Source organism: Sus scrofa, chromosome 15 (assembly GCF_054392235.1).
Source record: "Sus scrofa isolate SSC_HxYL_T2T_F1_AM1 chromosome 15, Sscrofa_HxYL_maternal_Yorkshire_Landrace_v2.0, whole genome shotgun sequence".
In the NCBI taxonomy this organism is placed as follows: Eukaryota; Metazoa; Chordata; class Mammalia; order Artiodactyla; family Suidae; genus Sus; species Sus scrofa.
This window is the reverse complement of record NC_139397.1, coordinates 70,407,749-70,676,165: the sequence shown is the minus strand read 5'-3', so window position 1 is coordinate 70,676,165 and position 268,417 is coordinate 70,407,749. Positions and strand designations below refer to the sequence as shown.

Below are 268,417 nucleotides of genomic sequence, written 5' to 3'. Positions count from 1 at the left end.
CATTCCATTCAAATGTAAATCAAAAGAAAGTTGGAGTTGCAGTACTCATATCAGACAAAATAGACCTTAAAATAAAGAATATTATGAGACAAAGAAGGACATTACATAATGATCAAAGGATCAATCCAAGATGAAGCTATAACAATTGTAAATATACATGCACCCAACATAGGATCACCTCACTATATAAGGCAACTACTAACAACCATAAAAGAGAAATTGACAAAAACAATAATAGCAGGGTACATTAACACCCCACTTATAGCAAGGGACAGAATATCCAGACAGAGGATCAACAGGGAAACACAGGCCTTAAATGTTGCATTAGACCAGATGGACTGAATAGATGTCTATAGAATGAATATTCCATCCAAAAGCAGCAGAATATACATTCTTCTCAAATGCACACTTCTTGAGTGTGACGTCTAGGGTAGATCACATACTGGGCCACAAATCAAGCCTCAGTAAATTTAAGAAGATTGAAATCATATCAAGCATCTTTTCTAAACACAACACTATACGACTGGAAATAAACAACAAGAAAAATACTGCAAAAAAACATGAACACGCGGAGATTTTTTTTTTTTTGGTCTTTTTAGCTATTTTTTGGGCCGCTCCTGTGGCATATGGAGGTTCCCAGGCTAGGGGTCTAATCGGAGTTGTAGCCACCGGCCTACGCCAGAGCCACAGCAACGCGGGATCCGAGCCGCGTCTGCAACCTACACCACAGCTCACGGCAACGCCGGATATTTAACCCACTGGGCAAGGGCAGGGACCGAACCTGCAACCTCATGGTTCCTAGTCGGATTCGTTAACCATGACAGGAACTCCCATGAACACGTGGAGATTAAACAAAGTGCTACTAAACAACCATGGATCAGTGAAGAAATCAAAAGGAAATTAAAAAATACCTAGAAGGAAATGACAATAAAGACACAACAATGCAAAACCTACGGGATGCAGAAAAATCAGTTCCAAGAGGGAAGTTTGAAACAACACAAGCCTACGTCAGGAAACAAAAAACCTCAAATAAACAACCTAGCTTTACACCTAAAGCAACTAGAGAAAGAAAAACAGGCAAAACCCAAAGTTAGCAGAAGGAAAGAAATCATAAAGATCAGAGAAGAAATAAATGAAATAGAAATGAAGAAAACCATAGGAAAAAATCAATGAAACTAAAAGTTTTTTCTTTGAAAGGATAAACAAAATTGATAAATCATCAGCCAGACTCATCAAGAAAAAAAGAGAGAGGACTCAAGTCAATAAAATTAGAAACGAAAAAGGAGAAGTTACAACGGACATCACAGAAATACAAAGCATCATAAGAGACTGCTACAAGCAAGTATAAGCCAATAAAATGGACAACTAGAAGAAATGGACAGTCTTAGAAAGGTACAATATTCCAAGACTAAACCGAGATAAAATAGAAAAAAAAAATGAATGGACCAATCACAAGTACTGAAATTTAAACTGTGATTTTAAAACTTCCAACAAACAAAAGTCCAGGACCAGATGGCTTCACAGGTGAATTCTATCAAACATTTAGAGAAGAGCTAACACCTATCCTCCTGAAACTATTCCAAAATGTCACAGAGGAAGGAACACTCCCAAGTCATTTTATGAGGCCTCCATCACCTTGATACAAAAGTCAGACAAAGATGGAATTCCCATCATGGCACAGCAGAAACGAACCTGACTAGTATCCCTGAGGTCATGGGTTCGATCCCTGGCCTTGCTCAGTGGGTTAAGGACCCAGCATTGCCTTGAATTGTGGTTTAGGTCACAAACATGGCTAAGATCTGGCGTTGCTGTGGCTGTGGCTGTGGCTGGCAGCTACAGTTTCAATTAGACCCCTAGGCTAGGAACCTCTATATGCCACAGGTGTGGCCCTAAAAAGCAAAAAAAAAAAAAAAAAAAAAGAAAGAAAGAAAAAGAAAATTACAGGCCAGGCCGATATCACTGACGAACATAGATGCAAAAATCCTCAAAAAATACTAACAGACCAAATCCAGCAATACATTAAAGGATAATACAACATGATCAAGTGGGATTTATCCCAGGGGTGCAAGTATTTTTCAATATCTGCAAATCAATTAGTGAAATACAATACATTAACCAACTGAAGAATAGAAACCATATAATCCTCTCAATAGATGCAGAAAAAGATTTTGACAAAATCCAACATCCATTTCTGATAAAAACCCTTTATAAAGTGGGCCTAGAGGGAATCTACCTCAACATAATAAAGGCTATATGTGACAAACCCATAGTTAACATCATTCTCAATGGGGAAAAGCTGAAAGAATTCCCACTAAGATCGCAAAGGAGACAAGGATGTCCACACTCGCCTCTACTATTCAACATAGTTTTGGAAGCCCTAGCCACAGCAATCAGAGAAGAAAAAGAAATAAAAGTAATCCAAATTGGAAAGAAAGAAGTAAAATTATCACTGTTTGCAGATAACATGATACTATACCTAGAAAATCCTAAGGATGCTACCAGAAAAGTGTTAGAGCTAACCAATGAATTTGGTAAAGTTGCAGGATGCAAAATTAATACACAGAAATCAATAGCATTTCCGTATAATAACAATGAAAGTATAGAAAGAGAAATTAGGGAAACAATCCCATTTGCCATTGCATCAAAAAGAATAAAATACCTAGCAATAAACCTACCTACAGAGACAAAAGAGCTGTACTCTGAAAACTATTTGATGCTGATGAAAGAAATCAAAGATGACACAAACAGATGGAAAGGTATACCATGTTCTTGGATCAGAAGAATCAATATTGTCAAAATGACTACACTACCCAAGGCAATCCACAGATTCAACTCAATCCCAATCAAATTACCAATGGCATTTTTCACAAACTAGAACAAAATATCCAAGTTTATTTGGAAGCACGAACGACCCAGGGCAGCCAAAGACACCCTGAGAAAGAGCAATAGAGCTGGAGGAATCAGGCGCTCTGACTTCAGATTATACTACAAAGCTACAGTCATCAAAACCATATGGTACTATCACAAAGACAGAAATACAAATCAGTGGAGCAGGATAGAAAGCCCAGAATTAAACACACTCACCTACAGTCAACTAATCTGTGGCCATGCACCTATGGTCAACTAATCTATGACAAAGGAGGCAAGAAAATACAATGGAAAAAAAGGTAGTCCCTTCAATAAGTGGTGCTAGGAAAACTAGACAGCTACATGGAAAAGAATGAAATTAGACACTCCCTCACACCATGCACAAAAATAAACTAAAAATGGCTGGAAGACTTAAATGTAAGACAAGACACCATCAAACTCCTGGAAGAGAACATAGGCAAAACATTCTCTGACATAAACTTTACAAATGTTTTCTCAGGTCAATCTCCCAAAGCAACAGAAATAAAAGCAAAATAAACCAATGGGACCTAATCAAACTGACAAGGTTACCACAGCAAAGGAAACCAAAAAGAGAACAAAGACAACTTATATAGTGGGAGAAAATAATTTCAAATGATGCAAATAACAAGGGCTTAATCTCTAAAATATACAAGCAACTTATACAACTCAACAGCAAAAAAGCCAACCCACCCAATGGAAAAATGGGCAAAAGACCTGAATAGACCGTTCTCTGAGGAAGATATACAGAGGGCCAACAAGCACATGAAAAAATGCTCAACATCCCTGATTATTAGAGAAATGCAAATCAAAACTACCATGAGATACCACCTCACACCAGTCAGAATAGCCATCATTAACAAGTCCACGAACAACAAATGCCAGAGAAGGTGTGGAGTAAAGGGAACCCTTCTGCACTGTTGGTGGGAATGTAAATTGGTACAATCACTATGGAAAACAGTACGCTGGTACCTTAGAAAACTAACATAGAACCACCATATGACCCAGCAATCCCACTCTTGAGCATATATCCAGACAAAACATTCCTTTAAAAAGACACTTGCACCTGTATGTTCTTTGCAGCACTATTTACAATAAATATCCAAGACATAGAAACAATATAAATGCCAATTGACAGATGATTGCCCACCCAAATGGACTGGAAACCTTAAAAAAGATACCCTACTCCAGAAGAAAAAGAGGAGGCCACATCAAGAGGTAGGAGGGGTGATTTCAAGATATAAACAACCCCATACCTCCCAGGTGGGAAGCTCCACAGACTGAAAACTAAGTGGTTCACAGAGACTCACCTACAGGAGTGAGAGCTCTGAGCCCCACATCAAACCCTCACCTGCAGGGATCTAGCACTGGGAGAAAGAGCCCCTGGAGCATCTGGCATTGAAGGCCAGTGGGGCTTGTGCACAGGAGCTCCACAGGACTGGGGGAAACGGAGACCCCATTCTTAAAAGGCACACATGGACTTTCATGTGCACTGGGTCCCAGGGCAAAGCAAAGTCTCCACAAGAATCTGAGTCACACCTGATTGCAGTTCTTGGAGGACATCCTGGGAAAACAGGGGTGAATGTGGCTTGTTGTGAGGGAAGGACATTGAAAACAAAGCTCTCAAGAATATTCAGCAGCTGCCTTTCTCTGGAGGTGGCCATTTAGGGAAAATCTGGCCCCACCATATCAGTCAGTGCTGAGAAGCCCCAAGGTAAACAACAATCCATGTGGGATCAAAACCCCAACCCTCAGTAAACAGGCTACCTAAAGACCCCTCAGGCATACAGCTGCCTCTAATCCCATCCAGAGACTAAGCCCCACCCACCAGAAGGATTAGAATCAGCTCCACCTACCAGTGGGCAGGCATCAGCCCCTCCCATCAGGAAGCCTACAGCAAGCCCCCATACTGACTTCAGCCACAAGGGGGGCAGACACCAGAAGTAAGACAGGCTACAACTCTATTATCTGTAAAAAGGTCACCACACCAAAAACCTATAAAAATGAAAAGACAGAGAACTATAACTGAAATGAGGAAGAAAAGAAAAACCCCAGAAAATCAGCTAAGTGATTAGGAGGTTCTCAGCCTCCAGGAAAAAGACTTTAGATTGCTGATGCTGAAGATGATGCAAGACATTGGAAATAAACTGGAGGCAAAGATGGATAACTTACGGGAAACAATGACCAAAGAGATACAAGATATAAAACTTCAACAAGAAGAGATGCAAAATACAATAACTGAAATGAAAAATTCACTAGAAGCAGCTAACAGCAGAATACAGGAGGCAGAAGAACAAATAAGTGAGGTGGAGGACAGATTAGTGGAAATTATGGATGCAGAACAGAAAAGAGAAAAAAGAGTGAAGAGAGTCTCCGAGAACCCTAGGACAACATGAAACGCACCAACATCCGTATTATATGGGTGCCAGAAGGAGAAGAGAGAGAGAGGGGGACAGAAAAAATATTCCAAGAGATCAGAGCCAAAAACTTCCCTAACATGGGACAGCAACCCCTCACTCAAATCCAGGAAGCACAACGAGTACCGTATAAAATAAACCCAAGGAGGAATACACCGAGACACATATTAATCAAACTGACCAAAATTAAAGACAAAGAGAAAATCTTGAAAGCAGCTGGGGAAAAGAAACAAGTAACATACAAGGGAACCCCGATAAGGTTATCAGCAGATTTTTCAGCAGAAACTCTGCAGGCCACAAGGGAGTGGCATGACACACTTAACGTGATGAAAGCAAAAAAACCTCCAACCAAGATTCCTCTACCCAGCAAGGCTCTCATTCAGATTTGAAGGAGAAAGCAAAACCTTCACAGATGAGCAAAAGCTGAGAGAATTCAGCAACACTAAACCAGCCTTACAACAAATACTAAAGGAACTTCTCTAGGCAGGAAAGAAAAGACAGCAACAGGAAACAGAAATGCCACAAATGACAAGGCTCACCAGTAAAGGTATACATACAGTAAAGATACAAAATCACCCATGCACAATTATACCACCAAAATCAGAAATCATGAGAAGAGGTGGGTACAAATGCAGGACACTGGAGATGAACTTCCAATTAAGAGAACAACAACTTAAATCAATCTCATATACATACAGACTCTTATAGCAAAACTTCAGAATAACTGCAAACCAAAAATCTACAATGGATACACAAACAAGGAATCTCTGGAGAAGAAATATATCTCATAGTAAATAAGTGCATAATCCACCATGAAAGGGGTCATTTGACACCATTCTTGGAATGCTGAAGTCTTCCTACATCTGATTCTGATTTCCTCCCCATCAAAGAATTTATGATAATTATAACTAATGCAACTGTACAATTAAATAATACAGTTCTACAATTGTATTATTAATAACCATTTCTCTCCATGGTACAATGTAAGGTCTATAAAGTCTTGTTTAGCACATCACCTAGAATGGTGTAATGCCCAGACTGAAGAATCAATAAGATGTAACAAATTGTGAGGACACATTTATATAGTTACACTGTTTTTTAACCAATTTATGCATTTTATATTTTACTTATTTTCAGAGGGTGTATTATTTTTGTTATTCTTACCAGTTAAGTTATTCTTTTTATTATGCTATATAAAATATTTAATGGTATATAAGGCTTTCTTCTTTATAAATTTTAGTTGCATAATATACACAATTGTAAGATAATGCTAATATTTAAAGAGAAATTGAAATGTAATAGATAATACTAAATAGTAAAGATGAAAGCCATACAAAATGGGATAAAGTATAGAATAAATTTCCTATTTGTCTCAGCATATTTTCCATTCCACTTCTCTAGAGGGAGTCACTTAATCTGTTTCTTAAGATCCATGATATAATAATCTATGTGAATGTAACTGTGTTTAAATATATGTATTTTATTCTGTAAAAAAAAATAAAAATAAAATTTCAAAAAAAAAAAAAAGACGCTTGCACCTGTATGTTCTTTGCAGCACTATTCACAATATCCAAGATGTGGAAGCAACATAAATGCCCATTGACAGATGATTGGATTATTAAGATATGGTATATATACACAATGGAATACTTCTCAGCCATCAAAAAGAACAAAATAATGTCATTTGCAGCAACATGGATGGAACTAGAGACATACTGAGTGAGGTTAAGTCAGAAAGGGAAAGACAAATACCATATGATATCACTTATATCTGGAATCTAATATAAGGCACAAACGAATCTTTCCACAGTAAAGAAAATCATGGACTTGGAGAATAGACTTGTGGTTGCCCAGGGGGAGGGGAAGGGAGCAAGATAGATTTGGGACTTGGGGTTAATAAAGGCAGACTATTGCCTTTGGAATGGATAAGCAATGAGATCCTGCTGTGAAGCACTGGGAACTATATATAGTCACTTATGATGGAGCATGATAATGTGGGAAAAAGAATGTATATATATGTGTGTGTGTGACTGGGTCACTTTGCTGTACAGTAGAAAATTGACAGAACACTGTAAACCAGCTATAATGAAAAAAATAAAAATCATTATATTAAAAAAATTTAAAAATACCTAAATACAAGACTGGATACTATAAAATTATTAAAGGAAAACATAAGCTTAACACTCTCTGACATAAACCACAGCAATATCTTCTCAGATCCACGTCCTGGAGTAATGACAAAAAAACAAAAATAAACAAGTGGTACCTAATTAAATTTAAGGGTTTCTTCACAACAAAGGAAACCCTAAACAAAATGAAAAGACAACACACAGAATGGGAGAAAATATTCGCAAATGAAGCAACTGACAAGGGATTCATCTCCAAAATTTATAAACACTTCCAGCAGCTCAATACCAAAAAAAACAAATAATCCCATCCAAAAATGGGCAGAAGATTTAAACAGATAATTCTCCAACAACATACTGATGGCCAAAAAATACATGAAAAGATGTTCAACATTACTCATTATTAGAGAAATACAAATCAAAACCACTATGAGGAACTACCTTACACTGGCCAGAATGGCCATCATCAAAAAGTCTACAAACAATAAAAATGTTGGAGAGGGTATGGAGAAAAGGGAACCCTCTTACAGTGCTGGTGGGAATGTAAATTGGTGCAACAAATATGGAAAACTGTATGGAGATTCCTCAAAAACTAAAAATAGAATTACCATTTGATTCAGCAATCCCACTCCTGGGCAGCTATCAAGAGAAAACTGTGACCTGACAAGATACATGTACTCATTGCAGCACTATATACAATAGCCAAGACATGGGAGCAACCCTAAGGTCCATAGACAGAGGAGTGAATAAATAAGATGTGGTACATATACACAATGGAATATTACTCAGCATTTGCAGCAACATGGATAGACCTAAAAATTATCATGCTAGGTGAAGTTAGTCAGACAGTGAGATACCAACATCATATGCTATCACTTATATGTGGAATCTTAAAAAATATGGATATAATGAACTTCTTTGCAGAACAGATACTGACTCAGAGACATTGGAAAACTTACGGTTAGCAAAGGAGACATGTTGAAGGGGAGGGAGGGACTGGGGGTTCAGGATGGAAATGCTGTAAAATTGGGCTGTGATGATCATTGTACAACTATAAAAATATAATAAAATTCATTGAGTAAATAAATAAATAGGGTAACAGACCAGATCACCTCATAAATGTTCTGTGTGTGCTAGATTATTGCATTGGGCTCAACTAGCTTACAATAGAGTAAAAACATGTTCTGCATAATGGAAAAGATTGATTTAGTATGAAAAGTCACTCTTTTCACTACAGTGGTGATGCAGTCATAGCTAACAAGGCTGCTACCTGCATGTCAGCAATCTTACAAATGTCACAAGCTAGAGACATCTGGTTTTCTACTTGCAAAGTTTTTACCTAAAAGTAACCCTTGCCTTTTTTCCACCTAGGACTCTCACATATATCAAAATTTATGGGCCAGTTCAGCTGTCAAATGCTCTGTGTGTGCTAAATCCTTGCAGTTTGCAAGGATTGCAATACACTCAAAACTTGTTCCTCATGCTAGAAAAGACTGGTTTGATATTAAAAGGCACTCTCATCACTAAAGTGGAAATGAAGGACCTAGCTAGCTATGCTGCTAACCAAATGTCCATAATCTTACAAATGTCACAAACGAGGGGATTCCAGGTTCCTACTTGCAAAGTGTATGCCAGTGACTGAAGGCACACCAGTCCCACAGGTGTTTTCTGCAGGAAAGTCACACTTGATTTTAACACTTATGTCTCTCAATCATAACCCGTGCCTTTTTTCCACTCATATGCTTTGGGTGCAGCCCTAAAAAGAGAAAAGACAAAAAATAAATAATTAAATAAATATAGTTAATGAATGGATCAGCTGCCAAATCCTCTGTGTGCGCCTGATTCTTTCACTTCACTCAACTTGCTTGTAGTGTCAGAACATGTTTTCTATTCACCTATGGAAAAGGTGAATTTGGTATGGAAAGGGGTTCTATTCAACAGTGGAAATGCAGGGCATACATAGCTAGCTAGGCTGTTACCCTCATGTCAACAATATAACAATTGTCACAAACAAGAGGTTTCTATCCTCCTAATTGTAAAATGTATGCCAGTCACTGAAAGATCTGGCCCAATAGTGGTTTCCACAGGAAAGCAACCCTTGACTGTTTTCAACTAGGCCTCTCAAGTTATAAACAGTGTTACAGACCGGATCAGCTGCCAAAAGCTCTGTATGCACTTAGTTCTTGCAGTGGGCTCAACTAGCTTGCAGCAAACTCAAAATTTGTTCTCCATGCTGCAAAAGGCTGATTTAGTATGGAAAGTTGCACTCTTTGCTACAGTCAAAATGCAGGTCATAGCTATTCAGGCAGCTACCCACATGTCAGCAAATTTACAAATGTCACAAAGAAGCTTCATCTTCCTGCTTGCAAAATGTATGCCTAGTGACTGAGCATGTATCAGGAATGCAACCTCTGCCTTTTTTCCACCTAGGCTTCTCACTTATAACTAGGGTTAGAGACAGAAACAACTGCCAAATGCTTGATGTGCGCTAGATTCTTAAAGTGGGCTCAGCTTAGTTGCAACACACTCAAAACATGTTCTCCATGCTGGAAAATGGGATTTAGTATGAAAAGCGGCTCTCTTCACTGCAGTGGAAATGCAGGGCATAGCTACCTAGGCTGTTACCCACATGTCAGCAATCTTACAAATGTCACAAACAAGAGGTTTCATCTTCTAATTTGCAAAGTGTATGCTGGTGACTGAGAGAACACCAGGCCCCAAAGTAATTTCCTCAAAAAAGCAATCCTTGCCTTTTTTAATGTAGTCCTCTCACATAAAACTCTTACAGACTATTACAGACTGGCTAAGCTGTCAAATGCTTTGTGTGCACTAGGTTCTTTCTGAAGGCTCGTATAACTTACAACACACTCAAACTGTGTTTTGTAGCAGGAAAAGGCTGATTTGATATGAAAAGTGGCTCTATTCACTACAGTGGGAATGCAGGCTTTAGCTAGCTAGGCTGCCATCCGCATATCAGCAATCTTTCAAATGTCACAAACAAGAGGTTTCTTGCTTCCTACTTGCAAATTTTATGCCATTGATTGTGAGAACAACAGGCACAAATGTGGGTTCCTCTGGAAAGCAATCCTTGCCTTTTCCAACCAGTCTTCTCATATATAAATAGGCTTACCGACCAGCTCCGCTTCCAAATGCTCTGTGTACCCTAGACATTTCAGTGGGCTCAACTAGCATGCAACAAAGTCAAAACGTGTTCTCCATGCTGGAAAAAGCTGATGCTGAATGAAACGGCGCCCCCTTTGATATAGTGCAAATGCAGGGCAATCTACCTAGGCTGCTACCACAAGGCCAGGAATATTCCAAATGACAAAAACAACAGTCTTCTAGATTCTTACTTGCAAAGTGTATGCCAGTCACTGAGAGCACACCAGACACGAAGGTGTTTTCTACTGGAAAGCACCTTACCTTTTTCCCATCTAGAATTCTTACATGTAGGTAGGGTTACTGACCTGCTGAACTGCCAAGTGCTCTGTATGTGCTAGGTTTTCCAGCAGGCTCATCTAGCTTGCAACAAACTCGAAACATGTTCTCCATCTGGAAAAGGATGATTTTGTATGGAAAGGGGCTGTCTTCACTACAGAATGCAGGACATAGTTACCTGGTCAGCTACCTGCATGCCAGCAATCTTACAAATGTCAAAACGCAAGAGACTTTTAGCTTCCAACTGGCAATGTTTATGCCAGTGACTTAGAGCACACAAGGCCCAAATGTGGTTTTCTCCAGAAAGCAAATCTTGCCTTTTTTCTACCTAGGCCTCTCACATATTAGTGGGGTTACTGACATGCTTAACTCCAAATGCTCTGTGTGTACTAGGTTCTTTAAGTGGGCTCAACTTGCTTGAAACACACTCAAACCATGTTCTCCATGCTGGGAAATGCAGATTTGGCATGAAAAGGCACTTTCTGCACTATTTTGAATATGCAGGGTCTAGGTACCTAGGCTGTTACACTAATGTCAGCAATATTAAAAATGTCAAAAACAAGAGGCTTCTAGCTCCTTACTTGCAGAATGTAGGCCAGTCACTGAAAGCACAGCAGGGCAAATGGTGGTTTCTACTGGAAAGCAAACCTTGCGTTTTCCACCATCGTCTCTCATGTATAACTAACATTACTGACCAGCTCAGCTGCCAAATGCTCTATGTGTGCTAGGTTCTTTCAGTCAGCTCAACTAGCTTGAAAAAAAAATCAAAACATGTTCTCCATGCTAGAAAATGATAATTTGTTATTAAAAGTTGCTCTCTTCTCTACAGTGGAAATGCTAAGTTGGGCTAACTAGGGTGATACCCTCATGTCAGCAATAATACAAAAATTACAAAAAAGAGGCATCTAGCTTCCTACTTGCAAACTGTATTCCAGGAACTGAAAGAACACCAGGACCAAAGGGGTTCCCACAGCCTAGTAACCCTTGCCTTTTTGCCATATGGGACCTCTCAATATAACTGGTGTTATTGACTTGCTCAAGTGCTCTGTGTGTGCTAGGTTTCTTCAGTGGGCTCCACCTGCTTGCAATACACTCAAAACCTGTTCTCCATGCTATAAAAGACAGACTCATTATGAAATGTCACTCTCTGCACTACAATAGCAATGCAGGGCATGGTTATCTTGCCATGCAATCTTACAAAAGTCACAAATTAGAGGCTTCTAGCTTCCTACTTGCATTGTGCATGTGAGTTACTTAAAGCACACCAGGCACAATGGTGGTTTCCACAGCAACTTTTACCATTTTTTAAACTAGGCTTCTCAGGTGTAACTAGGCTTACTGATCGACTCAGGTTCCAAATGCTCTGTGTGTGCTAGATCCTTGTAGTGAGCTCACCTCGCTTGCAACACACTCAAAAGATCTTTTCTATGCTGGAAGAGGCTGATTTTGTATGAAAAGGTGCTCTCAAGGGAGGGTCTAAGATGGCAGATTAGCAGGAGGTTAATTCTACTTCTACATATACATTGAAAATACAAATACATGTATAAATATTCACAGAGAAAATTTGCAAAAAACTGACAAAAATCCTCGAGATTATGATACCAAGAAAATCATTACAAAATCAGAGAGAAGAAAGAAGAAGACCAGAGGAAAATCAGGCAAAAGAAAATGTAAAGGGACCTACTTTCCCTGATGGGAACTGGACAGGGGAATAGCTCCCGCACCCTGGGAATTTCCCCCACAGCAATGACAAATGGTGTGAAACAGTGAAAAAGGAGACAGTCCTCCAGTAACGGTCAGTTCTATGGGTAATGTGCAACTGTAAGTGGGTGCCAGCAGGTGTTGAGAACTAAAACTTTGGCCTTAGAGATCAGACCCAAAAAGGAAGCTGTGAACACCTATGTGGGGGAAAAAACGGGTTGGCCATGTGGGAACAGCCTGAATGGACTAGAGTATAGGGAAATCACAATGAAGAGCATCTAGATTGAGGCAACTCAGTCTGGCTTAGAGACTAGAGACCATGGAAAGAAGGGGTGAGTATAAAGAAGTATAGAGAACGACTACAGCTTTGTTCCCCGTGCCTGCTTTCTCAAGCTGCAGGACACTGTCTGCTTCAACTCTGGGAACCACTTGGTGGCAGCAGCTGCCTAGCAATGGCTGGGAAGCCGCCCCACCCTTGAGGCTACAGACTTCTTGGAGCAGGTAGAGTAACTGCCTGTTGGAATAACATAATTTCCCAGTTCCTGCCAGTGGCCCCAGTGCAAGTAGAGACCAATTTGTGCCAGAAGAGCTGCCAGGAGTGGTTCCCATCCCCTGAGAGATCAGGAAAAACACAGATGCCTTGGATCTGCTAAGTGGCACCTGATTAGCACAAGAAGAGCAGCCAGCATCAGTGCCCATTCCCACGAGAGGACCACCAGTACCTACTCCATGCTGATCAGGAGAAACATAGGCACTTTGGCCCTACCCAGAGAATCTGCAGAGGCTTGCACCAGCAGTGACTGATCAGTGTCAGAAGAGCTGCTGGTGGCAGCACCCATTCTCTGTGAGAGGGCCGCTGGTGCCCACTTCCTGATGGAGCTGTAGGCTGCCTGACTGGAGAAAAGCACAAGATACAGAGCTCCTGCCAGTGGCCCTGTGAAAGCCCTTGTCAATGGCACTCATTCCACACCAGTGGAGCCAGGGGAGGCCCATTAAACAACATTCCAATCTGCAGTGGATAATGAGAACTACCAGCAGCAAGGCAGGGGGAGGGACTGCCAGAAACACACATCCTGCAGCCACAGAGAAAGCCTTTGAGCAATAATTGAGGAGAAGCCCCCTATCCCTGGGGCTTTAGAGAGAGATCCCTAGAGTGGCCACGAAAAAGGAATGCCAGCAGAACAGTGATAGCTGCTCCTATACCTATAGAGAGCAGTCCCTAGAGCCTTCCTGGCAAAGGGAGAGGCACCAGGAGAAACTGTTGACATCGCAAGCTATGAAAAATAGCCCTCAAAGCTACCTTCTAGCAGGATAGCCTGTAAGAGACACTGCTACCCCTGCGAGCTACAAAAGCAATCCTGTGAACTGTGAGTCAATGCCATCTGTGCCTCACAGACCCTAACTCTATCAGCCACCCAGCTACAGGAGAAGAATTGTGATGCCACTGCTCCCAACACATGCTCTGGGTACACCTGAACCACTACCACCCCTGAGAACTCCAGGATTAAGTACCTGCTTTGACATCTACATACAAACTGTTAAGGGAACAATAAATAGAAATCCAGACACTATGAGATGACAAAGAAGCAGCTTTCAGACAAAGGAACAAGATAAACACCACTGAGTGATGAGGAGATAGGCAACTTACTTACATGAAAAAGAATTCAGAGAGATGATAGTAAAGATGATCCAAGATCTTGGACAAAGAATGGAGACACAGATGGAGAACTTAAAAGAAATGTCTAACAAAGAGCTAGAGGATTTAAAGAGCAAGACGAATAGCACAATAGCTGAAATTAAAATAATCTAGAAGGAACCAGAGGCAGAAGAACAAATAAGTGAGGTGGAAGACAGTGGTGGAAATCATTGATACAGAAAACAATAAAGAAAAAAGAATGAAAAAACCTCGGGAAAGTCAAAGAGACCACTGGGACAACATTAAACATACCAACATTCACATCATAGGGGTTCCAGAAGGAGAAAAGAGAGAAAGGGCCAGAGAAAATATTTGAAGAGATTACAACCAGAAATTTCCTGAATATGGAAAAGGAATCACTCATTCACGTGAAGGAAGCACAGAGAACTCCATGCAAAATAAACCCAAGAAAAAACACAGCAAGATACATACTAATCAAAACTTAAGTTCAAAGAAAAAATATTAAGTTCAAAGAAAAAATATTAAAAACCCAGGGAAAAGCAACAAATCACATATTAGGGCACCCCCATAAGGATAACAGCTGATCTTTCAGCAGAAACTCTACAAGCCAGAAGGGAGTGGCAAAATATATTTGAGGTGATAAAGAGGAGGAACCTAGAACCAAGAATACTCTACCCAGCAAAGCTCTCATTTAGATTTGATGGAGATATCAAAAGTTTTACAGAAAAGCAAAAGCTAAGAGAATTCAGTACCTCCAAACTATCTCTGCATCAATTACTAAAGGAACTTCTCTAAGCAGAAAAGGAAAGGCCACAATTAGAAACAAGAACATTGCAAATGAAAAAGCTGGGAGTTCCTGGTGTGGCACAGTGGAGATGTATCTGACTAGGAACTTTGGGGTTGCGGGTTTGATCCCTGGCCTTACTCAATGGGTTAGGGATCCGGTGTTGCTGGGAGCTGTGGTATAGGTCGCAGATGCAGCTCTGATCTGGTGTTGCTGTTGCTCTGGCGTAGGCTGGTGGCTACAGCTCCGATTGGATCCCTGGCCTGGGAATCTCCATATGCTGTGGGAGTGGCCCTAAAAAAAGACAAAAAAACCACCACCACCAACAAAAAACAAATGAAAAAGCTCATTTGTAAAGGCAAAGGTAATATGAAAGTAGGAAATCGTTTACAAATATGATATCTAAACTAGCAAGCATAAGAAGAGGAGAGGGCAAACGCAGAACATTGAAAATGCATTTGAAATTAAGAGACCAGGAGTTCCCGTCGTAGCACGGTGGTTAATGAATCCGACTAGGAACCATGAGGTTGCGGGTTCGGTCCCTGCCCTTGCTCAGTGGGTTAACGATCCGGCATTGCCGTGAGCTGTGGTGTAGGTTGCAGACGCGGCTCGGATCCTGTGTTGCTGTGGCTCTGGCGTAGGCTGGTGGCTACAGCTCCGATTCGACCCCTAGCCTGGGAACCTCCACATGCCGCGGGAGCGGCCCAAGAAATAGCAAAAAGACAAAAAAAAAAAAAAAAAAAAAAAAAAAAAAAAAAAGAGACCAGCAAGCAGAAAAATTCTGCACACAAATAGATGGATATATCAAAATATAATGGGAACCAAAGTTGAATTATAATGGTCACACACATAAAAAATAAAGACCAGGCCAAATATAACACTTAAGATGGTGAGCAAACCACAAGAGAATATAGCATAAAAGAGGAAGGGAAGAAAAAGACCCCAAATAGCAATCCCCCCAAAAGAGTAAATGACAGTAAGTACATACTTATCCATAATTACACTGAATGTAAACAGATTAAATGCTCCAACTAAAAGACACAGCCTGCCTAAATGGATTCAAAAACAAGACCCATATATATATGCTGTCTACGGGAGACTCACTTTGGATCTAAGGACACATACAGATTTAAGGTGAGAGGATGGAAGAAAACATTGCATGAGAATGGAAATTATAGAAAAGCAGGACTAGCAATACTCTTATCAGACAAACTAGATTTTAAAATAAAGAAGGTCACAAGAGACAATGAAGGACATTACATAATGATTAAAGAATAAATCCAGGAAGAAGAAATAACAATTGTAAATATACATGCACCCAACATAGGAGCAGCACAATATATAAGGCAACTACTATCAGCCATAAAAGGTGAAATTGACAGTAATACAATAACAATAGGGGACTTTGATTTTGACAACCCACTTACAGCAATGGACAGATCATCCAGACAGAAAATCAACAAGGAAACACAGGCCTTAAATGATACACTAGACTAAGTAGACTTAACTGATATCTGTAGAACTTTTCACCCCACAGCAGCAGAATGTTCTTTCTTCTCAAGTGCACACAGAACATTCTTCAGGATAGACCACATCTTGGGCCATAGGTCAAACATTGGTAAATTAAAAAAAAAACTGAAATTATTTCAAGTATTTTCTCTGATCACAATACCATGAGACTAGAAATCAACCACAAGAAAAAAAAAAAGCAAAAAACACAAACTCTTTGCAGCTAAACAATATGCTTCTAAACAACCAATGGATCATTGAGAAAATCAAAGAGGCAATTAAAAGATACACAGAGACAAATGACAATGGAGATACAATAATTCAAAACCTATGGGACACAGCAAAAGCAGTTCTGAGAGGGAAGTTTATAGCAATACAATCTTATCTCAGGGAAGAAGAAAAAACTCAAACAATCTAATGTTACACTTTAAACATCTAGAGAAGGGAGACCAGACAAAGCCCAAAATTAGTAGAAGGAAAGCATACCTAAGTTATGATAAGGATTAGAGCAGAAATTAATAATATAAAGACAAAGAAAACAACTGAGGTCAATGAAACCAAAAGTTGCTTCTTTGGAAGGATCAACAAAATCGGTAAACTTTTAGCCAGACTCATCAAGAAAAAAAGGGAGAGGACTCAAATCAATAAATTGAGAAATGAAAAAGTAGTTACAACTGACACTGAAGATACATAGAGAGACTACAATGAGCAACTGTATGCCAATAAAATGGACAACCTAGAAGAAATGGACAGAGGTACAACTCACCAAGACTGAACCAGGAAGAACTGAAAATATGAATAGACAAATCACAAGTGCTGAAATTGAAAATATGATTAGAAAATTCCAAAAAACAAAAGTACAGGACCTGATGCCTTCACAGCTGAGTCCTACTAAACATTAAGAGAAGAGTTAATACCTCTTCTGAAACTTTTCAGAAAATTGCAGAGGAAGGAACACTCCCCAGCTCATTCTGTGAAGCCATGATTACCCTGATACCAAAACCAGACAAAGATACCACAAAAAAAGAAAATTACATCCGACTAGGAACCATGAGGTTGCAGGTTCGGTCCCTGCCCTTGCTCAGTGGGTTAACGATCTGGCGTTGCCGTGAGCTGTGGTGTAGGTTGCAGACGTGGCTCGGATTCCGCGTTGCTCTGGCTGTGGTGCAGGCTGGCGGCTACAGCTCCGATTCGACCCCTAGCCTGGGAACCTCCATATGCTGCGGGAGTGGCCCAAAGAAATAGCAAAAAAAAAAATAAAATAAGATTACAGACTAATAGCACTGATGAACATAGATGCATAAAACCTCAACAAACTATTAGAAAACCACATAAGAATATACATTAAAGAGATCATACACTATGATCAAGGAGGATTTATCCCAGGGATGCAAGAATTCTTCAATATCCACAAATCTATCATGGGATACTCCACATGAACAAACTGAAAAATAAGAAACCATACGATCATCTCAATAGAGGCAGAGGAAGATTTTTGACAAATTCAACACCATTTCTGATAAAAACAACTCTCCAGAGAGTGGGGGTAGAGGGCTGTACCTCAATATAATAAAAGCCATTTATTACAAATCCATAGATAACATCATTCTCAGTGGTGAAAAACTGAAAAGCATTGCTACTAAGATCAGGAAAAAGACAAGGATGTTCTCTTTTACCAGTGTTCTTCAACATAGTTTTGTAAGTCCTAACTACGGCAATCAGAGGAGAAAAAGAAATAAAAGGAGCCCTAATTGGAAAGAAGAAATTAAACTATAGCCATTTGCAGATAACATGAAACTACACCCAGAAAATCCTAAAGATGCTACTGGAAAACTCATCAATGAATTTGGTAAAGTTTCAGGATACAAAATTAATAAACAGAAATCTACTGCATTTCTATACACTATCAATGAAAGAACAGAGAGAGAAAATTAGGGAAAACATCCCATTTACAATTCCATCAAAAAAAATAAAACACCTAGGAATAAACCTACCTAAAGAGACAAAAGACTTGTTCTCTGAAAACTGTAAGAGCTGATGAAAGAAACCAAAGAAGACAAATAGATGGAAAAATATACCATGCTCTTGGATTGGAAGAATCAATATAGTCAAAAATGACAATACTACCTAAGTTAACCCACAGATTCAGTGCAATCCCTATCAAATTACCAATGAAATTTCTTACAGAACTAGAACAAAATATTTTAAAATTTGTATGGATAAGATCCTGTCATTGCTTATCAGAAACGAATCTGACTAGCATCTGTGAGGATGCTAGTTTGATCCCTGGCCTCGCTCAGTGGGTTAAGGATCAGGAGTTGCCATGAGGTGTGGTGTAGGTTGTATACATGGCTCAGATCTGGCATTGCTGTAGCTGTGGCATAAGCTGGCACTACAGCTCCAATTCGACCCCTGGCCTGAGAACTTCCATGTGCCGTGGGTGCAGCCCTGAAAAAAGACAAAAAATATTTTTTAAAATGTTAATTCTTATGGAAATACAAAAGACCTCAAATAGCCTAAAAAATATTGAAAAGAAAAAGTGGAACTGGAGGAATCAGGCTCCCTAACTTCAGACTCTATTAAAAAGCTACACTAATCAAAACGGTATGGTACTGGCACAAAAACAGACATATAGATCAATGGAACAGAATAGAAAGCTCAGAAATAAACCCTAAGCACCTATGGTCAACTAATCAATGATAAAGGAGGCAAGAATATACAGTGGAGGAAAGATTATCTCTTCGATAATGGGTGCTAGGAAAACTGGACAACTGCATGTAAGAGAATGAAATTAGAATGTTTTTTATCACCATACACAAAAATAAAATCAAAATGGATTAAAGACCTAAATGTAAGGCTAGACACTATAAAACTCCTAGAGGAAAACATAGGTAGAAAGCTCTTTGATATAAATCAGAGCAACATCTTATTTGATCTACCTCCTAGAATAACAACAATAAAAGCAAAAATAAACAAATGGGACTCAAACTCAAAAATTCTGCAAAGCAAAGGAAACCATTAAAAAATGAAAAGACACCATACAGAAAGGGAGAAAATTTTTGCAAATGATTCAAATGAAAAGGTTTAATCTCCAAAATATGCAAATAACTCATATAACTCAACAACAACAAAAACAAACAACCCAACTGAAAAATGGGCAGAAGACCTAAATAGACATTTCTCCACAGAAGACATACAGATGGCCAGCAGGCACATGAAAAAATGCTCAACATCACTAATTATTAGAGAAATGCAAATAAAAATAGAAATGAGGTACCACCTCAAACCTCTTAGCATGGCTATCATTAACAAGTCAACAAACAACAAATGCTGGAGAGGATGTGGAGAAAAGGGAACCCTCCTTCACTGTTGGTGGGACTGTAATTGGTAAAGCCATTATGGAAAACACTATGGAAATATCTCAGAAAACTAAATACAGAACTATCATATGACCTGGAAATTTCACTTTTGGGCATATATCTGGACAAAACTTACATTGAAAAAGATGCATGCTCCCACATGTTCATCACAACACTATTTATAATAGCCAAAACATGGAAACAACCTAAAGGCTAATTGGCAGATTAATGAATTAATTATATGCTGTACATGTATATATAATGGAATACTACTCAGCCATAAAAAGGACAAAATAACACCATTTTCAGCAAGATGGTTGGAAATAGAGGATCTCATATTGAGTGAAGTAAGTCAGAAAGAGAAAGACAAACACCATATGATATCACTTATATGTGAAGTCTAAATCATGGCACAAATGATCTCTCTATGAAACAGTAACAGATCATGGACATGGAGGATAAATTTGTGTTACGGGGGAGGGGGAGGGAGAAGAAGTGAGATGGTAGTACAGAGAACTACATCCAATAACTTGTGATGGATCAGAATGGAGGATAATATGAGAAAAAGAATGTGTATATATGTATAACTGGGTCATGCTGCTGTACAGCAGAACTGGGTCACGTTGCTGTACAGCTGAAAATGGCAGAATAAAAGTAAATCAAGCATAATAAGTATTTTTAAAAATATAATAAATAAAAGTTAAAAATGTGTTGTATACTTAGGGTATATATACCTTAAACTTGGGTATACTTCCTACATTCTTAATTTATCTATATTTGATAAAATGAGGGTAGTTTTAGATAGAAAAGTTATATTTCAATAAATAATAAATTCTGGGGTTTTTTTTTATTGAGGACAGTATTTACTATCTAAAACTCACTACCCAAATAGCTCTTTGTTGTTATGCTACATTTTTATAAAGTTTAATTAAATTGTTAAAAAATATTCTAAGATTGTTTCTTTTTTTTTTTTTCTCCCACTGTACAGCAAGGGGGTCAGGTTATCCTTACATGTATACATTACAATTACATTTTTTCCCCCACCCTTTGTTCTGTTGCAACATGAGTATCTAGACATAGTTCTCAATGCTATTCAGCAGGATCTCCTTGTAAATCTATTCTAAGTTGTGTCTGATAAGCCCAAGCTCCCGATCCCTCCCACTCCCTCCCCCTCCCATCAGGCAGCCACAAGTCTCTTCTCCAAGTCCATGATTTTCTTTTCTGAGGAGATGTTCATTTGTGCTGGATATTAGATTCCAGTTATAAGTGATATCATATGGTATTTGTCTTTGTCTTTCTGGCTCATTTCACTCAGGATGAGATTCTCTAGTTCCATCCATGTTGTTACAAATGGCATTATGTCATTCTTTTTTATGGCTGAGTAGTATTCCATTGTGTATATATACCACATCTTCCGAATCCAATCATCTGTCGATGGACATTTAGGTTGTTTCCATGTCCTGGCTATTGTGAATAATGCTGCAATGAAAATGCGGGTGCATGTGTCTCTGGAAAAATGGGCAAAAGACCTGAATAGACATTTCTCCAAAGAAGACATACAGATGACCGGCAAACACATGAAAAAATGCTCAACATCGCTGATTATAAGAGAAATGCAAATCAAAACTACCATGAGATATCACCTCACACCAGTCAGAATGGCCATCATTAATAAATCCACAAATAACAAGTGCTGGAGGGGCTGTGGAGAAAAGGGAACCCTCCTGCACTGTTGGTGGGAATGTAAAATGGTACAGCCACTATGGAGAACAGTTTGGAGATACCTTAGAAATCTATACATAGAACTTCCATATGACCCCGCAATCCCACTCTTGGGCATCTATCCGGACAAAACTCTACTTATAAGATTGTTTCTGAAGCTGATCACTATAATCTATCTTTAGATAAAGTTTAGATGCCTCATGATAACCAGGAAATTATATATACTAAAAAATCATCATTTAAAGGACTGTCTCCAACCTAGCTAAAAGACTTCCTATCAGGTATTCTTAAGTACTTTATCCACAGAGAAACAGAAGGAAATAACTCTCAAATTTGTATTTCCCAAGGGTCTCTGCATTGGACTGGTTTAGATAAAGTACTGCTGATCCCAAACAACATCTATACCCAATTTAAAAATATTTATAACAATGGGAGGCAGGAATCTGGACCTATAAGACTTATTATATAATAATCTAATGAAATGGTTTATCAAATGTTTGTCCCCTATCAACATTAAAAATTGTTTTAATTTTAACCATGCTGTGGCCCTCAGTTTTAAAATAATTATCCAATGGAGTTTTCACAGAGTATAACTACTCACGAGGTACAAAACTTCTTAAAGCGCATGTACAATATTTGCATGACAATTGGGTGTAATTAAATATATAGCCTATAAAGTGCTTCTCTGTCAACATACCTCTCTGTACTTGCTTGCCACATCTGATCAGTACTCCCCCACTGTGGAGAACTGGGAAAATATAAAAACCTATCACCAAGGGATATGAATGGACCTGGAGCAGGCAGCTAAACCACTCTGGCAACAATGGAAAATATATTGATTAACAATGCTTTCCAGAGTTCCCGTGGCGCAGTGGTTAACGAATCCGACTAGGAACCATGAGGTTGCAGGTTCGATCCCAGCCCTTGCTCAGTGGGTTAACCATCCGGCGTTGCCATGAGCTGTGGTGTAGGTTGCAGACTCGGCTCGGATCCTGCGTTGCTGTGGCTCTGGCGTAGGCTGGCAGCTACAGCTCCGATTAGACCCCTAGCCTGGGAACCTCCATATGCCACCAGAGCGGCCCAAGAAATGGCAAAAAGACAAAAACAAAACAAAACAAAACAAAAAAACAAACAATGCTTTCCATAAAAAAAATTTACAATCGAAAGGGGAAAATGATGGAAGAAAATTTCACATGTGGAGGTATGGGAAATTGTCTTGGCTTATACTTTACTTAATTTGAACTTTTACCAACCAAAACAGCCTGTTTATGGCCTATTAAACACACACTGTACATCTGCTTTAGCCATTTAAAAAATGCATTTGAAAAATCAGAACTGTGTTTCAGACATCCAAAAATGCAGCTAGGTGGCCATTATGGGCATGAGTTCAAACATGTTCTTATATCACTGAAAACTTTTTTCCTAAACTTTATCAGACTTAAGGACACCATCAGCCATTTTCAAAACAATATCTGTTAGTATCTTCCAACTACAACATTATGATCTCAAGGTCTTGTAAATATGAAACTTTTCTCCTACTTTAAAAATAGTAATAATGAATAATAGTGACAACAAATAAGACAGCTCAACTATAAAGAGATATACTCAAAAATCACAATAAATTTTAAATGCAGTGACTTTAATATATGCCATTGAAGCTGGAATTACCACAGCTGCTGCCCCAAGACTTACCTTCCAATGCATCCTTGTAGAAGGATTTAAAGTGGACTCATTCCAGCTACAGGACTTGAAAGAGCCCTGTTTTATTTTTCACCAATACTTTCTCAGGTCAAGGGTGGGTAACTTGCATGCCTGCTGTCTTTCTTGGATGTGGAAGCCATTCTCCAGTCTCCCTCTCCAAAATCAAACCCTGATTCCTTATCACCCGTGGTCACCACTATAGGCACAACTACCATCAAAAATTGATTGGGCAGGTACTTGAATGAGTCATCACTATGATAGAGGGTATGTGATCAGCCCGAGTTATCTCGAGTTACAAAAGCCACTAGCCCCGCCCCCATCCAGGGTCAGAGGGAGACTTAATGGGTAATTTTTGATCTGATAAGTGTATGCATTCCTTCATGAAAGTGGTCAGGGATCATCAGCATGTATTAGCTCTAGAACTGCAATAGTTACCCAAGTAAAAGAGGTGCAAGGGACCTAAGGAACCACAACTCATTTAATGAGCTATTCAGTTTCAGGGTCATGCATACTTAGACATGCATGGTTTCATCTTTGAGACGAGTAAACACTACTGGCAGAATCAACCAGATAGATGGGTGCACTCCAAGGAGAAAGACCATGTGAGCCAGCTCAAAACTCTGCCAGGAATGTGGGCCACAGGGCACTGGGAATGCAGCTTTGGATGGTGGCTCTACCCCCAAGGTGAAGGAGAAGGGACACAAACACTGGAGTCTGATCACCCATCCTGCCTAGGACAAGGATGACTGACCACCCACAAGCAAAAAAGGGTGCAGTGTGCTTCAGTGGCATCCCCAGGTAGAGCCTCATTGGTGGCAGGGGAATGGGACTAGGGCACCAGGCAGTCGCATCAAGTCTAGCCAGAATATCCTTGCACTTGTGTAGACAGGGATCAGTGTGGCCATGGGGGTCAATCACAAATGTGGGTGGAGAACCAATTTACACTCATGCTTTGGTGAGGTCACTAGAGTGGGGTAAGTCAGTCCCTCACCTATACACAATGCTGCCAGCAGCCAGAGGTGGCAGTGGACACAGAAGGGGCTCTAGGTTGGCCTAGGAAGTGAGATGCACCAGGATACAGCACTGGGATTTGCAGGTAGGATGAACAGATAGAAGGACCGATGAAGAGAAGTGATGAGGCAAGGCTGCTGTCACAAATAGGCACTGAAAAAGCATTGGGGAAGAGGGGCTGAATGCTACTGCAAAGGACCTAGGCCTGTCAAAGTAGTGGGCCAGCTATCAGGTCATGACACTGGGTCTCACTGCTAGAGGCCCTAGCGCAGGGGCAGTCCTGTTGCATCAAGGGCACTAAATAGTCTCCTTGGTCCCCAGGGCACCCTCACAGGACTGGCAACCACTACCACTAACACCACAGAGCTACAGCCAGTCCATGAGAACTCTTCCATACACACACACCAAAGATCCATGGCACCACACCCAGATGCTGCTCCTGAACCTGACGTTGGGTCCAAGAGCGCTTCATATGGGTATGCCTCCAGCCATGGCAGTCAAGGAGGATGCAAACACAGCACAAGGCCATTTCAGTCTCGGAGGTGGTGTAAGCAGTCATATGTTTGGGCAGGAGAGAGACAGCAGCAATGGGAAGGGGAAGCATGCATGCAGGCTGGGAAATCATGCATACATGAGCACCCTCAGCCCTGCACTGGGCATTGGCTTGGTGGGTCCCTCCTCTGATTTGGAGGTGGGAGGCACAGACCTTCGGTAGACAAAGAACAGTGCTCAGCCCCACCACAGGGCTAGTGCATCCCTCACGGGAAGGTGAGGGCTCTGCACAGAGGCTGTGGCAGTGGCACCAGTGTAGCTGCTACAAACTTTGGAATGCTGGTGGCTAGGGGGTTCAGTACCCTCAAGGCTCCCTCTCGGATCCCTAGAGAAAGTTTTCTCACCAAAGGCACCTCATCCCCCACCCATTGTCTTCTCCCTGTCAAGCCTGCAGAGACACTTAAAGAGATATCAGGGCTGGGATGGGCTTGGGGCATTTGTGGTATGGGTAAGAAAAGGGCCAAACTGAGCATTTATGGTGAGGGCTGAGAAAACTCTGTGCTGCTTCAGGACCATCAGTTTGCAACAAGAGGGTGTTTGCCTGAAGTCTGACTGAACCCCCTCTCTGCATTTCTTAGCCCACTACTATTGCTCACATGCCTGTTGCAGTCCCATCAAAGGGAGAACTCATGGATTTTATGCTGCCATGCTTGGCTGACCAAGTCAGTCCCCCAATCACAGTAAGGATGACCATAGTGATATACTTGCCACACAAGTGGGACAGGTGTGCCTCTTTTACCAACTCAACCCCCAAGAAACCTGCTCATCAGACATCACCATGATGAAGACTCAAGAGACTCACTGGGAATGGGAAACAATAACACTTGGTCTCTAGAATCTGAGATGGACAACGTGGAGCACTTCAGGGGCACCAGAGAGGAATAGGTGACATATGATCACATGTTAAGTGTTTTGGGGGGGCAGGTATATTCTTGCCTCCTTTGTCAAATATTAATTAACCATAAGTGTGTGCATTCTGTTCTATTGATCCATATGTTGGTTTTTGAGCCCATATCACATTGTTTTGATTGCTATAACTTTGTAGTATTGTCTGAAGTCCAGGAGGATTATTCCTCCTACTTTTTTCTTTTTCTTCAGGATTGCTCTGGCAATTCTGGGTCTTTTAAGTTTCCATATAAATTTTAGGATTTTTGCTACAATTCTGTGAAAAAGATCATGGGTAATTTGATAGGGATTGCATTAAAACTGAAGCTTGCTTTGGGTACTATGTACATTTTAACAATGTTAACTCTTCCAGTCCAAGAGCATGGGATATCTTTCCATTTCTTTGAATCATCTTTAATGTCCTTTAATAATGTTTTATAGTAAAACAATTATACAAAATTTAAAATTTTTAAATTAAAAAAACTTTTAGAATTCTCAGTATACAAATCTTCACTTCTTGGTCAGGTTTATTCTTAGGTATTTTAATTTCTCATGTGATTTAAAAGGTTTTTTTTTTAACACTTGCTATCTGATATGTCATTGTTAATGTACAGAAATGCAACTGAGTTCTGCATGTTAATCTTGTATTCTTCTACCTTGATGAATATGTTTATAAGTCCCAGTAGTTTTTGTATAAAGTCTTCAGGGTTTTATATATATATACTAACATGCCATATTAATAAAATGACAATTTTATCTCTACTCTTCCAGTTTGGATGTTTTACTTATTTTTCTTGTCTGATTAATATGGCTGGGCTTCCAATACTATGTTGAATAGAAATGATTAGAATGGGTATCTTTGTCTTGTTCTAGACTACAGTGGGAAGGCTTTCAGGTTTTCACTATTGAATATCATATTGACTAAAGGCTTGTCATTAATAGCTTTTAATATGTTGAAATATATTACCTCTATACCCAATTTGGTAAGTTTTTTATCATGAATGGATATTGAGATTTTTCAAATGCTTTTTCTGCATCTGTTGAAATGATCATGTGATTTTTGTCATTTCTTTTGTTGATGTGGTGTGTCACATTGATTGATTTACATATGTTGAACCATCCTTATGAACTTGGGATGGATGTCATTTGTTCATGGCATGTGATCTTTTTTATGTGTTATTGAGTTCAGTTTGCTAATATTTTGTTGAGTTTTTTGCATCTATATATAAATATATCAAAGATATTGGTCTGTAACTTTCTTTTTTGGTGGTACCTTTGGTTTTGATATCAGGGTGACAGTGGCTTCATAGAATGTCTCTGGGAGTGTCACCTCCTCTTCATTCTTTTGGAAGTTTCAGAAAGATCTTTTACTGATCTTTCTGTGTTTGGTAGAATTTGACTGTGAAGCCACCTGGTTCTAGATTTTTGCTTGTTGGTTGTTTTTATATTATTATTACAGATTCTATTTCATTTCCAGTCATTAGTATGCTCAAATTATTTACTTATTGATTCAGTTTTGGTGGGCTGTATGTTTCTAGAAACTTGTCCATTTCTTCTATATTGTCAAATTGGTTGGCACATTCATAGTATTCTTCTTTTTTTTTTTTGTATTTCTGCAGTATCAGTTGATATTTTTTATTGTACATTTGTTACTTTGTTTATTTGTGTTCTCTATCTTTTCTTCCTTATGTGCCTGGATAGAGCTTGCTCAATTTGGTTTATCCTTTCAAAGTACCAGCTATTGGTTTTAGTGATATTTTTTCTATTGTTTTTTAAAAATTTATTTCCTCTCTGATTTTTCAATGGAGGAAAAATCATTCAGCAGCAAGATCCTTCCTTCTACTGAATTTAGGTTTTGTTTTTGTTTTTCTACTTATTTTAGGTGTTAGGTTAGGTCATTTTTTTGGAGATTTTTCTTGCTTTTTGAGGAAGGCCTGTATCCCTATGAAATTCCCTCTAAGAACTGCTTCAGCTGCATTCTGTAGATTTTGTATGATTGTGTTTTCATTGTCATTTCTCTCAAGAGATTTTTTTTTTTTTTTGCTTTTTCAGGGCTAGATCTCTGGCATATGGAGGTTCTCAGGCTAGGGGTCAAATTGGAGCTGCAGCTGCCAGCTTACACCACAGCTACAGCAATGCAGGATCCAGTCCATGTCTGTGACCTTCACCACAGTTCACAGCAATGCCAGATCCTTAATCCACTGGGTAAAGCCAGGGATTGAACCTTCATCTTCGTGGATACTGGTTGGGTTAATTACCACTGAGCCACAACAGGAACTCTTCTCAAGGGATTTAAAAAAATTTTTTTTTATTTTCTTGTTGACCCATTGTTTTTTTTGGTAGCATGTTGTTTAGCGTCCATGTAATTTTTTTCTCATTTCTTATTCTGTGGTTGATTTCTAGTTTCATACCATTATGGTCAGAAAAGATGCTTGAAATAATTTCTATACTCTTAAATTTGCTTACATTTGTTTTGTGCCCTAGTATATGGTCAATCCTAGAGAATGTTCCATATGCATTTTGAAAAGAATGTGTATTTGGGGTTTTGGGGGTGTAATGTCCTGAAAATATCAATTAAGTCTAAACTGTCTATTGTTATCATTTAGGACCTCTGCTACCTTATTGATTTTCTTTCTAGAATATCTGTACATTGATGTGAACAGTGTGTTAAAATACCTTACTGTTATTGTATTCCCATCAATTTCTCCCTTTATGTCACTTAGTCTTTGTTTAATGTATCAGGTTTTCCTATAGTAGGTGCATATATGTTGATGAGTGTAAAATCCTCTTATATTCATCTCCATATCATTATATAGTGTCCTTTTGTACCTTTATTTATGAACTTTGTTTTATAGTCTGTTTTGCCAGAGTATTATGACCCCTCACTTTCTTGTTATTTCCATTTGCATATCTTTTTCCATTCCCTGACTTTCAGTCTATGTGCATCCTTTGCCCTAAAATAGGCCTCTTGTAGGGAGAATATTGTAGGATCTTGTTTTCTTTTTTCCTTTTTTTTTTGTCTTTTTGTTGTTGTTGTTGTTGTTGTTGTTGTTGTTGCTATTTCTTAGGCCGCTCCCACGGCATATGGAGGTTCCCAGGCTAGGGGTCGAATCGGAGCTGTAGCCACTGGCCTAACGCCAGAGCCACAGCAACATGGGACCCAAACCATGTCTGCAACCTATACCACAGCTCATGGCAACGCTGGATCGTTAACCCACTGAGCAAGGGCAGGGACCGAACCCGCAACCTCATGGTTCCTAGTCGGATTCGTTAACCACTGCGCCACGACGGGAACTCTGGATCTTGTTTTCTTAGTCCAATCTGCCACTCTTTGGATTGGGGCATTTAGTCCATTGATGTTTAGGATAATTATTGGCAGATTTATTGTCATCATAATCCCCATTTTCCAATTGATTTTCTTTTACTTCATTATTCCTTTCTTTTTCTTTTTGTTTTCCTATTTGTGTTTTGATAATGTCCTTTTATTTTATGTTTCTGTTCTCTTCTTTTGTTTTTTGTGAATCTGTTGCATGTTTTTGATTTGTGGTTACCTTGTTTTTCAAGTATGGTTACCTGTTCCTATATCTACTTGTCTTAGACTGAGAGTCATATAGACACCAACACATTTTTAAAAATAATAATCTACATTTTCTTACTCTCCTTTACCACATTTATGATTTTGATATATTTTTTTACATCTTTATGTTTATCCTTTCACTGTTCATTGTGATTGACATGAATTTCACAAATTCTTTTTAATTTTTTAATATTTAATCTGTATATGGGCTTAAGTGATTTACTGTCCAATTTTGATTTCCTCTCATCTATAGCTTCTTGTTTCTTTTCTTTTTAGAAATTAGATTTGATATTTCTTTTAGAATAGGGTCAGTATTGCTGTGTTCTTTTAGTTTTTGCTTGTCTGAGATATTCTTTATCTCTCCTTCTATTCTAAATGATAATCCTGCTAGGTAGAGTATTATAGGTTACAGATTTTCCCTTTTCAAGACTTTGAATACATTTTGCTACTCCTTTCTGGTCTGCAACATTTCTGTAGGGAAATCTCTTGATAGCCTTCTGGAGATTCTCTTGTAATTAATTATTTGTTTTTCTCTTGCTGCCTTTAGAATCCTCTCTTTATCATTAACTTTTGCCCTTTTAATTATAATATGTCTTGGTGTAAGTCTGCTTGAGTTCATCTTTTTTTTAGGGCCTTCTTTTCTTCCTGTACCTGGATGTATGTTTCCTTTTTTAAGTTTAGGAATTTTTCAGCCATAATTTCTTCAAATACATTTTCAATCCTCTTTTCTCTTTCTGGAATCCCTATTATGCATAGATTACCACATTTTATATTATAGGTATTTTACATTGCCTTCTTGGGGGTGGTGGTTTCTCTCTGCTATTATGATTAATTTCCTATATTCTGTCTTTTCCAGATAACTTATTTTATCTTCTGCACTAATCATTCTGTTATTCATTGCTTTTAGCTCAGCTTTCATCTAAGCAAATGAATTTTCTAATTTTTCATGGCTCTGCCTTATATTTTCTTGTTCTCTTTTACAGTAATCAGCATTTCTCTTCATAGCCTTCAGTATTTTCATTATACTCTTTCTGAAATTAGTATCTAGTAGACTAAAAAGATCTGATCCATTGTTTTTTCTTTCAGAGGAAATCTCTTGATCTTTTAACTGGGAGTGATTCCTCTGCTTTTTCATTTTACTTATGTTTACCTTGCTCTGTGAGTTTAGAAGGAACAATCATCTACTGTGGTCTTGGAATGCTCTTTCTATGTGGAAACTTCCCTATGTAGCCTGTGTGGGGTTACTATTTGGGGCATGAAGGCTGTTTTTAGTATTAATGACTTTTGCCTAATTCCTCAGTGTGGGCTTGTCATAATCCCCTTGGTAGAGGGTGAACAGATGTAGCAGATCAAGTGTGCTCCTGAAGCCTAAGATAGCAATGGATTGCAAGTGCTCCTGTAACTCTCAGTTCTGGTATGGCTGGCTCCCAATCCTGGACTCATGGCAGTGGCTCACATGAGATCCTAGAGCCCACAATGGTTAAGATGGTGGTTGACACCTACTTCTGGATTTTTCAGTGGTGGCTGTAGCTTGCACATTCTCCCAGAGCTCATGTAATTGGTACCCTCTCACTAGGAGTGCACATGCCAGAAAAGATGTTCCTATGGTGGTCCTGCCCCTCCCCTCACATGTCCTTCAACGATATCACCTCAGCTCTATAGTGGGCTCAGGCTTTTTTCCTTGGTCTTTCTTAAACCATGGGTAGCAACCACACCACACTTCAGCCACTTCAGGCTGTGAACATGCAGTCATTCCCAGTTCTCTCCCTGAGTCTGACCTCTGAAGCCAAATTTCAGCACCAAGCCATGGCCCACACATGTGGACATGCATCTCAAGCTAGGGAGCTCAGGGAAGCAGCACCCTCTGTGCAGATCTCTTTACATTTTGCCTCCCACAATGCTTTTTTTTTTTTTTTGGTCTTTTTAGGGCCACACCCATGGCATATGGAAGCTCTCAGGCTAGGGGTCAAATTGGAGCTGTAGCCACCAGCCTATGCCACAGCCACATCAACAATGCCCAAATCTGAGCCATATCTGCAAACTATACCACAGCTCACAGCAATGCCAGATCCTAAACCCACTGAGAGTGGCCAGGGATTGAACCTATGACCTCATGGTTACTAGTCATGTTCATTACTGCTCAGCCATAACAGGAACCCTGTCTCCCTAAAACCATTTTATTCCCTCTCCTGCAAGGCTCCAAATCTTTCCCTCAAATCTGGCTGACCTCCCTGCCAGTGAGGAAACTTTCCAGGGTGCAGGAATATTTCTTCTTTCCCTGCTTCCTCCCAGGTGGGCAGGTCCAGTCACATTTCCTTTATTTTTTAAATATTTTTTTTCTTTTGACCCACCCAATTATGTAGCAATTTTATTGCTTTTTCAGGTGTCTGGGGCCTTCTCTCAGTGTCCAATACATCTTCTCTGATAATTATTTTCGTGTAGATATATTTTTGATGTATTTGTGGAATGAGGTGAGCTTCACATCCTAGTGCTCTGCCATCTTAATCACTCCTCCTCACTGTATATTTGACTTGCATTTCACTATTAATTAGCAATGTTGAGCATTTTTTTTTCATGTACCCTTTGGACATCTGTTTGTCTATCTCCTTTAAAGAAATGTGTATTAAGTGTTCAGATCATTTTTAAATTAAAAAAAAATTTTGCTATAGTGGATTTACAATGTTGTGCCAAATTCTGCTGTATAGTAAGGTAACTCAGTCATACATATATACCTTTTTATATTATTTTCCATCATGACATGTAACAGTAATTTTTTAAAAAATTTTTGGAATATAGTTGACTCACAAAGTTGTGCTAATCCCAGGTGTACAGCAAAGTAAAACAGTTTATATATATATACACACACACATACTTTATACATATATATGTACTATATACATATATCTTTTTCTTTTTAGATTCTTTTCCCAAACAAGCTACCACACAGTACTGAGTAAATTTACCTGAGCTATAAGTAGGTCCCCATTATCCATATATTTAATATACAATAGTGTGTATATATATCAATCCCAACCCAATAATATATCTCTCCCCCTACCACCCATGTTCCCCCTTTGATGAACATAATTTTGATTTCAAAGTCTTTGAGTCTATCTCTGCTTTGTGTTGCTCCTATTAGATTGCATTGTTCCTGTTAGATTCCACATATTAATGCTCCATATATTTATCTTTCTCTATCTGACTCTCTTCACTTAGTATGATAATTTCTAGCTCCATCCATGTTGCTTCAAATGGCATTATTTCATGTTTTTCATGACTGAGTAATATTCCACAGCTCATTTTTTTCAGTGGGTTTGGCTTTTGTGAGATTGAGCTATATGAGCTGTTTTTATATTTTGGAAATTAATCCCTTATCAGTTGCATTGTATGCATATATTTTCTCCTATTCTGCAGTTTGTCCTTTTGTCTTATTTATAGTTTATTTATAGTTTCCATTGTTGTGCAAAAGCTTTTAAGTTTAATTAGGTCTCATTTGTTTATTTTTGTGTTTATTTCCATTACCCAAGGGGAAGATTCCCCCCACCAAATGTTGTTACATGTCAAAGAACATTCTTCCTATATTTTCCTCGAAGAGCTTAAAAATATCCAGTCTTACATTTATTTATTTATTTATTTTTTGTCTTTTTGGTATTTCTTGGGCCGCTCCCACGGCATATGGAGATTCCCAGGCTAGGGGTCTACTCAGAGCCGTAGCCACCAGCCTACACCAGGGCCACAGCAACGCAGGATCCGAGAGCCACGTCTGCAACCTGCACCACAGCTCACGGCAATGCCGGATCGTCAACCCACTGAGCAAGGGCAGGGACTGAGGCCTCTCCCTCTTAACCACTGCGCCACAACGGGAACTCCGAGTCTTACATTTATATCTTTAATCCATGTTGAATTTAATTTCTGTAGATGGTGTTAGAGAATATTCTAATTTTATTTTTATATGTAGCTGTCCAGTTCTCCCAGCACTAGTTATTAAAAGGAATGTATTTTCTGCATAGTTTATTCTTACTTTTTCTGTCATATATTAATTGGCCAAAAGCATGTGGGTTTATTTCTGTACTCTTTATCCTGTTCCATTGAGCTATATTTTTGTGTTTGTGCCAGTATCATACTGATTTCATGCCTGTAGCTTTGTAGTACAGTATGAAGTCAGGCACCATGATTCCTCTAGCTCTGTTATACTTTTTTCAATGCTGTTTTGGCTATTCAGGTTCTTTTCTGTTTTCATACAAATTTTATTTTTATTTATTTATTTATTTATTTTGTCTTTTTGCCTTTTCTAGGGCTGCCCGCGCGGCATATGGAGGTTCCCAGGCTAGGCTCTAATCGGAACTGTAGCCACCAGCCTATGCCAGAGCCACAGCAACACAGGATCCGAGCCGCGTATGCAACCTTCACCACAGCTCACAGCAATGCCGGGTCCTTAACCCACTGAGCAAGGCCAGGGATCCAACCTGCAACCTCATGGTTCCTAGTTGGATTTGTTATCCACTGCACCACAACGGGAACTCCCATACAAATTTTAAAATCATCTGTTCTAGTTATGCTAAAAATGCCCTTAGTATTTTGATAGGGACTCATTGAATTTGTAGATTGTCTTAGGTAGGATGATCATTTTAGTATTGATTCTTTTTATTAAAGAACATGGTATATCTTTGTTTTTGTTATCTTCAATTTATTTCATCAGTGTCATAGTTTTCTGAGTACAGGTTTTTGTCTCCTTAGGCATATTTATTCCTAAGATTTTGTGATGGTAAATGCATTTTTTTTGTTTGTTTGCTTTTTAGGGCTGCACCCATGGACAGCATATGGAGGTTCCCAGACTAGGGGTCAAATTGAAGCTGTGGTTGCCAGCCTATGCCAAACCACAGCAATGCCAGACCCAAGCTGCATGTGTGACCTGTAGAACACCTCACGGCAATGCCAGATCCTTAACCCACTGAGTGAGGCCAGGGATCGAACCCACATCCTCATGAATACTAGTCAGATTTGTTTCTGCTGAGCCACAATGGGAATTCTCAGGAATTATTTTCTTAATTTATCTTTCTGATATTGTGTTGTGAGTGTATAGAAATGCAACATATTTATGTATATTAATTTTGTATCCTGCAACCTTACCAAATTTATTGATGAGATTTCATAGTTTTCTGGTGGCATCTTTAAGATTTTCTATATATAATATCACATCATCTGCAAACAATGACAGCTTTAACTTCTTCCTTTCCAGTTTGGATTCCTTTTATTTATTTTTTTTCACTGATTTATATGGCTAGAACTTCCAAAACTGTTGAATAAAAGTGACAAAAATGAGCATTCTTCTCTTGATCCTAATTTTGGAATGTATTCAGCATTTTATCATTGAGTATGATGTGAGAAGTGGGCTTTTCATGTGTAGCCTTTATCATGCTGAGGCATGGTCCCTCTATGCCCAATTTCTGGACAGTTATTAGCGTAAATAAATGTTGACCTTTATAAAAAAACTTTTTTGGTCATCTATTGAGATGATAATAGAGTTTTATTCATCAATTTGTTATTGTGGTGTATCACATTTATTAATTTGTGGATATTGCAAAATCATTGCATCTGTAGGGTAAGTCACACTTGATCATGGCGCATATTTTTAATGTATTGTTGGTTTCAGTTTGCTAGTATTTTGTGGAGGATTTTTGCATCTATTGGCATCAGTAATATTGGCTTGCAATTTACCTTTTTTATGACATCTTTGTCTGGTTATGGTATCAGGGTAATGGTGGCTTCATAGAATGAGTTCATGAGTGTTGCTTCCTCTACAATTTTTGAATGGTTTTAGGAGGATAGGATTTAACTCTTCTCTAAATATTTGACAGAATTCACCTTTGAATCTATAAGGTCCTAGAATTTTGTTTGTTGGGAGTTTTAAAATTATTGATTCAATTTCAGTACTCATAATTGGCCAGTTATTATTTTCTGTTTCTTTCTGATTCAGTCTTGGGAGATTGTACCTTTCTAAGAATTTTCCATTTCTTCTAGGCTGTCCATTTTATTGGTGTATAGTTGCTCATATTAGTCTCATAATATTTTGAATTTATTTGTTGTTGGTTGCAACTTCTTTTCCATTTCTGATTTTATTGATTTGGTTCCTCTCTATTTTTTCCTTGATGAGTCTGGCTAATCTTTATCAATTTCGTTTATCTTTTCAAAGAATCAGCTTTGAAAAGCAAAGAATCAGCTTCATTGATTTTTTCTATTCAGTCTATATTTTATTTATCTCTGCCCTGATATTTACGATTTCTTTCCTTCTACTAACTTTGTTGTTTTCTCATATTTCTTCTTTATCTAATTGCTTTAGGTGTAAAGCTAGGTTGTTTGAGATTTTTCTTATTTACGTAGCTAAGCTTGTATCATTATAAACTTCCCTTTTATAACTGCTTTTGCTGCATCCCTTAGATTTTGGATTACTGTATTTCATTTTCATTTTTCCCTAGGTATTTTTCTTTATTTCCACTTTGATTTCTTCAGTGATCTATTGATTGTGTAGTTGCATATTGTTGACACTCATTTTGTGTTTCTTGCAATTATTTTTTCCCTTATAGTTGATGTCTAATCTCACAGTCTTGTGGCTGGAAAATATGCTTGATATAATTTCAATTTCTTTAAAATTACTGAGGCTTGTTTTATGGCCTAACATGGTTTATCCTGGAGAATATTCCATTTGCAATTGAAAAGAATATGTATTTTGTTGTTTTGGAATGGAATGCTCTCCGTATAACAATTAAGTCCATTTGGTCTAATGTGTCATTTAAGGCCTGCATTTTCCTGCTAACTTTCTGTGTGGATGATCTGTCCATTGATATAAGAGGAATGTTCAAAACCCTTGCCATTACTGCTGATTTCTCAGTTTATTTCTTCCAATATTTGCCTTGTATATTGAAGTGCTCCTATGTTGGGTACATATATATTTACAGTTGTTCTGTCTTCTTGGATTGATCTCTTGATCATTTCATAGTGTCATTCTTTGTCTCTTTGAACAGTATTTATTGTAAAGTCTATTTTTTTTCTGATGTATGTATTGCTACTCTGGCTTCCCTTTGAATTCCATTACCCTGAAATGACTTTCTCTATCCCCTCCCTTTCAATCTGTATGTGTATCTAGATCTGAAGTGAGTATCTTGTAGTCAGTATATATATGGGTCTTGTCTTTGTATCCATTCAGTCACTCTGTCTTTTGCATGGAGTATTTAGTCCATTTACATTTAAGGTAATTATTGATATGTATGTTCTTATTGGCATTTTGTTAGTTGTTTTGGATTTGTTTTTGTAGGTCTTTTTTCCTCTTCTTTTGTTTTTTCTCTTGTGATTTGATGACTGTATTTAGTGTTATGGTTGGATTCCTTTATCTTTTTGTGTGTCTATCTACTATAGATTTTTTGTTTGCAGTTATCATGAGGTTTTGATTTCTCCATCAAATCTGAATCAGAGCCTTGCTGGGTAGAGTATTCCTGGCTGTAGGTTTTTCACTTCATCACTTTAAATAAATCATGCTGCTCCCTTCTGGACTGCAGTTTCTGCTGAAAAAATCACCTGAGAGCCTTGTATATATATATATTTTTTTTTTTGCTTTTCCCTTGCCACTTTTAATATTCTTTCCTTTTCTTCAATTTTTAGTCATTTTGATTACAATAGTTCGATGTGTTCACCTTTTGGATAATCCTGTACAGGACCCTCTGTGCTTCCTGGACTCGGATGACTATTTACTTTCTCAGGTTAGGGAAATTCTCAGCTATTATGTCTTCGAAAATTCTCTCAGACCCTTTATCTCTCTCTTCTCCTTCTGGGACCCCTATAATGCAAGTATTAGTGTTTGATTTTGTCCAAGAGGTTTTTTAAACTGTCCTAATTTCTTTCCATTCTTTTTTCCCTTTTGTTCTCTTCAATGACTTACACTACTCTATCTTCCAGCTCACTAATCCATTCCTCTGTATAATTTAGTTTACTGTTGATTCCCTCTAGTATATTTTTAATTTCAATTATTATATTTTTGATCTTTCTTTGATTGTTCTTTATATTTTCTTTTTTTTTTGGCTTTTTTTTTTTGTTGTTGTTGTTGTTGCTATTTCTTGGGCTGCTCCCACGGCATATGGAGGTTCCCAGGCTAGGGGTTGAATTGGAGCTGTAGCCACCGGCCTACGCCAGAGCCACAGCAACGCAGAATCTGAGCTGCATCTGCAACCTACACCACAGCTCACGGCAACGCCGGATCCTTAACCCACTGAGCAAGGGCAGGGACCGAACCCGCAACCTCATGGTTCCTAGTCGGATTCGTTAACCACTGCGCCACGACGGGAACTCCTGATTGTTCTTTATATTTTCTAACTGTGCTAAAAATTTCTAACTTCTTGCTCTGTAAATTCACTCTCCTCCCAAGTTCTTTGATCATCTTTATAATCATTACTTTGAAATCTTTCTTTGGTAGGTTGTCTCTCTCTACATAATTCTTCTGAGGTTTTATTTGGTTCCTTAGTCTGAAACGTATTCCTTTGCTGCATCATTTTGTCTTAGTTGCCACTTATATTTTTAAGTATGTGGTGAAGTGGTCTTCTGCGAAAAACATCCTATACATCCCATCAATGCACTCCCTTCTTGTCACTCAAGCTGTATACTCTAGGGGTTTTTCCATGAAGGCTGCCTGGGTCCTAATTTTAGGTAGTTCATCAGACATGAATGGGTCCTGCCTCATCCAGGATGGAGTCACCTTTCCCTCCCCTGCTCCCAACACTGACCAGAACACATCCAGAGATCTTCCCTTGGGTCATTATGTGTAAGTACTTGTACACAAGAAGAAAAATTATATAACCTAAAGCTCTCAATCATCTTGTCAATCAAATGATGCAGGACGCAGGGAGGGACTTTCCACTACTCTGAAAAAACTAGCCCTCCCATCACTGTTGGGCTGCTTCTGGTTTCCAGCCAGCCAGCCCACTTTCTTCTTTTCAGGAGCATATTTTATTTTACTTTGCTTAATAAAATTTCTGTGCTTAAAACTGCTCTATGTCTCTCACATGAATTCTTTCCTTTGGGGGACAAAAAAAAAAAAAAAAAAAAGAGGAATTGTAACACTACTGTTTTGGCAGGCTGACTATGTGGGTTTTCTGGTAGGTTTGGTTGGCCCCATAGGCTGGTTGGTTGCCAGGACTTATATTCTGTGGATGCTGTTGGTCAGGACTTGGCTGGTTCCCTGTCTCTAGTGCTGGTTTACTGGTGGGTGGAATCAAGGTCCCAATGACTCTGGTGCTGTTGCAACTCACTGGCAGGTGAAACTAGATCCTTGGATTAGTTCTAGACTATCAGCAAGCAGAGCTAATGCCTGAAGTCTGGCTGCAGGGCCCAAGGATCCCTGAACTCATTTCAAATTGTTTCCGGGGAAGTTCCTAACAGTTGTGTATGGGTTTTCTGGTGTTCCAAAGGTTGTGTTGTCCTGCTAGTGGGGCTGCCCTAGGGCCTGACTGGTCCTAGGGTAGGATCTGGCCATCTTGGCTCATTAGCACCAAGGCCTGATCACATCCAAAAGCCTACAGGTACCAGTACTGGGAAGCCTCAGGCCAAATAGCTAACTGGAGAGGGACACAGCCCCACTCATCAGCAGTCAGAATGCCTAAAGACTTCCCGAGCCCTCAGCTACCTCTGAACATGCCCTTAGACATAGTACTGCCCACCAGAGGCCAACAAAAAAGCTCCATCCACCAGTGGGCCAGCACTGACCCTTCCCATCAGGAAGTCTACACTAGCCTCTAATCTAGCCTCATCCATCACGGAGCAGACATGAGAAGCAGAAAAATTTGTGGACTGAGTCTGCCAACAGCAAGCCCGATCTTACCCTAGCACCAGCTGGGCCCTAGTGCTGCCCAGTAGAAGGACAATGCAACCTTTGGAACACCAGAAAATCCATATACAACTGTGGCAGTAACCAGCAGCACTGTTCACACATTTGAATGTTCCTAAACATGTCTGCCACCAGTGTCTAAATCTCCAGGGTGAGTTGCATCCTCAGGGAAATGCAAATCAAAACCGCAATGAGATCTCACCTCACACCCATCAGAATGGCTGTTGTCAAAAAATAAGAGATAACAAGCATTAGTGAGGCTGCGGAGAAAAGGGAAAGTCAGGCACTGCTGGTGGGAATGTAAATTTGTGCAGTCGATGTGGAAAACAGTATGTAGGCTTCTCAAAAAATTAAAAATAGAATTACCATGTAATCCAGCATTTCACTGCTTGGAATACATCCTAAGGAAAGGAAATCACTATGTTGAAGAGAAATCTGCACCCCCATGCTCACCACAGCACTATGTACAATAACCAAGATATGGAGGGAGTTGCTGCTGTGGCACAGCAGATTAAGGATCCAGCGTTGTCTCTACAGCAGCAGGAATTCGATGCCCAGCCTGGTGCAGTGGGTTAAGAATTCAGCATTGCCACAGCTGTGGTTGCAGCTGTGGCTCTGTTTCAATCCCTGGCTGGGGAACGTCCATAAGCTGTGGGTGTTGTCCTGCCCCACTAGCAGGACAACACAACCTTTGGAACACCAGAAAACCCGCCCCCAAAAGGTATGGAAACCACCTAGATGTCTATCCACAAGTGGATAAATAAAGAAAATATGGTATATATAATGGAATCTTATTAGCTACTTAAAAAAGAAGGCAATTTTCCATTTGTGACAACATAGATGGATCTTGAAGGCATTACACTAAGTGAAATAAATCAGGCAGAGAAAGACAAATACTTACAATGTCACCTATATGTGGAATCTTAAAATAAACCAAACTCATAGAAACAGGGGCAGGATGTTGGCAGGGGTTAAATGAGTGAAGATGGTCAAAAGGTATAAACTTCCACCTAAAAGATACTCAAGTACCTGTGATATAATGTAAAGTATGGTGATTGTAGACAAGAAGACCGTGTTATGTATTAGAAGTTGTGAAGAGAGTAGATCTTAAAAGTTCTCATCACAAGAAAAATAACTTTTAACTATGTGTGGTAATGGATGTTAACTATACTTACTGTCCCCATTTCGCAATGTGTACTTATGTCAAATCATTATGCTTTATGCTTAAAACTAACAGTGGTACTGTCATTATTTAGTAAGCAGGGGTAAAACTGTGGACTACCTATTGCTAAAGCTGCATTTGCACAACAGCAGAGGGCAGTAGTTGTGACAGAGACCGTAGGTCCCTCAAAGCCTAAAATGGGAAAACCAAACTGACTCTGCCCTATAAGACAGTGGTCATAGCAGCAAGAGTGAACCTGGATGCACACTAAGCCCAGCCAACTCCCAGGCTACCTGTCGTCCCATTTAATTCCCTCCCCAACCTAAGAGGGAGAGGCCTCAGTGTTGCCATTTTAACATGTAAGAAAACTGAGGCCCATTTTGCTTTCAATGACTAACCAATGGTTGAGCCAGATTTGAACCCCAGTGTTTTTTTGTTTGTTTGTTTGTTTTGTTTTTGGTTTTTTTTTTTCTCTTTAGGGCTGTACCCGGGGCATATGGAGGTTCCCAGGCTAGGGGTCCAATCGGAGCTACAGCTGCTGGCCTACACAACAGCCACAGCAATAAGATCCAAGCCATGTCTGTGACCTACACCACAGCTCACTGCAATGCCAGATCCTTAACCCACTGAGCGAGGCCAAGGATCGAACCTGCAACCTTATGGTTCCTAGTCGGATTTGTTTCTGCTGCGCTGCAGCAAGAACTCCAGCATCCCAGTGTTCTGATTTAAAAGCCACATCTCAATCTTGATTTCTAGAAGCCAGGGATTTAGGCACTGGGAACTCTCCCACTTTCACACTCACAGTGTTGCTCCAGGGCCCATCGTTAACACATTACATTTAAAATCCACTTATTTTGCACCTCCCCCGCCAACCCTTTGTTGCTGCTCTCCTGTTGCTGCCTGACACTTCAGGTACCTAAGGTTTTACAGGTAAATCATCACCACTTGCCAGCACCCTGCTGCCTTGCCAGGTAGGGCCAAGCATCTCCTAGGCTCCCTATTCTAAATCCTTGGCTCACAGACCTGTTGAACTACATTTAAAAAGCCCTGCTTGCCTCTGCAGAGGCATCGACAAGGAGAAAGGGAGGAGGAGTTTGGGGTCGCCTCTTATACTATAGGTGACACAAGAAAGGGGCCATATTTATGCCCACAGTGAATCAATTTGAAGATAAAAACTTGGTCCCAGAGAGAAACGAAAGCTGATTCACTGAGGGCTACAAGGCTGCTGAGAAAGGGGCTTGACTATTGGATTGCAAAAGTGTAATTTGATTTAAAATGATCAGCCAGCCCTCTGCATGATAACAGTTTGCCCTTTAAGGCTGGAATTGGCCCTCTGCTCCCTGGGCACTCCTCAGTTCCCGGATGTGATTATCTGGGCCTGGGGCACCTTAACTAGGGGCACTGTCCTCTTAGTCATAGGCACACCTGCCTGTGTGTGCACCCACGGACTGTGGACCCCATGGATTAGGGCACTCTTCATGCCAGTCCCAAGAGGCTTGAAGAAGGAATGACACATCTGTAGGGTCACACCTGTGCCCTCTGCAGGGCACTGCATAGAGAAGAGCCCAAGAGGAAGGCTGGAGTGAGCAGGAATTCTGAGCCCCTCATGTTTAGCAAGCTTCCTGGCTGGTGAGTAGGGAGGCTGCCCACTCTGAAACCATAAAGCAGATGATGGATTTGGATCCATCACCCTCCAACCCACCAGCAAGCCCCTCACCCACATCCAGCCTCTGTGTTCTTCTCTATAAACTGGAACCCAGTCACCAACACCCTCACCCTCAGAAGTGGGGGCACCCTGTGTAAATTACAACACAAAATGCTGGATTGTTTGGGGTGCCTTGGGGGGGTGGCAGCTGAGAGAAGAGAGGAGAGGTGTGGGTGTGGCAGATGTGAGAGCACAGCTGTCTAAGAACTGGCTGAGCATCTGTATTCTAACATACAGAAACAGGTAATTGCCACGAGCAAATTAAAGCAAATTAAACATTAATTAAGGCTATGTTTACTCTCGCTTGTCACTCACAATCATCTGTTTGAACAGAAGCCTCTGGAGTTTATTAACAATATTACCACACATCACAGAATGGTTCTGCTCAGCTCCTAAGCACAGGGGCCTCCACACATCATGATTTCCCATCTGCTCCTACACACTCTTCCTGCTCAGTGCCCCTCAGTCACTGCCCATGGCCCAGAACCTGCCCTCCTCCAGGCCTAAAACATCATTTGAGGCTCTGCCCACATTCCCACCTGGGCTGTGTTCCTGTAGCAATGAACCACTTGATCCTGACCACCCATGTCATCCCTCTACCTTTGCTTGTGCTGTGTCTCTGCATCAATGAATTACATGACCCTGAGCACCCAGGTCATCCTCCCACCTCCCCATCTTTGCCTGTGCTATGTCCTTGAAGCAATGAACCACAGTGATCCCAATCACCCAGGTCTTCCCCCTACCTCCACACCTTTACCTGTGCAGTGTCTCTGCATCAATGAACCACAGTGATCCTGGGCAACCAGGTTGTCCCCTGAATCTCTGCACCTTGCATGTGCTGCTCCTTCTGCTCTCCTGCTCCCTTGTCTTTAAACCCTCAGCTCCTTTGTCAGTTCTCCTTTATGGAAGGATGTTGCTGTTGCTCACCAGAAGCTTTTTCCCAGCTCATACTGCTTGCATCCTATAGATGCTCAGTGTGGAGGAATCAGGGTTGATCCAAGCCAGCCATGGCAACCACTTCTCCCACTAGCGATGGGTCAGGACAAAGACTCGTGACTCAGTTCTGATCAGATTAGTATCAGTGAGATACTAGAGGAAGCTTACAGAGTCTTCTACGAGAGATTTTCTTTCCTGAAATCAGACAGGCAGGGAAGAATCCTTGCTTCTGGCTTGAGTGCTAATTGTGCAGAGATGATGGACGAAGTGGAAGCAGCCACATTGTACCCATGAGGGAGTGACACCAACATTATAGTGAGGGTAGAGTAGAGAGGTGAGGGGCCTCTGAGTCATTGATGACATTGTTGGGCCACCATTCAGATCGCCAATCTCTCATACTGTCTTTAAATAATAAATGTTAGATACCTATGTATTTTAAGCCACTCTCAGTAGGGTTTTGTGCCATTTCAGCCAAACACAAAACTAACTGATAGAGCCTTCAAATCTCAGTTAAAAATTCTCTGTCCTTAATCAGTTCCCAGGCAGATTTGTGTCTATTCCTCTATCCCCCCACCTTTCACCCATGAAAGCAGCTCATGTGCTATGGTGCTGTGTCTGCCTATCTGGCTTGTCCATATTTGGTTTGTGAACACCTCTGTGTCAGGCCTCTGACTTCTCCTCTCTGTGCACCCTGAGCCTACACACAGTAGGCCTTCAGAACCTCAGGAAACTCACCCCACCTCCACCATGACCAGAAGCCTCCAACTATCAGAATGCTTGCAGATTCATTTTGGCTCGAGAACTGCTTCCAGACCTCTGGGGGGCTGTTACAGCGTCAACGGCATGAAGAATGAGGGCCCTTGTAAACTAGGTGTCCCATCTGTCAGATCTCACCTCACAAGTGCCTTCCTGTGCTTGAGCTGTCACTTCACTGTCAGCTCAGTCTTTCCTGTGGCAGCTGCAGGAGGTCACAATATGGAGAAAGGGGTACAGGAGCTGCATTTCAAGAGAGAAGACAGTGATGGGTGCATCCTGTTGCAAATGAGTGAGGGCCTCTGCATATTCTGGAAGACATCTCTGGTGTGCAAGTGGGATGGAGGTTTTCCCAAGCCCCAAAGGAAGGAGGGGTCCTCAGAAATGGTGGGGGCAAAGGCTCTTGGCCTCCCCTTTAGCAGCTCCAGATGGAGGCCCACGAACATGAAACTGTACAAGCCCCTAAGTACTTGTGTTTTGAAGTAAAAGCCTTTTCCTTTAGCCTCCTGGGCCTCCCTGTAGTCTCAAAAGGCTGACTCAAGAGTTAATGATTTGGAAATATTGTTACAGCTAAAAATTAGTTAAAACAGTCTCCATGTGTTATGCCCTGCCTTGGCCCACTAATTTATTACTAACATTTACTTTGGTTAGAGTTATAGCGCACCTCGTGTCTGGCTTTTCCCAGATGATCTCTTCCTTAATTGTTTTCTAATTTTCTAATTGATTAAATTCTAATTAGAATTATATTGCACTTAGTGTTTTATAATTGGAACACTCCCTAACACCCCATCTCTTATGCAATCTTCTTTCAATAGCAAAGGTCAAGGAACGATAATGCCAAAGACAATCAGAAACTGTCACCGGACCAACTGATGCGAGATTTGATGACTCTGAAATGATCTGTGGATGAAGAATAATGTAGACACCTTAATCAATAACTCTGTCTCTAAGCTAAACCTATAAAACCCCTTGCTATTTCCTCTCAAGACAGGACACAGTTTTGAGGCATTAGCCTGCTGTGTCCTCCTTTGCATGGCAAAGCAATAAAGCTGTTCTTTCTGCTTCATCCCCAAACTCTGTCTCTGAGGCTTAATTGGTGCCAGTGTACAGAGGCCCCCTTTCTGCTGCAAACAGAGGACTGCCCATGTGATCACATGAGCATGACTCTGTAATTGCAACACAAAGCAAGAGAAAGTGCTGCAGACCCTGAGGGAGCCAGGAAGATGAGGCGGGGCTGGTGAAGGAAAGTCCCCCTCCTTCCTTCAGTGTGAATTGCTTTGTGAGTCTCAAAGCATGGCAGTTACCAAGTCTCAGGCACTCACAGTAGCTATTGTGCAGCTGGGTGCCTTAGCCCTATCACATGGTGAAGCCACGCCACGAGGTTTCCCAGAGGTCAAACAGCAGGATCTGGGGTTTCTGACTGTCTGTTTGGTGCCACACTTCCCCAGTATAGCCCAGTTACCTCCCTTCTCTGAGCCTCAGTCTTGTCCCCTAGAATGGGGACATTCGTGGCTGCTTTAATAGGATTAATCCTGAGAGGATTCTTTCGGGTACTTGACTGGCCCAGCTTGTACATGGCCCTCAGCAGATATGCCGGGAATCCACTTGGATGTCCAGATGAAATTGAAGTCTTGCAGGGTTATTTGGAAGTTCTTCCTCGAAGCTATCCTCAACCCATACTGTTACAGTTCCAGGGTCTCCATTTAGCCAGCCAGAAGGAACACTAAGATTTTCTTTTTTAAACCAATGATGGAAAACCCAAAGTGGCTTGAACAAGCAAGCCAACAAAACAGGAGAGAATGACTTACGTAATTAAGAATTCCACAGGCAGCTTTCAGGCAGGCCTGCACCTTGTGTTCAGTCAGCAGAAATCCTTTCTCCTGACCTCTGGGCTCTGCTTACTGGTTTCACCTTCAGATTGCTCTGTCTTTACAGTGGCATTTCTGCAGCACCAAGCGGCAAGTTTGATCCCCAGCCTGGCACTGTGGGTTAAAGGATCCTGCACTGCTGCAGCGTCACAAATGAGGCTCAGATCTGATTCCTGGCCTGTAAACTCCATATGCTGTGGGGCAGCCAAAAAAGACAAAAGGGAAAAAAAGTGGAAACATATATTCAGTGATTTTACCTTGCTCCTAAGATAAATATAAAAATCTTAAGCCTGGTGTGGAGCCAGATTATGATTTGTCATGTTCAGGGCCCAGTGCCCTTTCCTATGGCTCCTCTCTCATTGGAGGATTGCACAGCCCTGCCTTTTATTTCTTTGAGTCATGACAAAGGGACTGATGATGAAAGAAGGAAATGTGAGGGCACACTTCAGGATTTTTTTTTTTTTTTTTAGGGCCACACCGCGGCATATGAAAGTTCCCAGGGCTAGGGGTCAAATCGGAGCTGCAGCTTCCAACCACAGCCATAGCAATGTGGGATCCAAGCTGCATCTGTGACTTACACCATGGCTCATTGCAATGCCATGATCCCTTACCCACTGAGAGAGACCATGGATGGAACCCACTGGGATGATTTTCACAGGAAATGAATATAAAAGAGTTGGAGGAAGGCAAGGAAGGCTGCTTAGGAGAGAGGGTATCACAGTCTCTTTTGGAGGAAGAGTTGGAGTTGTGTAGGTGCGGAGCTTGCTGGGAGGGGTGGTGGAGGGATTGTAGAGCAAGAGGCACTGTGCACAAAGCTTCTTAGGCTTGAAAGAGGATGAGCCCAGGAGCAGCCAGGATCAGAGTGAGCATCTGGCCTCTATTTCTGTGAACACAAGCATTCTTTTTATGTGACTTTGTAAGTAGAAAGCAGCTTGTGGTGTTTGCTAATGGAAACAGATGGACAGTGAAGATAATAGCAGGTTCCAGGCATTCCACACAATGGGTGTCATGCATATTCTGGTCTGGGATCAGGTGGGCTCCATGTGGGCACTTGTTTTTTTCCAAATGAAACAGCAGAAGACAATTTTGTTTCAGCTCTGTTCACTGGGCCATCAGGATACCTTAAGGTCCTGCCCTTGTTTTCTAAGAATCTACCACAGTTTTTTTTTTTTTTTCCAGTAAATCAAGATTTCTGCGCACACAGCCCCAGGGGTCATTGAATATTTGCCAAGATGAATAAAATGGAAGTGAGGAGACTCATCAAAAGCACCACACACTGGGAATAATGTCTCTCCAGAGGAGCTTGTTATTAGCGGAATCTGCAGGAGGCAAGAGGAGCTGCTCCATGACTAGGGATTGAGGTCACTCAGTGTCCCCTGCTCCAGAGAGAGAGGTGTGTCCACACAGGACTGGGGCTTCAGGGCTACAATGTGACAGAAGAGCCTCTCAACCTTCCAAAATGTGGGGAAGTGGACAGTGACATTTTCTGGCACCTGACTTTTGTCTTTGTTACCATGGAGGGTCAAGTGCTGTCCCTCGCTGCCCTCTTCCCTGGTGTGAGGCTAAGGAAGCAGGTGGAAAGGGCATGGAAAAGCCCACTGATCTGAGGAAGTGTGGTTGCTCCAGATGGTATTATTATTTCCATGCAAGTTATGAGGTGGACCCTGAGGGGTTCCTGAACTGGGGGAAAGACACCCACAGAACTGGACTCAGTATTACTGTTCATTCAACAACAATTTACCGAGTACCTACTCTGTGCCAGTTTCTAAGAGTAGAGCAGTGATGGTGACATGCACCAGCCCCTTCCCTCAGGGGCTGTAGACACCACAGGGGTAAAGCAGCTTGTGGAATACTGAGAACCAAGGTGGGGGAGGCAGACCCTCCTGGGGTTCACAATCCCCTGCCTCTACCTTCTCTGAAGCCACAGTTCCTGGCCTCTCTAGTCCCTGCCAACCAGACCTTTCTCCCAGCTTGTTCTCACTTAGGAACATTTCATCTACAGCAAGGAGGGGCGATTTCTGGGAAAGAGCCATGAATCCATCTCCCTAGGGAAATTCTTTGTGGTCACATGATCTAGCAGATATGTACCTGCTCTTCTAAGTGTCCTGAAAATGGAAACTTCATGTGTCAGCAGTATTGTCCTATGTCTTCTTTCCCTGTTCATCTCTCTGTTCTGACGGGAAAATCCCTTCAGCAACAACTAATCAACATCATCAGCATAGATTAGGGAAGGCACATTTGCAGTCTCAGAGTTCCATGAACTGTTCCTGCCTGTCACTACCCCCAGGACTGACATCCTTGTTACTGCTGAAAAATTGTGTTTTTATTTTCTTTTATCTAAGTCTTCTCTCATTATTATTATGTATGTGTATAATGTGTGTATATACATGAAGTATATATGTGTATGTGTATATATATTTAATATTCAAGACACTAATTTTGGCACTACAAGTTCCAGATTCATTCATAGTTATCTTTTGACCGAAGTCTACCTTTGTAATTTTGTTTATTACTCCATTAACTATAGGACTTGACTAAAGCTTTAGTAATAATATATTATTGAAGGGAAAAGTCCCATTTATATTCAATGTCATGTTTCATGGTTTTGTCAAGACACACTCACAATGCTTAATTGTTCAGCAACAACGTTTCCGTATGCATAGACATTAGTACAAATCTAGTGCAGTTGGCTTAACTTGTTTATTATTACTTATTTCCAAGCTGTGCATTCAGCTTTTCCAGGAACACCATAGAATCCTACGCCTTTATCTCACAACTTTTAAGTCTTATGTCATTGGCCAATGTACACTTTTGTTGCTCTGTGGTGTGCTAAAAGATTGACCCTTTTAGTGTATCTTCTCAGGGTAAGTTTTCTGATAGGAACTCCAGGCAATGTCCTTGTCACATTGATGTAAATATTGTCACCTCCAGGGTGAGATCTTAAGTGTTGGCTGAGGAAGGAGTGATCATGCAGACTCTCCTCCATTTATGATACTGACCATGTTATGAGCAGTGAGAATACTCACGTATCCTACAGCTGTTTCTGTGTGAGTAATAGAATTCCATCATGTGGCTGACTGAACTGCTTCTCCGTATGCATTATTTGGTGCAATCTAAGAGTCTTCTACCACAAATTAAGAAAGTTTTTCCGGAGCTCCTGTTGTAGTGCAGCGGAAAAAAATCCAACTGAGAACCATGAGGTTGTGGGTTCCATCCCTGGCCTCACTCAGTGGGTTCAGGATCTTGTGTTGCCGTGAGCTGTGGTATAGGTCGCAGACACGGCTCAGATCCTGCGTTGCTATGCCTGTGGCATACGCAGGTAGCTACAGCTCTGATTCAACCCCTAGCCTGGAAAACTCCATATGCCGTGGGTGTGGCCCTTAAAAGCAAAAAAAAGAAGAAGAATGTTTTTCCTTTTTATATCTTTTAGGGATTATTCCCACTGCTAGTCTTCTTGTGCATGCTGGGCTGAAATGAGACTGTTTTTGCTGAAGGGATGAAGTATTCATGACTCATTTTTGCATTGGTGGCAAACCTAAAGTTTCTCTACCACATGAGTCCTTTTGTATGAAAATGTTACTCTCTGGCTACTGCTTTTCTTACATTTGTTACATTTACATGGCTTCTCTGGAGTGGATTGGATTCTAGCATTTCTCTTCCTTCAGGTCAGATATATCCTGTTATATTCCCAGTTGTTTAGGGTCTCCAAAAATAGATTCTTTTGAGGGCAAACTTCATTAAGAAAAATGAAATGTTGTGGGCTTATTTGAAAATAGTCACTTTCTTTCTCCTTGCTGAAAATGGAGCACATTTCCTCCAAATTTCAAGGTGAGTATCTAGTAGGAATCCTGGAAGTAAGAGGCACAAAGTAATTCCCCTCCTAACACCGGGCCCCCTGGAGGTTTTGACTATCAGACTTGCACTCAAAGCCTCCATAAATTTATCAATTGTAGTTCAGGCCTCCTCCCTGGTGACCATGGAGGTTTCTGCTCATGCATTTCTGCTGTGGCAAAAGAGATTCTTTTTTTCTTTTGTCTTTTTTGCTATTTCTTGGGCCGCTGCCACGGCATATGGAGGTTCCCAGGCTAGGGGTCGAATTGGAGCTGTAGCCACCAGCCTACGCCAGAGCCACAGCAACACAGAATCTGAGCTGCGTCTGCAACCTACCCCACAGCTCATGGCAACACCGGATCGTTAACCCACTGAGCAAGGGCAGGGACCGAAACCACAACCTCATGGTGCCTAGTCGGGTTCGTTAACCACTGCGCCACGACGGGAACTCCCAAAAGAGATTCTTTACATTCATGCATCTATCTGTCCAATCTGGGGGCTGTTAATTGGCCCTGTGGCTCAATTCTCTGAGGGACCTAACAAGAGTTACTGATTCTCAGTCTGTTTAATTTTTTACTTGTTGTTAAGTAGACTGACAGCTTTCTGTGAGAACCTGAAATATTTCTTTTGTGTCCCCTGTTCATTCTCACTGATTCTTCATGTTTGCACATTACAGGGATGGACTGGACTGAAGGAAAGGGGAGCAGGAAGGCTACATCTCCTCTGTGAACGAGGTGCAGATGCTGATATTGGTCATCCTGAGGGTTAAATAACTAATCAGTGTCACCAGAGGTATTGTCATTCTCCACCACCGTTTGTGCCACCTGTGTTGGAAATTGAGAGACATGTAACTGGTGTCAGGTGCACACTCAACCTTATGCTTCCTAGTTATATTTATTTCTGCTGCGCCATGACGGGAACTCCCAAGTGTCATATCTTAATAAATCTATTTCTTGCCTGTCACTTTGTCTCTAACTGAATTCCTTCTGCTCAGAGATATAAAGAAGCTGAACTTCATGAAGTCCAGACACCAGGTGAGTGATTCTAGTTTAAAACTGCGGGCTCCAGAGTTCCTGTCATGGTGCAGTGGTTCACGAATCTGACTAGGAACCATGAGGTTGAGGGTTCGATTCCTGGACTTGCTCAGTGGGTTAAGGATCCGGCATTGCCCTGAGCTGTGGTATAGGTTGCAGACGTGGCTCGGATCCCGTGTTGCTGTGGCTTTGGCCCAGGCCGGCAGCTACAGCTCCGATTCGACCCCTAGCCTGGGAACCTCCATATGCCAGGGGAGAGACCCTAGAAAAGGCAAAAAAAAAACAAAACAAAAACCATGTGGGCTCAGAGCTCCCATTGTGGCTCAGTGGTTCATGAATCCGACTAGGAACCATGGGGTTGCAGGTTCGACCCCTGGCCTCGCTCAGTGGATTAAGAATCCGGTGTTGCCATGAGCTGTGGTGTAGGTCACAGATGTGGCTTGGATCTGGCATTGTTGTGGCTCTGGCATAGGACGGGGGCTACAGCTCCGGTTAGACCCCTAGCCTGGGAACCTCCATATGTGGCAGGCGCAGCCCCAGAAAAGACAAAACCAACAACAACAACAACAAAAAAAAACCCAAAAAAACCTGTGGGCTCAAGTCTCAATCTGGGTTTAGGCTGGATTCAAGTCCCGGCACACGGGTTCAAGTCCCAATCTGTGTTCTAGCTAGGTTCGGGCCATTGGTGCTGTCAGTTTCAACACCGCTAAGTGGTTAGTAAGTGGCTTCTAACCAAAAGGATACAAACCGATGAGATGTCACAGCTGTGTACTAATGACAAAAAGTTGCCACATCTATTACACTCTCTTGTGTTCTCTATTTTTCTCTCTCCCTCTGTTTCTCTATCTGCCTTGCTATCTCCTCTCTCTCTCTCTCTCTTTCTCTCTTTGTATTTTTCTCTATCTCTATCTGATATATCCTTGGAGATGGAGACACAAACACAGATGCTAGAAACTCTCCTTTTGAGAGGCCCACATGAGAGAGAACTGAAGTTACCATGACAACAGATAGACAGAAACTCAAGCTATGAGCCCAAAATAAAGGCAGGTGAGTGAACCTGGAAGAAAATCTTCCCACTTTTCAGCCTCAGGTGAGCCCTTAGCCCCATCTGCATGGATACTTGGAGGCAGAAGCACCCACGGAAGCCATTTCTGGTCCACAGACTGTGAGATATTTAATAGACAAGTTTTATAGGTGCTGTTTTGGAGTGATGTTGTCAGAGAGAAGCAGACAGCTAACAGTGTCCCCCTGGTGCTGGGATCTTGGCTACCACCCACCTCTTACCAGTCTCCATCCAGACACAGTGGTCATCCTTCCGACCCCCCCAGAAACTCACTTCTGCCTGTGTGCCTCCCGGGCACACTTCTCCCAGGCTTGTGAGGGGCTGGTTCCCTCTTTCCATCCTGGTCCCTCCTACCCCTGACTCCCAAGCCCTCACCCGTAACACCATATTTTATTTTTAGTGCAGCACATGCTCTATGCATTCACGTCTGGTTTGCATACTTTTGTCTTTCCTTGCTCCAGACCGAGAGGTCTCTTCAAAGACAGGAGTCACTTGGTATTTTCAGCACAGCCCTTGGGCCATGGAGTCACTTGGCACAGGCTGAGTGCTCAGCACAGGTGCTGAGTAAATAAATGGGAAGACTTGGAGCCCCCCTTCCTACTGCTTTCTAGGTCAGTCAGTACAGAGAATCACTCATAATAGGAGGTGCATGCTGTTTCTGAGGCAGGGACATGGCCAGAATGACCTCTGCAGTCTTCTTTCTTGCTGTAGTTGCTCCAGCAAAGCCCAGTGGGCACCACTGACCCAGGAGGCTGCTGCCTGTTGGTAGGCAGTGCTAGAAGGAATAATTCAAGCTGAAGCAGTTCCTAGCAAGTTTAGGGGGTGTAGAAGTGATATTTGCTCTGTACAAGCTCAGGCCAGAAAAACACATCCCATGATGTGACATACATTTCTTTTTTACAACTGAGTGGAATAAACTGAAGGAGCATACCTGTAGTTAAAGCACACGTTGATGATGGAAAATCCACAAATTGAAGGTTGCTGGGTCCTTCAATCTCTGATTGGGGGGAAATCAGGTTCACTTGCCTTTATTTGAAAGCTTTTTTTTGAGCTGTTATTTGAATTAAACATAAGTTTATAAAATGTTAAAACAACTGATAATTTCATGTATATCTCAGCAACTAACTTTAAAGTCAGTAACAAAAGTATGTTGAAGAAAGTTTTTCAAGAAAAACTATATCCCGCAATCTGAAAACAGCAAATTCCACTTGAAATTTTGAAAAGATGAATTTAAAATAAACTTCATTAGTTTATTTAAAAGTCATAGATTATGTTCTCTGTAAAAAAACTTTGGACATTGGAAATATATAATAAATATATCATCATTTTTTTCAGATGTTTTTACAGCTGGTATGAACTCAGATTACTTTCTTGTGCGTAAAAATATGGTTGAATATGGAAGGTATTGAGAAGAATTTTTTTCCTATTTCCTTATTTCCAATCCTTAGTTGAGGATTTTTTGGATCAGGGAATTACTGTTTGATTCCCTTTCTGACAAGTAGCTCCAAGGTATGCCAGCTGTATTCCACTGCTGCAGATATGTAGTTGTTTCTTGGCATTAACTCTGGATTCCTATTTCAAATGGGGAAAAGCACATATATTTTCCATTTTCATCTTTGACTGCAGTTATTTGTGATTGTGATCTAGTCTGTATAGTAATTTATCTCATTTTTATTTTTTTTTTTTTTATGGCCACACCTGCGTCATATGGAAGTTCCCAGAGTTAGGGGTTGAATTGGAGATGCAGCTGCTGGCATATGCCACAGCTACAGCAATCCCCGATCCAAGCTGCATCTGTGACCTATGCTGCAGCTTGTGGTAATGCTGGATCCTTAACCCGCTGAGCAAGGCCAGAGGTTGAACCCTTATCCTTATGGATACTAGTCAGGTTCTTAACCCACTGAGCCACAACAGTTAAAGAGAATTTTATTCCAAGTAGAGCAGCTGTCCTCTGTGGTTGAAAATTCAGTGGAGAATCCAAAGGTGCAAGTTGGTGGCTCTTTTCTAGTGACTGGAAATGGATGCTGTCATTGTGATCTAGGAGAGACAGGATTTTTTTAGATGACGTAAAAGTCAGATGACAGTCTTGTCCTACAGGCATGGCTACAAGGAGTGAGGCACATCCCAGGCAAGAGAGCAGGCATGGCCAGATTAAAGCATAGCCAGTGCCACCAGTTGAGATGCTGAAACACAGATTTTGAGTGACTCAGCATCCCGGCTGGCTGAGGGGGTCGCATGTTGTCCACGAGTTCTGAGCATCCTGCACTGACTTAAAGGGCCTGAAGGGGGCGCGCTAAGCAGCACTCGCAGGCGATGAAGCGCATGCGTATCCGCGTATGGTCTTGGTGGGTGGTCTTCTGCGAGGTGGGAGAAAAGGGTTCCCTGGCAGTGTTGGGACACAGCGTGATGGCTCCACGTCCGGAGGAAGCTGCTCCCCGCCTGCCCCAACCTGAGATGCGGGGTGCACCGCCGCTCCTTCCTGCCTGACCTGCATGGTTCCTTCTCTGCCTTCTCAGGTAACGTATAAGGAGGTCATTTTACTGCAGGATCCAGGGCTCAGGGGCTGGTGGTTGAGACTTTCCCGCTGGGGCGTCTGGGACAGACCCAAGTGGCTGGTGGGGAAGCCCCTGCATGCTGGCAGTCGGGGCGGAATGGAGGGACTTCCGCCCTGCCAGGCCCTCGGGGGCGGGGTGACGTGGGGGTGTTCAGGGGAGGAGGGGGTGGTGCCCAGGAGACTTAGTCCGAGGGCAAAAAGGGAGGTTTGCAGCTGAACACACTTCATTACTGTTCTTTTTCCTCTGCCCTCTGGAAGGTTGTAAAAACGGATACTTTCTTTAGTGGCCCTTAGTGGCCTCTTCAACCACACGAATTAGCCACTTCTTCACTTGTTCAAAAGACCCTTACAAAACAGGTTATACGCAGGTGATACAGATATAATGTGAAAGTAGTTCAAAAGTATTGAGAAAGTAAAAATGAAGTGTATTAAAACGTTATAAAATTGGTATCTTAAGTATGTCAAAATCAGAATTTATCTTTCGCTTTCTTGACTTTAAAGGAATAGAATTATAATGTATTTAAAATATTCCTCGCTTATCTTATTTTCAAGGCAAACTATTGACATGATTGACATTTTCTCAATACAGTGACAATCATATATAAATATAAGCTTATTGAAACATCTTTTGCAGCATTCCAATGTGATTATTATTGTGAAAAACAGACCACTACCAAATTTTTTAAGAATGTAATTTTTTAAAAAAGACTTGTAAATCACTTTTAGAATTTCTAAACACGGTGGTAATTTTTAAAATACCAAGTATTACATTCTGCTTAAGACCATTTAAGTTGAAATATATTAATACATAAAACTGCAGAATACTTAAAAGGCAAGGTAATGACTGCATTTTGTGAATTAGACATAGTCACAAAAAATCAGTTTTCTCCTAATAAATGCAAAATATGAAGACATTTAGCTTAGTTTTGTAAATATCCATTCAAAAGATGAAATTAGGATATCTATAGTCTCTTTATTTTTAATTTTAAGCCTCTTTCCCATAAGGATTGATATTTTTATTTGTAGAATCTTCATTTCCCATTCATTTATTATTTCTTTTGGTTTCCTTTCTGCAACAGTAAGTGTATTCCTGTGTCTTGTTTAATCATTTTATTCTCCTTAGTTCAGAGTTACTTTCTGACGTTGGTTGTAAACAAGAAAAGAGGCCTTATAATAGGCATGCATCCTTTCATATAGTCAAGATTTTGGGGGATCTTTTTTTTTACAATTTCCACCTGTTTCACAGTATTATCCATGAGAACTGCATAAAAATTTATAATCTATTTACACCAGAATGCTTCTGATTTCACCACAGTGCATTTTCTGGTGTGATTTTATATTCAATATTAATATCCAATATTTGGTTTTATTTATATGTTGTATGCTAATATATATTTCATATATGTGCACACATATGAATATTGACTACCTGCCATTAATTTGCATGGGATAGTAGCTGATTGCATTTGATCTTTCTGACAATTGGCAATTCTTATGTGCGTTTAAAGTACTTCTTAGAACAGATATTAAAATATCACAGCCTCTCACTATACAGCCTTTTAAAAGTTATCATTTTAAATTATAGGAAGAGAGGAGTTCCCGTTGTGGCGCAGTGGTTAACGAATCCGACTAGGAACCATGAGGTTGCGGGTTCGGTCCCTGCCCTTGCTCAGTGGGTTAACAATCCGGCGTTGCCGTGAGCTGTGGTGTAGGTTGCAGATGTGGCTCGGATCCCGCGTTGCTGTGGCTCTGGTGTAGGCCGGTGGCTACAGCTCCGATTCAACCCCTAGCCTGGGAACCTCCATATGCCGCGGGAGCGGCCCAAAGAAATAGCAAAAAGACAAAAAAATAAATAAATAAATAAATAAATAAAAAAGGAAGAGGAATTTTGTCCATTAAGATTATGAAGTGATTAAGTCACAAATTTGGCACATATTCAGCAGAGGAATAATGGCTTCTATTTCTTTGTACATATACCACGGTTCATACATATATAGCTCCTGTATAATATCTGTGAGCATGAGCATATTTGTCAACATTATCTTTTTCCGATATATGAATTACCTGAGTATACCATATCTTTTCTTTTTTTTTTTCATTTATTTTAGTACCATCAAGAAAGCTTTCTTTTTTATATGGCATTGTTTTTAACATGAAGATACTTTATCATCTGACACATTTGTACATGATGGGCTACTGTTGTTTAAAGCAAGGAAAAGCATTTTCCTATTTTCATCTGTACTTCAGATCTAACCTGATTTTTTAGAAGCATTATATATTTATTTGTAATTGTGTTAAACACATAAGAACAGGTCACTTTTTATCTTCACCCACCTTCTTAGCTAAAAGGACATGGACGTTGTAATAACTAGTAAGTCTGACAAAATTGGGAAGCATTCCAGGTTTTGAGTTTCAAGTAATTTTATGTGATCTACGAGTTAATTATTTACAGCACAAAGTATGGCAGCATCTAAAAATCACTTGCAAGGTAGTCTACCATTCGGGGTTCTCTGATTTTGTCACTTTCAGCTATCCCATAGAAACTGATGAGTGAATTTTTTAAAAAACGCTATTGATTTAAAAATGTCAGGTTGGCACACTGAATCTTTGTGGTCATAACTCTGTTCTCATGATTCTGATGTGAAGTTTGAGTTGGCAAATAATTGTTTTGTTCCATCAGTGTGAAATTTAAGCATGGAGACAGAATTTTAAAAAAGAATTTTTGGGAGTTCCTGTTGTGGTGCAGTGGGTACAAATTTGAGTAGTATCCATGAGGATGCAGGTTTTATCCCTGGCCTTGCTCAGTGGGTAGGGGATCTGATGTTGCTGTGAGTTGTGGTGTAGGTCACAGACGTGGCTTGGATCCCATGTTGCTGTGGCTGTGGCATAGCATTCGACCCCTAGCCTGGGAACTTCCATATACTACAAGTGTGGCCCTAAAAAGCAAAAATAAATAAATGCACAGATAATAAATTAAATAAAAAAAATTTTTGGAATAAATGAACCAGTCACAATGAACTATTAGTCATTTTATTTTTATTTTATAAACAGTCTGTTCAAATATGTTCAGCCATGAAGTGAAATAGACTCACTCAAGTCTGAATCCTGACAGACATCTCTGGAGAAAGGCTTCTTAGAGAGTGACCCAGGACACAGCCATACTAGTCAAGTAACAACAACCCACCAAAAAACTCCCAAATGATATATGAGAAATAATTATGCACATGTGCATTAGTAATTTAACATAAAATATGTTAAATAGGTGTTATTGGAAATTATGTATTTTATTGAGTTTTTCTTTTTGTCATCAATTTGGTTTTTTTTTCCTTTTTTTAGGGCTGCAGCTGTAGTTTATGGAAGTTCCCAGACAAGGGGTCGAATGGGCTACAGCTGCTGACCTATGTCACAACCAGAGCAATGCTGCATCTATGACCTACACTACAGCTCATGGCAACACCAGCTCCTTAACCCACTGAGTGAGGCCAGGAGTCAAACCCTCATCCTCATGGATCCTAGTTGGGTTCGTTACTGCTGAGCCACAATGGGAACTCCAAAGTATAGTTAATTTACATGTTGTGATAATTTCTTCTCTACAACAAAATGATTCAGTTAATAGGTACACTTATCCATTCCCTTTCAGATTCTTTTCCCACATATATTATCATAGAATCTTGGGTAGAGTTCTCTGTGCTATACAGCAGGTCCCTGTTGATCAGTCATTCCATGTATTACAGTGTGCATATGCCAGTGCCAAACCCCTAATCCATCCCTCCCCCACCTGTCTGTTCACTTTGGAAACCCTAAGTATGTTTTCAAAGTCTGCAAATCTGTTTCTGTTCTGCAAATAAGTTCATTTGTATTCTTTTTTTTTTGGGGGGGGATTCCATATATAAATGATAATCCTGTTTGTCTTTTACTATCTAACTTCACTTAGCATGGTAATTTCTGGGTTCTGCCATGTTGCTGCAAATGGAATTATTTCGTACATTAGTTTCCTGAGGAACCTCCATGCTGTTTTCCATAGTGGTTGCACCAACTTACATTCCCACCAACAGTATAAGAGGCTTCCCTTTTCTCCTCAACATCTCCATATTTATTGTTTGTAGACTTTTTGATTATGGCCATTTTGGCTGGTATAAGATGGTACCTCATAGTAGTTTTGATTTGCATGTCTATAATAATTAGTGATGTTGACATTTTCCATGTATTTTTTAGACATTTGTATGTCTTCTTTAGAAAAATGTCTATTTAGATTTTTTACCCATTTTTAATTTTTTTTAATTTGAGCTTATGCATTTTGTTTATGTACTTTGGAGATTAATCCCTTGTCAGTCACTTTATTTGTAAAGATTTCTCCCATTCTATGGATTTTCTTTTAGTTTTGTAAATTGTTTCCTTTGCTGTGCAAAAACTTAAGTTTAATTAGGTCCCATTTATTTATTTTTGTTTTTATTTTCATTACTATAGGAGGTAGATATGAGAAGAAACTTCTCTGGTTTATGTCAGAGTGTTTGGTCTATTTTTCTTCTAAGAGTTTTAGAGTATCTGGTCTTATATTTAGGTCTTTAATCTGTTTTGAGTTTATTTTTATATGGTGTTAGAGAGTGTCATAATTTCATTTTTTACACGTAGTTGTCCAGTTTTCCCAGCACAACTTATTGAAGAGACTGTCTTTGCTCCATTGTATACTCTTACCTCTTTTGTCATAGATTAGCTGACCATAGGTGTGTGGGTTTATTTCTGGGCTTTTTATCCTATTCCATTGATTTGTATTTCTGGGTTTTGTGTTGGTTTAATACTGTTTAGATGACTGTGGTTTTAAAGTATAGTCTGAAGTTAGGAAAACTGATTTTTCCAGCCCCATTTTTCTTTCTCAGTATTGCTTTGGCTATTCATAGTCTTTTGTATTTCCACATAATTAAAAAATTTTTTTCTAGTTCTGTGAAAAATGCCATTGGTAATTTGATAGGGATTGCATTGAATCTGTAGATTGTCTTGAAGAGTATAGTCATTTGACAATACTGATTCTTCCAGTCCATGAGCATGTTATATCTCTCCTTATGTTTCTGTCATATTTCTTTCATCAGTGTCTTATAGTTTTCAGGATACAGGTCTTTTGTCTCTTTAGGTAGGCTTATTTCTAGCTATTTTATTCTTTTTGATGTGATGATAAATGAGATGGTTTCCCTAATTTCTCTTTCTCATCTTTCATTGTTACTATATAGAAATGCAGTTGATTTCTGCGTGTTAATTTTGTACCTGCAACTTTACCAAATTCATCAATCAGCTCTAACAGTTTTCTTGTGGGATCTTTAGGATATTCTAGGTATAGTATTATGACGATGCAAAGAGTGATAGTTTTAGTTCTTCCCTTCCAATCTGGATTCCTTTTGTTTCTTTTTCTTCTAGGACTTCCAAACCTATATTGAATTAAAGTGGCAAGAGAGTGGCTGTCTACTCACTTGGGGTTTTGATTGTTCTTTCTCTGGTTACTTAGCACGTAAGGTTAGGTTGTTTCCTAAGGTAAGCTGGTATTGCTATAAACTTCCCTCTTAGAACTGCTTTTGCTGCATCCCATAGGATTTGGATTGTTGTATCTTTACTGTAATTTGTTTCTAGGTATTCCTTGATTTCCTCAGTGATCCATTGGTTGTTTAGTAGCATAGTATCTGTTCTGCAAAGAAGTTCATTGTGTCCTTTTTTTTTTTTTTAGATTCCATGTGTAAATGATAGCATTTGATGTTGGTGTCTCACTATCTGACTGACTTCACTTATCATGATAATTTCTCGGTCCATCCATGTTGCTGCAAATGCTGTTATCTCTTTCCTTTTAATGGATGAGTAATATTCCATTGTGTATGTGTACCACATCTTCTTTATCCACTCCTCTGTCAATGGGCATTTAGGTTGTTTACATTCCTACCAGCAGTGTAATAGGGTTCCCTTTTCTCCACACCCTCTCCAGCACTTATTGTTTGTACACTTTTTGATGATGGCCATTCTGGCCAATAGTACCTCATAGTGGTTTGGATTTGCATTTCTCTAATAATGAGTAATGTTGAACATCTTTTCAATGTGTTTTTTGGCCATGTGTATGTCTTCTTTGGAGAATTGTCTGTTTAGATCTTCTGCCCATTTTTGGATGGGGTTGTTTGTTTTTTTTGGTATTGAGCTATGGATGATGTTTATAAATTTTGGAGATGAATCCCTTGTCAGTTGCTTCATTTGCAAATATTTACTCTCATTGTGTGGGTTGTCTTTTCATTTCGTTTAGGGTTTCCTTTGCTGTGCAAAGACTTTCAAGTTTAATTAAGTCCCATTTGTTTATTTTTGTTTTTATTGTCATTACTCTAGGAGGTGGATCTGAGAAGATGTTGCTGTTATTTATTTCGGAGAGTGTTTGGCCTCTGTTTTCCTCTAAGAGTTTTATAGTATCTGGTCTTATATTTAGTTCTTTAATCCATTTTGAATTGATATTTCTGTATGGTGTTAGTGAGTGTTCTAATTTCATTCCTTTACATGTGGCTGCCCAGTTTTCCCAGCACCACTTATTGAAGGGGCTGCCTTTTCTCCATTGTATATTCTTGCCTCTATTGTCATGGATTAGTTTACTGTAAGTGTGTGGGTTTAATTCTGGGCCTTCTATCCTGTTCCACTGATCTCTATTTCTGTCTTTGTGCCAGTATCATATGATTTTGATGAGTGTAGCTTTGTGGTATAGTCTGAATTCCGGGAGCCTGATTCCTCCAGCTCCATTTTTCTTTTTCAGGATGTCTTTGGCTCTTCTGGGTCTTTTGTGCTTCCAAACAATCTTTAAGATATTTTGTTTGAGTTCTGTGAAAAATATTCTTGGTAATTTGATAGGGATTGCATTGAATCTATTGATTGTCTTGGGTATTATGCCATTTTGATAATATTGACTCTTCCAATCCAAGAGCATGGTATGTCTTTCCATCTGTTTGTGTTTGCTTTCTTATAGTTTCTTATAGTCTTATAGTTTTCAGAGTACAGGTCTTTTGTCTCTTTAGGTAGGTTTATTCCTAGGTATTTTATTCTTTTTGATGAGATGGTAAATGGGATTATTTCCCTAATTTCTCTTTCTGATCTTTCATTGTTAGTATATAGAAATGGAGTTGATTTTTGTGTGTTAATTTTGTATCTTGTGACTTTGCCAAATTCATGGGTGAGCTCTAACAGTTTTCTGGTAGTCTTTAGGATTCTCTAATGTCTCTAATGTCATCTGCAAATAGTGATAGTTTTACTTTTTCCTTTCCAATTTGGATTCCTTTTATTTCTTTTGCTTCTCTGATTGCCGTGGCTAGGACTTCCAAAACTATGTTGAATAGTAGTGGCAAGAGCAGACAACCTTGTCTTGTTCCTGATCTCAGCGGGAATTCTTTCAGCTTTTCACCATTGAGAATGATGTTCGCTCTGGGTTTGTCATATATGGCCTTTATTATGTTGAGGTAGGTTCCCACTATGCCCACTTTCTGAAGGGTTTTTATCAGAAATGGGTGTTGGATTTTGTCAAAGGCTTTTTCTGCATCTATTGAGAGGATCATATGGTTTTTTTTGTTTTTGTTTTTTTTTTTTTTTGGTCTTTTTGTCTTTTGTTGTTGTTGCTATTTCTTGGGCCACTCCCGCGGCATATGGAGGTTCCCGGGCTAGGGGTTGAATCGGAGCTGTAGCCACCGGCCTACGCCAGAGCCACAGCAACGCGGGATCCGAGCCGCGTCTGCAACCTACACCACAGCTCACGGCAACGCCGGATCGTTAACCCACTGAGCAAGGGCAGGGACCGAACCCGCAACCTCATGGTTCCTAGTCGGATTCGTTAACCACTGCACCACGACGGGAACTCCTGGTTTTTATTCTTCAGTTTGTTAATGTGGTGTATCACACTGATGGATTTGCAGATATTGAAGAACCCTTGCATCCCTGGATAAATCCCACTTGATCATGATGTACAATCCTTTTCATGTATTTTTGGATGTGGTTTGCTAGTATTTTGTTGAGGATTTTTGCATCAATGTTCATCAGTGAAATTGGCCTGTAATTTTCTTTTTTAGTGATATCTTTGTCTGGTTTTGGTATCAGGGTGATAGTAGCTTCATAGAATGAGTTTGGGAGTGTTCTTTCCTCTGTAATTTTTTGGAATAGTTTCAGAAGGAGAGGTGTTATCTCTTCTCTAAATGCTTGATAGAATTTGCCTGTGAAGCCATCTGGTCTTGGACTTTTTTTCGTTGGAAGTTTTAAAATCAAAGTTTCAATTTCAGTTCTTGTGATTGGTCCATTCATCTTTTCTATTTCATTTTGATTTAGTCCTGGAAGATTTTGCTTTCCTAAGAATTTCTCCATTTCTTCTAGGTTTTCTGTTTTATTGGCATATAGTTGCATGTACTAGTCTCTTATAGTCCTCTCTATTTCTGTGATGTCTGTCTATTGTAACTTCTCCTTTTTCATTCTAATTTCATTGATTTGAGTCCTCTTTCTTTTTTTCTTGATACGTCTGGCTAAGGGTTTATCAATTTTGTATTTTTTCAAAGAACCAGCTTTTAGTTTCATTGATCTTTTCTATGGTTTTCTTCATTTCTACTTCATTGATTTCTGCTCTGATCTTTATGATTTCTTTCCTTCTGCTATCTTTAGGTCTTCTCTGTTCATTTTTCTCTCATTGCTTTAGATATAGACTTAGGTTGTGTATTTGAGCTTTTTCTTGTTTCCTGAGGTAGGCTTGTATTGCTATAAACTTTCCTCTTAGAACAGCTTTTGCTGCATCCCACAGGTTTTGGAGTGTCGTATCTTTGTTGTCATTTGCTTCTAGGTATTTTTTTTAATTTCCTTTTTGATTTCTTCAGTAATCCATTGGTTGTTTAGTAGCATGTTGTTTAGTCTCCATGTGTTTGTGTTTTTTGCAGTTTTGTTGTTGTTGTTGTTGATTTCCAGTCATATAGCATTGTGGTCAGAAAAGATGCTTGATATGATTTCAATTTTCTTAAAGTTACCGAGGTTGGATTTGTAGCCTAGGATGTGATCAATCTTAGGGAATGGTCCATGTGCACTTGAGAAGAATGTGTACTCTGTTGCTTTTGGATGGAATGTTCTATAAATATCTATTAAGTCCATCTGGTCTAATGTTTCATTCAGGGTCTGTGTCTCCTTATTGATTTTCTGTCTGGATGATCTGTCCCATTGCTCTAAGTAGGGTGTTAAAAGTCCCCCACTATTACTGTGTTATTGTCAATTTCTGCTTTTAAGGTTGTTAGTAGTCGCCTTATATGTTGTGGTGATCCTATGTTGGGTGCCTATATATTTACAACTGTTATATCTTCTTAGATTGGTCTTTTGACCATTATGTAATGTCTTTCTTTGTACCTTAAAATATTCTTCATTTTAAGGTCTATTTTGTCTGTTATGAGTATTGCTACTCCAGCTTTCTTTTGATCCCCGTTTGCACGGAATATTTTCTTCCATCCTCTCACTTTCAATTTCTATGTGTCCCTAGAAGTGAAGTGGGTCTCTTGAAGACAGCATATATATGGTTCTTGGTTTTGTATCCATTCAGCCAGTCTTCATCTTTTGGTTGAGGCATTTAGTCCATTAACATTTAAGATAATTATTGATATGTATGTTCTTACTGCCATTTTATTAACTGTTTCAGATTTGGTTTTGTTGCTCTTTTTTCTTCCTTTCTCTTGTTCTCTCCTCTTGTGGTTTGATGACTATCTTTAGTGTGGTATTTGAGCTTTTTCTTATTTGTTTGTGCATCAGTTGTAGATTTTTGGTTTGCAGTTACTCTGAAGTTTTGATATGAGTCTATATATATATGAGATTGTTTTAAGTTGTTGGTCTTTTAATTGCAAGTGCATCTCCATTGTCCTGCCTTTCTACCGTCCTCTTCTCATGCTTCCTGATTTTGGTAGCATAATTTGTGCGTGGATGATTTCCTATCTCTACTGTGTATGTCTTTACCGGTGAGCCTTGTTGTTTGTGGTATTTTTGTTTCTGGTTGTGGCCTTTTCTTTCCTGCCTAGAGAAGCTCCTTTAGTATTTGTTGTAAAGCTGGTTTAGTGTTGCTGAATTCTCTCAGCTTTTGCTTATCTGCAAGGCTTTTGATTTCTTCTTCAAATCTGAATGAGAGGGAGTTCCCGTTGTGGCGCAGTGGTTAACGAATCCGACTAGGAACCATGAGGTTGCGGGTTCGGTCCCTGCCCTTGCTCAGTGGGTTAACGATCCGGCGTTGCCGTGAGCTGTGGTGTAGGTTGCAGACGTGGCTCGGATCCTCCGTTGCTGTGGCTCTGGCGTAGGCTGGCGGCTACAGCTCCGATTCGACCCCTAGCCTGGGAACCTCCACATGCCGCGGGAGTGGCCCAAAGAAATAGCAAAGAGACAAAAAACAAACAAACAAACAAACAAACAAACAAAAAATCTGAATGAGAGCCTTGTTGGGTAGAGTAATCTTGGTTGGAGGTTTTTTCCTTTCATTATGTTAAGTATATTGTGACACTCTCTTCTGGCCTGCAGAGTTTCTGCTGAAAATCTGCTGATAAACTTATTGGGGTTCCCTTGTATGTTACTTGTTTCTCTTCTCTAGGTGCTTTCAGTATTTTCTCTTTGTCTTTAATTTTGGTCACTTTGATTAATATGTGTTTTGGGGTGTTCTTCCTTGGGTTTATTTTATATGGAACTCATTGCACTTCCTGGATTTGAGGGAGAGGTTCCTTTCCCATGTTAGGAAAGTTTTGGCTATTATCTCTTCAAATATTTTTTCTGTCTCCTTCTCTCTCTCTTCTCCTTCTGGCACCTCTATAATATGGATGTTGGTGTGTTTAATGTTGTCCCAGAGTTCTCTGAGACTGTCTTCCTTTCTTTTCAATCTTTTTTCTCTTTTCTGTTCCACACCAGTGATTTCCACTAGTCTCTCCTCCACCTCGCTTATTCATTCTTCTGCCTCCTATATTCTGCTGTTGGTTGCTTCTAACGAATTTTTTATTTCAGTTATTGTATTTTTGCATCTCTGCTTAAGTTTTACATCTTGTATTTCTTTGCTCAGTGTTTGCTGTAAATTATCAATCTTTGTCTCCAGTTTATTTCCAATGTCTTGTATCATCTTCAGCATCATCAGTCTAAAGTCTTTTCCCTGGACGTTATTAATCTCCAGATCACTTAGTTCTTTTTCTGGAGTTTTTTCCTTTCTCCTTTATCTGAGTTAGAGTTCTCTGCCTTTTCATTTTTATAGGTTTTTGGCATCCTTTTTGCAGATAAGAATTGTATTTTGCTTCCTTTTTGAATGCTATTATGAATACAGAGGTTAGGGCCTCAAACCTGATTGGATTTCATCATCTCCATGCCTGAGTATTAGTGGCTTTAATGACTCCCATGTCCCATGCGGGGTGGGCAGAAATGCTAATCCAGGTAGTCACTCAGGGATCTGAGTCAATGGAGACTTCATCATCCTGTAGCTATTCCATCCAAAACACATGCCCTTAGGTGTCTTGTTCTTCCTCAGGATTCCTTGCTGTCTGTCTGTGACCAAGAGATCCAGGGCTCTGCATTCACTGCCATCAAACATGAAAATCCTTAAATTGCTGGCCTCAGTGTTTCCCATGTCAACTGGCATATGCTCAGGTTGGAGACCTTGAGGGCGGAATGCTCTGCTGGACTCCCACTTTGGACTTGGCAGGTGTCTGGCACTGTGGGCCCAGGCAGAAGGCACCGGTGTACCTCAAAGCTGGGTTCCACTTGGCGAGCATGGGTAACTCCCCTTGCCTCTCAGCCCTGCGCCACGCTCCTGGCTGTCACTGCACCAAGTGACCCATCATTGTAGTTTTGATTTGCATTTCTCTAATGACTGGAGATGTTGAGCATTTTTTCATGTGGAGAAATGGCTATTTAGATCTGCCCATTTTTCAACTGGATTGTTTGTATTTTTGTTGTTGAGTTGTATGAGTTGTTTGTGTATTTTGGAGATTAAGCCCTTGTTGATTGCGTTATTTGCAACTATTTTCTCCCATTCTGTAGATTGTCCTTTCATTGGGAGGGGGTGTTTGTTTGTTTTATGGCTTCCTTTGCTATGCAAAAGCTAGTAATTTTGATTATGTCGCATTGGTTTATTTTTGTTTTTATTTCTATTGCCTTTGGAGACTGACCTAAAAAAAATATGGGTGTGGTTTATATCAGAGAATGTTTTGCCTATGTTTTCTTCTAGGAGTTTTATGGTGTCTTGTCTTATGTTTAAGTCTTTAACCATTTTGCATTTATACTTGTGCATGATGTGAAGGTGTGTTCTACTTTCACTGTTTTACATGCAGCCGTCCAGTTTTCTCAGCACCACTTGCTGAAAAGACTTTTTCCCATTTTATGCTCTTGCCTCCTTTGTTGAAGATTAATGATCATAGATGTCTGGGTTTATTTTTGGGCTCTCTATATATGAATATTTCTGTCTAGACACCCAGGACTGGTCATTAAAATCAGTGCACTTCAGCCTGAACAGGACTAACTGTACCTACTGACTTGTACTCTATGACTTTGCTTTTTTCTACATCAATGTTCTTTGTTTTTTTTTTTTTTTTTTGTCTTTTTGCTATTTCTTTGGGCCACTCCCGCGGCATATGGAGGTTCCCAGGCTAGGGGTTGAATCGGAGCTGTAGCCACCGGCCTACACCAGAGCCACAGCAACGCGGGATCCAAGCCGCGTCTGCAACCTACACCACAGCTCACGGCAACGCCGGATCGTTAACCCACTGAGCAAGGGCAGGGATCGAACCCGCAACCTCATGGTTCCTAGTCGGATTCGTTAACCACTGCGCCACGACGGGAACTCCTACATCAGTGTTCTTTGTATAGTGAGCTCCATCACACCCCCATCAGAAAGAAAGAATATTTAGTGACATGAGATCATCCTAGAAATTACATATGTTCGTTGATAAGTAAATAAATAAATATGATGTTAAATAACTTCGTTAGAAAGTTTGACTAGTTAAGATGGGAAAATAGACAGCATTTTTGAGCAGTAAATACAGGACATGCTTTATTTCCTAATATCAGAGAAGTTTTTTTTTTTTTTTTTTTTTTTTTAATGGCCACATGTGCAACATATGGAAGTTCCCAGACCAGGGGTCGAATCAGAGCTGCAGCTGCCAGCCTGTGCCGCAGTCACTGCTACACCAGATCTGAGCCACATCCGTGATCCACACCACAGCTTGCAGCAATGCCAAATCCTTAACCCCTGAGTGAGGCCAGAGATCAAACCTGTGTCCTCACAGAGACAATGTTGGGTCCTTAACCTGCTGAGCCACAGCAGGAACTCCAGAAGATTTTTTTAATTGAAGTATAATTGATTTACAATATGTCACATTTATAGAAAAGTGATTCAGTTATTCTTTTTCAGATTATTTTCCATTATAGGTTATTATAAGATATTGAATATAGTTCCCTGTGCTATAAGTAGGATCTTGTTTATCTGTTTTATATACGGTGGGGTGTGTCTGTTAATCCCAAACACCTAATTTATCTCCCCTTTCCCTCTGGTAATGGTAAGTTTGTTTTCTGTGGTCTGTGAGTCTATTGCTGTTTTGTATGTAAATTCCTTTGTGTCATTTTTAGACTCCACAAATAAGTGATATCATATGATATTTGTCTTTATCTGACTTACTTTACTTAGTATGATAATCTCTAGGTACACCTATGTTGCTGCAAATGGCATTATTTCATTCTTTTTTATGACTGAGTAACATTCCAGTGTGTGTGTGTGTACTACATATTCTTTATCCATTCATCTTCTGATGGACAGTTAGGTTGCTTCCATGTCTTGGCTATTGGTAATAGTGCTACAGTGAGCATTGAGGTAGATATGTATTTCTGACTTCTGGTTTTCTCCATATGTATGCCGAGGAGTGGGATTGCACATCATATGGTAGTTATGTTTTTGTTTTTGTAGGAACTTCCATGCTGTTCTCCATAGTGGCTGTACCAATTCACATTCCCACCAATAGTGTAGGAGGATTCCCTTTTCTCTACACCCTCTCTAGCATCTGTTATTATGTAGATTTATTAATGATATCCATTCCGACAGACGTAAAGTGGTACCTCGTAGTTTTGATTTGCGTTTCTCTAATAATCAGCATTGTTGAACATCTTTTCATATACCTATTGGCCATCTGTATGTCTTCTTTGGAGAAATGCCTATTTAGGTCTCCTGCCCCTCCCTCTTTTTTTTGGCTGCACCTGCAACATGTGAAAGTTTCTGGGCCAGGGATCAAACCCAAGGGACGGCAGTAACCCAAGCCACTTTAGTGATAATGCCAGATCCATAACCCACTGCACCACAGGAGAACTCTCAGGTTGTTTCTTTGATATTGAGCTGTATAAGCTTTTGTATATTTTAGAAATTAATCCCTTATTGGTTGCATCATTTGCAGTTATCTTTATCCCATTCTATAGGTTGTCTTTTTTTCGTTGTTCATAGTTTCATTTGCTGTGCAAAACTTTTATGTTTAATTAGGTTCCATTTGTTTATTTTTCCTTTTGTTTCCATTACTCTAGAAGACAGATCCAAAAAATACTGCCACCACTTATGTCAAAGAATGTTCTTCCCATGTTTTCCTAGGAGTTTTACAGAATCCTGTCTTACATTTAGGTCTTTAGCCCACTTTAAGTTTATTTTTTGTATATGGTGTTCGAGAGTGTTCTAATTTCATTCTTTTATGTGAAGCTGTCCAGTTATCTCAGCACCACTTATTGAAGAAACTGTCTTTTCTCCATTGTATATTCTTGCCTCCTTTGTCATAAATTAATTAGCCATAAGTGTGTGGGTTCATTGCTGGGCTTCTATCCTGTTCCATGGCTCTGTGTCTCTGTTTTTGTGCCAGTTCCATATTTTTTGACTACTGCAGCTTTGTTGTGTAGTAAAAACTCAAGGAGAATGAGTCGTCTAGTTTTTTTTTTTTCTCAGGATTGTTTTGGCTAGTTGGGGTCTTTTGTGTTTCCATACAAATTAAAAAAATTTTTTCCAGTTCTGTAAAAAATGCCATTGGGAATTAGGCAGGAATTGCATTATGTGTAGATTGCCTTGGGTAGTATGATCATTTTAAAAATATTGATTCCTCCATTCCAAAAACACAGTATACCTTTCCATCTGTTTGTATCACCTTCAGTTTCTGTCATCAGCTTCTTACAGTTTTTGGAGTACAGATCTTTTGCTTCCTTAGGTGAATTTATTCATACATATTTTATATGATGGTAAGTGGAGTTGTTTCCTTAATTTTTTTCCTGATACTTCATTGTTAGTGTATAGAAATGCAACAGATTTATATAAATTTATGTAAATTATATAAGTTTTATAACTGTTATAATGAACTTGGTAACTTTACCAAGTTCATTATAACAGTTTTCAGAGAAGGTTTTTCAAATAGAAAACTTTTAGGCTTGAAAAATTTCATTTGGTTCTTAAAAACAGAAATTCTACAAGTCAAATTTTCTTGAACCATGAAATGGCAATGGAAACTATTGATCAATATGCAACCAACAAGTAATATTTAGCAACATACACATTTTACTTACAGCCATTTAAAAGAACTGTTGGATTAAAATTAAAAATCAGACTGTGTCAATGAAGTGCCAAGGAGGAATTATGACAGCTAGAGTAAAGAGAACTTTTACCAATACTAACTTAATGGTTTGGAAAACATCTGCCCTAGCCATGGGAAGTTATTATTCACTAAAGTGGAAGATTATAAATTCATAAATACATTCAAAACATAAAAACACCTTTAAATACTAAGAAAATAATGACACTATAAACATTTTTATAATATGGCGTATTGGAGTTGGTGTCCAAGAGACTCAGTTGTCTCATGAGACACTCTTGTCTGCTAGAAAGTGTCTAGGTGAAGTATTTACTCGTGAACAATATGGATGACTATGTTTTGAGAGAAAGTATCTATTCCAATAGCTATTTCAATGCAGACAAGCTGAAAGTCTCAAAATGTATAAAAATCCTGAAAGTGGCCAATAGAGCTAAAATTAAAATATTTGCATTTTACAGTTCCCTGGTGGCCTAGTTGTTAAGGATCCAGTGTGGTCCCTGCTGTGGCTCAGGTTTGATCCCTGGCCCAGGAACTTAAACATTTGCCAAGGGAGTGGCCAAAAAACAATATATACATAAAATAAAAGAAAATGTCCAAATTTCCTAGAAATAGGAATGAGGCAGGAGGAAGATTCAGAAGAGTAATAGAAGTGAAAGTCTGTGCTCTGTGCTCTCTCCCTGGTGGCAGCAAAGTGTCTTGTCCCAGGTCCACTGGAGTAAACAGGTATGTACAGTGGTTTGAGACATGCAAAGTGTGGGAGCTCCCAAATGTAAGAACCAAACTGTAAGCTATGAAGCACAGAAGGAACTATGCTACCAAGATAAAGGGTCACAAGATATTAGAGGTCACAGGAACTTTAGATATTGAAGTTGCATTTTAAATGTTTGAGTCAATATAGGGGAAAGTAGGAAATAAAAATAATGTGCAAAGACAAGGAATTATAAGGTTGACAAGCATATTTGGAAAAGAGTCAGACAAAAATCAAACAATTGAAAACAAACTTGAAATATAGTGTACGGGGTAAATATTAAATTAGGCTGAATTGATAAGAGGCATAATGTACAAGGAAATTGAGCAGAATAAATCCAAACAAAATGTTAAAAAAATTAGCAAAATGACAGAAAATACAAAATTAGAGACCAGAATGAAAAAGAACAAACATTTAGTTCATTTGCTAATATGCATAAAAATAATAGAGCACCATCATCAAAAACTGATTTAGTATTACTACACTTAAAAATTAGACACAGGAGTTCCTGTCATGGCTCAGTGGTAATGAACCTGACTAGGATCCATGAGGATGCAGGTTCAATCCTCGCTCAGTGGCTTGGGGATCTGGCATTGCTGTGAGCTGTGGTGTAGGCTGGCAGCTGCAGCTTTGATTTGACCCCTAGCCTGAGAACGTCCATGTGCCCCCCCCGCCAAAAAAAAAAAAAAAGAAAAGCATAAAATGAACAATCTGGTATTTTTTAAATGTCAAGGGGGATTGTACTATTTACAAATTGTAATGTCGTAAAATACCAAGAATGGCTATAGAGAATTCTATACTAAAGGAGGCTAAAGAGATACAACTCAGTGTAACCCTTAACCCCAGACTGCCCTGAAGAGGGGTCAGAACCCTATAGAAGACATGCTTAAATCAACTGAAAAATCATAAGCATTAACATAACAATCCATTAGATTAAAATGCTATACCCATTTCATTTATGAAGTTGTTTACTATGGGTATGTAAGAGAACAGCACTCTCTTTAGGAACTGCACGCTAAAGTGTTTAGAGATAAAGCTATAGGTAAGTTATATTTGTAACTTACCCTCAGATGGTTCACAATAATTGTGAGTGTCTCTGGTGTGTACACAGAGAGAAAGCAAATGGTAGAGTGAATTGGAGTAAAATGTAGTAATAGGTAAATCTGAGTAAACAGCATTAAGGATGTTCTTTATACTATTCTTTATTTTTCTAGTTGTTAAGTTGTTTATTCAAAAAGTTTAAAAAAGAACCCATAACTACAAATCCTAATTTTATTAACAAAATATAGGGATTAGGAATGGGAGATTGCATAAAAGAGAAAGTAGAAGAACTCCAAGTATCTTAATTTGGTGGAAGGGGAGAAGGATTGATGATGATAAATCTTTAGGGAGTCAGTGTGGCTATATGATTGAAGTATATTTTTTCTTTTTTATTGAAATATAGTTGATTTGCAATGTTGTGTTAATTTCTGTACAGCAAAGTGATTCATTTATACATTTTTTTCTCTATTTTATATTCTTTCCCATTATGGTTTGTCACAGAATATCGAATAAAGTTCTCTGTGCTGTACAGTAGGACCTTGTTGTTTTTCCTTTCTCTAGAAAATGGTTTGTGTATATTAACCCCAAACTTCCACTCCATCCCCTCCCATCCCCTTGGCAACCACAGGTCTGTTTTCTTTGTATGTGAGTCTGTTTCTGTTTCATAAAAGTTCATTTGTGTCATATTTTAGATTCCACAAATAAGTGATAATATATGATATTTGTCTTTTTCTGTCCGACTTAGTATGATAATCTCGAGGTCCATCTCTGTTTCTGCAAATGGTATTATTTTGTTCTTTTTATGGCTGAGTAGTATTCTGTTGTACCACATCTTCATCTGTTGATGGACATTTAGGCTGTTTCCATATCTTGGCTATTGTGAATAGTTGCTGCAGTGAACATAGGGGTGCATGCATGTTTTTGAATTATAGTTTTGTCCAGATATATGCCCAGGAGTGGGATTGCTGGGTCATATGGCAGCTCTATTTTTAGCTTTTGGAGAAACCTCCATATTATTTTTCACAATGGCTGCACCAACTTATATTCCTACCAACAGTGTAGAAATGTTCCCTTTCTCTATACCCTTTCCAGTATTTATTTGTGGACTTTTTAATGATGGTCATTCTTACCAGTGTGAGGTGATACCTTATTGTAGTTTTGATTTGCATTTCTCTGATAATTACCAGTGTTGCTCATCTTTTCACATGCCTGTTGGCCATCTATCTGTATGTCTTCTTTGAAGAAATGTCCGTTTAGTTCTGCCTGTTTTTTTGTTGGACTATTTTTTCTTGTTGTTGAGTTGTATAAGCTATTTGTATATCTTGGAAATTAAGCCCTTGTTGGTCACATCATTTGCAAATATTTTCTGCCACTTCATAGGTTGTCTTTTCATTTTGTTTATGGTTTCCTCTGCTGTGCAAAAGCTAGTAATTTTGATTAGGTCCCATTTGCTTATTTTTGCTTTTATTTCTATTGCCTTGGGAGATAGACCTAAAAAAAACCTTGGTATGATTTTTGTTAGAATGTTTGCCTGTGTTCTCCTCTAGGAGTTTTGTGGTGTTATGTCTTATGTAATAAGACTTTAAGCCATTTTGAGTTTATTTTTGTGTATGGTGTGAGAATGTGTTCTAACTTCATTGATTTACATGAAGCTATCCAACTTCCCAACACCACTTGCTGAAGAGACTTTTTCCCATTGTATAGTCTTGCGTCCTTTGTATAAGATTAATCAACCATCAGTATGTGGGTTTATTTCTGGGATTTCTGTTCTGTTCCATTGATCCATGTCTGTTTTTGTGCCATGCTATTTTGATCATTGTAGCTTCGTAGTATTGTCTGAAGTCTGGGAGGATAATACCTCCTGCTTTGTTCTTTTTCCTCAGAGTTGCTTTGGCAATTCTGAGTCTTTTATGGTTTCATATAAATTCTAGGATTATTTATTCTAGTTCTGTGAAAAATATCATGGGTAATTTGATAAGGATAGATAACTTTAGGGAGTATGATCATTTTAACTGTATTAATTCTCCCAATCCAAAAGCCTGAATATCTTTCTTTGAAGTGTCTTCAGTTTCTTTTTTAATGTGTTATAGTTCTCAGCATGTAAATATTTCACCTCTTTGGGCAGGTTTATTCCTAAGTATTTTAATTTGGTATAATTTTAAAAGGTATTGTGTTTTTACATTCCCTTTCTTATATTTCATTGTTAGTGTAAAGAAATGGAACCAGTTTCTTTATGTTAATCTTGTTTCCTGCTACCCTGTTGAGTTCATTTATGGGTTATAGTAGTTTTTGTTTGGAGTCTTTAGGGTTTTCTAGAAATAGTATCATGTCTTCTGCATATAATGACAGTTTTACCTCTTCCCTTCCAATTTGGATACCTTTTATTTCTTTTTCTTGTCTGATTGCTGTGGCTAGAATTTTCCAATAAAATATTGACTAGAACTGGTGAGAGTGAGCACCTTTGTCTTGTTCCATATTTTAGCAGGAAGGCTTTCAGCTTTTCACTGTTGAATCTTATATTGGCTGTGGGTTTGTCATTAACAGTTTGTGTCAAGGTAATTTTTAATTTCCTCTTTGATTTCATCATTGACTCGCTAGTTTTTTGGTATGATTTCAGTATGTGGATAGAGACTTCTAACTCTAACTATGAATTAAGATATGAGATATATAGTAAACTGTGAATTGCTTGAGAAGAGAGAGAGTAAGAAGATGAATTTTAAAAATAACATCCTAATTAATCTGGAAGAAATTTATAAAAAGAAAAAGCATGATAATAATAAATATAATAAATAGTAGATATAAAGTAAGAAGGAACATAGGAAATCAAACCTATCAGAAGAAATGTGAATAGTTTGAATGCTAGCATCAAATGATAAGGACTCTGAGACTGGGTCAAGAAATAATAAGCCCTTTATACTCTCTACAAGAAACATGTTTTTTAAATTTCACAGAAATTTTAAAAACCATGCAATGAGTAAAAATAAATCAGGAATATGCAAACCAATAATTTCAGATGAAACAAAATGCAAAAGCAGTAACATTGATATCAGCTGTAGGAGGGCCAAATGGGTTTACAAATAATGAGGAATCATGTTATGCCTCCGTGTCTCCTGTCTACCCCAGGAGGGTCTGCCTTCTTACCTTAGCACAAGCAAATCAATTGTTCCAGCATAAAAAACATGAGTGATGGCTGTCAAGGCCATAATTTGGAAGCTATCTCTCATTAAATGTCAAACCTAGCCTAATAAGGCCCTATTGCTGAAAAGGACATTCTGATTATTATTTTTTTAAACTAAATGTGAATATGTGATTCTTTGAAGATTGTACTAGTAATCTTAGATAATCTTTCATGGTGAAGAACATATAGGATGGCTTCAAATTGCTGGATATTTGAGGAGATGGTTGTTAAATCCGATAAAATGGCTGCTTAAAGCTCCCAGGTCTTTTTATTGAAGTCACTGTAAGTAAATAGAGGCTCCACTGTGAGACAATTCTACAGAAGCCTTTGTGGGCTGCCTTTTTCCCATGCCTGAGTTTTTGTTGCCACCTGCAGTCTAAGTCTACTCACAACACTTTGCCCAGAAAAAAACGCTATTTTTCACACTTGCCAAAAGGTCCCTTAAATACTGTATATGTTGCATATGGTACGATGAATACAAATATGAAGGCTCCACGAATAAGGTGAGTATGCCCTCCAGGAATTTCAGGCACACATGTCAGGGAAAGCAGTGAGACGACTAATTAACAGGAAGAACACCTTCCTTTGCCAGGCTCTGACATGAGTGTGGAGTGAGGAATCCCAGGATCACACAGTCCTCCCAGCTTGGAAATTCATCATGGGCAAGCCTTCTTCAAAACACAAAAGATTTGATGTAATCGCTGCAGAGATGCCCAGCTTTAAAAATAATCTATATTGTCAGATATCCATAAGTTTTAGTTGGAGAGAATAATTGAATTATTTTACCACTTGGAGCCTCAGTTTCAGGAAAGTAAATGAAGTAAAACCCATCAATGACCACCATTTCAAGCTTTCATTTCAATGGCTGGGAGGTGCTAGGCTCGTTGTACTTGCCAATTCTTGACACTGTGTCGCTGAAAGATTTCTGCATAAATTTATGTTTCCTGTGACCTGAGATTTTTCAGTTTCATCAGTTATAAATAATTGCTGTTGACAGCTTATACTGATCAGTGTTTGAGCTGTCAGAAAAATGTTCATTTTACTGATTTTTTTCTGCCTTGTTTATTATAACTAAAATTTAAGTAGCTTAGAAGGTAAATAATAATTGAGATATAACTCTGCTCCCTGGTACATGGTCACAGAATCAGAAGCTTTCTCTCTGATGCTTAACATGTACTGGAAGTCACAGTATTATAAATAAAGGGCATTGATGCAGACAAACTTAGATTAGCATCTAAATAAGTTACTAAGAAACCCTAAGAACAGCCACATGTTTCTTTAGCAATGATCATCGGTATCTCTGCAGTGGGTGGACAGACTCTAGACTCAAAAATGGAAGGGGTAGCTGAAAGGTCTATGTATAGAACCACGAAAACTCATCCCACCCAGCCCCTTCCTCTGCTCAGTTCCATACATCAGCCAGACTTGCTCCACTGAAGCCCACCAGACACTCAGCTTATAATTCAAAAATATGCCTCACTCATAAATGGTCAGGTACAACTTGCTAGATATTTGAGATGGTCTAAAAAAAAGTAAAGAGTGACCGGACTCAACAAGTAGAAACCAAAAATTCAGAAGAAATGGAGACAATGCAGGGAGCAGAAGAAAAATCTCATAGAAGCAATGAATATTCTCAGAAAAATAAGCAAATATGCATACATGAACAAGAAGAGTATGTCTATCAAAAGAAGAGAAAATAAGCTTTGGAAATTAAAAATCTGAAAGCCAATTTAAAAAAAATCGTGAAAATGTTAAAAATAAAGTTTAAAAAATTTCCCAAAGAGTTTTTTAAAAAGAAAATAGGAGGTGGAATGTAAGTAAATTAGAAGATCATTGCAGTAGGTACAACAGCAAAAGCATCAGAATTCCAAAAGAAGAGGAAGAAAAGAGTACAAAAAAAAAAAAAAAAAAAAGAAGAAAATAGTCCAAAGAAATTATCAAAGATGGAAGAAAACTTCCCTGCACTAAAGACAGTCCAGATTCTGAACCCCCTGAATGCCTATGACAATAAAGACTCACATGACATATCCTGCTAAACTTCAGAACAGGAAGTGAAAAGAAAAATCTAAACATTTCCAGATTAACCAGGACACAGATAATAAAAAGGAATCCAAATTTTATCAGACCTCTGAGCTTTAACACTAGTAGCAAATAAACAATGGAATAAGGCCTTTAAAATTCTGAATGAAGGTGATTTTTTTCTTTTTTAAAAAAGTATTTCTTTAATTTTTTATTATACTTGATTTACAATGTTCTGTCAATTTCTGCTGTACAGCAGAGTGACATTTATACATATACATATATATATATACAGGCACACACACACACACATTCTTTTTCTCATAACTTCCATTATGTTAATCACAAGTGATTGGATAGTTCCCTGTGCTGTACAGCAGGACCTCCATTGCTGTATCCTTTCCAAATGCAGTAGTTTGCCTGTACTAACCCCAAACTCCCAGTCCATCCCACTCCCTCCCCCTCCCCCTTGGCAACCACCAGTCTGTTCTCTGCTTATGAGTTTCTTTCTGTTCTGGAGATAGGTTCATTTGTGCCATATATTAAATTCCCCATATAAGTGATATCATAGGGTGTCTTTCTCTTTCTGATTTACATCACTTAGTATGAGAGTCTCTAGTTCCATCCATGTTGCTGCAAATGGCATTATTTTGTTCTTTTTATGGCTGAGTAGCATTTCATTGTGTATATGTACCACATCTTAGTACATTTGTCTGTTGATGGACATTTAGGTTGTTTCCATGTCTTGGCTATTGTGAATAGTGCTGCAATGAGCATAGGGGTGCATGTATCTTTTTGAATGAAAGTTTTGTCTGGATGTATGCCCAGGAGTGGGATTGCTGGATCACATGGTAGTTCTATATTTAGTTTTCTGAGGTACCTCCATACTGTTTTTTATAGAGGTTGTACCAATTTACATTCCCACCAGCAGTGTAAGAGTGTTCCCTTTTCTCCACACCCTCTCCAGCCTTTGTTATTTTTCGACTTATTAATGATGGCCAGTCTGACTGGTGTGAGGTAATACCTCATTGTAGTTTTGATTTGCATTTCCCTAATAATCAGTGATGTTGAGCATTTTTTCATTTGCTTGTTGGCCATCTTTCTTATCTTCTTTGGAGAAATGTCTATTCAGGTCTTCTGCCCATTTTTCTTTCTTTCTTTTTTTTTTCCTGTTGAGTTGTACGAGTTGTTTGTATATTTTGGAGATTAAGCCCTTGTTGGTAGCAGAGTTTATGACTATTTTCTCCCATTCCCTAGTTTTTTTTTTTTTTTTTTATGGTTTCCTTTGCTGTGCAAAAGCTTGTAAGTTAGATTAGGTCCCATTGGTTTATTTATTTATTTTTCTATTGCCTTGAGAGAATGACCTAAGAAAACATTTGCACAGTTAACATCAGAGAATGTTTTGGCTATATTCTCTTCCAGGAGTTTTATGGTGTCTTGTCTTATGTTTAAGTCTTTAAGCCATTTTGAGTTTATTTTTGTTCATGGCATGAGGGTGTGTTCTAGTTTCATAGATTTATATGCAGCCTTCCAGTTTTGCCAGCACCATTTGCTGAAGAGGCTTTTCCCTATTTTATACTCTTGCCTCCTTTGTTGAAGATTAATTGACTGTAGGTGTCTGGGTTTATTTCTGGGTTCTGTATTCTGTTCCATTGGTCTGTATGTCTGTTTTTGTACCAGTACCACATTGTCTTGATTACTGTAGCTTTATAATATTGTCTGAAGTATAGGAGCATTATGCCTCTTACTAGTTTTTCCCCCCCTCAGGATTGCTTTCGCAATTCTGAGTCTTTTATGGTTCCATATGAATTTTGGGGTGTTCTAGTTCTGAGAAAAATGTTGTGAATAATTTGATAGGGATTGCATTAAATCTGTAGATTGCTTTGGGAAGTACGATCATTTTTAATAATATTAATTCTTCCAGTCCAGGTGCCTGGGATATCTTTCCATTTCTTTGAATCCTCTTTAATTTTCTTGATGTTTTATAGCTCTCAGCATGTAAGTCTTTCTCCTCCTTGGTCAGGTTTATTCCTAGGTGTTTATAATTTTTGAGGGGTGAGATTTTAAAAGGTATTTTTTATATTCCTTTTCTAATATTTCATTGTTAGTATGCAGAAATGGAACCAATTTGTAAATGTTAATCTTTATCCTGCTACTTTGCTGAATTCCTTGATTAGTTGAAGTACTTTATGTGTGGAGTCCCTTGTGTTTTCTATATATAGTGTTATGTCATCTACGCATGGTGACAATTTTACCTCTTCCAATTTGGATACCTTTTATTTCTTTTTTCTTTTCTTTGTCTGATTGGTGTGGCTAGAACTCCCAATACAGTATTGAATAAAAGCAGTGAGAGTGGACATCCTTGTCCTGTTCCAGATTTTAGCAGGAAAGCTTTCAGCTTTTCTCTGTTGAGTATTACATTGGCTGTGGGTTTGTCATAAATAGCTTTTATTATGTTAAGGTGTGTTCCCTCCATACCCACTTTTTCAGAGTTTTTATAATGAATGATGTTGGATTTTGTTAAATGCTTTTTCTGCATCTATTGAGATGATCGTGTGGTTTTTGACTTTTGTTAATGTGGTGTATGACATTAATTGATTTGTGTATGTTGAACCATCCTTGTGAACTTGGGATGAATCCCACTTGGTCATGGTGTATAATCTTTTTTTATGTATTGTTGGATACAGTTGGCTAAAATTGTGTTGAGAATTTTTGTGTGTATTCATCAGAGATATTGGCCTATAGTTTTTTTGTTTTTGTTTTTATGCATTTTGGCAGTATCTTTGTCTGGTTTTGGTATTAGGGTAATGGTGGCTTCATAGAATGTCTTGAGGGTTATTCCTTCTTTTTCAACCTTTTGCACAAGTTTAAAAAGGATGGATATAAGTTCTTCTTTGTATATTTGGTAGAATTCATGTGTGAAGCCGTCTGGTCCTGGATTTTTGTTTGTATGGAGTGTTTCTATTACATATGCAATTTCATTTCTAGTGATAGGTTTGTTCAAATGATCTACTTCTTGTTGATAAGGTTTTAGTATTCTGTTACCTTTTTTTGTGTTTCTGCAGTATCCATTGAGATTTCTCCTTTTTCATTTTTTATTTTGTTTATTTGGGTTCTTTCTCTCTTCTTGGTAGTCTGGCCAGAGCTTTGTCCATTTTGTTGACCCTTTCAAAGAACCAGCTCTTGGTTTTATTGACTTTTTTCTATTGTATTTTGAATCTCTGTTTAATTAATTAGTTTATTTAATTTTTAAATGATTTTTATTTTTCTCATTATAGTTGGATGACAGTGTTCTGTCAATTTTCTACTGTTCATAAAAGTGACACAGTCACACGTACATATATACATTCTTTTTCTCACATTATCCTCCATCATGCTCCATCGCAAGTGACTAGATATAGTTCTGAGTGCTGTACTTTAGGATCTCATTGCTTATCCATTCTAAATGCAATAGTCTGCATCTATTAACCCCAGATTCCCAGTCCATCCCACTCCCTCCCCCTCCCCATTGGTAACCACAAGTCTGTTCTCCAAGTCCATGAGTTTCTTTGCTGTGGAAAGGTTCATTTGTGCTGTATATTAGATTCCAGATATAAGTGATATCATATGGTATTTGTCTTTCTGACTTACTTCACTCACTATGAGAGTCTCTAGTTCCATCTATGTTACTGCAAATGGCATTATTTTGTTCTTTTCTATGGCTGAGTAATTTCCATTGTGTATGTGTACCACATCTTCTCAATCCATTCATCTGTCAGTGGGCATTTATGTTGTTTCCATGTCTTGGCTATTGTGAATAGTGCTTCAGTGAACATAGGGGTGCATGTATCTTTTTGAATGAAAGTTTTGTCCAGATATATGCCCAAGAGTGGGATTGCTGGGTCGTATAGTAGTTCTATGTTTAGTTTTCTGAGGTACATCCATACTGTTTTCCATAGTGGTTGTACCAACTTACATTCCCACCAGCAGTGTAGGAGGGTTCCTTTTTCTTCACACCCTCTCCAGTATTTGTTATTTTTGGACTTACTAATGATGGCTATTCTGACTGGTGTGATGTGGTACCTCATAGTAGTTTTGATTAACATTTCTCTAATAATCAGTGATGTTGAGCATTTTTTTCATTTGCTTGTTGGCCATCTTTCTTATCTTCTTTGGAGAAATGTTTATTAAGGTCTTTTGCCCATTTTTCGATTGGATTGTTGGGTTTTTTTGTTGTTCAGTTGTATGTTGTTTTTTTATTTTAGAGATTAAACCCTTGTTGGTTGCATCATTTGAAACTATTTTCTCCCATTCTGTGGGTTATATGTTATTTTTTTTATGGTTTCCTTTGCTGTGCAGAAGCTTGTCAGTTTGATTAGCTCCTATTGTTTTATTTTCACATATTTTTCTGTTGCCTTGGGAGACTGACCTAAGAAAACATTTGTATGGTTAATGTCAGAGAATGTTTTCCCTATGTTCTCTTCTAGGAGTTTGATGGTGTCTTTTCTTACATTTAAGTCTTTAAACCATTTTGAGTTTATTTTTGTGCATGGTGTTGAGGGTGTGTTCTAGTTTCATTGATTTACATGCAGCTGTCCAGTTTTCCTAGCACCACTTGCTCAAAAGCCTGCTTTTTCACCATGTTATATTCTTGCTTCTTTTGTTGAAAATTTTAATTGACCATAGGTGTCTGGGTTTATTTCTGGGTTCTCTATTCTGTTCCATTGGTCTGTATGTCTGTTTTGGTACCACTACCACGCTGTTTTGATTACTGTGGCTTTGTAATATTGCCTGAAGTCTGGGAGAGTTATGCCTCCTGCTTGGTTTTTGTTCCTCAGGATTGCTTTGGCAATTCTGGGTCTTTTGTGGTTCCATATAAATTTTTGGATTATTTGTTTTAGTTCTGTGAAAAATGTCCTGGGAAATTTAATACGGATTGCATTGAATCTGTAGATTGCTTTGGGTAGTATGGCCATTTTTACAATATTAATTTTTCCCACCCAAGCACTTGGAATATCTTTCCATTTCTTTGCATCTTCTTTAATTTCCTTGATTAATGTTTTATAGTTCTCAGCATATAATTCTTTCACCTCCTTGGTCAGGTTTATTTCCAGGTATTTGATTTTTTGAGGTGCAATTTTAAAAGGTATTGTATTTTCATATTCCTTTTCTAATATTTCATTGTTAGTATACAGAAATGTGACTGGTTTCTGAATATTAATCTTATATCTGCTACTTTGCTGAATTTGTTGATCAGTTCAGGTAGTTTTTGGGTTGAGTCCTTAGGGTTTTCTATATATAGTATCATGTCATGTGCATAGAGTGACAGTTTTACCTCTTCTCTTCCAATTTGGATACCTTTATTTCTTTTGTTTGTCTGATAGCTGTGGCTAGGACTTCTAATCCTATGTTGAATAACAGTGGTGAGAGTGGGCATCCTTGTCTTGTTCCAGATTTTAGTGGGAAGGCTTTCAGCTTTTCTGTGTTGAGTATTATATTTGCTGTGGGTTTGTGGTAAATGGCTTTTATTATGTTAAGGTATGTTCCCTCTATACCCACTTTGGTAAGAGTTTTGATCATGAATGGATGTTGGACTTTGTCAAATGCTTTCTCTGCATCTATTGAGATGATCATGTGGTTTTTAACTTTTCTTTTGTTAATGCGGTGTATGACGATTGATTTGCGTATGTTGAACGATCCTAGTGAACCTGGGGTGACTTGGTAATGGTGTATGATCTTTTTGATATGTTGTTGGATTCGGTTGGTTGAAGATTTGTTGAGAATTTTTGCATCTATATTCATCAAAGATATTGGCCGATAGTTTTCTTTTTTGGTGGTATCTGTCTGATTTTGGAATTAGGGTGATAATGGCTTCATGGAATGTCTGGTAGTGTTCCTTCTTCTGCAACCTTTTGAAAAAGTTTAAGAAGAATGGGAATAAGTTCCTCTTTGTATGTTTGGTAGAATTCACCTGTGTAGCCATCTGGTCTTGGACTTTTACTTGTAGAGAGTTTTCATGACATATTCAATTTAATTTCTAGTGATTGGTCTGTTCAGTTGATCTGTTTCTTCTTGATTCAGTTTTGGCAGGCTGTAAATCTCTGAAAAGCAGTCCATTTCTTCTAGGTTGTCAAATTTGTTGGCATACAATTTTTCATAGTATTCTCTCATGGTTTTTCGTATTTCTGTAATGTCAGTTGTGACTTCTTTTTCATTTCTTATTTTGTTTATTTGAGTTTTTTCTCTCTTCTTGGTGAGTCTAGCCAGATGTTAGTTATTTTTGTTTACCTTTTCAAAGAACCAGCTCTTGCTTTGATTGATTTTTTCTATTGGTTTTTTTAAATCTCTATTTTATTGATTTCCTCTTTGATCTTGATGATTTCCTTCCTTCTGCTGACTTAAGGTTTTGTTTGTTCTTCTTTTTTGAACTCATTGAGGTGTTGGGTTAAGTTGTTGATTTGAGATTTTTCTTCTTTTTCAAGGAAGGCATGTATTGGTATGAATTTCCCTCTGAGCAATGTTTTTGTGGCATCCCATAGATTTGGAGTGGTTGTGTCTTCATTATCATTTGTCTTGAGGTATTTTTTAATTTCCTTCTTAATTTTCTCATTGTCCCATGGGTTTTTTAGTAGCATGTTGTTTAGTCTCCATGTAGTAAGTTTTTTCTCATTTCTTTTCCTCTGGTTGATTTCTAGTTTCATGCCACCGTGGTCAGAGAAGATACTTGAAATACTTTCTATACTCTTAAATTTGTTGAGGTTAGCTTTGTGCCTCAGTATGTGATCAATTGTTGAGAATGTTCCATGTTCCATGTTCCATCAATTGTTGAGAAGAATGTATATTCTGATGTAATGTCCTGAAAGTGTCGATTAAGTCTAACTTTTCTATTGTGTCCTTTAGGATCTCTGTTGCCTTATTGATTTTCTGTGTAGAGGATCTGTCCACTGATGTGAGTGGGGTGTTAAAGTTTCTACTATTATTGTATTGCCATCAACCTCTCCTTTTATGTCTGTTAGTATTTGTTGGAGGTATCTGGGTGTTCCTATATTAGGGGCATATATATTGATGATTGTAATATCCTCTTCTTGAAAGTATCCTTTAACCATTAAATAGTGTCCTTCTTTGTCTTTCTTTATGGCCTTCATTTTAAAGTCTATTTTGTCTGATATGAGTATTGCAACTCCTGCTTTTCTGTCTTTTCCACGGGCATGAAATATCTTTTCCCATCACCTCACTTTCAATCTGTATGTGTCCTTTGCCCTGAGGTGAGTCTCTCGTAGACAGCATATTGTAGGCTTTTGGTTTTTTATCCAGTCTGCCACTCTCTGTCTTTTGATTGGAGCATTCAGTCCATTGACATTTAAGGTGATTGTTGATAGATATGTATTTATTGCCATTTTAAACCTTGTTTTCCAGTTAATTCTGTTTTTCTGTTCTTTTCTTTTTTTGGTTGGATGGTTTCCATTTATTTTCTGCTTGAGTACTTTTCAGTTTTTGTGAATGTAATATTCAGTTTTGGTTTGTGGTTGTCCTGTTTTTTAAGTACGTCAACTCCTTCCTATATCTGCTTGCTTTTGCCTGGTAGTCATATAGGCTCAAACACATCATTAATATAAAAAAAAGAATCTATATTTTCTTACTTTCCTTCCCCACATTGTATGATTTTGATGTCTTTTTTTTTTTTTTTTTTTTTTTTTTTTTTAGTATCTTCATGTTTAGATCTGTATGCTGGCTTATTTAAGTGACTGCTTTCCAATTGTGGTTTACTCCATCCTAATTCTTCTTCTTTTTCTTTTCTCTTTCTTTTTTTTTTTTTTAATTTAGAGAGGCCCTTTCAGTATTTCTTTTAGAATGGGTTTAGTATTGCTGTACTCTTTTTAGCTTTTGTTCATTGGAGAAATTTTTTATTTCTCTTTCTATTTCAAATGATATTCTTGCTGGATAGAGTATTCTAGGTTGCAAATTTTTTCCTTTCAGCACTTTAAATATATCTTGCCACTCCCTTCTGGCCTTCAGGGTTTCTGTATAGAAATCAACTGATGGCCTTATGGAGGTTCCCTTATAATTAATGCTTTGCTTTTCTCTTGCTCCCTTTAGAATCCTCTTTAACTTTTGCCATTTTTATTATAGTATGTCTTGGTGTGTGCCTGTTTGGGTTCAACTTGTTTGGGGCCCTCTGTGCTTCCTCCATCTTGATGTCAGTATCCTTTATATTTGGAAAAATTTCAGCCATAACTTCTTCAAATATATTTTCAATCCCCTTTTCTTTTTCTTCTCCTTCTGGAATTCCTATTAGGTGTAGATTGGCCAGCTTTATATTATCCCATAGATCTCATATTGCTTTCATGTTTTTTCATTTGGTTTTCTAACTGCTGTCCTGATTGGGTGATTTCCATTATTCTCTCTTCCAGGTCACTGATTCGTTCCTCTGCATCATTCATTCAGTTCTTTAGTGCCTTTAGCTCAGTTTGTGTCTCTGCAAATTTTATAATTTTTCTTGGTTCCTCCTTATATTTTATAGTTCCTTTCTAAAGTAATTTACATTACTGTTTATATCCACTCTTAATTCCTTCATATTCACCCTTAATTCTTTCAGTATTTTCACTGTCTCCTCTTTGAACTCAGTGTCTGTTAAGCTGCAGAAGTCAGTTTCGTTGTTTGCTCCTTCAGGTGATTTCTTCTGTTCCTTTAACTGGGAGTGGTTCTTGAGCTTCTTCTTGCTTATATTTTTCTTTTTCTGTGAGTTTAGGTAAGCCAAACTGTAGTCTTGGAGGCCTATTTCTATGCAAGAGTGCCCCTTTGTATTTTGTAGGGGGTTACTATTTATTTTTGTCATGGGAGTTTGGATATTTGCTGTCTCTTTCTTTAGAGTGAGCAGGCTATTATCCCCAGGGTGCTGAGTGTGTTTCTAGGGAGAAGGAAGCCGTGGGTATGGCTAGTAGTCAGTGCGTGGTTGCTGGGGTCTTGACAGTAGCAAGGATCTGCAGGAAGGTGGCACAGGCTACTCCTAGTTGCTGGGCCCTGGAAAGTGTTAACAAGCCTTGGGTAGATTTAGGTGGTTCCCAGAGCATTTGGCAGTGGCAGTGGCAGGGTGTGTGAGTTCCCAGGGGAGTGAGAGCAACAACGGGTATTGTTCGGTCACAGTGCCCTCCTCTGTGGTGCCCTCTGAGGTGAATGGGCCCTCAAGTGGCACCTGTTCATGGACCCCTAGTGGTGGCATGCCATGTACACCCCTAAAGTCAGAGGTAACTGTGGTGGTTTGCCCCCACCACCTGTAGACCATGCAAGAAGCACCCCCATCCTGCTTAGCCCATGTAGGAGGTGCTGTAAGGCTGCTCCTAGAGGTCCTGGGAGGTGACAGTGATCAAGCATGTGGGCACTGCCCAGAGCATTTGGCAGTGGCAGCAGCAGGGTGGGTGTGTTCCCAGGGCACTGCAAACAACAGCGGGCAGTACTTGGTTGCAGTGCCCTCTTTTTTGCTGACCTCTCACGTGACTGGGGCCACAGGTGGAGGCTGTTCACAGACCCCTACTGGTGGCAGGCAAGACCTCCCTCTGATTTCTGAGATGACTGCTATGGTTTGTCCCCGCCACCTGTAGATCACGCAAGAAGCACACATTGCACTTGGCCCCCTGCAGCCCCTAGCCCACACAAGAGGTGCCTGGCCACCCGTAGCCTGCACAAGAAGTGCCCAGTCTCTGAGCAAGTGGCCTCTCACCACCTGTAGCCTGTGCCAGTTTTGCCCCACTCTCTGAGAACCCATGGTATGTGTACAGGGAAAGAGATTTCTGTGGTGGTCTGCCCTTCCTCCTCTTGCCCTCCTCAGCAATTGCACCTTGCTTCTCCTGCAGGCACAGACCTCCTCCTCTGTTCCCTTGGCTGTGGTGTTCCACTTCTCAGACTGTGGCACACAGCTCCTTAGCCCCTCAGGCTGTCTCTACACTACCAACCCTAGTCCTCTCCCTGGAACTAACCTCCATAGCCTGAGTCTCAGTGCCCAGCCACCACCCTAGGTCTCAGGCTCTGGTGTCTGTCAGTGGTGCACATGATTTGTGTGGCTCTCTTTCTGTTTTGCCCTCCTCAGTGCAGCTGCTGTACTTTTCTACAGGGCTTTGAGGTTTCCTCTCTGTCTTTGCTTATCTCCTGGTCACTTAGGTCAGTTAGGTGGCCTCTCAGGATGGGGATTCCTTTCCTCTTTCACAGTTACCTTGCAGGAGTGCTAGTCCCATCCTTTTTTTTTTCCTCTTCTCTCCCCCCTTTTGTTCTCTCCAGTTATGTGTAGCGTTTCTTGCCCTTTTTTGGAGGTTTAAGGTCTTCTGCCAGCGTTCAATAGATGTTCTATGGGAATCGTTCTATATGTCGATTTTTTAAAATCACTTTCTCTTGTGGGAAAAAGTGAACACCATGTCTTACTCCTCCACCATCTTGATCCTGCTCCTTGAAAGTAACTTTTTTCAACCCATAAGTTAAGACCCAACCAAACTATCCATCAAGAATGAAACTATACTCAGACGGGATTAAGATGGCAGAATAGGACTGGCGTTCAACTTCTCTCATCAAAACAACAAAATTACAACCAAATGCTGAGCAACCTTCAACCAAATGAACTGGAAACTTTCAAAAAGATATCCTACTCCAAAAGACAAAGAGGAGGCCACATCAAGAGGTAGGAGAGGCAATTACACAATATAAGCATCCCCATACCTCCTGGGTGGGGAGCCCACAGACTGGAAAGTAACTGTATCACAGAGACTCACCTATAGGAGTGAGAGTTCTGAGCCCCACATCAAATCCCCATGCCTGGGGATCTGGCATTGGGAGAAAGAGCCTCCAGAGAATCTGGCATTGAGGGCCAGTGGGCTTGTGTGCAGGAGTGCCACAGGACTGGGGGAAATGGAGAGCCTAATCTTGCAAGTCGCACAGAGACTTTCATGTGCACTGGGTCCCAGGGCAAAGCAAAGTCTCCATAGGAATCTGGATTGGACCTGACTGCAGTTCTTGGAGGATCTCCTAGGAAAACAGGGGGTGACTGTGGCTCCTTGCGAAGGAAGGACATTGGAGGCAAAGCTCTTGGGAATATTCATCAATGTGCGTTTCTCTGGAGGTGGCCATTTTAGGAAAATCTGGTCCCACCCATCAGCACTGAGAAGCCCCAGGCCAGTCAATAATCCAGGTGGAATCATAGCCCCACCAACAGTGAACAGGCTGCTTAAAGACACCCCCCACCAACACACAGCCACCTCTAATCTCACCCAGAGACAAATCCCCACCCTCCAGAGGGATAGGAATCATCCCCACCTACCAGTGGGCAGACACCAGTCCTTCCCATCAGGAAGCCTACAGCAAGCCCCCTGTAACAACTTCAGCCACAAGGGGAGCAGACACTAGAAGTGAAAGAGGCTACAACTCTATTGTCTGCAAAAAGGACACCACACCAAAAAAAACTATAAAAATGAAACTCTGCAGGCCAAAAGGGAGAGGCACGATATACTTAATGTGATGAAAGGGAAAAACCGCCAACCAAGATTACTTTTCCCAGCAAGGCTCTAATTTTTTTTTTGTCTTTTTTCCATTTCTTGGGCTGCTTCCACAGCATATAGAGGTTCCCAGGCTAGGGGTCAAATCAGAGCTGTAGCTGCCAGCCTATGCCAGAGCCACAGCAACACGGGAACTGAACCACATCTGCAACCTAGAGCTCATGGCAATGCTGGATCCTTAACCCACTGAGCAAGGCCAGGGATCGAACCCGCAACCTCATGGTTCCTAGTTGGATTCATCAACCACTGAGCAACGATGGGAACTCCCAAGGCTCTCATTCAGATTTGAAGAAGAAATCAAAAGCCTTGCAGATAAGCAAAAGCTAAGAGAATTCAGCAACACTAAACACTAAATTTGTGCGTAGATGATTTCCTATCTCTACTGTGTATGTCTTTACCAGTGAGCCTTGTCGTTTGTGGTATTTGCTTCTACGTATTTTTAAATTTCCTTTTTGATTTCTTCAGTGATCCATTGGTTGTTTAGTAGCATGTTGTTTAGTTTCCATGTGTTTGTGTTTTTTGCAGTTTTGTTGTTGTTGTTGTTGATTTCCAGTCATATAGCATGGTGGTCAGAAAAGATGCTTGATATGATTTCAATTTTCTTAAAGTTTCCGAGCTTGGATTTGTAGCCCAGGATGTGATCAATCTTAGGGAATGGTCCATGTGCACTTGAGAAGAATGTGTACTCTGTTGCTTTTGGATGGAATGTTCTATAAACATCTATTAAGTCCATCTGGTCTAATGTTTCATTCAGGGCCTGTATTTCCTTATTGATTTTCTGTCTGGTTGCTCTGTCCATTGCTGTAAGTAGGGTGTTAAAAGTCCCCCACTATGATTGTGTTATCGTCGATTTTCCCTTTTAAGGTTGTTAGCAGTTACCTTATATATTGTGGTGAACCTGTGTTGGGTGTGTAGATACTTAAAATTGTTATATCTTCTTCTTGGATTGATCCTTTGATCAATATGTAATGTCTTTCTTTGTACCTTAAAATATTCTTCATTTTAAGGTCTATTTTGTCTGTTATGAGTATTGCCACTCCAGCTTTCTTTTGATCCCCGTTTGCGTGAAATATTTTCTTCCATCCTCTCACTTTCAATTTCTATGTGTCCCTAGAAGTGAAGTGGGTCTCTTGAAGACAGCATATATATGGTTCTTGGTTTTGTATCCATTCAGCCAGTCTACATCTTTTGGTTGAGGCATTTAGTCCATTAACATTTAAGATAATTATTGATATGTATGTTCTTACTGCCATTTTATTAATTGCTTTTGATTTTTTTTGTTGCTCTTTTTTCTTTCCTTCTTCTCTTGTTCTCTCCTCTTGTGGTTTGATGACTATCTTTAGTGTTGTATTTGAGTTGATTTTTCTTATTTGTTTGTGCATCAGTTGTAGATTTTTGGTTTGCAGTTACCCTGAAGTTTTGATATAAGAGTCTATATATATATGAGATTGTTTTAAGTTGTTGTTCTCTTAATTGGAAGTTCATCTCCAGTGTCCTGCATTTGTACCCACCTCTTCTCATGATTTCTGATTTTGGTGGTATAATCGTGCATGGATGATTTCATATCTTTACTGTATATATACCATTACTGGTGAGCCTTGTCATTTGTGGTATTTCTGTTTCCTGTTGCTGTCTTTTCTTTTCTGCCTAGAGAAGTTCCTTTAGTATTTGTTGTAAGGTGGTTTAGTGTTGCTGAATTCTCTCAGCTTTTGCTTATCTGTGAAGGTTTTAATTTTTCCTTCAAATCTGAATGAGAGCCTTGCTGGGTAAAATAATCTTGGTTGAAGGTTTTTTCCTTTCATCACATTAAGTATATCATGCCACTCCCTTCTGGCCTGCAGTTTCTGCTGAAAAATCTGTTGATAACCTTATCGGGGTTCCCTTGTATGTTACTTGTTTCTTTTCCCCAGCTGCTTTCAAGATTTTCTCTTTGTCTTTAATTTTGGTCAGTTTGATTAATATGTGTCTCAGTGTATTCCTCCTTGGGTTTATTTTATATGGTACTCATTGTGCTTCCTGGATTTGAGTGAGGGGTTGCTGTCCCATGTTAGGGAAGTTTTTGGCTCTGATCTCTTGGAATATTTTTTCTGTCCCCTTCTCTCTCTCTTCTTCTGGCACCCCTATAATAACAGATGTTGGTGCGTTTAACGTTGTCCCGGAGTTCTTGGAGACTCTCTTCATTTCTTTTCAATCGTTTTTCTCTTTTCTGTTCTGCATCCATAATTTCCACTAATCTGTCCTCCACCTCACTTACTTGTTCTTCTGCCTCCTGTTCTGCTGTTAGCTGCTTCTAGTGAATTTTTTATTTCAGTGATTGTATTTTGCATCTCTTCTTGTTGAAGTTTTATATCTTGTATCTCTTTGGTCATTGTTTCCCGTAAGTTATCCATCTTTACCTCCAGTTTATTTCCAATGTCTTGCATCATCTTCAGCATCAGCAATCTAAAGTCTTTTTCCTGGAGGCTGAGAACCTCCTAATCACTTAGCTGATTTTCTGGGATTTTTCTTTTCTCCCTCATCTGAGTTCTAGTTCTCTGTCTTTTCATTTTTAAAGGTTTTTTGGTGTGGTGACCTTTTTACAGATAATAGAGTTGTAGCCTGTCTTACTTCTGGTGTCTGCCCCCCTTGTGGCTGAAGTCAGTATAGGGGCTTGCTGAAGTCAGTATAGGGGCTTGCTGTAGGCTTCCTGATGCCTGCCCATTGGTAGGTGGAGCTGATTCTCATCCCTCTGGTGGGTGGGGCTTAGTCTCTGGATAGGACTAGAGGCAGCTGTGTGCCTAAGAGGTCTTTAGGTAGCCTGTTTACTGGGGGGTGGGGTTTTGATCCCACCTGGATCGTTGTTTGCCCTGGGGCTTCTCAGCACTGACTGATGGGGTGGGGCCAGATTTTCCCAAAATGGCCACCTCCAGAGAAAGGCACTCTGCTGAATATTCCCAAGAGCTTTGTTTTCAATGTCCTTCCCTCACAACAAGCCACATTCACCCCTGTTTTCCCAGAATTTCCTCCAAGAACTGCAATCAGGTTTGACTCAGATTCCTGTGGAGACTTTGCTTTGCCCTGGGACCCAGTGCATGTGAAAGTCTGTGTGCACCTTTTAAGAATGGGGTCTCTGTTTCCCCCAGTCCTGTGGAGCTCCTGTGCACAAGCCCCACTGGCCTTCAATTCCAGGTGCTCCAGGGACTCTTTCTCCCCATGCCAGATCGCCACACTTGAGAGTTTGATGTGGGGCTCAGAGCTCTCACTCCTGTAGGTGCATCTCTGTGAACCAGTAGTTTTCAGTCTGTGGGGCTTCCCCTCCAGGAGGTATGGGGTTGTTTATATCGTGAAATCGCCCCTCCTACCTCTTGATGTGGCCTCCTCTTTTTCTTCTGGAGTAGGGTATCTTTTTTAAGGTTTCTGGGCCATTTGGGTGAAGAATGCTCAGCCTTTAGTTGTGAATTTTGTTGTTTTTAGGAGAGAAGTTGAGCTCCAGTCCTCCTATTCCACCATCTTTATCCCATCTCTGCATGGTCTCCAGTGTGCATGTATCTTTGAATTGTAGTTTTATCCAGATATATGCCTAGGAGTGTGATTGCTGGATCATATGGCAGTTCTATTTTTAGCTTTTTGAGAACATCTATACTGTTTTCCATAGTGGCTACACCAACTTACATTCCTACCAACAGTGTAAGAAGGTTCCCTTTTTTCCCCACCCTCTTCAGTATTTCTTACTGTGGACTTTTTAGGGATTGGTAGTGTGAAGTGGTACCTCATAGTATTTTTCATTTGCATTTCTCTAGTAATTAGTGATGTTGAACATCTTTTCATGTACCTGTTGGCCATCTGTATATCTTCTTTGGAGAAGTGTTTATTTGGGTTTTTTTGGCCATTTTTAGATTGGGTGGTTTGTTTTTTGCTGTTGTTGTTGAGCTGTGTGAGCTGTTTGTATATTGTGGAAATTAAGCCTTTGTTGGTCTCATTGTTTGCAAATATTTTCTCCTGTTCCATAGATTTTCTTTTCATTTTGTTTATGCTTTCTCTTGTTCTATTTGTAAGTTCTTTTAGGCCCCATTTGTTGCTTTTTTTGTTTTATTTCTGTGGCCTTGGGAGACTGACCTAAGAAAACTTTGGTACAATTTATGTCAGATAATGTTTTGCCTATGTTCTCATCTAGTAATTTTATGGCATCATGAGTTATAATATATAAGACTTTAAGCCATTTTGAGTTTATTTTTGTCTATGGTGTGAGGATGTGTTCTAACTTCATTGATTTACATGTGGCTGTTCAACTTTTCCAGTACCATTTGCTGAAGAGATTGTCTTTTCTTCAGTGTATGTTCTTGTCTCTTTTGTCAAAGATTAATTTACCATAGGTATGTGGGTTTATTTCTGGGCTCTTTATTCTGTTCCATTGATCCATATGTCTGGGTTTTTTTTTTTTAAGTTTTAATGAAGTATAGTTAATTTACAAGGTTGTGATAATTTGTGATGTACAACAAAGTGACCCAGTCATTCATACACACACACACACATACATATATACATACACACACACACGTATCCATTCTCTCTCAGATTCTTTTTCCACATAGATTGATTATCACAGAATACTGGGTAGAGTTCTCTGTGCTATACCGCAGGACCCTGTTGGCCAGTCATTCCGTATAACTCAGTGTACATATGTCTGTTTTTCCATGTGTCTTTTTTGCCATTGCCATATTATTTTGATTATTGCAGCTTTGTAGTATTGTCTGAAGTCTGGGAGAGTTATGTCTCCTGCTTCGTTTTTATTTTTTTCCTTCAGGATTGCTTTGGAAATTCTGGGTCTTTTATGGTCCATATAAATTTTAGGATTATTTGTTCTAGTTCTGTGAAAAAATGTCATGAATAATTTGATAGGGATCACATTAAATCTGTAGATAGCTTTGGGTGGTATGGTCATTTTAACAATATCAATTCTCCCAATCCAAGAACGTGGGCTATCTTTCCATTTCTTTGAATTGTCTTCAGTTTCCTTTTTTAATGTTTTATAGTTCTCAGTACATAAGTTTTTCACCTGCTTGGTCCAGCTTATTCCTAAGTTTTGGTTTTTGTGTGGGGTGGGATGGGTTTGATGTGATTTTAAAGGTATTGTGTTTTTACATTCCCTTTCGATATTTCATTGTTAGTGTAAATAAATGGAAACAGTTTCTATATGTTAATCTTTTATCCTGCTACCCTGATGAATTCATTTATTGGTTCTAGTAGTTGTTGTGTGAAATCTTTAGGATTTTTATAAATAATATCATGTCTTCTGCATAAAATTATAGTTTTACCTCTTTCCCTCCAATTTGGATACCTTTTCTTTCTTTCTTTTTTTTTTTTTTTTTTTTTTTTGTCTGATTGCTGTGGCTAGAACTTCCAATACTATGTTGAATAGAACTTGTGATAATGGGCATCCATCTCTTGTTCTAGATTTTAGTGGGCAGACTTTTGGCTTTTCACCATTGAGTCTTATATTGGGTGTAGATTTTTTATAAATAGCTTTTATTATGTTGAGGTATGTTCCCTCTATACCCACTTTGGTAAGAGCTTTTATCATGAATGGATGTTGAATTTTATCAAATACTTTTTCTGGCATCTATTGGGGTGATTATGTAGTTTTTGTCTTTTCTTTCACTGATGTGGTGTACCACATCGATTTGCATATGTTGAACCATCCTTATGAACTTGAGATGAATCCCACTCAGTCGTGGTGTATGATCCTTTTTATATGTTGTTGGATTCAGTTGGCTATGATTTTGTGGAGAATTTTTTCATCTATATTTATCAAAGATACTGGCCTGTAATTTTCTTTGTTGTTGGTATCTTTGCCTGGTTTTGGTATCAGAATGATGATGGCTTCTTAGAATGTCTTTGAGAGTATTCCCTCCTCATCAGTCTTTTGAAAGAGTTTGAGAAGGATCATTATAAATTTTTCTTTATATGTGTAGTAGAAGTTGCCTGTGAAGCCTAGTCCTAGACTTTTGTTTATAGGGAGTTTTTTTTTTTTTATTATTATATTTCACTTCTAGTGATCAGTCTGTTCAAGTTATCCATTTCTTTTTGATTGAGTATTGCTGGGCTGTATGTTTCTAGAAACCTGTCCATTTCTTCTAGGTTGGTGATTTTGTTGTCGTATAGTTGTTAAAGTTCTCTCCTTTTTTTTTTTTTTTTAAATTTCTGCAGTCTCAATTGTTATTTCTCCTTTTGCATTTCTTATTTTGTTTGTGTGGGTTCTCTCTCTTTTCTTCTTGGTGATCCTGGCCAGAGGTTTGTCAATTTGGTTTACCCTTTCAATGACCCACCTCTTGGTTTTATTTATTTTATATATATATTTTTAATTTCTGTTTCCTCTTTGAGCTTTATTATTATTTTTTTTTAGGTAGGCCTATATTGCTATGAATGTCCCTCTAAGAACTCCTTTTTTTTTACCCCATAGACTTTGTATTGTTTTGTTTTCATTGTCATTTGTCTCAAGGCATTTTTTAATTTCCTCTTTAATTTTGTTGTTGACCCATTTCCTTTTTATTTTATATTATTTTATTTTAGGGCTGCACCCGTGACATATGGAGGTTCCCAGGCTAGGGGTCTAATTGGAGCTGAAACTGTTGGCCTATGACACAGGCACAGCAACATGGGATCCGAGCCGCGTCTGTGACCTACACCACAGCTCTCAGCAACGCCAGATCCTTAACCCACTGAGCAAGGCCGGGGATTGAACCCACATCCTCATGGATGCTGGTCAGGTTCACTAACCACTGAGCCACTACGGGAACTCCCCATTTTCTTTTTAGTAGCATGTTGTTTAGTCTCTATATAATCTTTTTTTTTTTTTTCTCATTTCTCATTTCTCATTTTACCATTGTGGTCAGTAAAGATGGTTGAAATAATTTCTATACTCTTAAATTTGTTGAAGTTTGTTTTGTACCCTAGTATGTGGTTAATCCTAGAGAATCTTCCATGTGCACTTGAAAAGAAGGTGTGTTCTGTGGGTTTTGATGTAATATCCTGAATCTATCAAGTCTGTTTTGTGTTATCATTTAAGGTATCTGTTGCCTTATTGATTTTCTGTCTAGAAGATCTGTCCTTGATGAGAGTGGGATATTAAAGTCTCCTATTATTTTTGTATTTCAATTTCTCCCTTAATGGCTGTCTGTATTTTGTATTTTGGGTGCTCCTATATTAGGTGCATACATGTTGACAAGAGTAATATCTTTTGCTTGTATTGATCCTTTTATCATTATATAGCATGCTTTTTTTAAATCTTACTTTATGGCTTTTGTTTTAAAGTCTCTTTTGTACAATATGGGTATTTTGATCCCTGCTTTTGTCATTTTCATTTGCATGAGATATCTTTTTCCATTCCCTCACTTTTTTTTGGGGGGGGGGGCTGCATATGGAATTTCCTAGGCTAAGGATTGAATTGGAGCTGCAGCTGCTGGCCTATGCCACAGCCCCAGCAACACCATATCTGAGCTGCATCTGTGACCTATGCTTCACCTCACAGCATCACCAGATCTTTAACTCACTGAACAAGGCCAGGGATTGAACCCACGTCCTCATGGATTCTAGTTGGGCTCATTACCACTGAGCCACAACAGAAATGCCTATTCCCTCACTTTCAACATGTGTGTATCCTTTGCCCTAAAGTGGGTCTCTTACAGGAAGTATATTGTAGGCTCTTGTTTTTTATCCAGTCTGTCACTCTGTCTTTTGTTTGTTTTTGTTTTGGCTGCTCCCATGGCATGTGAAAATTCCTGGGCCAGGGATTGAACTTGCACCACAGTAACAACCCAAGCCACCGAAGTGACAGTGCTAAATCCTATTAACCCACTGCACCACAAGGGAACTCCAAAAAACTGTTTTTTTCCCACTCTGTGTCTTTTGATTGGAACATTTAGTCCATTTACATTTGAGGTAATTATTGGTAAGTATTGCCATTTTAAACCTTTACTTCCATTTGATTCTGTGTTTCTTCTTTGTTCCTTTCTTTTTCTTTTTTTTAATAATTTGATGATTTTATTTTATGCTTGTATTCTCTTCTTTGTGGTTTTTGTGAATCTGTTTTATGTTTTTTACTTATGGTTACCTTGTTTTTCAAATATGTTAACCCTTTCCTATATTGTTTTAATTTAGACTGATAGACACATAGACTCAAACACATTCTTAAAAATCTACATTTTCTTTCCCACATTTTATGATTTTGATGTCATTTTTTACATCTTCATGTTTACCCTTTTGCTGTTCATTGTGGTTATTATCACTTTCACACAGACATTTTTTTTTCTTTTTAATCTGTATACTGGCTTTTTTAACTCATTTACTTTCTGACTGTGATTTTCACTTTCCTGTAACTTCTTGCTTCTTTTCTAGAGAAGACCTTTCAGTATTTCTTATAGGATAGGTTTAGTATTGCGATATTCTTTTTGTTTGTGTGAGAAATTCTTTATTGCTTCTTCTATTCTAAATAATAATATTGCTAGGTGGAGTATTTTAGGTTACAGATTATTTTCCCTTTTAGGACTGTGAATATATTTTGCCACTCTCTTCTTGCCTGCAGCATTTCTCTAGAGAAATCAGCTGGTAGACCTGTGGGGGACTCCCTTGTAACTAACTCTTTGTTTTTCTCTGCTACCTTTAGAATCCTCTCTTTAATTTTTGCCATTTTAATTATAATATGTCTTAGTCTGTTTGGGTTCATCTTGTTTGGGACCCTTTGTGCTTCCTGTATCTGGATATCTGTTTTCTTTAGGTTTGGGAAATTTTCAGGCATAATTTTTTCAAATATATTTTTAGTACCCCTTTCTCTTTTCTTACCTTCTGGAATCCCTATTATTCATAGATTGCAGCTGTAATACACTGTAGACCCTTTAGGCTATCTCCGCACAGCCAACCCCAGTCCTCTCCCCAGGTCTGACCTCCAGAGCTCAAGCTTCAGTCTGCAGCCCCTGCCTGCAGCTGCAGATATGCATCTCAGTCAATGGAGTGCAGGGTAGCAGCACAGATCATCTGTACAAGTTTGTCTTTATTCTGCAAACTGTTTGCTGAACTTTCCTCTGTGGCTCAAAAGCTCCCCCTCTGTTCTGGCTGATGACCCGATCAATGAGAGAGCTCCCCAGGATGTGGGAACCTTTCCTCTTGCACAGATCCCTGCCAGGGGCACAGGTCCCATCCTGATTCTCTGAGGTCTTCTGTCAGTGTACAGTGGGTGTTATGTGAGAATTGTTCCACATGTAGATGTATTTTTGATGTATTTGTGAGAGGAGGTGAGTCCACTTCCTTCTGCTGTGCCACTCTCTGGCACTCTCTGGCCACTCTTGGTCACTCTCTGGCAGTGCTTTTTTTTAAAAGCTCAAAAGTCTGTTTTCAACTCCGCTTCATATTTGTTGGTCACAAAAATATACGTACTTAAATAGAATTTTTAATTTTTTGTTTTTTATGCTCATAGACCTCTAAATGTTAAAAATTTCTCTTTTGGGAGTTCCTGTCGTGGTGCAGTGGAAATGAATCCGACCAGGAACCATGAGGTTGCAGGTTTGATCCCTGGCCTCACCCAGTGGGTTACGGATCAGCATTGCCATGAACTGTGTGGTGTAGGTCACAGATATGGCTTGGATCCTGCGTGGCTGTGGCTGTGGTGTAGGCTGGCAGGTATAGCTCTGGTTAGATCCCTAGCCTGGGAACCTCCATATGCCATGGTGCAGCCCTAAAAAGACAAAAAAAAAAAATTTCTCTTTTGGATTGATTATCTTTATAGCTGGTAGTATGTAATTTTAATCAAAATAGCATAAATATATTTCAAACTATGATAAATATTAAACATAAGAAGTGAAATTGCACCAGAAGTATATCATTTAAATAAATGAATGTGGATTTTATTGCTGAGTTCATGTATCCAGAGATTAAAGTTAGTTCTAATTAGACCAGGTTCAGCATTGGGTTTCTTTTCTTTTTTTATGGAAGATTTAAGCCATGAGAAATGTCACTCCCATAATAAGTAAGTGAAATGAAAGCTATGTTGTTACTACAATGTTACTCCAAGTCTTTATATTCCTTTGGAATGATATGCTAAGAGATGCAGTGTGATCTATCATAAAAGGTATTTCCAATTGTCTATCAACTGACAAATCAATCAGATCCTCTTTCAGTTTGCTCCTGACTTGGCAAAAACATTTGTTACCAGGGCATTGGAGTCCATTATATAAAACTTATTCTTTGCTGGTCCTCCAGGAGGTTTTTACACCCCAGGGCAATGAATAGACTTGAGGACAGGGTGGGAAAGGCTGGTTGGGAAGAGGAGCCCCCTGGTGGCCCTGCACCACCACTGCAGAAGGGTTTTAGAAAGAGTACAAAGGGAAGTTACTTACATATAAACAAATGCCCTGAAAACCTTTTGGCAAGAAACCTTGTAAAGTGCTTCTGTAATCTCAAGACTGTACATCCCCTAGCTTATAAACTCCAGGACCACAGGTTCTTGCTAAATCTACAGCCTGCTGAGAAAAGTGCTATTTAGGCAAGATGCCAAAGGGACTTGGAAACAATCCACCCCTAGGCTGATTTTTCTCTAAATGGGTTTCCTGGACCACTCGTATCAAATACGATCTGGTTTTATCATACTATGCTTAATATGAAGATGATTAGACTCTGCCCCAGACCAATGAAACTAAAATAATTAGGAAGAGGGACCTAGGAAGCTATTTAACAAGGAAACTTTGTATTTCTTAAGCATAGTAAAATTTGAGAAATATTCATGCCAATCTAGTTTTTATATTTTTGGATCTAACTGAAGCATCAGAAGGATATATACTTAGCTACATCTTTTGCCTACAGGTGCCTTTACTGAGGTTTCATCTTACATCCTAGGATTTTATAAACATCACAGACAGATATATGCATGGCACTATTGTATCTGTCTATTACAATATCATAGTTCATGTTGATGTCTGTATCACTCAGTCTCCCATATTATGAGCCTATTAAGGATTTTAATTTAGAAAGCAGTGCCTAGAAATATAGCGTTTACCTTGCTGGTCTAGTATGAGACCCAGTTACACATCACAATAAGAATTATTGCTAGTCTTATTTTTCCTTTGTGCCCTAAATGCCATAAGCTTATAAGTTCATTTAAAATTTATCTATTTATTTTGTTTTTTAGGTCCGCACCCACAGCATATGAAAGTTCCCAGGGTAGGGGTCAAATTGGAGCTACAGCTGCCAGCCTATGCCACAGCCATAGCAACACGAGATCCAAGCCGCATCTGTGATCTACACCACAACTCATGGAAATTCTGGATCCCTGACCTGAGCAAGGCCAGGGATCAAACCCACATCCTCATGGATGCTAGCCAGATTTGTTTCCGCTTCACCACAATGGGAACTCCCTAATTTAAAGTTTAATCACATATAATTAAAAGCAGTCTCTTTGGTGAGTGGTGCTGGCAGAACTGGAGAGCTGAATGTAAATCAGTGAAACTAGAACACACCCTCACACCATTAACAAAAATAAACTCAAAATGGCCTAAAGACTTAAACATAAGATAAAACATTATAAAACTCCTAGAAGAGAACATAGGCAAAACATTCTCTGACATGAACTGTACAAATGTTTTCTTAACTTCAGTCTCCCAAAGCTATAGAAATAAAAACAAAAATAAACCAATGGGATTTAATCAAACTGAAAAGCTTTTGCACAGCAAAGGAAACCATATTAAAAAAGAAAAAGAAAACCTAAGAAATTGGAGAAAATAGTTTCAGATGGTGCAACTGACAAGGGGTTAATCTCTAAAATATATAAACAACTCAACAGCAAAAAAACAAATAACCCAATTGTAAAATGGGCAGAAGATCTGCATAGACATTTCTCCAAAGAAGACATGGATGGCCAACAGACACATGAAAAAATGCTCAACATCACTAATTATTAAAGAAATCCAAGTCAAAACTGCAATGAGGTACCACTTCACACCAGTCAGAATGGCCATCATTGGTAAGTCTACAAATAAGAAATGCTGGAGAGGATGTGGAGAAAAGGGGACCTTCCTACACTGTTGGTGGAAATGTAAATTGATACAATTACTATGGAAAACAGTATAGAGGTACCTCTGAAAACTAAATATAGAACTACCATATGATCCAGCAATCCCACTTCTGGGCATACATCCAGACAAAACTTTCATTCAAAAAGATACATGTACTCCTATGTTCATTACAGCACTATTCACAATAGCCAAGAAATGGAAACAACCTAAATGTCCATTAACAGATGAATGGATTAAGAAGATGTGGTACATATACACAATGGAATACTACTCAGCCATAAAAAGAACAAAATAATGCCATTTGCAGCAACGTGGATGGAACTAGGATTCTCATATTAAGTGAAATAAGTCAGAAAGACAAATACCATATGATATCACTTGTATCTGGAATCTAATATAAGGTTCATTTATGCCAATCTACAGAAAAGAAACAAACTCATGGACATGGAGATCAGACTTGAGGCTGCCACGGGGGAAGGGGAGGGAGTGGGATGGTCTGGGAATTTGGGGTTAGTAGATGCAAACTATTGCATATTGCATTTGGAATGGATACAGCAGTGGAGGTCCTGCTGTGTAGCACAGGGAACTTTATCTAATCACTTGTGATGGAACACGATGGAGAATGTGAGAAAAAGAATGTGTGTGTGTGTGTGTGTGTATGTATGTTACTGGGTCACTTTAAAGCAGAAATTGACAGAACATTGTAAATCAACTGTAATAAAGGACAGTCTCGTCTTTATTGATTCTGAAATTTCACTTATTAAAAATGTCATTGTCTTTGCTTTTGTAATAAGCTATTCAAATTTAAATCTTTGACAAGTCATTTTGTAAGTAACTTAGGCCAGAAAGTTCAGTCATTTCCTTTTTATATTTGACAACAGTTATTCTTGTTTATTAGAGTAATATAGGTTAATTATACAAAATTTTATAAAGCTTGGTAAAGTATAAAGAATTGGTTTATAATCTTATGATTCAAATAGCCACAGTTAATATTTTCTTGCATTTCTTCTTTTTCTATACATATAGAATTTCTTTACAAAATTGGAGTCATACTATACACTGTGAATCCAGATTTTTTTTTTACTTAACATGATTATGTTTATTAAAAGCATTTAACCATGTTATTAAACATTTTTGGTCAACATGAGTTTTAAAATTTATCCCATTTCTAGCTATATTCATTTATCCCATTTCTTGATGTATTCATTTCTAGATATATAATTGTGAATATACTTTCCTCTGGTTCTTTCCAGTTATTTTCTGCCATACCAATATTGTGATAAGCATCTTTTACACATATTTTATGCTCTCCTGTGGTTATCTTGGGATAAACTTGTAGAGGTAAAATTACTAGATAGGGTAGTAATTAAAGGGTAGGGACCTTTAATTCTTGTGTGGTGTTTTATCAAGACACTTTCTAGGAGTGTTTAAAAAACTATCCAGCTCCCCAAACTCCACAGCAGTAAAACCTATCAGCTCTCTTTCTACAGATCCCCCTTTTTTTTTTCCATTCCTGCTGCCCAGTTTCAAGTTGTCTTTCACCTTGGCTTTGGGGAGAACCTCACTGCCCCCAGGTCTTGTCCCCTTCCTCTCCCCTTCCCCCTCTTTTGTTCCTGGTCCTCTATATTCTCTTTTTTCTTTTTAATTGGGAATTTTCTTTTTAGTATTTTTTGCTTTCCCTTTGCTTATATCGCTTTTTCCTCTTCTTTCATCAGTAAATAGTTGTTCATTTCACAGGGCAGGACTTTACAGAAGTGGTTAGTGTAGTGAGCAACACTCTTTATCTCTTGCTAAAAATGCCCACACATTTACCATTTGTAGATGAGGAGCTTGAGTTATCCCATGTTCCTAAGGAGGAAATAAGCCCACATTTGGGACATGTGCCCAACAAAGCTTAGATAACTACTTTAGTCATGGATCTAACTTTCTCTTTTACTTAAAAACATCAAAGGTCTTATATTTTATAACCAACTACATGAAGTCTGCATTTCCTGCCTGTCTGGTAATCAAGACCATCAAGAGCTGTCCACAGCCTGGTTTCCAGCATCATCGGTCATGATTTCTGCCTCCTGAACATACAATCCTCTGTTCAGCACCCTATAGTTCAGCTGAAAATCCTCCAATTTAACTTTGGGATTTTTTTAGGATGTGGATATTCTGATTAACATTTATAAGCCAGGACTGGAGAACCTCCCAGCTACTCTGAAGTTTGGGAGGAGTAATCTCCATGGAATACAAAAATCCTGCTAATATGTTAGTCAAGTGGCCTTTGGCCCAAGGCTAGGGAATTTATCCTAAAGGCCTTAGAATGGGAGATTGTAAATTAAAGAGTTAAAGTTACTCACTGGAAACCTAATTAGCAGCTGAAAAGGACAGTGGGTAAAGAAAGTTCTCTATCTGAGAAGGACTTTGAAGCACAAGTACAGGACAGCTGAAGGAAATATAGCAGTTGCTAATAGCAACCATCAGGTGACACAGTACAACACAAAATGCAGCAAGACAGGACAAAGATGTACAAGAAAACTGCAGGGAATAGTGCAATTGCTAACTCCAACTACAGGGTAGCACAAAAAAAAATGCAAAACTCAGCAGGACAGGGCAAAATAAGTACAAGACAGCTTCAAGGAATATAGCAGTTGCCAACAGCAACCACAGGTGGCACAGTAGAATGCAAAACCCTCAGCTAGACAGGGCAAGCAAGTACAAGACTGTTAGATGGAATATAGCAGTTGCTAAGAGCAACCACCAGATGGCACAGCAGAATGCAAAGTGTCAGCCACACAGGGCAAGCAAGTACAATACTGTTGAACGAAATATAGGAATTGCTAACAGGAACCATCAGGTGGTGCAATAGAATGCAAAACATCAGTATAGACAAAGATGTACAAGACAGCTGCAGGGAAGATAGTAATTTCCCTACCAGGTGGCATAGCAAAATGCAAAACTGTATAGAACAAGAGCAAAAAAGTGCAAAACAGGAGTTCCCGTCGTAGCTCAGTGGTTAACGAATCCGACTAGGAACCATGAGGTTGCGGGTTCAATCCCTGCCCTTGCTCAGTGGGTTAAGGATCCAGCATTGCCGTGAGCTGTGGTGTAGGCTGCAGATGCGGCTGGGATCCCATGTAGGCTGGTGGCCACAACTCCAGTTCAACCCTTAGCCTGGGAACCTCCGTATGCCGTGGGAGCAGCCCAAGAAATGGCAAAAAGACCAAAAAAAAAAAAAAAAAAAAAGTGGAAGACAGCTGTGGAGAATATAGCAGTTGCTAACTACAAACAGCAGGTGGTGCAGTAGAACACGAAACTCTCAGCCAGAGAGAACAAGCAGAAGAGCGGTAGGGAATAAAGCATTTCTTAACTGCAACCACCAGGTGGCACAGCAAAATTCAGCAGAGTAATTGCTAACAGCATCCACCAAGTGGTACAGTTAATGCAAAACTCTCAGACAGGGTAAGCAATTATAATACAGCTTCAGGGACTATAGCAATTGCTAACTGTAACCACCAGGTAGCACAGCAGAATATGGAACTCATGCAAGCATGTGAAAAACAGCTGAAGGGAATAACTGCTGACTGCAACCACCACATGGCACAGCAGAACACAAAACTCAGCAGAAAAGGGCAAAGAAATACAAGGCAGCTGAAAGGAATAGAGTAATTGCTGACAGCAACCACCAGGTGGTGCAGTAGAATGTGAAATTCAGCAAGACAGGGCAAGCAATATGAGACAGCTGAAGGGAATATAGCAATTCCTTACTGTAACCAGCAGGGGCACAGGAGAATACAAATCTCAGGGCTAGCATGCACAAGAGAGCAGAAGGGGATAGAGTAATTGCTAACTGCAACCACAAGGTGGCACAGCGATCTCAGCAGGGCAGGTAGAAAAGTACAAGATTACTGCAGAGAATATAGCAATTGCAGTAACTACAAGGTGGCGGGTAGAATACAAAACTCAAGGCATTCATGTACAAAATAAAGGGAATATAGCAGTTGCTAACTGCAAGCGCCAGGTGGCACAGTAAAGCACAGAACTCAATAGGACAAGACAAAGAAGTGCAAAAGAGCCGAAAAGAATAGAAATTGCTAATGGCAACCACCAGCTGTCAGTAGAATGTAGAACTCTCAGCCAGACAGGGCAAGTTAAGTACAAGGCTGTGGGAAATATAGCAGTTGCTAACTGTAACCACCAGGTGGTGCAGCAGAATACAAAACTCAGGGAAGCATGTACAAGATGGCTGAAGGGGATAGAGTAATTACTAGGTGCAACCTCCAGGTGGCACAGTAGAATGCAAAATTCAGGACAGGGCAAAGAAATATAGGACAGCTGAAAGGAATACAGTAAATGTTAACAGCAACTACCAGGTGGCAAAACAGAATACAAATCTCAAGGCAAGCATGTAAAAGACATCTGAAGGGAATATAGTAATTGCTAACTGCAACTACAGGGTGGTGCAGCAGAACTCAAAACTCAGAAGGACAGGGCAATAAATAGTATACAAGACAGCTAAAGTGATTATAAATCACTTGCTAACTGTAACCACCAGGTGGCGCAGCAGAACACAGGGCAGAGTACAAGACGAGAATAGGGTAATTGCTAACAGCATCCACCAGGTGGTGCAGTTGAACGCAAAACTCAGCAGGACAGGACAAAGACGTACAGGAGAGCTGAAAGGAATAGAGTAAGTGCTAACAGCATCCACCAGGTGGCGCAGTTGAATGCAAAAACAGCTGGATAGGGCGAAGACTTGCAAGACAGATGAAGAGAATAGAGTAATTCCTAACAATAACCACCAGGTGGCGCAGTAGACCGCAAAGCGCAGCAGGACAGTGTGATGTATGTATGCTTAAAAAAGGGGTAGTTGCTTACAGTATCCACCAGGTGGCGCAGCATACCGCAAAACTCTCAACAGGAGGGGGCTAAAGGAGTACAAGACAGCTGAAGGGAATACAGCAATTGCTGACTGCAACCACGATGCAGCTCAGCAGAATGCAAAACTCTCGCAGAACGTGATAAACCCACCCCCTTTTGCTACTTTCCTCAAAGAGGAATTTGGTACCCCAGAAATTTGACCTCTGAGGATTGGTCAGAGTTAGCTACCATTAAGATTATTGCCCAATACCTTAATTTTACCCTCTCCCAATTTGCCTCTGATAATAATCAGACATATGGTAAAATGCAATTGCTAAAATTTTGTACCCTTTAGTCAGGTCAGAGGATTGGAACTGTGCTTTGCCTTTGATTACTTATTTACTTCAGGCAATTGACTCTTGCTGTCTATCTGTAAAAAGAATATAATAGTACCTTCTTTGCAAGATTATTGTAAGTATTAAATCAGTACAAATGTCACCTTAGGTAGCTCTATGTGTTGGCTGTTTGATGACTGAAATGTGATGGAATTATGAATACTCATGAGAGAAGGAATGTTGATGCAAACAGCAGAGACACTTTTGAATTCTAAGATCCTGAAGCCATTTTCCTCTCTTGTTAGATTTTTACATTTAACTTCACATCATGATTTAAAGTTATTTTCTGGAAAGAAACTAATCACAATGCCAGATGTCAAGACAGAATAATACATGTTTACTGTCATACATTTCTTTCTTAATATTTGGAAATTAAAATTTCCAAGGTTTAGTTCTAAAGGCTTTTACCTTGATTTCTGAAATATTTTGTAAACAGAAAATCAGTTAGGTTTTCTCAAAGAGCATGATGTTTTACACAAAAGTATATCTTGGGTTGTCTGAGTCCAACCAAGAGGCTGCTCAAAAAGCAGGTTAGAAGAAAATCCATGTCTAATTCCTCTAATGAGTGGGTTAAGCATTTGTCTCCATATTTAAATGGTTGCAGACTTTGAGAATAAATTCAGAGAATCATCCCTCATAGGGACAGAAACGAATGAAAAGAGTCTAGAATTGAACATGTCTCTCTTTCTAAAATCACAAATTGAAGACCTAGCTTTGTGGGATGAAGAGGTTGATCTATTAAGGCTGAATTTTCAGTGATATAAACTTTAGGGTGCCTTTCAGCATTAAGTTGTGAAAGCCCTTTCTGGACGTTTTGCAGAATGTTGGCGTACAGCCTGCCTGCTGAGATCCCAGTGTGTGACCTGTTCCTGCCTGCAGCCAGAGGCAAACTCAGTGACCCACTGAGGCCACAGTCAACTGGCACAGACTGGAAAATTGTTAAATAAATTGGTCAGAAACTGTCAAACCTATTGCATAATCCAAACCTTAAAACCCGGACTGCAAAGTTTTCTTCTCATGCCAGTCATTCACACCTTTTGGATTCATTTTTTGATCAGTTCATCAGAAGAGTATTTATTGGTTCTCTATGAGATATGCCCAGCACTGTGATAAGTGCTACTTTAAAATTTATTTTTAAAACTATAACTAATGGGGAAAGAACTTGGGTGGTTCTCCAAGACACCCAGAGATTAAGATGACGTGTACTATAAATCCGTAACAAGTAATAATTTGCTTTAAAAAAAATCAGAGACACGTTAACCACGTAGACAATCTCCACCTTCATCTTTCTGGAACTCTTCAGCTCCCAGAAAGTGACAGGGTGTTTCTACACCAAAGAGTATGCACATTGCCATTTTTAGTTTCTTCCGTCATACGGTATACTCATGGCCTCAGGGGAAAGACATGTGACACTTCAAGTCACTTGAGAGTACAGCTGTCTTACTATCACCATCCCATTGAGGCCAGTTTTGGCCCAGCCACAGCTGCTGGTGGAGCCCACGTGGGTGTAACTGTGTGGGGAGAGTCGTGATACAGACAAGCCAACTGACACTGCAGAGGGGCCCTCAGGGCAGATCACAGCCACAGCCCTTGGTGGCCCATTTTAAAGTTGTAAATGTATGTATATGATGAGAATAAATACATATCGGTGGTTGATTATGTGTGAAACATAAAAGCATAAAAAGGTTGATTTTATTATTATTTCCCCCCCTCAGCTTTATTGAAATGTAACTGACATACATTGTGTGTGTTTAAGGGGTATAGCATGATTACTTGATACACGTATATACTGCAAAACGTTTACCACAATCAGGTTAGTTGGCACATCCTTTGCCTCCCATAATTACCTTTTTGTTGTTGTCGACATGATGATGAAAACCTTTAAGGTCTACTTTCTTAACAACTTTCAAGTGTACTAAACGGTATTGTTATCTGTAGTCACCATACTGAACATTAGATCCTGGGAGCTGATTCATCTCATAACAAGAAGTTTATGCCCTTTGACCAACCTCTCCCATTTCCCCCACCTCCTAGCTCTTGGCAGTCAGTATTCTACCCTCTGTTTTTGTTTTTTAAGATTCCACATGTAAATGAGAAAATACAGCATTTCTCTTTCTTGGTCTTATGTCACTTTGTATAATGCCTTCAAGGTTCATGCATGTCAAACCATGTTCATCACAAGTAGCAGTATTGGAGTTCCGGTCGTGGCACAGTGGTTAACGGATCCAACTAGGAATCATGAGGTTGTGGATTCGGTCCCTGGCCTTGCTCAGTGGGTTAAGGATCTAGCATTGCCGTGAGCTGTGGTGTGGGTTGTAGATGTGGCTCAGATCCTGCGTTGCTGTGGCTCTGGCGTAGGCTGGCCTCTACAGCTCCAATTCGACCCCTAGCCTGGGAACCTCCATGTGGGAGCTGCCCTAGAAAAGGAAAAAAAAGACAAAAAAAAAACAACAAAAAAAACAAGTGGCAGTATTTCCTTCTTTAAGGCTGAATAATATTCTATTGCATATATACATGTGCATGGTATATAACATTCCATTGCATATATACATATATATTTTTTTATCCATCTGTCCATAGGTGGACACTAAGGTTGCTTCCATATCTTGGCTATTGTAAACAATGCTGCAGTGAACATAAGAGTGCATGTATCTTTACTGCTTAGTGTCTCTTTCCTTTGGATAAATGCACAGAAGTGGAATTGCTGGATCATATGGTAGTTATATTTTTAATTTTGGGGGGAACCTTCATGTTGTTTTGCATAGCAGCTTTACCAGTTTACATTCCCAGCAATAGTTCACAATGGCAGTATTTTCTCCACGTCCTTGCTAACACTTGTTATTTCTTGTCTTTGTGATGATAGACATTCCTACAGGTGTGAGATGGTACCTCACTGTGATTTTGATTTGCGTTTTCCTAGTAATTAACGATGTTGAACACATTTCATGTACCTGTTGACTGTCTGTATATCTTTTTCGGAAAAATGCCTATTCAGATCCTCTGCGCGGTTTTTAATCAGATTGGTTTTTTGCTATCGAGTTATATGAGTTCTTTGTATATTTTGGAAATCAATCCCTTATCAGATATATGACTTGTAAATACTTTCTCCTGTTCAGGAGGCAGCTTCTTTATTTCATTGTTTTCCATTCACTTGGTTTCCTTTGTTATGTAGAAGCATTTTAAATTGTTATAGCTCCGCTTGTTTATTTTTGCTTTTATTGTCTTTGCAAGACTAATTTTAAACGTAATGCCCCACTGTCTAGATATAAATGCTATTAATGCTTTTGCTACACTTCCTTTAGACATGTTTCTGTGTGTGGGTTTGTGGGATGGGAGAGAGAGACAAGAGGCAGGGAGAGAGAAGTTGAGAAAGAGAGAAGACAATTTTTCTTTTTTTCTCACTATCTCTACCATTTATTTTGAAATAGTTGCAGGTTTACAGAAAAGTTATTAAAAATAGAATAAAGAATTCCAGTATGCCTGTCACCCAGATTTCCCAACTATTAACACATTTGCATTCTCTCTCATATGTATATTATTTTTTTCTGCACCATCTGATGGTGTGTTGCAAACTGATGCCCCCTAAAGAATGTCTGCATGTATTCCCTAAAAACTGTCTTATAGATATCCATGCTAGACCTAACAGAATCAGAAGACTAATGATGAAACTGTTGTAATATTTAATATGCAGAATTTATTTCAATTCATCAATTGTTTACTTATTGCTCTTTTAGCAATAGAAAAATTCTGGTCGAGGATGTAATCCTGCATCACTTATGGTTGGTGTCCTTTTATTTAGTTATTTTTTTGGCTTATTTTTTTGAAACTGTAGACGTTCCCAGGCCAAGGATCGTCCACTGCCTCTGCAGTGACAATGCCAAATCCTTAACCCCCTGCACCACAGGGGAACTTCTCTTTGGTGTCCTTTGATCTGGGTGGTTCTTCAGCCCTTCTTGTCTGGCTTTTGACATCTTGGGATAGTCCAGGCCAGCTACCCTTTAAAAGAGTTTGGGGTTTGTTGATACTTCTTCATGATGAGATTCATGCTACATGTCTTGGGCAGGAATGCATGGAAGCGGGGTGGAATTCTCCTCTGGGCATCTTATCAAATGTGTTATGGTTTGGGTGCATGCTAACCTTGATGATTCTTGCAAAAGTGAATTCTGTGGCTTTGTTTTTCTTGTTTTCATTGTGTCTATAGGGAGAAAGCTGTGGTGTGATGAACAGGGGGACAAAGAGATCTCCAGTGAGGGAGGAGGTGGTCACCTAAGGGACATGTGTTTTTTGGTAATGATATTATAATTTCAAGGTAAAGCTTATTGTGGGTAATTTGGAAAGAAGAGAGAGAAAAAAAATCACCCACCTCCTCAAATCTGAAGTAATTGGTTAGCATTTTGTCTGACACTTTTTGCCTGTGTATTTTTTTTCTCACAAGTGTTGGAAAAACGTTACATATAAAACTTGTGACCTATTTTCCCCTTAGAATTGTAGCAAAATTTTTTAGTATTATTATAAAACATTCTTAAGCATCATTTTTTTTTTTTTTTGTCTTTTTAGGGCTGCACCCACGGCATACGGAGGTTCCCAGGCTAGGAGTTGAATTGGAGCTGTAGCAGGTGGCCTACACCACAGCCACAGCAACACCAGATCCAAGCCACGTGTGTGACCAGCACCACAGCTCATGGCAATGCTGGATCCTTAACCCACTGAGCAAGGCCAGGGATCAAACCCATGTCCTCTTGGATGGATACTAGTAGTCAGATTCGTTTCTGCTAAGTGACAATGGGAACTCCTTAAGTATCATTTTAATGACATTTCCCATCATACTGAATCATTTCCCCCACTGTTCCTTTAAATTTTTGCTAGAAACATTCTTACACACAGATCTTTGACTATATCTCTATGATGTTGGGATAGATTCTTAATAATTGGATAGAATTTGGACACATTGATTTTAAGAACATTTTATTGAAGTATACTTGACTTACAATGTTGCATTAATTTCTGCCGTATAGCAAAGTGTTAGTTACACATATATATTATTTCCCATTATGATTTATCACAGGATATTGGATATGGTTCCCTGTGCTACACAGTAGAACCTCGTTGTTCATCCATTTTATATATACTAGTTTGCTTCTGCTAATTCTAAATTCCCAATCCTTCCGTCCTTCACCCACCTACCCCTTCGCAACCACAAATCTATTCTCTATGTCTGCGAGTCTATTTCTCTTTCATAGATAAATTTATTTGTCTTATTTTATATTCTAGATATAAGTGACATCATATAGTATTTGTCCTCTTTCTAACCTACTTTGCTTACTATAATAATCTCTAAGTCCATCCATGTTGCTGCACATGGCATTATTCCATTCTTTTTTATGGCTGAATATATATATATATATATATATATATTTCACTGTATATATACTCTAAGTCTTCCTTATCCATTTATCTGTCAATAGACATTTAGGTTGTTTCCATGTTTTGGCTATTGTGACTCGTGCTGCTATGAACATATGCGTCTGTCTTTTTGAATTGAGTTTTGTCTGGGTATATGCCCAGGAGTGGGATTGCTGGATCATATGGTAGTTCAATGTTTAGTTTTTTGAGGAACCTCCATACTGTTCTCCATAGTGGCTGCCAATTTACATTCCCACCAACAATGTAGGAGGGTTCCCTTTTCTCCACACCCTCTTTAGCATGTATCATTTGCAATCTTTTAATGATGGCCATTCTGACCAGCGTGAGGTGGTACCTCATTGTAGTTTTGATTTGCATTTCTCTAATAGTGATGATGAGCATCTTTTCAAGTGCCTGTTGACCTCACATTGATGGCTTTTGATAGCTATTCCTAATTGCTCTCCAGAGTGGTACAGCTTCTACTACCATGACCTCAGCATGTGAGTGCAAAGAGGCAAACTTGAAAAGCACATTCTGGGGGAATTTTCACAGAGCCGATGACACAAAATGTCAAAAATTAGGTGTTTACTGATATGATCCTTCTTAGCAACTTCTTTAACATCTGTATATTAAAGACTTGTACATACAAGTCTGTTTTGGATTCTGTATGGGGAGTTTGGCCTCAGAAATGCCTCACATAGTCTAGTCTGTCCAGGTTTTAAAACTTTGGGTTCCAAGAACAGCATTCTAGAGGGGCCCCAGGGTGTGAACATTTCCAGTGAAGCCAGATTTACTGTTTTCCTCTGTGTTGAATGGCCACCTCATTTTTATATGGGATCACCCTTGCACAGAAAATGGATCACTCATCCAGCCTCTCCCCTTAAGAACTTGAACATTTGGTTCTTTTCACTTGAGTTTCCAAATAACACCATGATAAAATCCAGGAAGGCCAGTGATGTCATGAATTGGTTCGTTAACTGCCTCTTAGTCACTGTAGCTAAGGAGACAGTAGTTCTAGAGGCTGTGCCCCAATTGTGTGTATGAGCACAAGGCACATTGTCACAGCCCCAGCCAAACCCCATTAGCTTAGGCTGCTGCATGATAGATGCAGGATTAGTTCCACAGAGAACCAGGTCAGAGCATGTGTGTGGATCAGTGCAGTTAGAACCGTGACCTTAACATGTGGATGGGTTGGCTCCAGTAATTTTCGAGTCATGGGACAACAGTGGAATGAATTGGCATAGATCCAACTCAAGCTGGGGAAGGAACCTTCACCAACAGTTGAGTGTACAGATGAGCCATTTAAGGCTAAAGAAGCCCGGTGACACGCTCCAGATCCCGTGGCTAGTTAGGGGAACTCTAGGTTTGTTTTTGTTTGTTTGTTTGTTTTTTAGGGCTGCATGTGCATCATATGCAAGTTCCCAGGTTAGGGGGTTGAATTGGAGCTGCAGCTGCAAGCCTATGCCGCAGCTACAGCAATGCCAGATTTGAGCCACGTCTGTGACCGACAACACAGCTCACAGCAATGCCAGGTCTTTAACCCACTGAGAGAGGCCAGGGATCGAACCTACATCCTCATGGATACTAGTTGGGTTCGTTACCACTGAGCCACCACGGGAACTCTCAGCTCTCTAGGTTTTTAACCAGGCCTCCTGATTGCAAGCTCAGGGCTCTGATATTGTGTTAGCTATATCCATTGGCCCATGCCCATGGATTTGGCCAGGTTAGTGGGCTTTGGCAGAGAGAAGCCTGGACACATGAGAAGGCATCCCTTATTATTTATGCTGCTGCCACCTGCACATAGTTAGTGGAATTTCCTGGTGCAGCCCAGATGCTGACAGAAATCCACTTGCCTTCATATGCATCTCTCAGGAGGAAATAAAATTCACTTAAGAACTCACTTCCCTACCCCCTTATTTATTGCAAGCCCCCTCCCCATGCATGAAGGAATAGCTCCAAATCAAGAGTCTTTTCTGATGAGATGTGTATCAGTCTGCAGTGAAACATTTAAGCAGGGAATGGTAATTTCCTGACCCAGCACCATTAAACCTCAGCAATGCCATCCCATTAGCTCGTTTGCATGTAATTGTATAAACACAGTTTTGCCAGTTCAGAGCCTTTGAAAGTATTTCATTATGCCTTTTCCTAGCTGGGCAGTACTGACCACATGCCAGGGCTGAAAAGCAACTAGCTTGTCTTTGAGCTCAGGATAATTTGGACTTGGAGGAAGGCAGCTGCACCTAAGTCTCTATAGACACGTCGCTATGTTAATTTTATGCTAGGAGATAGGGTGACAGTGGGGGACTCTGACCACGTACTTGGATGTGGAAGCTGAGAATAAGGAAAGGGTGTGTGTCCTCCTCACTTTCTCTCTCCCCAGCTCCTCATAGGTTGCATGTAGTTTGGTTTAACCAATATGCATTGGAGGGATCCCATGGGGAAGGTTCAGCCATAGGAATCAGGCCCAGTTCCTGCTCTCCAGGAGTTCAAGTTCTTGAAGGTAAGAGAGGTATGAAAATAACTTGAACTTGGACACAGGATGGCAGGAGTGCCATGATGGTCACAGAAGTACTAAGAGAGGGGAATTAATTTTGCCTGAGAGATCCTGGGAGGCTGCAAGGAGGGGGCGGCATTTTGCAGGTGAAGGGATTTCTATGGAGAGGAACCTTTTTCAGTGTGAGTCAAAGGCGAGTTGCTGGGGGTGTGGGAGCTCAGGGCAGGGGGCTGGAGGAGGGTGATCCAGTGTGAATAAATCAGCTCCATGCAGAGGCCTGGGCTGCCTTAGCTAGTGCTGAATCTCCAGTGCCCCACACAACAGCTGGCATGTGAGTGCCCATGAATGAGTAAAGGAGTTCCAAGGAAGGGGTTCCTGCTGCCACCAGGTACTATGGGTACAAATGCAGGGATCCATTCTAGTTATCTCCAGGGATGGGTGGGGCTCACGGAAGTGTGTCACTTTAAGAATATATTTTGGTCTGGAACAAGAATTTATTTGATTTGGAACCAGGGTCCCTGATTGTCTCCAGACCCAGTCACAGGGGGTGTGGCCCTGGCATGCTTTTCTGCGGTGTTCAGCCAGCTTCCTCTGCTCCAGCCAGGTCTGTGCTCCATCTTAACTTTGGTTTGGAAGTGGCCGTGACCACCCGCCTGACCCCGCTCTCCAGATCACAGTGGCACGCAGTCTTTCCCATTTCCAGCAGGAATCTGGTTGGCCTGGACAGTTTTGGCACACAGACGCTCATAGCTACTTCAACTAGTGATGTTGGACTGGCAGAGGGGCACCAGGCAACGTGGGCCCAGGTGTTTCCCTTAGAATTGTGTGTGGTTGCACTGATTGTCTCCAGAAGCTCTGTAGAGGGAATAGGGTGACCTTAGATTTATGCCAGTTGACAAGAAATTGGAACTGTATCCAGTAGGCAAAACATCCTGGAAGGCTTTTATCAGGGCATAGGCTGCTGGCTCTATATCCTTTCACGTCCCCAGACTCTACTCTGCCACTGGCTGGCTGCCTTAAAACTCCGTGCCCCCAAATATTTTCTTTTATTCTAGTTCGTGTCTTTATTTGAAAGACTCACCACTCCATTCTCAGTTTGGCTCCATCACACTCTGCCTTTGTTCTCATGGAAGCCCACGCCCTCCACTTTCGTAACAGAGCTTGCCTTCCTTTGTGTGGGTGGGCCTCGTGTAATCAGTTGAGGGCCAGAGTAGAACAAAAGACTGACTGGCCCTAGAATAGGAAAGAATTCTCCAGCCGGATGGCCTTCAAACTGCGACACTGGCTCTATGGATTTCGGACTTGCCAGCCTCCATAATCACATGAGCCACTTTCTTATAATAAACCACATTCCAGTACAATGCTACTGGTTCTCTTCTCTAAAGGACCCTAATACACTCCTCCAAAAGAAACCCTGTACCCGCTAGCAGTCATTTCCTATCCCTCCTCCCTCCAGCCCTAAGCAACCTCTACATATTTGCCTATTCTGGATATTTCATATAAATGGAGCTATATAGAGGCTCCTTGCTGTGGTTCAGTGGGTTAAGAACCTGACTGCAGTGGCTCACGTTGCCTTAGAGGTATGGGTTCAATCCCTGGCCCAGTGCAATAGGTTAAATGATCCAGCATAGGTCACAACTGGGGTTTGGATTTAATCCCTGGCCTAGGAACTTCCATAGACTGCCAGTGCAGCTATAAAGAAACAAACAAACAAAGAAGAAATGGAACCATAAGATATGGGCTCTTTTGTGACTGGCATCTTTTACATACCATTAAGATTCCTCCAAATGATTGCTTGCAGCAGTCCTTGGTTTCTTTTTATTGCCAGATGATTTTCCATTGTATGGATATACCAAATTATAGTTATTCATTCCTCAGTAGATGTACATTTGGGTTGTTTCCACTTTTTGGCTGTTATGAATTGTGCTCCCATAAACATTTGTTGACAAGCTTTTGGATGGACGTGTGCGTTTATTATGAATGGTCCACTCCTCCACTCCAAGTTAACTCATAGGTCACTCTATGTTTAGCATTCTGAAGAACTGCCAAACTTGTTGCCAAAGTGTCTTTACCATTTCACCAGCAATGTGTGAGTTCCAGTTTCTCCACATCATTGTCAACCCTTGTCATCTTTTATTTATTATCATGGCCATCGTGATGGGTGTGAAGTGGTACCTGAGATTTTGGGTTGTATTTCTCCCATAGTCAGTGATATTGAGGATCTTTTCATCTACTTATTGACTACTTGCACACGTTCTTTGGAGAAGTATCTATTCGAATCCTCTCCATTTTTAAATTGGGTTTATCTTTTACTATTGAGTTTTAAGAGTTCTTTATGTATTCTGGATAGAAGTCCATTAACAGACGTATTATTTGCAAATATTTTCTCCTATTCTGGGTTGTCTTTTCACTTTATTGATGATATTGTTTGCAGCATAAGACTGCTCTTCTATTTTTTGGAAGGATTTGGGAAGGGTTTTTAGTATTAGTTATTTTAAGATTTGGTATAATGTTTGGTGAGGCCATCGGGTCCTTGTCTTTGTGGGAATTTTTGAAATTACCGAGTCAATCCCTTTTCTTGATGTAGATCTAGTCAGATTTCCTATTCCTTCTTGAGTTATCTTTGGTAATTTGTGTCTATAGGAATTTGCCCATTTTGTTTTAAGTTGTAGGCAAAGAATTGTTCATGGTGTTCCCTTTCAACCCTTTTTATTTCTGTGAGGTCAGTAATGATGTTCCCTCTTTTATTAAGGTTTTAGTAATTTGAGTCTTTTCTCAAATTTGAACTTTCCTTGATCAGTCTTGCTAAAGGTTTGTCAATTTTGTTAAACTTTCCAAAGGACCAGCTTTTGGTTTTGTTGATTTTATCTTCTTCTCTATTTCATCTATTTCTGCTATTATTTCCTTCCTTCTGCTTGTTTTGGGTTTAGTTTGCTTTTCTTTTTCTATCTTGTGGAAGTGAAGTTTAGGTTATTGATTTATTTATTTTTTAATATGGGCATTTATAACTGTGTATACTGCCTGAGCCACATCTCATAACTTTCCATATGTTGTTTTCATTTTCATTTGTCTTAAAGCATTTTCCAATTTCCTTTGTTTTCTTCTTTGGCCATTGGTTATTTAGCACTGTGTTATTTAATCTTTATATTTTGTGCATGTCTCAAATTTCCTTTCCTGCTTCATGAATTGATCCTTTTTCATAATGAAAGGTGCCTCTTTGTTTCAAGTAACATTTTATTTTAATGTCCATTTTGTCTGATATTAGTATAGCCACTCCCATTTTATTATGATTATTGTTTGTTTGCCTGGCATATCATTTTTCCATCCTGTTACTTTCCATCTATTTGTATCTTTAAATTAAAATCTGCCTCTTGTAGAAAGCATTTCTTTTTTTAAATTTTGCTTTTAGGGCCTCACCCATCACAAATGGAAGTTCCCAGGCTAGGGGTTGAATCAGAGCTGCAGCCGACAGCCTACGCCACAGCCAAAGCAATTCAGGATCCAAGATGCATCTGCAACCTACACCATAGCTCATGGCAGTGCCAGATCCTTAACCCACTGAGGTGAGCCAGGAATTGAACCCACATCCTCAGAGATACTAGTTGGATTTGTTTCCACTGAGTCACGAGAGACGGGAACTCCTCAAAGCATAATTTTCAATCCAGTCAGACATCTGTCTTGTGGTTGAGTTTGGTCCATTCAGATTTAGTATTAATGATGTCGTTAGATGTGTGTCTGCCGTACTGATTTTCTCTATTATATTTCATCCCATTTTTGCTTCTCTTTTGCATTAAGTGGCTATTTTCTCATATAACATTTTAATTCCTAATAAAGGAATTCTTAGGAATAAGGTTTCTTAAATATATTTTTGATATGCACTCCTTTTTAAAAGAGTGCTCTAAATCTTACAATAAAGATGTTAACTTACCAGAATCTACTTCAGATTTATATTGGCTTAGTTTCAGTGAAATACAGAACGTTTGCTCCAACCTCCCTTGCCATGAAACTTTTCTGTGCTGTTCTTATACATATTACATCCACATGTTACAATACATACATGGTTATAGTTATCACTTTGTATAACCTGCCTTTTAAAGAAGCTGTTAGAAGAAAGAAGTATACACTATAACTTTTGTTATAAAAGCTTTCCGACTTATCCTTTTGTCTCACTTCATTTCTTCCTTTGGATTTCAGTTTCCATCTGGTGTCATTCCTTATTCCAGTGCAGCTTCGTTCCACCCACCTCCTTTGTGCTATTTTTACCTTATAGAACCAGCAATACATATTATGTATATATTGTTTTGTACAGTTGTTTTAAACTAGTAAAGAGAAGAAAGGAGATGTATGCCTTTGTGCAGTCTTTATCATTACTTAACAGAATTTCCTTTACTGGGGGCTCTTTCATGTCTGTGCTTAGATCTTCCCCTTATTCTTACCTTTTGGCCTGGCTTCCAAGGGATTACTCCGGCTCTGCCTAAGTCACTGACTGTCAAAAGTTGTGCTTCAGCCCCTTCATCAGTTAGATTTTTTTCTTTTGGTCTTTTTGTCTTTTTTTTTTTTTTAGGGCCGCACCCACAGCATATGGAGGTTCCCAAGCTAGAGGTGAATCGGAGCTGCAGCTACCGGCCTACACCAGAGCCACAGCAACACCAGATCCGAGCCACATCTGCGACCTACATCACAGCATTGCTGGATCCTTAACCCACTAAGCGAGGCCAGGGATCAAATCTGCATCCTCATGGATGCTAGTCAGATTCGTTTCCATTGAGCCATGATGGTAACTCCAGTTAGATTTTTTACCCTTTACTGTTGGATGTGTGTCTAACTTGTAGGTGGCTGTCACACTTCAGGCTCCACATTCAGCCAAGGACTAGCAGCTTGAGTTCCCTCTCTGATCACTCCAGAGAGGTCTCTGTCATGGACCTGCAGTCTTCCAGGCTCCCAGATATGTGTGATTTTAGTTACAAACCTGGCTTCCTAGGAGCAGTTACTGGGTTGGAGTAGCTTGCTGTTCAGTTTTTGCTCAGAGGTTATGTTTGAGCTCCTTGTGCCTGTTAAGCTTCTGCCCCATGAGGATGGGCTTGTATGTGGCTTGGGGATGCTTTGAGGTCCGCCCCACGTCCTGTTCTGATTACTCCTGAGTGGTGCAGCCTAAGTACCTCCAGAATTGCCTGTGATCCAAGGAGGACACTCCCTGGCTTTTTCCGGGTTCTGTTAAACTCCTGGGTGCTCTGCTGTTTTACTTGCATCATGGGGCTACTGGCCCCCTTCACTGCCCTCCACCAAATCTCCATTGCTTCTGACAGCACCCTTTGGCATGCAGTTCTCCGGGCTCTGTCCCAGAGAAAGTCAGGCTCCTCAGCTGAAGCTGTGGAGGTCTTCATCTTTATGGGCCACCTTTCCCCTGGGCAAACCCTGTACCCTTGCACTGGAACTGAGGGTGGGGACTCTCTTTTTTTGAGGGTGACACCTCTGCTCTGCAAGTGGGTGCTGAGGGAGGTCATCCTGGCTTGTCTGCTGGGCTTCCTGGAGGTCGCCCCTTGTCTTCCTGGCTTGCCTCTCCTGGGGTGGAGTCCCCACCTGACCTGAGAGCTGGGGTGGGAACAGCAGAGCCCCCAGAACTCTTGGTCTGTCCTGCCCTCGTCTCTCAGCCACTCTTGCCTGGAAGAGAGTTCCTGCAATAAAGTGCTGGGGAGGATGAGAGACACCAGCAGCCTGTGTCTCCCAAGGAGAAACCATAGCTCCAGACAGGGAATGGAGGGGAGAGAATCTCCATCTTCTTGGCCGCATCTGTGCGGAACAGAGGGCCCAGGGAAGCACTTCTGGAACACGGAGGAGGAGCAGTGAAGGAGGTCGTGGCTCAAAGGTTACAGACACTGGCTGAGCTTACATACAATAGATTTTTCTTAAATGACTATTTCTGCATTTGCTGTATGTTCTCAGCACAATTTCCAGAGATTTTACAATTTATTTATTTATTTATTTAGGGTCACACCTGCGGCATATGGAGGTTCCCAAGCTAGGGGTCGAATTGGAGCTGTAGCTGCCAGCCTACACCACAGCCACAGCAACACAGGATCCGAGCCATGCCTGTAACCTACACTACAGCTCACAGCAATGCCGGATCCTTAACCCATTGCACGAGGCCAGGTATCAAACCTGTGTCCTCATGGATACTAGTCAGATTCATTTCCACTGTGCCACGACAGGAACTCCTCCAGTGATTTTAAATAATTCTCTGTGGTTCTTTTTAAAAACAAAACAGTTTCTCCCACTTTGCTCTGCTGGGAGAATTTCCACTAAGTTCATCTGCCATCTCAACATGCTTTTTAGAGCAGGAGAAAAGACTGACTGTAACGTTGGGTTGCCAGGCATGACGTCTACCCCCGGACACTCACTGAGCACGTGGCCTGTACCCAACTTAATTTCATGCCGTGATTTCTCAAGGCCTGAGTGACTGTAAAATGAATCCAATCAATTTGTTCTGTTTGACATGTACCAAATCGGTTATCGAGACTTTGCTTTGATTTCTGATGAGTGACACACGTGAATTTACTTTTTCCGTCTGGCTTCGGTAAAATATTCACAGAAAAAGTGTTATACCTAAAAGGGCTTCTTCCTAAACTGCATTAACGTTTTCACAAATCGAATTTTCCCATTCAGATTTCAGTTGGATTTGGTTGGATTTATAGGAAAGTTCAGCCACACTGGAATATGTAAGCATGCAGAACTTAGTTTAAATTTCAAATTTAAGAAATACTCATTTTTGAATAATAATCATTCTTCTGTAATCTTTTAATACAGTTTTCTAGCCATATTGGAAATTAGAAATTTTATAACTGGGGGATATAACTGGGGGAAATGGTTCCTAAAGCTTTTGTGGCAGGGAGTTGTGGGGGAGGCTTTCAGACTTACAGGGAAATTGCCTGGTCTCCTTGTAGGTGGCATTAGACTGGTCCCCTCCATTATATAATGCAGATGCTCACCTATTATCTTCATTATTTTTGCCATTTAGTCACTATTCTTTCCATATCTATATACCACCTGCACTTATTCACTTAACAAATTTTTAATACATTGGAAGTATTTCTTTCTAAATGCACTCATTTTTTTGTTGTTGTTTTGTTTTTACTTTGCTTTTTAGGGCTGCACCCGTGGCTTATGGAGCTTCTTCCCAGGCTAGGGGTCTAATCAGAGCTTTGGCTACTGGCCTACACCACAGCCACAGCAATGCCAAATCCGAGCCGTTGGATTTGGCTACACCACAGCTCACGGCAACGCCAGATCCTTAACCCACTGAGTGAGGCCAGGGATCGAACCCACAACCTCATGGTTCCTAGTCGGATTCGTTTCCGCTGTGCCGTGATAGGAACTCCTGCATTCATTTTTAAAGCACATGTTTTAGGAGTTTCCTGGTGGCTCAGTGGTTAAAGATCCAGCATGGTCACTGCTGTGGCATGGGTTCAATGCCTGGCCCGGGAACTGCCACGAGGTGTGGTTAAAAAAAATTAAAAATTAAGCAAATGTTTTATCAGTAGTACGAATAACCAATTAGTAAATTTGATGAATTGTTAAAGATTTTAGTTAGATATTGTCAAGGACTCAGAACTTGAGACCAGCTTCCTCTAAAAAAAAGATAACTATGCACATTAATAGAATAACTTAGCTGTATTTGATGACCAGAACTAGGCACTATATCCTAAGTCCTTTACACATAGAATCTCATTTAATACTCATCATACTGTGTGAGGCAGATGGTTTTCTCCATCTCACACAGGAGGAAACTGAGGCACAAGGCAACTAGACAGCAGAGTCAGGATTCAAACAGAGGCAGTGTGGAGGGAGTGTGCTTAGCTGCCAATCCTGCCTCCTAAGAACATAAGAATTGATTCTCTACTGGTTGAGGCTCTGTCTGCCTCACCGGCAAGGGCCAGGTCACATTGGCACTTGACGTCCTGTGCTTTGGAAGCACTCGCCTCGGATGATGTCCACAGTGGACTCTGGGGAAAACCTTCCTTCCACACTCCAGCACCTGTGGAAATGTTTTCTGTTCTCCTTTTAGACATGCACAATTTATATCAGCATCTAAACAGTTCCAAGTCCTTCAGTGAAAATTCGTTTTACTTAGTGCAGCTTTCTCAAACTTACTCATTCTCAGGCCTCTTTTATAGAGGAATGCCTAAGGAGACACGAATGTTTCCTGGAGCAGGTGGGGAAATACTGAGTTCATCTCTGTGTTGAGAATAATATTCATTTCATTCTAAATTGTTTCTTGTGTATAAAGCTGAAAATGTTTCTTGATTTAAAATATTCAAATAGAGTTTCTGTTACCAGGTGAATTTTCTCAGGCTGTCGAACCTCATAATGTCGAAGCGTCACACGCTTCCAGGAACTCCACACCCCCTTCCCCCATCCCACCGCACTCAGTGCAACAGTGCAAGTTCTGCCAGGTGAACTTGCCCAAGACTACTGGGTGACAGTCACGGGCAAGGGAAATGTTGGGCTTTTAAACTCACCACTTGTGGGACACTGTGTATTCAAAACAAACCAGGAATCTACTTCAAAAGCTTACCCTTAAATTGGTGAAATAGCCTTGGGAGGGAAGGGTCTATGTGTGTGATGAATAATGCATTTCTAACAGTCACCAGGGACATCTGCTTGTCTGCGATCTGCTTAACAAAGTTAAAGAACTCCAAATTTAGGCGTTCCCATTTTGGCACAGCAGAAACAAATCTGACTAGTATTCATGAGGATGCAAGTTCGATCCCTGGCCTCGCTCAGTGGGTTGGGGATCCGGTGTTGCTGTGAGCTGTGGTGTAGGTTGCAGACGTGGCTCAGATCCCACGTGGCTGTGGCTGTGGCATAGGCTGGTGGCTATAGTTCTGATTTGACCCCTAGCCTGGGAACTTGCATACGTTGTGGGCATTGCCCTAAAAAAGCAAAAAATAATAACTCCAGGTTTCCTGGTAAAGAAAAACGAAGCCCAAATTTGACTGTTTATGTTCCTTGTGTTCTCTCCAAGGCGAGGGTCAGTGGTGGCATTGAGCCTGAGGACACTGCTTCACCTGGATATGGCCATCAGAGCCAGCCCAACCTGGGGGCACAACTCTTGTTTCCTTACTCTTGAAAATTCAGATCAGCATGTGGTTTCAGCTTTTCCACTGGCAGGGGGAGGAGTCAGGGCACCCAAGGACTTCACCTACCTTCTCAGAGGTCTCACAGCGAGGCCCTCCCCATGGAGGGGGCTCTCTCTTGCCTGTGGCCCCAATGCCCAGCACCCCAGGAGAGGGCTTGTCTGTGCAGGTCCTTCCCCAGAGGCTGTTGCTGTTGCTTTTCCTTTCCTTGTCTTCTCAAGTGTCCTTTGGAAAAAGCACAGGGGGAACAGAAGTCTCTGATCCAATATTGAGGGTCAACTCCTTCAGCCTGCAAATGCAGACTCCTGGGGCCGTGAAAGACCAGAGAAAGGGAATTTACAAACCTATTGCAAATGTGTAAGCTTTGATTTAGGAATAAAGCAGCTATCTGAAAAAAAGGTTCTGATTTAAGAGACAGATGATAGTCGAGTTGACTCTTCAGCCTGAAAACACAGGCAGAGTTTGAAATAGAGATTCTTTCATTTCCTCCTGGGGACTCAATCCCCAACCAGAGCTGCCACCATCCACCTCCCCTGGCTCAAAAGTGACTTAAGAATGAAAAATTCAGGGATCCCCTAACTGGTAAAATTGAAACTTAAAAACCAAAAACCAAAACCAGAAATAACTAAACTCTGGAAATATAACTGCTTAACCATTTCTTTATATTTTTATTAAACTTTTTGAAATTTTTTTTTTAAATTTCTGCCTGGTTACGACAATTAAATAGGAAACCACAATTACAATTCACAATGAAAAAGAACACACACCCCATCAGGAATTACACCAAACCCTTTCCATTTTATTCATTCAGAAGAGTCCAATGCACAAGTGTCATATATGAGCACTGTCTTTTTTTTTTTTTCCTTAGAAGGGGGAAAAACATTTATTCTGGCAGCGCTTTTACAATTCCAGGAAGTGGTTTTGATACCACAAGATGCAGGAATAGAAACCATAACAAACTTGGAGGGCGTTTGTTTGCAAGGCAAGGGACAAAACTTTGTTGGAAAGATACCGCTTGTGCTTCGTGAATTGCCTGTCAGCCTCCCTGGCTGAGTCTTCCCAGGTGTTGAAAGAGAAAATGGACTTTCCTGCAGAGATGAAGAAAATTCCTATAGAGCAGAGTGTTTTCTGTATCTCTGACCCTCCCCCAATCCTGAAGCAAGTTCTTATGCTTTTCCGGAGCTGCTTTTGGTCACATGACCCTCTATCATGATGACCTTTTTGCTAAAATACATGTGACACCAAGATTTCTTCTTACACTGCTTCTCTAGGGTTCAGATGACAGCACAAAACATCACTTGTCCAAAAATAGCAGATATTAAGAATGTGGGCAACTATGTTCATATTAAGAGCAAACACTTTGCAGGGTATGTCACCCAAAGGAGCATTTTTTTTTTTTTCCCATTTAATATGGTCCCCTGGGGAGTTAGCCTGAAGTCCACACTTAAGAGTCTTTTCAAAAGACTAGTCAAAGTCACTTAATTTGACAGTTTAGGAACTGTCTCGTGCCAATTGGAAAAACTTTTATGCCCAACAATTCAGTGATCCATAAAGCAATTAAATGTCGCCATTCAGTTTACACTCACACACACACACATACACTCGCACATGCACACGCACAGGAGAACTGTGACAAAAGGATTAACCAGATTAATCTTGTGACTGTTCTAAAAGAAAATGAAATCGCAAATCTGAGGTGTCATATTCAAGTATAAAAATGTGGAAATAGTCTGATCCCATTTGATTTTATAAGATGTCATGCTTGTTTAACTGGAGGTACTGGAGTTAATGAAGTTAACTCCTGGGGCACAAAATAATCTACAAAAATTCAATTTGTGATTTTTTTTTTTTTTTTTTTTTTGCAATGCAGCCACTTGCTCTTTTTTTTTTTTTTTTCTTTTAAAAATATGTGGCGACTTTGGGAGTTCCCTTGTGGCGCAGTGGGTTAAGGATTCAGTGTTGTCACTGCAGCAGCTCAGGTCACTACTGTGGCATGGGTCAATCCCCGGCCTAGGAACTTCTACATGCCACAGGCACGGCCAAAAAAAAAAGTAAAAATACATGGAGACTTCATATACTGTGGCATTCCAAGAATCAATACTTTATAAAAGAATAATACCAGTGGACTCATTTTTTTCTTGCCTTACATGGGTGTGAAATAGTTTTACACATTTTCAATCAACATGGATAGGCGGCAGATGTAAACAGAGTCATGCACATTCCTTAAGGAATGTGTTACTATCGCTGCAGATGCTATTTGGCCCCGATGAGGAGAAGAAGAGAGAGCAATTTCATTGGTTGGCTTTTTAAGTTGCATTTTATGGAGATTTTAAAACTAGGATTTTACTAGTTCTTGGCAGTAGACCATCCAATCAGAGGCTCTGTAATTATAAATAGCCAAAGTGGGCTCATGCTCTCCAATTAGGCAATGCCCTATCTTAAGGTCTGACCAGATGTGGAGGGCTTTCAGAGTGCTCTGCTAAATTTCACAGACTCTGTTCTAAAAAGAAAAAAGAAAAAAAAAAAAAAAGACTTATTAGCAGAGCTCTTTATATATATATGCTTCAGAACTGACTCCTGATTATCTTGAGCTATTGCAAGACTCTGGTTTTCCATGGATTTGTGGATTCCGTAATCCCCCTCCCCTGAAGAGTCCTAACACCAGGCCTCCATCACACCATCACCCAGTGACAATTCGCAGTTATCACAAAGCCTAGAGCAAGGAAGACTGCCTGGCACTAGTGGGCAAAGAAAAGGAATAATCCTATTACCTTGTCCAGTGGTTTATAGGCAGGGATCTTTATGTAAAAGGAGGGGAGGGGACATTGCCTGAAACATATATTTAAAGTTCTTGCTGATTACTGCCAACCTCTATGAACCAACACTTCATCCATGGGCAGAGAGAGAGAGATCTTTTTCTTTTTAATCTGCAAAGGATTAAAGAATAAAGAATAAAAACAAAAAGGTCCTATGCTAAAATAAGAAATCAGCCCCATCTTGGCACAGTTCTCATCAGAATATTGCACCCAGTGTTAACTAACGCTAGAAGCTTCAACCTGTATAAATTTAAATGTATTTGCATATTATAAAAATAAAGATAAACATATACATATTTTACACTAGTTACGGAACAGCAATGAATGGTCAGTTGATCGCTCTTTCACATTTAACAGAACTGAAATCTGAGTGCTCTAAATACTGCCACCTGTACTGGAACTATGGCTTATATGTGCATGGAAAACAAAATCCCTGAGAAGCCATTCGACTTTTTTTTTTTTTTTTTTTTTTTTTTTTCTTTTCTTCAAGTAGCGCTCTCCCTGGAGGATCACAGTTCTGAGGTTCAGGTTGTAAAACATTTGCTCCATATTCTCTCCCATCCTTACCCACCCCTGCCCCTCCCCATCTTGTCTACAGGCTAGGTGTGCTTCCTCCCCTGAAAGCACCCCAAACACGTATGCACTTGAAGTCACAGAATATGCCTGGGAGCGTGGAGGGTTTGCCGGGTACAAAAGATGGTCCAGGTACATTCTGATGCTCTTTTCTCCATGGAAGTTCCACAGCCATATAAAAGTCACTGGTTTCTGTGCTTTTCACCAACGTTCTTCCTATGTGGGTAGATGAGAAGAAAGCACAGAAATGACGAAAGGAAATAGGAAATGATACTCTCAGTTATAAGAACAAATCACAATATAAATCTTTTTGGCACAGATATCCATATCTATTTCTAGAGCTCTGTGTAAAATTGCAAATGTCAGGCAATTAATGTTTCTACAAAGGAAAGAGGCTTTTTACTAGAAACCTAGTCAAACATTTCTGTTTATGACACCAAGTTCAGACATAAAGAGAGAACTAGACGAATTAGCTCTTTCTACCTATTCCACTGTAGTTTCACAGCCTAACTAGATTTCTGATCAAGAACCTTGAACTCTAAACACAGCACTGCTTCCTTTCAAGAAACATGCACAGACACACACAAAATTACCCTCTGCAAGTAGGCCTATGTACTAAGAAGTAAGAGTGGGTGTCTATCTAGACTAAAAAGCATGCTTTGACTTGAATTAAAGGCTGTCAAACTAAAAGCTGGAGTTAGATGAATATAAAATGAAGAAACCACGTATCTTCAGCTAATTAAAGTGGCATTCCATTCAGACCAAATGGTCAGACAAGAACACATCAAGTGTCCCCCCCCCCCATATTTTAGCTATCCTATAATGACTTGCAACATACTTAAAGTGTTGTGGCAACACTTAATAAAACATACAAAGAGGTACAGGGCTTACCACCCGCATTCCCCACCCTCCACCCTGCCTCTCTCTTGAAGCTGCCTGATTTTATGGAAACTGATAATTTAGTATCTACCTAAGACATTTCTCCAGCCCACACAAGAACTGGCTGAGCATAATATCAATAACAACATCACCAAAAATAGACACCTTCCATTTACTAAATGCTCACTACATGCCAGGAATCACACCATTCCCCATACTGTGTTATTTGATTAGTCCTTAACTCTTAACACTCCATCAGGTAAGCTTTCCCTTTTTCTGCATTCACCAAGAAAGGAGCTAAGGTCCAATAACTTCCCCAAGGGCACACACACCAGTGAGCGGCAGGGCCGGGCCCTTTAAAGAGGGTTATTTGACGCCAAAGTATGCTTGACGACTGAAAGCAAGACTGGACTATTTGGGGCCCTGGGGATAGTTTCACATTTCTCTGGCACTTGGCCATGTGGACATTTTGAAGGCCTATTAATATATTAAACTTCCCAGTAGAGAAAGTTTTGAAAACTGCCTCAAATTCAAGTAATAACATAATTAATCTAACCATAAGGAGAATGGCAGCGTGAAAACACACATGCCAGCCAAGTGGTTAATGCTGGTGGAGCGAGTTCTGGCTCTGAGTGGGAGAGGTGCTATGCATATGCTTTTCTTACTGACTCTAGCAAACCTGGGGAAAGGCAGACAGTTGTGTCTGGCTGTCTGCTCCCCTGAGCCACTCGTAAGACTGAGAAACACAAGGATATGTAATCAAGGACACCTAGAGGGAATACCCCAGTGTTCAAAGGGAAAAAAGGAAAACTGGTTTGAGCATTCTGCACATGGATGTCGTTTTTTCCTGTTTAGGCACGTAAGGGACAAAAGCATTGATCACAAGCCTCCCCGCCTCTGACTATGCCTCCATTTCAAACTTGCCCTCATCAAGATCCACCTCAAATGCTATTTCCTGGAACTTTTCCCGATTCTTCTGGCAGAGTGCTTTCGTCTCTGTGCCTACAGGACTTCGATACACTTGTTGCTGGAGGTGTCATGTTTCAATTGGAATCAGACACAAGTTTGTCTGGTTGTGCCTTTGATTCCCATTTCTACTGGATTCTTGAGGGTCTCAGTTATTTCTGTACCCACAATGCTTGGCATAATGCCTAGTAGAGGACACTCAACAAAGATCTGCTGAATGAATGAGGAATAAGATGTGATGAAGGAGTTCCTGTCATGGCTCAGTGGTTAATGAATCCGACTAGGAACCATGAGGTTGCAGGTTCGATCCCTGGCCTTGCTCAGTGAGTTAAGGATCCAGCGTTGCTGTGAGCTGTGGTGTGGGTCACAGATGCGGCTCGGATCCCACGTTGCTGTGGCTCTGGCGTAGGCCAGTGGCTTCAGCTCCGATTAGACCCCTAGCCTAGGAACCTCCATATGCCGCAGGAATTGGCCCTAGAAAAGGCAAAAAAAAAAAAAAAAAAAAAAAAAAAAAGATGTGATGAAAAAGTCACAGGCAGAAAAACAGCCCAGGTACTATGAGATTATTACCATAAGGTGTAGTGATCACTACCATCTCTTCATAAGGAGATGTATAAAAAGGAGATGTGAAGGAAAGAATGGCTGATTACAGTTAGAAGGGCTGAGGATGGCTTCTCAAAAATGACACATGAAGCAGCTAGTGGTGAACTGAGAGCCAGCCAGAACTTAAGCCTGGCTAACCCTCCCACAGTAAGGTGGTGTCACACATCAGAAGGGTGGTGGGGTCCAATGGGGAAGCCTTGTGTGTCGTGCCTAGGATTTTGAACTTGAGCCCCTAATCAGCAGGAAGTCATTCAGGGCTTTTAAAGTAGGAAGAGAAGTGATGGGGTCTGATGTTGAAAGATGGCATTGGATAGAAAGCCAAAAAGACTAGGGAGGAAGATGCCAGTTGAGACTCAGTCTTAGGGCGGAGACAGGAGGACCTAGACGAAAGCACAGGCTGAAGAGAAAGTTCGGTAGTTGAATTCCCTCATTCGAGACACACTACTAAGATGGGGTACCAGTTCTTAGTGGAAGGCTGCTTATGGGAGGGAAGAAAAGGAGGTGTTGAATGGACAGACTCCCAGCCTGGGAGATGGTGCCAGGCTATGTCACCCCCAGAGACAAGAGGCACAGACTGTGGAGAGCCCTGGGGGAGGAAGACAGAACGCACACCTGTGGCGCCTACAGAACATCCAAGGGAGCTGCCAGCTAGGATGATGAAGACAGAGGCCTGGAGCTGAAGGAAAAGTCGGTATGGGGAGGCTCAGCCCAGCCTCCTCTCAGGCTATGGAACCTGCTCTTCCTAGGATGCGGCAAAAGCATTCAAGGTATGTGGAGCTTAGGCTGAAAAGGAAGCTATACCATTAAGCAAGTCTTTTCTGTATTCTGAAATTCTGACCTCCAGGGCCTCGCCCACCCTGGCGGAATGCCCCTCCCAGCATCAGCCAGCTAGTCCCCAGAGAGAGTCAACAACCTAAGTGTGACTGTGCTTCTCAACTGCAAACCAGTGAATCCAGAGCCCACGCCCCCAACCACCCCCTTTATCAAGCTCTCACACTCCAGGCTGCAGTCCATCTACCCTAATCATGCCAGGGCCATGCTCCAGACAACGTGGGACTGTCTTTATGCCCCCGAGTCCATGGAAACTATCCAAACTGGCCCATCCTATGCCTTCTCCCCTGCCTTGCCCGTACCTCCCGTAAAAACCACAATGCAGGTTCCTACTCACACTTTCCTCTCCCGCTGGCCCCTGGCCACACAGGTGTTTCCCTGGGCAGCCCCCCCCCCCCATGGCATGGTGTGCCCCTTCCTCTAAGGAACTGTAATACACTTTTTTTTTCCCCACAGCAGTCATTTCCTGATCTGTCGGCCTTAGTGAATCTCTGACTTTCCACTCCCACACTATACAAAGTCTGTCCAGGCACTGGGCATTTTCAACCTCAATATGAATGATCCCACTCATGTCCTCTTTGTTCCAGAAAGACGGGTTAGAGACTGATGTTTACTCAGAGACTGCAGGTGGCCTCATAAATAGATCATCATGTACTTCACCTTGACTGCTTTGTGGTGGTGGATGTGAAGGTGAAGCAACATTCTCTCCTATACACGCGTTTACCTGCCTTGTGTAGACACCTCAACCAATGAGCTACGCAATCCTAGGTAAGTCAGTGAGTGGATTAGACTCTAGCATGTATATTTGCATTTTGAAATTTTTTATTACTACCTTTGTACGCCATCCCCAGTGTATGCTGCTTATGTTTCTAGTAAAAATAACAGCAACCGGATTTATCAAGTACCACTTATTCTGTGTAAGGACTAATGCTGAAGGCTTCCCCTGCAATGGTCTCTAAATGCACAGAACAACCCCATGAGATAGTGCTTCCTTAAATCTGCACCTGTTACAGCACTAGCAAATCGGAGGATTCAAACTCAGGAAGCATAACTCCAGAGCCTATCAAAATGCCTTAAAGAAAAGAAATATAAACACTGCTTTTAAAAAGCTGTTTGTTGTATTAATCAACCTGGGCTTATCCTGATGTTATATTCTTAAATAACATTAGAGTACATTTTTTAATGACTTTTTTTTTTCCAAAAAGAATCTAAGGTTACCGATATATACATTATAGTAAATTGAGCCAAAGAATTGAGCAGTTTTCTTATTCTTAATTCCTAAATAAATCTTGATTCTGGACAAGTAAAAGATTTCTAATCTTAAAATGTCCTGCTCTTTGGAATCTCTTCATCCCAAACCCGTCCCAACCCCCTTTTTTCCCTAAACTCACCAAGGCCTTTAGGAAGTCCTCACCTAGTTTAAGAAACGCTCTCTGCTTCCCAGAGACTTACCCTTAAAAATTGGTGCTCCTAAAGTCACAGATTGGGGACAGTAAAAATGATGGCATAAGGGAAAGAAGCACTATCTTTTCCACTTAATTGTCCAAGAAAGTATGCAGATACCTAAGCAGAGAGGGAACAAATTCCAGTATCAATGTGGCTGACGGGAGACTAAATCATCAAAGAAACACTATTAGCCCCAGCCTGTAAAAGTAGCAGGGCAATGAGCTGTCTTATTCTTACAAAGAAGAAAACATATCAATGCAAATCAATGTGATACACCCCACAGGCAACCTCCACATTTAAGCCTGCTTTCCTTCTGAAATCCCATCCCATCCCCACTCTTCATGGTTCAAAATTCTGAGATCAGTGCAAAATTCTCCACTGCGATAAAGCTAAATTCAATCCTTAAAAAAAATTTTTTTAAATCAATTCCATACTAATCTGAGTGGAGTTAAACATAATTCACCTGATTTATTCGGTGAGATAAAGGCCACAGAATCTTTATACTACTTTTTGCAAAAGGCTTATATGAATTGATCTTAAATATTCTCATGTCATCACAATGTGACTGCCGAAAGTCCTATGCAAAGTAATCACTATACATTGGAGAATTCTTAGCAGGAATCTTACTTGAATTGAAACACAGTATATGTGCAATAATCCAAGTTTAAAAAGTAGTTCTGAAATGCAGTGTTAGCCTTGCCTTTTATTATTAGCTGCCCTTTCTGGAAAGGAAGAAAGCTTTGCCCAACAATCTTCAAACCAGACCATTTTTTAAAATCCTGTAACACATGACCTGCCAAAATCAAAATTAACTTCCTTTTTCAGTCCCACCGTGCCACAGACATGTAGCACCACAAGAGAGATGGCAACCGTCAGGAAATAAAAATGATATATTTCCATTTCCTGTATGTTCAAGGACCAGTCCATTAAGAAACCACATGGAAGAATATGGGTTGCACTCCAGTATGTCTTAAGGTAAAAAAAAAAACATTTTCATATGCTAAACTTTGGATTCTGTCTTGAAATGAAAATCAATAGATAAATTGAGTTAAGTGGCAGTTTCTAAGACTCTACACTTTAATTGGTAAATAAGACAAATCTCTTTGGAAATGAGAAAGAGATATATTCTATCAGGTATATAAAAAAAAAAGGCAAATGGTAAAGGAGTTCACACTTCTTTCTGAATGGGAATATTAAGCATCTCGACCTGCAGAGCAACAGGATGGAGATGAGAATTCATACATAAAAATTTTAAAAGTAAATGTTAAAAAATGATCCTACTTTCTCTTTTTCCCACTGAAAGTATAGGTTTGCTTGCCCCTTCTGACCCCTAATGTCCAAGGGACAATTAGACTGCCACTCAAATTCTGAAGGATAAATATGTGAGAAGGATGTGTTAATTAACTAGTGGTGGGAGTCTTCATGATATATACAGGTATCAACAACACAATATACACTTTAAATATCTTACAGTTTTGTTAATTATACCTCAGTAAAGCTTAAAAAAAAGAAATCAGTGTTGCCAGGGGTTAAGAGGGGAGGGAGGGACAAAGGGGGGGACACAGGATTTTTAAAGCAATGAAAGTATTGTGTGTGACACTGTAATGAAGGATACATGTCATTCTACATTTGTCTAAACCCATGAAACACACACCACTAAGAGTGAACCCCAATGTAAAGCATAAACTTTGGGTGATAAGATGTGTCCATGTAGGTTCATCGTGTGTAACCAATGTTGATGGTGGGGGAGGCTGTGTGTGTGGCAAGGGCAGGGGGTAAGTGGGAACTCTCTGTACCTTCTTCATTTTCACGTAAACCTAAAACTGCTCTAAAAAATAAAATCCATGCTTGGAAAAAATTACTACTTATACTTTTTTTAAGAGAAAGTTCTAAAGGAGGCTGAACTTCCCTCCAAGAAATGCCATTTCCCTTCTATTGTCCAATAAACAGGGGGCTGGCAGTTGGGAGGGTATAAATTAATTTGCTGCCTTTAGACTGAATTGGACCAGGGATAACAAGTGTGCATATGAATTTCTTTAAAACTCACAAATTGTTTAATACCAACACCAGCAAAACTGATAGGGATGGAGTAGGCATGGGTAGTTGTAGAAGTCCCAATAAAGGATCATAGATAGGGAAATCTAGGGGATGCTGGGAGATCACTGTAAGTTAATAACTGCTCAGGGAGTTCCTGTCATGGCTCAGCAGTTAACGAACCCGACTAGCATCCATGAGGACGCGGGTTCGATCCCTGGCCTTGCTCAGTGGGTTAAGGATCCGGCGTTGCCGTGAGCTGGTCCCAGACTCAGCTTGGATCTCAAGTTGCTGTGGCTCTGGTGTAGACCAGTAGCTGTAGCTCCAGTTTGACCCTTAGCCTGGGAACTCCACATGCCATGGGTGTGGCTCTAAAAGCCAAAAATCCAAAAAATAAAAAAAGTAACTGCTGAAGAAGGCCATCAGAATGAGGCAGGCTTGCTTGACTAGTGAAGGCAGGAGACTTTGAGTGGGGAATGGGATGAGGCCTACATTCAGATTCAGACCAAGGGTAGGAGTTGAGGACCACCCTTCTGCTGATTTGAATACACATCTTACTGGACACGGATACTAAGGAGGAGCTTCCGACCCCCACTTCCCTTGGATAATAAAACTGTAGCCCACAGGATCCTGGGGGCAGAGCCTCCTTGCCTGCCAGCTTTTATCTCTCACAAGCTTCCTATCTTAATAAATCTATTTCTTGCCTATCACTGTGTCTCTAGCTGAACTCCTTCTGTGTGGAGGAATGAAGAACCTGAACCTCAGTGAGTCTAGACATCAGGTGAGTGATTCTAATTTAAAACTGTGGGTTCAAGTCCCCGTCTATGTTCTGGCTAGTTTCAGGCCGTTAGTGCTGTCAGTTTTAAAACCATCCCTGAAAGTGGCACTAAAAATAATTACTGTTAGCACAGAACTAGGTGTTATATTAAGCATAGGTAACCTTAGATGGGCATGAAATTTCTCTTTAGAATGATGAAAATGTTCTGAAATGAGACTGTGGTGACAGTAGCACAGCTATGTGAATATAGGAAGAATCATCATTGAATGAGCAAGGTTTTTTTAAAAAAATGTACGAGGCGAATCTATATCCTTAAGGAAGTCATAATCTTTCAGAGCAACCCAACAAATCTGCTACCAGATGAATTTTCATCTCATCTCAAAAGCAAATATCCTTGAAAATCAGCTCAGGATAGCCAAGGTATGGAAATGACTCATATTTCTATCTGATAATCAGAAAAGGGGCTGAGAAGTCACTCAGCTGCTAAGTTTCTCTCTGGAGGGTGAGATGCTAAAGGACAAGGATTTCATTCAATTCACGTAACCTCTTCCCAATGGAATGCTGAGGGACTTCACCATCCAAGGTGAATTATGAGAGGAAGTCACGGCTTTGTTTTGTTTTTAAATCACTGTTTACCTTTACTCTCTCGCTCTCTCTAGGGGAATAAAAACACCTTGAAATTTTTTTTTAAATGAGAAATAGAAAAGCTTGGAATTCACAAGGAAGATCCAATCAAGTAAGAGTCATAATGGTTTTTACTTAAAAAATGCATAGTAGTAGCACCATTATTTTACATGTGGTCAAAGGCAGACGCTAATGACATGTCTCAGTTGACCTCTCAACGGGTCAAAGAAGAGCTTGGAATGCCTTTTTAGAAACACCTGTAAGATCTAGGTCAATGACCTAAAAGTAGGGTGATAATATTGGTTTACCTGGTTGACGCCTATCATCCTGGTATAATTATTTAAGATAATTAATAATTAAGAATAATGATATGAAAATGAGGCTCACTGGCCAGCAAGGTCACCCTGGAAGCCACAGAGGGGATCTCAGCAGAACAGGCACCCACATGTGACAGTTATCCGCATGACTCGTTTTCTTAATGGCTAGAGCCTGGCCCTGGAAATTCTAATACACATGCCTGATCAAGAAAGCCTGATCCTGACCATTGACCTGCACTTTAGGGGATGAGAGAGGAGTAAAATATCACTCTCCAGTGATCTGCCTAAGTTAACTGAAGCAGGAGTTGCAAAGCCAGGGCAATAGCTCTAGTCTCCAAATTTCTACTGCCTACCGAAACTCCAAAACTAACTCTCAGGAACTCTCAGGCTCAGGCCCAAGCTGTGTTGACCTAATGACCACCTCCTGGGACAGCTTTCCTCATCAGCCTGCAAGTCTCCCACTTCCCATACACCGCCATCTACTTGTACATTAGAGCTTCCACTGGGCTGTGCAGGGCCTGGATTATGTTTTCATTTTATTCTCAACAATACTCCTTCATTTAGAATTGAGACTTGCCCTTTAAACCTGCCATCCATTGTAGGAGACCATTGTTTAAAAATCCATTTCAAAGTGAAACTACTCACAGCTAGGTCAAAAGTAGTTCAACCCCTAAAGGGATGCCCTCCAGCATCTAGATGTCCCAGGCCATGAGGCTCTGATTATGCAAGACCTTACACTACTTGTTCATTTTAGGTATGATAAACTGGGAGAGAGAGGAAGTGAGAGCATTTCTGCAGGTTGGTAGAAATGTCCCTCTGTGGCAGCACAACAAAAAGCCCATAAGCAAACACTGATAACACTGGCTCAGCATCACTGTGCTTTCTTGTGCAAATGGGTATTTTAACTCCTACCTCTATCTCACTTCTTAAATGCCATGCAGCTGTGGCAAAACAAGAGGTTACCATCTCTCCTGGCTGAGGAACATCTGTACCCATGCAGAGCCTACTGAACAACTGTTTCCCTCCATTCCAGATCCTGCTGTTTCTAAGAAATTCCCTGGTAGCACAGTGAGTTAAAGATCCAGCTCTGGTTGTGGCTCTGGTTACAGCTGTGGTGCAGGTTTGATCCCTGGCCTGGGAACTTCTGCGTGCTGTGGGCTCAGCCAAAAAAAAAAAAAAAAAAAAAGAAAAGAAAAGAAAGAAAAATCACTGACAGACCCTGCTGTTTCTGTAACAGTCCCTTTATCCTTAGTCTGTGCGTGTCTGAAAGAAAGAGACCCATGTACCACCATTCAAAGAACGGGAACATTTCTGTTGTTCAGGACAGGGGGATGTTCTGGTTCATGTGAAGTTACTATGTAATCCTAAGAAGCACTTCAAGGTCTCACAGTGTCACAAGGGTCATATTAGTGATGAATTATACTAAGTGCACGTAACCTTAAAAAGCATTCTCAATAGAAGAGCATTAGATAAGAGTCTCCCTTGGGTGTTTAGTGATGTTTCCCAGCAAAGATGGATTAGGGATGTTCTGTCTAATGACCCAGCTTGGAGAGGAGGGGCAGCAGCTAATGAATGAAAAAGCCCCTGTAGTCCCCCGACCCTGCAGAGAGCACACCAAGGGCAGGAAAGCTGACACGTGGAGGAATAGAGACAGGAGTTCCTATCACACACACCTCTCAGGAATGCAGCCTGATAGCAAGTTTCCCAAGATGCCAGGACAGGTCACTATTCTCAAATGTGAACTTCTATGTGCACATTACTTTAAAAAACCTCCCTATAAAAAGCTTAGACATTTAAAAAACAAAACAAAAGAAAAAAAAATCATTCTGTGTGGTCAACTAGGAAGAAAACCAGAAGTTTCTTGCACAAATATGTCGTGGATGTCATCCAGGTAAAAAGAGCTCCAAGAAGACCAGGGGCTGCTACTTTTCAAGATTTGCAATAAAAAGGTATTTCGTCTCAGTCTAAAAGTGGCCTCTTTAGTTCTTAACACTACAGGGAAAAAAAACCAAACAGATGAGTTTTACCTCAATTTTTCATCTGAATTTAACACTAAGTTAACACTCTATCCAAAAGTTAGTTCACATGTATACATTCTGTGTCTTTAAGCCCATTTTGGAGAAGGTGGGAGCAAACTACACAGCCTCTGATTATCAAGGATTGATAGAGAATCAGAGACCCAGAGGAAAAAAGGATCCACTACACATTTCCTGCCAGCTTTTCTTATTTAATGAGCCCTCACTTTTTCCTGAAGCAAGAGCCTCCTTAATTCTACAGTGACAGAATTTAGACTCTCCATCAAAAAAAAAAAAAAGCTCTTTTTGGTTTTATATATGTGCAAATATACTTTAAACAACTGCATAATATGTGAAAAATAGCTCAAGAAAGCTGTTTAAAAATGCTCTTTTATCAGAAAAAAAAAGATAACAAAAAAAGGAGAATTCAGTTTGTTGTATAAGCCATGATTTTGCTGTTGCTAAGATAATTAGGTCTATCTTGGGGGAGCTTATCAAGGTTTGTGGAAAGGTACCTTAACTTAGCTTTTGGTTCTTACAAACTACTGCAGGCTCTGGAGTGAGAGACAGGGGCTAGGAGCTTAGAACTCACTTGGAACAGGGGCTGATCACAGTCGGTGTGGGTGGGTAAACCAAGGCAACATTCACTCGCTCACTGCCATTCTTGGGGCAGATGATCTCTGCCACTCCTTCTGGTCTGGGCTGACTCAGCAACTCCCCTGCAAGTGGAGAGAGAAAAATGCATTAGTGAGATCTGCCTTCAAAAAATGGGACCATATTAGAGAGAAATCCTGCACTGCAGGGGGAGAGCAGGGCAGGCGGGGAGGAAGCGAGGGGTCTGCAGATGGTGGAGCCGGAGAACAAATGTGCAACCAGAGCCAACCTGGCCCTGCTCTTACAGGCGCCGCCTTAATTCTCATCTCTGTCACCATGGAGAACATTCTAATGGTGATGGTAGGAAGGCCATCATTCCAGACAAAGCATCTGCCACTATTCTCCTCACCTTCCTTTCCACAGACAGGCTCCAGAGATCATTGTCTCGATATCTCGGCAAACTGAGCCAAGATCCCTAATTAGGGTTGGGGCAGATGGGAGGCGCAGCAGCCTTGCAACAAAAGCCCTGCATTAATGACCTGGAAACACAGCCAGCTACAGGTGTGGTATTGAGGTAAACAGCCCAGCTTCATGTGGGCAAGAGGACTTCCGGTGCAGGTATGTGTGCAGATTTGAAAGGACCAACACACTGCTATCTCATGAGTGATGGGGGCTCGCAAAACAGATCATTCACTTACTGGATCACTGCAAGACCCAAAGGAAATCTGCATGTGCTGCCTGCCCTGGATACAGTCTCTCCAACCAGATCATCAAATTCCTAAGAGCAGCGATGCCTTCCGTTTCTTAGTTTCCTCCCTACTGTCCGCTTACTCGGTAGCACCCTGCCCTTTCTGTTACAGCAGACAAGCCTGGAAGTCATCCAGTCCAAATACTGCTTTACAAGTCCGAAGCTCTCTGAGTTTAAACAGATTTGCTCAGAGACCCAAAGAGAGCTTTAAGCCAACCAATCCACCACATACCATGGGGCTAGAACTACCCCAGGATGATGTTCTCAACAACCAGACCTGCACCGTTCTCCCCTTTTTCCTCATCTGCTATTTTCAATTTCTACTTTCCATCCTAAGACTACTCCCAAGGCTCAAGCCCAGACTGGGAATTTCTGGTTTCCTCTGAGAACTATCTCCTGGTTGAAGTTTCACTCAGACCTCTGCTCCTTCTGCCTGCAGCAGCCTGAGTGCCAGGGATAACAAACAAATGTAGATGTCAAGCCCCCCCCCCAACCCAACCCCCCTCCCTCCCACACACCGGGTCCTGCACATCTGGCTTCTTTGCTGGATATACTGCAGGTTTTGTTGAGAAAAAGTCTAGTTTGACAGAGAATATGAAATAATTTTCAGTTGACTACTAAGCACTGGTTATCAATTTCTATTAAACCAAGAGCTTTAGTGCCCCTCACCCCAGATTCCCAGTGTCACACAGCACCAGGTCACTGGTTTTGTTTGGGTCCTACTCTTGGCTGCATTGCCAGCCACTGAAGCAGCATGACAGTTGGAAGCATCGAGGAATTTCATACATATGAAAAATTCACTTGATGCTGTGGAAGACTGAGCAAGAAATAGAACATTTCACAAGCTCCACAACATCCCCGTACTCCAATAAGCTACCTCATGGGGTTAGGATTCTGAGGATTGAAGAAAATGTGCCCAGCTGCCAGCTGCTAGATGAAAATAAGAAAAACAGCTTTTTCCTTTCAAAAAAGACCCTTATCCTATCAATATGAAGAATGGTCCATAACATGTGCTAGCTACTAAAATAGAAACTAATTGTCTCAAATTTCCTTAACACAAATTTGATTTTCAAATTAAAGTACAGCTATTCATTGAGCATCTAATGGGGAGATCTTACTGTCTGAGGAACTGCAGGAGGCACGGGGATACAGGAAGCTAAGGCAAGGCCTCTGGTGTGAGGGTCTCAGCACTGGAGAAAGTCAAGTACACAAAAAGAGAACTATGGTCCTATGTGGTTGGTGCCCCCAAGGAAGTCATTATCAGATGATAGAGAATGAAAGAGGAGGACAAACTAACACTGACTTGAAGGATTGGAAAAGACCTGGAAGTGTGAGGAGCGCTGACTCAAAGACCCAGAAACAGAGTTCCTGTCGTGGCTCAGTAGTTAGTGAACCCGACTAGCATCCATGAGAACACGGGTTCGATCCCTGGCCTTGCTTAGTGGGTTAAGAATCTGGCATTGCTATGAGCTGTGGTCTAGGTCACAGATGCGGCTCAGATCTCATGTTGCTGTGGCTGTGATGTAGGCTAGCAGCTACAGCTCCAATTGGACCACTAGTCTGGGAACCTCCATATGCTGCAGATGTCGCCCTAGAAACACAAAAAGACAAAAAAAAAAAAAAAAAAAAAAAAGAACCAGAAACACTCATTATCAGAATGGAGGACAGTGATGTGCTATCATGTACATCAAATTAAAGATCAAATTAACCCCAGAAGAAAACTGATGATCACTGGAGCAGCTAATAATTATCAAGCACTTATGCACTAATTCTCTCTCTCTCTTAGTCCTTATGCCAACCTGATGAAGTGGGAAACAATGATTATCCCCACTATATAGAAGAGGAAATTGAGGCTCGGGGGTTAAGTGTTTGCCAGTAGTCACAAAAAGGAGGAGGCAGTGCTAGAATTTGAACCCTGGACTATGACTTCACTCTTAACAGCATATAACACTACCGTGGTGATTAAATTAGATACATAAGAAAAGTAAATGTTGTTGTGGAATCGAAATACGTTCTTGACACAATTTTATAGTGATAAGATTTTTTCAAAGCCAACTCTCCCAGATATGAAGAATTCACTCGAATATATAAGTACCCAGATTCTCTATAGTAAAACAATACACAAGGATTAGACTATAAATTATCACAACACCATGCAAAACGCCTCGCCAGAAATTTGAAAACTTCAAATGAAAAAAAATTTAGATATATTACACATCTATCATCTCTAGCAAAAGCACATAAAAGACAATTCCAGGAGTTTCCACTGTGGCACAGCGAGATCTGTGGTGTCTCCAGAGCCCCGGACACAGGTTTTATCCCTAGCCCAGTACAGTAGGTTAATATCCAGCATTGCCACAGCTGCAGTGTAGGCTGCGAATGCGGCTAAGACCTGATCCCTGGCCTGGGGACTTCATATGCTACTGTGTAGAAAAAAAAAAAATCCCCAAAATTGGTAGGAACGGTTAAAAAAAAGTTGTATTTATATAAAATACACTGCAAATAGAGTAAGGAGGAATATACAAGTGACTTGGTATATTTCCATTTTTAGGAACTTGCTTCAAGGAAGTGAGCCTTTCTTTCTGACAAAAATTATACAGTGATTGCTCATAGCAACCCTATTTATAAAACAGTGAAAGCTTGGTAACCCTCTCAAATATTCAAGAAAGAGGAAATGATGGAAAACTATGATACATTCAGAAGACAGAATTCTCTGTAGTCATTAAAAATTATGAGACTGGAAGTTCCTGTCATGGCACAGCAGAAACAAATCAGACTAGAAACCATGAGGTTGCAGGTTCAATCCCTGGCCTCTCTCAGTGGGTTTAAGGATCTGGCGTTGTCATGAGCTGTGGTGTAGGTCGCAGATGCAGCTCGGACCTGGCATTGCTGTGGCTGTGGTGTAGGCTGGAGGCTATAGCTCCGATTCGACCCCTAGCCTGGGAACTTCCATATGCCATGGGTGCAGCCCTAAAAAAAAAAAAAAAAAAAGACAAAAAAAAAAATTATGAGACCAATATTTCTATGTAGGAAGTAAATTTGATATACGTTCTCATTAGAAACAAACTGACAAGGAACACAAATGAATTTGGAGTGAAATGGATCATTCAAGATTAAGTGATCCTGAGGTTATCCGTTTATTTTTATGCTCAAGTCAATTAAAAAAAAAAAAGACCAAGTTTGCTTCACACTGAAGGGCGATGCCAGCTTTAAATGCTGATGCTTTCTCTTCTGTTGGAGATTTTGTGTTCATATGCAGTTTTTACGGTCTTCCTGAAGAAGCAGAAATTTAGCCCGATGAATAGACTCCTGCAACTACTTAGGCTTATTAGGCCACTACACAGTCTCCTGGTGCCCATTAAAGTTATAAAAAACTAGACTGACTTAATTACTGTCTCAAGATTTCTGGCATTAAAAGGCTAGCAAGGAGTTCCTATCGTGGTGCAGTGGAAACGAATCCGACTAGGAACCATGAAGTTTCGGGTTCGATCCCTGGCCCCGATCAGTGGGTTAAGGCTCCAGCATTGCTGTGAGCTGTGGTGTAGGTCACAGACGCAAGCTCAGATCCTGTGTTGCTGTGGCCATGGCTCTGACTAGACCCCTAGCCTGGGAACCTCCATGTGCTGCGGGTGGGGCCCTAAAAAAAAAAAAAAAAAAAAAAAAGGGCTAGCAAACTCTCATCAGCTGTTTTTCCCCTGTAGAAGAACAGAACACCAAGTCTTATTTTATTTTATTTTTTTACTTTTTTAATGTTATTGTCTATCATGGTCTATCCCAGGAGACTGGATATAGCTCCCTGTGTTATACAGCAAGACTTCATTGTTAATCCATTCTCCATGTAATAGTTTGCATCTACTAACCCCAAATTCCCAGTGCATCCCCCTCCCTCCCTCTCCCCCTTGGCACAAACACAAATCTGTTCTGTGAGTCTGTTTCTGTTTTGTAGGTACATTTTTTTTAAATAAACAGGAGATAAATGAAATTAGTTCATCTTTTCCTGCTAATCATCAGAATATTTGGTAGCCATTTCCATTAAGAAACATAGTAATAATAGCAGGTTAAGAACCTGATGATGCTTGTGTGAGGATGTTAGTTTGATCCCTGGCCTTGTTCAGTGGGTTAAGGATCTAGCATTTGCCACAAGCTGTTGCATAGGTCGCAGATACTTTTGGACCCAGTGTTGCTCTGGCTGTGGTGTGGGCCTCAGCTACAGCTCCAATTCAACTGCTAGCCTGGGAAGTTACATATGTTGCAGGTGCAGCCATAAAAAGAAAAAATTTAAAAATATTAAAATTTAAAAAATAACATGGGGGAAATAACAAAATATAAATGCAATCTAAAACACTAATCAAGTTAATGTATATGAAATTTCTGCTCATAGAGAAATAATACGAAGTAGTTTAGTTCTGGAATCAGATAGCCTTAGTTCCAATTCTGGCTAAGATTTGCTGGCTGTACTGATCAGTGAGGGTCTAGTCGGACAACCACAGAATAAGGTTTAATATAAATAATTATTAACCTATTATATAGAATTTACTACCAAGACGAATGAAGGGTGAACTCTACAGAATACCCTACAGCTGAAGAAAAACAGCCAAGAAAGAAAAACTTGGGTGTGAGGAGGCCACAGCAAAGCTGAGATTTAGACTTTGTTGAATGGATAGAATATGGTGCAGCCCCTGAATGGGGGAAAAGCCTGCTGCGTTGCCCAGACCAGACTGGTCCACAGTCAGCTGGCTGAAGCTGGCAGGGAACTGTCCTCTGGGTGAGAAAATTTCCCCAGGAAGCTGTCTGGGAGGGGAAGGCAGGGAGCATGCTATTGAACTGAAGCCGGATGGGGTACCAACTGAGAGTCCCTGAAAAGCTATCCCATGGGATGCTGCTGAATCAGTGAGGAAGCCAGCTAGGATACCATCAAAACTGGAGAGGTGCCCTGGGAGACACTGCTGAGCCACTGGGGAGTCAGCTGAGGGGCCCACAGATATCATTCCAGCCCTTGACCACATCATATACTCGTAGGGAGTCCTGGGACCACGAGAGTGGTCCCCTAAACTGCAATGGTCCCCTATACTGTGAATCTCTTTCAGAACTGTGTTTTCATTTTCACCATATATAGCCCTGCCAGTCTTCAAAATATAGGAAGCCACTGAGTTCTAGGCAATTTGACAGTGTAAAGGCATTTCTGGCTCCAAGATGTGTTGAGTTCTCAAGTCCAGTTTTGACTCTAAATGCCGTGACTTTGTTTTTTTTTTTTAAAAATCACTTGGAAATGACCTTCTATCCTTGAAGGCTTGTGGACAATTGGTCAAGTCTTACCATTAAAAAAGTACAATGTACAAGCCGAGGTCTGTAGAACCCCAGAAGCAGGTCAGCTGGGGTTCTTGGAGATGACGTTGAGCTAAGGATACAGCTCACTACCTACTTTCAGCGAGTCTTCATGGCCTCTCATTAATTAGGCTGCCCTGAGCAAATGAAATTTCAGCACTTCGACTTCTTCCCAACATCCTCCAAGGTGGTGACAGTGGTGACAGAGGCAGAAGGAAAAACGAGGGCCACATTCTTAGTTTCTTCTCTGACTCATAAAATGAAGCTAACCTGTAAAGCCCTCAGATGCTCCTGATGAGTAATGCAATGGAAGCCAAGCCTGTCCCTGACGCCAGGCACAAGTGACCGGATACTTTGAATTTTTCTTTTTATGGCAGGTGTTCCATCTGGTGCAGACAGGCCTAGCTTTTCACTGTTTAACCCAGTTCCTGACAGAGGATGACTCTCCTCAGAGTAATGTTTGCTTTTAATTACAAAAAGCTTTTTGTTTGAGGGACAGAAGGAGGTGACTAAATATCTTGAGTATGCTACACCAAAAAGAGTGGCATTTGGTCCAGGGGTCTCCTCTTGGATGGATCAGCATGCAGGTCTCTTCCGGATCAAAAGAGCTAGGACTTCAGGGTAAACATCTGGCAAAAGTTCAAGGGGTAAAAATTTTGCTGACAAATTTTTTTGCAAATCTCCTTCCTTCACATTACAAGCTTACATTTCCTTTTCCTAATGTCTTTTTCTTTTTGTGTGTTTTTATTTGTACATATGCAACCCTCTGTACCTTTCTTCCCCACCGTTTCCTCATGCTTGGCTCTTTGAAATTCCCTCCCCACCCCCCAGGCCCCCATTCCATCACCTGCAGTGGAACAAAAGGCCCCCCCATCACCTCCTTCTCCAGGCTGCTCTTTTGCCTAGACTTCCTCCACCTGCAGAAAGAGTCCCAGGGTCCCTGAGGAGCTTCCTTCTCTGAGTGTCCATCGCAGCACTGGGATGATATGCCAGGGAGAAACTGTGGGAAGATTCCTCTTTGAAGTGTGAGGCCCCAACAGACACAAAATAAATATTCCTAGGGGCCAGGACAAACATTCTGGGACAGCAGGTGAACCTGGCTCCTGTGGCACTTATTAATTTAATAAGTAGGAGAATTACTCCAGGGACGTTGCCAGAATCTGAGGTGCCTACAATGGTGTAAAATAAAAGATTGTTTTATATTAACGTTCAGTACACTTGGTATCAGCACTTCCTCAGACTCGCGCAGATAGTAGACAAATCGCCATATTACAAGAATAAGAGATCCTGTCTTTAGATTCTGTACAAAATTTCTCTAGAATGGCCAAAGAGGAGTCACATTGTATCCTAGAAACAAAGAACCACAAGGCACTACTTGAAGCTTAAATAAGGGGGCTTTAGGGCAAGAAAGCTTTCATATGGATGGTAAGCCTACTGTAAAAATTCGCTGCCCTGAAATAAGACGGAGAAAGACAGATACCATCTGATGTCACTCACATGTGGAATGTAAAAAAATAAAATAAGTGAACAAGCTGAACTAAACAAAGACAAACACACAGATTCAGACAACAGAATAGTGGTTCCCAGAGAGAAAGGGATGGAGGGAGGGCAAAGGGGAACAAATTGATGGTGATGGATGGAAACTAAAGTTTGGGTGGTGAGCACTGTAGAGCATACATAGAAGAAATACAATATTGGAAACATGAAACTTACCTAATGTTAAATCAGTTCACCTCAATTAAAAAAAAAGAAATAGAAATAAAAAAGTAAATAGCCTTGAGAAGTGGCAAGGGCTGGTCCAAAAAGGTATAGACAGATTCATGGAGGTAAATTAGTAACACTACGAGAAGGTTGAGCTTCAGAGGTCGTCTACAAGCTTATACTCTTAGTGATGACATGCAAAGAAATAAAGTGACCCAATCGTTCACACACATACAGATACCTCACTGGAGTTATGATCTGGGGTTAACCTATCAGCTGCTGGCTCCGCTCGACCTGTTGCATCAATGGCCCTGTGTACGAGCACATCCCTCAGCAAAATGCCTCTGAGGTCTTAGACCACCCTCTTTCCTTACTGACCTTTACTAGGTCTGACCCAAGTCAGAGCTGACTGGGGACACAGGGAAACATAGCCCTGCCTCTTCCCGCCATTCATTCATTCCAGCTCGCCTCAGACGCTGTGCCGGCCACTTGGCTCCATCACCATTGCTAAGGGTTTATATAAATACAAATCCACCCAAGAAAGGAAAAATATTTCTCCTTTTCCTGCTCTGGATAAAGTTCTAGCCGACTTGGCTGAGGATGAGACATGCTTCATAGATCAAAGTGCACTCAGGCGAGGAGGGAGGGCGGAGGAACAGAGCCCAAACCCAGCTCTGGCCTTCCCGCTCTCAACATGCAAGTCAGGATCATAAAAAAGCCCCCATGCCGCTGGACTGGAGTGTTTTCAAAAGCTTACTCTTTATTTGGATAGCCTGTCACCTACTTCTTACTGGAAACCATTCCAGGCTCAGAGGAGTGAATGCAGACAGTTTCCCAAAAGCCTTCAGACTAAAACTGCCTCCCTCCAACCTGCGTTCTCCTTTCAGCTGAAAATGGGAGGAACTTTTAGGACCTGAACTGAAAGCTGAAATGCTGACCAGGCAGGCTTGTCAAAACTGACCTGATTTTGAAGGACTTAGGGAACGACCTGAAGTCCTTAGGAGTGATCCTTTGCTTCACGTCTCCAAACAAGCAAGATGATGACAATTCCTGCAAATTCATTTCCCTTGGAGGAAGGTAGTGGGGAGGAGGAATGAATTACTCTGGGTGAGGGGGGAGCTTCTCTGAGAAGCCCCTACAGGGCCCTGAAAAACCCCACAAACTTAAGAGTCAGACCCACAGACACTACAGGGGAACCTGTTCCAGCCCGGATCCTCTTCCAGCAGGAGTTTTTCTTTATCTACCCCCCTGCCCCCATCCAAGTTTTCATTCCCAGAAGATCCAGCCTGGACCTGAGGCCAGTTTAAACAAACAAAAAGCGGAGTGCCCGTGGTGGCGCAATGGAAACAAGTCCGACTGGTATCCATGAGGATTCAGGTTCAATCCTTGGCCTTGCTCAGTGGGCTGGGTTGGGAATCTGGTGTTGCCATAAGCTGTGGCGTAGGCCAGCAGCTACAGCTCCAATTTGATCCCTAGCCTGAGAATCTCTATATACCACAGATGCAGCCCTAAAAAGCAAACAAAACAAAAACCCAGATTGCAACTGTGAACAAGAAAGCATTTTTTTCCACTCTAGGTTATTTGAGAAATATGCACATGCATTTTTTAACCAGTGATCACATTTTCAGTCTTAAATAGGAGTAGTTCTTTTCCTAATAGTTAATGGCATAGAAACTGACCAAATTAAAATCTATAACCTTAAAATTCTTTGGTAAGAAAGAATTCTTTTTGAATTATGTAAGTCTTTATTTTTCTTATCTTTCAGATACACCTTTTCCTGCAAGGAGGTACACAGCTGGCTTCCAAATGAAGCCTCAGCACAAAGAAAAAAACATAAACATGAAAGTGTTTACACCCATTAGAATGTATGGGACCCCCAAACAGGACTGGCTTCATCAGGGGAAAGAGCCACCTCTGGGGGCAGCTCGGTCTGCTTGCTTGGCTGTGGCCTCAGTTCACCCCCAGTCCTGAGCTCTTGCCTGGATATCACACCGAGATCCCACTACCTATCAAACACTGTCACTTGGATACTGACGTGCCCAAAATCAAACTCTTGACTCCCACTGGCTCCACCCCCCACCAAGTTACTCCATTTCCAGGTTTCCCTGTGTCTGTGAACGTCCACTCTGTTCTTCAGTCACTTTGGACAAAAAAAAAAAAAAACCAACCAAACAAAAATGGAGTCATTTTTCCCTCCCCTTTTCTCTCACACCACACACTGAATACATCGCTGCATCCTGTTCCAGCTTCAGACCCACTGGCATCCTACCATGTCATCAGCTCCTTGGTCCTTGCCACCTCCTGCCCCCACAGTCCATTCCCCACTGAAGCAGAGGGGCTCCCTCAATGCACATCAGGTCACATTACTCCTTGGCTCAGACCCTCCACCGCCTCCTCTGTCACTCACACATCTACAGGGTCCTATGTCATCTCCCTTCTCCTACCCTGGCTTCACTGGCCTCCTTGCAGGGCAAACTCCTACCTCAGGACCTCATTCTAATCACTGAGCTTCCCCATCCCTGCTTTGTTCAGTCTCAGATATCAAAACCTCAAGAAGAACTTCCCTGACCCCCCTGTATAAACAGCACCCCCACCTCCTAGTCACCCACTTTCTGTCCCCTCTTTTATATTTCTTATGGTATTTCTGTCCACCTAACATGTATTGATTTATGGCGTGTCTCCTCTACTAGAATGTAAGCATCACAAGTATGGGGATTCCTCTTGTTCACTGTGGGATCCAAGCAATGAAAGCAGTGCTGGGCCCATAGCAGGTATGAGATGATGGTGAATAAGTGACTGATCATTTGATGAGTCCAGAAATTGACGGCATTTACAAAGCGGCTTCTCAAGCTCTCTCAGGGATGTGGTCCCAAATCTGACACTAGTGGGGCGCACACTCAGGCCATGAGGGCCACAGACTACCCCCTCTTCTTCCCAAGGGGACACAAATGGCCAGCTGGGGCAAGTGTTCAAACTTCCCAGCCCATCACTGTCTCCTCCATATGCCAGGCCTGGCACAGAAACTGGAAGCGCTCTGCTCCAGAAGCCACTCTGCTTTTCTGTTTTACCTGGTTCTTGCATCTTTTACGAACTAAAGAGAAAGTCATGTCAAAGTCAAGATCCATTTGGGGAGACTCCAATGCCAACATCTTGAAATGTTTTCTAAATTTGAAGAATTACAAGACTTAGGGAAACCTGTTAAGTGTAGCTTAAAAAAAAAAAAAAAACCGCCCTCTTCTGAATTATAGTTGGAATGGGTTAGAGTGGGGGAAGGGGACTAGGGAAGTGGAGGTACTATAAGTTATTTAGTGCTCTGGGGATGGGGTAGGAGGAAATCAGATCTAAGCACCCCCCCCTTCTTTTCCCCAGTCTCAGATAGTTTGTTCACACACATGTGCTGATCAGCACCCTGCTGGGTTTTCCAGAGAACCCTCTGGAGTTCTCTTTCCTCTCCAGTTCTCTGTCCTGCAAACACCAGTCACCCTGGGCCCCTGAATTAGGAGGTATGTCTCAGCTCCCTTCTCTGTACTACAGCCTGGGCACTCTCAAGGCACTAGGCTGGGGCAAACATGGGACTCACTTCATTTCATTCCCATATCTCAGGATCATTGTCCTCTGTCACCTGATGCTCAGGGCCTCAAAAAAATCATCATATATTTTGTTCTTTCATTTTTTTCCAGATGCAAGAGTAAACACAGTCTCTTTTACTCTACCTTAGCTGAAAGTGGAAGTGTGGTTATAAGTTTTAAAGTACTTTTGACACTGTGAATAGAATAAGTTTCTTTCTAAATAGTAAGCCCATCATTGAGGTTAACAACATATGTTCTTCCAAAGACACTGAATGAAAAGACAAGGTAAGATGCAGATTGAGAGGAAAGAATGGCAAAGCATACATCCAATAAAAGGGCTTGTATCCAGAACATGTAAAGAACTGTCAAAACTCAATAAGAAGGAACTAACCAATAAAAAAAAGGGGGAGGCAGATGTCTGAACAGATGTTTATCCAAACTGTACCAATGGTAAATTAGCACATGAAAACATGCTCAACATCATTAATCTTTAAGGAAATGCAACCAAAACCAGAATGAGATACCACTTCACATCTATTAGAATGTCTAAACAAAAAGGCTGAACGCAACAAGCATTAGTGAGAATATAGAGGAACTGGAACTCTCATTCACCACTGGTGGCATTTCTTAGAAAGATGATAAAACATATACCTTCTATGTGATCCAGCTAGTCACACTTAGATTTTTACCCAAGAGAAATCATAAATCCAATCAAAGATATATACATAAATATTCATGGCAGCTTCATCTGAAGTAGCCAAAAGCCAGGAGCAACCCAAATGTCCATTAAAAGGTGAGGAGATGATAAACTGTGGTATATCCATAGAGTGAAACACTAAGCAATATAAAGGAATGAACCATGGAAACATACATGACACAGATGAATCAAAAAAAAAATTGCTGCTGAGTAAGCAAAGCCAGGCCAAAAAAAAGTGCATTTGTGTATTTCATTGTATAATTCCATTATATAAAATTCTAGAAAATGCAAAAAAAAATCTGCAGTAATAGAAAGCAGGTCAGTGGTTGCCTGGGGTGGGGGACAGGAAGGAATGGGAGTGAATAAGAAGAAATTTCTGAGGAAGATGGATTGTTCATCATCTTGACTGTGGTGATAGTTTTACGGGTATATACGTATATCAAAACTTACCAAATTGTACACTTTCAAACTGTGCATTTTACTATATGCCAATTACATCTCAGCTATATCTCAATTAAAAACAAAGCAAAACAAACCCTATAGTTAATTAAAAACCTAAACTATCACTAGGAAATAACAATTGGTGTTACAGCATGACTACAACCCCCCCCCCCAAAAAAAATAAAATGCTTGACAGGTTCTGGGAAGAATAAATTTCATTTACCACATCCTATTACTTTCAACCTGAAAAACTGGAATCTCAGATCAAATCCATAGAAGGCAGAAATGTGACAAAAGCATGCATCTTTTTGCTGAGTTATTTTTCTTAGCTGTTATATATGATTGTTTCATTTGTGCTTCACTGTGATATTTGTAAAAATATATATATATTCTATTAGATGAAACTCAAACTGAAGCTATACTCAATCATATAGAAAGTACTAATGGTAATAATAGTAAATAGTATCTAATACCTAATAATAGTTAGCAGGTGACTACCTACCAATGGCTATTAAATTAGTAGATCAAAGTCGTTACCAATAATTTATGGTTATAAACTTTCAGGAAGTGGTAATAATATGGAAACACACCAGTGTCTGCTGCAGAAGGACCAATGTGTAAGAGCTGACATCCATGGCAAGGTTAAGGTAAATATACTCCCACCCACCTCTAGCCAACTAGAGACCTGTAAGCTTGGCTGCTTCTTCCATCTGAGGAAATTATTCTTTGCCTATTGGTAGCTTCAGAGTATTAGCACTTGGGAGTTCCCGTGATGGCTCAGCAGTTAATGAAGCCAACTAGTATCCTTGAGGATGCAGGTGTGATCCCTGGCCTCACTCAGTGGGTTAAGGATCCAGCGCTGCCATGAGCTGTGGTGTAGGTTGCAGATGCAGCTCGGATCCCACATTGTTGTGGGTATGGTGTAGGCTAGCAACTATAGCTCTGATTCGACCCTAGCCTGGAACTTCCATATGCTGCAGGTGTAGCCCTAAAAAGACAAAAAAAAAAAAAAAAAAGTATTAACACTCAGAAATGAGACACAAGCTTTACTTCATCCACCACTACCCCACCGAACCTTCAGAAGAGAGGGCTAAGGGTAAGAAGACATAAGGACAGTGGCTCCTTTCAGTCTTAAAGAACAAAGTAATCTAGTGGCTAATTCACAACATTAGCTCAAAAGACCATCATCTAATTTCCCTCAAGTGGAAATTATACCACATTTTTTTTCTTTTTTGACCTCATCCATGGCATATGGAAGTTCCTGGGTCAAGGATCGAATCTGAGCCACAGCTGCAACCTACACCACAGCTGCAGCAATGCCAGATCCTTAATCCACTACACAGTGCTGGGGACTGAACCGGCACTGCCACAGAGACAAGTCAGATCATTAATCTACCGCACCACAGGGGGAACTCTGAAAATTACACCACTTTTGATTAAAGATCAGAAAAATGAATAAGTACCATATAATAATCTCTGCCACCTGTGAGAAAATTTACCCTGGATTTTATGGGAAGAAAAATCACCTTATTTCTTGAGCTGAGAAATTACAACAAATTATATCCAAGCTCTTTGATTGAAGTCCATTTGTATCAGAGGTAATTAGTCTAATAAAGCCATTGAAACAAAAAGTAAAGACAGTTGCCAACTTACACACATTTGACTTTCAAAAATAATAAATGGCCCCATCCTTCTTAGTAGTCATGCTTTTAACAGTTCCACCTAAGCAAGCTTTCTATTGCCTTGTATCTTTGGTGCCAGCCCCCAGTCTTGCTGCAGCCATGCCCTTGAACCCCATCCCAGGTCACAGATGTGGGAGTCACTGCCCTCCTGTTTTGCACCTTGCTGTGGCTCTAACCCCCTTATCTGTCCATACATCCTCACCTGTGCATTCTGCTGTGGTCTTAGAGTACCAAGACGTTATGGCCACCAGTACTATTTCAGCACACAGTAGGTTACACGGGCTTCATGGTCCAATCTGGAAGCCGAACCAGCATTGAGAGCATTGCCGCCCCAGGATGTGGATTCTCCTTCAGGGTAGAAGAATTTGGGGAACACGGCCCTTTTGGATGTTAAGAACAATCCATATAATCCATCAGCAAACTTCCTCTGTACACCCCACAAATCTATTTAAAGGGCTTCTGAGGTACAAGCAATGGCACACATCCATAGCTCAACCATAAGTGATACCAGTCTCCTATACCTCACTCACTGCATCCCTAGATTTTCTGCAATGCCAGAGATAGAGATTTCTAATTTTCTACGAGAGAAGGAGAAATATCAAAAAGAACATGAGTACTCTGACAAAGTCAGAAAGCTGGCTCTGTCACTTATCCACCATGTGACCTTGGGGGAGTTACTGAGCCTCTCTAAGCCTCATTTTCTTTTTTTTTCATCTGTGAACCGTGGATAGTTAATGCCAAACACATACCTAATAGGAGTGCTATGAGAATTAAATGATGATATTTGCAAGGAACTTAACCCAATGCCTGCTATATAACAGCAGTCCATTAAATGTGTATGTCTTCCTCACATCCTTATTAATCTGAAACATAAAAACCGAGGGTTGAGCAAAAATAACTCTGGAAAGAGAAGCACCTTAGAGGAGCAGTTTAAAAGGCCCTTACTTTTTTAATGCCTTCCCTAAAATCCCTATTGCTGCCTTTATAGTATATCCACCTCCAAGGCAGCACTGTGCTCTAAAGAACATCTAGCACTTTCACACTTTTCTGAAAGAAGTGCCAATTTGCACTTCCTCTCTGGAGAGAAATTTGGCAATTCCCTTTCAAGATATTTATTCTCAGGAGTTCCTATCATGGCTCAGTGGTTAATGGGTCCGACTGGGAACCATGGGGTTGCAGGTTCGATCCCTGGCCTCACTCAGTGGGTTAAGGATCCAGCGTTGCTGTGAGCTGTGGTGTAGGTCGAAGACGCAGCTCGAATCCTGTGTTGCTGTGGCTGTGGTATAGGCCAGCGGCTACAGCTTTGATTAGACCCCTAGCCTGGGAACCTCCATATGCTGTGGGTATAGCCCTAAACGGACAAAAGACAAAAAAAATAAATAAATAAATAAATAAAGATATTTATTCTCTGGATATACTCATAAATGTCAAAGGATACAGTCATGGGTATTTACTTCAGCACTGTTTCTAAAGTAAGAGACTGAAAACAAGTCAGATGCTATCTCAACAGGAGACTGATTAAATAAAACCAGCTTATATAGTAGAATATCATACAACCAGCGTAAAAGGAGTCAGACAACTCTATACGTATGAGTATGTCCAGTAAATATTTTTAACTTAAAAAAAAAAAATACCCCACATGGCTGTGACTGTGGTGTAGGCTGGCAGCTGCAGCTCCAGTTTGACGCCTAGCCTGGAAACTTCCATATGCTACAGACGAGGCCCTAAAAACCAACACCCTCGCCCCACCCCACAAAAAAAAAGACCCAAGCAGTGTTTATACTATGCTGCCATTTTGTGGGAGAGGGGCTCTCTCTTCCATTTTTACCTGCAAAGATGTATTTGTAAAAACACAGAGCGCCTTGCAAGGATACTCAGGAATGTGACGCATCTGGCTGCCTCCAGAAGGAGAATCAGACGGCTGTGGAGCAATGTCCCTTTTCCCATAAAGCCTTAAATTTGTACCATTTACAGACTACCTATTAGGCATAACACTTAAAATAATCTACCCCAGCAGTCATTAATTTTTTTCCCTTTTCTTCCCCAGGTTTCTTGATTTTTTAAAAATCTCCTTAAATTTATTTTTTTTTATTATCAAAGTTATCACACACTGCTTTTCATAAGCAAATTACCATAAAATATATAAAGAAGAAGCTGTAATCCCTTTCTCCCCTTCACCCCTCTCCCAAGTATCCAGGGTTGGAGTGGTATGGCTCCTTCTGTATGTCTGTCCTGGCTCAGACACACGGATAAAGCATATTCACACACCAGGGGCTTTGGGGGTTGCTTTCTTTCCCACCAGGCAGAATCACATCATAAGCTTAAGTGTGACAGTCCTTTCTTTCATCTGATACTATACTGTCTGACCGACATGTAACAGTGAGAACTATATTTGTTCCCAATTTCTTTATTCATTGAATCTCAATGTTTTTCTCTCCCACTCCCACGATTTTACACAAATAGACTCATGGCACACATTCGTATTTTTTTTAGGGGTCATTTCATTTGTTTGGTTTTGGCCACCACTGCCAACTCCCATTTCCTAAACAATCCTGCAGCTCCTTGGAGGGTAGGTTTATGTGCCCACAGGGGATCCTGTGGTCTCCCCAGACCCAGCCCTGGGGCTGGTTCCTGCTCTGAGAGGTGCCCTGTGGCAGACCTCAGCCTGCTGGCCAGTCAGGGAATCCAGCCTCTGGTCAAGTGTCAAGTGTGACACCAGACTCCAGCAGAGGTGCCATGTGCAATACAGAATTAAACAATCCAAAAGGAGAAGCTACCAGATGCTTTCACAAACCCAAATCACACATTTGATTAAGAAAAAAAATATCATAGGTGATGGAGAAAAGCTCTCCAGCAAATAAAGGCCTCTGGTTTCTCTGTCCTTCCCTGGCCCTCTTCCTTCGAGGAGAGGAAAGCACACACTGAGTCAGAACCGGACAGTATCAGGGTATCAGTCATGCAGATGCTCACATCAGCCGCCCACCGGGGTCCGAGGCCACTGCCTGCCTGGCCTTGGGTGTGAGAGGAAGAGGCTGCCAGATGGAGACAGAATGAACTGCTGGAGGATTAGCGGCTTCCGTACAAAGCTGACGGGATGCTTCCAAGGCCCCTGTGGCAGGAGGTCAAAGAACAAGGAGGAGGGAGTAGAAATGGAAGGTCACTTGCTATGACGCCTACTCCCACTCGCATTGCTGGGTTCTTAGATTTCATCACAGCAAATTTCACAGAATTCAGGGAAGGACTTAACAGTCTTTGTTCAGCAAGGAGGATAGTGTAAGGATGATCGCCTCGCACCCAGACAGGCTTCTAATTCTTAGGTCAATACGAAATCTATCCTGATGCCAGGGCTTATGAAGATACAAGCCAATCACCACTGATTAATCAATATTTGATATATTCCGGAACATCATATGTTCTTTAAATGGGAAGGAGGTGCTTTTAAAAATTCCACAAACCAACTAATGATGTTTAAACCTTACTTGAGTATTTCTGCAAGGACCTGACCTAGATCAAAGAAATCCTCCTGGGACCCCAAGCATGTGAAGCCATGGAAGATACCATAAGGGGCCCAAGCAAGGTTTTCATAAAATCCTATCAAGCCTGTACTGAGAGCCCAGATGCCTTAATAGTAATGTCTAAACACATGCAAAAGACAGTGGGTCTACTCAGCATTGGAGTGTTTTGACTTATTAGGGAAGGGATTCACTGATTAACTTCAGAAAAGCCAGCATGAGGAGGAGGGGGGTACAGGACTGACTTTGGAGGCTGCCTCCCAGCTCAGCCACCTCCCAGCAGTGGGTCCCAGGCAGTGGCTTTACTGGTGCTGGGCCTGAGTTTCCACATCCCTGTGGAGGACGATCCATCCCAGGGCCGCTGTGAGGACTCAATGAGATCGTTTACGCACAAGTGCTTAGCGTGAGGCCAGCTCCCTCCCCCAGCCCCCCTGAGGCCCCCAGGAGCCTGGCCCAAGAACTCGACCTGGGCTTGCTATCCAGCCCCACAGACAGTCAATTCCTAAGTGTGGCAATGACGTGAAGCCCAGTGAGAAAAGCTGAAGTAAGCAGATTGGATGGGTCCCTGGGGAATTGGAAATTAGGGTGGGAGAATTAGTGTATTGGGCCAAGGGTGCGCCTGGAAAAGAGAGGGGCGGGCACAGTCATTTGGGTCAGGTGTGAGCTGCAGAGTAAGCTGGTCTGAGGGGAGAAAGAAAAATGGGGCAAGTCCTTAGGGAAAGAGAGAGATGACTCTGAGGGGTGGCCACACCTGAGGCAGAGGGCAGAAGATGGGAGGGGGACCAAAATGGGAGACAGGGACTGAAGTGGGGACAGGGAATCAAGAGACAGAACAGGGGTCTGAGGAGTTACTGTTGTGGCTCAGAAGGTTAAGAATCAACAGAGTGTTTGTGAGGATGTGGCTTTGATTCCTAGCCTCACTCTGTGGGTTAAGGATGCAGTGTTGCCACAAGCTGCAGCATAGGTCACAGATGTGGCTCAAATCCAGCATTGCCATGACTGTGGTGCAGACCGCAGCTGCAGCTCCAATTAGACCCCAGCCTGAGAACTTCCATATGATGTAGGTGCGGCCTTAAAAAAAAAAAAAAAAAAAAAAAGGCAGGGGTCTGAGTTGAGGAGTGGAGGTGGGAGAGAGGGTGACGGATGAGTAAAATGACAGGACAGAGATTACCAATAGACTGGGACCGGGGCCAGGGGGGCGGGGGTGGGAGTGGGGCGGGGAGTGGTGGAGACAAGGGTCCTGGGACAGAGGGATTTCCTTTCCTTGTATTCTGGGGATGGCTCTATTTTTGACATAATCCTGCTTTTTTCCCCTTAAATTAGCTCAAGAGTTCTCACTAGAACATAATAATTAATAAATGGCTTTTATTGAGAGTATCCATTTTGTGCATTGACTATGTTATTTGCAACAAATTATGTAGCTCTAACAAATTATTATAAAACACTTTTGAAACCTTGGCTTTAAGATCAACAACATATCCCTCTGCATCCAGGGAAATGCTTTTGCAAGGCTTCCGTGAGCACCTTTGCTAGAAGGAAAGGGGCAGGGAACTTGGCACTGAGACTGGGTTCCGATCCAGGTGCTAAGCTAAGTCCCTGCAAGTTCCTGACAAACCTTGACTCCTCTGGGCCTCAGGCCTTCAGCTACAAAAGGAAGAGGCTGAACTGGTTTATCTCCAGGGTTTGTTCAGCTTAAAATAGTCTGTTCCGGCTTAAAATACTGTGAAAATGTATTTTCTATTGAATTTTCTAGGCTTCTCAAGCTAAGCATCTCACAAATTTAGCATGAAGTAGAACAGCCTCTTAAGTAGGGCAAACAAACATGGCCCGGCCTTTCCTTGGCCACCCGCCACCACTTCCCTAATCCATCCATCCCCATGCCTCCATACGAGGCATCGAATCCACTGGCACCAAGTACAGTGTTATCTGCATGCACACTCTCACGCTTAGTGCGAAGAACAGTCAGGGTGGAAAAAAAAATTTTATGGCCAATAAAACCCTCCATCCAGAGATGCATCTGCCTCTCTGGGCTTCAAAGAACTCAGCTCTGTCATGCATAACACAAAGCTGAGGGCTTGCATCAAAGGCCTGTTACTCTGTTCTCTTCATGGTGCATTTCCCTAGAGTGAGAAAACAATGGTACATCATACAAAAAGCACTGTGATTTAATTTTCCATATAAATAAAAGTGTTTTTCATTCCTCACTAAGCAAAAATCAGTTTACCTCCAGGAGCTCACAGCTACATGTCGTTTACCCAGACCTAAATATTTTCTATCTGTGTGGCTCTCAGCTCCAACAGTAGTGTGTCTGCAAGGTGAACATGCTGATCATTGAGGCTGTAGAGACCTACCCATGTTCTGTGCTTCTGTGAGAAGAAACTGGTAAACAGGCTGGCAAAGGGTTCACAAATCCAGCCTCCTTCTGAGGAGCTCAGCAGGAAGCAGAGGGCCCTGAGGCCAACCTCTGTTCACCTTCAGTCATCCAGCATCTGTTAGAAAGGCAGGGACCATCCCACAGTCACTGCCCACTGCAGCTCTGGAACTGGGCCCTCATTTAGCCTCAGGAAAGATTCAATCTCCCTGAAATGGAAGATTGCAGGCCATTTCAGTGGCCCCTGGTGCTGGTCAAGGCCAAGATCTGGCTCATTGCTGGGCTAGAGAACATGTGAAACCCCAGGGGTTTGTTTCTCTCCCACCCTCTCCCTCCCTTTTCCTCTCCCTCTCTCTCCTTCCCTCCCTCTCTCTCTCTCACTCACACACACCCCCACACCCACACCCCTTCTTGCTTCATCAAAAGTGGAATATAATTCTTGCCAATAGGTATCACAAGGTAATTCTTATAAAACAGGATTCCACTTTCAAATCTCATCAGCTGCCTAGGTACAGATTGGCCCTAAAAGGCAAAACTACTTATGGTCAAGATGGATTTTACAGCTAGAGGCCCTGCAAGAGTGCAGAAGAGTATCCATCAGTTCTGAAGATCAAGGCTAGAAGATGGATCAGAGAAGAGATGAGCAAGCTGGAATCAGGTCTCCAAGGAACCTGGGAATGAGGTGCGTGTGGCAATGATGCCCTGGGGAGAGGCTGGCACTGGCCTCTCAGTAACAGACACTTGCTTGTTCTTGCCCCAGACCCAGCCCTGCTCCCAGCCTATGTTCAATATCTCCAGGTTCTCTGGGGACCAGCTTTCACCTGGGGCGGGAATAGATGAAGTAGTCAGGTCTAGTGCAATCTCAAGCTATCCTGGAGATTCTGCAAAATATACAAAACTATCCCCACAGAAGTTTAAAGGGATAGAAGACTTTATCAGTTTGTCAGGGCTCCTAGAACAAAATACCACAGGCTGGGAGGCTTAAAGAACAGAAAAGATTATCTTGCAATGCTAGCGGCTAGAAGCCCATGGATCCAAGTGTCAACTGGATTGTTTCTTGAGAGGCCTCTCTCCTTGGCTTAGAGATGGTGCCTTCTCCCTATATTTTCATATGGCCATGTGAGTGTGTGTGTCTGTCTATGTCCAAATCTCCTCTTCTTATAAAGACACAGTCCTACTGGATTAGGGCCCACCCTCATGACCTCATTTAAACCTTATCATCTCTTAAAGACTCTCTGTCCAAATACATTCACATTCTAGGGTCCTGTGGGTTAGGACTTCTACATATCAATCTGGAGGTCAGAGGAACAAAATTCAGCCCACAATAAAAATTAAATAAGAACCTCCAAGATGTTAGGCTTCTTTTGTGACTAAAGGAGCTGATTCCTAATCCCCTTCTCTGGTTGCTGGAGCTTCTGTAATGAACTGGAGGAGGCTCAGACACAGGAGTGCAAGACAGGATCTAATCTAACCTTTCACCTTACGGCTGAGGCTGAAGCCCACAGGCTCTGAGGAACTGGCTGGACAGCTGTACCCAGAGGTTCTGTCAACTTCCTATCAACTTCCTTCCTTTAAACTTAACACATATTCATTGTTTAAAAAAAAAAAAAAACCAAAAAACAAAAAACAAAAAACCTCAGCTGGAAAGAACAATGTAAAGTGAAAAATAAATGTCCCTCTTCCTTTTTAGTGCCAGGATATTCTGAAGAGGTAACTACTGTTATCCATTCCTTAGGTACCTTCCAGAAATACTGTAACACAACACAAAAGTGTGTGGGGGGGGGCATACATCCCTGGCTGCCTAGTAGATATTCCCTCTCCTCTTCTTCCATACTCTAGGACCCTGGGCTGTGTGTCAGGGCAGATTGTGTGCTCATTAAAATTCTTGCCTTCACAGATAACCCTGAAGGTCTGGGAGCCATGGAACAGTTAGTCCAGTCAATGAAATATAAGTTTGCTAAGTGTTTCTGAAAATGTTGGCCATGATACAAAAGCCACCCCTTCCTACTTTTCTCCGAATGTCTTTTCCTACCTGCAAATGCAGACGGGAGGCCTGGTGGAAATCAAGAGAAAAAAGAAGCTTGAACAGTATCCACAGGTGGAACAGACTGTCTCTAATGAGGTTACCCTCAGAGGTGTCTAGAGGCCAGATGGTCTGGTGGGAAGGCCACAGAGATGATTCTCAACCTTGAAGGTACATAACCTCCACATACCTGGTTCAGTAGGTCTGGGATGTAACCTGATATTCTGCATTTCTAACAAGTCCCCAGGTGATGCTCAGGCTGCTGCTGGTCCAAGGACCATACTTTGAAGATTGGGGAGGCTAGATGACCTCCAGCTCCCTCCGATCTTGAGATTTACCCATAGGCCCCAATATGAGAGGTGGCTCCACAGCTATGGTCCATGCAGCCATTAGTCAAGAGCTAATAACTTAGAGTTACGTGTTGGGAAACACAAAGATAAAAGCCTAATGACTGTAAAAGCTCCTAAAATAAATGAAAGAGTCCTGTTCAGAATCAAGATTTTCCTGAAGCATTTTGATTAAAAGAGTACTAAGGAGTTCCCGTCGTGGCTCAGTGGTTAACGAATCCGACTAGGAACCATGAGGTTCCGGGTTCGATCCCTGGCCTCACTCAGTGGGTTAAGGATCCAGTGATGCTGTGAGCTGTGGTGTAGGTCGCAGACGCAGCTCAGATCTGGCATTGCTGTAGCTCTGGTGTAGGCCAGTGGCTATAGCTCCAATTAGACCCCTAGCCTGGGAACCTCCATATGCCACAGGTGCAGCCCTAGAAAAGGCAAAAAGACAGGAAAAAAACAAAAAAACAAAACAAAAAAAAAGAGTACTAAGTCATTATTGTCAGTCACAGTTTTCATGAAGCTATTTGGTTTCAGTATTGTTTTTGTTTTGCGATTTTAAAACCTAAATCACAGCAAAGTGCACAAGTAAAAGACAAAACAATTTATGATCCACCAACAATGACAGGTTATTAGATTTAAATGGGACATTAGTGGGGGCTATTCTAAAGTCAAAGGATTCTTATGGATGGAAAGAAAACTGAGGCCCAAGGTCATCACAGCTCACACTGAAGCAAGATCATTGTCCTATGTTCTCAGTATACTTTCCTGACCTTTAAGGTCAGTTTAACGTCCAAGCCTAAAAAGAAATATGCTTACTTCAATTTTCAGAAGTAACCAGAATAAAGCATTTGAAAAAACAGTTTTGATGAAAGAAATCAAACTTAGATACATCCTATCCATAATACTACTTGATATCAAAACTTATAGTAAATCTATAATAATCAAGGTAACATGAATAGACATAGATTAATGGGACAGAACAGAGTTCAGAAAGAGACAAGCACATCCATGGTCCATTGATTTTTGACAAAAAGGTCTAGTTAATCCCAAAGGGAAAGAATAGCTTTTTTTTTCAACAATGGTAGGGAAACAACTAAATATCTACATGGAAAAAAATGAACATCAACCTTTATTTCATGGCATACACAAAGAATAGCTTGAAATGGATCCTAGACCAAAATGTAAAAGCTAAAATTATAAAACGTCTAGAAGAAAATTTAGGTGAAAATCTTAATCTTGAAAAGGCCAAAAAACAAAAGTATGAGATAAAAACTGAAAATTGAAATTTTAAACAATTGCTCTTCAAAATATACTGTTAAGAAAATGAAAAGGAGAGCCACCAACTGGGGAAAACCTTCATAATACATATATCTGGAAAAAAGCTTTGTGTCCAGAAAGTATTTTAAAACTCTTATAACTCAGAAATAAGAAGACAAGCAACCCAATTAAAAATGGGCAAAAGATCTGAACAAACATCTTATACACACTTGCATACACACACAAATGGCAAATAAGCACACTTGCAAAGATGCTCATCATCAGTCATCAGGGAAATCCAAATCGAAATCATACTCAGACATACAATATACCTAGTAGAATGGCTAAAACTTTTTAAAAAATGTACAATACCAAGTATTGGTGAGTACTAGAGTAATTACAATTTTCATACATTGTTGATTAGCGTGAAATAGTATGATCACCTGGAAAAGTTCAGCAATTTTTCGTAATGTTAAACATGCACTTATCACATGGTCTGATAATTCTAAGAAAAATGACAATATGTATCCACCTAGACAAAGACTTTCACATGAATGCTTATATGGTTTAGTTCATAATAGCACAAAAACAGAAGCAGCTCAAATGCCCCCATCAAGTAAATAGATACACAGTATTTTCCGAAATGGACTAGTACTCAGCAGTTAAAAAAAAAAAAAAAAAGAGCAAAGTGCTAATGTGTAACAACATGGATATATCTCAAAAACATGCTGAGACAAAGAAGCTAGGTGTCTGGGACCAAACATGGCACTACATCATCCTAGGGCACCACGGTGAACTCACAGATACCACAGAGTATTTCAGATTATTGAGAGAAATACAGCAACAACTAAACACCATGTCAAGTACTTCTACTGTGTTCTCTGGACCTAATGGAACTGTTAGGTATTTCTTTTGACTTGTGACACCAAGAAAAAAATGACTGATTCTCTAAAGGTCTTGTGAACCAGAAAATTTTGGTAACCTTTGAACCAGACACAAGAGAGTACATACTCTATGATTCTATTCACGTGACTCCTAGAACAGACAATCCCAATCCATAGTGCCAGCAAGCAGATAAATAGCTGTCTGGGGCTTGGTGGGGAGAGGGTTGGGGCATCTTTTAGGAAGACAGAAATGTTCCATATCTTGATTGCAATGGTGGGTGCATGTCAAAACTCATGGAATTTATCATATGCTTAAAATAGGTGGATTTTTACTATATGTAAATTGTACTTCAAAAAGGTTTATTTTAAAATAAAATATCCCCCAAATGTCAAAACACATTAAAAATATATATATATCCTCTCTCATGGGCCTTGAGAATCTTTCCAAGATGATAAGCACCCTGGAGCAGAAAGTGTGTGACAGCCATCCCTGTAGCTGCCCTCAGGGCCCAGAAAAGCATTACAGTTCATGCTCTGGAAATATTTGCTCATTAATTCCCTAATTTTCCTCACAATGAAGATGTTTCTGCAAGGAAATGAAATTTGAAACTGAATTCCAAAATTTCTATATAACTATCTTTTCATGAGAACACATTTTTGTCATGGAAATTTTTTAGCAGTTATAAATATTTATAAAGCTTTTCCCTTTTCCTCCCTCAAGATTCTGGTCATTGAATAAGGTTTCAAATTAAAAATTTAAAGACCAGGGGTGGGGTCAAGATGATGGAGGAGTAATATGCGGCATTCACCTCTCCCACAAATACATAAAAAAACCCATCTTCATATCTGCACAGAACATCTACTGAATGCTGGCAGAAGACCTTAAATCTCCAAAAAGGGCAAGAAACTCTCCACATAACTGGGTAGAACAAAAGGGGGAAAAAAAAGAGAGAGAGAGAGAAAAGGATCAGGACAGGACTTGCACTCCTAAGAGGGGGCTATGAAAGAGGAAAAAAATCCATGCCCTGGGAAACCACCTAACTGATGGGGAGATCAGCTGAGATGGAGGGACCTCAAAACCTCAGAGAAAAGTGCAGCACACGGACTGAGGAGGGCAAGGCAGAGAGACCCACATAGACCATCAGTACCACATCCCAGGACACCACAACGTGAGATGCTCAGAAGATGGCTGAATGCTGAGACTCAGGCTCCAGAGGTGGCAGAGGCAAACTCAGTCATCTCAGACTGCAGAGGTGGGCATGGCATGACGCTACTATGGGTCAGCAAAGACACCACCTACGGCGTACCCAGTCACCTCAGAAGCTGGCACAGAGGAGGGCACTGCACCAAGTACCACCCACTGCTGCTCTCACTGCTGCTGGGAATGCATACACCCTGCTGCTGCCACTGCCATACACTCTGGGAGCTACCCACCCCTGCCTGAGGGTCACTGCCACTTCCCAGGGCCCTGCAACTAGGAGCAGCTTGCACCACCTTCCTGTGGATCCTTGGACAGCAACTAGGCACTGGCTACTAGCCCTGCCCAGTGCCTTCATCTCCCTGGAAGAACACACAGCACCCTATCAATGGGATAACAGCCTGCACACACTGATGAAAGAGACAGCAAGCATCTAAAACAGCAGCCCTCACACCAAAAATAAATAGTAAGCCCTCACAAAATACCCAGAGGCACACTTGCATATAAACAGCCCTCCAAGACTACAGTAGTTGTTTTCCCCAAACTCACAGAATAAGAAAAATATAAGCCAACTGAAGAAGCTCAGGAACTATTCCCAGTTAAAAGAACAAGAGAAATCACCTGAAGGAGCAAACAATGAAACAGACCTCTGTTGTATAACAGACACCAAGTTCAAAAAGGAGATAGTGCAAATACTGAAGGAATTAAGAGTGAACATGAAGGAATTAAGAGTGGATAAGAACAGTAATGCAGATTATTTTAGAAAGGAATTAGAAAATATAAGGAGGAGACAAGAAAAATTGGAAAACTCATTTGCAGCTGAGTTAAAGGCACTGATGAGCAGAATGAATAATGCAGAGGTACGAATTAGTGACTTGGAAGATAGAATAATGGAAATTACCCAATCAGGACAGCAGACAGAAAACCAAATGAAAAAACATCAAAGCAATATGAGAGATCTATGGGATAATATAAAGTGGGCCAATCTATGCATAATAGGGATTCCAGAGGAGAAGGAAAAGAAAAGGGGATTGAGAATATATTTGAAGAAATTATGGCTGAAAACTTTCCAAATCTAAAGGAAACAGATATCAAGATGCAGGAGGCACACAGGGCCCCAAACAAGTTGAACTCACAAGTCCCACACCAAGACACATTGTAATAAAAATGGCAAAGGTTAAAGATAAAGAGACCATTCTAAAGGCAGCAAGAGAAAAACAAAGAGTTAATTATAAGGGAACCCCCATAAGGTTATTAGCTGATTTCTCTGCAGAAACACTGCAGGCCAGAAGAGAGTGGCAAGATATATTCGAAGTTCTAAAAGGGAAAAATTTGCAGCCTAAAATACCCTACCCAGCAAGAATATCATTTAAAACAGAAGGAAAAATAAAGATTTTCTCCAACAAGATTCCTCAAAAAACTAAAAATATAACTACCATATGATCCAGCAATCCCACTCTGAGAGGGCATCTATCCAGAGAAAACCATAATTCGAAAAGATACATGCACACCAATGTTCACTGTAGCACTATTTACAACAGCCAAGACATGGAAGCAACCTAAATGTCCATCAACATAGAAATTGATAAAGAGAATGTGGTACATATGCATAATGGAATATTACTCAGCCATAAAAAGAATTAAATAATGGCATTTGCAGCATCATGGATGGACCTAGAACTATCATATTAAGTGAAGTTAGATAGTGACAGACAAACATCATATAATATCACTTATATGTGGAATTTTTTTAAAAAAGGATACAAATGAACTTATTTGCAGAACAGAAACAGACCCACAAACTTTCAAAAACTTATGGGACAGGTGGCAGGAGGAGGTCTGGAGTTTGGGGACTGGCATATGCACACTGAGGCATATGCAGTGGTTGGCCAATGGGCCCATGCTATATGACACAGAGAACTCTACCCAATATTCTGTGATAATCTATGTGGGAAAAGAATCTCAAAGAGAATGGGGATGTGTATATGTCTGACTGAATCACTTTGTGGTGCAGCAGCAATTATCAAAACTTTGTAAATCAACTATACTTCAATAAAACTTTTAAAAAATGCAAAAAAAAAAAAAAAGATTTTCTCCAACAAACAGAAACTGAAAAAGTACAGCAATATTAAACCCATTCTAAAAGAAATGCTGAAAGGGCTCCTCTAAATAAAAAAGAAGTAAGGAGAAATAGGATGGAGGAAATCATAATTGGAAAGCAATCACTTAAATAAGCCAGCATGCACATCTAAATGGAAAAAAAAAAAACTATTGTAAAGGTGACAATAAACACAAGGAACAGGAAAAGGACGAACATGAAGATATTAAAAAAGGACTTCCAAATCATAAAATGTGGGGAAGGAAAGTAAGAAAATCAAGACCCCGCTTTTTTTTAGAATGTGTTTGAACCTATATGACTATCAGGCTAAAGCAAGCAGATATAGGAAGGGGTTAACATACTTGAAAAACAGGGAAACCAGAAATTAAAACCAAACATTACATTCACAAAAACTAAAAAGAAGAGGACACAAGCATAAAATAAAAAGAAAATATTCCAACCAAAAAAAGAGAAAGGAACAAAGGAGAAACAGAATCAACTGGAAAACAAGGTTTAAAAAGCAAATAAATACATATTTATCAATAGTTACCTTAAATGTCAATGCAATGAATGCTCCAATCAAAAGACACAGATTGGATAAAAAAGCAAAAGCCTACAATATGCTGTCTACAGGAGACCCACCTTAGGGCAAAGGACACACATAGATTGAAAGTGAGGGGATGGGAGAGGATATTTCATGCCAAAGGACAAGACAGGAAAGCAGGAGTTGCAATACTCATATCAGACAAAATAGACTTTAAAATGAAGGCCATAAAGAAAGACAAAGAAGAACACTATATAATGATAACAGTATCCATTCAAGAAGAGGATATTAAATCATCAATATATATGCCCCTAATATAGGAGGATCCAGATAAATACAACAAATACTAATAGACATGAAGGAAGAAACTGAATACAGTAACAGTAGGAGGTTTTAACACCCCACTCACATCAATGGACAGATCCTCTAGACAGAAAATCAGTATGGCAACAGAGATCCTAAATGACACAATGGAACAGTTAGACGTAAATGATATTTTCAAGACATGGCATCCAAAAAACCCAGAATATACATTCTTTTTAGGTGCACATGGAACATTCTCTAGAATTGATCACATACTGCTGCACAAAATTAACCTCAACAAATTTAAAAGTATAGGAATTATTTCAAGCATCTTCTCTGACCACAGTGTCATGAAACTAGAAATAAACCACAGGAAAATAAATGAGAAAGAAAAACTGAATACAAGGACATGCTACTAAAAAACCAATGGGTCAATAAGGATTAGGGAAATTAAAAACTACCTTGAGACAAGCAATAATGAAAACACAACCATTCAAAATCTACGGGATGCTGCAAAAGCAGTTCTTAGAGGGAAGTTCATAGCTATACAGGCATTCCTCAAAAAAGAAGAAAAATCTCAAATCAACAACTTAACCTACCACCTAAAAGAATTAGAAAAAGAAGTGCAAGCAAAACCTAAATTCATCAGAAGGAAAGAAATAAAGATCAGAGAAAAAAATAAAATAGAGATTCAAAAAACAATTAAAAAAATCAATAAAACCAAGAACTGGTTCTTTGAAAGGGTAAACAAAATGGACAAACAAAAAACATAATACTATGAGTATATGCTAACAAATTTGACAACCTAGAAGAAATGGACAACTTTCTAGAAACATACAGCCTGCCAAAACTGAATTAAGAAGAAATATATCATTTGAGCAGAACTATCACAAGAATTGAAATTGAATATGTAATAGAAACACTCTGTACAAACAAAAGCCCAGGACCAGAAGGCTTCACAGATGAATTCTACCAAATATACAAAGAATAACTTATACCCATCCTTCTTAAACTTGTGCAAAAGGTTGAAAAAGAAGGAATAATCCCAAAGACATTCTACGAAGCCACCATCACCCTCATACAAAAATCAGACAGAGATATTAACAAAACAAAACTATGGGCCAAAATCTCTGATGAATACAGACATAAACATTCTCAACAAAATTTTCGCCAACCGAATCCAACAACACATAAAAAAGATCATACACCACAACCAAGTGGGATTCACCCTAAGTTCACAAGGATGGTTCAACATACACAAATCAAGGTCATACAGCACATTAACAAAATTCAAAAACCACACGATCATCTCAATAGATGCAGAAAAAGCATTTGACAAAATCCAATATCATTCATGATAAAAACTCTGAACAAAGTGGGTATGGAGGGAACACACCTTAACATAATAGAAGCCATTTATGACAAACCCACAGCCAATATAATACTCAGTGAAGAAAAGCAAAAAGGCTTTCTGCCAAAATCTGGAACAAGAGAAGGATGCCCACTCTCACAAATTTTATTTGAAGTCCTAGCCACAGCAATCAGACAAATAAAAGAAATAAAAGGTATCAAAGTTGGAATAGAAGAGGTTAAAACTGTCACTCTATGCAGATGACAAGATATCATACATTGAAAACCCTAAGGACTCCACACACAAACTACTTGAACTCATCAAGGAATTCAGCAAAGTAGCAGGATAAAGATTAACATCCAGAAAGTGGTTCCATTTCTGTAGACTAACAATGAAGTATTAGAAAAGGAATACAAAAAATGCTTTTTTAAAACTGCACACCACCAAATTATAAACATCTAGGAATAAACTTCACCAAGGAGGTGAAAGACTTATATGATGAGAACTATAAAACATTAAAAAAGGAAACTGAAGATGATTCAAAGAAATGGAAAGGTAGCCCACGTTCTTGGATTGGGAGAATTGATATTGTTAAAATGACCACACCACCCAAAGCATCTACAGATTTAATGTGATCCCTATCAAATTACCTATGACATTTTTCACAGAACTAGAACAATCCAAAAATTTATATGCAACCACAAATGACTCAGAATTGCCAAAGCAACACTGAGGGAAAAAAAAACTAGCAGGAGGCATAACTCTCCCAGACTTCAGACAATATTACAAAGCTATAGTAATCAAGATAGTACTGGTACAAAAACAGACATACAGACAAATGGAACAGAACAGAGAACCCAGAAATAAACCCAGACACCTACAGTCAATTAATCTTCAACAAAGGAGGCAAGAGTATAAAATAGGAAAAAGTGTCTTCAACAAGTGGTGCTGGCAAAACTGGACAAGTGCATGCAAATTGGTGAAACTAGAACACACCCTCACACCATGAACAAAAATAAACTCAAAATGGCTTGAAGACTTAAACATAAGACAAGACACCATAAAACTCCTGGAAGAGAACATAGCCAAAACATTCTCTGACGTTAACTGCACAAATGTTTTCTTGGGTCAGTCTCCCAAGGCAATAGAAATAAAAACAAAAATAAACCAATGGGACCTAATCAAACTTACAAGCTTTTGCACAGCAAAGAAAACCATTAAAAAAAAAAAAAAAGGCATGGAGTTCCCGTCATGGCGCAGTGGTTAACGAATCCAACTAGGAACCATGAGGTTGCGGGTTCGGTCCCTGCCCTTGTTCAGTGGGTTAACGATCCGGCATTGCCGTGAGCTGTGGTGTAGGTTGCAGATGCGGCTCAGATCCTGCATTGCTGTGCCTCTGGCATAGGCCGGTGGCTACAGCTCCAATTCAACCCCTAGCCTGGGAACCTCCATATGCCGCGGGAGCGGCCCAAGAAATAGCAACAACAACAACAACAACAACAAAAGACAAAAAGACAAAAGACAAAAAAAAAAAAAAAAAAAAGGCAACAAATATAATGGGAGAAAATAATTGCAAATTCTGCAACCGACAAGGGCTTAATCTCCAAAATATATAAACAACTCATACAATGCAATGGCAAAAAAAACCCAACGACCCAATTGAAAAATGGGCAGAAGACCTACATAGACATTTCTCCAAAGAAGACATATGGATGGCCAACAGGCCATGAAAAAATGCTGAACATCACTAATTATTGGAGAAACACAAATCAAAACTACAATGAAGTGCCATCTCACACTGTTCAGAATGGCTACCATTAATAGGTTTACAAATAACAAATGCTGGAGAGGGTATGTAGAAAAAGGAATGCTACTACACTGTTGGTGGGAATGTGAATTGGTACAACCACTATAGGAAACAGTATGGAGGTACCTCAGAAAACTAAATATAGAACTACCATATGATCCAGCAATCTCATTCCTGGGCATATATCCAGACAGAACTTCATTCAAAAAGATACATGCACTCCTATGTTCATTGCAGCACTATTCACAATAGCCAAGACATGGAAACAACCTAAATGTCCATCAACAGACAAATGGACTAAGAAGATGTGGTACATATACACAATGGAATACTACTCAGCCATAAAAAAGAACAAAATAATGTCATTTGCAGCAACATGGATGGAACTAGAGACTCTCATACTAACTGAAGTAAATCAGAAAGAGAAAGACAAATACCATATGATATCACACATCTGGAATCAATATACAGCCCAAAGAACCTATCTACAGAAAAACTCATGGACATGGAGAACAGACTTGTGGTTGCCAGGGGGCGGGGGGTAGTGGGAGGGAGTGGGATGGACTGGGAATCTGGGGTTAGTAGATGCAAACTATTGCATTTGGAGTAGATAAGCAATGAGATCCTGCTGTATAGCACAGGGAACTATAGCTAATCACTTGTGATACAACATGATGGAGGATAATGTGAGAAAAATAATGTGTGTGTGTATATGTAACTGGGTCACTTTTCTGTACAGCAGAAATTGAAGAACATTGTAAATCAACTATAATAAAATTTTTAAAGATGATTTAACCCTTTAAGCATATTTGGGACCCAAGTAATACCATGGAGAAAAAAATCAACCTTCAGAGACAGCTTTCATTAACCGTGTATTCAGATGAAACTTTCCATGCCCCTTGAGACTAGTTAGAACTGGGGCCACCAAAATTGAGCCCACTGCCTGCTCTTGTAAATAAAGTTTTATTGGAAGACACCCATGGCCAGTCTTTGAAAGATTACCCATGGCTGTTTTCCAAAATGGTACAACTTTGCTTCCCCACTTTGCTACAACTGAGCTGGATAGTTGCCAGAGAGACTCTATGCCCTACAAAGCTGAAAATATCTACTATCCAGCTCTTTACAGAAAAAAATGTTTGCTGAACTCTGACCTAAGATGTATCCGACCTAAAACAACATATATCTTGCCAAACAGACAGGGAAGAAGAGAAGAAAACGAAACAGCAAAATGAAGGATGTCTTTTAAAACACAACTCAATTCCATGCAGGCTAGGGTGCAGGAGGGAAGTTTATTATTTAAAATGCAAATTTCAAGCTATGCTGTTGTTTCCCACGAAATGTGTAGCTTGTGTAGTGCCAGATTCTGGACTGTGTCCCACTCAAAAAAAAATCTACATCTGTGGGCTGTTTCAAGTTGTAATTATCAATAACTATAAACTCGTTAGGAAAAAAAGCACACAGCTTTCTATTTTAAACACTTCCTGGGTGCAGTGATCCATCTCTCCATGAACTCAAAATTTTTATGTGCAGCATTAATGCAGGAGAGAAAAAATAAAGTGAAACTGGCTTTGTTTTTTATCTCCTTTCTGACTGCTTTTTCTCCTCTGAATTTCCTCATTTTTCTGTAAGTGAGCCCACCTTTCTTCTCTTTTTCCCCCCACAGTAATAGTCATCTCATTGTTTATTTAAACTGGCTCTTTACACGTGTATGAGTTTCATTCTGCCTAATGTAGAGACTAAGCACAGCTCCACATATAAAAATTTTAGGTATTTTTATGCAAGTTGAACTGGGTTAGGGAGAGCAATACTGGAATAGTGGCCTTGTGACTCTGGCAAAATATAACTAAGCATTGCCTATAAATATTCATTTAGCTTTTTGAAATAGGAACTGTTATCAATATGTAATCAGCAACTAGATGTTCATAACACTGCAGTTCTTCAATGATGTTGCAAATGCTCTGCTAATTTGGGCAAGCTCTTTATATATATGTTCTTGAAGCGGATGACCAAATAAATTATCCTGCTAGGCATTCAGGACAAAAGATTTTAAATAGCAATGAAGCAAATTCTTCATTTTCTCCAAAGAAGATATAGAAATAGCCAATACACACATAAAAAGGTGCTCAACATTTTTCATTTAGGAAATGCAAATCAAAACCACAAAGAGATACCACTTCACACCCATTAGGATGCCTTACTATTAAAAACCAGAAAATAACATATATTGATAGGAACGTAAAACAGTGTAGCTGCTGTGGAAAATAGCATAGTGGTTCCTTAAAAAATTAAAAATAGAATTACTGTATGATCCAGCAATTTCACTTCTGAGTATACACTCAAGAGTGGAAAGCTAGATCTGAAAGAAGTATTTCTCCATCCATGTTGATGGCAGCATTATTCACAACAGCTAAAATGTGGAAGCAGCCCAAATGTCCATTGACGGATGGATAAGCAAAATGAGGCCTATCCATGCAATGGAATATTATTCAGCCTGAAAAGGGAAGGAAATTCTGACACATGCTACGACGTGGATGAACCTCAAGGACATTATGTGGAATGAAATAAGCCCCAAAAGTGGTGCATGCCCTTCCATATTCTCTCTCAATTATTCCCTTGTGGTTTGGCAGTTTTGACTTACAAATTAGCAAGGTTTTAACCCTGTGAAAACAAAACAAAACTAGGTGCCTGATTTGCATATAAGAATGTGAGAGAGAAAGACTAAGAGCAAAAGATGGATGGGCCAAGGCAAGGAAGGGTAAGAAGAGAGAGAAGGGAAGGGGAAGGAGAAACATGGTCATTTCTCCCCTAGATGTCACCTCGTGCACCCTCCCCATAAACACTTTTTAGTCACCCATATCTAATAGGCTGAAAATGAGAGCCAGCATTTCTCTTCAATGTAGGTGTTACAGTAAGATTAGTGAAAACACATAAAAAAGGGAAAGATAATAATTGAAGAATTCTTTCTCTTAACATTATCTGGGGCAGAAGTATGCATAAAGAGGACAAACTATAAAAAGCAGAGACATTTTATAAATGATTGTAGGATTAATTTAAAGTAATTAAAAATGTGTTCTTCTCTGGACTCTTACTGCATGGATGTCATGCTGAAAGGCATGGAGACATAGGTTTAATTCACACAGAAAAGTGGCATAGATGGAGAGGAAAAGAACCCTGGACCAGTGTCAGCCCTTCCACTAATCAGCAGGGAAACCCAGGGCAGAGCTTATCCATTTCTCAGCTTTGCCATTCAAAGAAATGGGAGAAATCAGACTACTGGTCCCCAAAAGTTCTTCCATTTCAGCCCTAAAAATGATAGGATTCTAAGTCATATGATCATTGTCCCAACATGACTCCTTCTCTTAAAAATGGGGGAAAAAAGCCCTGCAGATGTTCCTACCAGAGGCAGTCTTCAAATGTGCTATTTGTTCCCTATAGGAAACAGTACCATCTTCTTCAAATAAGACTCTGTTCACACTTAACCAGGTTTCTTTACAAAAAATACAAATAAAATATGCATGGGCATGTACATCCCTCCTGTCATTGTTTAAAGTTAACAGGATTCTTGCACCAGCCCCTATCTGAAAAGATCTAAACCTACACAATTAGGATGCTTTAATTCTGCAGAGTCAGGGCTGGCTTCCATCTACCTTCTCTGTCATAAACTAAGAGGCTGGTGCAAGGTCAGATCTCAGCTTTAGATGTCTCCTCAGATAATCCCTCATACTGCCCAGCACTCCCTCTGTCCTGACACTCCTTATACCCACTCAAAGCTCAAGTCGTATATCTGCAGACTGAGTTACTGATCACCCACCCATCGTCCCAACACACATACCAGACTGGGTTTTCAACTCCTGGACAGCTGAGGTGTTCACTGTCACTGCTTCATCCCCAGGCCCTCAAACGGTACCTGGCACCGAGGGAGGCTCATCAACACTGCTAAATAAGCAAATGTAAGATCTAATCCTGGGCACACTTAGGTTGTTGCTTTATTTTTAAAAGAAGGCCCAGGAGTTCCCGTCATAGAGCAGGAGAAACAAATCTGACTAGTATCATGAGGACGCAGGTTTGATCCCTAGCCTCGCTCAGTGGGTTGAGGATCTGGTGTTGCCATTAGCTGTGATTTAGGTCACAGATGAAGGATCTGGCATTGCTCTGGCTGTGGTGCAGGCCAGTGGATACAGCTCCAATTCTACCCTTAGTCTCCATATGCCTCAGGAGCAGCCCTGAAAAAAAAAAAAAAAAAAAAGATAAAAGAAGGCCCAAATACTATCAGTATAATAATAAAAGAACTCTTGGGTGAAGTTATGAACAACAACAATAAATATAAGATGAAGGAGGAAGGGGAAAAACTCATTTGAGCTGAAATAAGAGGAAGATTCTGAGGACAATGAAAATGGAGTAAGTTATAACCTCCCTTGATATTTTGAATGTACATAGGTTCTTTTTCCATTAAAGCTAGAGACAGAGATGGAAACCAGCCCACTTTCGGCCATATGCAAAGAAAATAAAGTGGATTTTTTTTTAACATTTTGCTTCAAAATTGCCATTCTTACTCAGGCATGATCAACTAAATAATGGAATTCTCTAGGTTAGTTCATAGAAAAGGCAGAAACGGTTCTATTAAAAAAAAAGAGCTATTTCACAGTACAAACTAATATTTTAACAATGATTAGGACTGATCTGTCTATGACACAAGAAAATCCATACTCCTTTTTAGTAATATTAGCCCCACCACAGAACACGTCAGGCAACTAAGTCCAAACCTGGAAGCACCCAGTTAGAGCTGGATGCATGAACAAAAGATCTTAAGGGGCATCTGTGAGGCTGACTGGAGCAGGGTTCTCAATTAGAAGCCTACAATAAAATTGCCTTTTACAAGACCCTCCTGCCATGGCTGATATGAGGCTCCTGGGGATGCTTTGTCTCCTCACTGGCCTTTTCTGATCTTTATCCTGAATTTTCTTTCCTTGACTTAAGGTTTTCATATCTTAAGCTTAGTGTTGCCCTAAGATTTATTGACAAATACACATTTATTCCTGTGAAAAAGCATTGGAGACACTGAATGAGACAATAAAATTTTGAATAAGTCAAAATAAAAAATTACACAGGGCCCATACTTCACTTTGATTTGACTTTCCCATCAAAATCTCCTCCTCTCCCTGCCTTTCCCAGCTCAATAAATGGTAACTCCAGCATTCTGATTGTTCAGGCCAAAACCCTTTGTCTTTCTTTAATTTTTTTCTCAGAACCCAGCACCTACTGACAAACCCTTCAGCTCAGTCGTCTCATCAGATCTAAATAGTAACCACCTCTCACCAGCTATAATGCTAGGATGTATCCGAGCTACCATTGCTTCCTGCCTAGGCTACTGCAATAATAGTCCTACCTCCCCTCCTTGCCTTCCCCCTCACCTGTCCGTGGCACACCCTCTGCAGTCTTTTAAAAGTATTTAATTAAATTTTTCTTTAAAAATTCTTTTTTTCTCAGCTCAGAAACCCCCACTGGCTTCCCAACTGTCATAGAATTGGTGAGATTACAAGTGATTTTTATTTTCTTCTTTGTACTTTCACACATTGACAACAAATGTATTTTATTGTCCCTGGAAGGAAAAGCTACAGGGTGGTTGTTTCCAATAAACTTGTTAGAAATACCTTGAGAAAGATTATCAGAAATATATAAAGGGATTCACTTACAGAAAGAAAATATAAAGTAGAATAGGAATTCATGATTGATAAGACAGTTAGTGGCTATATACTAAGAAACAATAATAACCTATATTTAAATTTGTCACATATTAACTGCCTGAACAAGAAGACACCTCATGGCATAAATCTTGCAATAAATTCCCTGCCATTCTAGACCTTCAGAAAACGTGTACTGACCAAAATTCTTCCTGCTCATTAAGAGTGAAAGAAATACTTCCTTTCTACTATATCACCACTTCAAATAGCAGGTGTCTAAAGCCAAATTGTTCTTTGATGGCCTTTTTTAGTATACTCAGTATACCCATACAGCACCTTAATTTCCTACCACATGCATGCTGAAGAAAAACATCCAGACACTGAGGGGGGTTGTGTACTTGGTATGGCACACACAACTAGGATAGAAAGCAGTACACAAAGATCCCTTCCTATTTGGGGATATCTTCCCTCCTCCTATGATAAAAGGTAAGAAAAGAAAGAACAAAACCTGGATATTGATGGAACTGAACTGCTTGGAAATTCATCTGAGACCAGTGTCTTAACCCCCACGGCCAGGGCTGCACCAGCTGATCCCTTTCTTCTCTGTCTCTTTTAGCTGGACTCAGAGGGTGTCCCACCTGCCACCAAAAGGCTTGAAACGGCCACCTGTGTCCTGCTGTACTTTTACCTTTAATCATTTTCAGCACATTTATCACAACAGCACTGCTCCTATTCTGCAAGGAGAGGACTATGACCCCAATTCACACAGGGTTGAACACATTAGCCATTTTGAGGGAGTGTCTTTACTGCCCATTTGACAAAGAGCCAGTCGGGCTTAAGCATGAAAAAAAAAAAAGTCATCCAATTTCATTTCCCCTTCTCTGTCTCAAGCAAAGGAATAAAAATGAAAGCCATTACTATAAAGAAACACAAGTATAAGAGCAAACAGAACTCCCAGGGAACACAAAACCCCCCTCACCGTTTAACTGAAAACTAAGACACTGAAATACTTCATGAGTAGATGGGAAGCCCTCTGACTAATAATAGAGCTGGGTAGTCATTTTTGACCAACGAGTAAAATATTTAACAGAGAACTGAGAAAGCATTTTGTCCTTACATTAGAAGTTTTTAAAAAACAAACACATGAAAAACACAGACAACCAGAGGAAGCCTCCAGCCCACAGACTACTTAACACAAAAAAATTAAATGTCCACACAACTCCTTTTATCAAACACAATGCAACGCGGGCCTCCCCACATGAAACTGGTTGGGGAAAAAGTCGTGAAATCAAACAACTTTTTTTTTTTTTTTTGAAAGAGAGAGGGAGACTTCTGACTTCAAAGGGCCGTTACACTTACTTTTCTCTTAAACTGCAAACTGACTGAATTTAACACTTCTTCCCCAAATATCAAGGTAAAGATACACGGCTGAAAGCAGAACATTCTGAAACAATTAACTCTGAAAGTTCACAGTTTACTGATTTTTATTCCTTCATGTACCCACATATGTATGTATGTATCTACATATACCTAGAGAGACATACATAATCCTGTGTCAGTGGTATTTATCACTATGATATAGCAATGTAGTAATATAATATATAGTAATACATATTACTATATAGTAATATTTTATATATTCTCTCTATATATACATATATATAAATAATATAGGGTTATAATAAAGATATTTACCCAGCCTCACATTTATACCTTTATTATTCTCTCAGGATTCAGCTCAAATCTGGCACCAAAAGAGTCTCCAGCAGGCTGAAAAGGCATCTGTGTCTCCTGGAAACAAAACGAGCACCTAAGTGGCTGCTTTACTGCAGTCAAGGGTGCTATGCTTCTGTAGAGATAAACTATTCCTTTCTTTAAACTGCAAACAGGTAGGGGTAGATAAGCTTTACTTTCTAGCAAGGGAGAAAGTTCTTTCCTTTCCCTTTCAGAGGGAACCCAACCCTAGGAGATGGTTTATGGCTCAAAGCCCTAATTGCCTGGTGTGACCTAGGGAAAATTCCACTTTGAGAAAATGCACTTTCCTTAAATATGCTGAGGCAGAAAGCAGCTGGGTCTCTGAAGAGGCCCCTAGACTTTCTTACAATAGTAAAGACTTTTAGAAAAGCAAAGGAAATTAAATTACTTTAAACTAACAGTGTTTGGAATCTTTACTTTGAACCACCTTGAAAAGCTAATACTGTGCCTGTTCGCATGAAGATGATTTTATATGAATCATATATTCTTGATTAGGTGTGAGGCCACCAAGACCAAAAATTACACGGAAACTTGTAAATCTAGTGGCACCAACCAGCTCGTAAACTAGTTAGCACACATAAAGTATTAACACTCCCTTCCCCAGCAGGTTCCACATACACCCCCGAAGACTCCATCAACAGTTTTACCACCCTTGGGACTAGTCACCTCCAGTCAATTAACTTTTCCTTACAGAGAACCTCTGTACTTCAGAGTCCCAAAGTCTCACCCAGGGTTATGTATGTAAGTTCCCCTCAAAGGTTTAGGAGAAAATTCTATACCTAGATAAAAGAATTTTTTTTTTTGGCTACACTCACAGCATATAGAAGTTCCCAGGCCAGGGAATAACCCAAGCCACAGCAGTGACCCGAGCCACAGAGTGACAATGCTGAGCCCTTAACTAGGCCACCAGGGAACTCCATAGATGAATTATAGCAAAAAGTACAAGGTTTGCTTTCCTTTTTCATTAAGCTTTGGTTGTTTTCAGTATGCTCAATTCTGCTGATAAGAATCTGCCCTTTTAATTTGTGCTATGATTGTTATTTGGGTAACTGATTAACAAGAGCTAGTTTTGCTGTCTGATCCCAAATACTAATATGTAGTATTCCTCCAGTGCTTCATATTTGCCATGTTGCTGTCACTGAAATGAGTCATATGCCAGTAAATAAGCACACTGAGTCTCAGGGGACATGACTAACAGTCAGCAAACAAACACCCCACAAATGCAGAGATGCAGGTGAATCCTCCTAAAAGTGAGGTCTGGATTCCACCAAAGAGCCTCTGCAAACTCTCCGTGTGGAGCTGCCATCTAAAGTTTAGCCATATTTCTTAAAAAATGGAGTTTTTTTTTTTTTTTTTTTTTTTTTGTCGTTGTTGTTGCTATTTCTTGGGCCGCTCCCGCGGCATATGGAGGTTCCCAGGCTAGGGGTTGAATCGGAGCTGTAGCCACCGGCCTACACCAGAGCCACAGCAGCGCGGGATCCGAGCCGCGTCTGCAACCTACACCACAGCTCACGGCAACGCCGGATCATTAACCCACTGAGCAAAGGCAGGGACCGAACCCGCAACCTCATGGTTCCCAGCCAGATTCGTTAACCACTGCGCCACGACGGGAACTCCCAAAAAAAAAAATGGAGTTTTAATGTGCTGTGAAACAACCAGGGACTAGAAAGTGGAAAGCACCTAGCTGCTGGTACAAAACAGAACTGGAAATAAAACTGTATTCTTTCATAGTATACCCCTTTCCTTGCTTTTTCTCTTCCCATTCACTGAGTAACACTTTAACCAAAGAATGAACTTAAAATAAAAACAAATGCAGGAAGTTAATCTGTTCAAAACACTAGCAGTAATGTTAAAACTAAGGTAAGTGGAAAATAGGAAATTTCAATGAAGCCCATAAAACAAAGGTGCTTGGGCTTGTGAGACTTCAAGCATGATCACCATATCCTCCGTTCCCAGCGAAGGAGAGAAAATATTTTCTCTGCGCAAAGCTGAAGCTTAAGTGTAAATTCCAGGTCAATCAAGATCCCTACTAAGGGCTGGCTGTTCTTAAGAAAAACCTCCTAGAGCCCAGTTTTAGAGCTTCAGGGAGTGGGGGTGCAGTGTCAGCTTCCTGTCAAGGAGAGCTGGCTCTGACAACTGCGGGAGACCCCCAAGAGATACTCCGCTCCAGAAAGCTGAGGTTTCAGCAGTGCCTGGTATGCGATACAAGCCATTGGCATGACCACTTAAAACATAGCATTCAGTGGGGAAAAAATAAAATGAAATAAAATAAAGTGGATGGGATGACTATGCAAAAAAATAAATAAATAAAAATAAATTCTAAAACAAAACAAAACAAAAACACATAGCATACAAAGTTTTCTATCTAGCATCTGCTGGTCTCAATAGCTTTAAATCCAGTGGGAAGGTTTTGTTTCTTTGCAAATTCTGTATTCTTAGGATACCATCACCCTTCATAAAGGCTGAGATTCCAACTTCCATGGCCATTTGCCACCGATGCTTTTAATAACCATACATTGATTTGGTTCTCAAGTCTAGAGAAAAAGCTATTTTCGCTCTGCCTAATAGAGTAGAGCCAACATAGCATACCGCACCATGCAAAGCTCTAATTTGGCTGACATCAGAACAGAGTCTGTTAAAGGGTTTCTTATATTGGGCTATTATTGCTTTTAGCCTTAATGAGTCAAATTTACATTCTGGGATAAGGACATTCACTTCCAAGTACTTTAGGTCAGAACTGTTTATATTTCCACAAAAACATTTATACCCAGATCTATTTTTTCAGTCTTACTTTGTGGGTGGGGAGATGGCCTTAAAAAAAAAAAAAAATCCATTTAAGCCAAAGGAGGTGGGAGGTCCTAATTCTATCCTCTGCAGCAGCAACTGCCTGACTCAGTCTGTGAGCCTGTATCTGCTCTGAAGCCCCTGATTTCACCCCTACCTGCTCCAGTTTCTCCTACTATAAAAATGGGGGTTTACCACCCGTTCATACTTATGTACTTATACTGTGGACATACACTGACCCCAAATACACACACCTCCCAGGAAGTAGTCTCCTTCTAGCTCAAAGGATGACAAACTCCTGTCCTGCTGGCCCTGTCCCATTTTACAGGAAGGAAGGGAGCACTGGAGAGCTGTACCCAGAAGAAGAAAAGCAGCAGAAAGGGGGAAGAAGGCCAGTATCTCTTAACTACAGTTCCATAAGCCCAGACAACTCCTTTATTAGTTAATATGTACCACCTCCTGAAATGTCTGCTCACTATTACTATAAAAACCTTGGGTTAGAAGTGCCTGGCTCAGAGGCTCAGTGCTCTGTAGCTGGCTCAGAGGCTCAAGGCTATGCAGTTGTTGTAGGTAAAATGGCTCATCTTCACAAATGCTATTTGTGAAGGAGAATAATTATTCCTATTTGCGATTCCCATCCTACAAGCCCAGTGAACACCCTGAATTGCCTTAGTTGTAGTTGCATTATAGAATTATACCTATTTGGATTCAAAAAATTAGTTTTTAACTAAGAGACATTACATAGGGTTGCCTATGTAAATTCAGCAAATAAAAATACAAGATGGCCAATTAAATCTGAATATTGCATGAAACATAGCTATATTAAAAAATTATTTGTCACTTATCTAAAATTCAAATTTAATAATACATGTGATTATGGGACACACTTAGAACAAAACTTCATTGTTAGTTATCTGAAATTCAAATTTCCCTGCACATCTTGCACTTCATCTGGCAACTCTGACATTGCACTAAAGCCTAAAAGAACAAAGATGAATAAGACATGGCATCTGATGACCAGGAACTCACAGTCTGGTGAGAACCAGAATAATACAGGTTTTCAAGAGGATTAGAGGCACTTAACAGGTGCTTTCAGAAACACAAATAAAGGAGCTTTTAAATCCTAATATGGCACCCAAATATCCTTATTCTTTACAATGAAAGTAAACATTATGGAACCTTTTATTCTAGAATTCTTTATATTCTACAGATTCTATAATCCTGATTCAAGAACTTGCTAAGTGTTCTAAGTGTTGTTCCCTGATTGGACATCATTCACAAGAGTAGCATCCACAGTAAGAAGTAAACCTCGAGGAGTTCCCTTGTGGCATAGCGTGTTAAGGATCTGGCATTGTCACTGTTGTGGCTCTGCTTACTGCCATTGTGCGGGTTCCATCCCTGGCCCGGGAACTCCCATATGCAGCAGGTGAAGCCAAAAAAAAAGAAAAAAAGTAAACCTTGAGCTAAGCTGAAACTTCCAAAATTTCCAGGAGTTAATAAGAACTTCTCTCCTTAACCCAGAGCTATGTTGCTAACCTCCCAAGAAACCACATAAAAGCAGAGAGCACCATGACTTGCACACAGTTGCTCAGCAACAGTCATCTGGAAAAGGAAACCAAATACTACCAATGCCGTACCATCTTCAAGGGTAAACCCCAAAACTTGAACAATTGTGAAGAACACACCTTCTGTTGTTATTTGAGCCTGAAGCAAGTTCCTATCAAGGTAATGTGGAGGGAGTTAGAGGACACTGGCTGTAAAATAGATTTGAAAAGACAGATTAGAGACTAAACTGAGTTGTTCACGGCACCAAATACTTTCCATCACTGAGCCTGGGGAGCTAGCACAGCCTGGGAGTTTGTTTCAAACAGTGTAGAATGGTCTTCTCCATTTCTGCCGAGAGGAGGGATTCTCCACATATTACGCCCAGGCCCAGCTCTGAAGGGAAGATTTCGGGCCCATATTTGGAAAACTAACTCTCCTTTTTTTATCTCAAGCTCTCTTTGGTGCCAGCAGCTAAGGGAGCTGGGCAAGGCACAGAGTCGACGGGTCAGGTGGGGTCACTTGAGGACAGTGCCAGAGAGACCTGCTCAGGCTCACGTCATTCTCAGATGGCGCATGGGCAGGTGTGATTTGCACAGCCTGGTGCAGAAACAGCCCTGCCCTAGAAGTCACCTGTACCTTCTTGTGAAGAGCAACCTCATTTCCCCTTGACTTTGAGATCACAGGAGAGAAAGCAAAAGGAAGGCAGGGAAAAAAGGAAGCAAGGAAGTTAAGAAATATATGGTGTGTGCATATTTCTCACTAGAATCACCTCAGGTCAGAATAAAAGGGCATGATGGTTGCCAAGTGCATTAGGTGAGGCTAATGGGATCCACTGGTGGGAAACCAGGGACATATACCCACCAAAGGCAATAATTCAAAGATTTAAAATTAGGTAATTCGCTTCCTATTATTTTACTCACAAGGTCTCATAATTCAGTACAGAAAATACTAATACTTTAAAAAAAAATTGGCCTTTTATTCCAAGCCTATTTATCTTTGCATCTCCAGCACTGAGAATCATCACGGTACTTGGTACATACCCTCTAAAGTTGATGAGTTCATGAATGGCTTCCATGAAGTTTCAACCCTACAAGCCAGGTTCCCTACCACAGGCACTGAATAGTTTATTACTACACACAGGGAACCTTGCAGCCACACGGTTCTGCTTCCACACTTTCCTAAAAGCTAACATGATTCTTTGTAGGTGATAGAAATGAGAAGAAATGAGTACCCATCTTTTAAGACTTAACATTAAAACTTACTCCAAACCAGACACTTTTTAAGTCAGAAAAGTAAAAATACTATTTTATACTATATCAGAATAGAAGTCAACCTGTTTATAATTTTGTTTTGGAGGCAGTGCAAAAGGAAACATTTTAGAAAGCACTGCCAATTTCTAAAAAAAATAAAATAAAATGGCCAAAAATAAATTCAACCTATTAAACAAAGTGGGGGAAAAAAACCTATATCAATTCAAAGCAATAGAGGCTTAAACAGAAAGTTCATGAAAGATCAATAAATAAATTCCAGATGTGGCCCCACTGTTTAACTATGAAACAGTCAACCCAATTTTTATTGGTTAACCAATCCAGGATAGGCTTGCTTCTAATTTAATATCCCTTTCAGATCTCCGATTCCATAATGAGATACTGTCCAAGCCAACATATGCCAACATTTTCTGCCTTAAAATAAACATGTGAATTTTCTGGGCTTAGATACTTTCTTCTTCCTCTTATTCAGCCACAGATGGTCTAGTCACCTCCATCACATTTAATAATATACATAATATATAATTAAAAACATACAATATATACACATAAGTAGTATATAATATATAGGTAGTGTACATATAAAATTAAAGAGTACAGATAACTGCCAAGTGAGATGAATACAAATAATGAGATTACTTCTAATTTTAATTAAAATATGAATTCAAAATTAGTCTTCTGTGAATGCAATAGATACTATGACTTTTAACCTTAAAAAAGGTAACTGTTACAAATTAATTTTAAAAATGCCCAAAACCTAAAGCAAGTTTTTCTCTACACTCAGGGAAGCTTCATCTGCTGATCTGGCCTCCTTGTGGACACATACACATTGCTACCAATAAGCCACCAACTTATGGTAAAAGAAAAACCAAGATGATTCCCATACCTGAGCTATGTCAAATAAAATGCTCTAATACAATGATCTGGGTCATTTCCCAACCTTTAAGCCTGGCAACACTTGACCCAGCCTAGAGCAATAGCCATCTATCTAGTGTCTGACCCCTGGGAGGGGCTGGGGAGTGGTTAAAGTACCAGGAAGGGAAGGAAAGAAATGGTTCGGTAAATGCCTACAATGTGCCAGGCATCATTTATGTACTTTTACACTTTTTAGTATCTTATCCAATCCTTACAATGGCTCTACGACATAGGTTTAGCTTTTTATACTGAAGGAAACAGATTCAATGTCCCCATGTTATCTAAACATAAATACATCAAAGTACTCATTTACATGCCTTTTATTATGCTTTGGTATATAAGAAAATTATATTAAATGGCCCATCCAGTTTTGGAGACCAAGAAGGGTTTAACATTGAGTTATTTATTTCACCAGGATCTAAACATACAGACTAGGTCAGTGCTACTTAAAATGATTATGCAATACTCTGATTACAACCACATTAAAAATGCTCATTGGTAGTCCCCGTTGTGCCTCAGCAGGTTACGAACCCAACTAGTATCCATGAGGATGCAGGTTTGATCCCCGGCCTCACTCAATGGGTTAAGGATCCAGTGTTGCCATGAGCTGTGGTGTAGGTCACAGACTCGGCTCGGATCTGGTGTTGCTGTGTCTGTGGTGTAGGCTGGCAGCTGCAGCTCCGATTCGACCCCTAGCCTGGGAACTTCCATGTGCCATGGGTGTGGCCCTTAAAAAAAGAAAAAAAAAATGTTCATGCCTTTCAAGGTGGATACATTCATTATCATGACTGTGGTGATGGTCTCATGGGAATACACAAAAGTCAAAATTTATCAAATTGTACTTAAAATACATGCAGTTTGTTGTATGTCAATTGCACTTCGATAAAACTGTAAAAAAAACTTACACTCATATATCAGATGCAAACAGACAGAAGGAAGGTGAAATTATCCATAATTGATAAGTATTCTGAGTCAAAAAAGCCACACAATGAATGGGAGCAAGATTTTTCTATCAACTTTTCTCAAAGAATCTTCTCTAGAACACCAGCTCTGAGGGATGTACACAAATGTCACATGAATATGCATGCACACGCACACACACAGGTTCTGTGTTCACATAAATTTGAAGACCGCTTGCCTAAACTAGGCTTACCACATTTCTTAACTGTGGAACTTCTCAGAGACTTTTTCATATGCTAAGATATTTGGTGCTTTTCCAAAACAGCTCTGCAAAATAGAATTTTTCTGGAATTAATATGACCAGAAGCTCTTTTTCAGAGGCCCTCTTGGGACTGATAATCTACAGTCCCACTGCTCTTAATTCACAGACTCCTGGGGTCTGCACTGGCTGGGAGTTTTGAGATCAGTGAGGCTTGGGGTCCTCAGAACTTAGCCGCAAGAGTCACTGATGCCCTGAACTCATGACCTGTCCCTCTTTCCTCAGTAGTGATACTGAGTAGTTAACAATGAGGGGTGTTAGTAGTGATCCCAAGTCAAGCCAAGTGGTGGAAGTCCTTCAGATCCCTCCTGTTACCCTTTCTATATTGATGCCTCAGGGCTGCTGTAACAAAGGACCATGAATTGAGTGTCTCAAACCATAAAAATGCATTTCTCACAGTTCAAATCCAAAATCAAGATGTCAGCAGGGTTGGTTCCTCTTGGGGGCTTTGAAGGAGAATCTGTCTTAGGCCCCTCTCTGAGGCTTGGACGTATCTGTTCTCCCTGTGTGCTTGTCTGTCTCCAAATTTCCCCTTTTTAAAATGAGGACACCAGACAGATTGGAAAAGGGCCATCTAAGGAATTCATTCTAATTTGATGACTTCTGTCAAGACTGTCTCCAAATAAGGTCACATTTTGAGGTACCAAGACTTAGGACTTTAAGATATAAATTTGAGGGAGTCACACTCCAATCCCTAACACCCTCCAAGAGAGCTAAACTGGCCACAGATTCATTAGACATCTGGCTTACAGGGCCATCCTACCTGCGGAAGTTGAACCTGTCTAATTATATTGTCCATGTGCATTCTCAGACGCTCTCATTTATACTCTGGTTTGGTAAGCTATCTTTATTCTGCTACATAAATAGATTATAAAAATTTTCTCCTTCATTTGATATCCACATACAGGTGGCTTTTTGTTATGGCTTCTGTTAATGATCTACTGAGCCTCTTATATGTCAGGCACGGTATTCACCATCCTCACATGCCTTTAAAGTAGGTTTTTGGTTTGTTTTTTTTTTTTTCTTTTTGGCTGCCCTGCAGCATGTGGAATTCCAAGGCCAAGGATCAGATCCAAGCCACAGCCTACACTGCAGCTACAGTAATGAGGGATCCTTTAACCTACTGTACCGGGCTGGGGCCGCCAAACCTGTTGTGCCACAGCAGGAACTCCTAAAGTACATATTTTTCATATTTCAAGAGAGACGAGGTCAGGTAACCTTCCCAAGGTCACATAGTTAGCAAGGAGCAGAATGTGGGATTTGAACCCATGTCTGACTCCAGAGTCCCTACCCTTCCTTTTCACCACAATCTGGGATGGCTGCACTCCCCTTGTACCTTTACTGGTGTTGAACCCACTCAGAGAAGTCTCTTTGAGAGGGGGGAGAAATCCCAAGTTGTTTTAGACATGAGATGCCTATTGGACATTCAAGTGGAGATGCCGAGAGCTGAACATGTTAGTCTGAAAGTTCTAGGAATAGTTACAGCTGGAGGTATACATTTTTCATTCATCTGCATATGAATGAAAAAAGACCAAGATCAGATGACATCACTTTGTGACACACAGCAGGTATTAGCAAATGATGGCCACAGGCCACTGCCTGTTTTTATTTATCCTGTGAGCCAAGCATGGTTTTCACATTTTTGAAATGGTTAAAAGAATATCTCTTGATGCATAAAAACCGTATGAAATTAAAATATTAGAGACCATAAATAGTTTTGCTAAAACACAGTCGTACTCATTTATTTACATAATGCCTATGGCTGTCTTTGTGCCACATCAGAACCGAATAACTGTGACAGACTATATGGCCCATAGAGCTTAAAAGATTTGTTATCCGGCCCTTTCCAGAAAAAGTCTGCCAATCCCTCCTAGAGAAGAGACAGCAGAAGTCTGAGGACAGCCATCCCTGGTGGCCTGTGACACTTCACAGTGAGATGAGGAAACATAGCCAGCAAGGGTGGCTGAGGGGAGCACCCAGTGAGGTAAGATGACAACTGAGCGTGTGAAGCCCTGGAAGCAGCAAAGAAACAGGAAGCCAGGGTCTCCAGGAGGATGGAAGGAATGGCAGTGGGGTCAAGTGGGGGGCGGACTGAGAACTGACCCCTGACCACATGCACATTGGTGAAGACCAGGACAAGAGCGGCTCTGGAGAAACAGTGGGGACCAAGTCAGACTAAAAAAGATTCAAGGAAAGAATGGGAAGGATGTAAACATGGAGGACAAAGAACTTTTTCAAAGATCTTTATTATAAATAGGGTAGAGACAACAGCTAGAGTGGACCATAAGGTGAAAAACACATTTTAGTTGCTTGATTTTGTTTGTTTTTGCCTTTTAGGGCCACAGCTGTGGCATATGGAAGTTCCCAGGCTAGGGGTCGAATTGGAGCTGCAGCCACTGGCCTACGCCACAGAAACGCTAGAGCTGAGCTATGTCTGTGACCTACACCACAGCTCACGGCAATGCCAGATCCTTAACCCACTGAGCAAGGCCAGGGATCAAACCTGCATCCTCATAGATCCTAGTCAGGTTCATTAACCGCTGAGCCATGAAGGAAACTCCCTAGTTGCTTGTTTTAAGAAAGGAGATTCTACAGGCTGTTGATTTGCCGACAGAATTGATCAAGAAGAGGGGAAACCAGTGAAACAAGAGAGAGTGGGAAGCACTCACTGTAGGATGAAGGGCTTCTGAGTAAACAAGAATAGAAGGTGCCCTGCGAATAAGTGGCCGGGGGCAGGGATGGTTCATCTGTCAAAACAGGCCAGGCAGCGAAAGCACATGGGTGTGGATACAAGTGTGGATAAACGTAGTGGTGGGAAATGACAAAGTTCTCTTCCTAAGCCAGGTTTTTCCTCAATAAAATAAAGACATTAGCTGACAGGGGGACATGGGAGGGTTGCTGGACGTTAAAGGAGATGGTAAGAAACTGTCACCCCAGAGAGAGAGAGAGAAAGTGAACTGATTGGGGTGATGTGGTAAAACTGTCACAGTTCTCAGGGAACACATGAGAAATGAAATGTCAAACATTTAAGGGGAAAATATTCCATGTGGTTGTTTTTCTCCAGCCACATTCAAATCTGTGAACACCAAAATGACTGTGCGGCAAGGAAACTGGGCTAAGGGAAGTAAGGTAATTTGTCAGTACTGGGCCCTGGAATTTAAACTGGGTGAGGAAGTAAGAATATGCCTGGGGTTGGAAGTCAATATAAAAATGGAAAGGCCTGAAAGTCTCAGCAGGATCAGAGAATTTTTAAGCAGATTATGTAAATATGCCCTATGAATTTGGGTATTCAAATATCACATTTTAAAAAAATGTAAAGCAGAGTCTTCTCTAGAGTTCAAAGCTGGTATCTGATGGGAGTTTTCTTAAACAAAAACATAATCACTTAAGAAGCAGTCACCCCTAACCACCTATCAACCATTAATTTCCTCCTGTCAAGGGAGAGGACTTGATGAAGGTTCAATTCACATCTTCTCTGTGCAGCCATGAGAGAAGAGGCGTCTGAGGAGAGTAAGAGGAGGAGGAAGCAGGCTTGAGGGGAAGCAGATTAAGCACTCAAGTGAGAGGAAAAAGAATCAGGTAGAGAAAGGGATGGAGATGAGGTTGAGGGAAAGATGGAAGTGAGATGAAGATAATAATAAGAGTAAAAACCACTTGAAGAAAAAAAAAAAAAGAGTCAAGAAAGTAATAAGGTATGAGCACCAAGCAATGTCCACATCATATACCGAGTGGTCATTAGCACTGAGACTCCAAATTCACCAAATGCCAGTGTCCTTTCTTCCCATAAATAAAGAAACTGCCATTTTAAAATATCATTTTGACTAAGAATGTGTATTAATGTCCTAGGGCTGCCATACAAAATACTACAAACTGTCGGCTTAAACAACAGAAATGTACTTTCTCACAGTTCCACAGGCTAGAAGTTCAAAATCAAAGTGTTGGGAGGGCAGTTTCTTCTGAGAGGCATGAGGGAGAATCTGTTCCATGCCTCTCCCCAAGCTTCTGTGGTTTGCTGGCAATCTTTGCATTTCTTGCCTAATAGATGCAGCACCCTTAGTCCCTGCATGCATCTTCCTATGGTACTTTCTGCTGTGCGTGTCTCTGAGTCCACATTTCCCCTTTTTATAGAAACATCGAGTCATATTGGATTAGGGCAAACCCCAGTGATCTCATTTTTACTTTTTTTTTTTTTTGGTATTTAGGGCCACATGTGCAGCATACTGACATTCCCAGGCTAGGGGTCAAATCAGAGCTACAGCTGCTGGCATACACCACAGCTCACAGCATTATGGGATCCCTAACTCACTGAGGCCAGGGGTGGAACCCGCATCATAATGGATACTAGTTAGGCTCATTACTGCTGAGCAGCAATGGGAACTTCCTACTTACTTCTAAAATGACTCTAGCTCCAAATAAGGCCATGTTCTGAGGTACTAAGGGTTAAGGCTCCAAATTATCTTTTTTTTTTTTTTCCTTTGGTTGGGGGAGTACAGTTCAACTCATAAGGGAGAAGAAGGCTTGTCTTAGTTTTGTCTCTTAAATTTAGACTGCAAGTAACCTAAGGGCATATCATTTTCCAAGACCTCCAAGTGCCTCAAAACATGGAGGGATTTTATAGACAAAGTGCACATTTTACAAACTTCATTGGAAAAATGTGATCCAAAACACAGTTCGTTAAACCTAAGAAAAGGGTAAAGAGGGAAGAGGGAAAAAAAACCACATACTCCCCCCCCATACAAATAGAAAAGTGATTTCTGCCATATGCATGTTTCTTAGATTTCCCTAAGTTTGAAGTGATATGAAATATTAATTAAGCATAATTTGTACCCCACAACACTTTTCAAGAACAAGTCTGTGTGAGGGAGGAAGAATGTGATTATGAAGGGTCAGCAGGAGGTATTTTTAAGGGGTAGTATAATTTTTCTATACCCTGGTTGTTGTGATCATATAAATCTACACATGAGTTAAAATTCATAGACTTGAATGCCGAAAAGTCAATTTTACTATATAATTATTTTTACAAGAATATTTTAAAAAGAACATTGGCATTTAGTGTCTATTCCTTAACAATATTATGTAACATCTGGTATTAATTCCATTTTTCAGATAAGGAAAGTGGCAGCTTGACATTAAATAACTTGCCCAGATTATACACCTTAGGTGGAGGGTCTAGGTTTGATCCACATTTGGTTGGCTCCTCCAAAACCTCTATTCTATTCCACTGCCCCACAATGGCACCAAAAAAATTACTGAACTACTTAATTTGGGTATGCCATCTCCCTCTCAGAACTGCAAATTCCTGACCAAGAGTAAAGACTATTATCAGAGGGAACATACACACACACACACACACACACACACAAACTTGAAATTCCATAAAGAGAGCACAGAACAAAACATGGAAACCCATCCCACTTACATAACATCATTTCTTGAGTACACACTCTTCTAGGGCAGAGGTCCAAAGACAACAGCCTATGTGCTGTGTTGACTATCAACAATCTCATCTCTGATTGCTGGGATAGCTCTATTGCACATAAAAAGAAGAGCCATCTGCCCTCTCAGTCCCCTGGACTTATTTAGGAAAAGGAGGAGGATATACAGCAGAGTTAGGAAAAGTAAAGCATGCATTCCATTGTTTTCTATTTTGCTTGCATGGGTTTCTACTCAGAAACCTAAGAAAACAGGGCATCGAGTTGACTAGCCTGGACATTCTGTTGAAATGAATTCTCTAGAATATGTATTTTAAAAGTTTCCCAAGATTCTTCATTTGATGCTGAGTGTGGCCCCTGTTACCTACCTCTCAGCAAACAATGCAATTTAAGTCTGAGGATGAAGTGACAGCTACTTTCCCCACATCTCCTGCACTCCAAACAAAAGGCCACAAAGACACCCAGAAGCCAGCCTCCTTGAGCACTTGATCACCTCACTTGTGACTAAAGGCTCAATCCAGTCAACAAGTTAACTAAAGGACCAGTCAGTGTGAGGTCAGAGCCACTACATAATGGCAAACTATAGAGACCCTTCTTGAGAAAGATTAAGAGATGCTTGCCCTTGTCAGACTCTAATTTCATGCAAATTGCTGGTCGTTTGCATTTTTTCTTTAGGCTCATGTGCACATGTTTACATGCAAACCACTTGTTTCTCAGTAAGAAAATCCAGATACCTTCTTATAATTACTACAGTGGAGACAACAATGACTAAGTGTTGTATTTCACAGTCGTGACTACGGCAAAGTCTATACATGTCTTTTAATTTCATCACCTAAATTCTTTTGGGCAAGGGCAACAGACTCGTCTTTATATCTAACCACTGTAATTCTAAGTAGAATGCCCTGAAAAAAACAGCGATACGTGAAACGTCTACTGAACTGAAAAAGCAAAAGGAGGGAAAAGAAAATGCATAACTTAGAAAATTTAGGCTTTTTGGCTTAAACCTTTGAAATTTTTGACAATTTGCCACATAATCTTGAATTATAACTTGCCAAAAATCTTTTCAATGAATTAGAAAGCAAACAAAATTCCTTCTATTAGTTGAACCATATGCAACTTCTGCTTTTGTAGATCAAACATTACTGAATATCAACAATTTCATATGGTCCAACCTAACAGAATATAACCAATACACAAACTAAGGTGGAAAGTCTAGAAATACATTCATAACACGTTCCATTTATCAAAGTATTCATAGACAAGGGGTAGGATCACAAGGCACAAAACATGTGAACATGGAAAAAAAAACTTGTTTCAGAATATCTAAAGAATTATTTTAACCAGAACTTTATTTTTTTGTAGGGCCGCACCCATGGCATATGGAAGTTCCCAAGCTAGGGGTCCAATCAGAGCTGTAGCCACCAGCGTACACCACAACCACTGCAATGCCAGATCCTTTAACCCACCAAGCAAGGACAGGGATCGAACCCAAGTCCTCAGGGATACTAGTCAGGTTTGTTACTGCTGAGCCACAATGGGAACTCCTTAACCAGAACTTTATTTTTTAAATTAGCTTTAATGAGTGATAATTTACAGTTAATAATATTCACTAATTTTAAGTGTAGAATTTGATGTGATTTGACAAATGAATCTGGATTTGTTGTCACCACCACACTCATGAAGTGGAATATTTCCATCACCCAAAAAAAGTTCCTTTGTAGTCCATCTTCTCCTGACACCATCAGCCCCTGATCTGCTTTATGTCACTATAGCAGTTTTGCCTTTCTAGAATTTCCTATGATTGGATTCAAGTACAAAAGTACGTATTCTTTTGCATTTGGTTTATTCACCTAACGCAATGCTTTTGCTATTCATCTATATTGTTTTATTCATATTGTGGCCCTTTTTATTGCTAGATAATATACCAAAACTTGCTTATTTTTTTCACCAGAAAAGTTGTTTTCAGCGTTTCGCCTTTCTGAAAAAAATAAGGTATTATGAACATTTTTGTATAAATCTTTTTTTTTTTTTTTTTTTTTGTCTTTTCTAGGGCTGCACCCACAGCATATGGAGGTTCCCAGGCTAGGGGTCTAATCGGAGCTGTAGCCACCGGCCTACGCCACAGCCACGCCAGATCCTTAATCCACTGAGTGAGGCCAGGGATCAAACCCACAACCTCATGGTTCCTAGTCGGATTTGTTAACCACTGAGCCATGACAGGAACTCCGACATTTTTGTATAAATCTTTTTTTAAACATAGATTTTCATTTTTTATTTTCCTTGGGTGAATACCAAGGAATGCAGTTGCTAAGTTGTATAATAAATGCATATTCAACTGTATAAGAAACTACCAAAATGTTTCCCAATGGTTATAGCATTTTACATGCTCAGCAGCAACACAGGAGAGTCCCAGCTATACACATCCTCACCAGCACTTAGTATGGCCAGTCTTTTTAATCTAAGCCATAGAAAGAGTGTGTAGCTATATCTCCCAGTAGTTTTAATTTGCATTTCTCTAATAACTAATGGTGTTGCTATCTTTTAATATGTTTCTTTGCCATTCAGGTATCCTAACTGGGGAAGTGTTTATTCAAATCTTTGCCCACTTTCTAATTGAATTTTAAAATTATTGAATTAGAAGTTTTGTTATCAGACACATAGTTTGCAAATATTTCCTCCTGAACTATGGACTGTGTCTTCATTTTTTAACAGGTCTTCAGAAGACTGAAACATTTTGATTAAATCTTACAGATCTAAATTTTTCTTATACTGTTTCCATGCTAAAAAAAAAAAAAACTTTGCCTATTCGAAGATTAGAAAAAGTTTCTCTGCTTTCTTTGTTAGATTTTATACTTGTATCGCTTACATTTAGATCTTCGCTTACATTTAGATCTATGATACATTTCAAGTTAATTAGTGTATACAGTGTGAGCATGGGTCACCATTTGTTCCCTCACTGAATTACTTTTGCACCTTTGCTAAAAAAAATCAATAAATATACATACAAATCTATTCTGTTCTACTGATCAGTTTATCTATCCTTACACTAATACCACATTGCCTTGATTACTGTAGCTTCAAAGAAGTCTTGAAACCAGCTAGTATATATCCCTCAATTTAGAATAACTATTTTTAAATAATTTATATAACTAGTGATTGAGTCCCCATGGAACAATTCACTCTCAGTGATCTCCAATTGATGTTGTTGCTCACTTCATCCCCCCATCTCTTTTTAAAATCCACAGTGGCTCCTTCAACACACACCAGTAAGCTTCAAAGCCCTTTATCTACTTCCCACTCAGATGGGGCATAAAGAATTCCTACTAAGCTGACCTCACCAAGAATGAGCTCTCACCTAGGTTGTTCCCACCATGCTCTTGTTCCACCAGCCATGATCCTGGACTCTTGGTCTGTACTCCTTAGATTTCTCCAGACCACATCAACAAAAAGTTGCCAGTCTCTGTTTTGACTATTTGAGTCCTATCCCTTTGACCAGCTTCAGAGACTGATTTCCTTGGGGTGCCATGACCTGATTCATTCTGAGTTTAGACTTTACCCCTAACCAGTTATAACCATGGAAGAATAAATGAATGAACAAAGATATTTCCACCCACAAACCAACCAGGCCTGCTAAAGGCCAAGAGGGTTGTTTGTGGCCCAACACTAGGGCTACTGCTCACACTGCAATGGAACTGTGCAACAAAATGGTCCAGCCCCATTCCTCCACCTCTTCTCCCCTCCCCCCATCACTCACATACTAGTAACACAGTGTCTTCATATTAAAAACTATATAGTAAAAATATGTTCAACATTCCTTGGGCCAAATTCATATCTTAAATATTCTTATGTTAACTTTGATGTGTTTCGGACAGGTCCAAATGCAGAAAATCACAAATAACTTTTTGGGTGAAATCACTTTTTATATTTCTTTCTCCTAAAGTACTCAAACACATATTTACATTGTCTTATAGAACTGCGATCAGCATAAAATTAGCTATTCCCTTCCTGTAATAGGTACCAGCACCCTACCAGACACTTTTGAAATGCATTTTATCAGTAAAGTGCATTTTCCCAGTGGCATCCCAAAATAAAAGCCCTCAGACTTGGAGTCACTTGGTGGTCCTTTTACCTTTAAACTCATCTATAGACTCTAGAAGTTCTGTTTAAAAAAAAAAAAAAAAAAAGCCAGGAAGGAAGGAAAAACAGGAACTCAGATGAGATATCATAACATTAAAAAGAACACCGAAATTTTCTCATCTGAAAGATTACTTGAGATTTCTCTTGGCTTTATTTGTGAATTAGCTACTCAAAAACATATTCAGTTTTCAAACAAATCAACTAGGAGGCTGCCTATGTTTCCAAAAAAAAAAAAAGTTTCAAAAAATTAGAAGCTTGGAAACTGTTTCTTCATACACACCTAGCTCTACTTGAAAAAACTAAAGGCAAAAGGCACAATGACTTAAAATGAGCAGGAAGACAAATAGGGCAGGAGCTGGTGAAGGCGGGAATTAGGAGCTATCTTAACAGCCAGGGGTGTGGCCGAGGCTGTGCAGTGGGGCAGTCGTACAAAAAACAGAAAATGACACATGGCATCAATTGCTTTCTAGACAACTTCTATTTTAGAAAGTGGCTGTTGAGTGCAATTAAATCACTCAACTGTCAAATCTTAGGCTACTCCAGGTGAGCTGCCTATGACTTCTCTGAAATTCCTAATAATTGCACATTATAAAAATTGAATTACCACTACTAAACCATACAGCCCCTTAGTCCAAATATTTCTTGTTTCCAAAATTGACGTTATCTTAGAAAAACTAAATTCTCATAGTCCAAAAAAGTCAAAAGCCTGGTTACTAAAGGATAGTTGGTGTCCTACTGGCTTACTGGGGAAGACAGGACAATGACAGGGACCATTCCCACACAGAGCTGACGTCCTCCCTGCCCCTCCTCACTCACTTTGCACAGGAAGCACCAACAGTGCCAGCCTCAAAAGCAGGTGACGATGTAGATGCTCCAATGCTGGGTCCCCAGGACGTGACTGGGCATTTTGGGGAGAGATTTACTCCTTGCTGGCATGGTTTATTGTGCTCTTTCTTGAAGGAGGAAGACAGAAAAAGAGACTTCAAGAACCTGGGGAAGCTCTTTACCAATTTACAGGTGCTTTTCCTGCCCCCAGCACCCTTCCAACTAATGACAGTTTTCTCAGAAGATAGAACTTGGGAGTTTAAAAGCAAGTTTAAAAGAGGGCTCTGTGGTTACCTAGCAAAGAACACTCAGGTCTGGGGGAATAGGAACCGTGATGCTAAATGACCATTGACAGATTCTCTTCTCTCTCCCTAATCTCTGACATACTGTCACAGTGACTGCTTCACTTATTTCCTGCAGAAGACAGAACTGCCTGAATGTGATGGAAAATGTTCATAGTAAACTCTGATCTTGTGAACCACCTGAAGAAGCAATTATCTTGAGAAATCCCAAAATAAAATCACAACATGAATTCATGAATCAAGAAGGCGCAGTTTACTTGCATAATGAGACTTCTTTAGAGAATGGGGGGGGGGGCTATCTGCTTCAAGACAGTTCTAAAAGTACAATCCCATCATTTGCAAAGAACTAACTATAAATTTAGAAAGTGATACTGAGTAAAAAGAGAGGGAGAGTGGGAAATGGCTTGGTATAATATACTTTCAGCATACAGTTCTTTTTTTTGGCCTTGCCCACAGCATGCCTAAGTTCCCAGGCCAGGGATCAAATCTGCAACACAGCAGTGACAACACCAGGTCCTTAACACACTGAACCACCAGAAAACTCCTAGCTACATGTAATACAGAACTCCCAGGTACATTAATATTTCCTATATTACTAAGATGCATTAGTATAACAGAAAAGGGGAAACAAAACAAGGCTTTAGATTGAAGGAAACAAAAGACAATAAAGTAGATGGATTCATAAACTCTTCAAGTCTGTGCTAGTGGAGAATGCATTCAAACAAAGGCTATCATTTTATTAAAATCACAATGGTTAATAGTGTAGGCAGATCCACTAAATTCTTCACCATATAAACTTTCCATTACATGTTTATGTCACAAATTAAAAATCTAATCTCACACTACTGTTAAACACTATGCCTTTAATTGTTCCTAAGATAGCAAAGAACATTTATTTTTAAAAGAGCATAAAAACAGAAGGAGGTACCTTATGTCCCTTATATGTATCACGTGGAAAAAAAATGAAATATGTTTCTATTCTTTTATAACTCTTTCAAGCCCAGGATTTGAAGAGCAATGCAAAGTATTATGAGAGACTGATCTAAAGGTAATTCAGAAATTATGAACTACTGCACTTTTCTAGCTAACAGGTTAGAAGTCCGGGGATTTGACTGATGATCTCTCTAGAAGCAAAAAGACCATTTGTAACTTCTTTTGTTCACTACATGACTTTCCCATCACTCATAAGTGGAATTCTAGTTTCTCCATAACCCATTCAGTTTGAAGGAGTGTCTTTCTCCTCTGAACTCTCAGGGCACTGGGTCTAGACTCATTTTACATGTAATATAGTGGTACCCAAGCCTCATTTCCCTTTTTGGACCAAAGTCTTTGAGCTCAGGTTCTAAGGGTGATTCCTGCAGGATGTCCTATGGTGCCCAGCCCTTGCTGGAAGCCCTCTGTGAATTCCTGCTGAATGAATACAGGATTAAGTGAACACATATTTTGACAAATGTCTCTCTGTGTTACCTCTCAGTGTTTTTCATTTCGTTACACTGCATGAGCACTGGGGTGCATTTTAGTTGACTTAATAATACAGACAACCTGAGTTAAGAGATTTTTCTGCAAATTTTTTTTTAAATTTAGTATGAGCTAAAATTGTAATTAATCACTGAAATTAGAATAGCCCCAACATTTTACAACTTACTGTACACTGGAACTCTGCTGACTGCCTGGAAGCCAGCCCTCAGTAGGTGTGCACTTCCAGAGGTGGCCCTGGGCCGTGCCGTTTCAATCTGGAGCCACTTGCAATTATTTAGATATTTGCCTCGTGTCCTCCCACAAATGATCATCTTCGAGCAGATGAGTCAGCTCACCTAACCACAATGAAACACATGGCAGATCCTTCCTAATTGATTCTAGATGAGCCAGGCCCAACACCTGTGTCCATGAGGCCGCAGCCTCATAAAGCAGGCAGCTATTTTGCTCAGAAAGAAGTTATGAATGACTAAAATAAGCAATGTGACCACTGCCTTCCACTTACAGTCATCATTTCTTCCTGTACAAAATGTAAACAGTATCTCTGATGGCTTACTCAGGTCGTAAAGGAATCTTTGCTGAGGAGGGGAGTGGAGGAAAGGGAAGAAAAAACACAAACTACTTTCCTGCTGCCTTTCATGTTTTTTAATCTTCTGTAATTGCACTGAAAGTCTAGAGAAAATTAGTGGGGAAAAAAGATCACGGGCATGTCAATAATCTATTCCAATTTATTTTATTAAATTTAAAAGTAGTTAAAGCCTAACATGCTTTTACTTCGAGCATAAAGATCTTCATGCAGACCGACTGCCTTGAAAAATTTAAAGAGGATGCAGCAAAGAGGAAGGAGGAGGCAAGAAGAGAACTGCTTCAGAGGCACGAGGAACCAACAAGGGGTGTGCCAGTTCCCTGCTCTGTCATCAGCCTGACCCACAGCTGTTAACGCCACAGGGGGTCCTCCGACACAGTCCCCAAATCCCACCCAACTGTGGACCAATTTGATAATGAATAAACAAAGCACCAACAAAAGCAACCAACAGAATAGGATGACAAAAACCGATCATCCTGCACCAAACAGATCTCTTTAATGCATTTGCTTTGACCTCTTCTTTTACAAGCACCCCTACTGAAAATACGCTAGAACAAAAGATGATTCGTTATGCACAGCCATAAAGAACTCCAGGGCACAGAGCATCCATAATTCATGATGCAAAGCCAGCCACCATCAGCATCATTTATCCTTTCAATATTTTAGAGTGGTGAAAGGTTGCTGGATATTTATAAAGTCGCTTATTTCTACACGACCCTTCCAAACTAAGGAACAAATGAGGAACTTTATTCTTCTGCAAATGACATTACTTACAAACCTAAGACTATAAATCTACTAGAATTCACTTGGTATCCATCATAGGAGGTTGACCAAACAGCCCATATAAACCAATTAAGCCAGCAGGCAACATATATCAGCTCTGTTTAATCTTACCAAATCACTGTACTTTTTGCTTTAAAACTAACGCCCCAGTTTTTCTTCTCACTGTGATTAAAATCCATACTATCCATATGCCCAAATGAAAGAGACATGCTTTCTGCCTCATATACAGGAAAGTGAAGCCCAGAGAGGTTACTTGGCTCACCCAGGATCTTCCAGCCAGGCGGAGAGGCCCAGGGCTCCACTTCCCTCAAGACGATCCTGGACATTTTCCTTCATTCCCAGGGGCCTATATCACATATTGTCTGAATGACCTCAGAGCTCTCCCCTGACTCTATTCCCACTCTATTCAAGTCCATTTTCCATGCTGCTGCCCTGAGTGGTCTTATAAAACAAACTTGACACTTCCCCCATCTGACCCTTCAATATTTCCTCCTCACCCTAGCGGGAAAAAAGCATCGAATCAAATAAAAATATTTTAGCTTCTGATCAAGCTTCCAAGAATTCTGCCAAGAATTTTATCTAATCAGGTAGATAGGATAGAAAGTATTTACATGGCATGTGCATTGACGTAAAAGAGCTGGCTCCCAACAATTTGTTCGTCTCTCTTCCCCATCCCTCCTCCATCACATTCAATAGACCTGGTGGTTTGTGAGAAATCCCCTAGCATCACCTCCGCTCAGCTAGAGACCTGCTCCCAGCCATCCAACCCCACCCACGTGGCTCTTGAGAGCTCCCCTCCTCAGGCCTCTCCTGGCCCCCGGAGATCTTTTTATCTTGGCATTTATTACACAGCACTGCAATTGTATGCTTATTGCTTATGCCACTTTGCTAAACGGCAGCTTCCTGGGATCAGGGCCTGTTCACCCTGGACTCCCCATCACCCGCCTAATCATCATACAGATTCCCAGTTAATGTTTATATCCTGCACTAGAGAGTAAACACACATGCCTTTCACATACATTATTCTAGTTTTCATTCAACCAACCACCATTTTGGCAGGTGGAAAGCAATCATCTTTTGAGAAGCAGTGCAGAGTGGTGGCAGAGAATGTAGGGTCTGGAGGACAGCTGGGCCCTGCCATGTACTATGTGCACAGCCCTGCCCTCCTGTGCCTGTGTTCCTCCCCTGTAAACAGGGATCATACGCTAACATTTACTGAGTATTTAGTACATGATAAAACTACTCTGGCCCCTTGCCATGCATTCATTCATTTAATCCTCACATCTGAGGCTGTGACAGCAGGAGCAAATGCTTAGAGAAGTGTTAGAATTACTGTCCTCATTCACAGATGAAGAAATTGAGGTTCAGGGGCCAGGAGATGTTTCCCTGAGGTCCAAGCTCCTTTCTACCCTAACCCACTGGCTTTGAAAGATAAAAGATGCAAGGCCTTTTTCACTGATGCTGGTTTAGCATAACACAAGAAAGCCACACGGCAATATTCATCTTTAGCTATCACTAAAGGGACACGTGTCCAATGTCACCCTCCACAGAGAACTATGTAAACTCCTTGGGGTAAAGATCTGTCCCATTAGAGAAATGAGCTAAATTAGAGGAGGAGGAAGCAGAAAGGTATTCTTACTTTATCGAGCTCACACCCAGATTCCAAGCATTATCAAACTGTCCATATTATGTGTGCGCCTGCATCCTTAGAAGGTGAGACAGCGTGTTTGTCACATTGATGGGAACAAAGCCACCAACACGCTACCAGATTCTTCAAAAGCAAATATCTGTCTATAACCGAAGAACCAGGATTCCTTTCCAACAAAGAACAATGTATACCCTTCTAATTTCTGATTCTTCCTTCTGCTTTACAGCAGGTTCTGATTTCAATGGAAATCCCCCCACAAATAAACATGTCTTGAATCCCAAATGGCACAATAAATCAGAAGATTTATAGACTGTAAAAAGGGATGACAGGAGCGGTCCAACCTTCATGGAACACCTGGAGCCGGGTATGCAGCAGCTTTTTGGTCCCCAGAAACAGTCACCTGTTTTTTTTGGCTCAGCGAGAAAATTTTAACAGCCCTGGTAATCAACAAGATGTGATCATGCCTGCTATTTGCGATGAGCTTTTAATTCTGTGTCCTGTCACACAGACAAGGCTCAGATGCATTGACAGTTTTCAAGAAGTGGCTGAGAGGCTAACGCCAGAAAGCCTAGACGAACAGCCCCAAAGGAAAATTTCCAAAATTAACAGAACTAATGAATTTTCCTTCTTTCTACACCAGGAAAAAAAAAAGATGGAGACAAGGTACTAGCCAGGGAGAAGGCACATTACCTTATACAGTAACCAGAGGGAGAGCACATATGTGTTTTTCTTGGGAAGGCGAAAAGGCAAACACAGTCACTGAGCCTTAATAAAGACATTAATTCAAAAGAACACCTGCCCCAAACTAGAGAGGGGCATAAGCAGGGCCATGCCCTTACTAGCCATGTGGGGGTGAGCGGTGTCAGCAAGGGGGACAGATGCATCCTCCTATGAGAGGCTTTGCATCTCATGTTTTGTTCCTATAACCTGGTCACAAAATGGCCCAGCTCTTGGCAGAGCAGTGAGCTGTTTGGGGCCTCACAGTTTTCTTCTGGAAAATTCCCATCTCTCTTTTTAGCTCTTCCCCATGTGATTCATGAGCAAACAAGCTCTCTAAATCAAAGGCACCTCGGCTATGGAACATTGATGTGCAGCGAGGGTGAACGGAGACCATCCCAGCAAATACGTGTGCTTTGATAACATGTTCCTCTTTCCCTCTGTGCTGTCTGCACAGCCCTGGACATTTATTTATTATAAGATGGAGCATTTTTAAAGACTAAATACTTGAATGAGTCCTGTGAACAATCTTTTGTCTCCAAGAACCCGACTGGTGATGATTTTGTTTGATTTAAACAAAATATACGACTAAGCATCTTTTAAACACCAGCTACTCTAGCAGGATTTAATTGTTTACTGTTCTTGCAAGTCAAACACATTTTAGCGGGCTGGGTTAGACCCACTCTTTGTCCATGACACACACAGAGAAGCAAACTATTTGGATAATCTCTTAAATTTGGAACCCCTACTGGTTCCAGGATAAAATATCCAGGGCACATCTGTGCATAACCCACCAGGCTGAGGCCCAGAAAAATACGAGGGTGTGGAAGTCTGGGGCTAGCTATAGGGCAGAAATGAAAACTGCTCCACTGACATAGGTGGACTGGCCTTTAGATGACAGCGTAGAAAAGTAGAAGCAGTGTTTTGAGTTAATGAGATACAGTTCATAATCAATTATTTTTCATTAATGTCTCACATGGACACAGCACTACTCCTGCTGCCACCATCTTATTTTGATCAGTGGTATATTTATCTGTAGACATGCAAGATTTGTAATTATTGCTATGTCTAAACATTACATCACATTGTAATGGATGAATTAAGCTGGGAAATGCATAATTATGCTGTGAACAATGGTATTTCAATAGGCATCACAGAAGCCAATTAAAATGATTACCCTTATTTTAAATCACAGAGTTAAGCTTTTATAATTCCCAAGCCCCTTTTTAAGTCCCACCATTTGACTCAGATTTTTCTAATTGATTCTCAACAGTGTCCTGAGCACAAAAAGGGATCACCAATCCTGAAGGAAATAAAACTGAGTATTTCCTAAAATTCTCAAAGATGGAAATATAACTGAAAATCTATGAGATAATCTGGAAAGAACCAAAGGTCTATCAATATAGGACTAACTAAACAGCACATCCACTGGTAGAATATTATGCTACATGTGTACGTACACACATACACACACAGTAGGTTTGTCACTGCTCATATGGAAGCATCTCCAAAATATATTTTCAGTGACCAAAGTGAGGTGCAGGACAATGAGTATAGCAAGATCTTTTCCAGGTTAAAATATATGCAAATGAATGTTTTATTTTCCTTGAAAGGAATCACAAGAACAGTTTACACAAGAGAAAAAGGACCTCTTTGAGGAGGGGGCTGAGAGGGGCTTTTGTTTTTGAATATACCATCCAGGCACAGGCGCTATGTTTTTTATTATCAGCAGAGGTTATATGGGTAGAGAATTATGGTTCACTGTATGATCCCTTCGGTTACTTCTCTTTAGAAAAGTAATGATGGTATTTCATTTAATCACAAAGGATGCTATCCATGCATTGTAGTGAGTGAAATTTAAAATGTGAAAATGTCATGAGTTTTTTAAATGTCATTAAGACAAAAGAGCCAGAAAACAAACATCGAAATATGATGCGGTTCAGGGCAGGCCACCCTAAAATATACCACTTTGACATATTATTTTGACTTAAAGTTACTTAAAAAACAACCAGTGCAAGAAGGACACTCTGCCCCTCCTATGTCCCACCATCCAAAAAAGAAGGAAATGAAATCTTCCATGTGAAAGATGCCCTCCATGGACCAGGAGGTAAAGAGACATTCTTATTGCCAGAGACAGGGGACTCTCGGTAGAAGAGGTTGTAAAAACAAACCCTGGTTAGTTTCTTCATTAATTAGTACCCAGTCTGTCTTGTCAGTTCTTAACAACTTTATTGTTTCTTTGTCTAAAAGGTATATAAAGTCTGCTTTGGTCACTTCTTGGGTCCCATATCTGTGAGACCTCCATATATAGGAAATTAAATTTGTTTTCCTATTGATCTTCCTTGTGTCAATTTAATTACTAGACCAGACAAAAGAACTAAGAAGGGCAGGGGAAAATATTCAGTTTGGTAGACAAAAAGTTATTGTCTTTCATATATAAAGTGCTAATATAAACTGAATTCTGTAATTATAAGAAATCACTGTGATTTAAAAAAAAAATACCACTAAGATGATTCCAAAAGACATGATCACACATTTCACAAAAGAATCAACACAATTAGGCAATATTCATAGAGAAAAACATGTATGTTCACTAATTAAAAACTTGATCAGTGACATACTGTTTCCTATGCATTGTTAGTACATTTTTAAGATGATACCCAATGCTGAGAAAGTGCACTGAAATCAGTCTGTGCAGGTAGCAGGATGAACTGTGTTCCCCAAGTGGAAAGCAATATTGAACCTTAGACACTCTCTGCCTTTGACTCATTGAGTCTCCTTTGGCGATTATTGCCCAAATAAGAGCTTTTATAAAGAAGTACAGTCATCACAGAATTACTCATAACAACAAAACCTGAAACTACTCAAGTGCCTAATGGTTAAATAAACAAAGGTAAAAGTCTCCTTGATGTACTCTTATGCAAGCATTTATAATTACCATGTAGATACTAATAACATGAAATCATACTCCTGGTAGCTTGTGTTTAAAAAAAATAATTTATACAATGTGATTATCACTACACATTTTAATAAACCTAAAATTTAGGGGGAAAAATTGAAAAGAATTAGAGCAAAATGAGCAAAGTAATTATGTTACATAGCAACCCTGACTGGTTTTTCTTTCCCTTTACACTTCAAATTTGCAAATGTTTTAATAAGGGGGGAAATGATTCTGAAACAAGCATAAGTTATTAATGAATAGGGATCACACTGTACTACACTCCTTCAATGAAAAAGGAAGAGTTTCATCATCAGATTTCCAAATAGGTCTTTAGACTTGTGCTTTCTGGAATAATTGTAGAAACAGCAGTAGCAGCAGCAGTTAACATGCACCAAGCATTGTCCAAAGCATTTTACTTGTATTAACTCAATCCACAGGGCTAGCCTATGAGACAGAAACTATTATGACATCCAAAGTCACACAGCTAACAAGTGGTGGAGCAGGGATTCAAACCAGCAGAATCTCAAAAACCCTGGCAACAAATGGCTACACTGTAACAATTCCACTTTAAACCATAAGGCAAAATTTTAAGTGTTTCAAGTCGAAATATAAAGCAAATATAAACAAAATATAAGGTTTTTTAATACCTTGCACTTCCTAGGATTTTAATTAAAATGTAACTAAGTATATTTTGATAACTTCAGAGGCACAAGAGGACAAACTTCAATGGTGATAGAATGAAAAGTATAAGAAAATGCTGTCACAGTAAAGGGGAGTCCAAACAAATAAAATGCATAAAATGTGGTGGCCCATCAGTGCATGATTAATTTAAAAAATGGTATTTTTTCAGTCATTCTGTGGTGTCACAACAAAACCCAAAGCAAAGACAAGGAAACTTAGTCCACAATAAAACGCTAATTGTGTGAAAGCCAAATTCGCCTTTATCACAGGATCTGTTATGGTAAGATTTAGAGTAAGGAAAATCAATGTTCTGGATACATTCCTAGGGGTCACAGAGGCATGCAGCCATCTGGCTGGAGGCATAGCCAGCATCTGTGTTCACTCTCTACTCAGAACAGAGGAAGCGGGCAGCAGCTCCTGTAGACGGCATCTCACAGAACAGGTGCTCTGTCGGCCCAAGAGTAACTTGATTATGAGTCTGGGAAAATCATCTGAAATCACCCTTCAGTTCTCTGAGCCATAAATCCCTTCCATGGTCTCAACAGAGCCCTGCCTGATGGAAAAGGAATTGAGCTAGGACAGTCCTTCCAAAATTCTAGGTTATAGGTCAGCAGTGGCCTCTGGCAAACTCTGATCAGTCTATAAATGAAACTTAAAGAAGACTCTTCTCTATGACAACTGCTAACTGCTTTTGCACCCACATGCCCACCCCCAGAAATGGCCTGCTGATCTATCTGAACCCATCCACCACCACCACTACCCTGGCCTTTTAAAGCAGCATTCTAATTTGAAATACCCTTCCTCACTTCTCCATGTGGTTAACTGGGACTGGAAATGGCCCTTTCACACTCAGCTGCAGTGCAGCCCTTTCAGGAACCCCTGAGACACTGCTTCTCCCTGGCACCTGACCATGACCCTGCTGACCTCTGACTAGGCAGACCCTACATGCCCAGACCCTACATGCCCAACATTGAGACAGTGGCTGGCACTCAGTGACAATGAATGGATATCTAGGAAGGAGGGGGACAGAGGTGAGTTTGTCTGTACTGGAGAGTGGTCGGGGGCGGGGGGGGGTCAGGACAGTAGATTGCAGTTGAAATCCCAGAGTGGTCTAACTCTTGGGAACTCACTCAAATTTCTGCACCTCAACTTCTCCCCCCTGAAAGTCAGGTCAGTGATACGCTGACCCCCTAGAGCTGCTGGGAAGACTAAATGAGATCGTCTATAAGAAGCACTTAGCACTGTCTCCAGAGCATGAAAGAGGCTCAACCCATGTCACTGATTCTTATATATTCTCCCAACCCTATACCCTTAGAATGACTGCTATGATGATTAATACAATAATAACCTCTATAGCATGAAAAAAAAAGAATGTTATGGAAACAATGATAAAAGTTGATAAACCAGACAATAGTACCTAGGAGAACTATCATCTTTGAGTTTACATTTTCTTTCTCTGTTACCTTTCTTTAAACTCCCTCTTCTCAAAAGAAAGATAATGAGGCTTGTTCTCCTACCCCCAAATTCACCACCACTGTAACAGAGTACTAATACAATGGCAAGATCGCATGCTTCATTTTAGGGGTTGGGAGGATCTAAGAAAATTAACTCTTTAATTCTCTCAACATTTAACATGCTAATAACAGAAAACCCTGCCAACAAAGCATCCTTCAACAAAGACATCTCTAAGTTAGAAGCCATATATTTTTTTATCATTTATTTATATATATATATTTTTTTTTCTACTAGAAGCCACATATTTTTAATATGACAGTATCCAATTTACCTTAGACTGTCTTTGGAGTCAATGTTCATGCAGTCTTGGGGGTTCAGAAATCACTGCTGAGTCAATCCCTCTCAAAACAGAAGCAAACCCATCAATGACTGAGAAATGTAAAAAAAAATTCCTGAAGAGGAGGCATTCCCCATACGCCTCAAAAAAAGCTGATTAGTTTTGGAAGTTTTTAGAAATCCTCAGATATAATGCCTTTTCCTTTTTCTGCATCCTCTCAAGATCTATTTGTGGGTTCTTGCAAAGAAATGATTCAAACAGAAAATTAACTGAAAAGAATGACTTATGTCAGGCAAATTCAAAATTGTACCAAAATTTTCTCAGTAATCATATTTTTTTCTGGAAAATCAAAAACCAATTTTTTTTCAGTAATTCCTCAAACATGCAATGAATTTCTCCATCTATGATCAGAGTCTATATGTACATGACTTAACAATTACATCAACCAAAAATCCCACCTCAGCTTCTCATGGCCAAGGCCAGGTGCTTTATTTTATTCTCCTAAAACTCCCAGTTAGTACAGACTTCTGTATACAGAGGGTTGATCAATCTCTACAGTGATTGATGACAGGCTGCAGCTAATAAATTTATGGTACACTTATCAGTTTAATCTGATAATGACCTAATTTTGAATCAATGCAACCCCATCCCCTTAATTCCATTTGCCTATGGCTTTGCCAATCATTCCAGAGCTCTACTCAAAATCTGTATTGGGGGGAAAAAAGAAAAGCACTATACAGAAGTAGTTACACAGTACTTATTTGTGCTTCTCTCCTACATGGTCTTTGTCAACAACTCCCCCACCCCAATAAATCACACATGTCACAGAGCAGACCAAAAGGCTCCATGTCATATTTTCTGTCCTCGCATCAATACTCAGGGTGAGGATTCTCATAGCAGCCATATTAAAAGATATTCACCAATGTGAATATCTCAAGACCTAACCTAAAAACCTCTTTTCTTCTAAAATCATGACTTGGAAGGAAAGTTGCCACAAAGAGCTGGGCAAAGGAATTTGCAGAACATTAGCCCCAGTGGCTGCACAGCCCTGCAAATGCACTAAATGCCATGGAACTGTTCACTTTAAAACGGTTCACTTCAGGAGTTCCTGTCATGGCGCAGTGGTTAACGAATCCGACTAGGAACCATGAGGGTTCGGGTTCGATCCCTGGTCTTGCTCAGTGGGTTAAGGATCCGGTGTTGCCGTGAGCTGTGGTGTAGGTTACAGATGAGGCTCGGATCCCGTGTTGCTGTGGCTCTGGCGTAGGCTGGCAGCTACAGCTCTAATTAGACCCCTATCCTGGGAACCTCCATATGCTGCAGGAAGTGGCCCTAAAAAAAGCAAAAAGACAAAATAAAATAAAATGGTTCATCTCAAGCCTCATTTTAGATGAAAATGGGCACTGCTGTTATTGGGGTCCAGAAATTAACGTGACTACACTGAGAGAGACACAGTTTTGCTTCCATCACAGTAATCTTACTGCAGTGGTGATAATGTGACCTGTGACATGTTTTGCAAGTCTCATGACGTAACAAAACTTTTCAGTATTAGAAATGATGAAGGAACAATATATTTTAGATCACCTGCCAAAATAGCAATGTACAATGTTAAATTCCTACAATTTAACTTCAAGGGCCCTAGAGTAAATTGCTTGAAGAAAATGGATCCCAAAGACTACAGGTGGGGAAGTTTTGAGGTATCTCCATGTTCAAGTGGAGAGCAAAGAAGTCCAAACTTAAAAAGAACTGCAGATTGACTAACATGACAACTCTGGTCTGCATAAAAATTCTTTTTAAAAGAGGCATCTTGAAGAATATGACTCAAACACTGGAGGAATTAAGATGACGGGCAGTGGAAAGAATAACATGTGAATTCTTTAAATAAAAACTTAACGACTTTAAATAATTTTGCCTATGTTACTCATAAAAAAAAAAACCTTTACACTTAAAAAAAGTCTTAAATTAATGTATGTGAATTTCACCTGGATATAAAGGAGGAGGAGGAAGAAGAGGAGCAACAGGGCTAGCCTCAGTCAGCCTCCCCACCCTAAAAGCAGAAAGGCGCACACAAAACAGGAACCTGCAAAGAGCAGTCTTGATACAACTTAACACAACTTCCTTTTCTCCTTGCTCTCCTTCCAAGTACCCCTTTGCACCGACTTGCAAAAGCAAAGGAAACAGATGGAACAGCCTGGGTGCCTAGGACTGCCAGTCCAGAGCAGGAAATTTCTTCCTGAGGCAGTAAAACTGGCTCCAGGCTCACAAAGCCCATGCAAACCAACCACAGAATCTCACCACCACCCAAGTACCTCCTGTGCTCCCCACTTCAACTTACTTTCTCTTCTGTATTTCTTTTTTTATTTTTATTTTTGGCCGTATTCACGGCATGCAGAAATTCCAGGGCTAGAGATTGAACTGACACCGCAGCAATGGCCCCAGCCACAGCAGTGGCAAGGCTAATCCTTAAACCACTGAGCCACCAGGGAACTCCCTCCTTCTGTAGTTCTTGTCCTCTGTAAATCAGCAGCTAAAGAGAAAGAAGTTTGTTGGTGGTTTTTCACGAATTTACTCTTTAAGAAACAAAGCATCGCTATTTTCAGCTAAGAGATTAGGTTGAGGAAGGAAAAATGAGAAAATGCTTTCTTGCATTCAGTGCCAAAAAAAAAAAAAAAAAAAAAATGTTTTCTCCTCCCTTTCCATGAATAAAGGGAGCCCTGCCAGCCATGGTGTCTTGGAGTTGTTAGCATAGCTTATAGTCCACAGGAACCATTGCTGTCTTCCTTACAGACAGTAATTCTTTTACTGTCTCCAATGAACTCAAACCACCAAGAACCTTGGAATAAACTTGTGACAAGCAAGAGCACTTGGAAGAAGGCAAAACAGCCAGTATACACCACAGAAAACGTCTTTCCTGCATTGCCACCATCACACCTTCACTCCCCTTAACATTTATACTTTACTGCTTCTAGAGGCCAATGCCAAGGGAAGGTCTGGGGCTAGTTAGAAAGAAAGAGCTATGATACAGTAGGGATGGGAATGCCACCTCCTCAAAGAGAGCGAAGGTGACCTCAAAGAGAGAGAAGGTGAGGCCAGGCGCTAGGAGCTTTCTGAAGCTAGTTCCTAAGCTTCGCCTACCTTTGTGCCCTGATATGCCGCCCCTCACCCACTCCTCCCCCATTTATGTAAGGGTCAGGAGGATGTACATAAAGGGCAGGAATTTATGCGCCAGAAAAATTACATGGGCAAATTATACACACTTAACCTGAAAGAAAACACTTCTGAGATAAAGAACATTATAAGCAACCAAAAAAAAGCACTTGGGAATGGGAGAAAACCTTTGCAAATGAATCAACTGAAAAGGGATTAATCTCCAAAATTTATAAACCTCTTGCAGCTCAATACCAAAAAAACAAACCACCCCATCAAAAAATGGGCAGAAGATCTAAACTGATTATTCTCCAAAGAAGACATACAGATGGCCAAAAAAAGAAAAAAACCTGAAAAGATGTTCAACATCACTCATTATTAGAGAAATGCAAATCCAAACCACTATCAGGTACCACCTTACACTGGCCAGAATGGCCATCATCAAAAAGTCTACAAACAATAAGTGCTGGAGAGGGTGTAGAGAAAAGGGAACCCTAACACACTGTTGGTGGGAATGTAAATTGGTGCAACCACTGTGGAAAACTGTATGGAGATTCCTCAGAAAACTAAAAATAGAATTACAATTTGATCCAGCAATCCCACTCCTGGGCATCTACCCAGAGAAAACCACGACTCGAAAAGATACATGTACTCCAATGTTCATTGCAGCACTATACACAGTAGCCAAGACATGGAAACAACCTAAATGTCCATCCACAGAGGAGTGGATAAAGAAGATGTGGCATATATACACAATGGAATATTACTCAGCCATTAAAAGGAAAGAAATAACAGCATTTGCAGCAACATGGATGGACCTAGAAATTATCATGCTAAGGGAAGTCAGTCAGATGGTGAAACACCAACATCATATGCTATCACTTACATGTGGACTCTAAAAAAAAGGACACAATGAACTTCTTTGCAAAACAGATACTGACTCACAGACTTCCAAAGAAACCATAAGTTGGTAGGTAGGGGGATGAGCTAGGGGTTTAAGATGGAAATGCTAAAAAATTGGATTGTGATGATCACTGTACAACTATAAATGTAATAAAATTCTTTGAGTAATTAAAAAAAAAAAAGCAGTTGGCCAGAGAATCCATTAAGAATCATTAGAATTTCTTGAGTTCATGAAAAATAACCATCCTCTTTGCATCCTGACTACCAGCCCTGTGCCAGGAACTGTCCAGAGAGTGCTATGCCATCACATGAAACAGGTCAGAACTCAGAGAAGTGAGTGTATAACCACTGAGTAAACTGTACGCCTTACATAGGAGAGGGTCTTGAAGGTCTGACAAAAATACTTCATCATATATATTCTGTGATTGTCAGAGATGGTTGTCAATCATCCTGGGTTTACAGGCTGTGCAGACTTGAGGCACTAAACAGGGATCAGAGGGTCAGCTTCATTAGTGCTAGAGCAGGACGGGGGCAGACAGGCCAAAATGGGGCCTCCTCAGCCCTCCCTACTGACGCAAAGCCGGCCAGCCCCCAGAGCGTGGTAAACCTGACAGCAACCCTGCAACTGGTTTTGCAATCAGAGCAGCTGAACCAGGGGGAATGGAGATCTGGCCGGGCCTGCCCCAAGCAGAACCTGAAATGCCAACAACTCTCCTCTCCAGCCCTGGGCCCAGGAGTGCCAAGGCTGCAGCAGACCAGAAAGAGTGAGAGATAAGGCTGGCAGCCCTAGTCCACTTAAAAAAAAAAAAAAAAGATCCCTGATGGATGCTTAGGTCCTTAATCAAAACAGACTCTCAAGGAGAAAAGTAAGTTACTGGGTGAATAGAGAAATCAACCTGAAATGTTCACTCCCATATCAGCTTACCCCCCAGTACAAGGAACAGAATTCCCTCTCTTCCTCACAGACACAGGGAATAACTGCTTTCCCCAACATAGCCTCTCACCTAATCCTCAAAACAGCCTTGTGCAGGAAGTTCCCACTGTGGCTCGGCGACAACAAGCCTGACAAGTATCCCTGAGGACACAGGTTCGATCCCTGGCCTTGCTCTGTTTGTTAAGGATCTGGCATTGCCGTGACCTGTGGTGTAGGTTGCAAACACGGCTCAGATCCCAAGATCCTGTGGCTGGGGCGTAGACTGGCAGCTGCAGCTCCAATTTGACCCCTAACCTGGGAACTCCATATGTTTCAAGTACAGCCCCTAAAAAAAACACAAACAAAAACCAAACCTGTGCAGTACATCCTATGCACATTCTAGGTGCTCAGATGAATTAAATGAGGAAGAACTAAAATAGGTGAGGTTTCCTGGGGAATAAGATAAGCAGGTGGCAGAAACAGAACATAAAACATCTGTTAACAAATAAAAAATATATTTTCTCTAGGAAATTCTAAACTGCTTTGCAAGGATGGACTTAAGAGTTCACTCTAGAATTTAGAGAAGAGGCACCTAATACTTAAAAAACTTCAACACACTGAAGGCCTTTCAAGTCTTTGAATTCTGTTATGTAGGGAATTTCTTTCTTCCACTGCATGATGAAGGTTTTGATTTTTACATGAAACAAAGCCCAGGAGAGTTCAAAGAGGGCTCTCCACAAAAATAAAAGCTGAGTGGCATCAATATTAATAAAGCCAAACTAAAAAGATATTTAATAACCTTTGCAAAATTAAAAACAATGACTAATTCAATCCAAGCAACTAGGTCATGCTTAAATTCCAGGATCTCTAAAACGCAGATAGAATAAGGCAAGAATTTTGCTTTGCTTCAGTGGTCAAAGTGAAGGGCCCATTCAAGGGCAAGACCAGTAATACAGTCACAGTGGGGACACCAGAGGGACAAATAGGGGGCAGGGGAGGGAAGCTGGGACACAGGACAAAGCAGGATGACCAGGATAGTACCACCTGGGACTCTGACAGAGTTTGAGAATATCAAAAGGGGAAAAAAAATATATATATATATATATTCTCACAAAGACCAGTCATTCAGCAGACCTCTGAGAGGCTCTTACAGAAGCCATAAAGCCTCAGGCATGTTTCCTGCTTGGAGGAAGCAAGTGAACAAGCTAATCAAAGAGATTATGACCTACACAAACAGCAACTGAACAAGGCAAAATTTGCTGAGGGCTTCAGACAGGCACACGGTGTATGAGAAATTAAACAAGGACAAAAGGCACTTGACTAGGGAGAGGAGGCAAGGCACTGAACAACTGAGTAAAAGGGATTGAATGTATAAAAGATCATCTACCAATTCTCTGCCTATTGCTTTGGGCTGCTTTCTAATTATTCTTAAGGACAATCTTTCAAGAGTTCCCTGGTGGCACAATTGGTTAAGGATCCAGTATTGCCGAAACTGCGGCACGAGTTAGATCCCTGGCCCTGGCACCTCCACATGCCACGAGGGCAGCCAAACAAAGAAATGACCTTTCAGGAGTTCCTTGGTGGCTCAGCATGTTAAATATTCAGCTTTCTCACTACTGTTCGATCCCTGGACCAGGAACTTCCGCATGTCTCGGGTGGGACCAAAAAACAAACAAATCTTAGGAAAAAAAAAAAAAAAAGTATGATCTTTCATAATTTGGAAAAATATGAAAAATATTTCATGAGAAATCACACGCAGCTGAAGTTCAACCCACTAACATGCACTCTTCCAACTTAAAAACACACAGCGTCCTTTCAAACACTGAAATAGAGAGCAAAGCACTAGAATCTGGCCATGGACCTACGTCCTAGCCTCCACATCCCACTTCACAGACAACTCATCATCCAACTTTAGGAGTGGGTCAGCGTTCCTGGTTTCGATGTCATATTGGTGGAAAAGAACAAGAGCATAAATAGATATCCCGCAAGAAGAAACTTATACTAGGCCAAGAACATTCGAGTTCCTTCGTTAACAAGGAGGAAGCCTGGCTGTCAGGTGATGGCAGTAAGGTAAAACCTGCAGAAAGCAGGCAACCACTCACACCTGACAGGCAGGCTGCATCACGGGCCTCTTCTGAGTTTCCAAAAGCCTCTACTGTGGCTCAACCCAGTCATCTCAAATGAAACAAACAGGTGATCTCTCTGACAATGAGATTAGATCTTTTTTTTACAAGAACTTTTTAAAGTAGCCAGTGACTGAGGATTTTCCAAAATACTGCACTGCACAAGAGAAATCTAGCAGTGTACTTCCCTAGGCCAACTACCTTGGTGCAGCTCAGGCCAAAAAAGTCAGTGACGGGACATGGCCAGAGCCAAAACCAGCTTTTCACCAAAAAAAATAAAAATAAAAATAAGATAATAATGCAACTTTGTTTCTTTCTGCACAAAATCAAAGGAGACACTTTGATTAATGTGCTATTTAACCTTAATTTTCTGAAGTTGAGAAAATTAAACAGCCTTTTTATTTTTTTTCACCATTGTATCTAAAATGGTTAAGGGAGAATTTGACACTTTAATAAAATGCAGAACTAAGTAACCAACTTTTTTCAAGTTTCTAAAAGCAAAATGACTTTTTAAAGAGACAAAAGGCTGCCAAGAGATCCAAAGATTTCTGCTGAGTTAAAAATACATTTTAATAATCTAGGGACTTAGTGAACATATTTTTAAATGTATGCCCTAAGCAAGCACCAAACATTTTAGTTCTGTTCCTACATTACTTTCTAGGTTTTTATTATTTTAGTTCTTCTCAAATCTTTCAGAATTGGGACAAATACTAATAAATGGTGGCTATCACAGAAAAATATGAAAAGTGACAATGTGGGGTTTCAGCTTCCTAATGCAATAAGTGTACTGCAGTCATTGTTTCCACTACTCTGTACATTCTGCTACTTTGGAAGAAATACAATCATAAATGAAGCAAAAAAGATAATTTCTTTCTCTGACCATAAATAAGACATGTACAGTCTACATTATAAAAACTAGCTAATGATTTATTCCTACACACTATATAAGATAGACAATTTTCAACCATTTAATTGCTTTTTATGTTGAAAAAGTCATCTCTGCAGCCTGGGTTGCAAACCAGGTGAATCTCCTTTGAAGACAAAAAGGCAAAACAATAACAAGAAAATGGGATCCTTTCTGCATCTGGAGACAAGCTTGTTTGTGGAATTTATGACTTAAAAAACAAACAAACAAACAAACAAAAAAAAACAAAGAGCTGAGGTTAGAAAAAGAAATTCAGCCCCATTGTTTATGCTTCAAAGTTCTTGGAATTCCTCCTTACAGATCCTTACTTGTTCAATAATCTATGTCTTTCCCTTTGTCGTTAAAAACATGTTTCATTAACGATCCATCTTTGCATTAAGTAAGAACTGGCTTGAAGTAGGTCCTTCAAAAATCTGCTCTATGAATACGTAACTCTCGACCGCTTTCTTCAATTTAGTGGCACAATAAAGTATTTTGCTTTCATGAGTAAAAGACAATGGCAAATACAAAACAAACTGAAGAGTGTACAAGTCACAAACTGTGATGAGACACCAGATAACTATATAGAATAGAGGGCTCAGTTGACTGGTAACTGGATATGGTAGCTTTTCTCAAGCTGAAGAATTAAACGCAGCCTAGATCTAGGGCATCGGGGAGATGTTCCCTTCGGAAATACTGGTGTCAAATTCCTTGCTGATACTACTTCGAGCAGCATTCAGACTAGGACAAAGATGAGAGTGGTCTGCCATCTTCCATTTCAATACCCCCTTAATGTGCCCGGCTCGGGGGGTCAAGGGAAGAAATTGGCAACAATGCTATCATTAGTCTTGTCCTTAGGATGCTCGGAATGTTGTTAACCAGGCCTACTTCCCCAAAATCAGAGCTGTTTAGAGAAGAGTTCCAGAGGGTGAAGAATTGGACAAATAGACTCTTGGGTCACCAACTAACCAGGCTCAGAAAATCCCACTAGTCCTGGAATCTTCTCATTCACCAATAACAGTTTAAAAAAAAAAAAAAAAAGTCTGCAGGAAAACACTCCTCAAAAGAAGGGGAAAGAAAAAAAAAAAAAAGAAAAAACTGTTAGCTTTTTGTTCCTTTCATCTCTTAAAAGTGCTCCCATAAACTCCACTCTCTCACGCTTAACCAAAAACCAAGCCTTAAGATGTCAGTAAAGCACAAAATTACCAGGAAATACCCCAAAAAACTCCCCTTAGTAATCTCTCGTTCAGATTTCGGTAACCTCTCTCTCATGCCTTAGAGTGTGCTGGGCGAAACTGATTGCAGGACTGAGTCATGCCTAACAGACTGACATTTTCATCTTTTACTAATCCATCATTGACCCTGCCTACTAAACATTCCTTCTCAGAAATTTCTTAAGAAAAAGGAGCAATAATTTCTACTTTATGATCACACTCTGAAACAAAAGAAAATGACAATAGACATCTCAAAGCACCCGCTGGAGATGTGTCTACTAAGTATTATAGCTCAGGCAGAACCCCGCAGCAGACACCATTCATCTTCTGTTCAATGATCTGAAAATCTCCATCCATGAAAAGTGGGCTAGATTGGGAAGAGGGAACACAAGACCCAAAATGTTTTGACTGGAGACCACTTTGGAAGTATTTCTAGTGGAAGTCTGAGTCTTTTTTTTTCTTTTGCTTTTTAGGGCCGCACCTGGGGCATATGGAGGGTCCCAGGCTGGGGTTGAATCGGAGCTACGGCTGCCAGCCCACACCACAGCCATGGCAACTTGGGATCCGAGCTGTGTCTGCAAATTACACCACAGCTCAGCAACACTGGATCCCTAACCCACTGAGTGAGGCCAGGAATCGAACCCACAATCTTGTGGTTACTAGTCAGATTCGTTTCTGCTGCGCCACAATGGGAACTCCAGTCTGAGTCTTTCTACTGGAAGAATATGACGCTGGAGACTATATTTCATATAGCTTATGTACTTTACTGCCTTTTGCTTGTCCCCATATGCTCCTGTTTTTACCCTGAAAAGCTTTCCTGGGGAGCCTGAAAACTGTCTGCCAAATGAGAAATAAATATCTTCCCAAAAAGCATCTTAAAACACATCACAGAAGAGTCTCGTCCCTCTCCCCACTTACCTGGGAAAGCGTGTGGATTGGGCGACCCTCTCTTAAGGCACTTAGAACAGAGAATGTGCACGGTGTAGTGCAGTCCAGGCCATTCCTGAAGAAGGACATTCAGCTCCTCTACCAAGGGGGTTATGGCTTGCCATGCTGTCCATATGTTTGGTAAAGACGCATGGCTGGCGATGGACAGAGTGTCTGGCTGCAGGACCCCCTTGGCAGGTCTGTAACTCACCACCACAGGGACTTTTCCTCTATATGCAAAGATTTGAAGTTTGCCATCTGACCTGTGCACCACATGGCTGTTGATCTGGACGCTGTAGCGTGCAAACAAGCCAGGTGGAAAGGTGAAGGGAAAACTATATTCAATCTGTAACTGCTCAGCCACAAAGGACTGCCCGGCCAGGTTGGTCCCATTAATCCAGGCCTCTGCGTGGGGCACCTCATTCTGCACATAGCACGGGAACTTGTACCAGGCCGTGGACCCATTCAAAGGCTTGCCCTTGGGTTTGTTGAGGCAGTAACATAGTCCCATCTTCTCCAGCAGCTCCAGCAGCAGCTGCAGGTCCTGCTGAGCCTGGACATGAGGCTTCAACAGCAACCGGATGACATGGGCTGGCAGGAGCCCATGCAGCAGAAAGCCCTCCACATAATGATGAAGCTGGGTGGCCCGCAGCGTGTCCTGGCTCGGGGCGGGCAGTGCCATCAGTGGGGAGCTTTCGCCCTCACCCTCAGCCTCACCATTGGTCCCTAGGAGCAGCTTATGCAGCAGCAAGGAAGGATCCCTCTGGAAGAAAACATTGAGGATGTCGATTAGGCGGGACAGGTTGTGGAAGACATGCTCCTTGAGAGCCGGGCTGTCCTCAAAGTAGAGCAGCTTGCCACTCTCGTGCAGGTAGGAGAGAGCACTCTGCAGTCGGTCCTCGGTCAGCCCGGCCTGCAGGCCCAGGCGAGCTGAGTCCCACCAGCTGAGCCAGAGCCGCTGTGCCTGAGGGGGCTGGAAGTGCAGCTCCTCCAGCACCTGCCAGGACCTGGGCAGTACTCTGTGTAAGTTGGGGAAGATTTCCCGGTGCTCGGCAACTGAAAGCAGTTTGTCCCGAAGGCGCTTTAACTGGCAGGGATCCCTGCAGCTAACGGGCAGCACGGGGGAGAGGATCTGCAGCCGGTGGTTGAGCAGGTACTGAAAGTGGGCCTTGCGCCGCCGAAGGTTCTTGTCTGAAACGCCATAGTACGCAGCATGGGGGCTGGCAGAGCGGAGCTCGAAGTCCCGGGCCAGTGCCTCATCTACCACCTGGGCTAGACGGCTTAGGCCCTCGGCGTCACGCTTCTCCTGAAGGGCAATCTGGCGGTGAATGTCCAAACACTTCTCCTCCAGCTCCTGTTCCCCGCAGAGGTCGGCATGCGTGCCTACAATGCACACCACGGCATGAGGCACCCGGGCCCCCACCCGATGCAAGAAGGAGCCCACAGTGGTGGGAAAGCGCAGTGGCTCATAGGTGGCCAAGTTCACCACCAGCACATAAAGAGCCCCCGGGGAGAGGAAGAAGGGCTGGATCACCTCGTAACTTTCATCCCCAGCTAAGTCATACACGATGAACCGCAGGCCCCTGGAGGCATCCGCTGTCCAGCTGGTCACCTCAATGCCCTTGCTCACAGGAGGAGGTGAAGCGGGGTAGCTCTTCTCCTTTTCCCCTTCTCCTTGGCTCACCTCCACTCTGTCTTCGGTGAGGCAGTGACAGAGCAGGGTCTTTCCTGCAGCCTTATGGCCCATCAGGAGCAGCTTGAGGCGGGGCTGCACCGCCGGCTGGGAATGAGCCAGCTCCTTCTGGTAGGCTGCGATATAGGGGATTCCCTTCATACAGACCTCGTAAGGGGGCTGGATCAGCGGGTTGTCCTTGATCTTCCACAGGCCCACCCGGGAGAGCTGGCCAAAGTTGTCTGGCAGCACAGCAATCTGGTTCCCCTGCAACACGAGCTCCTCCAGGCCGGTCAGCTCCACGATGGAGTCTGGCAGGTATCTGATCCGGTTATTATCCAGCCACAGGGTGAGAAGACGGCTCAGGCCAGAGATCAGGGATGGCACTGAAGTGAGCTGGTTGCGACTAAGGTAGAGCTCCTCCAGACCAGCCAGGGGCAGCAGTGCGGCAGGGAACTCCTCAAAGAGGTTGGAGGAGAGATTGAGCATTTTGAGCCGCTGCAGGCGGCTGAACTGGGCAGGCAGAGCCTGCAGCCCGTTGTTGTCCAGCATGAGGCTCTCCAGGCTGGCCAGCTCGCAGAAACCGCTGGGCAGGGTGCCAAGCTCAGCCCCGCTCAGCCACAGGATCTTTAGGGCACGCAGGGCACTGATATCTTCAGGTAGGCCACGCAGCCGGTTGCTGGACACATCCAGCTCCTCCAAGGCCGCCAGCTGCAACAGCTGCCGGGGAAAAGCCGTGAGCTGGTTGTGGTCCACGTCGAGGGTGCGCAGGTGGGAGAGGCAGGAGAAGGAGTCGGGCAGGTGTGTCAACCGGTTAAAACTGACGTCCAGCTCCTCCAGGTGGACCAGCGCGCCCAGCTGGGCAGGCATGGCGGGCAGCTGGTTGTGGCTGAGGTTGAGCTTCCGCAGCTCACGCAGGGCGCTCACCACCTCGGCGCCCAGGACGCTCAGCCGGTTGTGGCTCACGTCCAGCTCGGTTAGGTGGTGGCCCAGCTCCGCCACCGCGGGGGGCAGCCGGGCGAAGCGGTTTCGGCGCAGAACCAGGACGCGCAAGCTGCCCAGCGCAGAGCCCAGCCCGTCGGGCACCTCCTCCAGGCCGTTGTTCCCCAGGTTCAGCACCTCAATGTCCCCGATGTTGGCCGGCAGCACCAGCTGGGGGGCGTCGGGGGAGTCGATCTGGTCGGCACCTGGGCTGCCCCCGGCCGCGCTGAGGGTGAGCTGGCGCAGGTTGCTCCTCAGCTTTCTGGCACGCAGGGCGGCGTCCCGCCACAGCCTCACCGTTTTCAGGTTCCCACTGTCCGTCCCAGCCATGGTGGGGTCCCGGGCTGACACCTTGGCGCGGGCGCCCGCAGCTACATGCCGCGCTGCGCCCAGGCAGGCGCCAGTCTCTGGGGCCCTCTAGCTCCCGCTCCTCCCTTCCCACCAGCCCTCCGCGACCAGCGGCGGCGGGTCCTAGCGCAGCCAGCGGCCAGGCGCCCGCAGCTGGGGGGCAGCGGCGACGCGAGAAGCTCCGGGGAGCGCCGGGCGTGCGGCGCTGGGGGAGGCGGCCGGCCGGCGGGGAGCGCAGCTCGCATTCTCCGGGCTCTCGGGCCAGGGGCGCGCCGGGGCAGCAGGGCCGCCGCCCGCCCGCCGCGCCGCGGAGGATGCCTGCCGCTCCCCCTCCTGCTCCACCCGCCTCCGGGGCCTCGGGGCCGATTCTAGCCCCGCTACCCTCGCTGCCGCGGCCCCGCGGCCCGCAGCATCGTCGCCTCCGCGAGCTCCACGAGGACGGCGGCGGCCCGCTCCGCTGCGGGCATGATGTGGGCGCAGGGCCGGGCCGCCTCGTAGTCTCCGCTTCCCCGGGCTCCGGCGGGAGCGCGAGCGCCGCGTCCCCGCCACTGGGAGGGCGAGATCGGGAAGCGGCAGCGCCGCCCGGCGGAGCGGCCCCCACGTGACCCGCGGAGACGCCGCGTGTTCCCGGCACCGCCCCGGGGCGGGGGCCGCGGACCAGCGCCTTGAGCCGGGCTGGGGGCGCCTCGCCCTCCACGGGCGGCGGCTTGGACACCGCTGAGCCGGAGGCGCGCTGGTGGCCCGTCCCGGCTGCAGATCACGGCCCCGGGGCGCTCCTGCTTAAGTCTGCCTGCGTCTGGCTCTTTGTTGGCCCTGCGCCTCTAAGAATTTCTTTCTCTTCTCCCCTCACGTGTTGGATCCCAGGCCTCCCTGACTCATTCCTTACCCTTCTTCCCCCTTCCACTCACCCTATGTCCACACCTTAGTGGAACCGGCAGCATGCAGGGGCCTGGGTTTCATTGTAGGAACCTAAAAGGAGAGTGTGATTAAACAAAAGAACGAGAAAAGCAGGCAACCATTCATTCACTTGGTAAATATTTATCGAGACCTTATTTTATGGCAGACCGACCAGAGACAGACATTCTCTGCTCCCCTGAGGAAGGCTCTGAGCAGGCTCCTCGCCGGCCTTACTGCGGAGTGGAGAAAGGGGGGCCACGCAGTGTTTTATCCGGGATGTCCCACACATCCTCCCAACAGCCTCAGGAAACAAATACCATATCCCCAACTGTACAGTCCTTATTATGCTGTAGGTTCAAGAAAATGGCAGTTATGTCAAGAAAAATTTACAGCCCAATGCTCAACTCCAAGTCTTGCTTGCTTGCTTGTTTACTTATTTATTTATTTATTGGAATTTCTTTGCGGTCACATCTACACTAAGTAAATAATTTCTTCAGAATTTGCCCAAACCTTGAACTCTATTCAGCCTCAGGGTAGCACCTCCGTCATTGCCTCCAGCTTGATTAATAATGAAGCAAATAGCTCTCAGAGACACAAAGCTAAATGTAATTGGTTAAATGCACCAGTTAACACCTGGTTGGCTCTCCCCTACAAGGGATTGTTGCTGTCATTTGGGGACCCAAATTAAGTGCAGGTATTTGAATAGTAATAATTTGTCTCTTTAAAGGGAGCCATTGAGAAGTTCCTGTCGTGGCGCAGTGGTTAAGGAATCTGACTAGGAACCATGAATTTGCGGTTGGATCCCTGATCTTGCTCAGTGGGTTAAGGATCCAGCATTGCCCTGAGCTGTGGTGTAGGTTGCAGACGTGGCTCGGATCCCGTGTTGCTGTGGCTCTGGCATAGGCCGCTGGCTACAGCTCTGATTAGACCCCTAGCCTGGAAACCTCCATATGCCTCGGGAGTGGCTCTAAAAAAGGCAAAAATACAAAAATTAATTAATTAATTAATTAATTAAAAAAAAACAAAGAGAGCCATTGAACACCTCAGGCTGGAAAGCTGCCCCAGTGATGGTTATCAAGCCTGGTCTGGTAGGTACATCGTGGTACTGGAGGATGCTCCTGGAGCCAGGTGGAACCCAGAGCTTCAAGTACTTTAACAGATACAAGTGAGCCATGTTCACCCTGAAGGTCTTCCTGGAAGATCAGAACGCTCAAGAGTTCCCCAGGTGCCCCACTTCAAGGAAAATTCTGAATCATCTAGACTGAGCCTTTCTTTCATAGAGGAGGCAACAGTCCCAAGAGAAGTGACCTCTCAATCAAACAGCCAGGTAAAGGGAAGAACCAGGTGTGTTAACTCCCCTTGTGGGGTTATTCCCCTGAATGCATCACCTTCATGGTATTCTTGAGTCAGATCCCAACTCCTGCAGTCTCTAAGGAAACTGGAGAAGGTGTCAACTTCCTACCCCACTTGGGATAAACTAAAGTGATCTGGGTTTGATCTAAAAAACCCAGGCTAAACTGCCCCCTTTAGAAGCCATCAGAAGATTATACTTCCCTCTCAACTGTCTTTGAAAACTCTGCTTTTCCTTTGTCAGGACATAATCTGTAATTTGCTTTATCCAATAAAAAAAAAGCTGGATAGGACAGGAGAACAACCCATTTGAGGGATCTCACTGAGCAAGCCTGGGTTTGCTCAGTGAGAACATTCTTTTTGGGCCGTTCAGTCTGCTTGAGCTACTGCAGTCAATATTTTGGGAAGCCTTATTGTAAAAAATCATATCCAAGAGTTCTTTGAATGTTAGAGAATGCAGTGATAAAATATAACTCTGGAAAAAGATAGTGTGTACAACGTAGCTCTTAAATGCAGCCAAGAAGGATCCTGGTCTTGGCACCCAATCTAGTCCTCCTCTTGCCATACCCCAACCCAACCCCTGCGGTAAGGTTTCTGATAGGCCGAGGGGTTGATGGGCATGCCCTCTTGGCCTTCTAGAACACACTTGGTGCGAAGGATCCTGAATTCTAAGTGTAGACAGCCTGAAGCCTGCTTGGAGAAGGTGGGCAGTAATTCATAGTCATTTAAGAGTTGCCAGTATGCACATCCCTGGGCCTTTGGGGTATAGATGGAACTTGACCCTCCTGTGAGCCCACAGGTTCCTCACTGGACTGGCTGGAGCCCAGGTTAGGATGAGACAGGAAGTGGGTGTGCCACATTTGTTAGCCTGATGTAGCACATTTAAATATGAGGCATTCAGTGTATGGGCCTCCATGTGTAGTCTTGTCCCAAGCCCTGCCAATATTAAGAGTGACTGCATGTGTTGGGGTTTTCCTAAAAGCCAAAGAAAACCATCTCAGTTTGGAGAAGAGAGACCAAATTTTTTTTTCTTTCTATCTTTTGTCTTTTTAGGGCCACACCCGTGGCATATGGATGTTCCCAGGCTAGGGGTCTAATCAGAGCTATAGCTGCCCACCTACACCACAGCCATAGCAATGCCAGATCCGAGCAGTGTCTGCAGCTTAAACCACAGCCCATGTCAAGACAGACTGATTATTAAAAGTTTTCTTGCCTTGTAAGTTTCCCCAATGTTGTGGACCTAATCTATAAACTTTTTAAATGTATCCTATTTTTCCTACTCTGAGTCTATTTTCATCTTAGCTGCTGCCATACGATTGCACTCAGCTTGCTCCCAAAGTCCAGGCCCTCTGCAAGGATACAAGTCATTTAAAGGAGTGGAAGAGCACAGTGAAGAGGCTGGGTCTTGAGCTAGGCCTTAAAAAATGTGGCTGGCTAGAAAAGAAGACCCCGGACACTTGGGCAAGAGTCTTCCATTTAAATATTTGTCAGTACCAGTCTGAATGGCCCAGGCAGCAGGAGTCTTCTGCTCTTGGTAGCAACAAGCTCCAAGTAAGCTTCCATCCCTGGTTTCTTTCATTCTTTCTTCAGTATACTTTCCTCTTTCCTTACAGATTTTTTTCTTAACCTTGCTAGCCCCCTAGCTACTTGGCTCATTGCTTTACTTCCTTTCCCTGTCAAATATCTTAGAGAAGTACTGTAGGGCTGTCTGGAGCCTCTCTGCTGGGTCCCTCCTTGGGTCCAGTAATCTGGCTTCCCCATGCCAGCAGCACTGCTCTCTGGAAGGGCAGCTCACCTTCTTCCTTCCTTGACTTCCCATTGTTGAAAATGTTAAGCAGTTTCCTTTGGAAACTTTCTCCTTTCTCAGCCTGTAGGATATTTGGTGTCACATTAAGTTTTGGGATTTCCCGAAGAGCCCTAAAAAGGCTAATTATTTCCTAGCAGGAACCAAGTTTGCAATTAGAATAAGTGCTACCAAATGAACCAGTATAACCCACAGGGACAAACCGTCCAGGATTTGTCTATATATGGATAGCTTCTTAGGAGAGTATTTAGTCATTATGCTTCTTTTGTTTATATTTGTATTATTCTATTTATATTAAAGATGCATAACTTGGAAAATCATATACATACCCTTTCCACTGAATTTTAATTTCATCAACTATAACTTAAGTCTTTTTTTTTAGGGTAACCAAATGTCCCAGTGTACACAAGACTGAGGGGTTTCCCAGGATAGAAGACATTCTGTGCTTAAAACCGGGATGATCATAGGAAACTAGTGCAGTTAGTTAACCTACTTGGTCTTTTTCTTGCTCTCCCTTTATTTTTCAAGAGTTCAGAAAACACAGCTTCCCAGAAATGCAGGCTTTTACTTATTTCAGCTGCTTTAGACTTTCAAAATAGTTATGATTTATTTACTTAGTACATACTTTGTTTTACTGCACTTTTCTTTATCATGCATTGCAGAGATTGCATTTTTTGTTTGTTTGTTTTTTACAAATTGAAGGTCTGTGGCAACACTGCACCAAGCAAGTCTATCAGTGCCATTTTTCTGACAGCATTTGTTCACTTCATGTCTTTTTTTTTTAATTAATTAATTTATTTTCTGTCTTTTGTCTTTTTAGGGCCACACCTGCAGCATATGGAGGTTCCCAGCCCAGGGATCTAATCAGAGCTGTAGCTGCCAGCCTATACCACAGCCATAGCAACGCCAGATCTGAGCCGAGTCTGCGGCCTGTACCACAGCTCATGGCAACACCAGATCCCCAACCCACTGAGTGAGGCCAGGGAACCTCATGGTTCCTAGTCGGATTTGTGCTAAAATGGGAATGCCCACTTCATGTCTTCATGTCATATTTTGGTAATTCTTGCATTATTTCAAACTTTTTCATTATTATTATATTTGTTACGATGATCCGTGATCAATGATCTTTGATGTTATTATTGTAATTGTTTAGGAGCATGAACTGTGCCCATATAAGATGGTAAACTTAAAATAATTGTGTGTTCTGACTATGTCAATGACCAGCTCTTCCCCTGTCTCCCTCCCTCTCCTCAGGCCTCCTTGAAACACAATAATATTGAAACCTAACAAATTGCTAAACTTAAAATGGCCTCTAAGTGTTTAAATGAAAGGAAGAGTCAACTTATGCAGCAAACCTCACTGTTGTCTTATTTTAAGAAATTGTCACAGAGATCTCCCATTGCAGCTCAGTGGTAACAAACCCAGCTAGTATCCATGAAGACACAGGGTCCATCCCTAGCCTCCCTCAGTGGGTTAAAGATCCAGCATTGCCATGAGCTGTGGTGTAGGTTACAGATGTGGCTCAAAGCTGTGGCTGTGGTGTAGGCTGGCAGCTGTAGCTCCGATTTGACCCCTAGCCTGGGAACTTCCATATGCCAAGCTTTGGCCCCAAAAAGCAAAAGAAAAAAAAAAAAGAAAGAAAGAAAAAGAAATTGTCATAGCTATCCCAATCTTCAGCAACACCACCCTGATCCGTCAGCAGCTATCAACATCGAGGCAAGACCCTCCATCAGCAAAAGGATGACAATTCACTGAAGGGTCAGATGATGGTTAACATTTTTTAGCGATAAAGTATTTTTTAATTAAGGTATGTACATTGTTTTTTTAGACATAATGCTGTTGCAGTGAATACACTATTGTGTAAACATGACTTTTACATGTGCTGGGAAACCAAAAAATGTATGCGATATTCACTCTATGCCATGGTCTGAAATTGAACCCACAGCATCTTTGAGGTATGCCTGTAAATGCTTACTAACTTATCAGAGAGGATATTCATGGGCCTGAGGTTCTAATTGACTATGAAAACTACCTGTCTAGTCTTGAAATTGGCTTGAAATTTGGCTATTCCTTAAGCCCTCTGTATAAATGAGACCCAAGGGTGGACTACAACAATTCATGAAAAATTTATTTAGTTGTCTCCTTAAAGTCTGGAGAGGCCCAGTATATGCTGCCTTTATCATGAAAAGAGGGAAAACGCTTCCCACATTTCTCCTTTCTTGTAATTTTAGATCCAGTGAATATTTTACATTAAATAAACAATAACAAAAATGCTCCCTCCTTTCTAATTTAAGTAAGAGAAAATCTACCTCTATGATTTTCATCAGACCATACCCTTCTTGGCTTGGTTTTGTTGGAGGCAAAAGTGGAGGAAATCAAGAGGAAAAGAGAAAGATGCCCCTCAAAGGTTTTTGGCTTATCCCAAAGAAGAGGGTAGAGGTCAAGTCTTAAGAATTGACATTTTAATGAGTTCCCCTCTCAGCGCAGTGGAAACGAATCAGACTAGGAACCATGAGGTTGCAGTTTCAATCCCTGACCTTGCTCAGTAGATTAAGGATCTGGCATTGCTGTGGCTGTGGCATAGGCTGGCAGCTGTAACTCCAGTTTGACCCCTAGCCTGAGAACCTCCATATGCCCCTGATGCAGCCCTAAAAAGCAAAACAAAAAGAAAAACAAAAATTTGATGGTTTAGAAAGTGGATCTTGAAGGTTGTGTCAGCTAAACACTTACAGGGCCAGACTAATCGGGGTATCTAAGAATTAGCACCAGTGATAATAGCTAATATGGATTCAAGGTTTTCTACATACTCACACATAGTGCTGTACGCTTTTCATGCATTATTTCACTTCACCTTCACAACAGCCTTGAATAGCAGGACCCATCATTACCCTCATTTTACAGATGGAAGAGAAAAACAAAGGGAGAACTACTGAGTGGCAGAATCCAAACTCAAAACAAGGCAGAGTCCAAAGCTCATGTTTAATCACTGTGCTATTTCTTGGGGGGTTGGGCAGGGGGTGGAGGGGAATAGGTCTTAGTTCAGCGTCAGCAGACTCTGTATTTTAAGCTGCGGAGAGTAGTCCCAGCTGGACAGCAGGGCTGACACCCTGTCTTCAGTAGAAACTGAACTTTGCTCTTACAATATTGAAGAATATCATATTGAGCAACTGAAAGCTCTAAACAAACAGTATCCCCAAACTACAAGAACTGGGTTGAACATCTGTTATTAAATGTTACAGCAGGAAACGGAATTTCTACGCCATCTGTAGATAAACTGTATTTGGTTTGTTTGCTTTTTGTTTTAGAGAGAAAGGATTTAATACAAATGCCCATAAAAACTATACTTCTATTAGAGGGAGTTTCAGATTGTCTTTTGAGAATAACATTAAAAAGAAAGAAAAAAATATAGAAGGCTAAAGTTTCAAGCTAAGATTAAATACAAAGAATCTGATGTTTTTGTTTGGGTAAAAAAAAAAAAAAAATCAAACTTTCCTCACCCCTTTCCCAAATTTAATAAATCTGCCTTGGACTCACCATCTGATTTGAACACAAGCTAGTTTATATCAGCCTCGGCTAAGAAGTCTGAAAGTGGTCATTTCATTACCAACGGGGAGCTTAAAAAAAAATGTGTTCAAAGCACTGACTCCCCCTGAGAGCAAAGGCAAAATCACACCAATATGTCTGTTGTTTTTTCTTTTCCTTGCTCTCCAGAAAACAAATTTATCTTGGAATGGGCAGCATTAAGTTTAACATTGGATCTCTTTGTGTTTCCAGGTCAAGTGGGAGCACATATGCTCCCTACTGAGGAAAATAAACTGCAATGTATTTTTAGCATCCGTTGGAAGTACTTCTGCAGGATCTAAGCAATTTCACTGAAAACCAGAGGATTTGCCACAATTCACCTAGAATTCCAGAATCTGCCCCAAGTGTCTGTAAATAGCAGTGTCTCCAAGCCCCTACACCACCCCCCACCCCACCATTCTCAGTCTCAATCCTGCTGCCAACATCCTCTTTATGAGAAAATGGAGGGAACTCATTCCAGTGAAAAACAAATGAAAAACATCTGTGAAGTAGTTGTGACAAATGAAGCTAACTATAGCAGCTCACTTGGCACTTTGAGATGTAGCCTGTCCAGGAAGAGGGGACAAGGAAGATGGGGAGCTGAGTGGAGTGTTTTTTCCTCCCACTTTTTTTGCCTAGGGTTGAAGACACACCACCGCCAGGGAGCCCCACCATATGATGACTCCTTATGAAAGAGTGCGCTGTGTGCCTTTGTGAAAGACAGAACAAAGCACCACCCCAGCAGACCTAGGACAGTCAGGTGATTTCAGCTTCTGGTTCCTTTCTCCAAGGGTGATTTGTGCAGTGCACAAACTATGTAGCCTTGGCAGTAGAGTTTTAGCTACTACTCTGAAATGTTTGTTCATGAGATTTGGTGATGGTGAGACAAATGGTTTAAGACCTTGCTTCTGTCTACACAGTTTTGCAAAATATTCCCTGCTTTAAAAAACAAATTTGTTAACAGCCAGCTTTTAAATAAATGACACCTGGGATAGTATCTCCTCCTTGAGAAACATGATATTTCTAAAATAGAAACAAAGTCTACCATGATATAGTATAACACATCACAGAGCATAGCATGGCATCACACATGTGACGTCCTCCCAAAGAACTATAATTTTGATGATTATTATAATAAAGCCTTGTATTTATTAAAAGACAAGGAAGCCAAAGTGATCATTTATGATCTTCCTGATACTCTATTATTCTGGTAGTAAAATAAATAAAGTTTCTGTCTACTCTTATGTCGAACAGAACAATAAACCCTGACCTAACTCCGTATCTGCTCTGCTTCATCTCATGAAATGGCAAGATGCTTTGGAATAACAGTGTACAAATGTAAGGGATGATGGTACCTCATAATACAAGCATCCCAGTTGCTCTTAACCTCATCATTAACCCAACATATATTTATGTAAGCTGCACAAGGTGCCTGGATACAGAATAATTTGAGAAGGCTTCTATCTCTGTTGTCCTTTGTCAAGGTGTAAAAATAAAGCATTGTCTATGTTGATTAAGACAGTCTCCAAAAGTTGTGGACCTCTCATTGGTTAAAAAGATATTATCTATTTCAAAATTCTCAGAGCAAATTTGATGAAAATCTAGCAGACTCCTCAGTTTTGTTTCTTTGTTCCCTCACCACTATGGCTCTTTAGTTGCTAAAGAAAAATTTAAGAAAGTCTTTCCCTTCCCCTGTAAGGTGATATTATCCCATTGTCTTATAGTTCTTGAATACAACTACATTAATACTTAATTTGCATTTTCAAAACTAAGAGTATTGAGTTTAAGAATTAGGAGTTTTGTTCTACTATAGAATATTTATTCTTTTTTTCTTACTTTGGCTTTTTTAAAATAAGCTTTTTGTTTAAACAAGTTGAACATGATGTACAAATTAAATGACAATGTGTCCCCAAAGTAAACTGAAAAGCTTGCTGGAGCTTTACCCTAACAGTTTAGCTTTGTGGAGAAGGTGGTGGTGGGGGGTGTCATTTCCCCTCTACCTGAGTTCTTAGCCAAGACTTCTATAATAAAAGACAGATTTACAAGAGAAAAGTCAGCAAAGTTTATTAGCATGTATACCTCATATATACATGGGAGATACCCAGGGAAAAATGAGTCATTCAAATTGGTGGCTTAGAAGTCTGATTTATATAGCATCTCCAGCTGAAGACATAAGAAAGGTGTGGGGGAGAGCTGTCTTGGGGGTGGGGAGGGTGGGTATGAACATTTAGGTCAGTGCCTTTTCTGTTGAGAATAGTCTAAGGTTGTCTCCAGGGATGAAACTTTGTCCTTCCTGGTAGAGAGGGGAGAGGGACACCTTTGTAAATACATGTCCTACTTTTAGGCAAATTGGAAGAAGACAGGAAGCTTTTCTTTATCTGCTTCTTCTCGGTTGCCTTCAAATCCTTATGCCCAAGCAGCATATCCTGGGGTGATATATTCTGCTACCATTCAGGACTGAAAGTAGGAAAGTTAGTCTTTCTTGGATGCAGGTGTTCAATGGGAAACCACGAGCAGCTGCCTCAGACGGTCAGAGGGACTTGAGAGCAGAGGAAATCCAGTTCACCAAGAAAGAAAAAGGCAGGTGTGAAGTGATCGCAAATATTAGCAAGAGAGCATACTTCTTGGTTTTCCAACACTTTGGTTTCTTGTCTGGTATTCTTGAGTCTTAGCTGCAGCCCTTGCTCTAAAGACATAATAAATTCCCTGCTTTTGCTACAGCCCCCTGAATTGGTTTTTCTTTCCTGAAACCAAAACACTCTCAGCATAGAAAATTGTTTTCTGGAAGTAAGTTTGCAAATTACAGACCATCTAAGAAAATGGTTATGTCAAAGCAGATGGGGTGAGAAGAGGGTGGTCCTGGAAACAAAAGAGAGGATAATTAAAATGTGTTCTGTTCTTGCAGTTTTTTTTTTTTTTTTTTTGTCTTTTTCTAGGGCCACACTCACAGCCCATGGAGGTTTCCAGGCTAGGGGTCTAATGGGAGCTGTAGCCGCTGGCCTACACCAGAGCCACAGCAACATGGGATCCGAGCCGATTCTGTGACCTATACCACAGCTCACGGCAATGCTGGATCCTTAACCCACTGAGCAAGGCCAGGGATCGAACCTACAACCTGATGGTTCCTAGTCAGTTTCGTTAACCACTGCACCACGACGGGAACTCCTGTTCTTGTAGCCTTTCAAGGAAGTACAGTGAGAGCAAGAAGGAGAGAGGCTTAAGGCCAAGGTTATCCAACCAAAAGCAGGCAGAAAAGCAGAGTCAGAGTCCAAGTATGTACCAGGAGCCTTTCTGATCACAGCTGGCCTTTAACTGCTCAAAGTGAGTCTTAAAAGCATCTAAAAAGACATGGATCAGGGAGTTCTCATTATGGCTTAGCGGGTTAAGAACCTGACCTTACTCAGGGGATTAAGGATTCAGGGTTGCCACAAGCGGTGGTGTAGGTCACAGATGTAGCTCAGATCCCACATTGCTGTGCCTGTGGCATAGGCCTGCGGCTGCAGCTCCAATTCAACCCCTAGCCTGGAAACATTCATATGCCACAGGTGCGGCCCTAAAAAAGAAAAAAAAAAGACATGGATAAATATAATTAGATACTGTACTGTGACGGTTTTAAAAATTGAAATTGGTGTGTTTATTGACAAAATGTATAATCTTGGCAATAAGAATGGGACTATCTGAAAAAAAAAAAAACAGACATGCTGAGGACTTTAATCACAAAACTTCAGCTTTAACTCCCTGAATTCTCTATGGGCCCCCTCCCCATTCATCCCAATAGATAAATGTGATGAGGCCTCTCTCCATTTTAAACCAGTTCAGTTCAATTCAGTGTGGGGCCACAGATGACATTTCATGATACAATAGAGGAAAAAAGTGCCAACATAGCTAAAGAAAATGACAAATGGGAAATATTTTCAATACAAAAAACATAGGGTTTATATTCAAGTTATATAAGAGATTCCTACAAATCAGTTTGCAAGTGATGAATAACATAATTTAAAAAAAAAACAGGCAAAGAAAAGAGCTGACATTAGAAGAAATACAAATAGGTAATAAATATATTTTTAAAACAGTTTAATCTCCAGAGCAATCAAAGTATTGTAAATTGGAGTTCTCCTGCGGTGCAGGAGGTTAAGGATCCAGCATCATCACTGCAGTGGCTTGGGCCACTGCTGTGATGCGGATTCAATCCCTAGCCCAGGAATTTCCACATGCCACGGGTGTAGCCAAAAAAAAGTAATGCAAATTAAAACAGGACACCATATTTAGCGTATAAAATTGGCAGAGTATATGGGCATAAATATATATATATATATAATTATTTTTGTCCAGTTTTGTTGAGATATAATTTACATATAGCACTGCATAAATTTAAACTCTACAGCATAATGGTTTGACTTACATTTATTATGAATGACTACCACAAATTTAGTTAGCATCCATTATCTCATATAGATATAATAAAAAGAAAAGGCAAACAAATGTTTTACCATACAATATGAATAGAAGAATAAGGAAATAGGGCACTCTCAGGTATTACAGCTAAGAGTGTATTAGGCAAAACTTCGTGTAGGGCATTTAATCACATGCAGCAAAATCCTAAAGAAATGTTCTACTTCTGGGAATTGTTCTAAAGACAGACATGCTTCCAAAGACCCATAACCAAAGATATTCCACTGGGAAAATTGAAAATATCCTGGATTTCCAACAGTAGGATAACGGTTAAGTAAATGTTGGCATGTATATGTGACAGAATCTATGTAGCCATTAGAAATTGTTTTCTGAGAAAATTTAAGAACTTTAAAAAATACCTATGTTGATAATATATATAGTTCTTTATATACAGCATAACCTCACGTTAATGTAAATACCTGCACATACTAACTACTACTGAACCAGACTTGGGTCTGCTCCCAAGTAAAGCCAATCTACAGACATCAAATTGTGGTGAAGGAAAGTACAATGTTTATTAGAGGGCTCTGAGCTAGGAGGCCAGCACTAGAAGTCTAGTGCTCAAAAGGCCTGAACTCCCCAATGACTTTCAGGGAAAGATTTTTAAAGACTGGATGAGGGAGACTGTTGTGTGGTACGTCGTGATCAGCTCACGGACATTCTTCTGAGGTAATCAGGAGTCAACATCATCAACTTTCTGGTTCCAACTGGTCTAGGGTCTAGTGCTTGTGGTAAACATGCAGTTAACCTCTTCCTCCTGGTGGGGGTTTCAGTATCTACAAAAGAGCTCAAAGGATTTGGCTCAGAATGTTATCTACAGTCCTTGAGGAGGAAGTAAAACTCCTTGACTTTGTTTAATGGCTAAAATATTATTTTGTCTTGCTTGACTGTTTTCCATGGTTTCTGCATTTTCTCACTTCTATGATCAAATTTATTCTTTGGGACTCAGGGAAGGCCTAGGAGGCTAAAGATTTTCTACAAACAAGAGGCAGATGGAGGACAAGAAACTGGAGGGTGGGTTATGCTCAGCTACAATACCTGTATGCATATTTGCTTTTGTGTGTTCTGCAGGGATGGGGGTGTTTAAATAGAGCTTCACAGGAAAAAGCCTGAAAATATCACATAAAATGCGTAGTCAGTAGTTGTTATCTGTACTTGCCAGAAGTAACAATTTTACTTTCTTTTTTGTTTTCCAAATATCCTATAATAGGTATTATCTTTGTCCTTAGAATAAGTTATATTTCAAAAGAAGGTCATGCAAAAAAAGTACATATATTTTGCTCAAGCAATCATAAAAAGTGCTTGTTATCATTAATGTTATATTTTAATTTGTGATTTGTTTGAGAGCAAATATGTTCACAAGGAAATCCCCCTTTTTCCTGGAATATGGATCTAAGCTTCCTTCTTAGCCTTAATGCAACCCTTATTCAGCATGTGTAGTTTCTCCAAGTTAATTGCATGAGACTCATAAAACTGGGGATTTTTAAATATATTTCAACAATGTTGAGAATATGTTGCCTAGTATTATAATATAAAACATTTCTAGAACTCTCACTTCTACCTCAAAAAAAAAAAAAAAAAAAAAAAAAAAACCAAAAACCCAAAACAAACAAAAACTTGAATCAGTTGAAGTTCTGCCTTTGCTTAACTTTAATCCTGGGGGTTTTCTGTCCCACTCTTCCACTCTTTTTTTTTTTTTTTTTTTTGACACCAGATCTCTCTATCTCCTCCTGCACGTTCTGCAGAGCTGGTCATTGGAAAAGTAGGCAATTGCATAAAGGCATCAAGGTTAAGAGCAGATAAGGAGACAAAGAGTCCCAAATAAGAATTCAGAATGAGAGAGAGGCTAGGCTAGTGACCCCTGTCATCCTCTGGACACCTTCTCCCAGCAATTGAATGGAGAGCAGTGCTTAATATCTTGTCCATGTTAATACAAGTACAGTCAGGCTTTCCACGTCCTTAGGTTCTGCATCTGAGTATTCAATCAACTATAGGTCAACAATACTTGGGGGAAAAATATCCAGAAAGTTCCAAAAAGCAAAACTTGAATTTGTCATGTGCAGGCAACTATTTACATAACATTTACATTGTGTTATGTATTAGAAGTAATCTGGAGATGATTTAAAGAATAAGGGAGAATTTGAGTAGGTTATATGCAAATACTATTCAATTTTGTATAAGGGGCTTGATCATCCATGGATGTTGTTGTCCATGGGGGACCTGGAACTAATCCCCCTTCAGATACCAAGGGCTGACTGTATGCTACCTAAAGCTCCTCAGTGTGAGAATCTGAGGCACTATCAGAAGCTGAGTAGGAAGGTATATTGGCGCTAGTGGGGCCTCTCACATCAATCACTTGCTTAGGAATTTTGTAACCAAATGTTAGAATAAATTGCTTGTAACTGAGGTAAAATCTCTATCCTACCTCACTCTATACCTGTAGGCTAGTCACATGGTCACCTGACTCTTAATTCCATTAAGCATGAAAGGAAGGAGCTGAATTACATCAGATGCTTAACCGAGGCACCAAGAGGTAGATGAACATGTAAAATTATAAGGAAAATTGAATGCATTTTTGAGAGAGAAGATCCAAAGCTTTCATTGGATTCTCAATTTGTGTATCCAAAGAGATTATGGCCCCCTGAGTTATACAATCTTTAAATTCTATTCAACATTAATATTCCATGATTCTCCATTTATGCTTTTTTTTTTTTTTTTTTTTTGATTTTCAGGGCTGAATCTGCGGCATATGCAAGTTCCCAGGCTAGGGGTCCAATTGGAGCTACAGCTGCCGACCTATGCCACAGCCACAGCAATACTAGATCCCTAACCCACTGAGTGAAGCCAGGGACCAAGCCCTTATCCTCATGAATACAAGTCGGGTACATTTCCACTGTGCCACAACAGGAACTTCCATTTATGCATATTTTGGATAACACTTTGACCTGATTAAAGAACTTTATTATACCCACACTTGATTTACTTAAATGTCAAATTGGTAAATATTCTTTCCTGTAGTAATAATATTGGGATATGAAGTTGATATTATTATTTCCTCATTTATAAGGTGTTTTGCTACAAGAAGGGTCTGTATTATGTACGTATTCACAAGAGTTACAAAATGCAGAAAACTTATTAAGATAGTTACCCATCAATTATATTTCATGTAAATGATAGAAATTTTAATATTATACAATTTTCTAATTTAGTGGCTCTGATTAAAACATTAAAAAATTAATATATGTTGAGAATTTTACTCTATATGATCCTGTATAATTTAGTATAATACACTTATTTTTAAATTTTTAAAATTTTTTTTATTTAGAAAATTAAAAAAAAATGTTTTACAGCCACACCTATGGCTTATGGAAATTCTCAGGCTAGGGGTTGAATTGAAGCTGCAGCTGAGGCCACAACGATGGCAACACCTGATCTGAGCCACAGTCTCCAGCAAAGCAGGATCCTTAACTCACTGAATGAGGCCAGAGATTGAACCTACATCCTCACAGAGACAATGTCAGGTCCTTAACCTGATGAGCCACAGTGGGAACTCCTTTAGCATAATTTTCTTTTTTCTTTTTTTTTTTTTTCTTTTTTTTTTGGCCTTTTAGGGCCACACCCACAGCATATGGAAGTCTCCAGGCTAGGGGTCCAATCAGAGCTACAGCTGCCACCTTATGCCACAGCCACAGCAACTCAGGATCCCTCGACCTACACCACAGCTCAAGCAATGCTGGATTCTTAACACACTGAGCGAGGCCAGGAATCAAACCTGCATTCTCATGAATAATAGTCAGATTTGCTTCTGCTACGCCACAATGGGAACTCCTAGTATAATATTTTTAAAGCATAGGTTAGAAAGATGTTGGGAAGTCATAGAACTGTAATTTGAAGATCTGAACCCCATCAATATATAATTAACTACAATGAATTCAGAATCTTCAGATTTTCATTCCTTGCTTGACATCAATAATGCAAAATATCTATTCCCATCAGACTCTCTGACAATTACATAGTCTTTCAAGGGATGGCATTAGAAGTGACTTAATGACAATGCAGACTCATAGCATCTTGCTGCTCTAGAAGCTGACTTCAGATGTATTGGGAAATCCAGTTCTGGGAACAAACACTGGCAGTCTCTTTGCCAGGAGCATGGGATCAACATGCCAGAGCACAGTCCTCTTTCCTGACTAGCCAAGCTGGGCACACAGAGGCAGCCTCACAGGTTCAGAGCACTCTGAAATGATGTATTACTATGGGGGCAGATAGCATATCCATGAAACAAAGGAACGGCCTGGCCCTCCAGAAGTGGAGAGCAATTTTTTTTTAATTTTTGAAATGGTTGACTTTGGATTTGACTTTGGATTATTGGAACTCCTCGAAAGGTCTTACAAAGCCCTCATTACGTCATTTGATTCTTTGATTCTTCATCTCTTAGGGTTTTGAAAAATATCACTACTACATGTTCTATGTGCCTTTTTGTTCCCCCCTCCAAGAATTCAGTGAATTTGTAAATAAAGATGGAAATAAAATAGTTAAAAAGAATTATGAGGAGTTTCCACTGTGGCACAATGGGATTGGTGTAGTTTCTGCAGCACCAAGATGCAGGTTTGATCCCCTGCCTGGCAGGGTGGCTTAAAGTATTCAGCATTGCTGCAGCTGAGGCATAGACCTCAACCACGGCTCAGACCTGATCCCTGGCCCCAGAAACTCCATATGCTGCGGGACAGCAGTTAAAAAAAAAAAAAAAAAGAAAAAAAAAAAGAAAAAAGTAAAAGAAAAAAAGGAATTATGAGACAGCCAAATAAACAAAATGTGGTCTATACACACAATGATATATTAAATATTATTCAACCTTAAAATGAAATTCTGACCCTGCAGTACAGTTGAACCTTGAAGAAATTGTGCTCAGTGAAATAAGCCAGTCACAAAAGGACAAATACTGTATGATTCCAATAATATGAGGTACCTAGGGTAGTCAGACTCCTAGAGACAGAAAGTAGAAAGGTGTTTGTCATATTACTGAGGGAGGAAGGAGTAGAAGTTGGGGGTTATTTTTTAATGGGTATGTAATTTCAGTTAGGGAAAATGAGAAAGTTCTGTAGATTACAACAGTATGAATGTACTAATACCACTGAACTGCACACTTAAAAATGATTAAAAAGGTACATTTTATGTTATGTATATTTTAACACAAATTTAAAAAATCTATTGAATTTTTAAAAATTATAAGACAATTTAAGGAAATTTGAACACTGGATATGCATGATATAAAGGAAGTATCATTCAATTTTTTTAAAAGACTATCTTTTTGAGGAGTTCTCATTGTTGCCCAGCGGAAACCTTATCTGTCTAGGAACCAGGAAGTTGCGGGCTTCCATCCCTGGCCTCACTCAGTAGGTTAAGGATCCAGTGTTGCCATGAGCTGTGGTGTAGTTTGCAGACGCCGCTCGGATCTGGCATTGCTGTGGCTGTGGTGTAGGCCAGCAGCTGTAGCTCCAATTTGACCACTAGCCTGGGAACATCCATATGCCGCAGGTACGAACTTAAAAAGCAAAAAATAAAAATAAAATAATAAAAATAAAATAAAATGAAGACTATCTTTTTGAGGTATATAATAAAATGTTCACAGATAAAATGATATGCTATCTCACATTTAAGTATAGAGGATACATCTTAATATGTTTTCCTTTGCCAGTACTACATGCTACAAGATACAAACTTCTAGGAAGCATTCATCTGTTTTTCTGAATGATCTTTCAGCCTAATCAAAAAATACAGTGACTTATTTGAGATCATAGAGAAAATTAAAATTATTCCTTAGGAGCCTAAATCCAATGCCATTATCTTTTAGGAATCACTTTCTTCTTATTATGCAATTTTGCTAGGGAAAACAAAAAACAAAAAAAAGCATTAGCATCACCACAGAATCTGCCTAAACACACAGACTTAATATTAATTTAACTTAGTTTCATCTGAGAACGAACTTAAGTATTTAAGTCTCTAAATTGTATACTTATTGAGAATAAAATTTGTTTTTTTTAACCTAGAAAAATAATGAGTACTAATCAATATTTGACTAAGAAAAGATGTCCAGTTATAAGATAAGTAAGTACTAGGGATATAATGTACAAAATAATAGATATAATTAACACTGCTGTACCTTATATATGAAAGTTGTTAAAGAGAGCAAATCTTGAGAGTTCTCATCACGAGGAAAGATATTTTTTTCTTTTTCTTTCATTTTGTATCTACATGAGATGATAGTTGTTTACTAAACCTATTGTGGTAAATATTTCATGATGTATGTAAGTCGAGTCCTTATCCCATACACCTTAAACTTATATAGTGCTGAATATCAATTATATCTTAGGAAACCTGGAAGAAAAAAGAGAAAGGAAAGGAAAGGAAGGAAAGGAAAAGAATGTCTGGGACTCTGTTTTTGGAATTCCTATGCTGATCTATAAACCATCATTATGTACTTGGAAGAGAAGTCTAGTATTACTTTGATTCTGATGATGCATGGATTGATATTAATTTAAAATAAATCTCCTCATTCCATCCCAGTTGTGACGGACTTTGTCTCATTCTTGAAGAGCCAGAACACTGTTCACTTATGAATCACTCTGCAAATCTCTCTCCTAGGATGTTTGCATGAAATACCTCCCTCATTTTTTCTTGTAACCTTCCCTAGAGAGCTTCTCTAACCACCCTAACTAAATTTGACCCACAATTTCCACCCTGTTTAACTCTATCTCTTTACCCATCTCCTCCTATTCTTTCCTTAAGTACTTATCATTACCTGGATATGTTTGTTTGTTGCCTGTTTCCCCACACAGGACTATAACTTCCTGAGGACAGGGGATTTTTTTCACCACTGAGTAACCTAAGCCTTGGCTCATGGTGGGTCACAACTGAATATTTGTTTAATCAATGAATAGACAAAGAATTGAAATGGCACACATTTAAGAGAGTCTAACTTTCAGCTCAAACAATGAGCTTCAGCAACTTCCATAGGAACTCTCATGGAATTTAATTTCATCTTCAAATTGATACATAATTCTTTTAATACCCCCATGAAATAGATACTAATACTAAATTTTATAGATGGGAAAAATGAAAGCACCAAAAAACAAAATAAAATAAATTCTAAAAGATCAACTAGTGAGTCAATGTCAGAGCTAGATTTAGAGAATAATTTTGTATATTTAGTCTTGAGCAACTGACTCACCAAAGTCATTTATCTGTATCTGGTGCTTGTTACAACTCATTTAAAAGCATTTACTATGCCTGAATTTGAAAGCCTCTCAAGAAAGAAATTGGTTTGTTGTGAGAGCAGGTGACTCAGTTACGGTAGATGTTCTTTCAAGATCTTGTGTCTTAATCTGTAGTCAGTAATTCCAACAAAGCAAGTTGCTGTCTTAGCAGAAATATATGGTCTGTAAATAATTACCAATTAGCTTCATTATGCCCGTCCCTCATTTAATTTTAAAATTCGTCCACCACAAACTTGAGGGAAACACTTGATTCAGTGTCTGTAAAAGATTTTCTCAAAGTCTAATTTGACTTTTGATTTTTCTTATTAGAAAGGACAGGACGGGAGTTCCCATCATGGCGCAGCGGAAACAAATCCGACTCGGAACCATGAAGGTTCGGGCTCAATCCCTGGCCTCTCTCAGCGGGTTGAGGATCCAGCGTTGCCGTGAGCTGTGGTGTAGGTCACAGACGTGGTTCGAATCTGGCATTGCTGTGGCTCTAGCATAGGCCAAGGGCTACAGCTCCGATTAGACCCCTAGCCTGGAAACCTCCTTATGCCCCAGGTGCGGTCCTAAAAAGACAAAAGACAAAAAAAGAAAAAAAAGGAAATGATAGTATGCCCAAATTCCACTAGCCAGAAGGATCACATGACCTCATTTTTCATCAGGAAGTACCCCTCTTATTTATTATTATTACTATTATTACTATTACTTGGCCACACCCACTGCGTGTAGAAATTCCTGGGCCAGGGATCCATCCCATGCCACAGCAGCAACCGGAGCCACTGCAATGGTAACACTGGATCCTTAAACCACTGTGCCCCAAGGGAATTCCAGAAAGTCTCTTTTTATATAGGAACAGTGGTTCTCAAATCTGGCTACATCTTGGAGTCACCTGGAAAACTTACAAATGCTTATACCTGGATCACACCCCCAGTTACACTGATTTATTTGATCTGAGGTGTGGCCTGGGCTTTGTGATTTCTTACGGAAGCTTCCGAAGTGCAGCCAAGATAGGGACTTGTAGAAGAGCCTCAGTTCATGGATTTCCTGACGTGACCTGAGAATGGACTCCCAGGAAGGAGGCAAAGCCAGAGGTTATTTCTTAGAAGTTATCTAGTTTCATACATCTAAGATTTAAGTTACATTGAGCCATGATGAAACAGATGTCAAGGTGATGCAACTGACTAATGCATATGAAAAACTCCTTAAAATTGTTAACAAGCTATAAAAATGTGAGACAATGCATAGTAATCAAAATTTTGACATGCTACTTGAGCCACACCTAAAATGTGTCTACGTTTACTTTGGATACGTTGTGCTTTCATCATCAATCACTCTCACCGGCAGAGAAGTCAATTGAGTTTTTCATGCTTGAATGTTCCATCCATTCTGATACCTGCAGCTTCAAGTAAAACAGAACCCTACTGTAACACATTCATTATTACATTTACTGTATTACATTTAACAATGCTGATTCCTCTATCCCAAAAGCATTGTGAAAAGTCACACCCGGGAGTTCCCGCTGTGGCACAGGGGAAATCATCCTGACTAGGATCTATGAGGATGAGGGTTCGATCTCTGGCCTTGCTCTGTGGCTTAAGGATCCAGTGTTGCTGGGATTTGTGGTGTAGGTTGCAGACATGGTTTGGATCCCAGATTGCTGTGGCTGTGGTGTAGGCTGGCGGCTATAGCTCCCATTCGACCCCTAGCCTGGGAAACTCCATATGCCACAGGTTCGGCCCTAAAAAAAAAAGTCGCACCCAGGAGTTCCTGTCATGGCTCAGCAGTTAATGAATCTGATTAGCATCCATGCGGGCACAGGTTCAATCCCTGTCCTTGCTCAGTGGGTTAAGGATCCGGCACTGCCGTGAGCTGTGGTATAGGTTGCAGATGTGGCTCGGGTCCTGAATTGCTGTGGCTGTGGTATAGGCTGGCAGCTGTAGCTCCCATTTGACCCTTAGCCTCCATGTGCCGCATTGCAACCCTAAAAAGATAAAAAAAAAAAAAAAAAAAAGAAGAAAAAGAAAAGTCATACCCATATAGGGTTTTCATTTGTTTTCTATCAACTTCTCACACTTGGTACTTATTTAGTTTGCTCAATTGCTTAATCGTGAATGGTAACAAAGGGAATGTAGAAAAACAGATAAAAAATGAGGAAAGAATTACTGAAAAAAAAAATGCTTGGTAAAAATTCAGCAAGAAAACACACATGAGCTTAGTGCTCTAAGTTAGGACTAGAAATCCTGTCTACGCTGTCACCCTTGACATCTTGATGGGTGCGTCCACAACCCTGCGTTTCTGAGTCCTGCTCCCAGATCTTGGGTTTTTTGTCGCTTGATTACTTAAGCTTTTTGAAAGAGTTTGTTGTTCCCTACTTTGCTCCAGGCTGTTGGGCTTGCATTTGGGCTAAGTTCTCTGAAGCAACAAGGCTGGTGTCATCATTCAGCACTCCTATTCAAACACTCCCTTAATGTCTCCTGTTTAGTCTGGCTCGTTGGGTGTCTCCCATAAAAACAGTTTGGCTTTTGTAATCACCATTAGAGCGGGGGGTGTGACTAATCAGTCAGTTCCCTGCAACTCAGTTATCTTCTGTGAAGTGAGTCAGTTTCAACATAAGCTTTGTGCTCTTCTGTCACTCCCTACTCTCTGGTGTCCAAGTTTGTATTTGTTCCAGACTCTAGATACTTAAAAAAAGAAAAAGGTGGTTTGTTTTCTTTATACAAACATGTTCTATACTCCCTCTTAGGAGAAGAACTAACGCCACAGGAAGTGGGAGAAATTCCCATAATGCTAGCTCACTTTACAGAATTCCTAGGGCAAAGAAGACTTTCGTTATCTGTTTGGGGAATCGTACTAATAATTCAGCTAACTCAGGTCAACACACACGTACTGAGTGTTTACAACATGTCAAGTACTTTTCATATATCATTATTTAAAAAAAGTTTATTTCAGAGAAGTTTTAGACATACAGAAAAATTGCAAGAGTATAGTTAGCATATATCCCATATCCAGTCATCTATTATTATCTTACATGAGTATGATACATCTGTTATAATTAATGTAATAATACACTATCATTACAATATTGATACATTATTATTAATTAACATCCTTTTTCCCCCATGTTTCCTTAGTTTTTACCTAATGTCTTTTTTCTTTCCCAAGATCCCAACCCGGATACAACATTCTATTTAGTCATCACATCTTAGGCTTCTGTTGACTGTGACACATTCTCAGACTTCATTTTTGATGAGCTTGACAGTTTTGAGGAATACTGTGGTATCTTGTAGAATGTCCCTCCATTGAAATTTGTCTATATTTTTTTTCTCATTAGACAGGGGTTCTTGAGAAGCAGCACAGAAGTAGAATTCCCTTTTCATCACGTATCAAGGGGATATACTGCCATCGTAAGTTGTCATTGTTGATGTTAACTTTGATCACCTGACTGAGGTAATAGTTGTCACATTTCCTTACTGTAACTTTACATCACTTTGCCCTCTTTTCCCCTTTTCCATTCTGTACTCTTAAGGAGTAAGTCACTGTGCGCAGCTCACACTTATGGAGTAGGGAGTTATGATCCAACTCCCTGAGGGCAAACTGCATAAATTATTCAAAGTTCTTATTTATTGAGTCCTTTATTTATATCAGTATGGACTCAAGGTTTATATATATATATATTATATATATATATAAACTTTAGGTTATAATCCAATACTTCTTTATTTCTTTTCTTGCTCAGATTTTTCTGGCTTTGGTTCCTGGGAGCTGTCTCCTTGTCCCTTGGACATAGTCCCTCATTATGGAATTCTTTTTAAGCACTTCTTTAATTTCTGGCTCTACAAGATACTCCAAACTCATCTTGTATATTTTCTGCCACAGTCCTAGAATTAGCCATTTCTTGAGAAGTCCCGGTTCTTTTTGTTGGAGAAAAGTATTAGAAATCAAGATCTGGGTGATAAACATGTTCATCGTTACTGGGGTGTTTTCGCTTCTCAGCTGAGAAACTATATGTACATATATTAGCCCATTTATTTGCACATATCCATAAATATTTCTATATATAACCATTTGTTCTATATTAATCTACACATGAATTCATATAGCTATCTCCAACTCAAATCTGCTACTACATGGATCATTTCAGCTGAATTCCCTTGCCTCTGCAGTGAGAAAACTGGTTCCTTGCATCCATGTCTATTTACTTAAATGTTCAATTCCAGTATACATATATAGCAGTTTTGGAAAGGTTGTTAGTCTGCATTCCCGTGGGGGGCAACTTTACCAGCTAGAGTGGTTTCCAGAGAGTCTGGAAAACATTATTCTGGATGGCCATGAGTCTGGTATCATTCAGCAATTCTCTCCCAAGGAAGAAGGGGAATCAATAAGGCAAGGCAAGTAATGGTCTCCACCACAAAATGCACTGGAGTGGCAGGTCAAAGAAGAGAAAAATACAATGTCTTTATTTTGAACTTTAGCTGAGATTTTGTGAAAAGGGCAGTTGATTTCTTCCGTAGACTGCAGACTTTCGACAAAACGATCATTTCCTTCCTTTGCCACTGAAGCAGTTCCACCTTTTTTCAGCCTCTACAGCCATCAGCCATGCTTAAGAGAACAAGAGCAAGTTTACTGAGTGCATTACAAACTGCAAGATGAGAGGACACGGTAGGGTAATAAGGCAGTGAGGGATGGGTAAATGCAAGTATCAGCTAGTCACTGGGCAGCTGAAGGCAACAGAGATTACAAATATGTACTGACAGATTCAAAGTATTAATAGAACAATGGGTATGGAATGAAACTTTTATAGTTGACCATTAATGAGGTCCCATCCACAAATTTAATCTGTGCCCTTTCATTGATCTATTATCAAATCTGTTGTCAGTGTGCTATTTTAATCCAATGGCACTTGGCAATTCTAAAAACAAACTTTCCATAGCTACTCTCTAGACCTGACCTGATATCTAGGAAGTGTTATGCCAATATATGGGAAAGAGCAAGTAACTCTACACAGGAAAATTTAAAGTTCTCCCTAACATATGAAACAATTTAGAGTTACAATTCTTGAAAAAAGAGAATGACATGGTAGAAGGAAAGGGGACTTTGGAGAATCACTCATCTGTGTTTGAATCCAAGCTCAGATGACTCCTGTTATTTAGCTGTGCAACTCTAAGAAATTATTTGCTGCTGTTTATACCGATAATTATATATTAAATTATTAAATATAATGTATTAAAATGATGTAACAAAACCCACAGAATTTTATAGCATGAAGAATGAATCTTTAAAAAAAATTTTTTTTGCCTTTTGTCTTTTTAGGGGTGTACAGGTGGCATGTGGAGATTCTCAGGCTACGGATTGAATCAGAGCTACAGCTGCTGGCCTACACCACAGCCACAGCAATGTGGGATCCGAGCCACACCTGCAACCTACACCACAGCTCACGGCAACACTGGATCCTTAAGCCACAGAGAAAGGCCAGGGATCAAACCTGCATCCTCATGGATACTAGTCAGATTCATTTCCACTGAGCCATGATGGGAACTCCTAAAAAATTTTTTTTATTAAAATATAATTTATTTACAAAGTTCTATCAATTTCTACTGTACAGCAAAGTGATCCAGTCATATATATTCATATATATACATTCTTTTGTTCATATTATCTTCTATCATGTTCTGTCACAAGTGATTGGATATAGTTCTCTGTGCTAAACAGCAGAACCTCACTGTTTATCCATTCTAAAAGGAATTAATCAATGTACACAAATTTATATAAATCATATAGGAGGGTGAGAGATCCAGAGGTGGAATGCAGAATGTGGCAAAACACTTTGTCTGTATTATAAATGTATAAAGCAACCACACTGCAGGGAGTGGGATGGATCAAATGTTCATCTAAGTAACTCTGGAAATAAGTGGAGTCTATCAGACTACAGGCAAACCCAGATGAGTGATTCTCCAAAGTCTCCAGAGTTCATGACTCTATGATCTAGTTGGAAGTAGGATGTGAAACTTCCTTTCTCACTTTTCTTCTTTTGTTCTGGGTAGAATAGAGCATACCTGTCTTGGCCCATGAGGCAGAAGACAAAGGTTGAGAATAATGGGAACAATAAAACAGAAGAAACCCATCTTTTCATGATTGTGGAGCCACCATACCAGCTGAAAAAGGAAAAAAACTTCTGCCTTGCTTAACCCACTCTTATTTTGAATTTCCTGTCACAAAGTAATCTAATCCCAAGTAATAAAATATTTTCCTTGTATCTTTTCCTCCCTGTCTTTCACACTTCCACCAATTCTTAAATCCCTCACAAAGTGAGAGCACATACCTTTTCAACATATACCTCTCCTTCTAAGATACACTGAGGTCTTAAGCATCTCATTTTAGCCATGAAAGGGGGCTTGCTCACAAAAAGATTATGCCCTTGCATGGAATAATAATTGATCAGAAGCATAATTTGAATGAATTCATCATTCTCATAAGAGTTTTAAAAATATGCTGGGGAATTCCCTTCATGGCTCGGCAGTTAAGAAACCTGACTAGCATCCATGAGGTTGCAGGTTCAATCCCTGGCCTCACTCAGTAGGCTAAGGATCTGGTGTTGCCATGAGCTGTGGCATAGGTCGCAGACATGGCTCAGATCCCGAGTTGTTGTGGCTGTGGTGTAGGCTGGCAGCTGTAGCTCCGATTCAACCCCTAGCCTGGGAACTTCCATATGCTGTGGGTGTGGCCCTAAAATGCAACAAATAAACAAATATATAAATAAAAATAAGCTGAATGACAGTATGAATTTAGCTTGTGTTTCCTTTATATTGAAATTACACACTTAATGGATTTGGGGAGAAATGTTAAGAAGTACGACTTTTAAAGATTAAAGCCACATGTGGGAATGTAAATTTCGTGCAGCCACTATGGAAAATAGCATGGTGGTTCCTCAGAAAGCTAAAATTAGAACTGTCATATGATCCAGCAATCCCACTTCTGGATGTTTTTCTAAGGGGCGGGGGGAAGAAGAGTAATTTAAAAAGATATATGCACGCCTATGTTCATGGCAGTATTATTTATAATAGGCAAGATATGGAAGCAATCCAAATGCCCATTGTAGATGAATGGATAAAGAAGATGTGGTATATATATTTGAGGGAACATTATTCAGCCATAAAAAAAGAATGAAATCTTGCCATTTGTGAAAACATGGATTGACCTAGAGGGTATTATGCTAAATGAACTAAGTCAGGGAAAGACAAATATCGTATGATTTCACTTATAAGTCTAATCTAAAAAACAAAACAAATGAACATAACTAAACAGAAATGTAACCAAGCAGGACCCTATAAAGCCTTTCAAATACACCCCTACCCACATCCTCAGCCTGCCTTTTGTCTGTAGAAAAACTTTAGTCAAAGAATAGATTTAATCAAAGAAGTGAGAAAATGCAGAAAAGGAAAGAGTCAAGCAAGACAAAGTAATAATACTTTAGCCATTAAACAAAGTCAAGGACCTTTAGTTCTCCCTCAAGGACTAATACTATAGATATTATAATATATATTATACACTATTACAATATATGTTATATATATGTTATATAATATTATAGATACATAGATAATATTATAGATAATATTCTGGGCCATGTCTTTGAGTTGTTTTGGAGACACTAAAATCCCCATCAGATGGAAGAAGTTAACTATATGCTGTTCACAAGCACACAGATCCCAGAGTGATTGAGAACCAGAAGGTTGAGGATGATGACTCCCAATTATCTCATCACCAACCAATCAGAAGAATGTCCACAAGCTGATCACACAGCCCATAAACCCCTTCCCTCACTCTGTCTTTATAAATCTCTCCCTGAAAGCCTTTGGGGAATTTTAGGCTCTTGCTGCCTAGACTCCTTGTCTGATGCCCCGCCATAAACGCTACACTTTCCTTCACCACAACCCAGTGCCAAATAGATTGGCTTTACTGCCCTCGGGCAAGCAGACCCAAGTTTGGTTTGGTAACAGAAATAGACTCAGGTACAAAGAATAAACAGGTGGTTGCCAGGTAGGTAGGTGGGGAGGAGGAATGGGTGAAAGAATGGGAAAAAAAAAAAAAAAGGAAAGTAACTATGTGAAGTAATTATTTGATTGTGGTAATTATTTCACAATGTATATTTATATGAAACATTACACTGTATACTTTATTTATTTATTATTCATTCATTTATTTTTGCTTTTTTAGAGCCTCACCTGTGGCATATGGAGGTTCCCAGGCTAGGGGTCAAATCAGAACTGTAGCAGCTGGTCTATACCACAGCCACAAAAATGCAGGATCTGAGCCATATCTGCAACCTACACCACAGCTCATAGCAAGGCCGAATCCCCGACCCACTGACCAAGGCCAGGGATTGAACCTCTCCATCCTCGTGGATACTAGTTGAATTCATTTCCGCTGTGCCACAATGGGAACTTCCACATTGTACATCTTAAATATACAATTTTTGTCAACAATATCTCAATAAAACTTTAAAAAAATTCAAATAAATAAAAAGGCAGAAATAAATACATAAAAATAAATAAAAATGCAAAGCAACAAAAATAAAAACACTAGCATGTTGGTTTGGAAGGCGGTAGTAAGTCTGTAGTCTAAAACAGTAGAAATATTAAGAAAATAGTCATTCATGACTGGCATATTGTTTTTCTTTTAAGTGTTTCATAAATAGGTTCTAGAAGTCTAGTATCTCTTTCTCTCCCCTCTCCCCACCCTGGACTTTTGATGTCACACTGGATTTAGGAATTACAAGTTGGTTCATAGAATAATGAAGCAGAAAAGGAGGATGGCAGTTAATAGTTGCTAGGTGTCCATTTCAAAATGGTTACCTAGCAACAGTCCGAGCTTGTAGCTACAAGGACTAGTGCCAGCAGCTTCCAGTTAAAAAGGTTGCTTGAGCTACACAGTGGCTCCACTAAACATCTCCTCTGCATAGTTTTCAAAATAAGAATCACCTTTTGGGGTCACATGGGCTGATGTGCAATGGACCATCTGTTTTGTCTTATTTCACCCTCTGATGGGGAAAAATGTGCTTGTTGTTTACAGCAAACCAATGAGGTTGTGGGGAAAAAAAAAAAATCTGACAGTATTTGAAGCCAAAACAAAATCTCTCTTAAAGTTCCTAGATGCCAGGGATAGCAGCAATGTGAATTCGCAAATAGAATTTTTTTTTTTCTTTTAAGGGCCTCACCCGCAGCATATGGAGGTTCTCAGGCTAGGGGTCGAATCAGAGTTGTAGTTGCCGGTCTATACCACAGCCACAGCATCGCAGGATCCGAGCCACGTCTGAGAGCTACACTACAGCTCACAGCAACACAGGTTCCTTAACCCACTGAGCAAGGCCAGGGTCAAACCTGTGTCCTGATGGATGCTAGTCAAGTTCGTTAACAGCTGAGCCAAGACAGGAACTCCCACAAATAGAGTTTTTTTAAAGTCCACTTTTTAAATAAGAAAATTGTGTTTTCTCAAACCCACAAAGTTCAGAGAGTTTAAATCAGTGTTCATTTTCACTAAAGTTAAGTATTATTTTAAGAGCACTCTAAACCACCTCCCAAGTTTTCATCTATTTACATTCAGTTCTAGGAAATTAAGAGAAATATCTATAAAAAGAGAAATGCAGGATGTATTCTCAGTGGTGGTGGTTTCTGATATTTACATCTTTTTTTTTTTTTTTTTTTTTTGTCTTTTTGTCTTTTTAGGGCCACACCTGCGACATATAGTAGGGGTCGAATTGGAGCTACAGCTGCTGGCCTATGCCACAGCTATAGCAACACCAGATCCAAACCTACACCACAGCTCACGGTGTTGCCAGATCCTTGACCTGCTGAGTGACGCCAGGGATTGAACTGGCAACCTCATCTCCTAGTCGGATTCGTTTCCACTGTGCCACAACGGGAACTCCTGATATTTACATCTTGTAATTAAGCTGCATTTTTCTGTCTTCTGTGTTAAGACTCCTTTATTTACACCTAGTTTCTATCTATCTTTTTCAAAATTAGGAAAATATTTCATCTGCGTGATTTCTTTGTAAAGTCTTTGGAATTCTAATCTCTCAAAAGGAAAACCTCTTTATAAGATTTAAATCTACACCACACATGCTATATAGGTTAGAAAAATTTACAGTGACTCAGATTTTGTATGCAGGAATAGATATTTATACACAATAATGCTCACAGCAGCATTATTCAAAATAGCCATAAGGTGGAAAAACCTGTGTCCATCAGCAGATGAATGGGTAAACAAAATATGGCATATATATATTTTTCTTTTGTCTTTTTGTCTTTTTCAGGCTGCAGCCTTGGCACACGGAGGTTCCCAGGCTAGGGGTTTAACTGGAGCCATAGCCGCCAGCCTACACCACAGCCACAGCTACGCCAGATCTGAGCCTTGTCTGCGACCTACACCACAGCTCACAGCAACGCCAGGTCCTTAACCCATTGAGCGAGGCCAGGGATCGAACCCACAACCTCATGGTTCCTTGTTGGATTCGTTTCTGCTGTGCCACAACGAGGACTCCAAAATGTGGCATATACTTTAAAAAATAGTACTCGGCTCTGAAAAAGAATGAAATTCTAACACATGTTTCAGCATGGATGAACCTTGAAAACATGATGCTAAGTGCCAGTTACAACAGGATAAATACTGTAGGATTTCTCTTTTATTAGGTACCTAGTGTTGTTAAATTCATAGAGACAGAGAGCAGAATGGTGGTTTCCAGGGGCTGCGGTGGGAGGGGGGGTCAGGGAATGGGGAGTTATTGTTTGATGGATGCAGAGTTTCAGCTGGAGAAGATGAAAAATTTCTGGAAATGGATGGAGTGATGGTTGCACATTGTAAATGCAGCTAATGCTAATCAATTGTGCAGCTACATTTTAAAAGGTAAATTTCCCTTTAAATTTTACCACAATTTAAAAAAAGCCAAAAGCATTTATATATTCCAGACATAATGTTAATAATACTCTGATTTTTCCTTGTGCTCCAGTGTCCTAATAGGATATAACTACAGGGGGAGAAAACAATGTACTGTGGGGATTGTGTAATGAACAAAGGAATAAACCGCGTTATTCAAAAGAGCAAAATCCTACCTGATTCTCTTTAGGAATTCTGACATTAGCCGAACCTTCAAAAATTTTTTTGAAGTGAAAGAATGACACTTTTGAGAGGAGAAGGGGCTAACAGTATGTTTTCTAACAATTATCCCCCTGTGTTGTTTTCTCCTTGGCTTTTTTCCTTCAATGGCCAGACACTTAAATTTGTCTATCCTAAAGAATTAAAATATATTTCAAAGTGAACTAGACTTGAAATTATATTTTTCAATTGCTTCCCCTAAGAAGAACTTTTATAAATTATACAGGGCTTTTGTAATTGATCCTGTTTATCAATGTAATCAGAATATTACTAGATTTGCTTGTTTTCTCATCTGGGGCCTAAGCTAAAATGCTGAGATGACTATTACATGGAGATACTGCTATCCTAATGATAGTGCCATGGATCAATCACTATAGACCCCAAACGAAGACCAGCTTAGACTTTTAGGCTCTTTTGAGTCATGTTTATATGTAATTTTTACTTAAAAAAAAAAGCTAATTTTATTTAAATATGTAATTTTGGGAGTTCCTGTTCTGGCACGGCAGAAACAAATCCAACTAGTAGAGGATCCTACTCAGTGAGTTAAGGATCCGGTGTTGCCATGAGCTGTGGTGTAGGTTGCAGACATGGCTAGGATCCAGCATAGCCGTGGCTGTGGCCTAGGCCGGCAGCTGTAGTTCCGATCTGACCCCTACCCTGGGAACTTCCACATGCCATGGGTGTGCCCTAAAAAACAAAAATCAATCACTGAATCAACCAATCAATACATGATTTTTATCTTTTGATATATATTGTCATTAATTTTTATTCCTATTGCAAAAGTAAAGTGTGTCTATTACAGAAAAATCAGAAAATACATGTAAGCCTGATAAGTCCTAGGGCCCCACATAGTCTAACGGCCAAACAGAGTTCCATCAAAGAAGCATGGTAGGCTGGCCTGTAGGCTAACATGTGCTGTGCTATGCTCTATTCACCGCACCCCATTTCCTTAGAGGCATTCCCCCAACTTCCTCTGTGCTGCTCTGTCCTCTCAGAGGCCAGGTTTCCTGCCTTTTGCTTGGGTTCAGTCAATGGGAGGCCTGGTAGCCCCACCTCTCTGGCATCCCAAAGAAGTAACTACTTCCCAGCAGAAGTACAGTGTCTTATTTGGGTTTCATCCAAAAACAGATCTTGAAACAAGGATTTGAACGCAAGTTGTTTATTTTGGAGGATGATCCCAAGAAACAGGGGTAGGGAAATGAGAAAGAAAAACAGGGAAGAAAAGAAAATAAACAACAGGGTATAACATCAAGCGAGTCACCCTACAGACAAATGAAGTTTAATTTCTCCAGGGAAGGTGGGGAGGAATCTTAGAGACAGTGAAGGATTTGTACCTCAGAGCTGTCCCATGTGAAGGGTGGGAACTGGGGCATTTACCACCAATTTCCACCTGTCATTGATGGGGGATGACCAGGGATAATGTACATGACAATGTAAGAACTGTGCGCAGTGATTTCTCCATGGGGCTGCTGGAAGGACACTGTCAGTGAAGTGGCAGGGGTTGGAGTCAGATTGTCTCAGAGAAAGAAGTGGAGATGATGTGTATGGACAATTCTTTCAGAAAGCTTGATTCTGAAATGGAGAAGAGAAGGAGGAAAGACCAAAAGGTTGTGGGGTTAGAGCAATGTTTTTCTTCTTTTTTTTTTTTTTTTGGCCATGCTTGCAGCACACAGAAGTTCCAGAGCCAGGGATTGAACCCATGCTAGGAACAACGTCAGGTCCTCAAACTACTGTGCCACCTGGGAACTCCCTGAGCAATATTTTTCAAACTGGAATCTTTAGGAGTTCCCTTCGTGGCTCAGAAATAATGAACTAGACTAGGATCCAAGAGGATGTGGGTTTGCTCTCTGGCCTCGCTCAGTAGGCTAAGGATCTGGTGTTTCTGTGAGCTATGGTATAGGCCACAGATTCAGCTTGGATCTGGTGTTGCTATCTATGGCTGTGGCATAGGCCAGCAGCTGTAGCTCCGATCTGACCCTAGCCTCCACATGCTGCAGACGTGGCCCTAAAAGGCAAAAAACAAACAAACAAACAAAAATCAGCTGGAATCTTTAAAAGTACTCTCAGCTTGTAAGACTTAAGAATTTTAAACACACATACTGTACGTAGCCACTTATGACTGAAAACTATTTGGGAATTTCAGTTCCTCTATTCATATTTGTGTTTATAATCAAGTTGTAGCCAGACAATAATCCTTTAAAGATTACTTTTCAAGAGAAATTGTTCCTGTTGTACCAGAGATAGGATGATCTCCATGGGAGTGAACATCTGTTTCTGTATTGACCAGGAAAATCCTGATCCTGTCTTATGTGCTGCTCGTTCCAGATCTGGAGATGTTTGAATTAGAATGCATATTCCCAATGGAGAATTCGTATGTCCTAGGATAGACACTGAGTCTCAAAGAGAAGTAGAGGAAACAAAATATTGGGGATACGAAACAAAATATTGGGGATACGAACTTGGAGACTGGTCTCATTAAAACGGGGAACACAGGCTGAAATTTTGATCACACCTATCTACCAAATCACTCTGGCTGCTACAGGACACCTTTCTGGAAAGCAACTCTGGGAACTTCCAACCCTGAGGGATTCAAGGACTTGCTTTTCAGAGAGGAATTACTTTAGTGGGTGTATAAGTGGAGGTCTCAAGCAAGATTCAGTGGGAACAGGCTCCCTTGCAGTCATGGCAGTACCAGAGTTGAGAACATAGAAGGCGGGCCAAATGTAAAAGCCACTTGTTTGGCCATCCCAGAGAATCTCCCTGTCTGTATGGGAATGCAGGCCATAAATATGACTTAGTGTGTATCCGCAAAAAGCAAAGGTAATCTCAAGACTTTCATGTCTAATAAGGAAGCTGATGAACTTAGTATCAATGATAGGATAAATATGTGTTAGAAGTATTCAGTTTAAAGGAGTTTTACAGAAACAGCCACCACAACACACATATACATATACACATAGAGAAAAATGCTTTAACAGAGCAATTATTTGCTGTTTATCTGGCCTTTCCAATCTTGATCTATACACCTATGTTTTTTAAATCATTGTGGTCAATGTATTGAATATTTCATGAGTGATACCAGACAAACCACCTTAGCTGTACTTGTTTGTTTTTCCATCAGCAAATGAAGAGGACTTCTTCTATTTCACAGGAATATTATGAGGAACAAATGAGATAATGTAATAGCAACACAATTTGTAAACTCTGAAGTATAAAATTATGGGGTATAAAACTCACATGTGATTGCTTATCTGCTTTTTTATGTATCATTTTCAATGGTTACAAATTATTCAAATTGTTATCATTGTTTATTTAACCATTGTCTAATTGCTCATTCCTGCTTTCTGCTGTCATAAATAAAGTTGAAATAAACATCTCTCAATGATTAGCATTTTTCCCTTCTGAAATATTTCTTTAGAATGAATTACTGGAAGTAGAATAGCTGGGTCCAAATAGTACTGGGACATTCTTCTTTAGGTGATGTACATCTTAGTATAAACCTCCACCCCCAAACCCAAAACCTGTGAATTATGATGTACCACAATTAAGATAAATGAAACAACTAAATCTAATTCTGGTGGTGGCAGAAAATCAGGATATATAAAGCCATATCATCATAATTTCCAAAAGGCGAATAGTTATATTTTCTCTGATCCCAGAACATGTTTCCAGTTGCAAAAAATCCTCTTTTTGAGGAGTTCCTGTCATGGCTCAGTGGAAATGAACCTGACTAGCATCCATGAGGATGCAGGTTTGATCCCTGGCTTTGCTCAGTGGGTTGCTGTGGCGTAGGCTGCCAGATGCAGCTGCAATTTGACCCCTAGGCTGGGAACTTCCATATGCAGTGGGTGCAGCCCTGAAAAGACACACACACACACACACACACCCTCTTTGAAATGTGGCAAGAGAATGAAATGCAAAGATCCTGACCTGGTAACCTTTTCCAGTTTTAGCATCCTGTCTTTACAAGAGACCTGGTTTTCAGAGGATAGATGTCTTCCCATCTGAGGTTCAGGCACCTTCTTCTCAGATGGGTTAGATTCAGAGCAAAGTAATTTTGGCAAAAGCATGGTTTCCCACAAAGATTTTAGGTTAAAGTCAGGGATGTGAATTTTATTCTGCACATGTACAAAATATAACAATATATTCTTCATGATCTGGTTTCTGGAAATATCTTTTTTTTTTTTTTTTTTTTTTTGCTTTTTAGGGCTGCATCTGGGGTATATGGAAGTTCCCAGGCTAGGGGTCGAATCAGAGCTATGGCTGTTGGCTTACACCACAAGCCATAGCAATGCCAGTTCCGAGCCACATCTGTGACATACACCATAGCTCATGGCAACACCACATCCTTAACCCACAGAGCAAGGCCAGGAATACCTGTAATCTCATGGATACTAGTCGAGTTCATAACCTTCTAAGCCACAATGGGAATTCCCTGGCAATATTATCTTAATATTTGTAAAGTATATGCAGATTCCTAGGCTCCTGAGCTGTACATGCTCTTAACATCAATTATCTGATACTAAAGGCTTAAGTGCTCAGATGGCAGGAGTTCTCTCTGCTGAAAAGATTTCTTTTTTTAAGGACACAATGAACTTCTTTGCAGAACAGACACTGACTCACAGACTTTGAAAACCTTAGGGTTTCCAAAGGAAATGGGTTGAGAGGTGGGGGGATGCACTAGGGGTTTGGGATGGAAATGCTATAAAATTTTGTTGTGATGATCATTGTACAACTATCAGTGTAATAAAATTCATTGAGTAATAAAATATTTCTTTTTTTATTGAAATTTTGTTTTCCTCTGGGCCATTTCTTTAGGGATGGCTGCAGAAATCAAAGAAGAAATATCTGACCAAACAAATACGGTTCAGTAGAAACTCTCCATATAAGATGTTTTGGGGAAATTTTACTTATATTTGTTAATCAAGGGACCAGTGTGATCGATTATTGAATGATTAGCTCTACATGGCTCAGTTTGCTTCTCCAGATATTTCTTTTTAAATGGCTTGAGAGGTAGTTAGGAGGAGGTAGAAGGGAAAAGTGCTGACTAGGAGACAGACGTGAATAGTTTCAACTTTGTCACTACCTACCTGTCCAAGTTACTAACCTATTTGGGCTTCAGTTTCTTCAACTACAAAGTTGAATCTAATAAACACTGTTATTCTATATGGAGCCAAGTCCATTCAGAAAGTCAAATAGCATACCAAAGTCTTTTTCTAAATATTGTGTTACTGCTATTCATTGCATTTGTGTGTATGTGTATGTGTGTGCTGGTGGAGTGCTGGGTGGAAGGAAGGCTTCCTACTTCTCCACATATCAGTAATTGAAAAACAGGCTGGAAAAAAAACACTGTGTTCTCCTATGTTTGGGCAAACAGGAATCAGGCCACCCTGACCTCATGGTCACACAGAGATTGCCAGGAAGCCTGCAGAGTTCATCCAATGTTGCCCAGATAGCACATTAGGCTGAGAGGAAGCTGTAAGGAGCAGTGGAGAGAGTTAATGCAGGTAAAGAGGTGAGCAGGTGCTGGCAATGCGCTGTGCTCACTATTCGCTGTATTAACACCTGCCTGATCGTCATTTGTAACTCTTACAGAAATAGCCCATAGAGTTATCTAGGAGGGGGGAAAACCCTTAATTCACTCCAACCTCACTCTAGGTGCATTAATACTTTTTAAAAAGAAACTATAAGAGTTCCCCTCATGGTGCAAGGGAAACGAATCTGACTAGAAAACATGAGGTTACGGGTTTGATCCCCAGCCTCACTCAGTGGGTTAAGGATCCAGTGTTACCATGAGCTGTGGAATAGGTTGAAGATGTGGCTTGGATCTGGTGTTGCTGTGGCTCTGGCATAGGCTGGCAGCTGTAGCTTTGATTCGACCCCTAGCCTGGGAACCTCCATCTGCCATGGGTGTGGCCCTAAAAAGCAAAAAACAAAAAAACTATAATATTTCTACTACTGTTGTTAAGATTATTATTTCTTTTTGATCCAAATTCCTACAGTTGTGTATTTCTCTTTTTGGGGTATTTCTCTGGCATCACTGTTGAAGCTAAGACCTCAGGTTAGAAGATCAGGTCCTACAAAGTGCTGCTATGAGAGCTAAGAGAAAATGAGTCCTTCCTCCCTTACTCTGGGTGGTGGCCTGCGATGGTTCCAGGTCTGCAGTGCTCTGTAGCCTTCCCAGCAGCCTCAGGCCTACCCACTCTGCACATGTCTGCTAATGCTCCTCCAGTCACATTTTCATTTCTTCCTAAAACCTCTCTGTCCCTACCAACAGGTCTAATGCTACACTCTGCTGCTTCTTCACACACCCCTTCCTTAGCTCTGTGGAAAATGATCTCCTGTGAGCTTTCAGGTGCCCATCCATGGTTCTCTGCCTAGAAGCGTCTTGCCTCTGCTTATTGGTCTAGTAAACACTTAAACCTGCCATCCTTCAAGACTAAGCTAAAATGTTTCTTCCACGTACTGTATTGCTTCCTCCTCCGAGCTGCCTTGGCATCCAAGACACTTAACATATACATGGCCACTGCACTATATAAAGACACTTAACATATACATGAGTTTCCTGGAACCATGCATTTTATTTTGTTTTTTGTATTTCCATCACAGAATCTGGCAAACAGGCGCTCAGTAAGTGCTCAGTCCATATTTAGACCTGTGTTCTAATCATCTCATCTACATTCCTGTTAAGAACAGGGTGAGGGAAAGGGCTTACCTGAAAATAAAATTGTGTAAACTGCTATGGGGAAATTTATATTAAACCATGTTCATACTTCAATTTGCTTTATGGAAAGTCATCTTTAAACAAAGAAAAATGAGACCAGATGACCTAGGGTCCCTTTCAGTTTCAAAGATCTTATCTACAGGAAAGTTTCTCCACACTCAACCCCCAACGTACTTCCCCATGAATTCCTCTTATACAACTTATTTAGGTTAGTTACTCTTTTCAAAACTTCATTACTTGCTAGGAAACCTAAACCGTACTTATCCTTTTGCAAACTACTCTAAATAGAAATTCTGCTGTGGAGAGCCATGTGCTTGGGACAGTGAGCTACTTTGTTTTTCGTTTGTTTGTTTATTGAAGTATAATCAACTTACAATGTTATATCAGTTTCAGGTGTTCAACATGGTGATTTGATATTTTTGTACAGTACAAAATAATCACTGCATAGAGAAGCAGTGAATGGAGGGCTCTTTTCAGGCACAGAGTTCACAGCTCTAATGCTAATTAGCACTCCAGAGCTGCAATCCACTTTTGGCCCAAATTCTTGGCCAGTGGAAAGCCAATCTCCACAATATAAAGAGCCTAGGCATCCTTGCCAGACAAAGCTAGTTTCAAATCCTGGCTCTGTCACATACTGGCTCTATGACTCTGGGCAAGTTACCCAACTTAGCAGAGCCTCTATTTTCTCACGCATGAAATGGTGATAATAACACTAAATACTTCACAGGTTGTTGAGAGGATTAAACAAGATGATGGGGCTAAGGTCCTGCCATAGAGCAAGTACACATAAGTATACTACTGTGTGAGTAACTATTGTAGTTGTGCATGACTCTGGGGCTCCCTAGACTTGCCAGGAGCAGGTTTGGGTTGGTTGGTTATTGGGTCTTGCTCTGAACTGGAGATGGGTTGGGGTGGGGGGTGGTTAAGTGACAGGACAGGAAGCTTCGTGGATACCTGGTCAGGTATGGCATACTGTGGGGCTCTGAGGTTTGATCTGCTGAGAAAAATGCTATTCCAGGAGCTCCAGAATAATCATCAACCCACAGCCTATTAAAGACCCTAAATTCTGGGGGCTAGTCCCTCTTGCAGCTGACAATCTTTCCATTCCTAGCTCACTAAACTAGGAAAGGCCACTGCACTATATAAAGCTGTGAAATAACCAGAAACTTTTAATTCAGATGCGAAATAAAATGCCAGAATCACTTTTGCCTCTGCAAATAATCTGTCTTACCTTTGGAAGTGAGGGCATGAAGATTATATCTTAAAGTGGGGTGTTCAGAGTAGCTACACCTGAGAGCCATCTCATACAGGTTGAATCAAGATCTCAGAGATGGGGATGAAGAGCCCACATTAAATCTAGTTCCCCAGGTAGTCCTGCTGCATCCTGAACCCTTGCTTCTGCAGTGCAGTCCCATCAGCAACACTAGGGAACTTATAAGAAATGCAGACGCTCAGGCCCTGCCCCAGACCTACTGAATCTTCACTTTTAAACAATTGTGCTAAAATATGCATAACACAGAATTTACCATCTTGACTGTTTTTAAATGTAGGGTTCAGTAGTGTTAAGTATATTCACATTATGCAACCAATCTCCAGAACTCTTTTCATCTTGCAAAACTGCAGCTCTGTACCCATTAAAACTCCCCATTTCCTCCTCCCCCAACTCCCCAGCCACTGGCAGCCACTCAAAACTGCATTTCAACAAGCTCCCCAGCTGATTCATATGCCCATTAAGGGTTGAGAAGCATTGCTCTAAGTAGGAGGATCATAGATCACAAAATCAGGAGTTACTGTGAGGCACCCAGGTCATGACCTTGGCAATGCAATAGAAACCAGCCAGCAGGGCAATGACTAGTCTCTCCAGACAATTCTGATGCATGCTCAAGTTGGAGAACCACTGCTCTAGACCAGTGATTTGCACTCCAGCCTACATACTAGAATCATCTGGGAACTTTATGATTCACACCTGAGACTCCTCCCAAATCAACTAATTCTAGTCTCTAAAGGCAGGGCCCAGGTAGCTGAAAGCTCTCCCAGCAATTCTGATAACTTAGCCAAGTTTCAGAACCACTGATCTGTAGGGATGAAGGAGGTTAGTAGGATTCTGCATTGAGTGTAGGATTTAGAGGGGCATGATGGCTCCAGGAAAGGCATTATAACCAATGCTCCATTTTATATTGGCTCAGTTTCCCCAATAAGAATGATTGCTCTGAGAAGTTTAAAAAAAAAAAAAAAAAAAAAAAAAAGCTGTCTTTGTGAAAAGAAATAGCTGTTTCCTTAGAAGACCTAACACCCTCCCATTCCCTGTCATTATTTCCTATTGGGTGCTCTGTTTATTTTTTAATAGATTCACCACAATTAACAATTACTGAGTTTGTCTGCCTCCTTTCACTAAACTAACACCGGTGTCTGTGTAAGAGCCAGGTTCAGAGATCTGGCTCAGCCCTCCCTCCTACAGAGCTCTTGATAAATATTCAAATGAATCAGACACAGGTACCCATCAACCCTGCTTTGTCACCAAATTTGTGGCTTCTGATAGTGAAAGAGACTGCTAAACTGTCAGGACATCACATGGGGGGAGGAGGGGAACTGGGGTCTGCATGGAGCAGTCAAGGTCAGTGAGGGCAAGTTCTTCCAGGGAGAAGAGGCTGGCGCAAGTAGCAGTGCAGACTGATTCATTGGGTGAAAATTAGAATTCTAAAGTGAATAGGGATTTTGAGTTTGTGAGTTAGTCATACAAGTGTGACTTCAGAATCCCCCAGCTGGTGAGGCTTGGACGACAGTGCATTTATATAACCACCACCACCCCACCCTCCATCCTGACTGTCATCCCAGGTAGAATTCTGTAATTCTACCTGCTCTGGGAAGAGCAGAGATTTTGGAATAGAACTGCACTCAAATTCTGCTCCCTCTTTTGGGCTCGCTGTTCCACCACGAGAAATTACATATGTGAGCCTCAGATTCCTCAACAATAACAATAATTAAAAATAATTATTGATAATAACAATAATTATCCCATAGATTACATAAAGCACCTGGTAAAGTGTCTGACACATAGCAGGGCTCAATAAATTTTTCTTTTTTTTTTTTAGGGCCACACCCGCGGCATATGGAGGTTCCCAGGTTAGGGGTCGAATGGGAGACACAGCCAGAGCAATGTGGGATCCAAGCTGCGTCTGCGACCTACACCACAGCTCAGGGTGACGAGGGATCCTTAACCCACTGAGCGGGGCCAGGGATGAAACCCGCAACCTCATGGTTCCTAGTCAGATTCGTTTCTGCTGTGCCATGATGGGAACTCCTGCTCAATAAATTTTAATTCCCCATCTGCAAGCTAGATTTCCTTACCCATTCTTTTTCAAATGTTTTCTTCCTTTAGTCATACTCTTACTGCCTTATGCCTAGAACACATGCAATCACTTATAGCATTGGTGGTCTATACCATTTGATTGGTGCCCACACACACAAAGTCACGCACTAACTTGTGAGTTGTTTTCTATCAGTGTATTGAGAGCTCTTGTATACTGAATACTCAAAAAGCTGAAGGATTTACTGAACTTATTTCCCAGGCTTAATTGAAATGCCTCTGGGGACAGGAACCTTACCTTCTGCTGTTTTCTGTCCTCCAGCACTGAATTCCACTGTCAGATAAGCAGATCTGAAATGCACTTGCCAGATCGTCACAACCATAGTTCAGATGTGAAGCACTGGTTTCTCCCTGAATCTTCTGCATCCCTCCAAGTAAGTAACCTCTGCTCAAATGTAACCCATTTGTGTGTTGCTGACCCTATGAATCTACTGAAATTCTGATGATATACTATACTGACTGAATCAGGTTTTACTCTCTGTTTAATCAAGGTTTTTATCTGCTCTTTTAACAGACTTTAAAGTATTATGAAAAGAAAAATAACATCTTTAAATCATCATGGTATTATTTATGTTAATACAGTGGCAGAGAATGCAAATTTCTTCACCCAATCTAATTTCCCCTTTTCCTTTAGTAAGAGACCCCAAATTTTTGGTTGGTGTATTGAAGTCCAGTTAAAAGATAACATTTCCTATTGCCATGTGCAGCTGACTGGCTCATATGTTGGGGTATTTGTCATCGAGATGTGAAGGTACTTTCAGTAGTTCTAGGGGAAGGCTTTATAAAGAATGTATTATGTGTTTATTCTTCCTCGACTGTTACCAGCCTGGAACATGGATGAGATGGCGGGAGCACCAATTACCTTCTTGGAGCACACCTACTAGGCCCACACTTTACAGACTGTAGAGCTGACAGGCAGAAGGATATCGAGTTGTTAAAGAATTTGGGACACCTGGCCACACTAAACCCCAAACTGCCTATTACTTGTAAAACCCCTTTGCAAGAGAAAGCGGCTATTATATGTAGCTAAACTTAATTTGAACTAATACACAGTATAGTTAAATTATGCTTCTTTCATATTCAATTCACATGAATGAGGTTTAATCACAGATAATTATTGCACTGATTTCATGATGATCAAAGAGTTTACAGTCTAATTGTACTGAACTGCAGGCTGAATGTAGCATTTTGATTTGTAATGCAAAAATAAAGGATCTTCAGATGCTTAAGGAAGTGTAGCTGATCCAAAAAGCCAATTTTAGACAGCAATAAATAGCCGTAAGCCTCTCTGGGCACCAAATACTACCACTTAAGGAAAACATATGCAAAAAAGCACCCTAATCTAGTTAAAATAAAAGTATTGTTGTAGATCTTATGAATTTTACTATTTTTGTCATAAGTTTTAAATAGATTTTAGGCACATTTATTGTGCTAGGTAAGTCTGTGCTAGAAACACATATATGTAATTTTTGGTCTTTGCTTTTTAATCAGAGAAGGAACAGAGTGGGAGAGAAATAGAGACAACATGAAATTAAGGGAATACAGGGCAAAGGGGATGAAGTGGAAGGTCATGATACTGGTCAGTGGGGAAACAGGGAAAAGCAGAACTTGGAGGAAGATGTGTCTTATGGGATGGCTGGAACAAAGAGTAGAGATAAGATCTATCATTTGAATGATGGATTTCTGTTTACAAAGCCCATAAATTATCTCACTGAGAGATATAGGTGTAGAAACATCACAAGGAGTGTTGCCAGAAGCTATGAGTAAGAGAAGGATGGCTTATAGGAATGCAGGAAGCATTCTTTGGGATGATAGGAAAAAAAAAAAATCTCTCCACTCCAACTGCCAAGATAAACACGGTCATAATATTGGGCGAGTATATACATATTGGGTAATGATTCAGATTTTGACCTCATACCTATGCTTTTTTGGAGACCCACTTCATGAAAAATATAAAATTAAGTTCAGAGTCTTGAATGAGATCTCTGCAAGTGAGAGTTTCTGAGCTTTAGCCTTGCTGTAAATCCAACTCTGGTTATTTATTTGTACTTTAAAAATAATCAAAACAAAGACCACCCTATAGACACAGTCAGTAAACATTTTCCCCTCAACTATGTCTTGTACCCTTTTCTGTCAATGCATATGATTCTAGCTCATCTTTTAAAATAATTCTGTAGGAGTGCCTGTCGTGGCTCAGTGGTTAATGAATCCGACTAGGAACCATGAGGTTGCAGGTTCGATCCCTGGCCTTGCTCAGTAGGTTAAGAATCCAGAATTGCCATGAGCTGTGGTGTAGCTCGCAGGTGCAGCTTGGATCCTGAGTTGCTGTGGCTCTGGCGCAGGCTGGCAGCTACAGCTCCAATTTGACCCCTAGCCTGGGAACCTCCATATGCCATGATTGGGGCCCTAGAAAAGACAAAAATAAAATAATTTCTGTGGTTTTCTTAATGTTCATTATATATGTATTGAATAATACTAAAATTATTTCCATATGTTGATCCTCTCACTGAGGGAGGCTTTCCACATCAACAGAGTCTGGAATATAAGCCCTAAATATAACATTTGTTGAATTGGTTCCTTGTTCTGAGCTAGGTTTGACAAGGTTAAAAGATAGTGAACCAAGCACCAGTATTTTGTTCCCGGATGCTTGTCCCTCTTTTGTACATCCTTCCTGCCTCTCACTTCTCCTGGACTGTCAACGTTCAGTGAAGGGTAGGAAACCTCACAGAACAGGTTTGGTCAGGAAACAAGAAGGTGTTTCAAGAATATGCTCTAGATTTCAAAGCACTTCAAACCTTTTTGGGGAAAGTTTCCTGAACGTTCTTTCCCTGGATCAATGACAACAGAGTCCCAAACGTGCAACTTGAAACACGGTGGCAATCAGAGAGTCCTGAGTACATTTAGCTATTGTGAATCTGAAAAACAAAGAATATTAAAATGAATAAAAATTTCCAAGATCAAGGAGAATGGGACTCTAGAAATAAAATTCTCTTTATATTCTTTTTTTTTTTTTTTTTTTTTTTTTGTCTTTTTGCTATTTCTTTGGGCTGCTCCCACGGCATATGGAGGTTCCCAGGCTAGGGGTCGAATCGGAGCTGTAGCCGCCAGCCTACGCCAGAGCCACAGCAACGCGGGATCCGAGCCGCATCTGCAACCTACACCACAGCTCACGGCAACGCCGGATCATTAACCCACTGAGCAAGGGCAGGGACCGAACCCGCAACCTCATGGTTCCTAGTCGGATTCGTTAACCACTGCGCCACGACGGGAACGCCTCTTTATATTCTTATGTGATAGAATAGATGGTAACTATATCAACTTCAGCTGGGCCAAAAGGCATAATTCATTTGTGATTAGAGATGTTCTTTAGAAATAATATGCAGGCTGAAAGCAGAAGAAACAATAGGTTAAAAACCTATCATCCCAGAATAATGAATAGAGTTTTGGTGCTTATAATGAGAAAATGTGTATGCTCATTTCCTCAAAAAAATCTCTACATCATTCATGAAAGATAGTGGAATATTAAGCCTAGCAGCTTCTCTTGTTTCTAGCCTTGGAGCCTTCTAACCTAAACTGGGACCTCTCTTCTCTATAGGTTTAGTGACATCCCCAAGTTGAGGAGAATCTAAGTCACCCAAAGGAAGGTGCTCAGTATTAAGGACAGAGTTGTTCCTTGTTGCATTCTCAGCTTTATACGTTTGCCAGGAACTTGCTTCATCCCTAGTGCTTGAGTGGCTGGTAAGCACAGGTTTCATGTGTCTTTCCCTTAGTTTTCTCCAGATCCTTGAGCTATCCTGGCATCTCTTTCTGACATGCCATTTTTCTAGAGCCCTCAGTGGACAATGTTAGTTCACTAACCATCATCTGCTCCTAGTCCCTAGGAGTACTTACATTATCTTTCTAATATTTACCTCTTTCTCATGCAGTCCAGACATTTCAGGGGAAGCTGACCCTACCCCCAGATCAAAAGGCAGGCTCTGGTGGGCTTGAGGCCATCAACCATTGCAGGGCCCTAGTTAGTTTATCTGTTCAGGAATGTGCCCGTGACTCCATCAGCCCAATCAAGGTGAATCTCAGTGTCTTACTTAGAATATCAGGACTGTGGTACCCTACTCCTTTTTTTTTTTTTTTGTCTTTGTTTTTTGTCTTTTTAGGGCTGCACCTGCGGCATATGAGGTTCCCAGGCTAGGGGTATAATCAGAGCTGTAACTGCCAGCCTACGCCACAGCCATAGCAATGACGGATCCAAGCTGCGTCTGTGACCTACACCACAGCTCAGGGCGACGAGGGATCCTTAACCCACTGAGCAAGGCCAGGGATTGAATCCGCAACCTCATGGTTCCTAGTCAGATTTGTTCCCACTGTGCCACGATGGGAAATCCGAGGTACTCTATTCTTGTTGGAAATAAGCTAGAAAGCATTTAGCTGCCACTGAGCTAGCCAAAATTAGTTAATATTTGCCAGTGTCTCTTTTTCACTCTTGAGCACACTGTTCACTACATTTCCCTGCCTTCTTTGCAGTTAAGTCTGGCCACATGGAATGTGGGCCACATCCCACATTCTAGCCAGTGGAATGTGGGCCACATCGACGTCTGACCTTTCAAGCCTTCCCCCTTTCTAGTGAACTTCCTTTCTCTTGCCCTGTCTGCTGGCTGAGTGGAGAACCACAATGGAGGCAGCCTTAGATAGAAGTACATTCCCAGGACTGTTGCTTGTCCAGGAACACTGGACTGAACTGCATGGTGAAACAAATTCATATTGTATGAAATCACCAGAGTTTTGAAGTTATCATTTACAGTGCTAATCTTTCCAGATTAGTTTACTTCCTTACCTCTGAACCTTCCCTTTCATGGTTCCATAAATCCTTCCTGTTGATTAAACATGTTTATGTTAGGTGTTTCTGTTACTACTTAGAACAGAATAACTGATACCATCTTAGGATTGCACCCCATCTTAGGATTGCATTATGGCTTTTTGGTTGTGCACTGATGTTCATTTGATTCAATTCATTTCTGGCATTTGAGGTTACCCTGCCTAGGGAGAGGGATCTTACTTAGTTAATGGTTTAACTAGTGATTGTTGTTAAATCCTCTGCCTATTTTCTCCATTCCCTAAAATAACTCTTTTTTTTTTTTTTTTTCACTGCAATTTGCTCTCCATTTAGGGATTGAGGATAATCACTACTGGATCTATGCTGTGCTTGGTTAATTACTTAATGCTTCCTAATTACTTATTAAGGAGTCTAGCTGCCAAAGAGTTTAACAAATAGCACAAGACAAGAAAAGAAAAGATATAAACTTGGACAAGAGCATCTCATCCTTGCTTTCATGGGGGTTATATTTCTCTATGACCAGATCAGAGTATCCACATTCCTTGTTCCCATGACTTTCACAGAGACCAAGAGACCTGGGAGACAAATGACAACGGTCAAAGGAACAAAAAGTGGTTTTATTTAGTCCTTTGCCAAGAACTATTTAGAACAAGCAGTCCCCTGTATTAATAGCAAAGACCACATGCATGTCTTACCCATACTCATAAACAAACCAGTGTTGATGAAGAGCCAAATATGACCATAAGCAGGATCTTTTCTTTTTGCTCCAATGTTTCTTTGTCAAAACATTTTACTGTCTCACCCAAGGCAGCTTCCTGTGCTATACTTGCCTTGTCAGACTATATACATTAAACCAATAACACACCAACTTTTTTTAACCTCTTAATCCTGCTTCCCATCTTTTCTACCTTCATTTACACTGATTAAGTAAAGATTTCCTTCTTCAGAGCACTTACAACCTCATAAGGGGGACAAAACACACATGTAATGTTAATAAAATGTGGGAAGTACTGTGATAAGGTTACATACATGGTCCTACGAGGTACAGGAAAGGACCACTTAGCCCAGCATGAAGCTCACAAAGGTTTTCAGGTGGAAATGATGTCTAAGCTGAACCTGAAAGCTGAACATAACCCACGAGACAGATATACCAGCATCTATGGGTGCAGGCTCATATCCAGGTAGGATGGAGGAAGGCATGAGAGGTCAGTACTTAGAAAGGACATCCAAGTGTGTCTTTTTTTCAGTTATTTATTCCTAGTATCCTTGAGTGTAGGAACTTGATCTATCTTGTTCACTGATGTATTTTACTTTTTCCTTTAAATATTAGATTATAAGTATTTTCTTCTATTACAATGTTATAGATATTTATAAAAAGCTACAGATAAAAAAGATAAATTAAGAGTTAAGGATTAATATACACATGCTGCTATATATAAAATAGGTAGACAGTAGGGATCTACTGTATAACATAGGGAACTATATTCAATATCTTATAATAACCTACAATAGAAAAGAATCTGAAAAGGAATATATATGTGTATGTGTATAACTGAATCACTTTGCTATGCACTTGAAACATAACATTGTAAATTAACTATACTGCAATAAAAATTTTTTTTTGTCTTTTTTTTTTTTTTTTTTGCTTATTTTATGGAGGTTCCCAGGCTAGGGATCAAATCGGAGCTATACCCTCTGGTCTAAACCACAGCCACAGCAATGCCAGATCCTTAACCCACTGAGCAAGGCCAAGGATCGAACCCACATCTTCATGGATCCTAGTTGGGTTCATTAACCGCTGAGCCACAAAGGGAACTCTGCAATAAAAATTTTCAACAATCCACAAAAAAAAGCTATGAAAAATTCCATTGTTTGACTGAATCATAATTTTTAAACTGTCCCCTAAATTGTTGGACTTCCAATTTTTCCACTTACTTCCAATTTTTCATTATTGTAAATATACTTTGATGCATATCTTTGGCATAATGACTTTTTTTTTTTGTACTGTGATGTTATGTGCACTGAGTGCGTATTGCATATTTCATTTTCTTGTAGATAGATTCCCCCCTTGTGGAATCACCAGACCAAAGGAAATGAATACTTTAAGGTTCTCAAGATATACTGCGAGGAGTTCCCTGGTAGCTCAGAGGGTTAAGGATCTGGCATTGTCACTTCAGCAGATCAGGTTGCTGCTGTGGCCTGGGTTGGATCCCTAGCCCCAGAACTTCCACATGCCACCGGGTGGCAAAAAAAAAAAAAAAAAAAAAAAGACAGGCTGCCAAATTGTTTTCCCAAAAAGCTCTAGCAATTGGTATATTTGAGAGCATATCTTTCACAACACTGTTATAGACACAAGCTCTAGTTACGTTCTATTTTTTAAAAGCACAAGGATGAATGGGGCCATATCATCCAAAATATCCTTTTATCTTGATTCTATGCCCTGCTGATGACAAATATAAACAAAGCTAATTTTTTAAATCATAGAGGAAATTGTATCAGTGGAGAAATATCAGATAATTGATAGTGGTGATAATTTGATGGGGAGGAAGGTAGAAATGAGAGAGTACAAGGACTGAAGACTAATTGGGCAGTGATTCAAGTCACTTGCTTTTGTCTATAACTGTGTGGGTCAATGCTCTTACAGGATTTTATTAAAATACAAGACTCTAGGATGACAAAATGTACGTGAAGACTTTGCATCCCAGAGGTCACTTTTGATGGATGCAAGATTTTTCAGTGGCAGTTATTTTCTATTAGCATATTGAAGAGACCATATCACTGGTTTCTGGCTACACTATGACTGTTCAGAAATTAACAAATCCAACTGTCCTTTCTTCAGAGGTAATCTGACTTTTTCTCTGGCTAATTTCCCCTCCACCCCATTCCCTTATATTTAGCTTTCTGCAGTTTTACTCTGCTGCATCTAGGTATGGATTTAAAAATTATCCTTCTTAGTATTAACTCACCAGTGAGTCAGGGAGTAGTATATTTCATTAGTGCTGGAAAAGTTTGTCATTATTGCTTTAAATATTGCATCTTCCCTATTATCTCTTTCCTCTCTTTCTGGGATTTTGATCAAATATATGTTTGATGGATTACATATTGAAAGTATTAAGGAATTATTCTAAATATTTAGGTTTGATGATATTGTTGTCTTATTTTCTTTTAAGAATTCTTATTGTTAAAGAATGTCTATTTTTGAAAACATGTGTTAGACCTTCTCTCTGTCTCTTCCAGGCTTCTTTCCTCTGTTCATGTTTTTGACTCCCTGTTCTAAATTTTTGATAATATATTCCAAGCTATTTTTAGTTCACTAATCTTCTGCTGTATTCTAGCATCCAATCTGCTGCCAAAGATGTCCACATATATATAATTTATAACAAATATATACAGAGTTTAAAATAAATGGAAATTCTTTTGCTTCCTTAACCAATCTATGTTATTTTTTATAGTCTTCTGTTTCCTGCAAGTATTTTCAATATTGTCGTTTATTTTTTTAAACCCAGTAAGCAAAGCAGCTTTATAATCCAAGCCTGAGAATTCAGATACCAGAAGTCTGTACAGCCTTTTTCTGTTTTTCTCTGGTTTTTGCTGATTCTCCCTTCTGTTGTCCTGCTTTCTTGTGAGCCTGGTTACCTGTAACTGCACATTTGCTGTTGACCTTGAAACCTGTGAAGTTTTCCTGCAGCCTGAGATGAATATGCTTCCTCCTTGGGGGTTTTGCATTTGCTGCTGTCAGATTCTTAGAAACTCCATCACTCGGGAACCATATCAAACCAAATTTAAGGTGTGATGTTGTCTGGCTCCCTCAGATTGTATGTACCCAGAATGCAAATGCATGCAAGGACTCGTCTGTGGCCAATTTTCTATGGGATTTTTTTTTTTTTCTTTTCTTTCTGCTCCTATTCTGCTTAGTTCCACGTGGAATTTTCCAGTCTCTTGTGGCTATGAGGTAGAAGAGCATGTTTAGTTCCACTTATCTCACACTAATGTTGTTGCACTTTGCAGTTAAGCACTATAGAGAGGTTTTCTAGAACAGCCCTCTCTGCTGGACTTGAACTCTCTCTTCCCTTCCCTAAGGGAACTAACAACCTTGGTCAGCTGGGTGATGTCTTCCATTCCCTCGTGTATGCAGTTTTGGTCCCCCCTCCCACCACCACTCCTTCCAAATGTTATTCTGAAAACAGCCTTTTATCCAAAAAACTAGCTAGAGAGTTCCCACATGTCAATTCTTTTCAACTTTTCAATTTTTAAGGTGATCTAAATAACCTAACCCTCCATTTCAAGAAACAAGAAGGCTTCCGCTAAAAAAATTTAACACTGTAATTAACAAAAAGTACAATAACTCAGAGTTTTTGCTTTGGGAATCTTACAATAAAAATGTAGATGGGTGGCGGCTTGATTTTACTAAAGGACAAAATGTTTATAATACAATATAATGTTTATTATTAATGATTAACAATATAAATAATTTCAGTTGGTATTTTTAGTCTGTAACACTGTATGAAACTCCAGCTATAGCTGCTTCCCTTTCTAGATACCTAATTGGTGAAAGTGTTTCCAATAATCAAGGACAC

At 40.5% G+C, this 268,417-nt stretch overlaps 1 protein-coding gene, 3 long non-coding RNA genes and 1 other non-coding gene across 18 annotated transcripts; 4 read left to right on the top strand and 1 right to left on the bottom strand.

Annotated features, from left to right (window-relative positions):
* The first annotated feature begins 53,884 nt into the window (after nucleotides 1-53,884).
* On the top strand, nucleotides 53,885-150,473 carry LOC102160389 (uncharacterized). 9 transcript variants are annotated; one of them, XR_014829974.1, is made up of 7 exons: nucleotides 53,885-54,064; nucleotides 127,624-129,104; nucleotides 129,756-129,936; nucleotides 131,440-131,589; nucleotides 133,371-133,429; nucleotides 134,086-134,162; nucleotides 150,022-150,473. It is a non-coding gene; the product is annotated as an uncharacterized LOC102160389 (long non-coding RNA). The 9 variants fall into 9 exon arrangements; XR_014829975.1 differs by lacking the exon at nucleotides 150,022-150,473 and adding an exon at nucleotides 146,516-146,928; XR_014829973.1 differs by lacking the exon at nucleotides 150,022-150,473 and adding an exon at nucleotides 137,400-139,367.
* On the top strand, nucleotides 65,517-70,848 carry LOC146395904 (uncharacterized). The gene is made up of 2 exons (XR_014829985.1): nucleotides 65,517-69,437; nucleotides 69,491-70,848. It is a non-coding gene; the product is annotated as an uncharacterized LOC146395904 (long non-coding RNA).
* Nucleotides 114,608-124,361, top strand: LOC146395903 (uncharacterized). Its single transcript, XR_014829986.1, has 2 exons — nucleotides 114,608-120,520; nucleotides 122,265-124,361. It is a non-coding gene; the product is annotated as an uncharacterized LOC146395903 (long non-coding RNA).
* Nucleotides 123,146-218,977, bottom strand: MFHAS1 (multifunctional ROCO family signaling regulator 1). Of its 6 annotated transcripts, none has more exons than XM_085000196.1 (5): nucleotides 215,432-218,977; nucleotides 151,342-151,519; nucleotides 136,975-137,101; nucleotides 130,621-130,731; nucleotides 124,799-126,105 (listed from the first exon to the last, which is right to left on the bottom strand). In XM_085000196.1, exons 1-2 carry the CDS (start codon nucleotides 218,421-218,423, stop codon nucleotides 151,413-151,415), a joined length of 3,099 nt encoding a protein of 1,032 aa, XP_084856322.1. In that variant the 5' UTR covers nucleotides 218,424-218,977; the 3' UTR covers nucleotides 124,799-126,105; nucleotides 130,621-130,731; nucleotides 136,975-137,101; nucleotides 151,342-151,412. The 6 variants fall into 6 exon arrangements, with proteins under 6 accessions (XP_020931626.1, XP_084856321.1, XP_084856322.1 ...); XM_085000198.1 differs by lacking the exon at nucleotides 151,342-151,519 and adding an exon at nucleotides 176,217-176,294 and having other exon boundaries at nucleotides 125,393-126,105; XM_085000195.1 differs by lacking the exon at nucleotides 151,342-151,519 and having other exon boundaries at nucleotides 123,279-126,105.
* On the top strand, nucleotides 206,687-206,821 carry LOC146395902 (small nucleolar RNA SNORA1). The gene has a single exon (XR_014830637.1). It is a non-coding gene; the product is annotated as a small nucleolar RNA SNORA1 (small nucleolar RNA).
* Nucleotides 218,978-268,417: the final 49,440 nt, after the last annotated feature.

Excerpts from the sequence above, each read along its gene's own strand:
- MFHAS1 (XM_021075967.2), bottom strand. The coding sequence starts at position 218,423 with ATGGCTGGGACGGACAGTGGGAACCTGAAAACGGTGAGGCTGTGGCGG. Across the intron at positions 137,102-215,431 it reads CAATCCACACGCTTTCCCAG|GGGAGTTGCTGAGTCAGCCC; the intron begins GTAAGTGGGGAG and ends CTCCACTTGCAG. Across the intron at positions 126,106-136,974 it reads GTGATCAGCCCCTGTTCCAA|GAAGAACGTTGGTGAAAAGC; the intron begins GTGAGTTCTAAG and ends CTACCCACATAG.